We start from the raw sequence: 288,358 nt of genomic DNA, 5'->3' as shown, positions 1-288,358 counted from the left end.
CTGGCAGGGAAGCAGGATTAGGCTTTCAGGGCAGATCTGGGAGTCATCCACTGGGATTCAAAAGCTGAGGCAAGGATATGGTGATCTCTGCTTGAAAAGACTTGAGAAACAGAAAACTGTGGGCCCAGGACTATCCATCATGAAAGGCCACAGAGAGGGTATAGAAAACAAGTCCAAGGAGACCAGAACAGAATCATCACAGCATCAGTCCACCAGCACCCACACAGCTGGGCCCAAAATAAAGCAATGACCATGGTGAGGATCCTGGAATGGACACTGCGCCCCAGGAGATTATCATGCAATCAGGCTTCACATGTAAACCATCCACAAATTTATGAGCCTACACAAACAATTCCTTCCTGGAATGTTTGCACAAATGGGGCAGATTACAAAACTCTAGCCAAAGAACAAAAATATCACATGGCTAGGGTCACAGAGCAGCCTGGGCCATGAATAGAGGGCAGAGGGATTCTGCCTCCGAACTGAGGCCACAGTTTTCCTGGTCTGACCAGCTGACAGCTGAGAAGCAATGTAGGAACCTGGCCAGTCCTTCACCATGAAGAGCTTAGCAATGTGGGCTGGGCGAGAGAATTTCAGGGAAGTTCAAGAGGCCTAGGCCAGCCACAGGAACACACATGAGATGTCTGGGAACAGCAAGGTTTAAAATAGTAAAGCACCAAAGACTCACAGTTCCATAAACATTTTAAAAGTACCTACTGTGTGCCATACATACACTGCACCGACCATTCACACAAATTATGGCATGTAACCCTTATGAGGCACAACACAGTGAGGCACAACTCCTTGTGAGTTGTTGTGTGATGACTGTCCTTGATCTTCATGGTCCAGATGAGGATCCTGAGACTCAAAGAAGGAAAAGGATCTGTTCAGCATCACAAATCTGGTGAGTGGGAGAATAAGATTCAAAGCCAGGCATTTTGTGTCCAAATTATGTGCCCTTTCTGATATATTGCAGCAGCCTCTGAAATATAAGACACGTTGGGAAAGAACATCGTGCTTCCAATATGCAACTTAGCATGTGCAGGTAAGTGGTAAATGTATTTATTTGCTTGTCTCCATAAGACTGAAGTCTCTATCTTAAAGGCTTCTACCTCCCTGTGGCCTAGAGCCCTGTCTTGTGCATAGTAGCTATTTATCCAATGTTGGTGAATTGACAACCTGGTGGATTGACTGCTAGCAGACAGGATGGACAGCAAGCCAGTCACTGCTCACCCTCCAGTGGATCACAGAGAGACAAGTTTATGAGTTTTGCTTCCATCAGTGGAGGCATCAGGGAAATGAGTATTGATATGGGGACAGCTGTGAGCTAGATTACAAAGCATAGCCGGAGAGAGGAGGCTGGTAAAAAACCAGAATGTTATGCCAAAAATGAGCTTGGCTCATAGTGAACTATTGAAGACTGAGTAGGGAGATCATTAACTCTGAAGTTAAAAGAGTCTGGATTCAAATTCCGGCATCACAGCTAGTGCTGTGGCCTGGGATAGGTACTTAACCTTTCTGAACCTCAGCCTCCTCATCTGTAAATGGGGAGAACACCACCTGTTTGATGGGATTGTTGTAGGGATTATAGACAATGTATCCAAAGTCCATGGTGCATAGTAGGTGTTCAATAAACTATGGCTATCGTGAATTTTAGGGGTGATACCTACAACAGAATAAGATTTCACAGATATTATCTTGCCCAGCGTACCTACACTGCTAACGTTTATTTCGTAAGTCTCTAGGAAAGCAGCATTCGGGGTCAAGCACCTTCTCCAAACCCACCAAAATCCGCCATCACACCCACTCCCTCTCAGACTTCCTCCCAGCCAAAATCCCCATTCATCTTATAGTTCAATCTTTCTGTGAAGATTACAGTACAGGAAGTTCAGAAAAACAGATTCTCAGATGGAATATGTATTACATGGGTGTTTTTAATTCCTAGCAATTAAAATCTTTAGAATAAGAAAGAGAATCAGCAGGCAAATTTTAAACATCTCCAATGAAGCTCCACTGTGAGGAAGCAGGACTCAAGACATCTGAGATAAAGCTGCTTTTTCTGGGACTGGGAACAGCTGGGACAGTCGGGTTCTTGCAAAGTCTTTTCAGAGATGAGCGATGGGTTTGCAAGGACAGTCATAAATGTCCATTATCCTGAGGAACTCCAATGTGCACTGTATAATCCACGGTTTCACAAAGTATTCTAAAACATACAAAGATTCGCACATTGTTTCTAAAATCCCTTGACCCCGTTCCTTCCATCCCAAAGTCTGACGTTTCTTTCTTGGAGTTTTCAAGGTTTCATCTCCTAGGAAATTAGTTATACTTCTATGATTATCATAGCATGTGCATTCAGATCACCTGAGGATCTTGTTAACATGCACATTCCAATTCTGGAGGTCTTGGGGAAGATCCTGGGACTCTACATTTCTCACAAGCTCACAGGCAATGTCATTGCTGGAGGTTGGCTCACTGAGAGAGGAGATGCATAAGAGAACAAGTGGGTGAATCAGGTCAAAGATTCATAGAAGGGAACCACACATTTGCAAGTTTTTCCTCTCCATTATGCTTTTTTTTCTGTAAATGCTACTTTTAAATTAGGCTGAAAATCAAAGAACTCTATTTAAATCAAATTAGAGCAAAGAGGAAGACTTAAAGAAAACAAATGACTACAGAGTTGTTCCTCTGAACCAGTTTTAACCATCTTCACTGGCATTAAAATGGCTCCAGTCCTCTATTTCCAGTCTCTGGGACTCTCTGGGTCAAGTCCCCAGTGCTGCCTGCGACCTGGCAACCTCACTCAATACCCACCAACTACTCAATCCCTTCCTGTCTCTTTGCTTGAGGAAGAATATACTTTTCCGTTCCACTTGGCTAGCAAAACTGGGAAGGGGAAGAAAATGTCCCCTGGAGGAAATGGGTGGTGAGACTCAGCATCTTCTCTCGTGCACCACCCACCTCCCAGCCCATGCTCCAGCAGCCTGAACTACAAGCAGTGTCTGAAACTTCCATGCTTCCAGTCTTTATGCAGCCCTTTCTCGGAATGCCATTGCATCCTAACTACCTCCTTTTCTTTAGAGCTGTCATCCTCTAATCTCAGAGACAGAAAGCTCTGGGATGTCCTTCCACTGCTACTCCTCCTCCCGCCACCATGCTCCCTGAGCACCTAGCTGATTGGGATCACAGAGGCTTAAAACCTACCCAGCAGGATATGGAAAATTTTAAACGATTAACGTGAACCAATCAACTGTCTCGTGTATGTGTATACAGAGAGTGTGTGTGAGTGCGAGTGTGTGTGTGAGCACACTTAGCAAATGAGAGACCAAGAAAATGAAATTATCAAAGAAAATTTTGAAATGGAACAAAAAAAGGATACTTGGAGGATGAAATGTGAGTTCTTGTCCTGGATCAGGCAGTAACCACCTGTGTAGCCTTGATAAGCAGCTCCCAGCACCCATCCCATGCCTTTGCCTATACTTTACCCCAAAGAAAGACCCCACTGTCCTTCCATTGAGTGGGTGTCACCTCCCCCTATTTTTACCCTGAGCCCCTCCCATGCTTGATTGTTTTCCAGGAAATTATTTCTGAATATCATGTCCGTGCTCCCACTTGTTTTACCCTTTACCCATTGCCTTTTCGAGTCACAGAGATAAGGGGCTTGTTTGGGAGCTTGCTTCAAAAACTCACTTTAGTTATGCCAACTCACATTTTCTCTCTACCAAACCAAGGTCAAAGTTATTGACACATTTCCTGATGTTATACTATGGCTCAGTGGAAGCTGCTGAAAAATCCTTGGGTAGAAGTTACACTAAAAGCTGTACCAGTCCAAACGTGAACTTGATAATATAGGCTCCCCACTGTCTCCCGCTGTCTCTGAGAATCTGTTGGAGTGCATCTTATGCCTCCACTGAGATTCAGATTCAACAGGCATTCACTGAGCACCTATTACATGCCAGGATGTTTATACCTGATCCATTTAAATCAACCATATGAGATGGGTAGTATCATACCCATTCCATCCAGGAAAAAACAGAGTCTTAGAAAATTAAAGGGATGTGCCCAAGATCACATAAGACATCACACAGCAATAGAGCAACCCAGTTCTCTGACTTCAAAACCAGAACCCCTCTCATTATAAAATGATATCAGTTTTTCACTTCAGAGCTGTTCCTTCTGTGTTTGATTCAATGCTGGGCACCCAAACGATTGTTAAATGCATTTATCTTTGCTTGCATTCATGCTTTGGGGCAAGTAAACAAAGCCATGTCAAAGTACAATTTAAGACTGCATTAATTTAAGATAATTGTTTTTACATTGAGGGGTCAAAAATGGAGCTATATTGGGCTGGGTGTGGTGGCTCACGCCTGTAATCCCAGCACTTTGGGAGGCCAGGGCGGGTGGATCATGAGGTCAGGAGATCAAGACCATCCTGGCTAAGACGGTGAAACCCCGTCTCTACTAAAAAAATACAAAAAAATTAGCCAGGCATGGTGGCGGGCGCCTGTAGTCCCAGCTACTCGGGAGGCTGAGGCAGGAGACTGGCGTGAACCCAGGAGGCGGAGCTTGCAGTGAGCCGAGATCGTGCCAATGCACTCCAGCCTGGGCGACAGAGCGAGACTCTGTCTCAAAAAAAAAAAAAAAAAAAAAAAAAAGGAGCTATATTGAAAAAGCAGTTGAGAAATAAACAGTTTACAGATAGAATGAGATAATTATTACCATGTGCATTAATATGCATTTCTTTTCAAAGAACTTAAATGCAGAGGCAAAGGCAAGAGGTTAAAAATCATCTCTTTCCTGATGAACAAAGGTCTAAGTTGTGAAGAAAATGACAGAAAAACACAGGTGCCTCAAGACTTCAATCTTTGGTGCAAAAACATTTTTTGCAGTTGTCAGGTGTATTTTGAAATTTGTTGTAAGATAATACATATATCTGAGGATCAAGAAAATATGATAAATAGCACTAGCTATATGGTGGCTAACTTAACAAGGCTTCCTTTTGCGAACTGTCTTTATGGTTCTTGAAGGCTTTAACTTTGTTTTATTCACCATGAACTCTAAATATATAACTGTTGGATAAGTGCATGAATGAATAAACATATTTATCCAAAACTATTTTATCACATCAAATCATTTTGAACAGAGTTTAACATAAACCAGAATTTAAACTGGTTTTACAATAGCACTGAACTGAGATCCCATTTGCTCCATATCCTTACCAATCATGGGAATTGTTAGACTCTCGTATTTTAGCCATTCTAGTGAGTATAAAATGGTATCTTACAGTGGTTTAAAATTGCATTTTACCTATTATCAAGGCTGTGGAACTTCTTTTTGTGTGTTTAATAGTCATTCTCATATCTCTTGTGAAGTGCTTGTTCAAGTCTTTTGCCATTTTTTTGAGTTGTCTTTTTATTGCGCATTTCTAGGAAATCTTTATATATTCTGGATGTGAAACCTTTGTCAGGTGTATGCATTGTAAATATATTCTTTCAGTCTGTGATTCACTCATTCTTGCAAAAGCACATTTTTTACAAGTTGGAGACAAACTCATGCACATCCATTAGGGTCCCAGCTCAGGGATAGCAAGGTCCATGGCGAGTGTATCAGCCAGAGAAGCCCGCACTGAACGCTTCCATACCAGATGCCTTGTTGTATGAAGGCTGCGAGTTTCCAGTTTTCATCTTGTGGTCTTCAGTCAGTTCAGAGAAGCTCATATTCACTGGGCACCTGGAGAGTGTACAGGATACATGGTCCTATCCATGACAGGATTCACACTAGAAGCAGCACTTTTGCAAGGAAGGTGAGGGGTGGAGAGATGAGTGGTGCACATGAGTCCATGCAAATAACACCCATAATACTAAAAATCCAACAACCAGCACCCAATTAAGCCACAAATGACAGCAATCCAACCCTATCCTAGATAGTTCCACAGATATCCTGAGTCAACTCACATTTGTCTTTGTTTCTCACACTGTCCAAGTCAACATCTGCACAATGATAAAGATGATAAAGGATGTTCAAGGTCACAGCTAATGCAGGCAAGGCCAAAAAATAACTTTTTATAACTCATTTTACTCTCTTTACCAAAGTAATATCTGTTTACCATGGAAAATGTGAAACTACATATAACCAAAGAAGAAAAATACACAAATACCACTCCATAGAGATAAACATTTTATATTTTAAGATGTATCCTTTTAGTCTCTTCTTTCTGCATATATACGTTTTTGTCTCTATTTTTAAAAATGTGTTCATGGAACATACACTGTTATGTAATTTGCTTCTTCTACTTTGAATATTCTACTCTGAATATTTTTTCATGTTTTGCACAGTCTTCTATTACATAATATTTAATGGCTGAATAGTTCTCAATTAAATAGATGCACCATGGTTTATTTAGCCAATTTCTTATTGCTGAAAATTTACCTTGTTTCCAACTTTTCACTTATATGCAACATGAGGATAAACATTTTAAGAGCTAAATCTTTGAGCATCCAAGATTATTTTCTTAGACTAAATTCCTGGAAGTGGAATTGCTGGGTTAACAGGAATACAAACATTTAGGTTTTGACGCATATTGTCTAACTACTCTCTCATTGAAAGGAAAAAGCTTTAACGCTTATTGAGCAAGTATACAGCAGGCACTGTCCTAGGGGCTTTGGCTGAATTACTTCTGATGCGTTGCAATACCAGCAAGGGTAGTGTTACCTTGATTTCACGTAGGAGGCCCATGGAGTTCAGAGAGATTGAGGCACACAGTCATGAAATGGTAACCTGGGACCAGAACTCAGTTGTGTGTGACGCCGAAGTCTGTGCTGTTTCAAAACTTGATTCTCTCAGCTTCTCTTTACTGTGGTAGAGACGCAGACTAAGGCATTTCTCAAGGGCTTTTTAAAAAGGGTCTATATTGTTGGGAGCAGGGGTGGGAGAAACTGACTGCTATAACAATGTAAATAACTTATTGACTTAACCCAATAAAAGATGATCTCTTGCTTACATCATAGTTTAATGCTGGGGGCAAATTGAGGGGCTTTGCTCCATGTAGCTATTCAAGTACTCAGGCTACTGCCACCTTATGGCTCTCCTTTAAGTCCTCTGGTATCATGAGGTTATTTGGGAGGAGGGGCCAAGCCTGGAAGTGGTGGACAGCTCTTCTGCTCATATTTTGTTGGCTAGAATTCATTGACATGGCCACAGTTAACTGTAAAGGAAGCAGGGGTGTGTGGTGGGGCTGTGAGCCAGGACAGAGAGAATAGAGATGCTAGTGCACTATAGCAGTGTCTGTCACAGGATTGAAGGCAAATGGGATTTCTTCCTAAGCCTCAGTTAACAAGAAAAATCCACAAATCCCTCAATCAGCCTAATGTAGAAATTCAATGTAGATACCCTGGAGTCAGACATCCCGTATCCAATCCCAGCTCTGGCCTCACAAGCTATATGCCTTTGGAGGTAATAAGAGTAATAGCAGCTAACAGTTATTGAGTGCTGTCTATATACAAAGTGTATAGTAAATGATCAAGCACTCAAACTTTGGAGTCAGACTCCCTAGGTTCAAGTTCTGCCTCTGTCATGTACTAGCTATGCAATCTTGGGCAAGCCACTTAATCTCTCTGTACCTCAGCATCCTCATCTATAAAATGGGTGGAATAATGGAAGCTATATGAGGTGGTTATATGGATGAAATGGGTTCTACCTATAGAAGCACTTAGAACAATGTCTGACACAGAGCAAACCTTATATAAGTTTCAGCTACTATTGTTGGGATGATGTGCCAGGCATTGTGATTTTCAGTCATTAGACTTCGGGCCGCAGTTTCCTCCTCTGCAATGTGGGGGAGACAATTACTTCCCACAGAGCTGTTGTTGCCGTGAAGCAAAGTCATGTGTGGAAAGCACAGCCTATAAGTGGGCTGCCGGAGCATCTGGCTGGAGCGAGCTGCTGCATGAACGGCAGACGCTGCTTGACTCCCCGACAAGTTCCAATTCATCAAGGTTTGCCAGTCGGCACAATTGTCTCACCCCGTGCTGCTGTCGAAGGTCACTGGCAACAATTCCAGGCTCTCATTCAGCATGGCAACAATTCCAGGCTCTCATTCAGCATGGGCCGAAAGAAAAAGAATTCTATAGCCAAAGCTGTCTCCCACGCTCACCTCCTGTCCCATTGTACACTGGGAACATGGTGTTGCAGCACATTATTCCACTCCCGAGGACACTGCGCCCTTCCCCCTCAGGCGCCATTCAGCTTAGATTAAAAAGGCACTGCCTTTCCCAGCTGCCTTTCTGAAATATTCATCCTGCAGACAGAGATTCCAGCACATAAGGCAGCCCCCTGGAAGCCCAGGAGTCTTCTCTTTCCAGCAGCATTCCCACCTGGGGGTCAGGTGGTGATGGCCCCAGTGAGCAGCCTGCAGACTAGCTCTGGCCACGACCCAGCAGATTGGCATAGGACACACTGCCCAGAGCTGCTTTGATTTTCCCAGGTCCTGTCTGGTGGCTTCACAGCCCCTCTTGTCCTCAGAAACCCAGAAACGGCCCCTCTAAAAGGAACCTAATTAGTTCTGGTTGCCTTCCTGTATCTCCCATCTCTCTTTCTCTGGCTCCAGCCTCCATTTGTGAAGGCATCTTAGTTAAGAATATCTCTTTGGCACCAAAAAACCAAATGGCCACATTTGCCCTGACGTTATTTCTCTTTGGTCCACTTATACCCAGTGCTGACCTGTTCCTCTCCCAATCCCAACTCCCAGGACACCAGCTCGCTTCAGAGCCCTATCCTGCCACCACCTTCATCAAATATCCCCACCTCACTATCCATGCCCTCTTCCCTGGGCAGCAAGCTTGGTGGCCCTGAGCTACCACACTTCCTTTCTCATCTCTGGAAAGAGTCAGGGTCTCCGTATGTTTCATAAACTACTCCGCATGCTTGCAGATAGAACACAGGCACCCAGATTTTGAAAGATCCCCAGCACCTGGACTATATTTTACCATTTATGACTTCATTCATTCACTCATTCACTTCAATATTTATGTAATTAAATAAATCCTTAAATTAAGTGTTTAATGAACATTTATGTCCAGTGACTGTGCTAGGGTCCAGGAATACCAAATCTAATAAATCATAGTCCTGCCTTCACAAAGCTCCAAGTCCAGTGAGTAGAGAGACAAGGAAATTGACAGAGAAGGTATAGAGTGATAACTGTGATAGTAGGGGAGCAGAGGAGAGAATCTCCCTCAACTTTGGTGGGTCAGTGAAGGCTTCCTAGATGAGGTGATGCCTGGCTGAATGTCAAAGGATGAGGAGAATCAGTTAGGCAAGGATAGGGAAGCCAGGGAAGGCTTCTAGGAAGCAGAGAGAACACAGGTATAGGCAAAGAGGCAAGAAACACTGGAAACCACTACAACCCATTTAGAACCACTAGTGCTTACTATTCAGTGTGTGGAAGGAGGTGGGGCTGCAGTGGGGTAGTTGAGGACCTAGGTCATAGTCATAGGGTGGAAAGCTCAGCCTGGTTTGCCCAGATTTTCCTGGTTTTAGCACTGAGAGTCCCATGTCCCAGGAAAACCCTAAATCCCAGGCAAAGCAGGACAGTTGGCCACTTTACACAAGTGGTTCTTTGTTCTGCTCAAGAGCTTGGGCATTTTGCAAAGGTGGCAAGGAGTTAGTGGAAGACCATAGCAGAGAAGCAGCATGATTGGCTTTGTATTTATAATTTATGCAGAAAATCTACTCCACTGATTCCACCATCCAGACAGAGGGTGTACCTTCCTCCACGTCACACCATGGGATGATTCATAATGCCTCAGAGCACACTGACCTCCAATGCTTTGTCATGAAGGTTCTGCCACTTCCTGTTGGCCTGCTGTCATGGAGAATGTCATGGAAGATCCCCGGAGATGGGAGCTCTTCCCTCCTGCACACCCACATGCCTCATGGTAACCTACTCAGAAGCACTCCACTTCCTGAGCAGCCCTTTAGATCACAGGACATGGAAATTCCAGAGACAGTTCAAGCATGCCATGATTTTCCCAGACCAGCACAATTTCTAGCTAGTGTCTTCCAGACTTTTAGAACCACAGGGATGAAATATCTAATGCAAGGGAACAGCAGTGGCCTAAGGAAATTCAATATGGAGAGAATCCCACTGTAACAAGCTTGATGGGTATCAACATCACTGTGTTGTATTCAAATCTCATTAAGACTGACTAGACTGTTGCCAGAGTAGAGAGAAGATATACGCTATTAGTTTTATTTCTTTGCATAAAAAGATTCCACTTACATGGTTAACTGCAAGTAACATGGCAACAATAAGGGGATGAAGAAGATTAGGTAAAAGGGATGTGTTATGCAGGAGCCTGGAAGGTAAAAACCATCATGGCCGTATTTATCCCTTTTGCAACTATAATAAATTATATTAATTATATAATTTTATTATATATGTCTATAACTATAGATACTAAAGCTAACCAAGATGTTAATTAAATCTGTTTTTGGAATGGTGTTTGGTGATTTGGAAGAGCCTGTTAAATTATTGGTGCTGGCGGGAGTAGAAATGCTTCCTGGGAAGACACTGTTGGCAGGTGAGAAGAGAATTACGTGGCTGGATTGCCTGCAGACAGCAAAACAGAAAAAAAGGAGAATGCGAGGAAGTCTCAGAGGAATGCCAAGGAAAGCAGGCAGTCTGACGTGAAATAGAGAAAGACCTGGAAGAAGTCCATGTGAAGCTCTGGTCAGCTCACCAGAGCCACAACAGGACCGGGAAGATGCCGGAGGAGGGAAGAGTCAGGGCAGCGGATGTGGCCAAGCCCAGCAGGTGTCAGTAATCTAAGGAGGCTGTCACTTTCTCTCCTCCCATTTCTCTGCCCTTTCCTCCACAACGGCCACTCAGGTATCTGCTTCAGAACATAACTAGGAAATGGACAGAAGAAGGACATTTTCCAGTGAAGCAAGTATGATGTACAGATGTGAATGTCTTCTGAATTTCACTTGAAATTTTCCCTACTTCTGTCATTGCTTCACAGCATCCCTTCTCAACCACCCCCTTGCTCCCAAGTAATAGGCCTTGCTCTTATTCTCTAAATATTAATAGTTCTCTCTCTGACCCCTCTGACTTTTCCACCTTATTACTTCCCTTAGTGACCCCACGCCCAGTCACCAGGGCCTCAGTGTCCTTGCCCCTGCTCACGCCCCATCCAGTCTGTCTGACCCTGAGCCACACTGCAAGTTTCCAATCTCCTCACCACCAGCCCCGTGGATCTATGGAGCCAACTTCACTGGCCCACAAAAGTCCTCCAGACAGTCCTCCTCCTCCTCCTTCAAGACTCAGCTTTGGCAGCAGCCTTTCCAGGAAACTTCTCTGCCCTGCCCCTGCACACACTGGGGAAGAGATTCAAGAGAGGTTGAGTAATTTGCCCAAAACCACACAGGGAGTGAGGGACGAAGCCAGGGCTTGAACTCAGGCCATGGGCCTCTGCTGACACACTTAATTTCTCCACATGCCCAGCACCGAGCCTGGGGTGGGACAACTGGAAGAAAACAACAAAGCCCCTGCCCTCAGGGAGCTCAGAGCGGGGTGCCAGTGCATGACCTGCCTTGTGGACCCAACGGATCCTCAGAAGCTGCTGCACGCCCTTAGCAGCACTAAGGTGTGTGTGCTGATCAGCTATTCTTTCAGAGGAGACAATCAAAGAAGGCGCCAAACCTGTCCTCAGCTTGACACCTAGAGCACTGGCAGACACGAAGTCAGTTTCATGACAGGGAGCATCTCCTCCGTGAGCGACTCCCTACCCCACCCCCACCCAGCCCTCCATCTGCCATTTCAAAAGCCAATCTGAAGGAGATGCTGTTATCACGACCGGCCCTATCACCACAAATAGTGAGGCGCCGCTCTTTATTAAGGGTGCGCGCTGATTCCGTGCATGGCATCTATCAGCGATTCAGTGCGTGCACCCCGCACCACCTCCCCACGTCTGCCAAGGAGCAGATAAGGTGTCTCTCATCAGGAGGATGCACCATAGGCCCCACCGAGCCAGGGGCATGTTGCCAAGGAATAAACTCAGGGCAGGGGGGTAATAAAGAAAACTAAAGGAATACCCCAAGGTGGTGACGACTGGACGTGAAAATGAAGCGGGCACCCCCAAAAGCTCACTCCTTGTTTTCTGCTTGCCTGAAAGTCCATTGCAACTTGGAAGCCAGAAGACAAATGACATGTGTAGGGGGGCTGGGGCTGTGACAGCAGAAGCGGATGGGAGAAATGTGTTTGCGGTACGCATCACTTCACTGCACATGGAGCTTGTCTCATACATACGCTCTGAGAAGCCCTGCTCCTGTCTCTCTGGAGAGGAGCTGTTTGTTCAGACCCCAGACAGCTCTGCCTTGTCAAATGCTGTCTCCTCTGATCTTCCACCTGCCTCCTCCCAGCCTCACCTCCTTAATCTATTCAAAAGGCTGTAACCCAAATGAACCTTCCCACACTTCATATCACTCCCAGAGTCAAGTTGAGCTGTTACACCCCACTCCCATCTCCTTCAGCTTACTCCAACAAAAAGGCCCCTCTGTTTTGCTAAAGGAATGAAATGAAATTGGATTCCTGGGAATTTTCATGGAATGGCAGAACCTTTGCCCTGGGAAGCAGGAGACCTGGGTTATCCTTCCCAATACATATTCTAACCTCCCAGGGCCTTGAGAGTCTTGTCTGTAAAATGGGCATGAACGTATTTGATTCTGAATACCCATTCAGGTTGGAAATCTCCTTCAACCTGAAGACCTATAATCAAGCCAAGTCCACAATTCCCCCTCATATATTCACATATGTGTCATGCTCAGCACAGTGCTGCATACTGGGAATATGGAAATAAGAATTGCAGTCTCTCCCCCAAGGAGCCTATGGCCAAGTGGAGAGAGAGGCATGCAAATATCCAAACACAGCGAGGGGGATAAACATGCTGTAGCCCCGGGGCTCTGCAGGAGCTGAGAAGGACCCCTGAATCTGCCTGGGAACAGGAACAGAGCAGGGTAGGAGTTAGAGGCTAGCAGATGGACAAGATGGTCAAAGGCTTTCCAGGCAGAAGAAAGAGCTAGTGCAAAGGTTATAAGAAGGCATGGCCAGCCCCCATAGCAAGTACTCAGGTGTGAAACTACAAGAAGACATAGATAGCACCCTTCCATGCTCCCTGACAACATTCCTATTTGCCCTATTCTTGCTGCTTCCTTGGGGCAATGCAATCCACCCTTCTAACTTTTTAAAGATCTAATCCTTTCATATTGCTGTTGAGAAAACAAGGCCTAGAAAAAGGACAGAGATTGCTGGGAGCCAGAACCAGGTCTCCTGATGCTTGTCTGGGGCACTTTCCCCACGCCATGTTTTACAGCCTTCTCTGGGTCACCTTACCACTCAAAGTTCCTTCACTGGGAATGCCTTTCCCTTTTTAGCTAGCTCTGCCCTACTACTTTCTTGACAACTGAGCTCAACTAAAAGTGACATAGAAGTGGCCAATAAGTGGTGCCTAGGAAACTGGGACAACCCAGGGAAATACATGCTTGTTAAATACCATACACATCCAGACTTGGCTCCAGCACTGCTTCCTCCAGGAAGCCTTCCCTTACTCTGAGCTTCCCCTCCACCTCAGGCTAAGTGTCCATTCTTTGTTTTTCCAGAGCCCCAGTGCTAATGTCTGAGCACTTGTTACAGTTTACTATTATCATCCCTTCACTTGCTGTCTTCCCTACCAAGCTGAGGGTTCTAGACAGTATCTGGTATATAGTAGATCTTTCATAAACGTTTTGGATGGATAGCTATAGACAGACAGTTGATTGAATGAATGAACAAGGCTGTTTCTTTGGGAAACAATGTGTGATTATAGAAAGACCTTGAAACAGAAATAAGAGAAGTTGGGTTCGAGTCCAGGCTCTGCTGCTCACTAGCAGTATAACAGCAGGTGAGTCCCTCGTCCCCTCTGTGCCCTCGTCTCCTCCTCTGCAGTAGGGGTTTCTAAGTGTACCTGTCTCAAGGTTGTCATGAGATTTAAATGTGATTATCATTATAAAGGTGCTTTGTAAACTCCCAAATGTCATGTACCTATTATCTGTATTTACCAATTAGGATGCTTCACCAGCAATTGTTTTTTTGTTTGTTTGTTTGTTTTTTAAATCCACTTTAATGTTGCCGTAACAAGATCCAGATTATATAACCAGAAATGCACAAATGAGAAAAAGTTTTGAGCAGGAAGTAACTACAGAAAATAGAAAACAAGACTTTCTAAACACCAGATTTTTCTTAACATCATCTCCATAAACTTGCCTTTTCCCTGCGACATATCTGGCTTTTAAGGTCTCAGCTGTTACTTCCCATTGGAAAGATAATTAATGAAGGCTACCTTTAAGAAAAAAGTTCATGGCTATATTGTGAGCATTTATTTTAGCAACAGTTTAAACCTATAGATATTTAATCCTTTTGCCTAGTCTCTTTCAAAATCTCTTCTCTACCTCTCTACCAAGATATTTATAATGATATTTGTGTTTTTAATAAAAAACGAATCTTGTGTGGAAAGGCTAATAAAATGATCGTAAACACACACCCCCCACCATCGCCACCAGAAGATAAAAAATAAAGAGCTGTAGGAATGCCAAGTGATAATAACATGGGATTATTTTGCTGAGACCTTCCAGGGCAGTTCAGTGTTTTATTAGGTAGTGTGACGGGACCTGAACACCTGCACAAGTGAAAACAAGAGGGTTTCATGTAATTCTGTAGATAAATTTAGGTCCATCCGAGCCACAGCATCCAGTGATTTAGGCACAGGGACTGTAAACTGTACCCTCAAGCAGCACTGGCTTGATGGATTTCTCTAATATCTAATTTAATAGGAAGGAGAGGCTGGGAGACCAGTAAATTTAGACTGATGTAGAGCAAGAGCTGAGTTTGTGGGGGAGGAGGTAGATATTGAAATTCAAGCACTAGGGAAAGAATAGGACCCCAAAGAATTTTGCTAGATTGTAGGAGAAGGGAGTACCAACACGGTGCCTGCTCTCACTGACTGGTCTCTTGTTTCCCGGCCTGTGCCCAGCCATCTTCTGGGATAAATTTAAACACACCTGCTTATGAGTGTCTGCAGCAGGGAAACAGTGCTTCTGCAGAGGTCTTCCACCATAACCTCATGGAAGAAAGGGTTTTTACCCAGATTTATGGGACTGTAACTACTCAAAGCTAAAGGGATCATGGAAAGAACAATTGGCTGCCACAAACCAATAAGTTGGACAAATGAGTATTTACTAATTTTAATTAGTCTTGGGCTACATTTTGGAAGGAACACAGAAGTATAAGATCATTATTGTCGAGAAGGAGCTTCCAATGTGCCTAGAGAGAAGGACATCAGAGTCCATGTCTTGACTGGGAAGCTGGGTGAGCCAAGTGGGAACATCTTGTTGTCAGAGGCAGTATCCGATCAGAAGGGATAGCTACAATCAAAGTCAGTTTCTGTGCACCTAAAAGACTGAGAATCAGGAAGGGGATGGGGCAAGGCCTTGATAGGGAAAGACAGAGACAGGCTCCAATCCAAAGAGAAGAAAAACCTAGGAGAGGCATTGAGTAATACAATGGGAGTCAAATTGCCAGGTGGGCCAAACAGTTGGAGAACAAAGCGGGAGAACGTTATATGCCCTGAATGTCCACATCCTGATCTCTCCTGAATTCATGATATTTCCAGTAAAGGCTTCTTAGAATCAAAAGGACAGATGATTTCTTAACACAACAAAAAAGAAGAGTTGATCTAGCTCATTAAGTCATGGTTGAGTTCTCTTGGTGTTTCTTCCTATTGTGCAGATTTTTAAAAGGATATGTAAAATATACTTGCATAATTGCAACATAAAGTATCAAAACAATTAGTTTCTGCTAAAGTATGTGAGTGACTGAGGATGTCTCAACTATGTGTCATATGTGTTGCCAGAGAATACACTATGGTGCCATGTGACCATCCAGTCAACTCACTGATAGCTCACCCTGCAACCAAGTGCCAGGCACTATCACAAATCATCCTTCAGTGAGGACAGTTACATGGTGAGTCATTTAATAGCTGATTTTAAAAAAAAAAAAAAAAAAAAAAAACCTTTTCGGAAAAATTCTCTTTGGATGTGTCAAGTATTCAGATTCCTAGATAAATTGTCATCTGCTGGAGCTGACAAAGAAGTATGGGTGCCAAGTTCATTGATACATAGTGAAAAACAAGAAAGCAAGATTATGTGTGAAGTCAGAAAAGCATGTGTTTTCGAGAAAGAGAAAACAAGACTGGTGATACGTGTGGTAAATTATGGTCATGATAACATTATTATAATTGCTATAAAATGTACATACTGAGTTTTGTTATCTGGACAATTAAGAAAGATCTACTGTTATTTTTAAGTTATAAATTATTATAAAAATAACTCAATGCCTTGTTTTCATACAGGTTATCTTGACTAAAACTATTTCCCCCTTTTCTGAGGGGGGAAAAAAGCAGGTGATATGGGGTGTATTATGTCTTTCAGCCTCCACTGACTCATTTATAAAACTAGAGGTGACACCTACCTGTCATATTTTCTTTCATTCAACATGTAACAAATATTCACTGGCCCCAGGCCACATGCAGCCACATTCTAGGTTCAGGGCTATAGCGACAATCATGAAGATAATGCTTTTGCCTTTGTGAATTTTATGTCTAAGGAGAGAGACAGTCAATGAACAGGTATATAATAAGCATGCAATATCATTTTAGGTAGGACAAGTGCTATGACAAAAAAACAAACAAACAAAAAACAGGGAGGGTAAGAGGCTACAGAGTGGAAGATGGGGTCCTGCAGGAGGGACTAGTTTGGATGATGTGATCAGAGGAGGTCTTTCAGAGGAGGTGACCTGAAGGAAGAGTGATACAGCCATGAGAATATTGGGGGAACTCTTTTCCAGCCAGAGAGAAAAGCAGGTGCAAAGACCTTGAGGTGGGAATTGTTGGCAGATTCAAGGAGCAGCAAGAAGGTCATTGTGGCCAAAGGGAGAGTGAAAGAGAAGAGAGGGGAGAGGCAGGCAGAGGCCAGACCTTGGAGTGCCTCTCAGACTTCCAGGTGGGGGACATGAGGCTGGAGCACAGGTGAATAGCTGGATCTGGAGTCATAAATTGGGGAGTTATCAGCCTAGAGGTGAAAGGTAAGGCCAAAAGCCTAAATAAGATCACCTACAAAATCCCAGAGAACAGAAGAAAGGACTAAGTTCTGAGCCCCAGGGCACTTAACATTCAGAGGAGGAGCCAGAAGAGAAGACCTTATTAACATGGGAGAAAAAGAAAGAGAATGTGAACATCACATGGAAAGATGATCTGTGTCTGTGGGAATGGTATGGGATAATGCCTGTAAAAGTGTCCAACAACAAGTCGACTCCCAAAAATGTTCGTTGTCCCTCATAGGTTTCAAAGAGAATAAAGTTCTGCAGGATTTAAAAACGAGAAATCAGTGAAGACTGGAGAAAGAAACAATATTCTCCCATCTGGATAAAAAGAAATACAATAATACTGGTTAAGGTTAAAATGAATCTTTCCTAGAAACTCCAACAGCCCAATTGGCCAAATGCTGTGAGATAATTAGAGCGTAGTGCTGATGGGGCCAGGAGGTCCTGAAACCTCGTTTCCACAGCTGTTTCTCAGCTTTACTTATTACTAATATCTCTCAGGCCCGCTCTTTCCACAGTCACATAGAAATAAGGTAGGATTTTGGAGCGGAGGTCAGCCTTTCTGTTTGGGGCCAATGTTTTCTAGGTGCTATCCTTCAAGCACAAAGGGATGGGGACTCAGTGTTAGAGACCCCACTGCTCCCCTCTGCAAGCACCCCCAGACATCTGGAGGGAGGACTACCAGCCCAGCTCTGTTGCTCCTCTGCGCCAGTTAGAAAAGTGGTCTTACTGACAGCTATTTAATACCCAGGCCAAGCTCCATCTGAAGAAAATACAAGCCCAGCTGTCATCTATTCACAACAAATGCAGACCATCCAGTACTGAGCCCAGTGGATGGGGCAGCAGAGAAAGCTCCCAGATTTCAAAGGATAAAGGGACCTGATTGAAGGAGTCAGAAGAATCTCTATTCAGCACTTTTCAGCTAGGGAATCAAGTGCATATTCAGTGTCTCACAAGATGCTATGGTATAAAAGGATGACACCCCTCTTCTACAAATGAGGAAACTGAGGCATTCAGAGGGGGAAGTGACTTGCCCCAAGAGAAACATGATGCCTTTAGTAGCAAAGCTAGAATTATATCCAGGTTTTCCAATTCCTTACCAACAGGGTTAGTATGAGGATTAACTGTGATACAGAAAAATAGGCCAGGTGCAGTGGCTCATGCCTGTAATCCCAGCGCTTCAGGAGGCCAAGGAGGGTGGATCACCTGAGATCAGGAGTTCCAGACCAGCCTGGCCAACATGGTAAAACCCTGTCTCTACTAAAAAATACAAAAATTAGCCAGATGTGGTTCTGGGTGCCTGTAATCCCAGCTACTCAGGAGGCTGAGGCAGGAGAATCACTTGAAACCAGGAGGAGGAGGTTGCAGTAAGCCGAGATTGCACCACTGTACTCCAGCTCCAGCCTGAGCAACAGAGTGAGACTCCATCTCAAAAAAAAAAAAAAAAAAAAAACCTGATACAGAAAAAGGTAGGCATAGTTGCATAGTTGATTCCAAGATGCTGGCCTGGCAGAGCAGAATTAGGGAAGTCAAATTTTGGAGTTGGATGGCTTCCTCTTGAATCTTGACTTAATAACTATAAAATATGGCATAAGTTATTCTTAAGCTCCCTAGCCATCAGTTACTTCAGCTAGTACTACCTACATTCTTCTAGAATTATGGTAACAAACAAGTGAATGAAAAGCACACAGCACAATCCCTGGTAAGCACTCAGTAAGTACTCAATAAACGTTAACTACTTTCAGTCACCATAACAATATTTTCCAGTATTTGAAGGGTCTCGGGCAAGTTGCTTCCCTTTTTTGGGTTAGAGTTAACCTGTAAAATGAGGGAGGGTTAAACTAGAATCAGATGGAAACAGGAAGAACATGGTGATTCAGAATGCAGACTCTGGCCTCCAATGGTAAGGATTTGAGTGCTGGCTCCTCCACACTTATTCTCTCCAAACGGCATTGCCCCGTGGAAAAAAATCAAGATAATAAACAGTATCTACCTTCCAGAATTTTCCTGAAGATTAAATGAAATAATGCATGTAAAATTCTTAACATGGGGTCTGGCACAGAGTAAATTCTCAATAAAGCTTGGTTATTTTGGCTGTTTCACTTTTCTGCAATCCTTTTCCAGCGACAGCAATGATTACAGAGGCTAACCTGCTGCTGTGTGACATTAAGTCTCTTGCCATCTGAGACCCTAGCTTCTCTGTCTGAAAAATGGGAATTGGACTAAAAGGTCTTAAAAGAACCTCCATCTCTGACCTTCTACATATGAGGCTACAGGCAGCTCAGGAGCAAACAATCAAGAAAACGCCCTCTTCCCATGAAGCCATGGAATCGTCCCAAAATTCAGAATTGGAGAGCCCAGCTGGCTGCTGTTACACAAGGTTGGAAGCCATGTCTCCTGGTGCATGTCCCCTTAGCATTAGCTGTCAACAAAGCTGGCCCTCAAAGCAACTGCAAATGATGTATCTGTGCACGGTGGGGAGTCTGCAAGCACAGGCGCCATGTTATCCTCTGACTGTTACACAATCCAGGCTGGCCAGTCCTTCTCTGACTGAGCACATTCCTAGGCCATTTTAGGACACAAAGTATCACAGGAAAGGGAGGACTATTCTTCTTGCTTCCTCCTTTCCTAAATAAACATTCCATTCCATGTTGTAATTGTTCTCCACATGGTCTAAAATATTTAGCAGAAACATTTGAGGAGTGGGCAACCACGTGCCAAAAACTGTGCCATCTGAGGTCTTTGATGCTCAGAGTCTTCCACATCAGATGACACACTCTCACCTGCACAATAGCTGGACCTAGGTAATTAGAACAAGTCTCTGCTGTGGAATTTGAGAAAAACTTGCTGAACAAGTAGTACAATGCAGCTTCCTCTCTTCCCCCATCTCCCAAGACCGGCTCAATGTAAAGGCTTGTCCAGCAAGAAAGACTTAACCATTTCCTCATTAGACATTCTTTCACTCATTCAGGCCAAATTGGTATTTGATGCAACAGGGAAATATGTTGAGTACATTATTAATTGAGCTCAGCAAAGGAAAGGTCGCAGGGGTGACTGGCACAATTACAGGATGTGGGCAACAGGCCAATGAAAGAGCGTATCAGGGAGAAGGGGAAATCGATGGCTATGAAATTATGGAGGGTTATGAATAGTTGGAGGCAATTGAAAGGCTGATATTCTGCCCAAACCAAACACATGCAAGGCTTCTGTGTTCAACCATCTTCAACTGTTTATTATTAAGAGGAAAACTTCTTAGCTCCAAGGCAGCTAATACAGAGAAGTGAACCCAGAAGCCTGTACCAGGTCTTAGAGCCACTTGATTCAAAAGACTTGATTGGAAATTTATCAGACTGGTTAAAGCCCCAGCAAGAAAAGAGATGTCAAGGTGCCTACCAAAGGAAACTAGACTTGTTATCTTTCGATTTCCTGATGCACCGGCTCGATATTCACAACAACCTCAGGAGGACATGGGTTTGCAAGAGGCTTTTTCAGATAGAGTATGCTGGGGTAAGGAAATGGCCCCCAAACTGCCTTAACTGAGCATTGATTCTGTAGAATCAATGTGCATTTCATTCTACAATAAAATGTTAGTGAACCATATAGAAGATTCCCTAGGGCACCTAGCTCAAAGAAAATCTCTGAGGAAGTCACAAAAGTTTGCAAAGGATATTGCACTAAAAATGAACCACACAGCATTAAAACCCTCAGTCTCCATGAACAGGCCTGGTTAAAGATTTCTTTTTAAAAAGAAATCACATTAAGTGATAACTATGGAGAGAACTGCCTATTTTGTTTATCAAATACAGAGTAGACCAGGCAGAAATGAAGTTGTGGTCATTTTATAAAGGTTTTTAGATTATTAATCTGAATCATCAATAAAAGCTTTCATTAAGTTGCACCCTAGGAATTGATTTGCAATGGGTCGTTCCAATGTGCTATGCAAAGTTGCTGTAGAAAATTAGTCATCCTAGACTCCCTAAAGAATATAGACATGACATCCGGGCATCTGTTAAGTTTGCTCAAAAACATATGCGAGCCTCTTTTTAAAGAACCATAATTACATCCTGCTGAAACCTCCAAGGACCCTGCTAACTGCCTTTGTATTACAACATCCATTTCCCACTTAGGAAGCTCGGCTCTGCTATTTAGATGTGCGTTACAATCTGCTTGCTTCTCCAGCACACTTTCTCAGCTAGAGTCTGTAAATAGTCAAGTCATTCCATGCTCAAAGAAGACCAAACTTGGAGAAAGAAAGAGTTATGGTGTGTGTCTGTATACTTTGTTAAAATATAACCAGGAATTTGGAGCTAAATGGACTTGAACGTTAATCTGAGCCATGTCTCCTTTTCAGATGGCACCACTGAAGACCTGAGAAAGAGGTAGCTTGTCCAAAGTTGCACAGCTAAAATCTGAAAAATTTATCTGAAAAATATGATTAAAAGCTTACTTAGGCTTTGAAGTCAGACAACAAATACATGCTCTATCACTTATTTGCTGTGTGACTTTGACTTTTAACTTCCCTTAGCTTCAGGTCCTTTAGTTATAAAATATAAACCGTAACAGTTCCTGATATATAATAAGTACCCAGTGAACATTAGCTGTTAGTGTTCTTTTTATTTTCACAAATATGACCTCATCTAATCCTCATAACAACATTATAAGGGATAAAGGGCTGGGATTACTAGCCTCATCATACAGATGAGAAAACTGAGGCTCACAGTAGTGAAATGGCTCTTCCAAGGCCACACACACCTCAGGTCCAGTTTCTTCTTATACAGTCCTGCTGCAGTAGATGGGAAGAAGCTTGGCCCCTTTAACATTCCATCAGTTTTCCTCACTTCACCTAGAGATGAACAGGGAGGCCAGCAGGAAACTTGCTTGTTTGTTTCTACCCAAAAGCAAACTTAATGTAGCCACTATTCTAAGGACTTCAAATCCTGTAGGACCTCTTGGTCTGGCTGGCTGGCTGTTCCTTGCCTCGGGAGAGGAAAAAATAGCAGTTGTGGCTCTGAACCTGCTACTGGACATTGAGGGTGCATGAATATGAAGCAGAAAGAGTGGGAGAGACATATTATTTCAAATTATTTCAGATTATTTCAGGATTCTACTGCATATTTTAAAGCTAACATCAGAGTACTTGTTGATGCTCCATCAGCCTGCCCTTCTGATCCCCAAATCTGGCCTTTGGGAAAATCTAATTGCCTATTCTGAATGACACGGGAGCCATGTGAGTGATAAAGTTGTAGACAGTCAGTTTGTGATTATGTGTCCTAATGGAAGGAGGAATGCATTGAATGAATGTGTGAGTGAATGAATGAATGCACATAAGAGTTATTTATTCCAGCTCTGGGGTATAATATAATGATGTCTCCATTAATGCATCTTCTGGGAACTCAGTCCTTGTGAGGATGTCAGCCAAGGATAGAGCCATAAGAAAGCTGCAAGAGCTGTCTTAAATACAAACCCTAAATATTGGGCTTCTCTGGACCTGACTTAGGAGGCATTCTAGTCCTTAGGGCCCACAAGGATGGACATACAACTCAAGCAAGGAATAGCTGCACTCTGGGCCACTGGCAAGGAGACCATCCCAGTGAGAGGCAGAGATGACTCCAAGAGCAGATGGGTGGGAGGATCTAGAGAGCCAGTGGGAGCTCTCTTGAAAACCCCACCACCATGAGCACTTTATACTCTTGGTATTTGCTTATTCACTTATTCATTGTTTGGATGAATAGTTCTTGGAGTACCTACAATGTCCCAGACATAAAACCAGAAATATGAAGATGAGTAAGACTTGGCTTGAATTCTTGAAAAGCTCATTTTCAAGTAGGGGAAACAGACAGGGAAACAGCTTTCCTCAAAACAATGTGAGAAGTGCCACTGTAGAAGTCAGCTCAAGGGGCCTTGGAAGTCAGAGGAAAGGCTCCCAACCCAGTGGGTAAGTGGGAGGCAGAGAAGGTTTCTCAGAAGAGGCAACTCCAATCTGAATCTTAAAGGTGGACAAATAGGTCAGCACAATCACTGTGACGGTTGTTCTTGGCAGAGGGAACCGTGAATCAAATGCTCAGAGGCTGTGAGAACATTGAGAGGCCAGGACATTACAAATGGTGCCACATGACCCAGATTGAGAGCCTGGTGCTGGTTCTCCCACCCTTGTCATGACAATTCTGGGCCTCAGTGTACTTGTCTGCATAATGATGACTCTGGATTAATGACCCAAATACCAAAGAGAATTCATCAGACTTAAGAAAAACTGCTCTCAACAGTCACTAAACAAAAAATGAAGAGCTGACACATCATTAGAATATCATAGCATCTCCTAAACTGCAGCTAGTATACTCTAGCTAGTTACCTATTTAATACTTGAGAGTGGGAGGACGGGGAAGGGACAGCAAGTGGCTGCCATGTGTCCAGATCTCACTATGCACATTCTCAGTGTTTTCTCAGGGTCTCTCAGACAGCCTTGGTGCTCTCTCCTAAACAGAAAAAAAATTCCCTGAAAAGTGCTATTCTCCTCATTTTACAGATGAGGGAACTGAGGCTCACGGAGAGGTGATTTGCATATGGTTCCACTGTAAGAGTTGGATCCAGGATTTTATCTGGGGTCTGTTTAATTCCAGACCCAGCTCTTCCCAGAATCACTCTCTGCCTCTGATCCACCACTGACAGCTCTGGCAGATCCATCCTAGGGATCTGAAGCCTTTCTTCAACTCATCCAGCCACATGCTTCCTCACCCAGGGGCTCCTGGTACCCTTCATCTGCAAACTAGCATCCCAAGGAAAGCTACAGAAAGACAACCCAGCTAGAAGAAGCAAGCAGGAAGCAGGAAGAGCAGCCCTGGCTCTCCTACAGGTGAGAAGAAGCCATCCACACCCTCCTGCCATCCATCCAGAGCTCCAGGCCTAGCAGGGCTCCACAGAGGGGCACAGTCTTTGGGTGCAGCTACTGCCTCTTCTCTCTGGCTAGCATGGGGCTCTTAGGAGCCAGGAGCCACCCTGACATCATGCTTACTGGTAACCTGACCCCTAATGACTGCTCACTCCTCACCCCAGCTGGGCCCATCATGCTGGCTCAGGGGAGAGGTCACCCCTCCAGGGGAAGGGGCCAGGTGGGGCTCTTTTTAGTGGCTGCTGAAATGAGAGATAATTTGGGTTACTGACATCTCCCACAAGAATTCCCCATTCTCAGAGCTGTTTCTAATCCTTCCTCTCTGGCTCCTTCAATAATCAGGCCTACTTTCACTTCTTACTAAAAGGGCAAAGGTGGCTCTCCCTTTGGGCTTTCACTCATTCAGCGAGTTGACAAAGACCAGGAGTTTTCAAAGCACAAGGCTTTGTCCAGATGCTTATTGTTCTAAGAAGATAAACACTTATGAACAAACTATTTAATCACTGACTCATGCACTCTATAAAATGGGTCTAAGTATCAGCAAAACACTAAGTGTATTTAAACCCAATTCTAATAAAGCAGACAGAAGGGAAAACATAAAATATAAAGCCTCTTTAAATACACTGAGTATTTATGCTATGACTCTGAAGGGTAGAAAACAAATCTGAGACTCAATCTCCACCCTCTAGCATCTTAGAGTCTAATTGGGAACAAAATTATTGTAATTACCACTATTACTGCTTCTGGTCAGCACTTACTGAATATTTCCTGTCTAGTAGATACTTGCTAAGTGCTTGTATTTTCTCATTTGATCCTCATACCAAGCCCAGGTTATAACAGCTGTTGATTTCCCCATTTAACAAAGAAGGAAGCTGAGGAACACCGAGGTGAAGTGACTTTCTGAAGGTCACTGAACCAGGACTTTCATCATTTTGACCACAGTGCATGCTGTTAAGCCACAGGTGATTCAGTGAAATGATGTATCGGGTAGGAAAACAGGGAGAGAGCTGAAAGGAGTGAGAGAAGAAAGAATAAGAGGAAAGTGATAGAGAAGGTTTCAAATGGATAGAAATGTGAGATGAATCTTGAATAGTGACTAGGGGTAGATGGTTGGAGAAAACTGGAAAGAATGAGGTGAAGGTAGACAGATTTCATTTCTGTTTCCACTAGGAAAGCCAGTCTTACTGAGATTTGCCCAAACATAAGCTATTGTCTTCTCTGAACTCTATCATCCATATCTGTGAAACTTGGGCTCTAAGCATATCTGGAAAAGAACCTCAGATGGGATCATTTGTCGCTCATTCTTTCCAAAAGGAGGTGAATTTCTTTCCCTCAAAAGAAAGCTCAGATTAATAAAATTTTTCCCAGAGATCTTCCTACAGAAGGTGAACGAACGAAAACCGAAATATTGTTGTATGGGTAAACCTAGCTTTGCATAGTAAACAAATCTGTGAAAAATAACAAGAGTTGACAGTTTTTTGTAAAGTTCTCTAACTAAAAGAATTCCATGATGACATCTTCTGTAAAGCAAATCCCTATTTTATACAGTGGAAAACAGACCCTTAACTCCTTAGATTTGGAGAACTGGATGTTCATGTGTGAATGTGGCTGTTGTACTGCTACCGTGGCATCTGTCTGCTCCAGGTCACTGTATCCCTCTTGCAGTCCTGTGCTCCAATAGTGATGACCCACTGTGTTCAGGGGCTCTAAGCAGACACTGCAGGGGCTCTGGGTAGACATTTCAGGGGACACAAATATGCCAGAACAGGCTAGCAGGAGCTAAAGACCCATTCACATATGACTAGGATCAAAATTGGAAGACAGAGACAGAGGGGGTGACACTGGCTGCTTTCAGAACACCAAGCAAGGATCAGTTGGTTCAAGAGAAAGTCTGGCCACATGTTTGGGAAATAAATAAGTAAGCATCCCTCTGTCAGGAAGGAGAGCTTCCTTTCCTGGGGTGGTAGCAATGGCAGAGCAGATAAGAGAACCAGCTACGGCTTCTGTGATACTGTGATATAATAAGAAATATATATGTAGTTCTCATCACTGATTCCTGGCACACAGCTTCTGAAACCCTTGGAATTTCCTGAGTGATAGGAGTGAAAGGAGCACCTTTTGTTATTCATAACAAGCATTTTTCAAGCATACCTCCGTTTATGTTAAGGAGGTGACTCTTTGGTGGACTTCTGGAAAGGTTCAGGATGGGGGCTGGCTGCCAGAGGATCCAACTATGTGATTAGGGTTGGAACTTTCAGCCCCACCCTCTGGGGAGGGGAGAGGGGCTGGAGATTGAGTTAATCATGCCTGTGTTGTGAAACTTCCATAAAAATCCATAAACCATGAGATTCAGAGAGCTTCCAGGTTGAAGAACACAGGGAAGTGCTGGGCGGGTGGAGGCCCTAGAGAGGCCTGGAAGCTCAATGCCCCTTCCCACACACCTTGCCTTGTGCATCTCTTCCATTTGCCATTTTCCAAGTTATTTCCTGTATAAACCGGTAATAAGCAAACTGTTTTCTTGAGTTCTGTGAGCTATTCTAGCAAATCATCAAACCTGAAGAGAAGGTCTTGGGAACTTTCAGTGAGAGGTACAGGTGGTCTAGACATGCAATTGGCATCTGAAATTGGGGCGGTCTTGTGGGTCTGAGCCCTTAACCTGTGGGCTCTGATGCTAATTCCAGCCAGATAGCATCAGAATTGAATTGAATTGTAGGACACGCAGTCAGAGAATTGGTTGGTGTAGGAAAAGAACAACCCACATTTGGTATCAGAAGTATTCCGTGGATAGAAATGAATCACAATAGCAGAGCTTCAGACATACTTGGGTTTGAATTTCAGTTTCATCACGTATTAGCTGGGGGATATCAGGGAAAACTATTCAACCTAAGTTTTCTCACCTGTAAAATGAGGATGATGATAATAATACCTTTGGAACCAACCCAAATGTTTATCAATAATAGACTGGATAAAGAAAATGTGGCACATGTACACCATGGAATACTATGCAGCCATAAAAAAGGATGAGTTCATGTCCTTTGCAGGGACATGGATGAAGCTGGAAACCATCATTCTCAGCAACCTAACACAGGAACAGAAAGCCACACAACACATGTTCTCACTCACAAGTGGGAGTTGAACAATAAGAACACATGGACATAGGGAGGGGAACATCACACACCAGGGCCTGTCGTGGGGTGGGGGGCTAGGGGAGGGATAACATTAGGAGAAATGCCTCATGTAGGTGATGGGTTGATGGGACCAGCAAACCAGCATGGCACGTGTATACCTATGTAACAAAACTGCACATTCTGCACATGTACCCCAGAATTTAAAGTATAATTTTAAAAAACCCTTCATCATCAGATTGTTGTAAAGACAATAGAACAGTGTCTGATATACAAAACGTGTTCAAACATTAATTGTTGAATGACTGGATGATCAAATGAATGAATTGATAAACAAATAACAACTAATACTGACATAGTACTTAGTAGGTGTCAGGCATGTTTCTAAATGTTATTAACATGTTTAATTCTCAAAATGGCTCTAAATGATAATAATACTATTATTACCCTATGTTATAGATGAAGAAACTGAGGCACAGAGAAGACAACTAAGTTTCTCAGAGTCACATGTCCAAGAAATGGTAGATTTGAATTGCAAACCCAGGTAACTACAGAACCTGTGTTCTTCTCACTATGATGATGGCAGATGGCAAGTGTCCAATAATTAAAGATGTTATCTATTGTTACTATATTATTATTTATGCTACAGAGCAGTGCTTTCCAAACAGGTCTGTGTACTCCTGGTGGTATACAACATTATTTTAGGTGGTACATTGACGAACTTTTAAAAAAGTTAATGATCGTGGTTTTATTTCAATGGGTATTAGAAAAATAAGTAGCTCATCAAAACCCAAGATCTCATTGATATTACCCTTGTGACAAAGCTCAATTTAAAAAAAATGAGTCAATTTAAAGACACATAAGGTGGTAATAATATGGTAGAAATTAGATCAGTGGAATGTTAATGTCTAATAATGGTATGTGATGGAAAATGGCACAGGCTTTGGAGTCACATAGAGCTGGCTTCGAGACCTGGTCTACTACTTCTAGCTGTTGGACTTATAAGAAAGTTACCTAACTTCTCTGAGTCTTTACTTTCCCATCTGTAAAGTGGGAACAATAGTACTCTCTTGTGTGTGCTGTTCAAGTGAAGTTAAAGTGACAGTGTATACCTGCACCTGCATTACAGGGCCTCACCAATTGCTAGTCCATCTCCCTCTCCAGCTCATCCTCCTCCCCATCCAGAGCCACTGTCCTCACTCACCTCCTCTCCATCCCCTCTACCTTATCCCCCTAATCTAGCTGAAATCCATGATATTTGGGCATCATTATGGGAGCCTAGGGATTCTCCTCTTAACCCAGCTCCAGCAGGTGAATTCCTTCCACCACCTCACTTGTGTTGACAAGATTTGGAGACTCTATAGGAATCCAAATGGGAAGATACTCCAGGGACACAAGCAGAAATTAGATTTTTTTTCAATTACCGTAGGCAAAGGGCTTCGTGATGTTCTACTAATGCAAATGCTTATTTGCCGTTTCTCTCTTTGCTGTCCTATGGCAGGCCCTGCCAGTGATTGACGGCCACCAGAAAAGAGAGCTCACACATCCCACACTCACGTTTTCAAGCTGTATTGATCTCAGATGGCAGAGGAAGCTGGCTCCCTGGGCTTCATGTAGTGACCTCAGGACTGTGGATGGCATCCAGGGAGGAAGACACTTTAGAGCCCGGAACTTTGGCCTACCTTCTGTGCAGAAGGATCCCCCCATCCCCAAAAGCAACCTAGATACCAAATGCCCACAAAAGGCTAGATAGACCAAGAAGTCAATGAATCTCACACCAGTCCAGGAGCAAACTGATACCCAAGGATAAGATGTGACACCCAGTCATGCCTGTCACTCGAGAGGTGACATGCTGGGATTGGAACCCAAGTCCACTGTAAAGTGTGACTTTTTCTCAGATTTCTATGGACAAGAAATGGTAGTCCCAAAGTAGACCCACTAAAACCTCAATAACAAAATGCTTAGCAGAGGCTGAGAGACATAAAAAAGAGCTCACTTTTAGTCAGCACCAACAAAATACACCAGGTGTTGTGCGAAGTACTTTACTCATTTTATCTAACCTAATACAACCCTACAAGGCAGAAACTATTGCCATCCTCATTTTATAGTATCTAAGCCAGTTTAGCGAGGTTACAAAATTTTCCCAAGATTTCTGGACTTTTTCCCAGGACTTTCTGAGGCCAGGATTGAAACTCAGATCACTCCAGTTGTCACAGTTTTTTCCACCTCATCATTATGCTTCCTGTTTTCCATTGTCAAGAACTCCATCTTCTCTGGTATATTCCATCTGCCAGTTTGTGGGACCTAAGTAGACATTTATTTAAGTATCCACTTGATGCCTGTTTGCTCCATTGGACTGAGCTTTGCGAGGACAGGGGCAGTTCAGTGGGAAAGACAAACATTCAAGAGATGATTCCATCACTCCCCTGACCATCTACCACAAAGAGTGCCTCCTGCTCTCCAGCCTTCTTCTTCCTCCCCTTTCTACCAGGTTTTTCCCAATAGATTAGAGATGTCAATCACTGCCTGTCCACTCATGCCTTCTTCTGGAGCGATCCACCCTCAAAAGCTAGGTTTTATACCATGTGACGCTGTCCCTACCCTAGTGATAATTGACTGGCCCAGGGACAGACAAAGAACTTGGGTGGCTGATCTATCTCTATGGACTTGCTTTGTTTACATAAATATATATTTCTGACACTTGTTAAAACAGTCGGAGAGACTTTATGTGAGACTATTGCAATAAAAGCAAAAATTTCAACAGGGGAGAGATTGGGCACAACTCCAAATATAGCAAAGACAGCTGAGGATTTATAGCCTATGGGCAGAGTGACAGGGGATCAGTGGGTGGAAAATTACCAAGAGGACATGTCAAGGATAGGGGCTTCTTGCTAAACTGACCTAACAGGATGCTTGCTACAGACAGGTCAAGGACACATACATCAAAGGTGGGGAATGAGGAATTTGATCAGGTCTCAAGGGTGGGAAGATTGTGCTAATAATTGACTTAGCACAGTTCTTGCTAAGACCAGGCTGGCAGGCCAAAGACAGGATGGGGGCCAAGGCTGAGATTTGGCTGAAGAGACAGCTCAAAGGAGCCTAAATGAAGTTTAGTCAAGGAAAGAGTCTTTGTCAGTTTCTAGGCACAACAAGATGGGATAAGCCAATTAGATCAATTCATGACTCTGAACTAAGAAACCCAGAGGGAAGTTCTCAGTAGACAGTGATATTAAAAGAGACGAGTAGTGATGGTGGGTGGGGGCAATGAGGATCAGCCTTGAAGGGAAGAGGGAAGAGAAAGAAACCATGAGAAGCAGTGGAGGAAGAGTATTGGGAAGGAGAGAAAGGACCTGCTGAACCAAGACAGGCAGAGAAGTGACCCGACAGCCAAGGAGACACGCATGGCAGCATCTTGAGCCCCTGATTTCCTGAAGCCTGGCTGACACTCAAAGGAACAACCTTAATTAGCGTCTCCTTGCTCAAAGCTGTTTCTCTTGAATGCATTCTATTTTTTGGAAAGAATAACAGCATTCCACCTTCTCTTCTGGGTAAGCATTTCTAAATGACTGGTGACGTCATTTGTTTCTATTTCAGAACATTCCATGGGCTTCAACAGGACACTGACTCTGCCCTCAGAAATTGAGACTCCTCATTACTTGCTCTCACAATTTGCCCCATTGTGCTGCAACATGTAAGGGCATATTTTGCACTGATTTATTCAGTACATCCCCTTTTGGGTACATCTGAGCCACAGTTCTTGCCTCTTATCTTACCTATAAATGATCAGCCAACACAGACATCAATGAAATGACCTTCCAGGTCACCTGTCACCATGGACCCGTGGAAATTCAAAGGGAAAAGGCATGTCTCTACAGTGGGGGTGACAGGGATAATAGATTCACAATAATAAAACTGGGTCTTCACAGTTATGAATCCCCACACGCATAAAGACTCACAAATGCAGAACTTTTACCTCTAAGCAGTGCTACCAGACACTATTTCTCCCATCCCAAATCAAAGACAATTAAAATCTTCTCCTTTCTAAGAAACTACTGCTCTGTGCCACAAAGAATCTAACTCAGAGAGTCAAAGGAGAGTCCTATCTCTCCCTTTTACCCTCTCATTTGGAATGTCAACTGTCACTCATTCATTCAACAAATATTTCCTGATCATCTACTGTATGCCGAACACTGTAATATGTGTTCTGAATACAGAAACAAACATGAAACTGAATGGCTAGTGAAAAAGAGAGACTTTCAGCAAACAATTAAATATAGATTTACACATGTGAGGTGCAAAGTGTATCTAAGAACAATTATTTATCCTACTTTTTAGCTTCTCATGATGATTTTCTCACATCATTAAGGATTTTTACTTATTGCATTTTTAAATTATAACAGTGGAAACAAGGAGAAATATTTTAACTTAAATTTAGACTCACACACCTCTGTGTAAGAGGTGGGAAGAGGGGGTCTGAAGGAACCTTACTCACCTAAGAAGCAGACAAAAACCTGGATTCTGAACATAAAGGCACACTGTTCCCAGGTATGCAGATTGGTACCTCTATGATGGCTTCACAAGAGATGAAGGACATAGGATCTTGCTGTTTGTAACCAACATCCTGATTCTTGTCCCTCAAGTCTCACTGTGACCTCAGAGATTCAAGGGAGTGTAGGTGCTGGAAATGGATACAGCTTTGGGTAACTTTATCTTTACTTACTCAGCTTAAGGAAGAAATCCCCTGTACATCCAAGCCCAGTTCTTAACTTTCCTCTCTAACATATGCAGTTACATGGCTCTGGCTCATTCCCCAAATGACCTCCAATTCCCATGTCAGGAATCACCCTGACTTGGCTTCTTCAGCCACCTGTCCCAGTCCCATATTTGCCTCTGCTTCCTCCCCGCAAATGAACTCAGAATGCAGATGCAAGGCTGCAATGTTGTTCCTCATCTTTGGAAGAAGCTGCGTTGTAAAAAACATCTACTCCTGCTCTGCCATCCGCATCTCCTCTCATTTCTCTTCCCAGCCCCCACATCCCTCTCTTTCTAATTATACCAATGAGAAAGAAGATTAAAAATTAATGCCCTGAGGATGGGAGTCAGAGATGTCATTATTGTGATTCAAACCCCAGGCATGGAAGAATCTGATCCAAGCTTTAGGAGCAAAGTAGCCTAGGATGGGTTTTGGAAAACCTTGATTAATTGTAACCCACCTCTAGGTAACCAGGTTTTTTTTCCTGGTGCTGAGGTTATAGGGGATGCCACAGAGTGGATCAAATGAAATTCAATAAAAAATTTCAAGTAAAAATGCAACCTGTAAGGGCTGTCTTAGACACACTTACAAAGGTTTAACCTAATCCCTACATGCCAGGGTCCTGTATATTGTAATTTAACGTGTGGAAAGATGAAGTCGAAGTAGTTATTACAGGATTGCTACATAAAGGAAGATTTTGTTGTCTCCACTGACTGTACTTCTGAAACAGAAAAGTACACTTTCTTTTAGAAAGATGTGCATAACACAAGTTTAAACCAGAAGGAATTTTATGTGACCTTCAGTTAACCAAAAGGAAACTCAAATGCAGTAGCAGCAGCCACCCACCCCCATCCCCATTTTACTCCTCCAATAGGCCTCTTACAGGGATTTTTGCAAAATAATGCAAGGGAAACATATGATAAGAATTATAATAGATATCATTTAATACTTATGTGCTAAGTACTGTGTTAAATCTTCAAGTACATTATATCTCATAATCCTCACCAAAAGTTTTATTATTAGCATCCTAATTTTCATAATGAAAATGGAGAGGCTAGAAAGGTTAAATAAATTATCCCCTTAATAAAGCCTCAAAGTTATGTGATTAACAAATACCAAACAACCTAGGTGACATTGCTGCTCTTTCTCCCTCCAGTTTAAAACCATACTTCAGATAGTTTAAGAAAGGAATAAATAATGACACAGTACAGACCAATAGGATAAAATTAAGTCTAAAGAGATCAGGTAAGTAAAAGGGCTTTAACAAATGTGCCAATCCTGGATCTCTACACAGGATGCCAGTGGGAAGGCTGGCACTGCATACCACTTAGCATTAAATTTCATCCTTCTTTTGTGCTGAGGACTCAATGATTTGGTTTCTGGAAGCCAGGTTGGGATAGAGCTGCAAAGCCAAAGTAAATTCAGTTTACTTATGTTCAGAGCTATCCTTGTGCAATTTACATGAATCTGTCAAATAAATGGAGAATGGCCACCTATGAGGGTGCCTGAATCATTGTTCAACTTCTAGCGGCTTTAAGGACCAAAAATAACCCAACTTTTCCAGCATCATTAAAATCAGGTCCAGAAAAATGTCAAATTGTCTTCACTGTTGAAAATTAAGCCAAAATAAAAAATATCAGCATTCATTTCTGCTGATTGAAGAAGGCCGTTTTATTCCCTGGAAAACAATCCTAATACAGCCACAGTGGGGGTTAAGGTTTCATGAATGTTTGGGAAATGCAATTCAGTCCATAACAGCCAGCATCCATCCCAGCTGCAGCCCCCCAAAAGGCCACATGGTTCCCCTGTGAGCTGCTTATTTAGTTCTCTCTTCAGTGTGCCTTTCACTTGGCCCCTTATAGGCAGAGCTCACGTTCCCCCTCCTCCAGAGAAGTCCTCCCTGACCTCTCCAAACCAGAAGGATGCTTACCTAATAACACAGTCACTGCTGATTGAATTGCCTCCCCCAAGACACTGGAAGTGCCCAGAAACAGGAGACAATATCTAAGCTCATCATCATGATCCCAGTGCCTCATGCTGCGGCTGGCTGGCACACAGTAGGTACTCAACAAAGTAGGATGAATGAATAAATGAATGAATGAAGACTAATCATGCTATCTCACATTCTCTTCATTGAGATGAAGGCTGGGAATTGGTCTGACCCCTTTGCCATCCTCCCCCCTGACCCTATACCTGAGTCAGGTCTCAAAGCTTACTGAATGGAGTTGCATCTGGCTACAGTCTCTCTCCTTTCGTCTTCAGTGATATTTTAAATGTGCTGTGGTAGGTCCTCACTGTCCATCCTAAGCTCTTGCTTAACACTCCCTTCATTCATGTCAGGAAGACAGGTGGGCCCTACAGGCAGTGACCTGTCAGAAGGCAGATCAGTTGTAACTAACTGCTGCTACCTCCAGCTCCAAAGGAGCAGCAGCAAACACTGGCCCAGTCCAGGAAACAAGCATTTCAGCTCATCTGGGGAGCTGGGGCTGAAGCCTCATCCTCACCTAACATGTCAGTATCCATCAATCCAGACCCCTAACCACACCTTCAATGCCCCAGAGCTCATATCACTATGGCCAAGGAAAATCCCTCTAATGTAGCCCAGCCTCACTACTGGCCTGGGATTGACCTTGGGGAGGGTGGTGGCATGCAGCCCTGACTTGCTGAATGACATGGGCATTGTTCCCGGGTAAACAAAACATCTGTAAGATGTCATACAGTTACCATGCAGGACTGAAGAAAGAGAAATGGAAACAAGGGAGCCAGCCAGGAAACTATGTCACCATCCAGGCAAGAATTCCTGGACCTTAAACTAGGGTGGTAGCAGTGAGACTAGAAATTCCACTACTGATTGAAGAAGGTGGTGGGCCTGTGAGGTGGGAGAAGGTCAAACAATTCTGAGTTGCAAACCCAAGTGACGAGGAAATTGGGAATGCCATTAATAAAAATGAAGACAAGAGGTTGATGGGGCAAATATGATAGTATATTACCCTTTGAAGGGCAGGGCTTGGCAGATCCAGAGCAGTTCAGCCAACCCTAGAAATTTTAATTACACTAAACCCGAGTTCACACTCTCCAAAGACATTTTTAAAAACTGGCTCCAGGAAGCTTTCATGCTGAGAAGTTGACAGCTAGGAGAATATTCAAACTGAACCATCTTTGTCACTACTCAATCATCAAGCATCTTTAAAAAAAAAAAAAAAAACAACCAACAATTCTTATTTTACAATGTTCATCCGCTGTGGGAAACCTCTGTCTGTGAAGGACAAACTTCTAAAGAAGAGTAGAGAAAAATCAATCAAAAAGTCATTCCCTTGACTGATCAATAGGTGTCTGTCAGGAAAATTTTACTTCGCCAATCTATGCTAGTTAAGTAGGTTCTTAGAGCACTGAACAATACTTACCTCATTGAATTTCTCTATGCAGAAGCCCCCTGTCTCCCCGGCTTTTTCCTCACTTCAGCACAGAATTTGAATCTGACAAGAGTTAGGGATGCATAGAGAGCTACCATCTATATGTGGCACCCAGGTAAGTCTTCAAAGGAATAGGGAGGAGCTTTGAGAGCTCTGAATGATAACCTCTCCTGGCACAGGGGACAAGTGGGCACATTCACATCTGAGAGCTGCCTCCTGATCTTCCCACAGCCAGCCGCTAAGGTCTCTGCTCAGAAGACACCTCCTCAGGGAGACATCCCCTTATACCAGCTAAAGCTCATCCTCTTGGGGCAAGAGAAGAGGTCTAGATCTTAATACCTTATGCATCTGTGGCTGCATAGGTGTGTATGAGGTAGAAAAATTCATCTTCATTGATTTGTAAACTTTAAAAGCACACACTTTACTGAATCTAAGTTATGCATCAATTAAAAGGGAAATTCAAGAATAATCATAAATATGAAATGTATACCTCTCTCACTCACTACACCAACTTTGCCCTATTAATTTTCTTTAAGGCATAGGCCAGTGTCTGGAAATTGATGGTGTAGTTATTTGCCTGTTGTTGGCTCTTCAGAAAGGTACTGTCTACCACAGTGGCCCCTAGCCACATGCAGCTATTGAAGTTTAAACTAATTATAACTCAATAAAATTTAAAATTTGGCCACACTAGTAACATTTCAAGTGCTCCGTAGCCAGATATGGCTAGTGGCTACTGATTTGTACAGTGCACGAATAGAACATTTCCATCATTGCAGGAAGTTCTGTTGGAGAGCACTGATCTAAAACATAGGCTTCAAGAAAAAAGTGGCTTTGTATGTCTGGTTTATATTTAGCTCTTAGAAAGGTGCCTGGCACAAGGAGGCACTTCATAAATACTTCTTGAATAGATGAATACTGGAATTATGTAATATCAAAAAACAGAGCCCAAACCAAAAACCTGGAAACATCCTAAATATACATCTATAAGGGATTAATAATATAAATTTTGGCACTTCTACAGTGTAACTCTATCCAGTGACTAGAAGGCATGATTTGGGTGTGTATGTAAGGACTCAGACAGGCACCCACATTATTTTAAATGACAAAGCAAGCTTCCTAAAAATATGTATGGCATGAATCCATTTTATTAAGAAACACAAACCAAAAAAAGTCAAGAATAATATGTACAAAACTGTTAATAGCAGTCACTGCTGGATAGAATTAGAGAAATGAGAAATTTATATTCTGTATTCTTCTATAACATTCAGATTTGTGATGTGTATGTATGACTTGAGTATTTTTTTAAGGATTTAAAACAAAATCACATGCAGCCCTCTAAGAACAAAAGGAAAAAAAGAAAGCCCACATTGCAATCTATCCCAAGGATATGTGGAACATTTCTTAAATATTTACCAAGTGCCAAAGTCCTTCCCAGCTACATTCCATTTAATCTTAATAATATCCCTATAATAAAATCCCCATTGTCCTATGTTGAAAATGTAGACTCTAAAAATCAGAGAGGTTAAGGAGGTTTCCCAGGGTTGCACAGCTAACACACAGCACCATTGGCATTTGAACCCAGGTCTCTAGTTCTATATTCCATGACGCTTTTCACTGCAGAAGGTATATGCACGTACCCACAAACAGCCAGATCCTATTTGGCCCTAAACTAGCCATTTCATCCACATGAAACCCCCAGCAATCACCAAGCTACAACCAGGTGCATGAGAAGTGGCTTTTCCTCTTGGGACATTGGGAAATACAGCAAAATTGGATCTAGCTAGCCCTCTGCCTTGTCTCTTGACTTATCTCACAATTGTCTTTCGCTAAACATCTCTTACACACAGACAGAAATGCCAGGAGGATCTGGTGCCAATGAATGCTTGGTAACTTAAGCATGCTGGTGGAGACTTCCCAGCTCTCCAGCAGATGCCTCGATTGTGCCTTTGTTGGATTTTCAGCCAATCCCCCCTGAAGAGGAGTTTTCAGTTCACCCGAGGTATATGAGCCAAAACACTGTAGAGTCGCCTTTCAGCTTCGTGGACAAGACATTCCAGGCTGCACGCTGAGAGGCTTGTTTAGCTTCACACTTGACGCAAATGGGGTGTATGTTTACCCACAAACACACACATGCACACACCAACAGAAGCTGCTGCCGCCAACAGAAGCTACTGCAGTGGCGGTATTTCTAGAAGCCCAGAAACTGTACTCTGGGCAATGTGGAACTCGATCACAATGCCTATCAGGAAAAACAATCTAATTCTTTCTACACAAAGTTTCAACCACAGCCCAGAAAATTCAGTAGAAGATGAAATGTAATACTCTGTTAAGCCTTATTTTGCCAGCACAAGTGAGAGCTCACCCAAGCATGGAGACTCATTAAAATGGATCTTACATATATCATTATAAATTTAATAATCGCCATGACGGCTAGAGTTCAAGTTAAAATGAATGTCAGCTGAGCATGACCAATTGATGTTACCCCAGCTGCCGCAGAGCCTCACTTGGGGTTATATTCTACTTCCAGAGGCTCCATAGTACATGTGGACCCAACACAGCCAGAGCCAAGAACAGATGGGAAATGCAGACATCTACACCTAGCCAAAAAGAAGCCATCATAATTGCATATTATCTTGCTGTACCAGCCCAATTAAAATTGTCTACAGTGTCAGAGGTCCCAAATGTTCCTCCACTAAGTGTCTGGATACCAAACTTGGCTAATACTTAGTCAAATGCAATCAATCCTGGGTTCTGTTCACAACTATTATTGATTTTTCTCCTATCTCTCTGAAAGCTTCCGTAGAAATAGGAGTAGACAGGTCTAGTAGGTTATACACTTAATAAATCAAACACCACAAAACAAATCCCACTTATCTAGGTTCCCAAGATAGTGGGCATTCTTCCCAAATTATAGCGACAGCAGTTTCAGAAATTGAATTTTTTGTTAGGAATGGAGTCAATATTTATAAAATGTTTATTTTTGATTATTTTTATCCTTGGAAAGTCAGAGAAAATGCAATACAAAATCCTTTTTCATACACACACACACACACACACACACACACACTCACAGAGAGAGCCACATAAAATCATAGGGAAGAGTCAGAAGGACAGTTTTCATCTCCATGTGTATTTCACACTGGGAAGAGTCAATCTTTGAGACTCAGGAGGAGAGGGATACCCACACCACTCTGAAAGAACATCAGAAGTCTTTTTTTTTTTTTTTTTTTTTTTTTTTTTTACCATACACAACATTTCAAAGGAAATGTCAGAAATTATTTTCAGTTCAACAAAAATTTGGACTCTGCTAGAGATTTATTTAACCCTTGCCACGCCCCGTTCTTAGCTATGCCCCAAGAGTGAGAAGATGTAGCTTCAACTTTCTTCCTAGACAACCAACCACCCTATGCTACTCCACAACGCGTCTGCCTTTTAAAGACAAGTTGAACTTTAACTGGTAGACACAGGTCCTGGGTGACTGCAGCTTTCAGACCAATGACAGCAAATGACCTACACTCAACAGGCCATTTTAAATGGCTGTGACATTCTCACAGATAGGGCCAAAGAGTGCAGTAGAATATGTTTTTGATCCATAAACACAAGAGCCAGACAACCACACAGAGAATAATTCAAACAAAACCTCCGCTGTCAGGAGCAACATTTCCAGAAGGTGCTAAGAGTGTGTGAATCCCGAAGGGGGCTTCAGTACAAAGAAACTCATATTGGATTTTGAGAACACCAACATTTTTTGTTAACTCCCTCAGTTAACGCTTATAAATCTTTGCCTTTTTGGCTGCCAGGACTGAATTTTTTTTCCCTTTTCTTTATCTTTCTTCTTGCCTACCAGTAAGTCAAGACACCCAGCATCGAGACATAGCAAATCTCAAGCCACCATGCTACCTCCTTCCGGAGAGAAAGACAGACAAGCATGCTCGATGATGACCACCTATGCTCTCTGAATCACACTTAGCAATCAGCACCATAATCCAATCAACCAACAAAGTTCTGCCACTTACCCTCTTTTGATCTTCCAGTCCGTGGATAACTGGCTTTCTCTTCTGCTGTTGGCTGGACTCAGAAACCGATTCCATTTCCCAGAAATAAAATCCTCTCTCTCCTTCAGCGATGCTTCCAAATCCACAGAGGAACAAAATAACCCACACAAAAGTGATGCATGCAACAGCCAGACAGAGTTCCCGCCAGCCAAGGAAATCAGCACCACCTCTTCAAAGGTCTTCCTGTCTTCTTAAAATCCACTCGGGAACCTCACTCGGCACCACTGCCTTTGCAATGAGGGTGACTGCTGCCGGCATCATGAGAGCTAAGTCTTGGGGTTTTACTTTAGGTCTGAGACTCGCTTCATGAGAGCCCAGAGGACAAATCTGGGCAAAGACAAGTCCATATCCTGAGGCACATACCACATTACTGCCCCAGAAACCCTTTCCTTCACTGTCTCCTTGGCACAGATAATTTATATGTCAATAACAATGTAAATGGGCATTTAATCCACCAAGCTGCTAACATCCACATCCCTCTCTGGCAGCCCCTGACTCCCATAAATCACTGCAAACACTGCGCGGAAAGCCGCCCCTCATGGCTCCTGCAAGCGTTCATCACAGCGGTGGCTCCCCTCCTGGGCTGTCATCTTCCTTCATGGTGTAAGACCCATACCTGAGGAGAAAACGTTCAACAGTCAGATTTGTCTTTTGTAGAAAAGTACAGATTTGAGCTGTCTTTCCCACCATCTGGAGCCACATAGTGAGGCCTGAACCAAGCAGCAGCCGATGATCGTTTTCCAAGCTCCTCTGAGCACATCCATGGACAAGGAAACTCCAGGGGCCTCACGGGCTCCCCACTTCTCACGTTCTGGAAATAAGCACACCGGAGCTGGAAATGAGTTATCTTTCAAACTTCCATGGGGTGCATGATCATCATCATCATCATCATCATCATCATCAGAGGAATAAGGCACGATAGTATGAAGAGACAGGGAAGCAATGGTCTGTGAAGCACAAAGCATCAATATTTTTCCCCCAATTACAGCTGCAGGAGGCAGTGTATGGCAGGCGAGACACCAGGGTCCTCAGGGAGGGTGAGAAAGAGCAGCCGAGATTGTCTCAGGGCCGAAAAGCAACTGCCTATGGAGCCGCATTCCCTGCCTGGGAATCTGCAGATAGAGCAGACACTCAGTCACCTCCCGGCTGACGTCACAGAAGCTCGGAGGGACAGGGAGGGAGGAGAGAGGAAGGGACCTCTGCACCAAGAAAAATATTCACACTTGGTACACCCTCCCATAAATAGTCCAAGAGGTGGGGACATATCTGAGGATCCTAGGAAGATCATGCATCAACAAGTAATTATGAATGCCTCCTCCCCCAACACCAGCACCATCAGGAAGGAAAGGAATGGGGGCTGGGGAGCTCTTTACTAAAAGGCACTAGTCTTGCCAGCATTTGTAATGAACGCACTAGCCATTCTACAATTCAGGCCATGCCAGCCTCCGGGAGAGCTGCGGCCAGATCCGGCCGCAGCGGGTACTAGACAGAAACCCACAGACCCTCCCTTGCAGCTGTCCTGACTGGTGGCTACTTTGGAATAAGGCCGAAGCCATCCCCTATCACAAAAGGCTTCCGCACAGCTCAGTGCCAAAGCAGGTTAAGAGGCGGACATGAGACTCGGCCACAGAGGGCTTGTGAGGGGGGAGGAGGAGGAGGAGGAGAAGGACTAGCAGATGCTTGGGAGAGAAGCAGCAGAGGGGATGTGACTTCACAGGTACATCCCTCTTAATTGAAGGCTTGTCCCACACACGTGAAACACTCGGCCAGAACAGATTTCTGCAAGTGAATTCCCAAGTCACAGATGTTCTGAATTTGGTAAGAATCAGTGAGGAGCAGAATGTTCAGAAGGTTATCTTGTATACCCAAGAGTGGGTGACATTATAGACAGAATGACTGAAGCCCTCTGCTGACCCAGGAAGTAGCTGAGCTTTTAGAAAAAAAGTAGATACTCGCTTTTTGCTCACCACCACTATCTCCACAGCCCCTTCAAGGGATCCTTTGCAAAGGTGAAACCTCAGAATCATTCTTTTCAGCTGCAGACCACAATGCAAGTGAACTCTGACAAACTGGCTATACGTATTACCCTTTTCTGAATCCAATTGAAACCTCAAACTAAAAGACTCAGGCAGACCTAGGTTCAAATCTCAACACTGCAGCTTCTTGTGTGACCCTGAGCCAGTAACTTAATCCCAATCTCAGTTTTCTCATCTATAAAGTGAGGAGAATGATACCACACAAAATTGGAAAGATCAAGATCACCTATTAACACAGAATAGGTGATCAAATGATAATTGCTAACATGTACTGAATGTTTGCTATATGCTTAGTGCTAGCTACTGCTTCATATATTCATTTATTCAGCACATCTCTGTTAAGGGCATGCTGTGTGTCACTTCCTCTGCTTCAAATAGAGATGTTTAGCTTTGTATTCGAGATGAGACAACTGAAGATAAGAGAGGTCAAGTAACTTGCCTAGAGTTACACAGCGAGGAAGTGTGGGTCTAAAACTTGAACCCAGGTCTGACTTCAAAGTTCCTGCTCATATCCATGCTGCTCTGGAAGGAGTACTGCTGTTTGACTTTTCCCAAGCAGGCTGAGTTCAGAATCTACACTTTTCATAGCTACTGGCCCTCCTCATGAATAATAATAAAAGAAAAAAAAGTCCGGTGCCAAAAAGGGTCTCCTGCTTGGAAGGCCTTCTCCATCGGGGCTGCCTCATTGACAGCTCTGGGCTTTCTCTGTATCTGAGAACAGCTCTGCACTCTGTGCCAGGCCCCTGTGCTGGAGCTCCCTCCCGGGTGAGACCCTGTCACATCCCATCACACCAGCCGGCGCACACGCCCCAAGTGCACATGGGGACAGACGCTCTCGCCACAGAAATACCTCCCAACCAGCAGGAAGTGGGAGGATGTTCAACACCTCCTGTGAGCCTTTTGTTTTTTTCTAGGAGTCAGTCTCCACCAGTTCTGGGGCTGTTGCTGTCCTTGTGCTGGAGCCAGAGGGGAGAGAGTCACAGGAGAAAGAGGAGAAGCAAGGATGCTGTTGTCAGCTAGCTAGCTGCCACATCCAGTCTATTTCCTGACTGGGCAGAGGGGACTTCAAGAGAGTATGCCCTGATGTAAAAGCTCTGGTTTCCTACTGCCAGAGAAATCTCAGGATGTTTAAATACACTTGAATGAAAATGAACTGAAAGAAAGGACTCAGGGAACATTTAACTGAATTGTTGAGAAATGAACATGCGTGCTGGATTGATCCCTAAATGCAGCAATGGATCAGCAGCTTCTCCTCTCTGTGTCATAAGTCAGAACTGAGCGGCTGCAAGGGAAAGGAGAAAAACAAGAAGGCCTGGCCAAACTGCACCATAAGATGAGTGGGGAGCATTGAGGGCAAGCCCTGGCTTCTCCTCAAAGTTCATAAGACAAGCCCACTCTTACTGAAGATCTTCTGAACACACTGCCAAGACTTTTTCCTGCCTGGTACAAACAGCCTCCAAAAGGCTTCAAACTCCCATTCCACATCTGCCCAAATCCTTCTTCCTCTGGGCAACCACCCCGGGGGTGGGAGGTTGGGTGGGACGGAGGTTAAAGACAGGTTTGGAGATATAGCCCAGTACATAGATGGTACAGGAAAAAGCTTCCTAGTCTTAGAGGTAGAGGCATCCTTCAGAGGGACCCGCTGAAGTCCCTTCCTGCAGTAAAACTTCATTCCCTGTTAAATGCCAATTTAGGATTCCAGGTGCCAGACAAGTCACAGGCCAGGCCTTCTTAGGTATAACTTACTCCTTCTGCTGTGGGTGTTGGAATTGTGAGCCCAGCTTTGGCAAAATATCCTTAGATTTTCCCAAAGTTTGCAAAATCAGGCAATGCCCCTTTGGCCTTTTCCTCACTCCTGTCCCTCTCTCCAGTGGCTGCCGGGACTGGGGAAACTGTTTTTTAAATCTGGATTAAAGGTTGGAGGGTTGGGGGCCTGACCTGTTTCATCTTATACCTGGAGTTAAGCTTCTAAAAGAAGGGTGCATCTAAAAGAAGGGTCTTTCCAATGGTCTAATTAACACTTATCACCAAAATCGCATTTTTAATTAGCCCTTGGTGTCAATAGGGGAAACAGAAGAGCTTCTTGGAAATCTAGCTTTTCATTAATCAATCAATAAATAAGTTACATAAGAGGTATGAAAGAGAACCAAGGAGGCATGGTGGTTTCTGGGCTGAGTTTCTAATCTAGGGGCTTTTTTGCTTCCAAAGGGAGCCCGTGAGCCGGCCACTTCTGCTAAGCCACAGGGGAGGGAGGGCAGACCCAGCCGCCAACCCTGGCGCCTTTATCTGTGCACTGCGAGCGAGCGGAGCGTGCTCCCGCCTCTTCCCTGAAGAAAAGAAAGGATCACACACAAAAATAAGTCACTAGGGCCCCAGCTGGGCGACGCGGGCTGCCACCGCCGCCGCCTGAGTCCCTTTGCAGGCAAGAAAGGAGCCGGCTCAGCGGAGCGCACACCCGGGAGGCACCGCGGCTCCCAGTGCTCGGGCGCCCCCTCCCCGCCCGCGCCCTAGCCCGCCGCCCGCAGCTAACCGGAGCGTGGGAGAGCGAGAGCCAGGGGAACCGCAGGCCTGGCCTAGTTGCCCCCGGCTTGGCTCGGATCCGATCCACCTACACCACCCCCACCAACACATACACACGTATGGACAGACAGGCACAGCAAAGAGGCACAGACCGACACAAGCACAGCAGATACTCGCAGACATGCAGACAGACACACATACAGACTTACAGACGCACATCCATATACACAGATCACAGAAGCTCAGATCACAGACGAGGAAGCACGCCTCCACAGAGGGACCCGCGCAGACAGGTACTGGACCTACATTCGGAGACAGACGTAGCTAGAAAACAGAGGCGCAGACAGAAAACACACGCGCTCATAGATACACCTAAAGACTAGCACACAGAGAGGAGGACACACAGACCGAAAACACAGAGACGCCTACAGAAGGATCCACAAATAGCGGTATTCAGACACAAGAACCTGGAGAGGGCGTTCACAGACACCCATGCCAACAGCAAACACAGAGGGACCCAGACGCGGGGATACACCCAGAGACACAATCACGCAGAGGGGAACCCACAGAGACACGCAAACAAGACAGTCAGAAACACAAGAACAAGCACAGGAGGTGGCACAGCCTCAGGCACGTACGCCCAGAGGGACACACACCCACTCCGGATAGGGGCGTGCGCAGTGTCGCTGGAGGCCGGGAAAGTGCGCCCCCGAGCTCGCAGAGCAGCCTCGGAGCACTGCGCCGGGCGCCCAGCCCCGCATCTGCTGGGGAAGAGTTTCCCAGCGCATCTGTGAACAAGGGCCCGCCGGCCGTCATCGCGCACGGGTGGCTATGCGTCCGCTCGCCCGGTATCTATGCTGCGGCCGGGTGGCTTGAGAGGCCCTGGCCCTCGGTCAGAGTCCCGCAGCAGAGGTGTGGCCCCCGAGCCTCTCAATGAGGGGCCGGCCCTCTCCCCAACGGCAGTCCCCACCCTGCTCTGGACCCCGGAGCTCAGCACAGAGCATCCCCAAGTCCTCTCCTCCTTGCCCACCCAGTTGCACCGCAAACTTTCCCAGGCCGGTCCCGCCGCCGGGCAGTCCAGCCAGACCCGACCTGGGGGAGGCAGCATAGGGGGTTCCTACCTGCGCCCACACCGGCTTCGCGGAGCCGCCTCCTCCAGCCGGTCTCGCACTGCACTCCGGCCCGCGCTTCTCAGCCGCGGCCGCTGCCGCTGCAGCCGCTCCTTGCCCTCCCGTTACCCGGGAAACCGCCTCCTCCTCCCTCCCGCCAGCCAACCAGTGCAGTTCACATGGCGCCTCGCTGCCAATCGGCGGCCTCGCCACCCCGGTCCCCTTCCAGGGTCCCGAGCCCTTTCCCAGGCTAGGGGACCAGAGAAAGAGAGAGGGTCTCTCCGGAGCTGCTGCTATTCAATGGCAGACCTGCCAGGCAGAGACATGCCAATCATGCCTGCTAACGCCCTTCTTCTGTGGGACAGACGCACCTGACACTTTAAGGAAGACCTGCATCGTTGGACAACCTGAGTCAGAAGATGCCTCCGGGCACCTGGTTCAACCTCTCACTAAATCCAGGAATCCCCTGGACAGGATCCCATCAGGGAGCTGTCCAGCCTGTGTCCAAACACCTCTCTGGATGGAGCTCTCTGAAGCTCCCAAGACGGTGCTTATTGCCTTCCTGATTGTAGAGCTCTGGTTGACAGCAAGCTCTTTCCAACACTGAACTGAAATCTGCCTCCATGTCAAGACCCGTTTGTGATTCTTGGACACGCAGAACAAGGATCCCTGGGCCAACTAACAGCCAGACCTTCTGTAACCTAGAGGGCAACACATCCTATCCCCAAGGTTACCCATCTCCGGACAGTTATTCATTCTTCTTAGCTTACCCAGGGCCATTTTGGAATCTGGGAGGCTTGTGCTCCCCATGTCCCTTATCTCTCTTTCATGGAGTGGCCTAGTACGTAAGTGCCCACATGAGAGGATATCAGGAACCCAGTACTGCAAATAAGACTTGAACTTCTGAAAAAATGTTCTCTCCTCTCCTAAGTTAAGGTCAGGTCCAAAGAGTAAAAGGGGAGGCCAGGCATGTCTGGAGAGGCACTACCGTGGACATTTCTCTCTTTCCACTCCGCCTCCGATCCTATCATCCAATCAAAACTTGCCCCACCACACAGGGTGCCCAAGGTGAGAAAGCAAGAAGTCCTATTGGTCTTGGCAGGAGAGAGTCCTGGCCTTTCCAAAGTCTCCAGGGGCCACCAGGCTGCAGGGCCTGTCCATAGCCACAGGCAGATCTTTCTATACCACCGTCTGGTGAAGACCAGGTGGGTCCAGCATTCTCAGGGTGTTATGTACACAGACACCCCATTAGAACAGGAGCTCAAGACACACACCAAAGCAGAAGGCCAATCCTGCTGCCGGGCCCCTATTTGGGATGCAGGAAGAGATTGGGGCTCAGGAAGGGAGCTACACTTGTCTGGCGTCAGAGCAGGAGGGATTGATGAGGACCAGACAGTACCCAGCTGGATCTCTGCCAGATCCAACCATCCCTCTCCAGGTCTGGTTGTAGGAAGGGGGCCCAGCTGTAGGATGAGGGGATGGCAGAGGTGAGGGAATTGCAGCTGGGCTGGAAGCTCATGCTCACTCAGAAACATTCACATATATTACACTCCTGAGCCCTGTCCCAGAGGGGCCCATTGAGACTGCTCACAAGACAGAGCTACAAAATAAAACCCATGCTCTTTCTGAGCCAGTCAGCTCAGAGAGGCTTGCAAGAAAGTCTCTCTGAGCTCATGCAAGGAAGAAAATCAGTAGGGTCATGGTAGGGAAGTGACATTATGAACCCAGTCATAAGGAGTGTGATATAGTTAGAAGAACACAGACCTGAGTTAGACAACTTGGGCTGAAATCCCCTCTCCACCATCATCAGCAATGTAATCTTGTCTCTGAACCTAGATTTGCTCATCTATAAAATAGGGAAGTTAATATTCCTCTTCATATAGATGTTATAAGGATTTGATGCGATCATGGATGAGCGCAAACTTTGTAAACAATAATATATCTTACAGAGACAGACTTTTATCAATATGCCCACTTTGCCCCTGTGATGGTTAATTTTATGTGTCAGCTAGTCTAGGCTATAGTATCCAGTGGTTTTTTGGTTTTTGTTTTTTTGTCAGACATCATTCTAGATGTTTTGGGGAAAGTATTCCATTAGATATAATTAACATTTAAATCAGTAGACTTTGAGTAAAGCAGATTATCCTTCCTAACATGGGTGGGCCTCATCCAATCCATTGAAAGCCTTAAGAAAAAGATGGATGTCCCGAGGAAGAAGGAGTTCTATATATGTGTGTATTCCATTGGTTCTATTTCTCTGGAGAGCCCTGAATAATACATACATCCCCTTCCTGGAATGATGATGATTTGCCAGGCAAATCCAAGGAGCAGGCACAACCAGGTGGTCAAATCTGTAGCCTGATCATGAGCCTGGAAGTCATTGGTACACGTGCATATGTTTCCCCAAGCCCAGTACTGGTAGGTGTTGTCTTATTTTTATAGATGTTTTCAACCCAACACTCTGTGCAACAATTTTTCACCTACTAGGGGTGGGCAATCTGGGGAACATTTTTCTAAAACAGCTACCTTTCTCTCCTGCCATTATGCCACTTGCCTTAGTCCCCACCTGCATGCTAGGAGCCAGGAGAGCAGAGCCTTGTCCATGGAGATTCTGATCTCTGTTTCTCTCTCTCTAATTTTCTCTCTCTCTCTCTCTCTCCCTCCTTCCCTCCCTCCCTCCCCCACCTCTCTCTCTCTCTCACACACACACACACATAGTGTGATCCCAAGTGAGAGTTGCAGTGGCAAAGACCTTAACACCTACTGCCAACAGCAGGACAGTTTTTGCCTCAATAAAGGATGACCTATTTTTTAAAATTATAGCCAATTACCCATGTAGGATCCTAACCCCAAACCTGACAGTATCACCTAAAGACAGGGTTACTTCAATTTCAGATATTGAAAAACAGGAATCAGAGTATAACGAGGTCTCCCAGAGAATGGAACCACAAGCCTAGGGACTGTAGAAACTCCCTCTATGGCTTCTGGGGGGAATGCACCTTATCTCCTTTTCTGTTTACTCACCTTCCTCATGGCCTAATATGACTGCCAGTCTAAGTGTCTACATCAGGATCTCTCAGTGCAAACACCCAATAGAATTTGCTCATAACCTCTGGAACTTAGTTCAAATTTTCATGAGAGAATCTGATTGGTTGTTGACCTTTGGGACAAGTCAGGGGGTCAATCAATGGTGGCAAACAAGAAAGGGACTTTAGAATGGTTAAGCAATGTCAGACATTTGTAGCACACAATAAAAAGAGGACAGGCAAAAGTACTTACTCAGTGTAGCTTCTGACTCCTAAAACTGAGCCCCTGCTGCTCCTCAGTTTTCTTGTCTTCAAAACAAGAATATCCATGTTGCCCTCCTTCAGAGCTGGGGAATATCTGAAGCAAGTGTATGTGAAACACTTTAGGAAATTAAAGCATGTCCTTTCCTTCACTAATTTAAGGAAAATCTTCCATCCAATCTTGAGAAGACTTGAGGAAGAAGTAACCAGTCTTAGAATTCTGGTAAGCAGACACAGTACTAGATTCAGCTTAGACACTGTCTTACATGAGCTGGGCATCACAGAGGTGAAATCTTAAGTACGAAAATGTTCTGTCATGTCTTTAGCTCTCTCTGAATTGGACACAGAGTCAGCTGACCAGCAGACCAGGAAAGGACATGAAAAATGCATTTTCAACCTTTTTTTTTCTTTTTGGACTGGTGAACTTTCATTACCTTTGGGGATCCAAATCTAAGAATTTTCCCCCCAAATACTTGTCAGAATTTGTTGTCTTCTGCTCTGGAATCCCATAGTTCTTTGTTCCCATCTCTTTTACGGCATTTGTCATGTCATACTGTAATCATCTCTTTTCATATTTATCTCCCTTACTACTCATTCATTCAATCATCATTCACTCACTCCTGCAATAAATTGTATTACTTAATAAACATTCTGAGATAGAGTAATGAACCAGGTAGGGAAGGTCCCGCCTCTCATGGTGACAGTGGGAAAAGATGGGAAATAAATAAATATTAAACCCAGATAATTTGAGAGAATAATTAGAGCTAGGCAGAGAATAAAAATAAGATGGTATGAGAATGACAAGGTGCTACCTTCATTTGGGTAGTTGCAGGTGACTTCTTTGAGAAGAAGAAATTTAAACTGTGATTGGTGAGAAGGATACAGCCATGCAGGATCAAGGAAAAGAACATTCCAGAAGAGGCAGCTGCTAGTGCAAAGGCCATGAGGCAGATGGCAGAACTACAAACTTGCTGTGTTCATGGAGCAAAAAGATGGTCAATGAAATTGAAGCATAGTGACTGAAGGGAAGAGCAGTGCAGGATGGATTTGGACAGTAGGCAGAGCCAGATCATATAGAGCCTGAGCCCACTGAAAGGCAACTAGATTTTATTCCAAGTGCTGCTAGAAGCATGGGAGGTTTCTGTGTTTGGAAGTGACCTGATATGATTAAATAGATCACTCTGGCTGCTTCATGGAGGATTGACAAGGATGGAAGCAGGGAGTTCACTTAGGATGTGATTACATAGTTCAGACAAGAAGTCCACTGGACCAGGATGGTAGCAAATGGATGGAGTTGAGGAATACTTTGGAGTCAGAATCAATAAGACTTTCTAATGGATTGGAGGTTGAGGGAAACAAATCATGTATATCTAGATTTTTTTTACTTGAGTCACAAAGAGAGCTCCCTCAATGCAGAAGTTATTTCTTGTTTCTTTTCCTATGTCCCACTACTGGAAATGAACCAAGCACATGAGATGCCTATTAAATGTTTGGATGGATGGATTAGTGAATCCTTTAGAAATATCTTGTTCATGTCATCCTGGGAAGAAACAAGCCCATCAGAATAGCAAGGACAGGGGAACATCCACTCTTTCTCTTTCCTATACCCCTTCATGATGTCAACTTTATCCTCACCCAAAATCTTTCTCTTCCTTTAAGACTTAGCTCAATTAGTCTCTTCCAACATGCCAAACTAACCTCACTCTATATTCCCTCACCTCACCCTTACTCTCATACATACCACTTGAGTTTATGGTATATTAAATACATATGATTATGCTTTCTTGCTTCTTCATTCATGTATTTAATAAATTTTATTGAGTGCCTACATATGCCAAGAACTTTCATGTCTGTCTAACATATCACTGATGAGAACACACAAAGAATCAGGAAATCTCTGAGAAGTCAAAACAGATGATGCCAAGGTTTGTGGTAAAGACCATAGCCTTCCCAGGTCCTCATTCAGGGTCTGATGCCCTTGGTTTACTCACACTTTAAATGGGTTCAGTTAATTCATTTTCAAGCCCACAACAAATTAGGTCCCTACCTAACTGGGAAACCCGACAACTGTAAGAATTAAGGGACAACAATCTGACAGCAAGAGAGGAGACCAATAGACCTACGAAAAACAAAACAAAAGGTCTGGGCGATCTGGGACCATTTAGTGAATGGACAATCAATCTTACACATCTCATCCATTCATTAAATTACATGAATCCATCATAATGCTGACTCTGAATTCAGCCAAGTTTTATACAGCAGGAAAAAATTCAGTATGCTAGAAAGCTTTTCAAATAAATTGACTAAATGGAATTTAAGGGACAAGCCCAGAGCTACCAAAAAGTTCAATTGTCAAAAATAACTCGAATTATGTATAGCTAATATTTTACGCTGATAGAACTGTAAACTTCAATTTATTGAACAACTCTAAATGCCAGTAGCTTTAAATGCTTGACTTCATTTAAGCTTCACAATAACTCTGTGGGGTAGGTACTGTTATCTTTATTTTATCAGGGAGATAAGAGGAAGAAACAGCATCAGAGAGGTTGAGTAACTTGCCTTGGTCACAAAGCCAGTTTGCAGCAGTTCTTTTACAACCAGATCAAAAGCTGAAGGAGAGAATAGACTGTATCTATTTCTCCTTTTTTATTCCTCTTAATGCTTAGCATAGATCTGGACAGATAGTAAGTTTTCAAAGTAGGGACTCAGGGCTCATTCATCCAACAAATTTGTCCCAGGAACTGTTTTGGCACTAGACACACATTGGAGAGTAAGCCAGGCATAACTTGTCCTCAGGGTGCTACAGCATGAGGAATGGATGGACCTATTCCATAGTCTGTCACAAAACCAATTTGTCGTTGTCCTACTAAATATGACTCTTATTCTGGATCTTTGGGAATCAGCTGAAGTTTCACTCTTGAAAATAATAAATGCCAATAACAGCAAAGTTAGACATTTGTATTTGAAGAAGTCATCACCGCACCTATCTTGTACCTGTTTCTCAGGCAGCCTGCAGTCCTTATTTTATATTGCCACCCTTCTGCAACTTCACTGAAGGGTGGCTTAGTGAAAGTCACTTCCAGTTCCTGTCTGGACTTTGGTATCCTCATCTGCAGAATGGCTGTGGTGGGGAGGAGGAAGGGCAGAAATGGACTGGCTGGGACATTCTTGTTCTCTCTTCCTCCTACTCCTGGCAGTTTTTATTTTTCCTCAAACATTTCTGTTAACATCCTTTACTCAGCACCACCATGGTTGAGTAGCTAGAATAGAAGGAAGGAGCCCGATTACCCAAGTGATGATGGGTTGAGACAATGTAGCATTATCTGAAATAGACAGTGGCTAGGAGGGAGCTTATTGTCAGCTGGCAAGGGGTGGAGGCAGAGGGTGGGCTGGCTCTGTTTTTCTTGCCATTAGGAGCTGGCACCTCTGTGAGCATGGGAGGATGCTATAAAACAGGCCTGCAGTGAAACACCCACGGGTGGCATGAGCATGTCAGTTAGGCTGTGGAGGAGTCACATGTGGAGGAAGAGCCTCAGAACGGAACTTCCCAGGGAGGTTGGAATGGGTAACAAGATTCAAGCTCTAAGTTTATTTCAGTAGGCTGTTTTGGTTTTCAAGGTATCTTAAAAAAAAGAAGGGGGTCATATATGTACTGGAAATGGAGTCGAAACTGAAATTGTAAAACAAATCCAACAAATATTTATCAAATGCGCTATCCTCACTACTGGAAATGCCACAGTGAACATGACAGGTGAGCTTTCTTCCATCAAGGAATTTGTATCCTAGCAGTGGAGCCAGTCATTAAACACAGAAACAAATATACAACCTGGATAATCTTAGATAGTAATGATGACTGCCACAAAAGAAGTAAAATAGGATGATATGATAGTGAATGAGGTTGGGGAGAACAGCATTTCGTAGTGTGACCAGGGAAGGCTTCTCTGAGGAGGTGACAATTCAGACTAGACCTGGAGGAACTGGCTAAGTGAAGGTGTGGGGGAAGAAAGATCAAAGAGCAAGTGCAAAGGCCTTGAGACCACGATGTGTCCGATGTAGTCAAGAGACCAATGTGGCTAGAAAGTGGCAAATAATGAAACAATGTTACATGATTGAGTCAGACAAGTCTGTTCTAAATGCAATGGGAAGCACCTGGAGAGTTTTAAGTGGATAAATTTTTCAGAAGTTTTCTTTGGCTGCATTTTTGAGACTAGATTATAAAAGAGGGAGCAGGGGGACCCATTAGGTCACTGAAGTCACCTGGCAGGAGACAATGGTGGCTTACGTAGAGATGTGAAGATGGAAATAAAGGACAGATGCTGTCTCTCTCAGACTCTGCCCACTCTCTCATCCTCAGTTCTCACTGCTAATTGGGTAGCCTAGTTCAGGCATCAAAGGAGGGTCTGATTGCCCAGGTCATTTCAACATACCAAGCCAACCTATGGGTCATCTCCTCTCTCTTCGTCAAGTGCTCACCTCTAGGGCAGGTAGGAGAGACCGGGTGCATTTAATCAAATCAGGGCCACTAATGCAGTGGGGGCTAAGGCAGGCCAGCCTTAGGTGTGTACTAAGGTGGAAGGCGCAGAAGGTGCTGTGTGCCACATGCAACAACAGGCAGGCCCAATGGTGATCTTAGCCAGCACCTCCATACCACTTATTGTCCCAGGCACTGTTCTACATTATTTAGATATAATAATTCATTTAATTCTCACAGTTATCTCATAAGACAGATACTATTATTATCCATATTTTTCAGAAAAGGCAATAAGCACAGAGAAATTAAGTGACTTTTCCAAGGTCATACAGCTAGTTAGGGGTGAAGTTGGGATTCAAATTCAAGCAGTCTGACTCTTGAGGCCTTGATCTTAACCACTGTTGAAATCTTCTTTAAAGTCTAGCTCAAATATTAATGAGAAGGTATCCTGAACATGGATGTTGAAAAAAAATAGGAATAAATATTGCCACAGCTGCTGCTGCTGTTTTATCTAGTGAAACCACGAAGAGACTTTCTACACTGCCTGGTTTAAGCTCCAGCTCTTCCATTTACTATTTCTAGGATCTGGGTAAAGAACTATAACTTCTTTGAGCCTCAAGTTTATTACCTAAAAGTTTATTTTCTAAAGATAGAGATACCATCTGTCTTTGCTGTTGTCTAGGGATTGTTTGTAAGACAACAATTACAATGCCAGGGGAAAGGTGCTCTGATAAATTAAGAGTGTGTTCTACAAGTAAAAGCTTGTTACTCCATCTGAATAGTGTTTGTTTCTTGGGTGTGTGACTCTTCATTGACATTTTGTTTCTATGAATTCTTCAAAGGGAAGGCTTTTTGCTTTGATGATGAGACCCACCCACCCAAGCTTCCTGTGTGTGGATCACGACCTTCCCTGGGAAGACAGGTGTGGGGACCCTGGCTTGGCTCCTTTGCATAGCACATTGGGAATATTTGCATTTCCAGTGTCTTGTTTCTCCATTGAATCGGGGACCCATTCTATTTTTTTTTTTCTTCCTGTGGCATCAGATGAAAGTGGCCTGGAAGTCAATGCAACTTCCTTTCATCTCACAGTGTGTCCAGTGGCCTCCTAACTACTCAAAGCCCAGCAGGCTAAGCTGAGCAAGGACACACAGAAGAAAACTCCCACTTAGATTCTTTTGGAGGGATTCCTGGCTACTTCCTGACTGGCACTCCCTGACTGCAGCCACACACACGTGCACGCGCACGCACACAGATGCACACACACACACACACACACACACACACACACAGCAGTGCACCCACAGAGCCCCAGGGAGCACTCTTCAAGACATCTTTGAAGTCTGATGATGCCATTGTCTTCTCCCATGGGGTTGGCTAACAGAAGCCTACATCGTCTAAATCCTCAGAGAAAATACAAAAAACTCTTTTTTTCTGGGTCAGTAGGTAAGCTTTGTATAAAAAACAAAAACAAAAACAAACCAAAGATGTATTCTTCGTGGAGAAAAATGGCAGTATGAATGCTTTTACCACGAATCTCATTGCCTTCCTTTATCTGCAGTAATCTCCCATGGGGATGGGATGCTTGGCTCTAAGCGATGTGTAAGTGGGTACAGGTGATAGTATGTCGAATGCTAGGGAATCTTTGAAGCCAGAGATTCTGGCTCCACAAGACCTTGTTTCTGTTTAGCTTTGGTTCTGAGAACAGTTTTTAAATATTTAGGGTCCAATTCCAGCAGGCTTACTAAGCATTTTGGGGGCAGAGGGTGTGATAAGTTTACAATTTGTAAATATAGGAACCATTATTTTTGCTATCAGACTGAAAAAAAAAACTTTTTAAAGTAGCATTAAACATTATTGGTGAGGGCAAAAGGAAACAAATTCAACAAATATTTATTAAGAACCTACTCTGTGCTAGGCATTGCTCTAGGCTAGATTCACTATGGTACAGGAAATAAATGAACAAAATCCTTGCTTCATGGAATGAGCATTCTAGTATAATTCATTGTGCTAGAAATGTGTATACCTACTAGAAAGTAGGATGCATGGAACACCTTGAAAATGTGTATGTGTGCCCTTTGACCTGAAAAGTTGTGCACCCATATATGTACAAGAATATAAAGTTTGTTTGGGAGAATAAAAATTTAGAAAAGAAAAACCTAAATATATAACATGAAGGTACCATTTACATTCATTATGGTCTGCTTTTATAACTGAATACCATGCTACTACTAAAATAATATGGAAGAACATTTATTGATTTGGAAAATGCTAATGATACATTGCTATACAGAAAAGTAGGTTACAAAATGGTAGGTAGAATATGACTCCACTTGCATAAAAATGTTTATGAATGGAAAAAATTTCCAAAAGGTTATTGTTTAATTTAGCAATATTTACTTAGCTTACTTACTGTGTGCCTGGGCCCTGGGGTTACCAAAATGAACAAGATAAGCCAAGTCCTTTCCCCTCATGGAATTTGTGGCAGTTATCTTTGAGTGGTAGAACTTGGGATAACTTTCATTTTTTCCATTTGTTTTTCTGTGTTTTCCACATCTTCTAAACCAATCAGATATTCCTTTTTAAATTAATTTAAATTAAACATAATTTGAAAAATAAACCTTGGAGATACTGTTTGTGGTTCAGGATTGAAAGATGAGCCTTAGGAATTAAAGCACACCTGTTATGTCCTTCCTCCCTCTGAGGAGGTAAATGAGATGGCCAAAAATGGTATAGCCAGAGGACAAGAACCAAAGAGATAGTGCAAGACAAGGACCAGGGTTGAGAAGGAGAGGCCACATCTCTAGCCAGGATTTGGGGAGAAGCAGACAAAAAGTCAAGACCAGGAGGTAGAGAGAACAAGCACAAAATGGAAGACAAGGAGAAGGCCCAGCTCTTTGCCATGAGTAGGGCGGAAGTGCCCAAAGCCCCTCTTCATGCTGCCTCCAAGTTTCGTGAGGGGTCAGTGGGGGACAAAGGCGCAGGATCAGGGACAAAGGTACAGAATCAGGTGGGAATTTTCTGCCACCTCCTTAAGCACACCCACCATCAGATTAGCAGTCAAATGCTGAAAACCAACCAAACGTCCATAAATGAATGATTAAGGTCCTTTTAACACTTATCCCTATGGTGGCCAAATAAAATTTTGAGATGCTAGCTTATATTTTATTATTTTTTCCTTATAATTCCTTAAAGATTTGGAAATAAAGTTCAAGTGTTAGGGATTGGTGGGTTCTCTGAGAACGAGGTCCCATGCCTTCACCCATATCATCCTTCCCTCCATCCCCAAGGCCAGTCCCTGGAAAGAGTAAAAATTATTTTTAAAAACATGGTTAGGGGTATTTGAGAGTCGAGGAGACCCATGACTCACTTCTTTAGGGTAGCTCAGAAAGATGGTCCCCATAGCCCCTACCCCAGCATGATTTCATGCACTGGAGTAGAAGCAAGTCTACTTGCAGTGGGGAGGCTGACATGTAGAAGCAGGAGAGATCGGGGTGCTTCTCCTGCTCTCATTCCACCTTCCTTGAGTAAAGTTCCACCACCACAGGTGTCTGTGTCTCTTTTGTGATTCTAGCTCCCGCCAACTAAACCCTTCCTACAAGGTCCTATAGCTCCAGCCAGGCAGCCTCTGCCCTGGTTCTAGCCCGAGGGTCCTGGCTTCTGGGCCCTGCAACCCCACCATTTCTTCATGTCCCTCCATCCCTCCTGGTGAGAGTAGTTTCCCCCGTAGCTAATCCTGTCCCGTTTGGCATCTCAGCCCTTCTATATCCATGTATTCAATTTCCTGTTGTATGTTTGATTTTGTTTGTCTTAACTGGACTTTGACTAATCAGAATCAGAAGGCTCCTCACTCACAACTGAGATCTTGATGCCCTGTAAGTCCCCTGGGAATTTATCACAATCCCAACAGGAAGAAGGGAGGCAGAACACCCTCAATTAACTGAATGCACCCTCACAAAAACCTGGGAAACCTTTGGATGGTTTCGTTTCCATGGAACTGATCAGTGGGTTTTTTGTTTGTTTCTTTGTTTTCTACCAACAGGTGTAAAGGGAGTTCAAAATAGAGCTAAAGTTATAGAAAAATAGAATGATTATCTTTGCACACTTGAATATGTAGCTGGTGAAATTCCTACTCACGTCATAAAATATAAACCAAATAGTCCGGGTGCAGTGGCTCATGCCTGTAATCCCAGCACTTTGGGAGGCCGAGGCGGGCGGATCACAAGGTCAGGAGATCGAGACCATCCTGGCTAATGCAGTGAAACCCCGTCTCTACTAAAAATACAAAAAATTAGCCGGGTGTGGTGGCAGGCGCCTGTAGTCCCAGCTACTCAGGAGGCTGAGGTGGGAGAATGGCATGAACCTGAGAGATGGAGCTTGCAGTGAGCTGAGATAGCACCACTGCACTCCAGCCTGAGTGACAGAGTGAGTCTCCATCTCAAAAAAAAAAAAATATATATATATATATATATAAAATAAATGCATGCCATCATTTTGACTAAGTAAAATTTATATGCATGTGGACAGATAAGCAAAGGAATAGGAAAATAATTCCTTATGATAAGGTGGGAAGATAATACTTTATTTTTAAAAATATGTTACCCTTTTTAAAATGAGATATTTTCACTATAACTCTTATGGGTCATCTAGAAGCCTTAGTAAAGCAGACATCTTCTCCATCCCAGGGTCATCATCTGTGGAAAATGGCAAATATTCTTCCCCTGGAGCAGCACAAGTGAACAGGGGCATTTTAATTCTGTGGAAAGGCTGACAGAACCTGAAATGTAAAGCTAAAAATATAGGCAAGCAGCAAAGAATAGCAAAGGCGCTAAGATACATGCATCAGAAGCAGGTGTTAGAAACTTTCTGAAGCCACATCATAATTCAACTAGGTCAGATGGAAGGCTTAGATGACACAAGACCGAGAACTGGTGCAGAGCCAAGGCACCCTGAGAAAATGAGGGCAGTTTGACCATTTTGGGGGTTACCTCCCTTCTGAGGTTAGATGACATTGTTCTGCTCTCTCACAAACCAGTTCTTGGTACCCTTCTGAAAAATATAAGCCTGGACTAGAGGGGTTGATCCATTCTCCATGTCTTCATACCCAGGGGGATGGGTGAATGGCCTCTGCAGAAAATTTTGAAAAGGAGACACTTAAGAAGTAATAGCATCTTTTGCCGGATATGGTGGTTCACACTTGTAATTTCAGCACTTTGGGAGGCCAAGGTGGGAGGATCACTTCAGCCCAGGAATTTGAGACTATCCTGGAGAAACATAGTGAGATCATATCTCCACACACACACACACACACACACACACACACACACACACACACACACACACAGAGTAAAAGAATTAGTTGGGCATGGTGGCATATGCCTGTAGTCCTAGCTACTCAGGAGGTGGAGGCAGGAGGATGGCTTAAGCCCAGGAGGTCGAGGCTGCAGTGAGCTATGATCATGCCACTGCGCTGCAGCCTGAGTGACAGAGCGAGACCCTACCTCAAAACAAAAAAAGAAGGAGTAATTGAATCCAAGAGGAAACAGTTCAGCATAGTGGTTCTGATCACAGACTTGGAGCCTTGCAGACCCAAGTTGGATCCCAGCTAACCACGTACTAGATATATGACTCCAAAGCAGCCCTTAACCTCTCTGGGCCTTAGTCTCCCTATGTGTGTAATATGATTGATAATAGAATGTACCCTAGAAGATTTGGGAGAGTAGTAAATGAGATCATGCTGATAAAATGTTTAGCACATAAGTGCTCGATCAATGTTAGGTCCTATAATTTTATGGAACTGCAATCCCTAAGTTTGATTTCTTAGGATAAACTAAAGATGTCAAATGCAATATATATTGAGCCACAGACCGTGTAGTAGTCACAAAAGGAGAAAGTGAAACGAATATGCTCCTGTTAAACCTTTCTTCTGTTCACTGCTAGTTGGCAGAGAGAAGGGAGAAGGGAAAATAAATAAATAAGTAAAACCCAATCAGAAAACCTGGAGGCCCAGTGGAGAACCCTTTACTGAGGCTGACATGGGAAGTACGTATGCTCCAGGTTACAAAGGATTTTGAATAATGTGTGTCCCTGAGTGTTTACATAGAAGTTCTCATCTATTTTATAAGCAACTCTGCTCTTCCCTCAGAAGTTGGGACAAATAGGACTCAGGTCACTCAGAGGAAAGATAATGGGTCCTTGCCCATGCCTCTGAGATCAGGTAAGCATCCCTCACAATTCAACCTGCCCCCATGGCCTTCTGAACTTGGGCACCATTGTGGACCCAGGGAGCTACGATTTGGATGGGCAGAGGGAAAGGAACTGCTGGTTGTTAATTTGTGTTTTCAGACCACACATCCAGTCTCAGGAAATTAAATCACAGATTCAAGCTGGATGTTCCCCAGTCCTGTGATTCTTAATGTTTTGAAGGGCCAGTACTCTTGGAAATCTGATGGAAACTTTGGACTCATCCCCAGACAACACACTCAAGCACGATGCACACATGCGGATGCATACCCTATTTTTCATACTATTTCAGAGTATTTATGAAGCCACGTGAACCTTCTAAGATCCAAAGATAATTTGATTCATAAGACTTTTTAATCCTTGAACAGGAAATTTCAAGTGACATCCACTTAGGATAAATAACAGTATAAAAACAAACAAACAAAACACATCCTTTCTGTAGCAAAGACCAGCTGCTCCCCTTGCTGGTTTTTGCGTGACTCTTACAAATTTCAGGGACTCATGTGGTAAAAGCCCAATTTCCCCTCACATTCCAGAATCCAATCACTCCCTCATGTAATGGCCTTCCTTCCAAATATTCCCTGCGACATCCCTAAGGCACATCCCTGTTGTCCCTCCTAAGCAGCTGGGCAGTCAAGGCAAGCCTCATTGCAAAGCTGTCAAGGCAAAGGCAAGAGGTTACATAATTCCAATTAGCAGAAGCCCCACCAACTCTAAACAGCTCCTTACCACTTCATCATCCTTCCCCTCCGAGGAAATAATCACAATTGCCACTAACATCCTGGAAACAAAAGCCAACAGAATAAACACAGTGCTCTCTGGCAGACCTCAGGATTAAAATGTAATCTCAAAATAAAGTCTAATAACTTTTCCCCTTTTGAACACACTTGGAATAAAATTAGCATATAAATCAAAGCTTAATTAGGACATTGTAACACTGAACAGCACCGGCTGGTATTAAGGGTTTCAGGCCCAATATGATGCATCAAATAAACACCGTAATTAGAGAACAAAATCAGGGTGGTCTCCTGGTAATCAATCACCCAGCTAGGTTCAAGCTTTTCAACTTGAGGGTCATCTCTGCTTTCTGTCTTGTGGATCTTGCCTTCCAGCCAGTCTCTCCCAAGGGATGTCATGCATCTTCCAATCTGTGTTTCTGGCACATCTCTCCAGCTCTTGGCTCTCAAAGGGGAGTCCTGGCACCAAGCAGGGGTGGGGAAACTTGCAGATTGCTCAAAACAATAGTTTGTGGGCTTCCAGAATGAAGCATTTATTCCTTCTATGAGCTGTGCTATGCCCATTATCCAATCTAGACAAATACCTGCCTGGGACAGAAAGTCAAGAATCCCTGAGAACCGTCCCCTCTGCTTTCACTATTCTCCAGCCACATTGCCATCCTTGCTGTTCCACACACACACTAAACAAATGCCTGCCTCAAGGCCTTTGCACAGGCTGCTCCCTCTCCCCAGAGTGCTCTTCTCCCACAAGGCTTTCTCCCTCACTTCCTTCAGATCTCCCCACCAAAATGTCACTTCATCATAGAGGTCTTTCTCACCTCCCTTATCTAAAATAGCACTTCCTAACCCTTTCTAACTCCCTTCGTTGGAGAGTTTGAGGGGCTACAAAATAGCACCCTTCTACTCCGTGTTAGTTCTGATGCAATAAAGAATAAGAAAAAAAAAAAGCAAGGCAGATGGGAGAACAAAATCTCACCTTTATTTCCAGTACAGTTGATATTAGAACATGTGGCTGATATCTGTGGGCAAAAGGGCTTCTGGGTGCTGACATGCAGACTAGGAAGCGGGGTCACCTAAGAGGTAGGGCAGGAGGAGCAGAGCTGGCTGGAGCTTGCCATGGACAGGCTCACTCCCTGCAGAATGGAAGAAAGAAAGAGCAGGATCTTATGTGCCCTGTTCTTTATCCCAAAATCACCAAAAGTGAACTGAGCCCTTCCGCCAGGAGGAGTGTTCTCAAGGGCAGGTGCTCCCACCCCACATGTCCTAGTATAATTACCCATGAGCTCCTTGAAAAGCTACCTGATTTCTCATCTGCTTCAGCTTTCCTGACCTCCGTGAATGCAGGACACTATTTGTCTTGCTCACTGCTGTATTTGCTGCACCGTGGCAAGCCCTCCTCCCTTGGGAGGAGTCCATGCAGCCTGAAGTTGGGCTTGGGTTTACAGTTTCCTGGGGCTGGGCCACCTGTTTGAGGTCATGCTGGGGCACAGGCAGAAGTCTCCTCCAGTTTCTCTGGCTTCCTCATCCTGCTTCTCTTCCTAGTGTCTGCTGGCTCCCTGACACTGCTCCCAGACCACCAGAGCCCTGCATGGGAGCAGAGATCCCTGCCTGAGTCACATCTCTTGAGCATCTGAGCTTCACCAGGCTCTGGCTCTGCGGGGAGTGGGGGTACCCAGAAGAGGTGTCACAGACCATGCTCAGGGAACGCAGCCTGGTAGGGAAGGCAGATGTATAAATATCTTCAGTGTGGTCATTTCTGCATTAGACTGACCAATACTAATGACTAATACTGATGATAGCTTCCATTACAGAGTATCCTCTACGGGCCGAACCTAAAGCTGAGTAATTCACATCTATTAGCTAATTTAGTCCACGATTATTTTATGAAACAGTGACTATTCTAGTCCCATTTCACAGGTGAGAAAATTGAGGCTGAGAAAAGTAAATTACTTGTTGAGAGTCCTGCAGGTGGTAAGTGATGAAGTCGAGATTCAAGTCTAGGTCTGTCTAACTACAAAGCTGAAGAGTCTAAGCTCTTCCTGCCTAACCTTTCCCCTCCTGGGTTCATCTTCTCCCCAGGCTACCTCCCTCCACGCTGGCCAAGAATAAGGGATGAATGACCCCACAATGCTGCAGGCTCGGCAGCCTCTGCCTCTTCCCACATAAGATCATTTCCCAAACAGGCGCTCATCTCTCCCCGTCTTGTTCATGCCCTGCAGGGAACCTGTGTCCTTATTCTGAAAAATCCTTCTCATCCTTCTAGGCCCAGTTCAAATGTCACCACCTCTATGACCACTCTCCTAGAGTCAAATTTAATCACACTGCTTCCCCATTCATGTCAAGAACATGCCCCTATTTCAGTGGTTCTCAAAATGTAGTCTCTGGACCAACAGGATTTGCTGCAAGTAGAACTTGTCAGAAATGCAAATTCTTGAATCCCAACCCAGAGTTACTTCAATATTAGAATTACTGAGGGTGGGGCCAGCAGTCTATGTTTTAACAAATCCTGCAGCTTTCATACAAAAGTTGAAAAGCACTGCTCTATTTTAACACATCTCATTAGAGCCACATATATAGGTTTGAGAAAATTTTTATTCCGGGAGGACCTACAGGGCCAGGACTGGATGCTGTTGAGAGTTTGTCACACAGTGTCACACAGTAGGTGCTTAGTTGGCTTTGAAAGTGCTTTTTTCCCCCAGCAATTGCCTGGCAACCATGGCTTAGTGACGTTAGCAATGACAGCCAGACTGAGGTTGGAGGCATGGGCCTTTTGCATCCTTTGCAGCAGGCTTCCTCCTCTTGTCTTGTACCTGGCTTGTTGAAAAAAAGTTTGTGATTTTTCCTTCATTTATTTCACAAAAATTTATTGAGTGCCTACCAGAGACCAGACACCACTAAATATGAGAATACAATGACAAGTAAAATGCCCACTCTATCCTCATGGGGCTAGCACAGGAGACACATACTCGTCAAATAAAAAAGGCCAACTCAAAGTGGCATTTACATTTATTAGCTTATTTAATTGTCACAAGTAACCCTAAAAGTGAGTAGTGGTGTCGTCTCCTGTCTACCAATGAGGAAGTGAATAAAGAAAGGTGAAATACCTTGCCCAAGTTCACGCAGTTTGCACATGACAGAGCTGAAGTTTCAACCCTGCAGGCATTTGTTCCTGCTCTTAATCACTACACAATGCTGCCTTAAAATAATTACACAACAAAATTATAAACATTGATAATCACTTTGAAAAACAGTACATAAGAGCACATGACAGGGAAACCTTATGTAGTCAGTGAGGGGAGAGGGTGCAGTCAGAGAAATACCCTGGAAGAGGCCACATCTGAGCTGGAACCTGAAGGATAAGCAAGAGTTAACTTGCCAATCAGTGAGTCAAGGCAAGGGTGGGTACAGATGAGGCCTCTCCCCAAAGAGGAATAGCACTTGTAAAAGCCTTGAGAAGGAGGCCTGGGGGAAGTTGCCAGTGGCCACAGCACTGGGTTGAGGGTGGAAGAGGATGTGGATAGAGGCTGAAGGTATGGGCGGTGTCAGACTGCCATGACAACAGTCCTTATCCTTGGCCCACTTTTCCAAAGCAGTGTTGGCAAACCAAGGGTTCCACATGGATGGATGGCTCCACTGTGTGTGAAAATGTGGCTGAAGTGCAGGAAAATCTCATCATTCATCCACTCAGTCATTCAGAGATATTGATTGTGTGCCTACCATGTGCCAAGAGCTGTTGTAGGTATCGGGGACACAGCCCCATTCTCCTGGAGCATATCCAAAGCAGGCCTGGGGAGAGAGGACTCTCTGACAACTGACATTTGCATTCCTTCATCAGCACTGAGCCTGGGCTGTGGGCTGGGTACTGTGTTAGGTGTTCTATTGGATGGTCTGGTTTGCATTTTAAAAAGAAATTGAAGGCACATTCCAAAATCACAACTATACCTCCTAGTGGCTAAAATGGACATCTCTTAATAATTTCAACAACCACTTATAGCTCAGGATTTGAAACATTCCTGAAGAAGCAGGCATTAGATAAATCATTTTGGACTGTTCCATAAAGTGAACTTTGCTAATAGAATCTAGGGTAATGAAATGAATGTCTCCAGACCTGTAATTCATTCTGCATAACATTTACACACTCCACTCTGCTGAAATCTTGTCAAATGACTTCAGTCAGCAAAGCTCAGCCTGAAGAGGAGGTGGAGAACTAGCACAAATTTGTTCAAAAATGCCTTCCAGAAAGCATTTTCAAAAGCTGTCTTCATTGCTTCTTGTTTTTTTCTTTTTTCTTTTTATTTTAAGTTCGGGGGTACATGTGCAGGTTTGTTATGTAGGTAAACTTGTGTCATGGGGTTCTGCTATACAGATTATTTCATCACCCAGGTATTAAGCCTGATATCCATTAGTTATTTTTCTTGATCCTGTCCTTCCTTCCACCCTCCACCCTCAGGTAGGCCTCAGTGTCTGTTGTTCCCCTCTATGTGTCCATGTGTTCTCATTATTTAGCTCCCACTTATAAGTGAGAACATGTGGTATTTGGTTTTCGGTTTTTGCATTAGTTTGCTAAGGAAAATGGCCTCCAGCTCCATCCATGTACCTGCAAAGGACATGTTCTCATTCATTTTTATGGCTGTATAGTATTCCATGGTATATATGTAGCACATTTTCTTTATCCAGTCTACCACTGATGGGCATTTAAGTTGATTCCATGTCTTTGCTATTGTGAATAGTGCTGCGACGCGTGCATGTGTCTTTATGATAGAATTATTTATATTCCCAGTAATAGGATTGATAGGCTTAATGGTGTTCTGTTTTTAGGTCTTTGAGGAATTGCCATTCTGTTTTCCACAATTGTTGAACTAATTTACACTTGCACCCACAGTGTATAAATGTTCCTTTTCCTCCACAACCTCCCCAGCACCTGTTATTTTTTGACTATCGTATAATAGCCATTCTGACTGGCGTGAGATGGTATCTCATTGTGGTTTTGATTTGCATTTCTTTAATGATCAGTGGTGCTGAGCTTTTTTTCATATGCTTGTTGGCCGCATGTATGTCTTCTTTTGAAAGGTGTCTGTTCATGCCTTTTGCTCACTTTTTAACAGGTTTATTTGTTTTTTATTTCTTATAGATTTGTTTAAGTTCCTTATAGATGCTGGATATTAAACCAGATGCATAGTTTGAAAATATTTTCTCCTATTCTGTAGGTTGTCTGTTTACTCTGTTGTTAGTTTCTTTTGCTGTGCAGAAACTCTTTAGTTTAATTAGATCCCATTTGTCAATTTCTGCTTTGTTGCATTTGCTTCTGGCATCTGTCATGAAACCTTTGCCTGTTCTCATGTCCAGAATGGTATTGCCTAGGTTGTCTTCCAGGGTTCTTGTAGTTTTGGGTTTTACATTTAAGTCTTTAATCCATCTTAATTTGAATTTTGCATATGGTGTAAGAAAATGGTCCAGATTCAATCTCCTGCACATGGCTAGTCAGTTATCTCAGAACCATTTATTGAATAAGGAGTCCTTTCTCCATTACTTGTTTTTGTCATCTTTGTCAAAGATAAATGGTTGAGTGTGGGCAGCCTTATTTCTGGGCTCCCTATTCTCTTCCAATTGTCTGTGTGTCTGTTTTTGTACCAGTACCATGCTGTTTTGGTTACTGTAGCCCTGCAGTATAATTTGAAGTCAGGTAATATGTTGTCTCTAGCTTTGTTCTTTTTGCTTAGGATTGCCTTGGTTATTGGGGCTCTTTTTTGGTTCCATATGAAGTTTAAAAGAGTTTTTTCTAGTTCTGTGAAGAATGTCATTGATAGTTTTACAGGATTAGTATTGAATTTGTAAGTTGCTTTCGGCAGTCTGGCCATTTTAACAATATTGGTTCTTCGTATCCATGAGCATTGCAATGTTTATCCATTTGTTTGACATCTCTGACTTCTTTTAGCAGTGTTTTGTAGTTATGGAAGAGATCTTTCGCCTCCTTGGTTAGCTGTATTCCCAGGTATTTTATTCTTTTGTGGCAATTGTGAATGAGATTTTGTTCCTGATTTGGCTATCGGCTTGATAGCTGTTGGTGTATAGGAATGCTACTGATTTTTGTACATTTATTTTGTATTCTGGAGATGTCACTGAAGTTATCAGCTTAAGGAGCTTTTGGGCTGAAAGTATGGGGTTTTCTATTTATAGAGCCATGTCATTTGCAAACAGGGATACTTTGACTTCCTCTCTTCCTATTTGGATGCCCTTTATTTCTTTCTCTTGCCTGATTGCTCTGGCCAGGACTTCGAATACTATATTGAACAGGAATGGTGAGAGAGGGCATTCTTGTCTAGCGCTGGTTTTCAAGGGGAATGATTCCAGCTTTTGCTTATTTAGTATGATGTTGGCTGTGGGTTTGTCATAGATGGCTCTTATTATTTTGAGGTATGTTCCTTTAATACCTAGTTTATTGAGAGTTTTTAACATGAAGGGGTGTTGATTTGGCATCAATATGCAGATACCACTGAAACTGTGACATGTTGGTTTCTCACTGCACACAGAATAAAAATCAAATTCCTTTGCTTTGTCTATAAGGTCCTACATAACATGGAAGTCCCCCATATCTGATACTACCACTCTCCTCACTCCTCCAAACCAACATTTTCTGGGCACCTCAAATAAGTCAAGTTCATTCCCATCACAAAGCCTTTTTTATTGCTATTCCACTGCCTAAAAGGCTATTTCATAAGATTCTCACATGGCTGGCTCTTAATGTCACAGCTCAGATGTCACCTCCTCAGAAAGACTTTTGCTGATCACCTTAAAGTTCCTTACCTTTAGCACTCACCATTCTCTGAAATTTTCTTGCTCTTTAAATTTACCTGTTTTTTCTTGAATCTGTCTCCCCCTACTGAAATACAAGCACCATTTAGAGCAAGGTCCATGCCATATTTTCAGTTTGAACACTTTGACCTTGGAAGCTAAGTGTGTAAGATGCAATGCCTGGGTTCCTGAATCACTGGTTGGAGAAGAGCTGCCAGGTGATAATGAACAACTATTTTTGTATTTCAAATGAGATTTGGCAGCTTGTCTGTTACATTAGCAAACATATCCTTAGCTAATCCAATACTTTTTGACCATTTTCTGTCAGGTTGTTAGAACTTGTTTGATTGATTGGTAGAAGTCTTTTATATTCTGGATAGAAATCTTTTCTATGTTACACAAGTAGCAAATATTTTCTCTGGGTTTGTCACTCAACTTTGAACTTTCTTTACGGTGTCTTTGTTTTACAGACATTCACAATTCTTATCTAGTCAAATCTGTCAGTATTTTTTAACATATTATAGACTCTGTTATATGCTAAGAAGGGTTTTCTCTATACCAAGATTATAAAAGATACTCTCCAAAGTTTCCTTCTAGTTCTTCTATTTTCCAGCTACAATTATTCTTATATATTTTATAGATATTTTTGTTATAAGCACCTTTTCTCCTAGTTGCCTAACTAGGTAATGTTAATATATAGGAAGGTTACTATTCTGTATTCAGCACCTTAAGTACAAATTCTTAAAAGTCAATCTTCTTAGATAGTTCAACCAAACAATTTTATCATCCTCAAATAATTATAACTTTGGCTCTTTCCCTCCAATATTTGTATCTCTCATTTCTTTATCTTATCTTACTGCTTTGGCTAAGACTCCAACACCATCTTGATTAATCCCAGGGACAGTATGTGTCCTTATACTTTTCTTATCTTTACTAGTGAGGCCTCTGTTATTGTACCATTAAATGTGATGTTTGCTCCCTTCTTATGCTCTTTATATTTTAAAACCCTCCTTCTCTTCAAAATTTACTAAAACCTTTAATTAGGAAAAGATGATGAATTTAGTAAAATCTGTTTCAGCACTCAGAGAGAAAGTCATATGGTTTTTCTCCTTTAACCTATTAGTAAAATGAATTCATTAACAGACTTCCTAATGTTAAGCAATATCTGCTTTCCTGGAACAAAACTTTACTCTGTCATCATATGTTGTACTTTTAATACTTTTCTGGATTTGATTTGCTAATATTTTATATAGAATTCTTTTGCAACTACATTCATAATCATGTGTATCTATTTGGGGCCAGTGCTCTTGAATGTTGGAAAACATGATATTGAAAATCATAGATCCTCATGAATTAGGTGGTTTATTAAAAGGATACCTGGGATAAAGTAACAGAATGTATAGGTGTATCTGAGGCTGTTGGTGAATCCCTCAGCCAAGCCAATCTACTCCTCATTTTAGAGGCTCTGCCGATGCTCTGGAACTAGAAAAGAAAACCAGAACATGTGGGAGATTTGAGGTTTGGTGAATTTAATATTGAAGACGCTAAAGAGGTGTTCAATCATTGCAGTAAAAGATAATAGAGGCTAAAGTAACAAAAGAAACCGAGACTGCACCCACGTATCTGGGTGGGACCTCTCTAGCTGAGAATAAGCAGAAAAAGGAAGCATACAGGAAGACATCGTGGGCATTTTTCCTCCAGAATCTTACAAGCAAAGGGAATTTCATCTTGAAATTTAATGTCTCAATGGGACCATAATAATGAAAGAGAGTTTACATTCAAATTTGGAATGTTTCAGATTGTGTGGGTGTGTTGTACATACTTTGTACAAGCATATACAACATGGCTAGGCATAATTTGAGATGGAAATTGAATGTAAGATAAATTTTTTGATAATGTAGAATTACCTGGAGTGTTCCTAAGATACAGTGACCTAGAGTTAAGAAATGCTTTTCTGATAAGTGCTTGAGGGGATGGATACCCCATTCCCCACGATGTGCTTATTTCACATTGCATGCCTGTATCAAAACATCTCTTGTACCCCACAAATATATATGCCTACTATGTACTCACAAAATTGTTTAAATTATGAAAAAAGAAGTGCTTTCCTACTGCCCACATCAGAGGCTACATTGCACATCTGGTCCTAGGAGAATAGAAAGGAGCAGTAGGAGACTTCAGGTGAGCAGCCTCACAAAGGTGAGATCAGGACCCTTCTGATAAGAACAGCGTCACCCCTGGAGGCTGACCAGTGGATTAAGACAGAACAAAAGGAGGGGGGTATAGAGCAAGAGGACCCTTCAGCACCTGTGCCGTGAATCCCAACTCTGCCTGCTCCCTTGATAACCTCACCATTACCAAAGGGACTGTGGATTGGTAACCTGATGGGTCAGAGTCCAGATTTTTCAGTGGGGAATTTTTTTTTATAAAGTTACTTTTCTTTAAAGGTCAATAACTATAGAGTGCTCTTTTCTCCTTCTTACCTCCAATTAGGGCTTCTTGTCTTCAGAAAAAAAAAAAAAAAAATCTGGCCATAGCTTTCTTTCTCTCTACCTTCTCTGTATTTGTCCAAAAAAAAAAAAAAGGGACATGATCTATTCTGCAGATTGAGACAGAGAGACAGAGAACTCTCTCCAACTTTCAGCACAGCTGAACTTGCTATTCCCAAGATTTTGATTTAAACTGGAGAAGTGGAAAAACCCCACTCCTGAATCTAAGCCAGACTCTACAATTCAGCTTTTGCCAAAGGCCCTGTCTTGTGCCAAGCACATGTACAAGTATTAATACGGTTATGCTTTGATTCCCTTTCTTCTGTTTCTGAGTAGCACATGTGTCCTCAATTGCATGAGAAGAGGTCAGGATCTAGCCATTGCCTGGTTTTTTAACCATCACAAGGGACCAAACATCTCCAACCACAACAGAACCAGAGTAAGGATTGGAGCCCTGGCTGTCTTTCTCCATAATTGGCTCTCTCTACTTCTGCATCAGACCATAGATATGCATCATTGGTTTCGTTGCTCACAAGTTTCATGCACCTTTATCTTCCCCTTTGTTGGGTGTCTTGTGCTAATTATTTTTTTAGTTGGCTGAAGAACTTCCTTAAGGAGTTATTTGTTTAAAGTTACATGAGTAGCATACTGGCTGAGACTGGGTCTTGAATATTTATTTATTTTGCCTTCACATAAGAAGAATCATTAAAATGATTATAGAATTATAGGGTATCTATTTTTTCCCCGCTAAACTGTATAAACATTGCTCCTTCGTATTGCAGCATTTAGTGTTGCGGATTAAAAATCCAATAACAAAATGACCCTCTCTCCTTTGTAACTGGCTTATTTTTCCTTTTTAAAAGATTGCATGATTTTTCTCTTGGTTAGAATTCCAAAATTTCAGACGTATATAGGTTTGTACCTTGATAAAAGTGAGAGTTTGAGTCTAAATTCACATTTCTTCTGTTACGAGAAGAAATTTTTTTATGTTTCCTTGATTATTGTCTCTCCTTTATGCACTCTGTTCTCTACTTCAGTATATTTATTTTGTGGTTCTTGGACCTACTAAATTCTATCTTATAAGTTTATCATTTATTCTCATAATTTCTATCTTTGTATTTTTGCTCTGCATTCTGGGAAATTTCTCTAAGTTGTCTTCTAATTCACTAATCTTATTTTTAGCTATATGCCCCTTCTAACAGTTACTGTCTCCATTTCTTTTTTCTATTTTGTTCTCAGGATTCTTTTCTATTGCCTGATTTCCTCGATTTTGTGTCAAACTTTCTCTTATTTTGTCAATTAAGTGTCTTTTAAAATACCTCTGAGAATATTCATTAAACTTTTTCTTCCATTTCCTACATTAGCCCTGTTTCAGACAGAAACAGTCACTCCAAATTCTCAGCCTGATCACCTTCCTTTGAGCTCCCGATTCTCCTCATAGTTCTGACTTGTTCTTTGCTTTTCGTTAATCCTAAATGAAGACCTATCCTGGTCAAGACTGATGGCTGATATGGATTTCATCAGCTACTACAGAGATCATTACTTGAGTTCCTCTCCAAAGCCAGGTGTGATAAGATAGAAGAAAGGGGTTTTAAGGTGGGCCTCTCTTTGGGTCCACAGGCTGAGTGCAGGGTAGCCGACAGATGACCCCCTTCAGGCCCAGGAATGGCATCATCAACTCCCAACAGAGCACAGTGTTCACACCTTGTGCAACCTGGGGATGAAGGCTGTGGTCAGACTCTCTGAGTGAAGCTAGACAACCCCCCAAGTCTTTAAATTTGACGCTTCTCTCTACACAATGACACCCTGCTTCCTACCTCCCACACTTAATACTCATCCTAAATTTCCTAATCACTCCCATTGTATTAGGCCATTCTTGCATTGCTATAAAGAAACACCTGAGACTGGGCTATTTATAAAGAAAAGAGGTTTAATTGGCTCACAGTTCTGCATGCTGTACAGGAAGCACAGCTCCAGCACCAGTTTCTTGGGAGGCCTCAGGAAGCTTACAATCATGGCAGAAGGGAAGGCAAAGCAGGACCAGGCACTTCACATGGTGGAAGCAGAGCAAGAGAGAGTGAGCGAGGTGCCACACACTTTTAAACAACCAGATCTTACAAGAGTTCACTATCGCAAAGACAAGCACCAAGGGGGAATGGTGCTAAACCATTCATAAGAAATCCATCCCCACGATCCAATCACCTCCCATTCACCTCCCACCAGGCTCCACCTCCAGTACTCGGGATTACATTTCAACATGAGATACGGATGGAGACAAATATTCAAACTACATCACCCATATATACCCTTAGTGATCAACACTGAGTAACCGTCTGGCTTTGGTGATTGATAGGCTTGGGGAGGGAGCAGGATGATTGCAGGAAGATGCACAACCTTCCGGCCTGGACAACAAGGTGTGCCCCCAACAGACTATGAGCATTTGGAGAGCAGAGAGTGGGTCTTATGCCCCTCTATTTTTAGCCCCTAGCACTGTGCCAGCACACGCTGCCTGCTTGGTGAGTGACAATGGAAGAAACGATGTGCACTTCCAAACCAACAGTCTTTTGTTCCAAATTTGATGCTGTTTGGCAAGTCCTTCTCACCCCCATCATTACTCATTCCCATGCCCTGGTTTGACCATCTTTGGCACAGACTTCAAGGTTGGCTCAAATATCGCCTTAAAGGAAAACTTCTCTGCCCTTTCCTGTGTACCTTCAGACCTCATCATAACACCTGTTGTACTCTGTACATTTGTGGTATAGGCTCCAAACAAATGTGAAAATGAATAAATGCACAAATAAATAAACCCCCCACAAAACTGTGATCCCAAGGCAGAGATCACATGCCATTCAATTTCGCATCACTGATGAGAATGCTTCAGCCTGGCACCTGGCACAGAATGGCCAATTATCGTATAACTGAATTGAACAATACACAGAGTATGATTATCCCCAAATTAGGGCATTTCCATATTATTGTCAAACACTAGGAAATAAAAAATACTTAATGATGGAGTCTCAGGCACCATATTCCCTTAGATTCAGGCAGAAGAATGACAGGAAATTCATTACTGGGCACCCTAAGACATGCCAGGCACTGTAACAGGCACTCTCATCATCATAAAAGAGAAGATAATATTTATCAAGTACTTACCTACTGCCAAACAATGTTTTAAGTATTTCATATATGAAAACATATTTGACAGCACTGTCAGATAGACGTTAACATTGTCCTTACTTTTTATAAGAGTAAGTCAAACTAAAAGGTGATGTAATTGTTCAAAACTGCAGAGCCAGTAAGTGGCAGAGCTAGGATGTGAACCCAGGCAGTTTGGTTCTAGAATATGGCTCCAAATAGCTGCAGTATTCCAGCTCCTTCATATAGTGTCCACACCAACCCCAAAAGGTACTATTCCCCCATCGTGTAGATCAGAGAACTGAGGCTCACAGAGTATGTAATTTCCTCTCATTCAGCCAACATCTATAGGTTAGACACTGGAACATGGCAGCGCTGGCAGGGAAGCCAGGTCTGCCAGTTCTCAATCAATGCCATCTCTGCCACACACACACACTGCTCCCCTTCCTCGCCTCCCTGAAGTGGGGGTGCAGAGGGCAGCCTCTTGGCTAAGCATCACACCACAATCCCCAGATGCCTCCATGATATAGTACTAGGAAACCCTGGGAAGCCAATAACATGCTTCACCCTTGGGTGTCCTGAGCAGATTGGGGGCCCGGCCATGTGGACATTTGAGAAGCACCTATGATCTGAAGGCTTGGCGTTAGAATGGCTTCCATTTACTAGGGACTGGCTATGGGCCTGAGATATTATTTATATTCAGCATCTCTTAATTCTCTCCACAATACCATGGGACAGCTATTACCACCATTTTACAGATTAAACTGAGTCTACAGAAGATGAAGTTCCTGCCCCAGGTCTCTCAGCAGTGAGTGGCAGAACTGGATTTTGATCCCAAGTGTGTCTGACACCAAAATCCATGATCATGACAGAGAGGTTTAGCCTCAAATTCACCTTCACCTTCCCCGCAGGCCTGCTTTACAACTGTCAGGCTTGTAAGAGAGTTGGTAGGAAGAACTAGAAGAGGAGGGTGGATTTGGCCCAGAGAAGAGTGAGAAGAATGTCTCCAAAAAGGAGCAGGAAATGGTGAGGAGGGTTGCAGGGCACAGAAGTGGTAGGGATGTGGTGTAAATGTAGGGTCTTCCCAGTGCCCATCTCCCAGGGGAGATGGGCCAGAGAGAGGAGACCAAAGAGAAGCACGTTTTAGAATGTTGAATGCACAGCTAAGGAGTCTGGTCCTGGTCCCGGGTGCAGGTGAGGAGTCGGTGCCACTGGCCACAGGTCCTACCTCTGGACTCTACAGAGAAGGCCTCCTAGGTCTCAGGCTCAAGGTCAGAAATCACTAGATGTCCAGGCTTCTAGCCTCATCCACTGTATATGCCACATAACAGGGTCCGTTCAAAGGCTCCATGCTGGGGATCACAGTAGAGGCACAGCCAGTGGCTGCTGGTGGCCACAGAGGGCCAGCCCTGGCTGGGACTTTGGCTTCCCACTCTCCTCAGATCACACACAGCCACAGCCCAGCAGCACGGCCTTAAGCCAAGTCTGATTTTGCCTCTGGGACTGAGAAAAAATGAGCTCTGCTACTCACAAAGGAAGGCCGCTTGCCAACAAGTTGCTCTTTCACACTCTTTTTGGAGCAGACACAACACCGGGTTCGACCAGCTGAAATCTTTCCCTGAACAGTTTTCTCCCAGGCATCTCCTCCCCAGTCTTTACCTGGCGTAAAGCCTGTTTAAGATCAGCACACGGTGATTTATGGAAAGCTTTGAAATGCCCAGCGTTGTGCTGCTTGCAGTGGGGCAATGAGAGTTTAAGGCATAATTCCTGACCTCAAGGAGTTTGCAAAATCTCTGCAGGAACTAAACCCACCACAATAACACCAACAGTAAAGTGTTACATTCAGTTGGTGCCCATTTATCACATTAGTATGCCTTATATTATTTAACCGTCAAAATAGTATAGCAAAGACAATTACCAGGACTTTATGACCTGGTGTTCCTGTCTGTAATGTAACTATCATTGGTGGATACTGGAGTTGCAAATGGAATGAAACATCAAGTTTTTAAGTTCCCTAGTGATCAAAAGATGGTAATCTAATAAAGTCCAAAACACTAAGAAAAAAAGTATTTAATTAAAAAATAAAAAATACCTGAAAGCCCTATCTGACCTCCCAAATTAAGGTGAATTACAGGCCAAAGGACAGAGAAGGTAAACAGTGTGTTAGAAAATACATGCACGGGGTCTTCATTGTGAGGTCTCCCATGTACACATGTTAAATAAATTTGTATGCCTTTTCTCCTATTAAAAAAAAAAAAAAGGATAGGAAAATGCATGCATGAGACCCATGCCACAGTTGGACCAGAAGGGTCTCCTTGGAGGAAATTGTCCCACTTAGATGGACCACTGCATAAACAAATGCCCAGGGACCCAAGAAGGACCGGGTGAGAGAAGATGCCAGAACAGCCTGTGTCATCCAGGCTAGGCCACAGAGGCCCGAGGCCTGTGGAGGCTCCTGCTGGCCCTGACCCAGCAGCACACTACTCTGATGATCAGCCTGCAGACATCACTGAGGAAGCTGAGAACTTCAGGGACAGATGCAGGGGTGCTTGGTGGGGGCAACTGGATACCTGCAGGCCTACAGCTATAGACCCACTCTGTGTGACCTTGGGCAAGTCACTGCCTTTCCAGGCTTCATTTTCTTCCTCTGTAAAACAAAGGACTTGTAGAATACCAGGGATTCTTTAACCTCCAGGTTGGGGGATTATGAATCCCTCTGGTAACTTGAAAGTTACAGATTTGTGTTCCTTGGGGAAAGGAATGCATACATATTTGGCATAAAATATCAGGGATGTTTCCACCAACATCTACCCTCCCCAAAAGGCCCCTAGGTAACAATAAGGCTAAGAGATCTCCAATAATCATTTTAGGCCGGGACAAGATAGGTTGAGGAGGCCTGGACAAGATTTGTAGGAGGTCTTCAATGCCAGGTTCAAGCAGGGTTTAGGGTCTTAGACTCAAGCAGTAGGAAGCCACAGTAGGTAATAACTGAGAAATGATATGCTCAAAATACCCCCTGGTCCAAGTTCTGTGACTTCTTCAACAAGGACCTAGGACTAAGCAAGCCTACAACAGACACAGAGATGCCCATTTGCTGCAGAAGCCGAAAGATTTGTTGTTGATATAAAGTGATATAATGACCCCGAATTCCTAGGAGAAGGATCTTGCTGAGCCCATAACAGCTGAATATATTCATCTCCTAGGGCCCATATGCAAGCTTGAGCCCTAAGCCTTTTAGATTCAAGATGCTTCTTGGCTCTCTGGCCAGCTTGTGGACTCATATGCTTACCTGTAAGTCCTGCTCAGAAGACATCTGTCGCTAACTCCAGTCCAAGCTGCCAGTTGGCTGAAAGGGGTGGAACAGAAATTCAGGACCCCGCGGACACTGTGAGTTAGGTTTTACATCTCCTGCTTAAGACATCAAGTCAGAGCTAAGGTCTTGTCTTAGTGGAAACTCATCTCTCTTTCCATGTCGTGAGGGGAAGGGGCCTGTGAGCTGGAAGAACAGATGCAAGAAAAATTCCATGCATGAGATGGGAGGAGGTCTCAGTGCAAGGCTCTTATTCCTGGTTGCACATTAGAACCACCTGAGGAGCTCTCGAAATATACTGATGCTGGTTTCCACTTGGCCAGGTGAGTCAAGGCTCCCCAGGTGGTTCTAATGTGAAGCCATGGCAGGAAACCACCATCCTAGGCAGCCCACACCTTTAATAAATCAGCTACAGGGCTCTAAGACCAAAAGAACCCTAATGCAAAGCAGTCAGCAGTGAATGGCACAAGCCATGTGCAATGCCTGAGAAAAACCATAATTCCGACTTGGAGAAGGTTCCAGAAAGCTTCTTGGAAGAGGTGTCCTAGAGGCAGCAAATCTTCAACAAGCAGACATGGAGGTGAAGGGCACTCCAGACAGAGACAACAGCTTGAGCAAAGATCCAGAGGCAGGAGAGTGCTGGGGAATCAAGTCCCTGTGCTCTTTGAGGGGAATATCTCACCAAGTGAACTCTAAAACGCATTTTATATGAAACCTGGCCCCACAGTTCCTGCATTCTTTGAGCCTGATTGAAAATGTTTCTGAGGCCGAGGCGGGCGGATCACGAGGTCAGGAGATCGAGACCATCCCGGCTAAAACGGTGAAACCCCGTCTCTACTAAAAATACAAAAAATTAGCCGGGCGTAGTGGCGGGCGCCTGTAGTCCCAGCTACTTGGGAGGCTGAGGCAGGAGAATGGCGTGAACCCGGGAGGCGGAGCTTGCAGTGAGCCGAGATCCCGCCACTGCACTCCAGCCTGGGCGACAGAGCGAGACTCCGTCTCAAAGAAAATGTTTCTGACTTTAGTGCTTAATTTTTTCTTTTTGAAAGGACTGTTCTTAAACTTGAACTGGAGGTGAAAGAGGATGAAATGATAGATTTCTGAGTAATTGTTAAAGGCTTTTCACCGCTTTTTAATTTGCTTCCCTGGAAATCATCCTTGGGAGGGAGGCAAGAGAAATGTAACTGATTTTCTAGAGGAGGACAGGAACAAAGGTAAGTTCCCCCACCCCCACAAGGCCACACAGGTGGGTACCATAATAGTATCCTGTTAGCAATTCTGCTTACGCTGGGCAGCCTATGCTTCAGTACATAGAGCCCAGCCGGCTGGATCACCTAGAAATTTGGAGAGAGGAGCCACAGTGCTATGCCAAGGCTAGAGAGGGCAGTGACAGAAATTCTCCATAATTCACCAGTCTCATCTGTTCATTCGACCAGGAACAAGAAACTAAGAAACCAAACAACAAAGTGAGCCTGGCCCTGCTGTAGCTTGATAAATGGGGAATCAAATTAATCTGTGTAATCTTTCAGTATCCAAAACTGCAGGCATACTTAACACATGCTTAGATGTCCATACCCTAGATTATTATCAGCCATTTAAAATGATGCTTTTGAAAAAATTTTATTGACATTGAAAAATGTTCCCTCTATAATATTAAATAAAATTATATCTGATGTCATGGCATTATGAATTAATTCATTCATTCTGTAAATGTGCCAGGTATTGTTCTGGGAATTAAGGAACTTGCAGTGAACAAAACATGAAATCCCTCATGTTGTCAAGCTCCCATTCTAGAGAAGGAGACAAACAATGAAAACCTAAGTAAAGGACGGTGTTAGATAGTAATAAGCGCAGTTGAGAAAAATGTATCCAGAAAGATAGGAGAAATTTTTTTCTCCTTGATGCTTTAAAGTATTTTCTAACAATTTTTTTTAAGAGATGGGGTCTTGCTAGCTGTCTAGGCTGGAGTACAGTGACGCAATCATAGTTCACTGTAACCTCAAACTCCTGGGCTCAAGGGATCCTCCCGCCTCAGCTTCCTTGAGTAGCTCAGGTGTGTGCCACTGCAACTGGCCCAGAAAATATTACATGTAGGATCAGAAAATATACATACTTTTTAGAGAAAAAAAGCAATACCAAAAAAGTGATTACATTAAGAAATGAAGTTGGTTCACAACTTGGACCTAAGCTGGGATATGAACATGTGACTCTTTTGGTAGACTGATGTCCTACTGCCAGATGAGGGAAACAGACATTGGCTAAAGAAGGCAGGGCCCTGGTCTGCAGTGACCCAAAAGATAAGGCATTTAGTGAGGCAGCAGCCTGAGTCCCAGATCCAGGCTTGGATTGAGGAATGTGGCGTTAGTGGAGTTCTCAGAATCAGGACAGTACTGACAGCAAGATGTCCCTGGTGCCAGTATCCCCAAGCCCATCCCAAAAGTTTCAAATATGCTTGGATGTGCTTCCCTAAATAAGGCAAGGATTGATCTCTGAGCCCAGGGTGGAGCTGAGGCTGCAGGAGGTGAGGGGCGTTCTAATGTGACCTTCCAACGTGACATAACTCTCACAGTAGGCAGATAAATCAATGACTTCCACAGTGAGTACTTGAAAGTTCCATACAAGTTTCTGTTATCTTTCTTTTTGCCTTTTTCTGGGGCTGTTCGAGCCCAGCTACCTTACCCCGGCTCTGCTGAGGATGGTGCATGGACCTGTGAGCCAGTGAATTGGCTAAATCTGTCAGGAGACCCGTGGCCATCAGGAGACAGCAGTCTGTACCAGAAGGACCGTTTGCCTTCCCTTGGGTCCGGGACACTCCCCAAGGATATTCTAACTCCAGGTGCACCTTTCTGCCTCCTTCCTGGAAGGGCACCATAACACAGAGGGCAGGACAGGCAAGAGTCTAAAATGTGGCTTGGCCCTCCCTTAGTCACGTGATCATGGGCAAGGTATTTAACCACTCTGGGACCCTGTTTTCTCATCTGTAAACTGGGGGTTTCCCCACCTCAAGTAGTCTTTGAGAGAATGAAAAGAAAGCACCTTGGCAGAGGGCCTGGCACCCTACAGGGGCTGGGTAATTGTAACTGTTGCTGTTAACATTATTATCTTCCTTCCTGTTCTCAGAGCAGCCTGGCATCCAGCACAGGCTTTTCTCCACCTGAACCCCAAAGAACTCCCTCAGACCTTTCTTGCTGTGGCCTTGGACCACACCACTTGTGTGGACAATAGTCTCAAGAGTGAGTCCACAAGGATTCGGTTTTGAGGGAAGAAGAAGAAGATTGGAAGTTTTCCTAGGTCTGGGTCAGCCCAAGCCAACCAATTCTTCTCTGCTCTCTGCTGCCCCCTCTTGGTTCCAAGCCTGAAGAGCCAGTTGCCCACTCGTCCATAGTGTTACACCTCCTGTGGAAATGAGGATGAAAGAGGAGAAATTGTAAGCAGTTTAAAGAAGAAAATAAGCAAACAAAAAACTGGAGATTTATAGACATGCCTGCCTTGCCCTGCCATTGGGACACTAATGGCTCAGGTGCCCCTGTGATCTGAGGCTTTACAAAAAAATGGAAACCAGGCTTTGCCTTTTACCCATTTGGGTGGGGGCGGGTCCTTACCGTATCTCTAAAGAAAATGAATTAGAGAAAATTCTACAAAACCTGGCAGGAGGGTTACCGTTTCCCCCATTCTTAGGCCTATGTCAGGCATTACCAAACAATTACTTCATTTTTTTTCCTGCTGAATGCAGACCCAGCCTCAGAATCTTTCTCAATACAGCTGTACTCCGAGCAGCCAGTCCTAGTCATTGGTCAGAGTTGGTGCACAAGAGCTGAGGGCTGCAGCCAGAGAGAAGATGAGGATCAAAGCTTCCTGCTGTGTGCCTGCTCTTATGTCAGCTTTCTCCAGGTGACCTGGATACTTCATCGCTGCAACAGGGTAGCACCGGGCTTCGGTTCTCAAAATGTACAATCGTCCCTCGGTATCCACAGGATTCCAGGGCTCCCTGCAGAAACCCAAATCTGTGGATGCTCAACTCCCTTATATAAAATGACATACTATTTGCATATAACCTATGCATATGCTCTCATGTGCGTTAAATCATCTCTAGATTATTTATAATATCTAATACAATGTAAATGCTACATAAATAGTTGTTATATTGTTATTGGCTTTTATTTGTATTATTATTGTTCTTTTCCTTCAAATAGTTTCAATCCTTGGTTGGTTGAATCCGAGGGTGCAGAACCTGTGAATATGAAGGGTTGACTGTATTAGCAATTTTATTTAGAAAATCTGTAAATAAGGTATCACTAAATTGGGACTTCAATGCATCACTGAGCCACAGGGTGTGTTGGTATTTTACTGAGGGAGCTGAAAAGATTGCTGGTAGGCGGGAATATTGCCCAGGCTGAGTCACCTAGGAATGGCAAATAGGTGCGTACTTGGATGATATTAAGTGATGTATTTTCCTCCAGTATCTCTTAAAGCTGCTAAACTGGACCATGAAGCACCTGTTGCCTCCTGATTGGGTGATTACAGCAGAACAGAGGAGAGCTGTACAGCCAAACCCTTGGAATTTAAGGTTGCAAACCTTTCCAGACTCTTGAGCTACAAGACCTGGGCTTTTGAGCTTCAGTTGCCTGAGTCCTGCAAGCAGCCTGGGGATGAAGTTGATGCTGTAAACAACAGACCTGGAAGAAACCGTGACCAGTCTGAACCACTCCTTACCACTCCCCACGAAATAAGAACTGCAGGTGCTGTTGCGAGAGGAGGAGGAACAAGCAAATCAATGATCTCCAATGCAGGGAGGCCCCTGAGGAGGAGGCCTGCACACTGTTCACTCCCCCAACCCCTGGTCCAGCCAGGCCCCGGGGCAGGATAAGTTAGGCATTTGAGAGCAGATGAGACTGAGGCTCACTTCCTGGGTAAAGCCTGGGCATGTGACAAGTCTGACTGAAGTTTCCCTCCCAGAACCCAGCAGAGAAAGGAAAGTTAAGTAGAAATGGTTGCAAGAAATGTAACCTGTATTTTTGTATAACAGCAGGGAGAAATCTAATCTCAGACAATTTAATACGATATTATTCAGTCCGGTGTTTCACTATCTCTCCTCTCTTGTGGTGGTCATTTTGTTTTATTCTGTTTGAGGTTGCCAAGGCATGGAGGAGGGAGGGGGAATCTGTTCTTGATCATCACCTGTCCCCTTGTCATTCACAGAGCTGTCCTGGACTGTCTGGTCTCCAGGCATTAGTTCACACGAAGGGCTGCTCTAGTCACCTTGACCCATGGCCTGCTGAGTCTCCGTTTCCTAATCCACAAGACCACATTCTATTGCTTTTCGTGCTTTGTGAGGGCATGGGAGGGCCCTGGGAGACTTCTACTTATTGCTAACTTGCAGTGTTAGCTTAGGCTAATTACATAATTAGATAAGTTCTCCATAACTCAGTCTCCTCATCTGTAAAATGAGTATAATAATAGTACTTAGCTCACAGGGCTGCTATGAGGATTAAACAAGTTAACACATGTTAAGTGTCTAAAACATTACAAATGTGTCAGTTCATATTATTATTTGCTACTACTAATAAAGGGGCAAATGTAAAAATGGCTCTATATACAAACATGAAATACTTAATATTTATCACAGGCATTCTGATGTGCCTTCCTGGATAGGAGAAACAAGGAGAAGTTACAGCCAGGGCTTTAGGAACAGCACACCATACTGGAAAGTGCCGATACTCTAAATCAGAACCAACAGAGGAGTCCTGGAGATGCCTCTGTGCCAGGCATGACCCCTTCAATTGCTGGATGGTGAAGAGCAAGTCTTGGAATGAAAGGGCAGGTGGCCAAGGCAATAGGTGGAGTGGGAGGGGTGGGGACCTCCAGGGGCTCAGGGCACTGGCTCTTTAACCAACAGAAGTTACAGCACTTTACTGTTTTAGCAACCAGTGTTGCCTTACCAGTCTCAGCTGGCTGACTCACCCCCACACTCCAGACCTGGACATACCCACAGTAGCATCCTATGCATGTGAGCATCATTCCTTTGTTGTCATGAGACTGGACCCACTCAGGTGAGAGTAGGAAGAGTGAGGAGTGGGCAGAGGGGCTTGTTTGGCTGCCCCTTGGCTGGATGCTTAGCCAGGGCAACTCAGAAAGAAAGGGCATAGCTCAAATCTAGTTAGTACCAGATGTCCCGCCTGACTAAGCACCTTGAAGCCAGCTTACATGTCCTCTTTGTGCAGGGCCAGCATCCAATATGAATAGCCTCCTGGAAACCAGGCTCTGTCCTGGGCCAATCCAGATTCAGCTGGCCTTATCCTATGTGTATAGCTCCTGGATTCTGCAGTCCTCAGGCTCTCTGCCTGGCCTGATGCCTGAGGTACTTCATTGGCTAAGCCTTACTTTCTGCACATGGGTTTCTATCTGCAATGGTCCCTTGGATCATATCTGCTTCTGGAGCAATGTCTGAGCCTGACAGCAAGTAAGTATTATCTATTGTGCCAACTTATTGGAAGCACCCACCTGGAATTCCATGCTTGAAAAGTGGCCCACTCGGAGGCTGGAGGGTGGAAGGAGTGGATGATCACTTAGCCCTGTCTATCAGAGGATCAGGGAGTAGAAGAGACAAGAAGCATGTGGTCTGTTGGTCATCCCTACCCCAGGCCCATCAGCCCAAATGTGAATTCTTCAGCTCCTGTGCGAGAGAATTAGGCACACGGATAATTAAGAAGAAAGGAACAGATCTGGGCTCTGAGAGACTCATGAGGTGGATTCACCAAAATCTGGAAGCAATCACCAAAATATCCTAGGGGACCATTAGCAACTTACCAGGCCATGGCCTAGGACCACCTGTCTTGTCCCATCAGTCCTTACAGGTAGGTTTACTAACAGTCTCACTCAGCCTGCGACTGTTTCTATTTCAGCACTCAAAGTCCCACATCCCAGAAAATCCCTCAGTTCCAAGCAAATTGGGACAGTTGGTCACCCTACAGACAGAAGACATGTAAGGCCTTACTTGTCCCTATGCCCAGAACTGATCCTGAAGCCTAGTAAACAGAAGAACACAATCCTCTTCAGAGCGGAAGATCCCCACAAGAGCCTGACTCTGAGGATACTCGGTGGGTCTTAGATAAAATATGTGCCCAAGATCCTACAGACTTTCAGTTCCCCTGGTGCCTCCTTGTGGATGAAGATGAAGCATGGGGGACCGTGGAGAGAGATCCATCTGGAGCCGGGGGACTGAGTGGCTCTTCCCTTCTCCAGGAAATAAAACCTATGGGACTGCATTTACACAGCCCATCTGCGAGCAACTGACTAATCACAAGGAAAGCACAGAGAAAACGCAAGATGCTGTGACCACAAGGTAGGGCAAGCATCTCTCTCTTGCAGAGGAAAATACACGTGGAGTCAGACTAGTTTCACCCTTCCAACTCTTATTTTTCCCGCTCTGCAAATCACTAGGGAGTACCACCCTTCTTTAAATTCCTAGTCAACTGCCCTCACACAATAAGCTACCTGCAACTAGGAAGAATGCTATTTAGGTATCCCAGAGATTCCTGGAAAGAAGAAAATATTCCTTCTTGTTTGTAGAAATTTTACTTTTCAAAGCTAGAAAAAAGGAGGAAACAGAAGCAGGGCACAGGGTAAAGTCATTTGCATTGGTCAAACATTCAAAATTAGCCATCCAAAGGGAAGGAGGAAATTGAAAATTAACTGCAGCTCCCTGGTTTATGTCCTTTCTGCCTTCAACTTGCTAAGAAAAAAATCTCCATTTGCACTCAGCTATGTCTGCTCAAGGGGACATCTGTCAACCTGGAAGTTTAATTGTTGGTAATAGTATTTCCCTGTTATTCGGGCACCACACAAATAGCATAAATATGATTTAACCACCCTTGCCAGAAATCACAAATTTGTGTCATGCATGCTGAACGCTAAGGCTGATTAGCACAAAATTTAATTTTCGTTAATATCAGCCTAGGACAAGTAGAGCATGAAATTAACCTGATGTGTTAATATTGTGCTTCACCGTTCTGACTGTATCCTGTAGACGCTGTCAGTGGAGACAGGTGCCGCTCTGCATGGGAAGAACTCTAGCAATCGGCACAGCCTGGGGGGAGCTGGCTCAGGACGTGGTGTTCCCTGCAGCTGTAGGCAACCAAGGAGGCATTGGATGACAATATCGGAAGCACTGCATAGGAATCGGATGTTATGGTGGGAATTAAGGACTAGTAGCCTTTGAGGCCCTTTCCAATGCTGAAGTGCTGAGATTTTGAATCTTAAAAGTTCCACAAGTCAGATGCTGTTACCCAAGAGAGGAACTGGCAAACTATAGTCTGCAGACTGAATCCAGCCCACTGTCTGTTTTTGTACAGCCCTCAAGCTAAGAATAAGTTTTACATCTTTAAATGGTTGAAAACATTTAAAAAAAAATTCATGATGTAAAATGTATGTGAAATTCAAAGTTCACTATCCATAAAGTTTTACTGGAACTCAGCCATGCCATTCATTTTTGTATTGTTTATAGCTGCTTTTTGTACTACAACAGCAGACTTGAATAGTTGCAACAGAGACTATATGAACTGGAAAGCCCTAAATATTTACTATCTGGCTCATTACTGGAAACGTTTGCCAACCCCTGATCTAAGACAATAATGGTTTTTCAAATGGGCACTTTGGAGAAGGGACCAGGACATTAAGAGAGAGGAATGGCACTTCAGGCTTTAGCCAAGGCAGCTGCCCTTCTATCAGTTGTACATAATGTGCTTTTGTTTGAAAAGAGATTGTAGCTAAACAAGGTCCAGGACACACATTAATAGTTCAAAACCCATTTCCTTTGGAGAGGCACATTGTGGTTTGAAAATGGTGGGCTGCTGGCCGGGCGCGGTGGCTCACACCTGTAATCTCAGCACTTTGGGAGGCTGAGACGGGCGGATCACAAGGTCAGGAGATCAAGACCATCCTGGCTAACACAGTGAAACCCCGTCTCTACTAAAAATACAAAAAATTAGCCGGGCGTGGTGGCAGGCACCTGTAGAACCAGCTACTCAGGAGGCTGAGGCAGGAGAATGGCATGAACCCAGGAGGCGGAGCTTGCAGTGAGCCGAGATCACGCCACTGCACTCCAGCCTGGGCGAAAGAGAGAGACTCCGTCTCAAAACAAAGAAAAGAAAATGGGAAAATGGTGGGCTACAAGGTGGCTTCAGGAGAGCTCCAGGAAATTGAAGACTAGTCCAAAATTCAGCTGAAACCAAATCTACATGTGTGCCTGCATGCATGCATGACCACGTTACTCCTATAAATAAGGGGTTTGAGGCCAGGAGCAAGTATGCAGTGAAATATCTTATAATCCTCATGGAACACATTTCAGGAATTCTTCTCTGTAAGAGGCTTCCCTTCCCTCTTTGCCTGGCAAACACTTACTCATTTTAAAATAAACATGCTCATATTATTAATCTATTAAACCATCCATGGTAGACCAATATCTACCGCAAATCCCTAGAATCTGTGCTCATTAGCTTATTTGGGGAAAGGGTCCTTGCACGTGTGATTAAGTTAAGGACCTTGAGATGAGGAGATAATTCTAGATTATCTGGGTAGGCCCTAAATGCCATCACAAGAATCCTTATAAGACAGATACATAGAATACGGGACACACAGAGGAGGCAAAATGACAACAAAGGCAAAGATTAGACCTGCTGGAGTTTGGAAGTCTGGCCTCCAGAACCCTGAGAGAATAAATTTCTCTTGCATTAAGCCACCAAGTTCATGATAATTTGTTGAAGCAGCCTCCAGAAGCAAATCACAGTTATGAAAGGGTTTTATCATAAATGGTTCCACAATTCTGATACAATTATTTTCATTACGTTGCCATACTCAAAAGTATCACTCAAAAGCCCAGTCAAATTTCTTTTCATATACTGTAAGAAGAGTATGAGGTAATTTAAAGCACCTGGCACATACTAGAGACTTAATAAATAAGAATTTCTTTCTTTTTTAGAGGCAGAATCAGTTGCTCCAACCTTTGAGTCACATGACATGATGCTTTATGCATGTTTTAATGAGCAGTTACTTTTCTCAACTACACTTCTGTGTTCTCAATGTCAATCACCCCTACTAGAAGGCTATAAACTTCTTGGGGACAATAATCATAATTCATTCTTCTTTTTATCGTAATTTACTTTTTATTGAGGTTTGACTTACTGCTATGGTTTGGATGTTTGTCCCCTTTGAATCTCATGTTGAAATATAACCCCCAATATTGGAGTGGGGGCCTGGTGGGAGATGATTACATCGTGGGGGCAGATCCCTCATGAACGGCTCAGCACCATCCCCTTGGTGATGAGTGAGTTCTCGCTCAGTTAGTTCACACGATATCTGGTTGTTTAAAAGAGCCTGGGACCTCCCCCTTCTCTCTCTCTCTCTCTCTCGTTCCCTCTCTGGCCATGTGATGTGCCTGCTCCCCCTTCACCTTCTCCCATGACTGTCAGCTTCCTGAGGCCTTCCCAGAAGCAGATGCCAGCACCATGCTTCCTGTATAGCCTATAGAACCGTGAGCCAATTAAACCTCTTTTCTTTATAAATTACCCAATCTCAGGTGTTCCTTTAGAGTGATGCAAAAATGGACTAACACACAGATATATAGTAAAGTGCCCATATCTTAAGTATATATCAAAGACTGTTTACAAGTGTTTACTTCTGGGAAACTACCACCCAAGTCAAGAGATAAAGCATTTCCCGAACCCCAGAAGGTTCTTTAATGCCCCCTCCCAGTCAATACCTCCTGTAAGAGTGGCTGCTATTCTGATTCTTTTGACGTTAATGAATTTTACCTGCTCTTGAATAGATATATTCTTTCGAATATGGCCTCTCTCACACAGCATAATATTTTTGACATTTATCCATCATTTTACTGGATGGACTCTGGGGAGTTTCCAGTTTGGAACTATTACAACTAGTGCTGCTAGGAAAATTCTTGCACTTATCCTGCCATCGAAGAAAGCACACATTTCTTTTGGATATTTATAGGAATAGGATCACGGGGCAGGTATACAGCCAGATTTAGTAGATACTGCTGAATAGTTATTTGTAGAACTTAACTATGGGCATATCTTGTTTTATTGTGCTACATTTTATTGTACTTTGCAGTTATCGCATATTTTACAAATTGAAGGTTTGTGGCAACCTTGCATCAAGCAAGCCTATTGGTACCATTTTTCCAACAGCGTGTGCTTACTTCATGTCTCTGTGTCACATTTTGGTAATCCTTGCAATATTTCAAAGTTCTTCATTGCTATTATACCTGTTATGGTAGTCTGTGATCAGTGACCTTTGATGTTGCTATTGTATTTGTTTCAGGGCACCACAACCGCACCCATACAAAAATGTGAAGATAATCAATAAACGTTGTGTGTGTGCTGACTGCTCCACCAACCAGCTGTTCCCCCATCTCTCTCCGTCTCCTCAGGCTTCTCTATTTCCTGAGACACAACAATATTGAACGTAGCCCAATTAATAACTCCACAATAGCCTCTAAGTGGCAAGTAAAAGGAAAAGTCACACATCTCTCCCTTTAAGCTAGAAATGATTAAGCTTAGTGAAGAAGACCTGTCAAAATCTGAGATATGCCAAAAGCTAGGCCCCCTGAACCAAACAGCCAAGTTGTGAATGCAAAGGGAAAGTTCTTGAAGGAAATTTCAAGTGCTACTCCAGTGAATACATGAATGATAAGAAAGTGAAACAGCCTTTTGTGATATGGAGAACGTTCTAGTGGTCTGGAAAGATAAACCAATCACAACAGTTTCTTAGGCGAAAGCCTAATCCAGAGCAAGGCTCTAATTCTCCAATTCTATGAAGACTAAGTGAGGTGAGGAAGCTGCACAGGAAAAGTTTGAAACTAGCAGAGATTGGTTCATGGCGTTTAGGGAATGAAGCCATCTCCGTAACATAAAAGTGCAAGGTGAAGCAGCAAGTGCTGATGGAGAAGCTGCAGCAAGATATCTAGAAGATGTAGCTAAAATGTTTGATGAAGGTGAATACACTAAACAACAGATTTTCAGTGTAGACTAAATAGCCTTCAGTTAGAAGAAGATGCCATCTAGGACTTTCATAGCTAGAGAGAAGTCAATGCCTGGCTTCAATGCTTCAAAGGACAGGCTGATTCTCTTTTGAGAGGCTAATGAGGCTGGTGACTTTAATGCTCATTTACCACTCCAAAAATCCTAGGGCACTTAAAAATTATGCTCAATCTACTCTGCCTGTGCTCTATAAATGAAATAACAAAGTCTAGATGACAGCACACCTGTTTATAGCATGGTTTACTGAATGATTAAGGCCACTGATGAGACCTACTGCTCAGAAAAAAAAAGATTCCTTTCAAAATATTATTGTTCATTGACAAGGCACCTGGTCACCCAAGAGCCCAATGGAGATGTACAAGAAAATAAATGTTGTTTTCATGCCTGCGAAGACAGCATCCCTTCTGCAGCTTATGGATCAAGGAGTAAATTTGAATTTTCAAGTATTATTTCAGAAATGTATTTCACAAGGCTATAGCTGCCATGTATAGTGATCCCTCTGATAGATCTGGACAAAGTTAATTGAAAACCTTCTGCAAAGGATTCTAGATGTCTTCAGGAACATTCTTGATCCATGAAAGGAGGTCAAAATATTAATATTAACGGGAGTTTGAAAGAAGTTGATTGCAACCCTCATGGATGACTTTGAGATCATTAACTTTAGAGTTCAAGACTGCAGTGAAGGAGGTAACTGCAGATGTGGTGAAAATGGCAAGAGAATTAGAAGTAGATTCTGAAGATGTGATTGAATTATTGCAACTTTATGACAAAACTTGAACAGATGAGGAGTTGCTTCTCATGGATGTGCAAAGAAAGTTGTTCCTTGAGATGGAATCTATTCCTGGTGAAGATGTTGTGCATATTTTTGAAATTCCAGCAAAGGATTCAGAATATTATGTGAGCTTAGTTAATAAAACAATAGCAAAGTTTGAGACGATTGATTCTAATTTTGAAAGAAGTCTACTGTGGGTAAAATGCTACCAAACAGCATCACGTGCAACAGAGAAATCTTTTGTGAAAGAGTCCATGAATATGGCAAACCTCAATGTTGTCCTTATTTTAAGAAATTACCACAGCCACCTCAGCCTACAGCAACCACCACCCTGATCAAGTCAGCAGCCATCAATGTCAAGGCAAAACCTCCACCAGCAAAATGATTACAACTCATTGATGGTTCAGATGATTGTTAGCATTTGTCATCAATGAAGTATTTTTAAATTAAGTACATGTGTTAGACATAATGCTATTGCACACTTAGTAGACAACAGTATAGTGTAAACATAACTTTTATATGCACTGGGAAACCAAAAAAATTGTGTGACTCACTTCATTGTGATATTCACTTTATTGCGTGGTCTGGAACTGAACACTCCAATATCTCTGAGGTAGGCCTGTACTTTTGTTGTACAGATCTTCATTTTCATTAGCACTGTCTGAAATTTGGAGCAATGTGTCAAATCCTCACCATCCTTGTCAGTCTTTTTAATTTTAGTCATTCTGGCAGTGGCTAATTTGTCTTTATATTCCTCATGTACAAGGTCAAAATTTGTAGTACATGACCCTACCTTCCTTCCTGGCCATAGGGATCAGGCACAGTTATCTAACCAAAGGCCAGGTAAACCACAAGCCAGCTACCATCAGATGCTGCCCTGCAAGAAAAAAAAAATGAGTTGGATCAATTAGATTTTCTCTCTCAGAAATAATGCAACCAAATGAAGAGAATAACACAGCCTTCAATGGGAGCAAATAATGAAATGCTGTAATGGCTATGATTCATCAATACAAGCCAAAGATATGGGAAAAAGGAAGGAAGTAGAAGCTATAACAGAGAAACAATGCAGAGTAAAAGGGAAAGAAGCCCACTGAGACCAGGACAGAAAGAAGCAGGTACTGTGAGAACAGCAGTGAACCAGGCCACAGACCTCAAGGCCTTGTTCTGAGGCCACTGGAGTGACCCTATATCAATTATACCTTAATAATGCTATTTTTAAAATGGAAAAAATAAAGTCAACATGATTTAATTTATATGACATTCTTGAAAATAAGGCCTTGGGGTAGGGCCTGTTCTTGAATCTCCAAGATATTCTATATCCCGTTCCTCTTAATAAACACCCTTGCCATAAGCCTCTCTTCACTTTAGCTGAAATAACTTGAGTGGTCCTTTGTTTCCTTTAACTAAAAACATTCAACTGCCATGCCTGGTACATAATATCAGTGATGTGCTAGTAAATGTTTAACAACCAACCATCTAAGAATCAAAGGCACTGATTTGAAGCATTTACCAATATCTGTGGTGTAAATACTCCTCCCATGGCCAGTTTCCAGCTATTAGTGTGACATCGCCAAACACAAGAGATGGGAAATAGCATATAATTATATAGTATATTCACTGCACAGATGCAATAAATGTAAGTAGCCTCAAGAATGTAGTTAATAGTAAAATAATTAGTTGAGTATTTATACTCAACTTGAGTATAATTATTTATTGCCTTTGTCTTTAATTTATTTAATTAAAGTGTATATATTTTTTATAATGATGGTGTTTAATAACTGGCTCACAAAACTCCTGCAAATTTAACAATCATCTCTTACAAGCTGATACAACTGACTCTGACACACCCACTGAGGTAGATACTCACTAAATGTTTGCATCCTTTCTTGCCTTCTCTGCGTTTTCACAGGCTCCTCATTGTGTGGAGTTCGCTGCCTGGCTCCGCAGCCAATGGCACAGCCAAATATGAGCAAAACAAATCATATGATGATAGTGTTGTACTCAATTTTCCACAGTAGATTCCCACTGGTGATATTCTAAACCATGGAAATAGACATGTCATAGCTGTATTTACCCAGACAAAAGAGTGCAGCTTTTTGGTTTGGGAATTTGATTTGTTTTTATATCATCTAAGAGCAGTACACAAGCAAGCGTGTAATATGTTAAGTGGTCACAGGAACTTTCTGATTCACTGGAATGGTCCCTTGATCAAAAGCCCAACAAATATCTGAGCTCCATCCACAAGCCCACTACTGTGGACACAGTGAGAGTTGTAGTTTTTGCTGTTAAAAGGCTTTCAACGGTAATGGTACTGATGAAGCCAGTGGACATTTATTAAGTGCTTACTGTATAACAAGATTCTTTTCTAAGTGCTTTATGCAGATAAACCCAATTAATCCTCACAAGACCCTTTGTGGTAGATACTGTATTGTCTTCCTAATTTTACAGATAAGGAAAAATGACACAGAGACAGAGGTTAAACAGGAGCCTAAGGTTAACTATATGAACCTAACTATCTAACCCCAGAGACCATGCTGCTAAACACTGGGCCACTCACCTTAGGACAGTAAGATACAAACACTGTTATATAAAGAAAGACCACAATGAGAGGTTGTCTGTAAGTACATTAGGAGTAGAGAAGGAAGTAGCAAGTGTGGGCTGAATTATTCTCAAAGGATAACTTTAAAGGACCCTTTAGACATTGGGTGGTGGGGAGGGCTAAAGCGTAGACTTGAAGGATGGGCAGGATTTGGAGAGATCAAAAGGGCCAGGTGGTAGCTTAAGGGAAAGAAAGCCACCTGAAGGAGGGCATAACAGTGGGAGTGAGCACTGTGCCTCAGAGTACATGCAGAGAACCATCAGTTTGCTGAAAAGCAGTGACAGTAGAAGTTGAGGACACTTTTAGGGTGATGGGTATATGTTCACTGTCCTGATTGTGGGGATGATATCACAAATGTATACATAACCAAGACTTACGTGTTGTATACTTTTGTATGTGCATTTTATTGTATATCAGTTATACCTCAATAATGTTGTTTTTAGAACTAAAAACAATAAAGGCAACATGATTCAATTCATATGACATTGTAGAAAATAGGAACAAAAAACAGGTCAATATTGCCAGGGGCTAAGAGTAGGGGAATGGGTTGATGACAGAAGTGTGAGGGAATTTGGGGGTGAAGAGGTCATGGAAGTATTCTATGTCTCGTGTTCTCTATCTTAATTGTGGTAAGGATTACATGATTGTATTTTTTGTCAAAACTCAGAACTGTACACATAAGAAGGATGAATTTTACTATATGTAAATATATTTCAATAAATCAGACTTTTAAAAAAGTTAAAAGATTACACACACACACACACACCCATATGACTTGTATGTGTTTGCTTGTTAACAGTGATAAGTAAATAGAAAGTAAATCTTTCTCCTCCTGCTGGAGCTGAAATGCTGGAAAATCCAAAGCAGGCTTAAAGACTGACTTCCCATCTATGTACTGTCTTTTATACTTTTTAAAGTCTTTTCAAATCTAATGTCATTTGATCCAGTTGCCAACCCTAGAAGGAAGGGAGGGGAAGGGGTTACATACTGATTGGTGAATGAGGAAACTGAGGCCAGGGAGGTTAAAGACTCTCACTCAACATCACGCAGCTCAGAAGCGGTGAAGTCAGGACTAGTGCCAGACAGACCTGGCTTCTAGTCTGTTGCTCTTCCCATGTGCAGCACTGCCCCACTCCACCCCATCTCCAGCTTTGCAGGGTCCTTCTTGATCAGCAATCCATGGTCTTGTGCATCCAGAGGGAAGGACTCTGAATCAAGACCCTCATCCTGTAGGAGGCTTCTCAGAGCCTGCCCTCTGCCTTCAAATCATGGTGGAACCACAGGTAAATCATGTGGACAGCACCTGGGTACATCCCACAGGTTGTGATGAGAGGACACTTTACCTTGGTGGTCTTCCTCCCAGAAACCCATAACCCCAGTGTAATCATGAAAAAAATACTTTGCAAACCCAAATGGAGGGACATTATATAAAGTACCTGACCAATACTTCTCAAAATTATCAAAGTATCAAAATAAGGAAAGACTGGAAAATTATAACTAAGAAGACACAACAACTAAATGTAATCTGATATGCTGGATGAAATCCTGGAACCGAAAAAGGGACATTCATGGAAAAGCTAGTGAAACCTGAATAAAGATTATAGAGTTTAACTAACAATAGTAACCTGTCAATGTTTGTTCCTTAGTTTTTCTGAACGTACTGTGGTGATGTAAGATGTTAACAATAGGGAAAACTAGGAGAGGGGAACATGAGAACTCTTCGTATTAATTTGTAAATTTTCTGTAAAAGTGAAATTATTCCAAAATAAAAAGTTTATTTTTAAAAAATCTCAATGGAGGCACTAGATGCTATTGTCCTTCCTGTTGAATCTTCTCTGAAGAAGCAAAGGGAATATTTTGTTTTTAGCCAGGATAGTCAATTTTTAAGCCAGGGGCAGGAGCTTCTCTGCTTCGGCTCATAAAACCCCACACCAGGTTGCCTGGTGGTGAGAGCCATCCACCTCTTCCCATCCAGAGTCACTCTGCCTTCTCCCCATCAGCAGCACCACCTGGCTCTTTGAACTCAATAAAGGCATCCTTTATTGTGCATCCAGACAGCTGAGGGTCAGAGGGCAATGGCAGCCTCATCCACTGCTCTCTTGAAGCCTGGCTGGTCAGATCCCCTCTGGGCAGGACCACTGCTGGGGCAGGATTTCCAGTGCTCCCAGTAGATATAGATAAAGAAGCATGGGTGTATGTGTGTGTGTGTTTGAGTGTGTGTGTGTGTGTGTGTGTGTGAGAGAGAGAGAGAGAGAGAGAGACAGAGAAAGACAGAGAAACAGAGAAAGAGAAAGAAAGAAACAGACACACAAACGGAGAGAGACAGACAGACATACAGGGAGACAAACACAGCTGATCACTGAGTGAGGACATTATGGTGAGTGACCTGAAACGGGCTCCTAGAAATAATCTCTCAGTAGGGAAGCATCAAATCCCTTTGGAAACCAATGAAGCAGGAAAGTGGTGTTGACCAATCTATTGTGCAGGCCTTTTTTATTATCAGTAAATAATGAAAGGCTGAAACTGTCCTATTACCAAGACTAATAGTTTCCGTGACTCTCTCCCTCTCCACACCCCACCCTCTGCCGGCTTTTGGTGACCAATTTTTTACCCTGCATTCTGCCTCTGATAACACAGTAGTCCTTTCTCTTCCAGGCCTCTCTCCTTCCATCCTCCTTCTCCTCTTTGTCTGCCTTAAAGGATTATTCTGCTTCCCAAATGTGGACACTCACATTGAGGTCTCATCCCTGCCTGCATTCTTGGAAGCAGCCGTAGCCCACAAAGCACAGTCCCCCCAGGCCATGCCTCCAGGGCATCTTCAGGGCCCAGGTGGTCTGCTGGCTCCGGTACTTCTACAATGAGTAGAGTTATACAATAAGTACAATCAGGATAAAGACTAGACTCCCAGCACTCTTCCTTCAGAGTAACATTGACACATTTACTCATAAAATGAATCTTCCCTTCTCAACTGATTCTCAACTGGTTTATTTAGGGAAGGTGAAGTTTCCACTCAGGAAACAAAAATAACATCAGAAATTTTAACAGAGATCATTTAGTGTAAATCATTGCTCACCAGGAATTGGAGAACTGAGATGGCAGAGAGGATAATGCTGAAGTTTCACAGAGATAACTACAAAGTGGCTATGCCACCATGGCTGGAGGAACAAAGAGAAGAGTCTAGGGCAACTAGGACCTAGAGACATGAAGGAACCCTTCACAGAGATGGAGCCCAGGCCTCTGAGGAAGGTATGCCAACAGGCCAGGGCTGGGATCACCAAGGAGGGACAATGGGACTGGTTCTGAGAGTGTGGAAAAAAATGAAGACTGGAGCCAGCTGCTCCGCTGAAATGAACTGCCACTGCCAAAGCAAAGAAGCATTGTTGGAGTGATGCTGGCAGGAACTGGAAGCAAACAGGAAGAGGCATATCCCTTTTCTCTTCTCCAGGAAGCAGTCTCCACATAGCACCTTCTAATAGCGGAATCTGATATGGATCCATTTGGCAAAAGGAAAAAGGGTTTGCAGAATCCCATCCCAGCATCACAAAGCTGAGTATTAAACAGTAGGTGTGAATTTGAGGCACAGTAGCAAGAAACCAATGGAAAGAGAAGGAAAAAGAGTATACCTGTATAAATGTACAACTTATCAACTGACTGTTTCATAGCTAAACTATGTGAATGTATATTCATGCATGAATACATCATGTTTTAATGATAACCCCCAATTTCAAATAATAATATCTAGTATTTACTGAGACTTTGCCAGGTACCAGACAAATGCTAAACTCTTCACATGAATGATCTAATTTATAAGAACCCAAAAAGGTAGATAGCAAAAAAATCTTAATTTTACAGATGTGAAAATTAAGACTTAGAGAGGCTAAGTTGCATATGATCCTCAGAAAGTAGTAGAGTCAAGACCAGACCCCGTAAAGTTCATGCACAGTCACTGCATCACCTCTTATCTGCTGAGATCCATAGCTACAAACTCTTCCATCCTTTCCTCTCCCTTCCCACTAATATCGTCAGGACCTCTCTAGCAAGAGGGCTAAAAGATTCCTCAGTGCTGTCTCTTCAGATGCGCCATACAGCTCCAATTTCATGTACATCAAAACTCAGCATTTCACAGAATTAGAAAAAAAAATCTGGCCAGGCACGGTGGCTCACACCTATAATCTCAGCACTTTGGGAGGTTGAGGTGGGCAGACTGCTTGAGCTCAGGAGTTCCAGACTAGCCTGAGTTACATAGCAAGACCCCATCTCTACTAACAATACAAAAAAAAAAAATAGCTAGGTGTGGTACTGCATGCCTGTGGTTCCAGCTACTTGGAAGGCTGAAGTGGGAGGACTGCTTGAGCCAGGGGGCAGAGGTTGCAGTGAGCCAAGATCATGCCACAGCACTCCAGCCTGGGTGACAGAGTGAGACCCTCTCTGTATTTTTTTAATTAAAAAAAAGAAAGAAAGAAATCTAAAATTCATTTGAAACCAAAAAAGAGCCCAAATGGCCAAAGCAACCCTATGGTAAAAAAAAAAAAAAATAAAGAAGCTGGAGGCATTATACTACCTGACTTCAAACTATACTACAAGGCCACTGTAACTAAAAAAAGCATGGTACTGGTATAAAAGCAGACCACAGGCCAATGGAAAGGCTTAGGGAACCCAGAAATAAAGTGCACACCCTCAACCATCTGATCTTTAACAAAGCTGACAAAAGCAAGCAATGGGGAACGTACTCCTGATATGGTTTGGCTCTGTCCCCACCCAAATCTTATCTCATATTGTAATCCCCACATGTCGAGGGAAGGACCTGTTGGGAGGTGATTGGATCATGGAGGCAGTTTCCCCCATGCTGTTCTCCTGATAGTGAGTTCTCAAGAGATATGATAGTTTAAAAATCTGTGGCTTCCTTCACTCTCTCTCTCCTGCCACCATGAAGACGTGCCTTGCTTCCCCTTCGCCTTCCACCATGATTGTAAGTTTCCTGAGGCCTCCCCAGCCATGTGGAATTGTGAGTTAATTAAACCTCTTTCCTTTATAAATTACCTAGTCTAAGGTAGTTCTTTATAGCAGTGTGAAAATGGACTAAAACAACTCCCTATTCAATAAATGGTGCCGGGATAACTGGCAAGCTATGCAAAAGATTTAAAACTGGACCCCTCCCTTTCACCATATACAAAAATCAACTCAAGATAGATTAAAGATTTAAGGGTAAAACCTAAAACTATAAAAACCCAAAACTATAAAAACCCAAGAAGAAAATCTAGGAAATACCATTCTTGACATTGGCCCAGGCAAAGACTTCATGACAAAGACTTCAAAAGCTATTTCAACAAAAACAAAAATTGACAAATGGGACCTAATTAAACTAAAGAGCTTCTGTACACTAAAAGAAACTATCAAGTCAACCTACAGAATAGGAGAAAATATCTACAAACTATGCATTTGTCAAAGGTCTACTATCCAGAATCTATTTTAAAAAAAAACTAAAACAAATAAACAAGAAAAAAAAAACCAAATAAACCCATTAAAAAATGGGCAAAGGATATGAACAGAGCCTTCTCAAAAGAAGACATATATGCAGCCAACAAGCATATAAAAAATGCTCAATATCACTAATAATTAGGTAAATGCAAATCAAAACCACAATGAGATACCATCTCACACCAATCAAAATAGCTATCATTAAAAAGTCAAAAATAACAGATACTGGTGAGGTTGCAGAGAAAAGGGAATGCTTATACACTGTTGGTGGGAATGTAAATTAGTTCAGCCACTGTGGAAAGCAGTCTGGAGATTTCTCAAAGAACTTAAAATAGAACTACTATTCGACCCAGCAATCCCATTATTGGGTATATTCCTAAAGGAGTATATTCTCTACTATAAAGACAAATGAATGCATATATTTATCACAGCACTATTCACAACAGCAAAGACATGGAATCAACCTAGATGCCCATCAACAGTAGACTGGATAAAGAAAATGTGGTATACGTATACCATGGAATACTGTGCAGCCATTAAAAAATGAAATCATGTCCTTTGCAGCAACATGGATGGAGCTGGAGGCCATTATCCTAAGTAAATTAACACTAGAACAGAAAACCAAATACCACATGTTCTTACTTATAAGTGGGAGCTAAACATTGAGTACACATGGACGCGAGGGTTGGAAAACTACCTATTGGGTATTATGCTGATTACCTGGAGGCCAAAATTATCTGTACACCAAACCCTGGGACACATAATTTGCCCATATAACAAACCTGTACATGTCTTCCTTGAACCTAAAATAAAAGTTAGAAAGAAAATAAGAGCATTAAAGCATGACCAGCATTAAATCACATATACACAACCATACACCAAATGAAAAGCAGGAAAGAATGTTCCCATACATAAATACATTAGTATCATCTGCAGCCAATAAAATAATGATGTGGCAATACATGAGTTAACATGGAAAGATAATCATAGCTAACATTTAACAAGAGCATCTCCTATGCTGGGAACTGTATTATGGAATTTTTTTGGCATTAACATATTTAACCCTCACAACAACCTATAGTTAGTATATTCCATCATTATCTTATAGTTAGTATATTCCATCATTATCATATAGTTAGTATATTCCATCATTATCATATAGTTAGTATATTCCATCATTATCATCTTCATTTTACAGATGAGGAAACTGATGCACCATAGCAATTATGTAACTTGCCCGAGATCATACAGCTAGTAATTGATAGAGTCAAATCTCAAACAAGACAACCAGACTTCAGAGAATGTGATGTCAACCACCACATTATTCTGATTTCAGTAGACTATAAAAATCCATAATATGCCATTCAGTGAAAAATAAAGCAGATTAGAGAATAGTATTTATAGTATTATGCATGTCTAATACACATACATGGATATATATACCTTTGTATTTTTTATTTTAGTCCATAGGGAAAAGTATGGGAGGGCTTATAACAAAATATTAACAATGGTTATCACAGAGAGGTGGTTTGATTTTTTTTTTTTTTTGCTTTCTTGTATTAAAATAACTATGTGTTCTGGTTTTTCTACAATAAACACATTCTTTGTAATAACATTTTAAAGATTTTTGTAAATAAATAAGTGTCATCTTGGAAAAAATGATCTGGCAATTTGAACAGCTTTTTAATATTTTGGGTGAAAAAGAAGAGCAAACATGTGTTCCCACAGACATGCACAATAGAAAAGAGATTTAAAAGCATCTACTTCATCCTAGCAAGACAATAAACCAGTCCCTGACAATCATTCCGATATCTGAATAAGCCCAGGAGCCAAGTCCCTGGAATTATTTTAAGCATGTTCCCTTTTCCAGTGCACTGTGAAGAGATTGCAAATTTATTAAATATGAGATTATTCCACTTTGAAACTCATACCTCCACGATTCTAATCAAGATGACTTGGTCCCTCTGAACATCCGACATTTGCTCACTGGATAGCATTGTTGTGGCAGCTGTGATGTTATCCCTTTCCATCGGGAGTATTCTCTCCAATTTCCCCAAACCATGTGCTGCCTTGGAAACATCATGATTCTTATAGAGATCTAAGCAAAGGGAAATAATAAAAATAATAAAATATTACACTTAAAGTCTATCTTTCATGCCACCAAGGTGCCTTGCTAAACCCTTCCTCTATATAAAAAGACAGACAAGCAGAGTGGCCCATACCATGTGTCATTCTCATAATTAACAATTAGAGAAAACACACCGATCTCTGCTCTCTGGATAATTCCAGTCACAGTAGTTTTCCACCTGAATTAAGCAGATTGCCAAGGCCAATATTTTCATGAACAGAAAGATTGAGTTGCCTATCTAAAGATGCTGACATGAAAGAGGCCTCTGTGAGAGAAAGCAATGTGGCATCTTACCATCAGGGCATCAACTCACATGAAATAAAGGTCTGTGGTAATCCAGGGAATCTTCCCTCTAAAGCAAAGGTTCACAGACTTTTCCTACAAAATGCCAGATGTAAATATTTTCAGCTTTGCAGACCGTATGATCTCTGTCACAACTACTTAACTCTGCTGTTGCAGAGTGAAAGCAGCCATAGATACTGTGTGAAAAGAAATCAGCATGACCGTGTTCCAATAAAACTTTATATAAACAGATGGTGGGCCAGATTTGACCCATGGGCTGTAGTTTGCTGAACCTTGCTCTAAAGTATAGGCTAAAGTATAGGTGTGTCTGCAATATTCAAGGCTGCCTCTGAGGAAAACTATAAAGTTGGTAATATTGTTCTCATTGGCTTATTCAATAAATGCATTGCATCCCTCAAGCCAGGGCCTGGCTTAAGCCTTGAGAATCAGAAGTAGAAAAGCAAATAAAACCCCTAGTGTTTACATTTGGGAGAGGAAGTACTAAGCAAGTAAACAACATGTAAACAAAAAAAATTTCTGGTAGTGGTAAGTGATATAAAGATGATAAGTAAAGGCATTGGGTTACTTGCTGGGGCAGGGGAGTCCCGCTTTAGATAGGGTAGTCAGGGAAAACTGAGGAAGGTACTTTTGATTTCACATGACAGTAAAGAGAAGTAGGTACAAATGCAAAGATCTAGGCAAAGAGTAGGCTCTCAGGTATGGAGAACTCAAATGCAAAGAGGCCTAAGGCAGAAAAAAGGCTTAGTGGGTTTGAGGAGCAAAGAGCCCTGAGGCAAAAAGGCTGCCTAGTTGGAGAATTTCTTGAGATAAGGAGTTTGAGACCAGCCTGGGAAACACAGCAAGACCCCATATCTTAAAAAAATAAAATAATAAATTGTCCAGGGGTAATGTAGTCTCAGCTTCTTGGGAGGCTGATGTGGGGGGATAGTGGGAATCCACAAGTTTAAGGCTGCAGTGAGTCACGATTGCACCACTGCACTCCAGCCTGGGTGACTGAGCAAGACTCTTGACTCTAAAGAAAAAAAAGTAAAGAAAGTACAAGACCGGTCCATGTCAAGGAGAACTAACTGATGGAGTCCTCCAGCCTCTACAGGTCTATAACCTGGACTACTGGTGTGAGTATGGCTTGCCCTGCAGAGCCACCAACACTTCATCAAAGGTCTTCTGCAGTCCTTGAAGTTTAAACCCAGATGGGGCTGAGGTTAAGGGCACATCAGAGAGAAAGGACAGCAGCCAGGCAAGGAAGGCGCCAGAGGAGGAGGGCCTTGCCTTCACCTGTGTCTTTGCCAGGTTAGCCTTTCCTTCTGAGTCTACCCAGTGATTCCAACGGGCTTCAGCTCCTGCTATGATCCAGGCTCAAATCACAAGATTGCTTCTCTTTGAGATCATCAAAAGTGCAAGCACAGAGAGTGACCGTAGGGTTCTCAGCTTGGTGTCTGCTCTCTCCTTATGTCTGCTGAGGCATATTTCACTCTTTTCTTTCCACTCCAGTGGTCTTGGAGCACAATAAAAAATCTAAAATATTTGTATTCCATTTGAGTTAATACCACATTTTCTGTAATTATCCCCGCTGCTAAAATCATTTTGTTGTGTGCTTTTTGAGTGAGAGGGAGGGGGTGGAGGATCAAATTAATTCTTTGGCAACAAAAATCTGTTCGTAGTCATTTAGAGCCTCTTCAGTCTGTGGAAACTGCAGCCAAAAAAGAGTAAGAACACTTAGTTTGGTAGTGAAAAAAAATCAGGTACTTTTTAAGATACCAGTTTTTATGAATGTGCAAGTGGGAGGCTGGGTAGGTAAAGGAGAGGAGGGTTTTTGCAGTCAGTCTGAGCTGGGCTTGAATCGCATATCTGCCATTTCCTGGCTGCATGACTTTGAGGAAGTTACTTTGTCCATCTGGTCCTCAGTTTTCCCACCTATGAAACGGAAATAATGATGTCCTCTCTTAGGGTCAGTGGAGAGATTGAGATGATGTCTGTAAAACCTTTACAGGTGTTTGTCACATGGAAAGCACTAAGTGTTAATGATGATTTATTAGCATCCCCAAGCACTGCTGCTATTACATAAATTACAAATTTTTGGGAGACAGTTTTTAAGCTTTTTCAGAAATGTTCTTTAGGCTGGGCACAGTGGCTCATGCCTGTGATCTCAGCACTTTGGGAGGCCAAGGTGGGTGGATCACTTGAGCTCAGGAGACCGGCCTGGGAAACATGATGAAACCCTGTCCCTACAAAACATACAAAACTTAGTCAGGCTTAATGGTACGTGCTTGTAGTCCCAGCTACTCAGGAGGCTGAGGCGAGAGGATCACTTGAGCCCGGGAGGCAGAGGTTGCAGTGAGCTGAGACCCCACCACTGCACTCCAGCCTGCGTAACAGAGTGAGACCCTGTCTCAAAGAAAAAAAAGTTCTTTAATATATATACATACATATATATGCACATTGTGTATATATATCCTTTAACTAAATGTATTATGATTTTAGAAATACATACTGAGGAAAAAAGAGATAGAGATTTAGCTGACGGAATGTTCATCATGCTATTGACTCTAATAGAGAATAAGAAAATCTAAACATCTTAAAATAGGGATTAGTAAAATAAATCATGCTACACCCATAAAATGGATAATCACTCTTCATATCACTGCCAAAGAGGAATGTTTATTGATGAAAATATGTGTTCATAGTTAAATCAGGGGAGGCACAGGAAGCCAGTTACCCGTTTGTAAAGTATAAACCATATTTATTTTGTTAAAAATATTTTGTACCTGTGTATGTGTATATATACAAACTCATACGCACACACACACACACACAAAGAGAGAGAGAGAGAGAGAAAGAGAGAAAATGTTCTGAAAGTATGACCAAAGGTTTTTTTTTTTTTTAATTTTTAATCTTCATCTTTTATTTTAAGTTCAGGGGTACATGTGCAGCATGTGCAGGTTTGTTACATAGGTAGACATGTGTCCTGGTGGTTTGCTGCACAGATCATCCCATCATCTAGGTATTAAGCCCAGCATCCATTGGCTGTTCGTCCCTATGTTCTCCCTCCTCCCACTCCCCATCTGGCTCTACCCATCCAGCTAAGCTGCCGGATCAGGGTTCCTTCTGCAGCAACTCTCAGCAGCAGCACGCTGAGCAATAAGATGAAGGCAGGGCTGTGATTTTTCACAGAATTGGAGATCAGTTTGGGGAGTACTGAGCTACAAACAAAGCCAGAATTGCATTTTGGAGAAAGAGAGGGAGGGGAAAAGTTACAAAAAAGAAGAAAAAAGGAAAGACAGACAAAAAATACATATATTAGCAAAGGATCACTATCCTGGTCTTACCCATATTCTCCCTTTATGATTGAAGCCTATACTTATTCCACAACAAGCCCCTAGACTATCGTTGCAGGATCCCCTGTCACCTCCATGCAGAGTCCATGCAAATTCCAAGTGGGCGGGGGGGGAAACATGCTTTGATCATGGCTGGGCAAGGCAGAAGGGTAATGTTGTCCTAAGAATGGAAGGCCCTGATGGAAGTTTGAAGGCATGTCTTTGAGACTTTCAAGAACGTTCCTACAGACTCCTGCAAAACATGAAGCAGATGCCCATAATAAAATGGTATCCTGCTGGATCTCTGATGGAAGAAACAAACCTTGAAGCAAAAGAACCTCTACATTAGATGGACCGTTTCAGCTTAATCGTAAAAGAGAAAGCAGTAAATGCAAAATTGGAAGAATAATAATAAAATCCTCAAAACAGCCTGACTTGGACGGTCCGTATTTATTCATTTAATTCCACAAATGCTATGTGTATCTTTTTTTTTTTTTTGAGACGGAGTCTCGCTCTGTGGCCCAGGCGGGAGTGCAGTGGCGCAATCTCGGCTCACTGCAAGCTCCGCCTCCCGGGTTCACGCCATTCTCCTGCCTCAGCCTCCCGAGTAGCTGGGACTACAGGCGCCCACCATCACGCCCGGCTAATTTTTTTTGTATTTTTAGTAGAGACGGGGTTTCACCGTGTTAGCCAGGATGGTCTCGATCTCCTGACCTCGTGATCCGCCCGCCTCGGCCTCCCAAAGTGCTGGGATTACAAGCGTGAGCCACCACGCCCGGCCGCTATGTGTATCTTAATGTGCTGGGCCTATGAGAGTTACCAAGAAGTCTAGGACAAGGTCAGTCCTCATGAGCTCACCATCTAATGGATATGTTTCTTCAGGTTCCTTCATGCAGCAGATTGAGTTTTCCAAAAGTAATCAGCCACATAATAGTTCTGATCACACATCTTTCAAAACCTTGCTACTCCTCTATCAAAAAGGGGAGTCTATTTCCCCTTCTTTAGTGTCTGGATGGGCCTTTGTGACTGCCTTGACAAGTAGAATGTAGCAAAACTGAAGCTGCACATCTTCTGAGGCTAGATCTTAAAAGATGGTGCTTTCCACCTGGTTCTTTTTGGAAGGACCCTCACTTGCGGGTTGGCAGAGGCAGTGCCATCATGCTGTGAAGAAGCTCAAACTAGTCCATACAGAGAGACTTGTAGAGAGACCTACGTGGAGAGGAACTGAGGCCCCCAGCCTCAAGCCAGCCTCAGTCACCAGATATGGGAGTGGGCGGGCCTTCAGATGGGTGTAGCCTCTAGCCTTCAGGTCTTCTGGCTGAGGCTCTAGACATCATGGAGCAGCAACAAGTCATCCCTGCTGTGCCTTGTCTGAATTTATGACCCATAGAATCTATAAGCTTGATAAATCGTCTCATCCTAAATTTTGGAGTAATCTGTTACTCAGCCATAGTAAGTGGAATATCTTGGTCTCTTGAAGTTTAGAGCCAGGCAGACCTGTTTTTAAATCCTGGCCCTGAGATTTTCCAGTTGCAGGAGGCTGGCAAAGTTATTTAATCTGTGTGAGCCTCACCTTTCCTCTCTGTAAAATGGGTGTAACATCTACCTCGCGTGGCTGCCTTGACAAATAAATGTTACAACGTGTATAAAGCAGCTAGCCTGGTACTGTAGAAACAGAGAGAAACTGCTGTGGGCAGTCTGGGAGAGGATTCATCCTTAAGGACTAGAGTTGTCAGATAAGCATCCTTGAAACAGGTGAGATGAGCATGACCTGGAAGGGTCTGGCCAGGAAAAGAGGAGATGCAGGGCTTCCAGGTGGGCCCGGAGGGGCATCCCCCTGGAGGGATCCCCTCCCACCTTGTGGGCCAGGTCTAGATGGCCTTGCCTGGCTCCCTGCCCCCAAGCCCTGCAGTCTAATCCAGCGGCCACTTGACAGTTATTTGGAGCTTCTGTTTTGTTCTGGAAACAATTCTGGCCCAAGCCAGGGGAAGAGTAATTTTGATGCCCTAGTGACAGTTCCTGCCCACTCTGTCCAACTTCTCCAGGAAACAGCTGACCAAGGCAGCTGCTGAGAATCCAGGAAAAAAATCCCCGCAACTGCCCAGGGACTCTCCCACCTCTCTGACCTCCCACCTACTTCTGACCTGAGCTTTGCCCCGCTTCCATCCCTGTACCTGCTCTGCGCATTTGTGGAAGGATCTTGGCTTCCCCAGCCTGAATTTAAATGCCCTCTGAGGACTCTGGCTCCTCCCCAGTTTTCTGGTTCTTCCTGCCCAACCCTACCCTCGAAATCAGCCTAACCATACTAATAATAAGCAGCTACCATTTATTGACCACCCATGCCAGGCAATTCCTCACATTATCTCCTGTAAACTCCAGCAGCCTTCTGAGGCTCGTATCAATAGTCCCATTTAAGATGAAGAAACAAATGTCACTCAGAGAAATTAATTAATTAGCCCAAGGACACAAAGGAGATAGTGATAAAGACTCTGGGATTCCCCCAAGTCAGCATATTCTTTATTTTTATTTTTATTTTTTGAAACGAAGTCTTGCTCTGTCACTTAGGCTGGAGTGCAGTGGCACGATCTCAGCTCACTGCAACCTCCGCCTCCTGGGTTCAAGTGATTCTCCTGCCTCAGCCTCTTGAGTAACTGGGACTACAGGTGTGCGCCACCATGCCCAGCTAATTTTTGTATTTTTAGTAGAGACAGGGTTTCACCATGTTGGCTAGGCTGGTCTCGAACTCCTGACCTCAGGTGATCTGCCCATCTCGGCCTCCCAAAGTGCTGGGATTACAGGTGTGAGCCACTGCTCCCGGCCCAAATCTGCATCTTCTTAACCCTGGTATCACACTCGCTAACTCAGCCTACTTAGCATGCACACACTCACCTTACAGCCTGCAGTTGTACCACATCATTCCTCACTGCCTCCTCCCACCTCTGGCCTGAACTACTTCCCTGAGAGCCTGCAAGAAGCTGTCTGGACACTGTCCCTCTGGCACTGCCTGCTTGTCTTAGTTCCTTTCTTGGCAGCCAGGACCCTCATCTCCAACAGCCAGGTTACCTAGGATGACGCACGTGCTTGAAGTGGATCTGCTGCAGGTGATGGGAAGAAGATGGGCTAGGATGGGAGAACTACCACAATGTCTCAAGAATGTAGAGGCAGGCTCTGGGGGTTGGCCTTCCCAGTCCTGGCCTTTCCTGAGACATCACTGCAGGGCATCTTGTAATCAGCCAGACCTGTAGATAAGACCAGCAGCCCAGAAATTCTCAGATTCATCGTTTTTATGGGGTGGAGAAAGAAAGTATCCCTGACATTCCAGGCAGTCCTTCTCAGTTACTGCTGCTAATTATCAAAGCAATTGTCAAGCGATTTACTGGAAACTGCCCCCCTCATTACAACTAAGTTAGAAAGTTACCTCCAACTATCAGGAATCTGAGACAACTAGACGAAGTAACATGGAAGGTGTTTAATAACTGTTTGAATGAATGAATGAATGAATGAATATGTGAATTCACGCATGCATGAACAAGCTCACTGCAAGCTCCACGAGGAGAGATGCAAGATCTGCTTTGCTGTCTCTATACTTCCAGTTTCCAGCACTGTCTCCTGTAATAAATTATTTGGGGGATGGGGATTATTATAGTTTGGGGTGAACTGATAAAGACCTGGTCCTCAGGGGTGGCAGAAGGAAGGGGAAGATGAAAGAGGCCCTGAGAAGGAAAAAAAAAAAAAAAAGGCAAACCAGATGACAGATTTAGTCATGGATGGTGGAGGAAAGAGAAAAAGACTAGGATGTCCCTGAGTTTAGAGTGTAGGATACCAGGAGACACAGGAGGCTCTGGCCCATCAGGCAGGGGACGAAAGGGGATGATTATTAGAAGGGGCACAGGCCCAGTGTCAGCATCAGCGGATATTTGTCAGAGGACAAGAAGGAAGGCACACTGAGCTCCAGGGGCTTTAAGGATCTCACAGGACAATGTCTAGCAGGTAGCTGACTAGAGAGGGCCACCCCCCAGGAAGTCCTCTGCAGAAGTGATAATTGAGGCTGGCAGAGAAGGGAGGGGAGGAAGGAAGTCACTGGGGAGGAGGAGGAGGTGAAGTGCCAAAGAGGTGGGCATGTTTAGCAGGAGAGGAAAATGTTCAACTGGCACGTGGTGACCATTTTCTGTGAAAAGAAGGGCTTGCCATGTGAGGGAGGGGACTGGCATGATGCTGTGAGGGGCCTTTGACCAAAGTTGCAGAATCCCTAACTAAAGCTACAGGGACCCCAAGACCACAGGAACAAGCAGAGACTGTGGGAAGAGACCCAGTGGGTAGAGGAAGGGAAGTGTGAAAGGCAGTCAAGTCAGAAAGGCCAAAAGCAGTATCAAAAGATCAAAGCCAGTCTGGGAAAGAAAGGAGAGCTGGGTCAGGGAATTAGAGGGCCAACCGAGAAAGGCTAGACAACTGTTTAGGGTATAGGAGCTCAAAAGACCAGACAGGAGGAATGGCCTCAAAGAGAAAGACCAGGACCAGAAAGACAAAACCATAGGGATGCAAATTCCAGCCCAACAGCAAGTATTTTTTACATCCAAAGATGGGACAGAGTAACAAAGATGTGAATTTCCCCCTCACTTGGGGTATTTGACCCAAGGCTGGATGCCCATTGGAAGGGATGTGCAGAGCACACTGGCTTCATCTAGGGTATTGGACAAAGGACCTTTAGGGTCTGTCCTGCCCTGAGACTCAAATTCTCAGCAGCCACCCTGTCACTCTTCAGTATGTCTATCACCCTTCATTCATGTTCAGCACTGCCTTTTCACCAGCTCATATCTTCCTTTTTACCCATTAATTTATAATCTCACTCCCCACCTCCAGCCACCATATTATTATCTATTACTACAAAACAAATTGTTATGGGCTGCTTATTTATTTGTGTCTTCCCAAAATTCATATATTGAAGCCCTAATTCCCAATAGGAGGTGGGGCTCTTGGGAGTGATTCAATTTAGATGAGGTCATAAGGGAAGAGCCCCCATGATGGGATTAACATCCTTATAAGAAGAGAAAGATGGCCGGGCGCAGCGGCTCATGCCTGTCATCCCAGCACTTTGGGAGGCCAAAGCAGGAGGATCACATGAGGTCAGGAGTTAGAGACCCAACCTGGCCAACATGGTGAAACCCCATCTCTACTAAAAATACAAAAAAATTAGCCGGGTGTGGTGGCACACATCAGTTAATCCCAGCTACTTGGGAGGCTGAGGTGGGAGGATTGCTTGAACCCAGGAGGTGGAGGCTACAGTGAGATGAGATCATCACACTGCACTCTAGCCTGGGCGATGGAGCGAGACTCCATCTTAAAAAAAAAAAAAAAAAAAGAAGACACTAAAGCTCTGCGTCTTTCACTCATGTGAGGACACAGTAAGAAGGTGGCTATCTATAAGCCAGGAACAGGGCCCTCACCAGACACTGGTTCTACCAGCACCCTAATCTCAGAGTTCCCAGCCTCCAGAACCACGTGAGATAAATGTTTGTTCTTAAGCCACCTAGTCAATTGTATTTTGTTTTAGCACTCAGAACTGACTAAGCCAGAAATTGCCCCAAAACTTAATAACTTAACATTAAAAACATTTACTATCTCACAGTTTCTGTGGGCCAGGAATCCAGGAGTGGCTAGCTAGAGCCTATGGCTTTGAGTCTCACAGGCTGCAATCAAGGTTTTGGCTGGGGCTACAAGTGCCCTCAAGCCTCCACTAGAAAGATCTGCTTCCTAGCTCACCCCTGTGGACACTGGAGTGAGGCCTCAGTTTCTCATGAGCTATTGGTCAGAGGCCACCCTCAGTTCCTTGCCACGTAGGCCTCTCCATAGAGCATCTCATAACAGGGCAGCAAGCTTCATCAGAGCAAGTGAGAGGGCAAGAGACAGAGAACGCTGTTGAGATAAAAGGCAGTCTTTTGTAGCCCAATCAGCAGTGACATCCCATCACTTTTGCCATATTCTGTTTCTCAGAAGCAAGTCTCTAGGTCCACACCACATTCAAGAGCTAGGCTGTGACTGCCAGGAGTCATGGTTCTTATTGAGAACCACATCAGCAGCCTCATGCCATGCTCCTGCACCCACCCATCCCCAAGGGCAAGCTCCATGACAGCAGGAACCTCATCTGTCTTGTTCTCCACACTACCCCAGTACCTCACTCCTGGTAGATGTTTGATATCTATTTTTTAAGGAATAAACAAAGTAACCAAACTATAAGCTCCAGGAGCTCCCAGTATTGCACCCTGGAATACATGCCTGTATTTTTTTTCAAATTTTATTTTTAATTGACAAGTAATTGTATATATATATGGGATACAATCTGATGTTTTGATATATGTACACAATATGGTATGATTAAATCAAACTAATTAACATGTCCATCACCTCACATACTTATCATTCTGGGAGGAGTGTGAACATTTAAAATCTACTGTCAGCAATTTTGCAATATACATTACTAAACGCTTGTTGAATGAATGAATGATCTGAATGTCCTTTGGTGAACATTTGACACAGTCCCTAAATCACTAGATTAAAAAAATGTAGGAGACTGAGTGGCTTCATGAGTACCATGAAAAATAAGAGTTTTTTAGATATAATTACCCATAAATCCTCATTCCAAACCACGTGTCCATGGGGCCATTTTGCAGATGCTTAAATGACTTAGGAATCTCCCTAGAAGATATGTGGGAAGAGAGCTTGCTGTCACTAGAGAAAGGAATGGAAAGCAGACCTTTATCCTCTTACCAGGTTGTGGCAGGGGCTCCAGAGAGTTTACATTTTAAATTTGCATAATTGTTTCCCCTTGATTGGCTCCCCTTCCTGCTAAGGCTGGTGTCCTGGAGATGCATGTCCGAATTACAAGTATATTGCCAACGCAGATCAGATCTGTGCATCACTGCTGCTGCTGCTGCTGCTGCTGCTGCTGCAGTCAGCTGATTGGCAAGCCTATTAAAATACAAAGAGAGCCCCACATGAGCAACTTTGGGGACCTGGAGGGGGAGGCTGGTAAGAACATGTCTTTCCCACCCCCACCGCACCTCTACCACAGCTGTTAATTGCAAAGGGGAGCCTTGATAAATGAAAGTGAAAACAGATACACAACTCGACCGGTGTTTATTAAAGAAATAGCAAATGGCAAGATGCCAGCATGGATAAGCTTCACTATAATCAGTGTGTTTATTTCACCAAAAAAAAAAAAAAAAAGAAAGAAAAAAAAAAAAAGCTCATCTGGGCTGCTTTTAAGGCTGATAAACTCATTATGCAAAGTTTCAGCCTCCATAGAACTGAGGCTTTTCTATATGTTAATTCATTTCAGTAAATAATTAGTCTGTTTGGCTGAGGAAACACATGTCTCCATAATTTAATAATTGGGAGGGTTATTACATGTGATTAATAGGGGTCATAAACTAACACTGAGAGTTTAAAACCATTTTTTTTCACTTTGAACAGATATAATAAAGAAGGCTGATGGGAAGGTAGGGAAGATTCTCCTCCCCTTCACCTCCACCCCCTTCTCGTTTTCTTTTTAGAGTTGGGAAAGCAGTGCTCAGAACAGGAGAGGTTGTCTTTCTTCCCCACCAGAGGTCTAACTCTGATGCATGGTCTGCTTCTCTCGGGAGCTTTGAAATGTGCCTCAGTGTGTCTAAGTGTGTCTGTATGTAAGAGGTGAGAAAGGAAGAAGAAAGAGAAGAAGAAAGGGAAGAGGACTAAAAAGAGAGACAAAGAGAGAGGAAAGAACTTGAGTGACTGGTTCCTCCAGGCCAGAGGCTCCCAAATGCCCATCTGAGCCCGGACCTGTCTCTTCACTGTGGATCAGTGAAGTTTACCCCAATCCTCAGTGAAATGGGAAAAAAATTAGAACAATGTAGTAACTTTTTCATAGAACCAATATGTACCCAATGTTTTAAAATTCTAGGATCACCCTTCACACAATTGAAGTGTTTAAATGCCCTTTTACGAAATAACAATTGTCGGTAATATCTTTCTCCATCTCCTTACTTGGAAAAATGAAAAGCTGGCAGCTTTTAACCACTTCCCCGCAATATTTTTTGGCATTTTTAGTTTAGAAATGTATTAATACCAAGTCTGTAAAGCTTCAAAGTCCTTAGAATCAGAGAGAACCATTTGGTCTCAAGAGTAAAACCACCCTGAGCCAGATTTCCAAATCTGATTTTTCTGGGCTACTTCCTTGTTCAGTAAATGGGTGAAGTCATTAACCTACATATTAATCCAGCAATTCAAAAATATTAATTGAGCATCTAACGTGTAATAACCACTATTCTTAGCACTGATGATAAAGCAGCTGATGTATTTTAGTAAACCATCATCTATTTTGTTGCAGGAGTGTTAGTTACCCCTATAAATGTAGAGATTTCCTATATGTGACTGCTATAGTTTGGATGTTTGTCCCCCAAACCTCATGTTGAAATTTGATCTCCAGTGTTGGAGGTGGGGCCTAATGGGAGGTGTTGGGTCATGGGGATGGATCCCTCGTGAATGGCTTGGTGCCCCCTTGAGGTAATGAGTTCTCTGTTAGCTCGCAGGAGAACTGATCGTTATAAAAAGCCTGGCACCTCCCTCATCTCCCTTGCTTCCTGTCTCACCACATAACCTCTGCATACACCAATTCCCCTTCCCCTTCTGCAGTGAGTGGAGACAGCCTGAGACCTTCACCAGAAGCCATCAACAGATGCCAGCTCCATGCTTCTTGTACAGCCTGCAGAACTGTCAGCCAAATGAACCTCTTTCCTTTATAAGTCATCCAGGCTCAGGTATACCTGAGTCCATAGCAACACAAATGGACTAAGACAGTGACTGAGGCAACATCTACAGTGCCTGGTTCTTACACGGGATCAACACATATTTGTTACCTAAATGAATAAACATACTACACATGGTTGTTATGAGATAACAGATATGTAGGATCTTTACATATTACAATATTGTTGCCATTTATCCTGTCAAGAAATGGACCTTTCATGCCCAAGTAGGGCCAGCAGAGAAGTCCTAAGTATCAATAGCTTACAAGAAGCCACCTGAACTGGGCCCATATTATCATTTCAGAAACGTTGGCTACTCTATTAGTCCATTTTCATGCTGCTGATAAAAACATACCTGAGATGGGTAATTTTTAAAGAAAAAGAAGTTTAATGGACTCACAGTTCCATGTGGCTGGGGAGGCCTCACAATCCTGGCAGAAGGCAAAAGGTACACCATACATGGCAGCAGGCAAGAGAGAATGAGAGCCAGGTGAAAGGGATTTCCGCTTATAAAATCATCAGATTTTGTGAGACTTATTCACTACCACGAGAACAGTATGGGTGAAACTGCCTCCATGATTCAACTATCTCCCACTGGGTCCCTCCCATGACACATGGGGATTATGGGAGCTACAATTCAAGATGAAATTTGGGTAGGGACACAGCCAAACTATATCAACTACCCAGCTCCCCTAAATGCCCACCAAGGACCCATTGGCTCTTCCCAGCCCTAGCCCCAGCCCCAGATCCCTGTCTTGATCTTTGACCCCTGATGTCCTGATCTCAGCCATTCTCAGTCCCGACCTTTCCCAGTCCCGCCATCCATGTCTGTTCTGGCCAGAGGGATGCTGGTCTACCAGTCCACCATCCAGCTCAACTAGAATCTGCTTCAGACTGGGACACGTTGGTTTTGGCAGAGGCTGGGGGGCTGGGGCTGCATCTTATCCAACATGCCTCCTCTTTTCTAAGGATATAGTGAATCTAATAAAGTACAAGCTCTGCCACTTTGTAGGCACTAGCATCCTAGGCCAGGATTGCTCTTCCTGTGAAAGTAGCACACCTAGAAGCTTCAGAGAGGTAAAAGCTTCAAACCACATTAACTCATTCAAATACGTTTAATTTGAATCTAATATGCCTAATGTACCTAATATATGCGAGTCATTGTGCTAGGCACTGGGCATACAGCAATGAACAAAGCAGGCAAAGATCTCTGGCCTTGTGATGCTTCATTTCCAGTAGATAGATAGAAATGCATATACAATAAAATGCCAAGGAGTGATCAGTGTTATGGAGAAAAACAAGGTAGGCCAAGGGGGCAAGGTGGCAGAGAGGGCCTCTCTGAGGAGGTACATTTGAGGTAGACAGTGGGGGAAAGGCATATCAGGCAGAGAGAACAGCAAGTGCAAAAGCCCTGAGGCCTAAGTATGCTGGAATGTTTTAGAAGTGGCAAAAGGCGGCCAATGAAGTGACATTCCAGGGGCTACAGAGTGGAAGAGAGAAGACAGTGGGCAGCCAGCTCAATGGCACCTTGTGGCCCATGGTGAGAACTCTGGATCCAACACGTTCAATATTTAGGGAACCAATGACAAATTTTCTGATAACTTAAAAGCAAGGAGAGGCTTGAGCCGAAACCTGGCCTGGCCCACATAGTCATGAAAGAAGCAGCTCATCTTCAGAGAATTCGTTCCAGCCCTTTCTTCCTCCTGCGCTCTTCAGCCCCGACCTGACACCCTTTGCCCTCACCCCAGGTCTCTTGTCTCTCCTTTGCACTATTCATTTGGTCACTGACTCATCAGCAAACAATCCTGGAGGTAGGGGATGAGAATCATGTGGTAAGCACCATGTCATGGCCAGGATTGGTTACTGGGATATACACAATCAGAACGCAGCCTGGCTTGAGATCATACTGGACATGGGCTCAGAGGAGCTGATTCTATCCAGCTTTGCCATTTAGCAGGCTTTGTTTTTAAATAGAAACTGCAATAACTGCTCTGCACTCATGCAGTGCTGAGGAGCCAGTGATGAAACTGGAGTGGCAGTGCTTTAGGTAAACTGTATAGTGAGATGCCCATGTCAGCTGCTCATGCCAAAGTGATTATAGTCATTAAGCCCTAAACCTGCCTATAGGACCTCGCCCTTGCAGCTAAGTGCCTTCATAAACACCATCTTTCTTACTTCCCTGGGTCCTGGGCCCCAGAAATGTCACACCTCCATTCCCTCCTTCAAACTCCCCTAACCTCACTGTTGCTCAACTCTAGGAAATACTGATCTTTCAGATCCCAGAGGTCACAGAAAACTTGCACAAGTGTAGGGCGTGGCCTCGTGTATGACACACACCAGCACTATGCTAGCACCTTCTGTAGACACATACCTCAACAGCCTCACCCACAGAAAGAACAACACACACTGCACCAAAAGGGCCCTTGGGCACATGCGTATCCTCTGCTTAGCTGATCAGCTGATCCATGTAATGGGGATGTTTATTCATTCATTCATTCATTCATTCATTCATTCATTCATTCATTCATTTGGTGAGTCATCAAACATTCCTTCAGAGGCTTCCATGGGCCAGCTCTGTGGTAGGTCCTGAGGCTCCGGCCATGACCTCTATTGCCTGGCCCTGGCGTATGGAGGCCTGAGATCTACCTGGGACAGACTCTGGAAGACTGCTTTATGGCCATGGCCATCTCATCAGCAAGTAGGAGCTATGCGAAACTGCATCCATCTGAGGGGTCAGCGATATCAAGGCTGCCTCTGAGGTAATGTCTGCGTCACCTCTGTTGGAGACTATGTTTGCCATTTTGAGTGGCCCATGGGACAAATTGCTTTCTCCATAGAAGGGGCCACCTCTGCAGCCCTGTAGTTGATAGTGAGTCAAGTGAGCAGGGATTTCATTCTGCCTTGCCATGCTATGTCAGTTTATGACTTTGGATACAGCCATTCTGCTCCCTGGGCCCTGGGCCCCCAACTGTCAGAGCAAGAATTGCAGAAGACAAACATTCCTACAAACTTCTCTTGTTCTAGACCCATCCTCATTATGTTTGCCCTATACTCCCCTACCACCTTGATTCACTGCATTTTATTTAACAGTTACCTATGTGATGCTTAGTGTGAGCTGGGACATGTTGTAAGTGCTTACATGAACTAACTCATTAAGTGGGTACTACTGTTATTCCTTAAAGATAAGGAAACTGCAGCACAGTGAAGTACTTACCCACTGTCCCATAACTGGTAAGTGTGGTGCTGGGAGTCTGACCATGCATCCGTCTTCAGAGTTCATTCTCTTAACTACTATGCTATGCTGCTTCCCTTAACAATTTTCTTTAAACAGATTCACTTTTTTAACATTATTTTTAAAAAACCATTATGACCACTGATTGAAAACCTATATGACTTGCCATAAATAGAAGAGACATTAAAATGCATGACTATTACATTTAAAACCCAATAGTCCTCCAAGTGACTCCTAAGATCATCTCTCAGATGACTGGGGACACTTGCGGACACCTGGGGAGGAAGCACTAATGGCTTTTCTGACACTTTAGGTACCTGCAGGCCTCCCAGGAAGAAGCTCGGGGGCAGACAGCCTTTATGCCTCTGTGGCCCTCCTCTCCTGCCTACAATAGTGCCACTCAGCAATACACAAGGTAAAGGCTTCAAGGAACTTGGCTACCACCAGTCTGGGGCTTCAATGACTCACTGCCAATCCCTGGGCATGATGCATCCACTCAGGGGCTGGTGACAGCCTAGCCAGAGGCTTCCTTTGCTCTCTGCTTTCTGGAGCGACAGCCCACTGGAGGCATGTCCAATCCCTGCCAGAGTAACGGACAAGTCTCCACTGTCTCCAGTGATGCCAGCAGAAACTGCAAGGGCGGGAGGTGGAGTGGGTGTGGATCCCAGCATGGCTCCTGGGTTTCTGCCAGGAAGGTATTCTGAGGATAGCAATCTGTGAATTCCACCACTCGTGCTCCTGAACACGCACCAGCTCTTCATTAAAAAAACAAGTCTTGATTAAACAGTTGCAGGCATAGTGGATTTGTCATCATCTTTTGAGGTCTCAGCCTCTTCCCACGGCGTTTGCCCACTTGCTCTGAGCTTCATAAAGCCAAAACTGCCTAGACCTTCTTCCTTCGCACCTTCCTGTAGCCATGTCATTGTGACTCCACCATGTTCGAGGTACACCTGGTCCAGGGCTCCATCCTGAAGAATGTGTTGGAGGCCCTTGAGGACCTCATTAGTGAGGCCTGCCGGGACATTAGCTCAAGCAGCTGAATGTGCACAGCATAGACTCGTTCTGCATCTCCTCGTGGCAGCTCACCCACTGCTCCAAGGGCTTCAACACGTGCTGCTGCGACTACAACCTGGCCATAGGCATGAACCTATCCAGTATGTTCAAAATACTAAACTGTGCTGGCAATGAAGATGTCATGATGTTAGGAGCTGAAGATAATGCAGACAACTTAGCACTAGTATTTGAAGCACTAAATCAGGAGAAAGTTTCGGATTATAAAATGAAGCTAATGGATTTGGATGTTGAACAACTTGGAATTCCAAAACAAGAGTACAGCTGTGTAGTAAAGATGCCTGCTGGTGAATTTGCATGCATATGCTGAGATCTCAATCATATTGGAGATGTTGTTGTAATTTCCTGTGCGAAAGATGGAGTGAAATTTTCTGCAACTGGAGAACTTGCAAATGGAAACATTAAATTGTCACAAATAAGTAATGTTGATAAAGAGAAGGAAGCTGTTGCCATAGAGATGAATGAACTAGTTCAGCTAACTTTTGCACTGATGTACCTGAACTTCTTCACAAAAGCCACTCCACGCTCTTCTACAGTGACACTCGGTATGTCTGTAGACGTACCACTTGTAGAGTATAACATTGCTAATATGGGACTTTTTTTTTTTTTTTTTTTTTGAAACAGAGTCTCGCTCTGTCCCCAGGCTGGCGTGCTTTGGCGCGATCTCGGCTCACTGCAACCTCTGCCTCCCAGGTTCAAGCGATTTTCCTGCCTCAGCCTCCTGAGGAGCTGGGACTACAGGCATGTGCCACCATGCCTGACTAATTTTGTATTTTTAGTAAAGACAGGGTTTCACCATGTTGGTCAGGCTGGTCTTGAACTCCTGACCTCAGGTGATCCATCCTCCTTGACCTCCCAAAGTGTTCGGATTACAGGCATAAGCCACCATGCCCGCGCCATATGGGACATTTAAAGTAAATATTACCTGCCTCCCAATATTGAAAATGAAGAAGGATCTTAGGCATTCTTAAAATTCAAGAAAATAAAACTAAGCTCTTTCAGAACTGCTTCTGGGATGCCAGTATATAATAAAGTCTTTTCTGTCACCAAATTTATGCTTCTGAGTACATATGTAAGTATAATTTTCTGTATATAACCTATTTTTCTCTATTCTCTATAATTTATTTTTTATTATTATACTTTAAGTTCTGGGATACTTGTGCAGAACATGCAGGTTTGTTACATAGGTATACATAAGCCATGGTGGTTTGCTGCACCCATCAACCCATCATCTAGATTTTAAACCACACAAGCATTAGGTATTTGTCCTAATGTTCTTCCTCTGCTTCCCCCAACCCCCCAACAGGCCCCAGTGTGTGATGTTCCCCTCCCTGTGTCCATGTGTTCTCATTGTTCAACTCCCACTTATGAGTGAGAACATGCGGTGTTTGCTTTTCTGTTCCTGTGTTAGTTTGCTTAGGATAAAGGTTTCCAGCTTCATCCATGTCCCTGCAAAGGACAAGAACTCATCCTTTTTATGGCTGCATAGTATTTCATGGTGTATATGTGCCACATTTTCTTTATCCAGTCTATCACTGATGGGCATTTGGGTTGGTTCTGTCTTTGCTATTGTGAACAGTGCTGCAATAAACATATGTGTGCGTGTGTCTTTATAGTAGAATGATTTATAATCCTTTGGTTATACACCCAGTAATGGGACTGCTGAGTCAAATGGTATTTCTGGTTCTAGATACTTGAGGAATTGCCACATTGTCTTCCACACCGGATGAACTAATGTACACTCCCACCAACAGTGTAAATGCATTCCTATTTCTCCACATCCTCTCCAGCATCTGTTGTTTCCTGACTTTTTAACGATTGCCATTCTAACTGGCGTGAGACGGTATCTCATTGTGGTTTTGATTTGCATTTCTCTAATGACCAGAGATGATGAGCATTTTTTCATATGTTTTTTGGCCACATAAATGTCTTCTTTTGAGAATTGTCTGTTCATATCCTTCACCCACTTGTTGATGGGGTTGTTTTTTCTTGTAAATTTGTTTGAGTTCTTTGTAGATTCTGGATATTAGCCCTTTGTCAGATGAGTAGATTGCAAAAATTTTCTTCCATTCTGTAGGTTGCCTGTTCACTCTGATAATAGTTTCTTTTGCTGTGCAGAAGCTCTTTAGTTTAATTAGATCCTGTTTGTCAATTTTGGCTTTGGTTGCAATTGCTTTTGGTGTTTTAGTCAGGAAGTCTTTCCCCATGCCTATATCCTGCATGGTATTGCCTAGGTTTTCTTCTAGGGTTTTTATGGTTTTGGGTTTTACATTTAAGTCTTTAATCCATCTTGAGTTAATTTTTGTATAAGGGTGTAAGGAAAGGGTCCAGTTTCTGTTTTCTCCACATGGCTAGCCAGTTTTCCCAGCACCATTTATTAAGTGGGGAAGGCTTTCCCCATTGCTTGTTTTTGTCAGGCTTCTCAAAGATCAGTGGTTGTAGATGTGCGGTGTTGTTTCTGAGGCCTCTGTTCTGTTCCATTGGTCTATATATCGGTTTTGGTCCCAGTACCATGCTGTTATGGCTACTGTAGCCTTGTAGCATAGTTTGAAGTCAGGTAGTGTGATGCCTCCAGCTTTGTTCTTTTTGCTTAGGATTGTCTTGGCTATGCGGGCTCTTTTTTGGTTCCATATGAAAGTTAAAGTAGTTTTTTCTAATTCTGTGAAGAAAGGCAATGGTAGCTTGATGGGAATAGCATTGAATCTATAAATTACTTTGGGCAGTATGGCCATTTTAACAATATTGATGCTTCCTATCCATGAGCATGGAATTTTTTTCCATTTGTTTGTGTCCTCTCTTATTCCCTTGGGCAGTGGTTTGTAGTTCTCCCAAAAGAGGTCATTCACACACCTTGTAAGTTGTATTCCTAGGTATTCTCTGTGTAGCAATTGTGAATGGGAGTTCACTCATAATTTGGCTGTTTGTCTATTATTGGTGTATAGGAATGCTTGTGATTTTTGCACATTGATTTTGTATCCTGAGACTGCTGAAGTTGCTTATCAGCTTAAGGAGTTTTTGAGCTGAGACAATGGGGTTTTCTAAATATACAATAATGTCATCTGCAAACAGAGACAATTTGACTTCCTCTCTCCCTATCTGAATATGCTTTATTTCTTTCTCTTACCTGATTGCCCTGGCCAGAACTTCCAATACTATGTTGAGTAGGAGTGGTGAGAGAGGGCATCCTTGTCTTGTGCTGGTTTTCAAAGGGAATGCACCCAGCTTTTGCCCATTCAGTATGATATTGGTTGTGGGTTTGTCATAAATAGCTCTTATTATTTTGAGATATATTCCATCAATATCTAGTTTATTAAGCGTTTTCAGCATGAAGGAGTGTTGAATTTTATCAAAGGCCTTTTCTGCATCTATTGAGATAATCATGTGGTTTTTGTCATTGGTTCTGTTTATGTGATGGATTACGTTTATTGATTTGTGTATGTTGAACCAGCCTTGCATCCCAGGGATGAAGCTGACTTGGTCGTGGTGGATAAGCTTTTTGATGTGCTGCTGGATTCAGTTTGCCAGTATTTTATTGAGGATTTTCACATCAATGTTCATCAGGAATATTGGCTTGAAATTGTCTTTTTCTGTTGTGTCTCTGCCAGGTTTTGGTATCAGGATGATGCTGGCTTCATAAAATGAGTTAGGGAAGAGTCCCTCTTTTTCTACTGTTTGGAATAGTTTCAGAAGGAATGGTACCAGCTCCTCTTTGTACCTCTGGTAGAATTCAGCTGTAAATCCGTCTGGTCCTGGACTTCTTTTGGTTGGTAGGCTATAAATTACTGCCTGAATTTCAGAACTTGTTATTGGTCTATTAAGGGATTTGACTTCTTCCTGGTTTAGTCTTGGGAGGGTATATGTGTCCAGGAATTTATCCGTTTCTTCTAGGTTTTCTAGTTTATTTGCATAGAGGTATTTATAGTATTCTCTGATGGTAGTTTGTATTTCTGTGGGATCAGTGGTGATAACCCCTTTATCATTTTTATTGTGTCTATTTGATTCTTCTCTCTCGTCTTCTTTATTAGTCTGGCTAGTTGTCTATCTATTTTGTTAATCTTTTCAGAAAAACAGCTCTTGGATTCACTGATTTTTTTGAAAGGTTTTTCGTGTATCTATCTCCTTCAGTTCTGCTCTGATCTTAGTTATTTCTTGTCTTCTGCTAGCTTTTGAATTTGTTTGCTCCCGCTTCTCTAGTTCTTTTAATTGTGATGTTGGGATATCGATTTTGGATCTTTCCTGTTTTCTGACAAGGGCATTTAGTGCTATAAATTTCCCTCTAAACACTGCTTTAGCTGTGTCCCAGAGATTCTGGTATGTTGTGTCTTTGTTCTCATTGGTTCCAAAGAACTTATTTATTTCTGCCTTAGTTTCATTATTTACCCAGTAGTCATTCAGGAGCAGGTTGTTCAGTTTCCATGTAGCTGCGTGGTTTTGTATTCTCTATAATTTTTTAAAGTCTAAAGTCAAATCTGGTCTTGTTAACCTAGAACTAACTTTTGCCTTACTTAGAAATATGTCTTGTGATTTTTTTAATACAAAAAGGTCTTGACTCTAAATGCAATTTTAAGAATTGTTTTTGAATTTAAATAAAGTTACCTGAATTTCAGTGCTTTCGTTTGGACCAGGACTGTTGCAAGTATCTACTGAATTATCAGCTAAAGCTACCATTTCATGTAAATGCTTTTTTAGTCTAGAGCACCCTGGTGAAGGTCAAAAATACTTCAAACACAGTAGGGTACCAGTTATTTGGGGGGAATCTGTCAAGCTTATTTTGCTCTTATTCTAACTGTGCTCAAGTAACGAACAGGGGAGAGTAAAACAAATCCTATGTATTTCATCATTTTGTCATTTTAGTTAGCAAAAATCAACACTCTTCAGAAGCCTAATGTGCCCAAAGTCTTGTGGACTTTATAAGATTATAGAGGTAGCATTTCTTTTCAGCCTAGGGCATCTTTTACAAGGGCTTTGGAAGTTTCAGTAGATGAGTGATGGGGCCCTTGGAGTATGGTTGTGAAAAAAAATTCTCTAATATAAATACCCTTTTTTGTGACTTCACTCCCTTAAAGGATTAAGATGTCTTAAATTCCATGGATGTTGGACCCAACCAAGAAAGCAAAAAGGCCCTGAAGTTGTAAAGAAAGACTTTAAAACATCCCCAGTAAATGCTGCAAGGTATATTTTGTGTTTGGTAGATTAAATGACTGGTTTCTTTCTTGTATTACTTGGACTGAGTTCTAGTTACTAGACATTACAATTAACTGTATTAAGTAGCTGGTATTCATTTACCTCAGTGTGCTTGTGAGTAGGGAAGGAGGGCTGCAAAGGGGCCCAGTGGAACTTTTTGGAGTGATGAAAATATTTTATCTAGATTGGTGATCATTCCAGGAGTGTATGCTTTTTTCAGAACCCATCCAATTATACCTTATTTTGTGTAAATTACACTTTAATAAACCTGACTTTTAAATAACCAAGGTTTTACTTGCATTGGCAGTGGAAGGAGGAAAAGTGAGGAATTGGCACAAGACAAAACAGTCTTCCATTAAACAGTTTTCTTTAACTTGGAGCACACATTCACTTGGGGAAGATGTTTGGGGAACCAAATCATACATGTACCATTGAGCAGCAGGCTGGGTGCTCAGAGGGCATGGTTGAGTCATTGAGGTAAGAGAAATCGAGCTGGAATCCCCCAAAATAAAGTTTGATTCTTGTCTCTAGCACTTGGGCAAGTGTGTGTGTGACCTCCTCTCTTGGTCTCTATGTCCTCATCTCTAAAATGGGGATGATATCCTGGGCCACCCAGCTTACAGGACCATTTTTGGTACTGAGTGAAAGAGTGGCTCTGTACATGCCCTGGAAACAGTGAAGCTCCCTGTGGATGGGGGCATTTGAGATGATGAGGAATTAACCACCCTCACCTGGTGACACCAAACCTGGTGTCAGGGACAAGGGCAGTTGGTTTTAGATCTGTCCTCTGTAAACAAGGGTGTAGTCCTGCCCACTTCCATGGCCATCATAACTTGTCAAATGATGCAATATTTGATCCAAAAGATAACCAGACTCACAGGAGGGCAGAATGCCAATGAAATGAAGCATTGGTTTATGCAGAAATGGAAATATTTTTAAACTCCTTATTTTGTTCTGGAATAAAATATAGGTTTGATTCCCATTGCAACTAGTTTACCAAGTAAAATTTGGCCAGGAGGCATCGGAGGGGATGGTTCAGGGAGGCAGGGAACAACTTTAGCTCAGTTGGAAATTTCAATAGATGACAGATACTCGGTTCAGTTTAGGTTCCAAGCAGGAGGGTTGTTTGCCCAGTTTGGGTTTAGAGGCTGTTACATTTGCGGTCCACTGGCCTTTTGTAATGGGGTTTGGCTGAGCAAGTGACATTCATCATAATGTGCTTTTTTAGTGTTTGCAAGTCAGAATCCATTTGATGGATGACATTCAGCTTTGGCTGTAACCACTAAGAGAATAAGCTGGCACAGTGGCTTACCCAGACACACAGGAGGCATCTACCCACCCTTCATTCATTCATTCAACAAACATTTATTAAACTCCTATTGTGCTAGGCTCTCTTCCAAACAATCAGAAAATGAAGATACTGAAGATTTAGTCTCTGATCTCAAGGAGTCCATAGTTGAGTAAAAAACAAGCCTGTAGAGAGATATATTACTATATAGGGATGTTAACAGTTATAGTCAATGCCCACACCAGGAGCAGGACAAGGAAAAAAAGTCTAAGCATCAGTTCATGATTCATAGAGGAGGTGGCCCCTGGTCTGGACCTCAAAAGATGAGAAGTTCACCAAATAAATGACACTGCATTCTGATTCTTATTTGTTTACCAGTGAATGGGTGTATTTATTTCTGCACGTGCATACACACACACACACACACACGCCATTAACTTTGTCTTCTTCATTGCTAACCAGTGAGAAAAACTCAGCAAGAAAAGGACCATTGATACCTGATATAGTTTGGATATTTGTTCCCACCCAAATCTCAAGTTGAATTGTAATCCCCAGTGCTGGAGGTGGGGCCTGGTGGGAGATGTTTGGGTTGGGGGGCGGATCCCTTATGGCTTGGTGATGTCTTTGTGATAGTGTTCTCATGAGATATGGTCATTTAATAGTGTGTGGCACCTAACCTCCCCCCCACCGCCCCCACCTATTCTCTCTCTTGCTCCTGATTTCGCCATGTGATGTGCCTGCTTCCACTTCACGTTCTGCCATGAGTAAAAGCTCCCTGAGACCTACCCAGAAGCCTAGCAATGTCGGCACTATGTACAGCCTGTAGAACAGTGAGCCAATTAAACCTCTTTTTATAAACTACCCAGTCTCAGGTATTTATAGCAACACAAGAACGGCCTAATACAATACCACACATAAACCTTCTTCCCCTGACAAGCCAAGGCCCTGGGAAGGGCTGAGGTGACAGTTACAAGCTGGAAAGGCCATTCTCATAGAGCTGCCACTTGCAGTGATAGCAAATAAGGAAAGAAAGTTCATTTCAGATTCTACTGGCTTAGGATGGGTAGCCCCGTGACAGCCAAATAGCCTTGACTTTGAGGAAAAAGCAAGAAGTCAAAACCTAATACCAGTTACTATCAAGACAAAAAGGTAATTATGGCATTTGGTCTGCAGGTATCAAAGAGCAAAGCAATGTTTGACCTTGCCAAAGGGTAGGGATTATGTCATGAGGATGTGTTAGCCACCGTGCACTCTGCTACTCAGTATCAGAGGAGCTGGGGAAGAGAGAACTTAATTCTCCCAGCAAGCAGGCAAGGCTAGCAGAGGCAGCATATTCAGTAGCCAATTGCCCAAGGTGGCTGCAAACAAAAAGATTAGACTTGCTTAACTGTTCAAGCTGCAGAACAACTCCCGAGGAAGGCTTATTGACTGCAGCTTCAGAAACAACAGCAGAGAGAAGGAACAAGGAGGAGGGAAGAGGAACACATGTGTTGATCCTGCTCACACTGGCAGGCAAAAGAGCCACCAGCCAGAAAACAAGTCAATGCAGAAACACTGGCTGAAAGTCACTCATTCTGGGGAAATTAAGAGAGAAGTGACATTCAAAAAATGTAAAGCTGGCTCAAGGCTGTAATCCCAACACTTTGGGAGCTGAGGTGGGCAGATCACAAGGTCAGGAAATCGAGACCAACCTGGTGAAACCCCGTCTCTACCAACCTGGTGAAACTCCATCTCTACTAAAAATACAAAAAAATTAGACGGGTGTGGTGGCATATGACTGTAATCCCAGCTACTCGGGATGCTGAGGCAGGAGAATCGCTTGAACCAGGGAGGCGGAGGTTGTAGTGAGCCAAGATGGCACCACTGCACTCCAGCCTGGGTGACAGAGCAAGACTCTGTCTCAAAAAAAAAAAAAAAAAGTAAAGCATCAAGTGACAGCATCAAGATGAATTTGTAGATTTAACCAACCATGAAGATGTACCTCTTAAGTAAGCTAAGTCCCCTAACCCACCACTCTTCCTCTTAAATGGTCACAGACTAGTAGCTGGCAGGGGCTAGAGAGGCCTCCAGACCAAATCCTTTATTTTATACTAGAGGCATCAGGGGTGGTAAGCAGATCAATGGACTGTGATCAAAAGTCCTTCCTCTCACTAGCTACAGGATCTCAGACAAGACATCTCAGCCTGTAAGCTGCAATTTCCTCATCAGTAAAATGGGAACATTAAGACTGATGTCATTTGAATGTTGTGAAGACTAAATAAGACATGTGAGAATGCATCCTAAGGGTTAGGTATATTTTTAACCTGTGAATATACCGCGGTTCTAAGAGGTAAAGTGATTTAAGCCCAAGAAATCAGCAAATGGGATGCAGAGCTAGAATTCCTGACACCTCAGGTGGTGTTCTTTCTGCTAAGCCACACCTGCCAACATGGAAAGAGTTTCATTTCAAGGGTGCAAATCTTGTCTCCTAGGCAAGCTTCTGTGGGACAAGGATTATGTATTCGCCATGCCCCACAATGGTGCTTCGTACTTAATAACAACAGCCAACATGCATGGAGGCTTTACAGTGTGCTGGGCTTTGTTCTAGGTGATTTTCATGTGCTAACTCATTTTATCCACATGTCAAATCTATGAGGTAAGATAGTATTATTATCATCAACTCCAACATTACAGATGAGGAAACTGAGCACTGGTTAAGAAAGTGCCCAAGATCACACCGCCAGTAAGTTGGTTATATTTATTTTCAAATCAAGGCAGTCTGACCCAAAAGCTCTGCTCTAACCACTATGAGGAGAAGCACTGATGTCGGAGCTGGCTGTGTTATCCCAGGGGTAAAGTAACCTGCTTGGATGTAGAAGACTGGCACAGGACTTGTACACACTAGGGACTCAATCAATTGTTGTTTCCCTTTATTTCATGGAAGTCCTGAAATAAAATAACTTGCCATGTGCAGCCCTGGTGCTGGCTTCTTGCCATCAGGATGACCCAGAAGTACTTCAATCCTTTCTGCCTGTCACATAGGACTCAAGAAAATTTGTCTTAAATGCACTGGGCCTGGACTTTAACCAACAAGGAGAAACATTCAACCTTGCTGCCAGTCAAAAAACACACATTAGAATTACATACTTTTAGGCTGAGTGCAGTGGCTCACACCTGTAATCCCAGCACTTTGGGAGGCTGAGGCGGGTGGATTGCTTGAGCCCAGGAGTTGAAAACCAGCCTGGGAAACATGGTGAAACCCTGTCTCCACAAAAAAATACAATTACCTAGGTGTGGTGGCACATACCTGTGGTCCCAACTACTCAGAAGGCTGACGTAAGAGGACCGCTTGAGCCCAGGAGGTCGAGACTGCAGTGAGCCATGATTGCGCCACTGCGCTCCAGCCTGAGTGACAGAGCAAGACCCTGTCTCAAAAAACAAACAAAACCCTATATACTCTTTTCACCTATCAAATTAGAAAAAAAAATTAATGATAACATTTAATGCTTTAATGCTGGCAGATGTGCGGTAAAACCGATATTCCTAGACCCTGTTATAACAGTATAAATTGTACTTCACATGAAAACAGTTTAGCCGCATATAGTTGACTCTTGTTATTCACAGTGGTTATATTCCATAACGTCACCACTAACACTGAACTAACGAATCCTGAACCATTGCTTCTAGGGGAGTCATGGGGTTAGGCTCCTGTGATCCTCTGGTCACATCTTCATCAACCAATCAATGCATAACCTTGTTTTATGTGTGTTTCTGTTTAAAGACACGTTATTTAATATACTATATACTGTTGATTAACACTGAACTCACAGCCAACAGCACTACAACTCAGGCCTGAACGATGCTCAAACACACATATTTTCTCTATAAGGCACATCACAGCCTTCTTCCACTTAGAAACACAAGACAGCACATCAATACTATGATGGGGGTCATTTTAAACAGCAAAATCGCCCATATAAAGCACAAAAATGCAAAAGCCATAGCACTAACTAGACCGTGAAGAGGACATTCATTTATAACTGAATCAGGAAGGCAAGTGTCACTTTGCTGGACCTCAGTTGCGAATGTGCATGACAGGTGTCTCACTTGCTCTCACAACGTGCATGTCCAAGAATGACCATGAAAGCACGGCCAGCATTGATTTGGGAGTTACAAATAACTGTTAGCATGCAGATGAACTCACGAACTCAGAATCTGTGAAAAATGAGGACCAACTGTATATATTAAGAAACTAACAAGCTTGTGCACATTGAAAAGCATGGGTGACAGAAATCTGGATTTGATTTCACAAGCAGCTTTTGAACTGATCTTATTTCCGCTGAAAAAGATCCATCTGAGACTACAGTGTGGGCTCAACTGGTAAGAACTACTGTTCAGTTCAGGCTTAGCATTGCAGCAAGGAGAGTTAAAGGCCCCAAGCTTGGATTTGGGGATGGGAAGCATCACAAAACCAGGCACAGGCTCCCCTGCCCCTCACAGACTCAAGGCCCTGGCCTCCACAGAGAAAGCTCCCACCAAGAAACCAAGCCCTTCTCAAGTGTCTGCTGAACCCACGGTTCTAGGGATAGCCAGGAGGACAAAGCCCCTTCTCCTGTTCTGACTTATCTCTGCCCCTCTTCACCTCTCTGATCTGTTTGTGGTACACTGGCCTCCCTGCTGTTCCCTGAACACACCAGGCAGGATATGGTCCCACCTCAGGGCCTTTGCACTTTCTGTCTGCCCACCTAGAACACTCTCTAGACATTTGATGGGCTCCCTCCCTACGTCTTTCCTCTCTGCTCAGTGAGGCTTTCTCTCCCCTCTCTGCCTTCCCTGTTTTGTCTCCATAGGAATTACCACCATCTGATAGATCATTTGTTTTGCTTGCTCATTTATTATCTCTCCCCCATGTAAACTGGGGAGAGGGGGATTTTATGGTTCTTATAGTACCCCTATTCCTAGGGGAAGGCCTAGCACATAGTAGGCACTCAGTAAATGGTACTATTTGTTAACTGAATTAATGGATGTAATATACTAGTAATAATGATAGTGGGAGTTAACATTTTTGCATCAGTTACTGTGTCGGGTGCTTTACACAGGTTACTGCATTGAAATTCCAAAGCCTTAACACGTGAGCACTGTTATGCTTATTTTGCAGAAGGAACCAAGGCACAGGGAGATTATGCAACTTAATTAAGGTCAACCAGCCAGTAAAAGATTGAACTGTAATAAATCTCAGCTTTTTCTGACTCGAAAGTCACTATACCAATTTTCAAACTTTCTGTGGTTAAGGAACCAGTTGGTTTTTTTCTTCTTCTTCTTCCCAGTCTATCATAGATTGATTAACAGAAAAATGAAATGGGGGAAATCTACAAAATACAATATGTGCTTGAATGTCATGGCACTATCCAAGTTTTTAAACACCTTCAATATTTGTACTTATCTCCCCACTGACAGGTAGAAACAGTTTGGTCTACAGTGCAGTTTTTGAGTATATTGAGCTCTGCATTACACCCAAGGAATCAAATACTGTCGTTCTGAGTTTCTAGGTCATCTGGGGACTGAGGTTGAGACTCCAGAAGAAAAGTCCATGATCTCTTTTACTTGTAGGAAACTTGAAAATGTCTCAAGTCAAGTTTCCTTCATTTGACCCCTTACAGTTGTTAGAAGTGGGTCCTCTCACCCTCAATTTTCAGGTAAGAAAACCTGTTTTTCCTCTGCCTAGAATGCCCCTCCTCTGGGCTCTGCAGGGGGTCACCTCCTTAGAGTGACCCTCCCCAACCAACCATGCAAATAGCATTGCTGACCCTCTCTTATCACACAGTCTAATTTCCATCACAGCATTTTTTACCATCAGAAATTTTCTTTTTCCTTGTTTACATATTTGCATTCTCTCATCACTCTTTATATTAATAACACAAACTCCAGGAGGGTGGAAACCTCAGCTCATCAGTCCCTCTACCCAGCAAAGAATTTGGTCCCTTGAAGTATTAACTGAATAATGCAGTAAGAAAAAAGAAACACAGAATGATTAAATAGCTTACCTAAGGTCAAAAGCAGGTAAAGGCCTGAGATGGAAATCACATCCACTCAGTTGTTCAACAGAGAATGTTTCAGTGTCTCTTTCTCCAGCATGGGCATGGAGCTGGGCACTGGGGTCTTGGTGGTGGATGAGAGAGGGAAGACTCCTGTCTTGATTGGGGCCCACAGGACTCAATCCCAAGCACAGCAGTTCTCCTCCCCGCCTTTCTGGCCCTCTCCATGTTCTTTCATCTGTACATACTATTCTGCTTTCAAACACTTTCTCACAAACAATCGTGTTATTGTGTAAGCAGGACATTATATTACACTCACTTTTAGCACTGCCAGATAAAATGTGTTACATTTAAATTGCAAATAAACAATGAATAATTCTTTAGTATGAATATGTTCCATGCAATGCTCAGGAAATACTTATACTGAGAAATTGTTCGTTGTTTATCTGAAACTCAAATTTAACTGGCTCTCTTGATTTTTTTCTTTCATTTTTTTGCCCGTAAATATGGCAAGCCTACACATTTTACTGATTAGAAAACTGGGGCTCAGGGAGGACAGAGAACTCCAGTAACTTGGCCCTAAAGGCAGACACCAACACCCAGCCAGAGAGCAAGAGCTAGCCCTATCCACCATAGAACAATGAACTCAATGTTTCTTGAGTCAGAAAACCTGACCCCCCACAGCTCCTTTTACTTCTTTCTTAAGGACCCAGTGCTTCTGAGCCCAGGCCAATTCCAGCATGGCTGTCCAAATCCATATCCCCTGAGGATTATCTTGCCATTGAAATGTCTTCCTGGCCTCCAGCAAAGAAGCAGTTGCCATGTCTATGTTTAACCACTTTTAGTAAATTTTTCTTCTGATGATAAAAATACCTTTGTAATGTATTTACACAATGGAACACTACACATCAATGAAAAAGGAACAGATGCTGCTACATACAACAGAACAGCTTGGTAAGTTTTTATATATTTATACACATCGACCTAAAGAAATAGCACTGAGTAAAAGTCTCGACACGAAAAAAGAAAACATCTGGTATGACTCCGTATATATGAAGTTCAAAAATAGTCACAATTAATTTGTGGCCGTAGAAGTCAGAACAGTGGTTTCTGAGGGGTGGGGGTCATTGGGAAGGGACATGAGGGAACTTTCTGGGGTTTTCATAATGTTCTGTATCTTAAGCTGGGTGATGGCTATATGTATATATAAACATATCTTAAAACTTACATGTTCACTTAAGATTTGTGTACTTTTCCAGTTGTAGATTACACTTAAAAGAAAAATTTAAAATAAACAATACATGCTGACTGTAAAAAAATGCCTAAAGTAGACAAGTATTTATTTATTTATTATTTAATTTTATTTATTTTATTTTATTTATTTTTTTTTTTTTTGAGACGGAGTCTCGCTCTGTCGCCCAGGCCGGACTGCGGACTGCAGTGGCGCAATCTCGGCTCACTGCAAGCTCCGCTTCCCGGGTTCACGCCATTCTCCTGCCTCAGCCTCCCGAGTAGCTGGGACTACAGGCGCCCGCCACCGCGCCCGGCTAATTTTTTGTATTTTTAGTAGAGACGGGGTTTCACCTTGTTAGCCAGGATGGTCTCGATCTCCTGACCTCATGATCCACCCGCCTCGGCCTCCCAAAGTGCTGGGATTACAGGCGTGAGCCACCGCGCCCGGCCTATTTATTTATTTTTTTGAGATGGAGTCTCACTCTGTCGTCCAGGCTGGAGTACAGTTGTGCAACCTCGGTTCACTGCAAGCTCTGCCTCCCAGGTTCACGCCGTTCTCCTGCCTCAGCCTCCCGAGTAGTTGGGACTACAGGCACAGGCCACTACGCCCGGCTAATTTTTTTTTGTATTTTCAGTAGAGATGGGGTTTCACCGTGTTAGCCAGGATGGTCTCGATCTCCTGACCTCGTGATCCGCCCGCCTCGGCCTCCCAAAGTGCTGGGATTACAGGCGTGAGCCACCGCGCCCGGCCAAAGTAGTCAAGTATTTTTTAAAAATTAGGCCGGGCGTGAGCTGACGCCTGTAATCCCAGCACTTTGGGAGGCCAAGGCGGGCAGATCACAAGGTCAGGAGATCGAGACCATCCTGGCTAACACGGTGAAACCCCATCTCCACTGAAAATACAAAAAAAAATTAGCCGGGAGTGGTGGCTGGCGCCTGTAGTGTCAGCTACCTGGGAGGCTGAGGCAGGAGAATGGCGTGAACCCGGAAGGCGGAGCTTGCAGTGAGCCGAGATTGTGCCACTGCACTACAGCCTGGGCAACAGAGTGAGACTCCGTCTCAAAAAAATAAATAAATAAATAATTTAAAAATCATCTGTACTACCACCACTGGGAGATATCGCAACTAACATTTTAGAGTGTCTCCTTCCAGATCTTTTTCCAATAGCATTAACTTTTCATGAGTATTTCCTAAGAGAGGAATTCGGGACCTAATGCCAATCAGTGGAGGTGCTAACTTACTTAGGAGTCTGAATTTCCTGGACGTGACTTTCACTTATCCAGGAAGCCCTGACACAACTAGATTTAATTTGACCATTTTTAGAAAAGCATGGAACAATTAACAGCAAATAAATGGAATTTAAATCAAATTGAATACAGCTTTTCAATGACATGTCTTAAAATTTAATTTTAAGCACAGTAATGAATAGGAAATGAAAGCTTGGCTTTGGAGAACTCATGAGCCTTCTGGGACCAGGAGTGCCACCTACTGGTCACGGCCTGCCATGACACATCCCAACATCTGTGTCACCCTCCTTAATTAAAAGCCCCAACTATGATGCCTCCTTTTCTCATAAGTTTATACATCTCCTCCAAGAGCTTTCCAGACATCTGTTTCTACAGTGCATTGTATACGTCCTATAACATAGAATTATCTTAATAAATATTTGCTCAATGAATAAATGCATGGATGGGTGGATGGATGGATGGATGAGTTAGATGGGTGGATGGATAGATAGATAGATAGATAGATAGATAGATAGATAGATAGATAGATAGATAGATAGATAGATAGACAGACAGATAGATAGATAAAAGATAGACAGACAGACATTCTTGCACCTCATTGTAAAATAAGAGAATAATCCCTATCCTACCCACTTCATAGTCTTTTTTCGAAGAATAGATAACCACTGGTAAAGACCATAGGGATATGAGTGAATATTATGACAGCCAATGCCAGGAGACTGTAGGGGTCAAATGGTGACCAGGGTAAGCAGTGAGGCTAGAGACAGAGCATTAAAAACAGGAAACCTAAATAAATGTGAAAATGTCTTGAGCCAGGGACTTAATAGGAACCTGAAAAATGTTAGCTCTTTTCCCTTTCTTCTGTCCCCATTTACAGCCCCAGCTCACAAATCCTTTCTGTAGTATATGAGGAGTTAAGAATGAAGATCTGACTGGGTGCAGTGGCTCACTACCTGTAATCCCAGCACTTTGGGAGGCTGAGGCAGGGGGATTGCTTAAGCCCAGGAGTTTGAGACCAGCCTGGATAACATAGTGAGACTTCATCTCTACAAAAAAAATAAAATTAAAAAAAATTGCTAGGCATGGTGATGCATGCCTGCAGTCCCAGCTACCTGGGAGGTCGAGGCTGCAATGAGCCATGACCATGCCACTGCACTCCAGCCTGGGCAACAGAGCAAAACCCTGTCTCAAAAAGAGATCTGTCCTTTCCTGGGCTCATTCAGAGGTAAAGTGATGTTCAATGTTTGCCTGTTGTCAGTTTTGAAAGAGGCCAAGATCACTGTGCTTGTAATGTGAGCTGGCCCATCAAAGCCCCTTTCAGTTAGGAAAAGTGGTTTGTGAATCATCACTGTCAGTCTGGCTGATTGCAAGGTGCCCATCTGAGCGTGTCCACTGTTGACAGCATTTGACAAGCATCGTGCGGGCCTCACTTCTAGAGGCTGCACAGTGGGGGCTCTGTTCTGCATAAAGGCTGCATGATGTGGCAGAAAGAATACAGACAATAATTAGGAGGATTAGGATTTGCCACTCACTGGCTGTGTGACCTTGAGCAAGTCAGCTTGCCTTTTGCCAGTATATAAACCACCTCATTAGAACCATGTAACAAGATAATGCCTGAGAAAACACTTTGTAAATTAAAGCACTGGACCCAGGGTAAGGTGTGGCTATTAATAGAATCCCAAGTGGGCCAGGTGCGGTCACTCACACCTGTAATCCCAGCACTTTGGGAGGCCAAGGTGGGCGGATCACCTGAGGTTGGGAGTTCGAGACCAGCCTGACCAACATGGAGAAACCCTGTCTCTACTAAAGATACAAAATTAGCTGGGCGTGGTGGTGCATGCCTGTAATCCCAGCTACTTGAGAGGCTGAGGTAGGAGAATCGCTTGAACACAGGAGGCAGAGGTTGCGGTGAGCCAAGATCACACCATTGCTCTCCAGCCTATGCAACAAGAGCGAAATTCCATCTCAAAAAAAAAAAAAAAAAAGGGAACCCCAAGTGAACTTCTGCCCCAGAGGGGCCTGACCCAGCTGAAAAACCACAGCCCCAGCTACTCAAGAGGCTGAAGCAGGAGAATTGCTTGAGGCCAGGAGTTCAATGATGCAGTATACAATTATCGCACCTGTGAATGGCCACTGTACTCCAGCCTGGACAACTTAGTGAGACTCCATCTCTAAAAATTTTTTATTTTAATAAGCAAAACTGCAGGTAGTGTCATTTGCACTGATCTGGATCAGACTTCTACTGATGAACTTCAACACTATTTCAGCAGCTACATAACAAACTTTTTCATGTTAAGCTTATGGTCCACTAAGACCTACCCCTGATGGCTTTTTTAAAATATGGACTACAATCCTTCGTATTTCACCCACTCTTTGATTGGGTAATTGACATTTTTAAAGCTAAATATAGACTTTGTGTTACATTTCCTCTAGATAAATTTAATATTATTGCTTTGGTCCATCCATCTAGGCTATTAAAATATTTTTATTACTACTTTGGCCATTCCATACATTACCTTGCCCTGTTGACTTGGCGAGAGTTAAACATTTCAACAGTGTCCAATCCATTCATCCATTCAACCTACATTAACTGAGCACTTACTACTCTCTAGATGTTACGTAGGAGCCAAAGATGCAGAGGATGTATCTGACAGAGGGTGGCAAGTACTTCTGTAGAAGCAAGCCATGGGTTCAGAGAGCAGGGAATCTCTATTGCTGCCAGCAGCAATGGAAAGGTTTCCCAGTTTATGAAACATGGCAGAAGCCAAGACCCAGTCTCCTTTTCTTTCTGAGCATACTGCTGGGCTGTATTTCCCAGCCCCCAATGATTCTTTGTGCTTCCACATTAATGACCAGGTCTTTCTTCCCAGGCAGATAAACAGATGAAATTCCACTGTGGTAATCCTTTCATGATTTCCTCTGCCTTCCAAGCAAAAAAAAAAAATCTGCAGGTGGCAGTAGTCTGTCCTTATCTTTCTGACCTCATAACCTTATATTCATCCCCTTGCTAGTACACATGTCCGTTTGGCAAATTATCAGTAGAGTTCCCACAATGGGCCAGGCCATCGCATTCTCTTAAATCCTCTCTGAGCTCAAAATCTCCACACTGGGGAGTGGTGCCTTCCCCATCCTGGTGGGTCCCCTTCTCCTTTGCATCCTTTGCTTTTGCATCCTAGCTTAGATCAAGGTCTGGGCATCTGCATCCATACACCCTTGCTTAGCACCAGGCATCCAAGCCACTGTGTAAAGGTGCTGCATGAGGGAAGGAGAGGACAAGGAGCACTCTGTCCACTTAGTCTCTTGATTAGTAGAGCACTGCAGTAAGAAAAACCTGGACATCAACTGAAGAGACAGGGGCTCAAGTCCCAGACCTGCGAGCAACCAACTCTGTGATTTGGGATATGCCCTTCTGAACTTTATTATAAAACAAGCTAAATAGACTTTCAGCTCCAATATTGTGATTCTTTCTAGGCCAATCCCTAATTCCTGGTTGAACCCTCTATTCTATTCTAATCTAGATTTACAGTAAAACAAACAAACAAACAATTTTACGAGGCAGAAGAAAGGGAAAAGAGTTTACCCAGCCTTCCTTATACCAAAATATCTGCTGGCAATGTGCAGCCCAAAGCTGAAAAACAATTGCTAAGGGTTATAATTCCAGAATATCCTCAGATTTGTCCTTGCCCATAACCTGATTTCTTTTAAGGCCAGACTAATTGTGTCCAGACTCAAGCTCCATGCTAAGTCAGGACTGACTTAAATTATTCATGGAATTTCCACACTGGGATGGTTTGGGAGATATTATTTGCAGATGTATTTATCCTTTCCCATCTTCAGGAACTCTTAATAATGAGCTGTTTAGATAGGCAATCCGTTAGCTTCCTTGAGCCTCCATTTCTTCACCTGTCAACAAGGAACACAGTTCCTCCCTTGTCTTTGGCTCTCGAATATCTTTGGTTCTGTGATTGCAGGTGCCTCAGCCTGAGATTTCACATGCAGATCACAACCAACAGCAAACCACATAGACATTAAAAAAAAAAGAATGCCATTTGATGATTAAACTCAAAAGGAATTATGCAATTAGCAAAGGACGTTGATCACACAACATGTGAGTCTAATTGCAGTGCATGCAAATGTTTGCTAAATTAGATAAATATAGGTTTGCAGGCACTCTGGTGCACAGATTGAGTTTTAAAGTTAAGAAAAATATAAAAGTTAATTATAAGATGGGAGTGATAAACACAGGGTATGCGCGCTAGGCCGATTAGGATTATTAACCAAGTAATCACCTCATGCCAAAGGTGGAGTGTTATAGGAGTCATGGGCCCATACTCTGACTATTGTGTAATGAAGTTATCATGTTTTATAGAACATGAAAAACTTGCTTCATTTTTACACAGCACCTGTCATCTGGGGAATCTCAGCACTTTGAGGTGTTTCCATTCTCTCACCAGTTTGCCTGATGCACATTGCCGAGGTGAGCAAGACTTCGTGTACTGGCTTAGGGAAGAAATGCTGGATGCTAACCATTCTCAGGCCCTCAGGAACCTGACACGAATGAGAAATCCATAAGCCCACAAGGCAGCTCTTATAGGAGTAAACCTATTAGCCTGCCAGGACCTTCTAGGTAGAGGAAAAAGAGTGCTGGAAAGCTACCTACAGCGGGAGTCTAGGTCCTGGAGGCAGATTGCTCAGATTTGAATCCTGGGTCAATCACTAATTCTTTGACCAGCTCAGCTCACCATGCCTTCGCTTCTTCATCTCTATAATGGAGACACAATATCATCTACCTCTTAGGGTTATTGCGAGAATTAAATTATTACTTTGAATAGCACTAAGAATACTGTCTGACACATGGGAAACAATAAATGATTTATTTCTTATTATTTGCTTTTCACTGTTCATTAGTTTACATGCAACAAAGGGACCACTACATATAAGGCACTATGCTAATGACCACAGTGGGGGATACACACACATGGGTTCCATCATCACATTGGTATATAGGGAGGAAATGTTGGCACTCAAATAATTACAGTGAAGCAACATATGAGAAGTACTGTTTAAGTGTTTCAAAGTGTTCAAGGTGGGGGGATCATTCCTGCAAGGTGACTGGAGAAAGCTTCATTAAAGACAGGCCACTTCAGGCAGACCATGATGAGATTTTTAGCAGAGGGGAGGTTGGGTGGGAAGGTCACATTCTAGGTAGAAGATACCTCATGAGCAAAGATGCTGAAGTCAGAAAATCCCAGGCAACATCAAGTTATTGCAGGAAGTGATGGGCAAGGCTGGAAAGGAGTTGATATGTTTTGACTGTGTCCCCACCCAAATCTCATCTTGAATTGTAACTCCCACAATTCCTATAATTCCCATATGTCATGGGAGGAACTGGTGGGAGGTGATTGAATCATGGGGATGGGTCTTTCCCATGCTGTTCTCATGATAGTGAATGGGTCTCACAAGATCTGATGGTTTTAAAAATGGGAGTTTCTCTGCACAAACTGTTTTGCCTGCTGCCATCCATGTAAGACATGACTTGCTCCTCCTTGCCTTCCACTGTGATTGTGAGGTCTCCCCAGCCATATGGAACCATAAGTCCAACAAACCTCTTTCTTTCGTAAATTGCCCAGTCTCAAGTCTGTCTTTATCAGCAGCGTGAAAAAGAACGAATGTAGAAGCTTTGAGGTCTACCTGGGGGGACTGGGGGCTGTGTCAGGTCAAGCACTGAGTCTTGACTTTATCTCATGAGTCCCTGGGATATTTTTAATGAAATAGGACAAAGCAGTGTTAAAGGAAGATGAGTCTGGCAGGGTTAGTGGAAAAGATGGAAAAGGGAAAGACTGGTGAGAAAGGGAGCTGCCAGCTACGGCAGTGCCCCAGGTGTGTGGCAACAAGGGTAAGAATGAAAAGGCAGGGGTGCAAGGGGGGACACTGGGCCAAAGTGTCAAGACTCAGTGACGGAGTGGAGGTACAGAGCAAGAACAGGGAAGAGGAGGAGAGGATGGTGAGGGTTTGAACTCGAGCAGCAGGGACAGAAAAGAAGTCATACTCGTCCTCCAGAGGTTCTGATTCCTGGTTACCCAGCACTTTATCCAGATAGGATCTCTGCAACAAGAGGCAGCACAGGGCAGGATTTCCCAACACAGGCTTGAGAGTCAGACAGCTCAGGGTTTCCTGCTAAGCTGTGTTATCTTCACCAAGTTTTAACCAGAGCTTCCATTTCCTCTTTTGCCAAAGGGGGATTGAAGACAACATACCTCAGGGATGTTGTGAAGATTAAATGAGATCATGTGATGATGAAGCACCTGCACATGGGGAAAATCCTGGGGCAGGGAAGAGGCCAGTGCCCCAGAATGTAGAATATCAGAAAAGACGAAAAAATAAAAATGAAAAATATTTTGCATTAAAATTCTTCTGAACAGGGGTTGTTCACGTTTTAATGATTCAGAAGCTCTCTGTGAATCTTGCAGCACCACCAGCGCCTCCAGCATACTATCACTATACTGAGGCCTCACAGAAGCGCTAGCTGGCACATATTCGAGTCAGAATAAAGATAAACCAGCTCATCACATTGATCTGGAGCCAGAAAGAAGGAGAGCAGTGATCAACAATCCCAGATCCTGCTGATGGGCTCAGCCTGTGAATTTTGGTAAATTTCTCCCATGTTTTCATCAAAGATCCCAACAGTTTTCTTCTCCTCCCCTTCCAGCAATGCTAGCTTCCACATGCCTTTCCCAATTTCCTGTGACGAAGGTTGTAGAGACCATCCCAGGGGCTGCTGACCAGTCAGCTGGTGTGCGTGGACTTCAAAGGCCTATTGACACAGCTGTACACCACTGGGCCAGGGGCCAGCGGCAGGCCTGCCTGAAATGCTTTATCCACACCTTGACAGCAATACAGCCCTCCCCAAGAGGACCAATAAACCATCTCAGCTCTTGGATCACTGTTATTTAGTCAACAAAAATTCAACATACAAATGCAAACTGGTTCTACCAAGTGGGCCACTGGAGTTTGGAAATTATAACCTGAATCTCTGCCTGATCCGTTTTCTGCCACTGCAGAACTCTGCTCACAGCTGATGTCTTATTATGGACAAAATTGTCTTTCAGCCAAGCTGCTGTTACTTTTCAAAAATACCCAGATCATTCTGAGATAATCCTTATGGGTACAGAGAGACAAAAAGAAAGCAAGCTGTGAAGCAGGGGATTAACCCCAGTCCATCACACTTCAAAGCCTGTGCTTTTTCCAGTTTTCAAGGAAAGCTCGGCATCAGCATAGACTTGTACGATGTCGGGAGATTTAAGTAATCAAGTCTACACTCCCCATGTTACAGGGGAGACGAGTGCAGCTCAGAGGAGTTCAGTGACTTGTCCAAGATCGCACAGCAAGTGACATCTCCTACTATGAAAACCAATAAGCTAGCAAGAGATTTGATCATATTAATAAGACTATGTCCTTATAATCAAATAGCAATTAACATTTTCAAACAATATTTTTACACTTGTAGCCTCAGCTGGTCCCATACCATCAATGAAGTGTTTATGCCATAGATATTACCAGCCCATTTCACAGAGGAGGAAACTGAGGCTCAGAGAGGTAAGTGGTTTCCGTAAAGTTGCAGAGCTAGTAGGTGTCAGAGTCGGGAACTAGAGCTGGAGTCTTCAGATTCTAAGACAGTTGGCAAGTGGTAACCAAATCCAATTCTATGCCTGGGCCTGTACTTCAAGCAATTAAGAAATCTCTGTGCTGGGAGCAAAGAGACAGGAAAGTGAAGCACAAGAGAGGTGATATTTACTAATAGAGCCAATAAACTAGATACAAAACCTTAAATTATGATGCATTGACTAATTCTAGTAATAGATAAGAACATGTTACCTTAACGTATTTTTCCTCTTCAACATGTCTTTCTCAAGCCATTTCTCCTTTAAAAAAAAAAAAAAAAAAAAAGATAAAGCAGGCTTCTAGTTGTAAGGATTCCAAAGACACTGGGGCATTTGCTGAGCTGAGTACTGAACATAGCTGCACCTGCAGTAGGGGCAGTGGGAGGTCGGGGAAGGGGGTGGAGGACACAGATTCTGCTGCTTAGAAGAAACAATTTCCTCGCGAAAGGTTCTTACACACAATCTAACTATTGGAAATCTCTACGAAGTGATTGAGAAAGCAAAAATAAACACAAAGGCAGATACGCATTTCTCTGGATTGGTTTGGATTATATTATATATAACATATGATAATAATAGCTATTAAGTACTTGCCATGTGCTAAACATTGTGCAAGTACTTTGCATCTATTATCTCATGTAATCCTCATGACAGCCCATGAAGATGTATATTTTAATCCCAATTTTAGGGAGTGGGGGGAAAGGAGGTTCAGAGAGGTTAAGTCATTTGCCTAAGGATGCACAGCTATAATGAGATGGCCTTTGAACCAACCAAGGTCTGTTTCACCACAAAGTCCTAATTTTCATCCACATCTTATCCTATCTCAAGGAAAGATTACAGACTAGAAGATACTTCTCTGTCCTCCAGACCCTGATTTCTTTAAAAGCAGCCATCTTAGGCCAGGAGTGGTAGCTCACACCTGTAATCCCAGCACTTTAGGAGGCCCAGGCAGGAGAACTGCTTGAGACCAGGAGTTCAAGGCTGCAGTGAGCTATAATCACGCCACTGCACTCCAGCCTGGGTAAAAGGGCAAGACCTTGTCTCTAAAAATAAAAAAAAGGAGAAATAATTTAAAAGTAATGCCATTTTGTATTCTTCAAATCAACTTTAAAACAATTTTAAATTGTCATCTCAAAGATTGAATCTGTAACAAAGCTTAACACTATTTTATCTATTTTTTTAAATAAAAATGCTTGTTCCAATTTTTAATTTTTTTTTCAACTTTCATTTTAGATTCAGGGGATACATGTGCAAGTGTGTTACCTGGGTATATTGCAGGATGCCGAGGTTTGGAGTATGAATGACCCCATCACCCAGGTAGTGGGTATAGTACCCAACTGTTTATTTTTCAGCCTTCAGCCTTTGTCCCCCTTCCTCCCTCCTCCCATTAGTAGTCCCCAGTTTCTACTGTTGCCATGTTTATGTCCATGAATACCCAAAGTTTAGCTCCCACTTGTAAGCGAGAACATGTGGTATTTAGTTTTCTGTTCCTACCGTAATTCACTTAGGACAGTGGCCTACAGCTGCACCCATGTTGCTTCAAAGGACATGATTTCATTCTTTCTTATGGCTGTGTAGTATTCCATGGTATGTATGTACCACATTTTCTTTATCCAATCTACCGCTGATGGGCACCTAGGTTGATTCCATGTCTTTGCTATTCTGAATAGTGCTTTGATGAACATGAAAGTACATGTGTCTTTTTGGTAGAACAATTTGTTTTCTCTTGGATATATACCCGGTAATGGGATTTCTAGGTCGAATGGTAGTTCTGAGTTCTTTGAGAAATCTCCAAACTGATATCCGCAGTGACTGAACTAATTTACATTCCCACCAACAATGTATAAGCATTCCCTTTCCTCCACAGCCTCAACAACATCTGTTGTTTTTTAACGTTTTAATAACAGCCATTCAGACTGGTGTGAGATGGTATCTTATCGTGGTTTTGATTTGCATTTCTCCATTTAGTGATGTGGAGCATTTTTTCATATGTTTGTTGGCTGCTTGTATGTCTTCTTTTGAGATGTGTTCATGTCTTTTGTCCATTTTTTAATGGGGTTGATTTTTGCTTGTTCAATTATTTAAGTTCTTTATAGATTCTGGGTATTAGACCTTTGCTGGATGCATAATTTACCATTTTTTTCCCATTCTCTAGGTTGTCTGTTTACTCTGTTGATAGTTTCTGTTGTTGTGCAGGAGCTCTTTAGTTTAATTAGGTCTCACTTGTCAATGTTTTTATTGCAATTGCTTTTGAGGACTTAGTCATAAATTCTTTCCTAAGGCTGATGTCCAGAGTGGTGTTCCCTAGGTTTTCTTCTAGGATTCTTAGTTTGAGGTCTTACATTTAAATCTTTAATCCAACTTGAGTTAATTTTTATATATCTTGAAAGGCAGGGATTCAGTTTCATCCTTCTGCATATGGCTATCCAGCTATCCCAGCACCATTTATTGAATAGGGAGTCCTTTCCTCATTGCTTATTTTTGTCAACTTTGTTAAAGATTAGATGCCTGTAGGTGTGTGGCTTTACTTCTGGGTTCTCTATTCTGTTCTATTGGTCTATGTGTATGTTTTTGTACCAGTATCATGCTGTTTGGGTTACTGTAGCTTTATAACATAGTTTGAAGTTGGGTAATGTGATGTCTCTGGCTTTGTTCTTTTTTCTTAAGATCGCTTTGGCTATTTGGGGTCTTTATTGGTTCTGTATGAATTGTAGAATTTTTTTCCAATTCTGTGAAAAATGATGTTGGTAGTTTGATATGAATATCATTGAATCTGTAGATTGCTTGGGGCAGTATGGCCATTTTAATGATACTTATTCTTCCAAGTCATGAACATGGAATGTTTTCATTTGTTTGTGTCATCTCTGATTTCTTGAGCAGTGTTTTGTAGTTCTCCTTATAGGGATTCTTTCACCTCCTTGGTTAGATGTATTCCTAGGGGTGTGTGTGTGTGTCTATTGTAAATGGGATTGAGTTCTTTATTTCGCTCTCAGCTTGAATGCTATTGGTATATAGAAATGCTACTGATTTTTGTACATTGATTTTGTATCCTAAAACTTTACTGTTTACAGTTCCAGGAGCCTTTTGGCAGAGTCTTTAGGGTTTTCTAGGTATAGAATCATATAGTCCACGAAGAGATGGTTTGAGTTATTATTTTCCTATTCAGATGCCTTTTATTTCTTTCTCTTGCCTGATTGTTCTGGCGAGCACTTCTAGTACTATGTTGAATAGGAGTGGTGAGAGTGGGCATGGCATCCTTGTCTTGTTCCAGTTCTCAAGAAGAATGCTTCCAGTTTTCATGATGTTGGCTATGGGTTTGTCATAGATGGCTCTTATTATTTTTATGTATGTTCCTTCGAGGCCTAGCTTCTTGATGGTTTTTATCATGAAGGGATGTTGGATTTATCAAAAGCTTTTTCTGTGTCTATTGAGATAATCACATGACTTTTGCTTTTAATTCTTCGTATGTGGTGAGTCACATTTATTGATTTGTATATGTTGAACCAATCTTGCATCCCAGGAATGAAGTCTACTTGTTCATGGTGAATCAACTTTTTGCTGTGCTGTTGAATTCAGTTTGCTAGTATTTTGTTGAGAATTTTTGCATCTATGTTCATCAGGGATATTTGCCTGTAGTTCTCTTTTTTTGTTGTATCTTTACCAGGTTTTGGTATCAGAGTGATGCTGGCTTTGTAGAATGAGTTAGGGAAGAGTCCCTCCACCTTGATTTTAGGAATAGTTTCAGTAGAACTGGTACCAACTCTTCTTTGTATGTCTGGTAGAATTAGGCTGTGAATCCATCTGGTCCAGGATTTTTATGATTGGTAGGATTTTTTATTACTAATTCAATTTTGGAACTAAATATTGATCTGGTCAGTGTTTCAATTCCTTCCTGATTCAACCTTGGGAGACTGTGTATTTCCAGGAATTTATCCATTTCCTGTAGATTTTCTAGTTTGTGTGCATAGAGGTATATTCACAGTAGTCTCTGAGGATCTTTTGTATTTATGTGAGATCAGGCATAGCGTCACCTTTGTTGTTTCTGATTGTGCTTATTTGGATCTTCTTTCTTTGTTAATCTAGCTAGTGGTCTACTGATCTTGTTTATCCTTTCAAATAACCAACTTGGTTTTTGTTAATTCTTTGTATGGATTTGGGGCCTCAATTTCATTCAGTTCCACTTTGATTTTAATTATTTCTCTTCTTCTGCTAACTTTGAGATTCATTTGTTCTTATTTTTCTGGTTCTTCTAGGTGTGACATTAGATCATTAATTTGAGATCTTTCTAACTTTTTGAGGTAGGCACTCAGTGCTGTAACCTTTCTTCTTAACAGTGCTTTTGCTGCAACCCAGAGATTTTGGTATGTTGTATCTCTGTTTTCATGTATTTCCAAGAGATTTTTAAATTTCTGCCATAATTTCGTTGTTTACCCAAAACTCATTCAGGACTAAGTCGTTTAATTTCCATGTTATTGTGTGGTTTCTGAAAGATCATCTTGGTATTGATTTTTATTTTTATTCTGCTGTGGCTGAGAGTATGGCTGGTATGGTTTTGATTTTTTTTTTTTTAATTTATGGAGACTCGCTTTATGGCCGAGCATATAATCAATCATGGACTATGTTCCATGTTAGCACTATCGTAAAAGAGTATATAGAACTATATATTTTGCGGGCAAACTCAAATGCAATTCATTAATAACTATAACCACACGTGGATTAATATACTCTAGTCAATTTCCATATTGATAACTGTTGTGAGCTTTTATTAAGCTTTTTTTTTTTTTTTTTGAGATGGAGTCTCACTCTGTCGCCCAGGCTGGAGTGCAGTGGCACAATCTTGGCTCACTGCAACCTCTGCCTCCCAGGTTCACACCATTCTCCTGCCTCAGCCTCCCAAGTAGCTGGGACTACAGGCACCCACCACCACGCCCTGCTAATTTTTTGTGTTTTTAGTGGAGACGGGGTTTCACCGTGTTAGCCAGGATGGTCTCAATCTCCTGACCTCGTGATCTGCCCACCTCTGCTTCCCAAAGTGCTGGGATTACAGGCGTGAGCCACTACACCCAGTCTAAACATTTTTGATTAAGGCTTAGAGGAGAGCTATCTAATTCTTTTGGAAAATAAGTTGTTTTGTCAACAAAATTAATCTGTGTAGGTCCTATTCTGTCTCTGTATTGTACAATAAAGCAGTTCAATGAGCAATAAAACTCTACCATAATATATCTGGATATCATGAAGCATATTAGGTCAAATCATATCCTGAAAACCGTAACTTTAAGGGGTATTCATTAGTGCCAAGAAGTTGGAAGAAATCAGGCAGATTTCAGATTTCAGGGAGGAGTGGATTATTAGAATGTTTGGTGACTGTTTAGAACCTTATATGGGGGATGCCCCCAGCCTGACACAGCTGATCAAGAGCCTGCTCTGTCTTCTCAGTGCCTGAATTCACAATGACTGAGGGCCACTGAGGTGTAAGGAACCCACTTATGCCAACTTCAGTATCATTCCAAGAGAAACAGGGCATCCTCCCGTGACTAAGAGGCCACAATCTTGAAGAACTCAGAGAAGCAGACAATTTGTCCAGATGCAGTCCACATCTCTGCAGAAGAGGGAGAAAGAGAGAGGGGGAGTGGGAGTAAGTGAAGAGTTGGCTTTGTTGCTGGGATCCCAAGGGCAGCCAACATGTCCTGTAGCTGGTGCCTAGCTGAGTCCCTAGGCTTGGAGCAAGTGATCCATACATATGGGATGAAAGGAGAAGAGAAGAAAACTTGGGTTCCTAGGGAAGAAAAATATCTACAGAAACTTTTAAAAAGTACTATAGAGATAGAACATTTATTTTTAAAAAAAAAATAAAAAAGGCATATTTGTTGAATTGAGGAATGGCGAGAAATCTCACACAGGAAAAAAAAAATACAATAAAAGCTAACACTTTGCACCAGACACTTTCTACTGCTTGAATATAAACTCCAAAAGGGCAAGGACTTTATCTCTTTCACTCACTGTGTATACCTAGCACCTAATTCAGGGTTTAGGGGCATAGTATAGCACTCAGTATACTATTTTTCAGTGAGTAAATAAATAAAACCGAAGAACCTAGCTAAAGTAAAAAACCTGACATTTAAAAGGGAGTGGTAATTACGAGCTCATTTTCCTAGCATTATGGAACACCAAGTGTGTGCCAGGCATTGAACTCAGTACTGAAGATAAAGAGATTAAAAGACAAGGTATCATCTGAGGTTGGTGGGATAACATTCCAGAGTAGAATTTTACTCCATCAACCAACACCTATCAAGCCCCTGCTCTGGGTCCGGCACTTTGCTGGGCACTGGAAAGACCAAGAGATGAAGAAGTCCCTCTCCCTGCCTTAAGGAGCGCACAGTGGTGTAGGTGGGAAGCATCCATAACAGAGGTGCCTATATAGGGGTATGATCAAGAACAGGATGTGAATAAATCTGCCTGGAGGGGATCAGCACAGTTACCTTTCACTACCAGCTTTAAGCAAAGAGCAGCAATCATTGATTGATCAGGAAGGTTATAGGATTCCTGCATTGAATGGGACTTTTGTTTTTTTTTTTTTTTTAAGACAGAGTCTTGCTTAATGGCCCATGCTGGAGTGCAGTGGTGCAATCTTGGCTCACTGCAACCTCCACCACCCGGGTTCAAGCAATTCTCCTGCCTCAGCCTCCCAAGTAGCCGGAATTACAGGCCCCACCAGCACGCCCAGCTAATTTTTGTATTTTTAGTACAGACGGTGTTTCACCATGTGGCCAGGCTGGTCTCAAACTCTTGACCTCAAGTGATCCACCCGCCTTGGCCTCCCAAAGGGCTGGGATTATAAGCATGAGCCACAGCGCCTGGCTCCAGTAGGACTATATTTTAGGTAATAAATTCCTGAACCCTACTCCTAGGAATCTCTACATATACTTCTTTAATGTCCTAGAACCTGGAAAAGCAGGTTTTTCCAACCCACTGATAAGCACTGGATTACATGACATTATGACAATTTTAAGATTCCATGCGCAATAATAAAATGAGAACAGAACTCAGACTCCAGCTTCGCATGAGGACTCTCAGAAAAATTTGTGTTCTATTATCCCCAAAGTATTTTTAAAATTTAGAAGCTGGCTGGGCGCAGTGGCTCATGCCTGTAATCCTAGCACTTTGGGAGGCTGAGGTGGCCAGATCATGAGGTCAGGAGTTCGCGACCAGCCTGGCCAATATGGTGAAACCCCATCTCTACTAAAAATACAAAAATTAGCTGGGCGTGGTGGCGCGCACCTGTAGTCCCAGTTACTTGAGAGACTGAGGCAGGAGAATTGCTTGAACCCAGGAGGCAGAGGTTGCAGTGAGCCGAGATCACACCACTGCACTCCAGCCTGGGTGACAGAACAAGACTCTGTCTCAAAAAAAAACAACAAAAAAAGAAATTAGAAGCAGTAATTGCTCAATAAATGGCAGCAACTGTTGCTGCTGCAGCTGAGTCCAGGGCTGCAAATGTCTATATGGGGCTCATCAGGATACATCAGGGCCTATCAGGAATTTCCCACAGGAGGTCACAGGAGAGTCTGAAGGGATTTCACACACAGCCCTGCTGCTGCCTGGGACTTACTCTGACCTAGTCTAGCTCCACAGTCAGCACAAGCCAGCTCCAGGCATGCCCACTTCCTGGGTCCCTTGCTTGTATCCATCCTCTTTAACCCTGCCCAGACTAGACCCAGCATGATTCATTTGTAGGCTTAGTACAAGGACCAGGAATAGCTGAGATCTAGCTGTGAGCAGCCACAATCCAACCCAGCACATAGGGATTTGTGCAGTTTTAAGCTCCAGAGAGCTGTTTCGTGGTATCTATGCCAACACGTACTGCAGATAAAGCACAAACCCAAATTGCCCCACTAGGTCAGGAAGCAGAGTTGGTGATATAAGCACCTAGGAGGTGGGGCAGCAAGACAGACAGAAAAGGTCAAGAAACCCATTAGCTAGAACTCCTTCCTTAGCCCTTCATCCTTCCCTGCTCAGCAGGGGAAGGTCTTGCCTGTCTTTTTGGTGATGATGAAAAGGGACACGCTTCAGAAATCCCAAATGTTACCTTTGAATGTAGGCGCCCCGGTGATGCCTATCTTTCCTCCTTACCTTTGATATCTTTTTTCATAATACTTTATTTAATGCTGAACGTGTTACACAACGTATCAGCCCTCCAAGTTGTGCAATCCAGAAGGGCGACAGCACAGAGTAGAAAAACTGGTCTAACTTCAGTGAGACACAGATTACACAACATGATGAACAAAAGACCAGAAACAAATACACAAATATTCCCTTGGATTATGTAACTAATAAGTGGAAAACATATTTGATGGGAAAATTAAAAAAAAAAAAAAGTTTCAAGCTTATGCCCTGATCCTTCCTTCTTGGTTATGCAGTAAACATAAAAGTTTTCAGTAGTCTTTTCCCTCCTTTACACTCATGCTGCATTTCAAATTGATACTCTACACAGTGATGAGTAGAACCTTTCTTTCTTTATTACCTTTCATTACATGAAAGTGTTGTTAAGACTTCAAAACTGTATCACTTCACTCTTAATAAAACCACTTTTCAACATATTCAATGAGTTTGACTATAATTTCACTTCCTTCAGTAAGACATGACAACTATCAGTAAGCAAGAATTACACTCTCACCTTCCTGTTTTTTTGTGTGTTTAGGGAGGGGTTGAAATGGTTAAGGGCTAGCCTGAGTTGGCACTAACATTGCTCTCACAGGAACTTTCAGAGGCAGTGGAATGGGATGTATGAACTTGGAGCAGGTAGACCTGGATTCTAATTCTGGCTCTGTAGCTAACTTGGCCATCAGTTTAACCCTTTTGTGCCTCAGTTTTCTTCTCTATAAAATGGGACACAACTATCCTATGAAGCAAGTAAGGATGAGCACGCCGCACAGTGGTGAACACAGCTTTCAGTGGAAAGCCCTGAGACGTTAAACACCCTTGGCTTCAAATCCCAGTCCTGTCCCTTACAGTTAGACCTTGGGTTTGTCACTTTAAAATGCTGCTTCCCTCTCAGAGTCATAACCCATGCTTTCACACCTGTGCTGAGTATGAAATGAGAGGCCATCTGTCAAGTGTCACCAGAGGTGGCTGCTCCCTGCATGATGTGCCTTACAGGTAACTGTCACTCAGACATCTGCAGCATGAATGGCCCTGTAGATCACAGATTTGAACGAATTAGTCACTATCTCTGAACACAGGTGCATGAGGCAGACTGCTTCTAAAGAACTTTAAAAGGGATTTATGGCCCACAGGACTCCGGGGCTGTAATAACTTCGGGTACATTAGGCATAGCTGAATCTATGCACTCTTGGGAGCGCTGACCATTCAGGGGGTTGGGGGAGATGACAATCTGGCCAACAGCTAGTGGCTAAAGCAGAAGCACCAACTCCCCACTTTTTGTTGATACATTTAGAACCCAGTCTTGCTCCAAAAAAGGGGTACCTGGGCTTAGTAAGAACCAGCCGCTCAGTGCTAGCAACGGTGGAACCCTATATAGTGACCTCTGCTTTATTTCAAATCTGCGAGCCACAGGCAGTGGCCCCTCTGCACAGTACCTGAAAGGCCTGCTTTCAGGTCGAAGCGCCTTCTTGAGCAAGACCTGCACCTCAGCTGGCGACGAAAGGGGGACAGGGACACGACGGCGCCAACATTCCAGGGCGGCCACACCGCAAGCCTGCGGTCGCGTTCCGCGGGGAGATGAGCCTTCGCTCGCCACGGAGACCCCTGGCCCTATGGCCGGCAGCTGCTGCGCTGCGACCCCAGCCTCAATATCATAGCATCCCCGCCCTCATCGCGTTTCGCAGAAAATAAAAATGCCTCGCCCTGCTAGTCAGCAATGGGAGAGTCACTGATCCCCAAGTTAGCGGTGGGAGTGGGGAAGTGTGGCCCCGGGCCCTGCTGGAGCCTAAAGACACGCGATTACAGAGGAGGACGAGCCAAACCGAGTCCAGATCGAGAGACCGGCGCCCAGATCTCGGCGCGGTTGGGCAACACTCAGCACCAGTCCGCAGAAAAGTCTAAGGCAGAGGAGAGCAAAGGGAGCCAACGCGGGCGCAAATGATCCAGGTGCAGCCGAGGCAGCGCCGCCGCCCCGGGCCTCGGTGTCCCGTTCTGCAAAGTGAGGACGAAGGATCGAAGTGTCTCCCCGACCCTGCTAGGGCTCTACAGGGAACCAGGCTAAAGCTGCCTGAGGCTCGGAGACCGGAAAAAGAGGGAAAGACAACAGGGAAGAGAAAGGGAGGAGTGGGTGGGAGACCCTGAGGAAAGACGGCGAGGACAGGGTTGGAGGGTTTTCCGCCTTCCTCCTCTTCCTCCTACACCTGAGTTCTCACCGCTGGGCCAAGGCCCAGAGCCCACGGAGCTTAGGCACCAGTAGCCAAGCTTCTCCCTCCTCGCGCCAGTTTCTGCGAGGCACGGGGCAGACGGTGGGCAGCACAATCATGCATGCCAGGGGTGCAAGGGGGAGAGGTCCGGCTGGAGTCCGAGGGCAGGTGAGCCGGCCTGGGGCTGGGCAGGGGTGAGATAGCCCCAAGCGGGGAATCGCAGGGCGCCTGCGGCCCAGCCCGCGAGCCCCGGACGGGCCAAATTTTATTCCCCAACTTTGAGCAAGGGGAGGGGGTGTATGCAAAAAAAAAAAAAAAGGAAAAAAAAGTTGCTGAACTTTTCCCCCAACTCTGCCGTAGAGGCGGGAGTGGAGGGCGGTGCCTGCACCGATTCGCCGGCGGCTACGGTCGGGAGGCTCGGATTGGCGCTCGGGGGCCGGGGCCGGGGCGAGCGGGCGTGGGGGAGGGGAGCGGCCCTCCCCGCCCGCGGTATCGGCTCGCGCCGGGAGCGGGTTAATTTCAAATCGGGGGCTTGGCTGCTCCTGGACGGTCACGCTCCCTCTGCCCGCCAGCCGGCCCGCCAGTCCCGGTCCCGGCGTCTCTCTCCGGCACCCACCTCGGCGCTGCGGAAAGACTGACTGCCAGGTACGCGGGCTCCCGGGCCTGAGAGGGGCAGCGGTGCTGACGAGTCCCGGCTCAGCCCCCGCCGGCTCCCGCCGTGAGGTGGACTGACAGGTCAGCGGGACGCAGAGGGGCGCGGCGCCCGGGCGACACGGCACCGGGAGAGGGCTCGGGAGGGTGGCGGCGGCGGCGGCGGCGGCCGTTTCCCGCCTCCCGCTTCGCCGGGGGCCGTGAGGGAGGAGCTGAGCTCCCGCGCAGAGGGGCGGGGGCGAACGAGGGGGAGGGGCGGGGTTGCCGTGGTTCCGGGCGCGGGTTTGCCCGCGCTCAGGCCCCGCGCAGCTAAGGGGAGGCGCCGGCCACGGTCCGACTTTCCGCGCCAAATTTTTAAATCGAAGGCGGAAGGTCCGGCCCCGCCCCTGGCGCCGTCGGCCAATCGCAGGCCCGCTTCCGGCCCTCTGATTGGTCGGGAATTGTTGTCCTGGAAACCACGATGATGCTGTCCGGGAACTGTCGGGACTGCGGCGGGCGGACAGGGCCTGGGGGAGGGGCCTTTGGCCGAAAGTTGGGGGAAGTGCACTGAGCGAGTGGCGGCCGGGGGACAGTACCTGCTTGCCTTATTGGGCAAATACAGCCTTCCAAGGTGGAGTCTAACGCCGTGGTGTGAACTGGCCACCCGAACAGGGAGTAAATAGTGCTTTGTATCTTTAAGGAAGCCCTTTTTTAAATTTAAAAAAAAAGTCTTAATTATAAGACTCTTTAAATGCCCAACTGCATACTTGGAGCTTTGGGACTGAATTTGGAACTTTCCTGTCAAGCGACCTCCCACGACTTTACTGCTGAGCCTGTGCACGTGTGTGTAAGGGGAGAAATCCAGGCATCTAGATGCAGACTTGTACCCAGTTACTTGGGGTCGCGTGCGCTCAGCTGGGACCTGGGCTCGTGCGCTTAGTCCGGAGCCCTGATCTGCGAACAGGTGGGTGCTTCCTAAAGTATTCGCTGGGGTCCGGAGAATGGCTCGCCTTTTCTACAGATGGGAGAGGGCTGTCACTAGAAATTCCGTGGGTTGCTTGAAGTCTTAGGACCGCCGATCCGTTTGCTGAAGGAATTTACTGGCATTTGTTGGCGTTCTCCGCTCAGTGGGGCGATCTCTGGTCGAGAATAAAATGTAAATCTAGTTTGTCATTTTTCGTTAGGCTTTGTTTCCGTAGCCTCTTGTCCGTGAAGGAATTTTCAACAGATCTTTTGGTTCTTGTTTTTCTCTAACTTTTTCTATTTCCTTTTTTCTTTAAGGATATTAAAACTTTTAGTACAATTGATTGGACTACTTGAACCATCGGGATTTGGGGAGGAACTCCAGATTTTTCATTTTTAAACTCTAAATGTATGAGGAATTTACAGAATGGAGAACGAAAAGGTACTTTATAACTTCAGTATTCATCATTGCAATTTTAAATTCAGTATCATCCTGATTTAACTCCATAATTTTTCCCTATCCAATGTGTTTTCTTAATGCCACAACCTTGGTTAGCCTCTGTAAAGACCTGGAAAAAATGAACCTTATCTTATAGTTTCAAAAATATATAGTTTAAAATATATACTAATTTAATTAATATAGTTTAAAAAATGAAAATTATCTTAAAAAGAAATTCAGTCTCCAATCATGTCAAATGCCCTTTCTGAATTCCAGTTGTTCAAGAATCCTCAGAAATGTTGTAATGAAACTAACAAATTTTATTATTCTTAAAAATACCTTTTCTCTCTTTATGTCTGAGACAGCTACCAAATCATTAAAAACTAGAAAGAGTGTAAAGGGGCAAACCTACCCCTCTTCAAAAATTCGTTAGTTTCATTACAACATTTCTGAGGATTCTTGAACAACTTGGAATTCAGAAAGGGCATTTGACATGTTTGGAGACTGAATTTCTTTTTAAGATAATTTTTTACCAAATTGGCAGCTTATTTATGGGGTCTGCAAAATGCTCTGTTTAGGGGGCAAACATTTTGTAAAATTACAAAAGAATTGTCTGTGGGGGGTGTCCAACTACTAATAGGTTTAAAAAAGTGAACTTACATGCATATTTCCTAATAGTTTTAGATGTTAGTCAAATAAGAGAATTACTATTGCTTCTGATAATCTGAGGCAAAGAAAAAGCCTATTGTCAGATCAGTACATCTCAGATGCACACACTGGCAAGGAGCTCCTGTTGGGTCCACCATACTGACTTCCATGTAAGAAGAGCACCATACTTGGAGTGAAAATATCTGTGTTCCACTCCTACGTGACCTCTCTCAGCCTGCATCTTCTCTTCTGCGAGCTAAGAATGCAGGATTCCATGAACATACAAACGGAAATGCACTTGATAAACCCAAGATGTCACAACATGTCCCATTTGTCCATGTTCTTAAAGTTATTTGGTCTGCCTATTATTTTACTTATTGCTGTTCCAAGCATTTTCTTTAAAATAGATAAAGATGGGAGTAGTGTGTGAAGTCCCTGGTGTCCAAAACTGGAAGGAACATAGTCTCCATTAGCCTTATTTATGAACTGCTGTTAATTTACCCTTTTGTCTCAGTGGCTATCCTGCTTCTGCCAGGATCTAGCTTTGTGGTCTTAGGTAGCTGTTAGGTTGATGCAAACATAATTGCTGTTTTTGCCATTACTTTCAGTAGCAAAAGCCACAATTACTTTTGCACCAACCTAATCATTTTACTTCTCTGGGCCCCATTTTCTCTATCTGTAAAATGAGGGAGTGGATGTTCAAAGAGCAGACTTTTCTGGTCAGAAATCCTGCTGTTGGACACTCTAGATTTCCCTGATAAATCTGACCATATGCTATCCCTCACTCTTGTCTCCTTGTCTCTCTGACTCTTCAGTGGTATTTTATTTAGCACCCACTGCATGCAGCCATTATGCTAGGTGGATAAGAATTTCTGCCCTGTAGGCCTTTACTTATTACAGTGCCATGAGTAAACAAAAGTCATTTCTAGAAGTTTGATCATTTAACATTGTCAGTCCAATTAGGGGAAGCTGAGTGAAGGGCATTTGGGAACTCTATACTGTCTTTGCTTCTCTTCTCTAAATCTAAAACTATTTCAAAATACAATTAAAATTATAAGTCCTAACTAAAGTTGTTTTTTCAGTGGTTGAAACATAAGGTGAAAACATTTATGGCTTATTGCAAAATTAAAAATGGGAAATGTAATTATTAGAATTGACAATACACATCACATGACCATTAGAATACAGTTATTAATTTCCTCAACTCTACAATCTCATTAGACATTTTTTCCTTGGCATGATTCTATTCGTTATGCAATTTCTAGAATCCAAGCTGTCTGATAAATCCTGTTTTACCATGGATTTAATTATTTACATTTTTTAAACCAGGAAAATCTCTTTTGTGAGCCACATAAAAGGGGACTAATGAAAACACCTCTGAAAGAATCCACCACAGCAAATATCGTGTTGGCAGAGATCCAGCCTGACTTTGGCCCTTTAACCACACCTACCAAGCCCAAGGAAGGCTCTCAGGGAGAGCCGTGGACACCGACAGCCAACCTGAAAATGCTCATCAGTGCTGTGAGCCCTGAGATCCGCAACAGAGATCAGAAAAGGGGTTTGTTTGACAACAGAAGTGGATTACCTGAGGCCAAAGACTGTATACACGTAGGTTTTCAGAGGACTGGTTGGAGGCTGGGGAATTTGTTGGGGGGAGGGGGGAGGTTGTAGCTATTAGAGAAGTGCCAGCAATTTAAAGCATCACCACCCGAAGGCTGTTATTAACTTCCTTCGGAGCACCAGAAAGGTTTGGACCCCAAGAAATATAGCTCTGGGAATTCTGAACCTTTGCGTTATTTTCGTTTCAGGCTTTCCTTTCAGGTTTGCCAAGCATTTTGTACTGGCCCCCCTAACCTTTTCTCCCATCCAGACTTTGCAGCTGTTGAAGCTAAGCGTGTGTAAGTTGGTGTCAGTCATCGAGCACAGATGCCCCTAATAAATCTGTCAGACTTTATTTTAGAATAAGACATTGTTTACCTTTTCCTTTGTAGGAACACTTATCTGGAGATGAATTTGAGAAATCCCAACCAAGTCGAAAAGAGAAAAGTTTAGGATTATTGTGTCATAAGTTCTTAGCACGATATCCTAATTATCCCAACCCTGCTGTGAATAATGACATCTGCCTTGACGAAGTGGCAGAGGAACTTAGTAAGTATGCAAAGAACTCACTGAAAGAATTAATAATTAAAGTGGCTTTATGGACTTAACTCCTTCAGACCCCCGCTCATCTAGCCAGTGTTTGTAAATGACACAAATAAGCCGGCATGGAAATTTTCTATCTCTAAAGCCCTCTTCTAATATAAGAATGAAGGTAAGTAGTTGCAAATTTCAGCAAATCTTGGAGGCAGAAAAGTCACAATGGAGGTTGCTTCTGACTACAGTTGTCTCTGAAGCTTTAAAGAAAGGCAATATTGTCTCATGACTTGTTTCACAAAGTTACAACTGTGAACTTTTGCTTCATTGCTCTCCCTTGCTGTTCTTGAAGAATCAGGCTGATAAATGGTTATCTTCCTAGTTGACGCTGAGGATCAGCTTCTGTGAGTGGGAACAGGACCTGTGCACTCCTGGACCTTCAGCACTATTCTGAGGACTAGTTTTCTGAATGTTTTGTGTTGGGCACAAGTTATTCCTCCTGCCCCTTTTTACTCTGTTCAAAGACCTGAATCTATTTGGAGCTAAAAAGGGGCCCGTGGTGAATTTGGGGTACCTTTGGAGTCATGTGGGTATCTTAATTTAAACCTGTGAAGTGATGTGCTGTGCAAGATAATACATTTTAATACAAAGCAATCACCCCGTGAAGAAAAGTTGCCCTTCTAATACATGTTTGTAAATATCAACTTTATTTCACATTTTAAGAATATACCGTTTAGATTCATCTACTTTTCATATATGCTTAATGGTAGCTGGGTAGGATATTCAGCAAATATCTATTAATCTTCTACTACTATGTGTCAGGCAATGTTGTAGGAGCCTGGGATACATCCGTAAACAAAAAGGGCAAAATCTCTTCTCTCTTAGAACCTATATTCTAGTGGGGCAATAGATACTGAGTAAAGGATATAGGAAGTAAGTAAGGATAATACATGCTAGAAGGTAACATGCATAGTGGAAAAAATAAATTGTAGATCAGGATCAAGGGATCAGGAGTGCTGGGGAGGTGCTTTGCCATAAGTGGTCAGATCAGGCTTCGTTGAGAAGGTGACATCTGGGCAAGGACTTGAAAGAAGCAAGGTAGGGAGCTGTAAGGACATCAGGGAGAAGGGTTCCAGGCAGAAGGAACAGCCGGTACAAAGCAAGTGCATATCTGGCAGGTTCCAGGGACAGCAAGAGGTCGGTAGGATGCACCCTTATTAAAATAGTGTTTTATTGATCACTTTTCCAGAAAGGCTGATCTCATCAAATATTTAAATTGAAATTAAGTTTCTTGAACGAAGAGAATTCTAACATTACAGAATATTGAAAACCCAATTTAAATAGATAGAGTCACAGAATTACTAATATCATATTGTTAATGATAGCTAGAAAGTAAGCAAAATTAGACCCAAAAAGGCATATTTTATTTTTATGTAAGTTTTTAAAAACTACATCATGGTTTTTGTACTTTTCTGAAATCTCAGCATTTTGTTTCTATCTTATGATCATTACAGATGGGCGTGTGTGTACGTGTTTGTATTGGAAGCGGTTGGAAGGTGTGAGATGTAGAGTTTTAAAGACTTGGTTTGCTACTTGCTAGCTCTTTTGGGGTGAGCTACTTAGCTGGTCTGAGCCTCTGTTTTCTCATCGTTTTTTTTTTTTGTTTGTTTGTTTGTTTTTGAGACGGAGTCTCGCTCTTTCGCCCAGGCTGGAGTGCTGTGGCGCGATCTAGGCTCACTGCAAGCTCCGCCTCCCGGGTTCACACCATTCTCCTGCCTCAGCCTCCTGAGTAGCTGGGACTACAGGCACCCGCCACCACACCCGGCTAATTTTTTTGTATTTTTAGTAGAGACTGGGTTTCACCATGTTAGCCAGGATGGTCTCCATCTCCTGACCTCGTGATCCGCCCTCCTCGGCCTCCCAAGGTGCTGGGATTACAGGTGTGAGCCACCGCACCCGGCCTTTCTCATCCTTTTTAAAGTGCAGATCATAATACCTACTTCACAAGTTTAGGGTGAAAACTTCCTAAAGCTGTGTAGCACAACTTAGGCCCTCATTAAATGTTGCCTTTCTAATTCATATGATTTGTGCCCTTGGAAAGCAAGCACATGTCTTTCTCACCTTCACAGTATTTGTTGAGTATGTTCACTTACAGTTAGGAAAGTGATATTATCCAAGACCTACTGACTAATAAACCAATGGAAGAAAAAGCTATTCAATTCTAAACACGTTACAAAAATCTGTAACACACAATTGCACATTCTTTGTAGATGTTGAACGTCGACGCATTTACGATATCGTGAACGTCCTAGAGAGTTTACATATGGTGAGCCGCCTCGCCAAAAACAGGTACACTTGGCACGGGCGACACAATCTCAACAAAACCCTTGGCACCTTGAAGAGCATCGGGGAGGAGAATAAGTACGCCGAGCAGATTATGATGATCAAAAAGAAAGAATATGAGCAAGAGTTTGACTTTATTAAGAGTTACAGTATAGAGGATCATATCATCAAATCAAACACTGGCCCAAATGGACACCCAGACATGTGTTTTGTGGAACTCCCTGGAGTGGAATTTCGGGCAGGTGAGAGATGGTAGTGAAAACTCCAGGCGGCATGGCATTTGTCCTCTGTCTAAGGAAAAGGTTCTGTGGAGAACACAGCTCTAAAGCTACTGCTGCCTTTAATGTTCAGATGCCACAGTTGTCAGCTGTATGATCAGGTGGTAGTATTTTTAGCCTTGTTACTTTAGAAGTCACTTGTCCCTTTATGAATTTTAATTCTCTAATCCTCATCCTTCTCTAAAGCTTCTGTAAACAGCCGCAAAGACAAGTCTTTAAGGGTAATGAGCCAGAAATTTGTGATGCTGTTTTTGGTGTCAACGCCTCAGATAGTAAGCCTAGAAGTTGCTGCCAAGATTTTAATTGGGGAGGACCATGTGGAAGATTTGGATAAAAGCAAGTTTAAAAGTAAGTGTCATGACTGCCATGGATTTTTGAACCTATTCTTAAACAATAAAATCTCAGTCGTAAACTCATTTCCAAATTAGGAAACATAGGTGCATAAACAGATCTTCTCTAATTATGTTTTTATATCTTCTCCCCAGAAGCCATGATAATATTGATTTAGCTAACTTGTTATGATACATAAGTATCACTACTCTTTTTTTTTTTTTTTTTTTTTAGACGGAGTCTAGCTCTTTTGCTAGGCTGGAGTGCAGTGGCGAGATCTAGGCTCACTGCAACATCTGCCTCCCGGGTTCCAGCAATTCTCCTGCCTCAGTCTCCGGAGTAGCTGGGATTACAGTTGCGCGCCACCACACCCGGCTAATTTTTATATTTTTAGTGGAGACGGGGTTTCACCATGTTGGCCAGGAGGATCTCGATCTCTTGACCTCGTGATCCACCCACCTCGGCCTCCCAAATTTTGGGAGGCCTCCCAAAATTACAGGCCTGAGCCACTGCGCCTGGCCAAGTATCACTACTCTTATTTGACACATTGCTTCATTTGATATTGTAACATTGTTCTCAAAAGTAAACACGGCCAGGCGCGGTGGCTGAAGCCTGTAATCTCAGCACTTTGGGAGGCCGAGGAGGGCGGATCATGAGGTCAGGAGATCCAGACCAACCTGGCTAACACAGTGAAACCCCGTCTCTACTAAAAATACAAAAAAATTAGCCGGGCGTGGTGGCGTGCACCTGTAGTCCCAGTTACTCAGGAGGCTGAGGCAGGAGAATGGCGTGAACCTGGGAGGCGGCGCTTGCAGTGAGCCGAGATCGCGCCACTGCACTCCAGCCTGGGGGACAGAGCAAGACTCTGTCTCAAAAAAAAGGAAACACTAGAAGAATCTGTTCTGTGTGAGCTCTAAATGAGAGTAAATTGTAAAGTGGGTCTGCACCCTGGTCTCCTTCCACTGATGCTGATTACAGAGGGTTTATAAATGACTCATAAAATTGTCCCCAGAAGTGACCTGCAGCACAGGTAGTCTGCCATTTTGAAAGAATGGTTTTAGCTAGATTACCTGCTCAAAATTGGGAAGGGACTGTAGATTGGATTCCTAACAAAAGAGCTATGCCCTCACCATTACACCAGACTTTGCAGGAAGGGTGTGGAAAGAAGTGCTCAGCGGATGGGGAGGAGCACTTGGCTCGGGAGATCGGGAGATCTGCAATTTCAGAAAACACGTCCTGATACTACTGAGGGGTTACTTGCCTTTTGTGAGTCACCGGATAGTTTTCATCTTTGTTTCACTGGTTAGTCATAGCCTTGAAAACTATTCCAGGAACTGCAGAGGTGTAAGTTACTGAATCCCCAGGGAATTCAGAACCTTCTGATATGGCTAGGAAGGAGACTCGATTTGTAATTTGTACTATCAAGATGGCAGTAAAAAACAGACTTTTTGTAACAAAACTCTTTAAGATATGTGAGGTTTGTCAAGTTCACAGATCTATGTTTTGCATGTTACATAGACAGTATTAAAAAATTACACATGTTGATGGAGTACAGAATTTTCCATGCTGCCATAGTAAATAAATTTTGTTATAAGCTATTACAAGCAGAAAAGCAAGACATTTATCACAGATACTTTTACTTCTCTGCTCATAAAATTCTTCTGAATCCTCATTAGAAGATACCCAGGAATGGTGACTTTATTTTTGAAACAGTCTGTAACATAGTTTCAGATAGGGTGATCTCATCAAGTCGTTTTTCCTTTGTCAACGTATGCTATTGTCATTTCAACATTGAGTACTAGCAGTAATTGAGTCTTTTAAATATTTAAAACTTTTTTATCTTAATTAAAGTTGTATCACCAGAAGAACTTAAAAGGAGGCAGATGTTTCTCTGTCTGACATTGATGGTTAAGACAGCTCTTAGAATATACATGAAGTCCTTCTGAAGGAAAATTCTTTGATCTTTTCATTATTCCATTAAGTGGTATATATACTTTTTTTCCCAGCAAAAATTAGGAGGTTGTATGATATAGCTAATGTTCTGAGTAGCCTGGATCTTATCAAGAAAGTTCATGTTACAGAGGAAAGAGGCCGAAAACCAGCTTTCAAATGGACCGGCCCAGAAATCAGTCCAAATACCAGTGGTATGTATTTTTTTCTTTCACCCTCTGCTTTATTATTTGTGTGTGTGTTTTTCTAATTTTTAATTTCCAGTGTGTGTTGTTCCCCTCCCTGTGTCCATGTGTTCTCATTGTTCAACTCCCACTTACGAGTGAGAACATGCAGTGTTTGATTTTCTATTCCTATGTTAGTTTGCTGAGGATGATGGCTTCCAGCTCCATCCGTGTCCCACAGAGGACATGATCTCATTTCTTTTTATGGCTGCATAGTATTCCATGGTGTATATGTACCACATTTTCTTTATCCTGCTTTATTATTTTGAATTAATGCACATTGGGAGATATTTTCCCTTCCCCTTCCTACTCACCGCCCCACATGGAAAAGATATATATGATTGAAAAGATGATTCAAGATGAATGGCAATATAGAAAGTTTGGCTACTGGCTCCATCAGCTAACCAAGATCCATAACAACCTCCCACCCTGTGTTCAAGAAGTACAATCTGTATGTGAAAGCATTCGGAAAGTTGAAAGCACCACAAAGCATAAAACACTATTGCTGCTATGCGGCACAGTGACCACAACAGAACCTGTGCCCATTGAGAATATGAAATGAGTTCACTCTGGTATCAAAGTAGATATTTCTAGCCTTCATCTTAACTCTGCGATGCTGACATTTTGCATTCTACCAAAGATCCCCACCCAGAATCATTGAAAATGACAAGAACGTGGGCCATGAAGACAGAGGGAAACTTAGGTTCCATTCCAAGCCCTGCCACTCTGGCTTTGCGGCCTGAGACAAGCTACTTCTTCGAGGATTAGTTTTCTCCTTGGTGAAATGGGAAGAACAATGGCACCTCAGTGGAGTTACTGTGATTTTGGTATAATCTCAGAGAGAGGTCCTTTCGTGCAGGAATTTGGAGTGAAAATTCCGGGGCCATATTGACCAGGTTCATATCCCAGGCCCACATGCTCCCAGTTGAGAGACCTTGAGCCAGTAGGTTAATGTCTGTGTGGGTCAGAGCTCTCATCTCCGACACAGGGCTGCATTTCTTGAGGAACAGTTACCTCATGGAGCTGTGAGGATCACCCATATTTCATCAGATCTAAGACTTCACTGATTGTAAGATGCACAATTCTTTCTATATCACTAAGAAAGAAAAATCACTAATAACTACACTCTAGCACACCACTGGTTATAAGATATAGTGCAGTTTCAGAAATGCTAATGTAGGAAATATTGTGTCTCAGAATCCATTTAATAAGATAAACAAGGCTTTCTCTGTAAAGCCCTTAGAACAGTGACAGGCACATGGTCGGTGCTCTGTAACTTGCCACTTTTATTCCTAAAATTGTTTTATTTCATATCCCAAAAGCCAACTGAGCCATCCAGGTTTTAATACACAGACGTTTTCTGTTTCAGGCTCCAGCCCAGTCATTCATTTTACTCCCTCTGATTTGGAGGTGAGACGGTCTTCAAAAGAGAACTGTGCCAAAAACCTCTTTTCCACACGTGGGAAACCAAACTTTACTCGACACCCATCTCTTATCAAATTGGTAAAGAGTATAGAAAGTGATCGGAGAAAGATAAATTCTGCGCCCAGTAGCCCTATCAAGACCAACAAAGGTATGTTTTCAGGAATGTCAGGGATCTGCTAGGAAGAATTCCCTTTTATCTCATTTTTTCAGCTTACTTGATCCTTGCAATAGTTGTCAGAGAATTATTTCAATATCTATATACCCAAACCCTCTTGAAGCCTAACTAATGTATAAATTTAAAAAGTCATTTGTGGGGTTTATTGTTTAATCGCTATGCAACTTTGAGGGGAGGTGCACACTTTCTGTTCCTCTGACTTCAGTGAGGTTTCATCTGTGTGAACATTTGTTCTTTAGCTTTGACCGGTGCTCTCTTCCTTTCTATTTTACCAGCTGAGAGTTCTCAGAATTCTGCACCCTTCCCAAGTAAAATGGCTCAGCTCGCAGCTATTTGTAAAATGCAGTTAGAAGAGCAATCAAGGTAGGTTGGCAATCCTCTTTAATAACAGGATGAATTACTTTTACATTACATTGTTAGGATTACTTATTTTATGTGAGAAGAAGCCCTAGCCTTGAACTGGAGAGCTAATCTTTTCTGTATCTCATACTCACTCATTACAGAAATTATCTGCATGTTCCATAAAAGCGTGGCTTCAATATGAGGCTTAAAGCGGTAGAACAGTTCAGAAAAAATGTATATCCATCATGTCGTGTATTAAATCTTGTCTTTCAGTGAATCCAGACAGAAAGTGAAAGTACAGCTGGCAAGATCTGGACCCTGCAAACCAGTAGCCCCTCTGGACCCCCCAGTGAATGCTGAGATGGAGCTGACAGCACCGTCCCTCATCCAGCCCCTGGGAATGGTTCCCCTGATCCCCAGCCCCTTGTCATCAGCAGTGCCCCTGATCCTACCTCAGGCCCCTTCAGGCCCATCCTATGCCATCTACCTGCAGCCCACTCAAGCCCACCAAAGTGTGACGCCACCCCAAGGCCTGAGCCCAACGGTGTGCACCACCCACTCTTCTAAAGCTACTGGCTCAAAAGACTCCACAGATGCCACCACTGAGAAGGCAGCCAATGATACCTCAAAGGCCAGTGCCTCTACCAGGCCTGGAAGCTTGCTGCCAGCACCAGAGAGGCAAGGGGCAAAGAGCCGAACCAGGGAGCCAGCTGGAGAAAGAGGCTCAAAGAGGGCAAGCATGCTCGAGGACAGTGGTTCCAAAAAGAAATTTAAAGAGGACCTAAAAGGACTTGAAAATGTCTCCGCAGTAAGTACAGCCTTGAACTGCACAAAGCTTTAGGAATTCCCTAGTCTATTACAGGAAGATTGGTGGCTTGTGAAATTTACCGAAGAGCATTCTCTCAGAAGACAAGGAACTGTTCCTTAGCATCCCATAATCCAAGTGAGGCCCTCAACAGCTAATCCCCTGGCTGGGATGAAGGCAGGGACATTTTTAACCTTTGGAGGAAGGGATTATTTGCTGTCTTTTTAAAGTACCATGGGTGGTTGTCCTTAAGTCCATTTCTCCATCACACACTGGAATGCAAACAGCTGTCATGAAAGTCTTAAATAATTTACAAGCAGACGTAACCCCAAATGAACGTGTGGATGCATAGGGTTCCTGTAACTCCTGCTTTCTGAGTCATTACCTAATGTTTGTTTGTTGTCATGTAACTGGCATCTGTTGCCTAGAAGATAAATTGCTCCCCGTTTTTACTTTCTACCTAAAATTTAAATCAAAATTTCTATTTCATGTAAATAGAAAAATCAAACTGATCTTGGCAAATTGTAGATATAGTTCATGTATTGGTTTCTAGAGATTTTGACATGCTAGACAAATTTTTTTCCTAAGTGGAGATTAGTTCCGGAGGGAATTAATATTTATTGGATGCCTACCCACATATAGCAGACATAATAGATATTAGTCACTTTTACATACAGTATCTCATTTTCCTCCCTTAGGACAATTATATATGAGAGACATTACTGTATCATCCGATAAATACCACTAAATGTGCAAGTAAAAGTTAATCTCTCATTTTGCCCCTGCTCTTAATACAAGCTATTTTACTTCTCTCTGTCTTATTTTTCCGCATCGGTAAAGAATTTATTCCACCAGTTTTTCCTCATCACCTACTGGATATAAAGCACTGTGCTCTGGATCAAATCTAACCCAGCACCTGCCTTTGGTGGCAATTGCTTTTGGGTACTTGCCTGTGGGCATATGATAGTTTTTGTGGGGTTAAGTGAATTTATTCCATGATGATACACATAAAAGGGTTTGATCCTTTTAAGACGTGTTATAAGCTGAAAGGTATTATCTGTTACGTTGTTATTAAAGAGGAAGCTTAGAGTTTGTCAAATCTTCCCTGAGGATGGCCTCATGGTAACCATTCAAAACATCTATTATCTTACATAGTATCCTTTTGTATTTAATGTATATGCCAAGTGGGAAATCATAAGGTTTCAATATTCTGGAAGGTCCATAACTTCTTTTGGCCAATGGGTATGATTTAATAATGGTCTCCTGTTGCTTACATAGTTATTCAGGATTAGGATTTTCAGTGGATAGATTTTCCATATACTCCTGCTTCTTTTTTATATCTCTGCAACTCTAACCATTTCTTTTTTCTTTTGAGACAGGGTCTTACTCTGTCACCCAGAATGGAGTGCAGTGGCATGATTTTAGCTCACTGCAGCCTCGACCTCCAAGGCTTAAGTGATCCTCCCACCTCAGTCTCCCAAGTAACTTAGACTACAGGTGTGCTGCCATGCCCGGCTAATTTTTTATTTTTTGTGGAGACGGGGTTTCACCATGTTGCTCAGCCTGGTCTCGAACTCCTGAGCTCAAGCAGTCTGCCTGCCTTGGCTTCCCAAAGTGCTGAGATCACAGGCATTTGCCGTCATGCCCAGCCCACTTTAACCATTTCGTTTTAGTATGGCCTGAGCAAAACAAAGACAATGAGAGAGTCATGTGTTAATTCATTCAACAAATTTTTACTGAGAATTTATACTTCTAGGGGTGGAAAGAAGATAAGTATGCAAGTAAACACAAACATATCAGGTAGTGAATGATAGGAATGAAGATGACATGATAGGAGGAAGGGGTGGAAGGGCTACTGTAGGCTAGAAGAGTTCAAGTTCAAATATGTCAGATTCATTCGGCAATTTAATAGTTCTAATTATTTTATAAAAAAGGGAATTGGCATAGGTTAAAAGATTCTATAATGAATATAGTTTGTTGGAAATTTAAAAATTATTATTCTATTATTGTGGGTTTTACTGAAGACTTGAAAGAGTTAAACCAGCAGTCAGAATAATTTGTACCATGAGAGAATATAACTAAAGCTAATAGAGCGCAGGTCTTCATAAAGCACCTAAATTTGCCCCTTAAAAATTCTCTCTTCCTGCAGTTTTCAAGGCACCTACTAGTAGAGATTTTGAGTGGGACCAAGTACTTAAGAAACAAAATTAAAAGCTTGTAGTATACTTTTAGCTTTGTGGATTCTGAATTTCCTGGTTCCCAAGGAAAAGACCTATTAACAACTAGATTAAACTTGTTTTGACAATGGAGAGAAGAAAGGTCTGAAGGAAGAAAAAAGGAGGTCCCTAGTTTATAAGAGCGGTTTTTAGCTTTTGCCAGTCCCGCTCATGGTAAGGCTAAAGCAGACTTTTCATGCAGTTCAGGCACCCGTGTAAACTTTTTCTGTTTGGGAAAGTACAGTGATCTAATAGGCATGTTGGGAGGTACATGCAACCCTACCCTTGGGCCTTTTCTAGTTGCAATATAACTTTATTGCCTAAAGCTTTTGCTCAATGGCATGTGCGTCTCTAATATGAATTAATCAGTTCTCTTATTTGTAATTTTTTTAACTCTGGTGTACTTTGCGTATTTTAAGACTGCTTGTTATCATTAGAGCAAGCAGTACTAGAAAGAAATCTTTACTTATATAATTTCTGTTTTAAATCAGGGGCCAGCAAACGTTCTTTAAAGGGCCAGATAGTAGACATTTTTTGGGTTTTAAGGCCATATGGGCTCTGTTGCACCTAGTCAACTCTGCCATTGTAGCAGGAAAGTTGCTATAGGCAGTACATAAATGAATGAGTATGATTGTGTTCCAATGAAACTTTATTTATAAAAACAGGCAGGGAGTGGGAATTGGCACATGGCCAATAGTTTAGCCCCCTTTCTCTAAATCAATGTCATTTAAAGTGTTTCCTTAGAATACTAGTCCTCCTTAATTGCCTACTGAAAATATAGTTGCCAAATAGTTTGGGAAATGCTACCTGCTGTGTGCCCCACTTGGAGAATTTTAAGGCATGCCACCATTAAAATCTCTTGGAAATTCTCTAATAAAGACACCATTTGACTTTGTTTAATTCAGTATTTTCCAATTATATTTGACCAAGAATCAGGTAATGCCTGTTTGCAACCCATGGACCTCAGGTCCCTCAGAATGCCCTTTGGGAAATACCGTTCTACATAATTCAAGAACAATCAATTACTACTACATCATACCAAGGAGTCCAGTAGCAAGAGTTAAGTTATCAGTTTAAGAGTGGTGTGCTGGATGAATCCTTACCCCTAAGCAGGGTCAGTGCCATCATCCAAAGGTGTCCTAAGACCACAGGTGGCATTTAAGAAACATGTTCTGCATTATTCGGGGCAAGCATTGGGAAGGGTGGGAGGGTATTCTCCTCTAGGAGCCAGGTGACCAGCCTGCCTGCAGCCCACTCCGCTGGAGGCTTTGGTCCAATGAGGCAACCACCAAGGGATATTAGTCCTGAAAGAGGCACGTGGCCATTTTTCTTCCTGTATTTGTGTGTAAAATAAACCCTTCCTCCTTGTTTTCTAGACCTTGTTCCCATCAGGATACCTAATCCCTCTCACGCAGTGCTCATCCCTGGGGGCAGAGTCCATTTTGTCTGGTAAAGAAAACTCAAGTGCTCTTTCCCCAAACCACAGGATTTACAGCTCCCCAATTGCAGGTGAGTGCACATAAAACACTAACCAGATGTGGGCCGGTCTCAAGTTCACTTAAGCCTTGTCAACTTCTTGGATAAATGCCTGTGCTTTTAAGATATCTTCCCCCTTTTCCTTCCAGGTGTTATTCCAGTGACATCATCTGAACTCACTGCTGTTAATTTTCCCTCTTTTCATGTAACACCGTTGAAGCTAATGGTCTCACCAACTTCCGTGGCAGCCGTACCTGTCGGGAACAGCCCGGCTCTCGCTTCAAGCCACCCTGTTCCCATCCAGAACCCAAGCTCAGCCATTGTAAACTTCACCCTGCAGCACCTGGGACTCATCTCACCCAATGTGCAGTTGTCTGCCAGCCCTGGGTCTGGAATCGTTCCTGTGTCTCCAAGAATAGAGTCTGTTAATGTCGCACCAGAAAATGCAGGCACTCAGCAAGGAAGGGCCACCAACTATGACTCACCAGTCCCAGGCCAGAGCCAGCCAAATGGACAATCAGTTGCTGTGACAGGGGCACAACAGGTGAGAGGCTTTCTACTTAATTTAATTTTTCCTGGAATTACTAAGCCCCAAGTATCTGTGTCATAAGAGATTGGCTTTTGCTTTTCCTCTTTGGAGAGGGAAAGGATGGGAAAGTCAGGAGATTGAAGGCCTATGTTTCTTCCAGAACCCAGGAAGAGTGTCCAAGGCATCCATATTGTTGGGTTATCATGAGATTTTTGTCTCTCCCCTAACAAAAATAATTGAGAATGTAAAACTCACCAAAGCTTCCCTCGCCAATTTCAAGATACGCCAGTTTCCCAATGTGCAATACATTCATCCAGCCCAATCTTCCAAGTCTGGTAAGACTATGTACCTGTGTGTGGTTGACTTCTTTTGTCCATTCTTCTCTTTCCAATCAGCCTGTTCCTGTGACACCCAAAGGGTCACAATTAGTGGCCGAAAGTTTCTTCCGTACCCCAGGTGGACCCACCAAGCCAACCAGCTCATCCTGCATGGATTTTGAGGGTGCTAATAAAACCTCCTTAGGAACTCTCTTTGTCCCACAGCGAAAACTGGAAGTCTCAACAGAGGATGTCCATTAATCAACAGATGTTGGCTTAGTTTAATTTTCTAAAGAGTTGTTTAATAGAGAAAATGTACACAGACTGATTTGGAGAACACATTCTCTGAAAATACTGTAAATACGTTGGGGATTTGTTCAATGTGAAATCAGATAGTTGTTTTCATACATATATATATATACACACACACACACACACACACACACACATATATTTGTATAAAGCTAAGTTTAGCTTTCAATCCTACAAAATAAAAGTAAAATGTTGAACTCTAAGATATATTAACTTCTAGGGGGAAAAATCCATTATTTTAGCTATGCCTATACTATTATGCAAAGTAACTGTATTAAAGTTTACTTCCCTCTAAGCAAATATGCTTGACATGCCTAACACAGCATTCCCTTAAACATTTTGCACAAAGAAAATGCTGTGTGATGTATAATGTTGTATTTTTAAATAGGGGTATAGCTATATTTTTTGTAATTTCTTTAATCTGTTGTTGCAGTGTATCTTTTTGTAAAGTTTGCAACAATCCTCAATCAAGTCTATGGAAAAATTATTTATAAAATGTATTTTTAATCATAAGTTGTTCAAATTAAAACTTTTCTAAAATATAGTTAGCATTTTCATTTCGCCGGTTAGGGCACTGTTGGGAGAAAATTAAAATTTACCTAATCACAGAGGCAAATTCTTAGTAAAGAGTATCCATGCTGGGTTCCATTAGATATGCAAAGTTTATAGAATGTTTCTACATTCTGTCCCCCATTTTGACCCTTGAGATTGCTCCACTTTTGCAGAAGTAAAATTGGCTTTGGAGAGGTTGTTGCTTGGCCAAGAACACCTAGCTAAGTCCCATGTGCTTCCTACCACACTCCACGAGATTAGAAATGAAAGGTAGGCGCCTAGGGGCCCTGGTGTGACCAGCATCTGTCCCACGCTTCCTGCTCTACTCAGAGGTGGGTCTGTACCAGCTCTCTTAACATACTTCTTGGATGGCCCAGCTCCAGGGACAGGAAAACGGCAGTAAGGATTCTAATGTCCTCCACACCTGGAGAACCCCCAGGAGCTCCAAGAGAAGGGACAAGTTCCAGTGTGTTAAGTGTGCATCTCTTTGACCCGTTTGTTATGGGAAGAACTGCACCTTGAGAATTGACAAGTGCTTTCCCTGGTTAGGGTCTTAAAGGAGCATCATAGTATCTATTTCCTACATGTTTACTATATGTAGACAGGGTTATACGTTTTAAATGTATCATATCTGTGAGCTACAACTGAGGCTCACAGGGATTAAAGCAACAAGTCCATGGTCACACTGCTAGTGTATGCAAGTCTCAGCTCATGTCTATTGGACCTCATTATCCATTGCCCATTTACTTCTAGAGACATGCCTAGCAGCTCTAGTAGGAATCAAGCACATTGATTCAGGGTAATCTGAGCATTAATAAAGTCAGCCCTTTCAAATACACATGTTTTGTTTGCACAACCAAGTACAGCTAGAAGAGGGCAGATTTGCACCTTGACCTAGAAACCCCTCTTCCTCCACCACTAGAGAACCAATATGAACTATTTCCTCCAAAGTACCTTTGTTTTTATCCTTCTTAGAGAACAGGTGAATGGTCTCTGATTTAAGAAATGGCCCCTGCCTTCAAGGTGCTTATAGTTGAGAAAGATAGTATGTACACATGAATAAATAAAGCATTTCCATGCAATAAAGAGAAAAGATAAGTTGCCCAGTGGTAGATAAAGACAAAATATATAGTTCTGTAGAGGCTACTAGATTTAATTGGTTACACGGAACTATGAGAGAAACACCAAGACAGACAGCTGCTGTGTCTCTGAGGAGGTTCTTACGTCTCCCTCCCACTTCTCCTCTGTGGTTGAGCTAGAGAGATTGGAAGCCAAGGTTTTGTTTTGTTCCCCTCATCAATTCTCCACATAAAGAATTACCTTCCTGGGGAAATTAGACGCATAGGAAGAAGGGAGGTGTTAGATTTCCAGGCAGCTCTGGACACTGTCCCACCCAGTACTGCTTCTCTGACAGGTTTGTGAGGTTGCCCCTTGATCCCCACCTCCTGGTGTTTACACCCTTGTGTTCTCCCCTCCCCTTGAGTGTGGCTGGGACCTGTAACTTACTTCTAACCAATAGGATACAGTAAAGGTGACGGGGCGTGTGACTGTGTGTGTGGTTATGTGGTCACATGTCATAAGACTGTGGTGCCCATCTTGCTGTAGTCTCTCTCCCTTGCTGGCTTTTAGGAATCAAAGCAGCCATGTCGGTGGGCCCAAAGTGGCAAGGGCCTGTGGGCAGCCTTTCAGCAAAAGGCAGGCCGTAGCCAACAACCAGCAAAAAACAAATCAGTCCTGCATATGGCCACAAATTCTGCAAACAACCTGAATGAGCTCAGAGTGGCTCTTTCCCCAGTCAAGCCTCAGATGAGACCACAGCTCCCAGTTCCACTTTGATCGCAGCCTTATAAGACCCTACAGAGGACCCAAACTGAGCCATGTATGGATTCCTGACACACAGAAACTATGAGACAATAAACATGTATTTTAAGATATAAGTTTGTGCTAATACTGTTATACAGCAATAGATAACTATTATAGCCACATAAACCCCCATTGTTCACAAAAGTCTTCCAGGTTTGTCCTATTATTGTTCATTGGTTTCACAGGCATTCATAGAAGGAAACATCGCTAAGACGTGGTAATTCCAACGGCTTTAATGGGAGAAGCACTCTCCATTTGTTTTCAAAGCTGGAAGCAACTTTAAAGATACTAGGTAGTAGCACAGTAGTGGACAAAGTTATCTGGCCAGCATGCAATGGGAAAAGTTTCTTTTCCCAAACTGCCTCCTTATTTCCTCTAAGGAATGACATTTTCCATGTTGGATGGAGCCCAGTGGACTGTAAATGTAACATCCAGCCTGGGCCAGCCCCCCGGGATTGGATGTTCCATCTCATCCTAGCAGTGTTGTTCTTGCTGTCTGTCCCTGCTGCAACTGTTGCTGAGGCTCCTGCTTCCCAGCCTCTGAAGTGGCCATGGCACCAGCCCATCTTCAAACCAGATTTTCAGCCATCCGCTGAGTCTGGGCCTTTGCTATCCTTCCAAGAGTTTCTTTTGCTTAATGTTGCCAGTCATTTCTGTGGCTGGTAGCCAAAGGGCTCTTACCAGATCACAGAAGGAAACCCAGAGCAAAGGCTTCCTAGTTCTCAGACTAGTTGTTCCCTGTTCCCTGGGCCTGGCAAAAGTCAGCCAAAGAATGAATAGAAAAGGCCTTCAGAAATGCTTATCTCGCCAGGAAATGCAAGCAACTCACCTATGCTCAAGTGGATGTAAAGTACAATTTCAGATACCAGAAAGGGAAGTAGTTGAACTAATAGATTCAAGAAACCCAGGAAACTCAAGCAATAGAATTTGATGAAAAAAAAATTTGTTAATCGACTTTAAAGCAAGTTCTCTCAGTCTTGTCCTTCCCAAGTGATTAGTGTTTCTGAAGATAAAGGATAAAGAGATTTTCAGAACTTAAAGCAGATAAGCTGCCTGAGCAATCCTACTAATTATATAAAAGAATGTGAGTTGACTGCAGATTCTTTACAGTACTTATCAGTAGTAGTTTTCATATCTTGAGGGCTTAAAATAAGAGATAAGCTCAAAGGAAATGTGTTATTATTTTAGGTTGACAAAAGGTATCAATTTCTTAGTCAACTTTTTAGGAAGTAGTTTTACATTTTAGTCTCCCATTTGAGTGAACACAGGCCAGTGACTTGCTCAATCAAATCAGCGGCTAAATGAGGACTTGTTATGATTGTCAACATTTTGTAGAAAAATGTAGGTAAGGAATATATTATCGTGTCCTCCAGCAGTCAAGTAATCAAGTGCATTTTTAAAAGGCCCTGTATATACTGAATTCTTTTTCAAGTATTTACTAGTTTTTACCATATGCTCAGCACTGTGTCATGCAAAACAATGCCTATATTATCCTATTTTGTTTCATAAAAATATCCTCTATGTGTGAATCTTCTAGAAGTTCATCGTGAATAAGAACAATTTTGTTACTATGAATTAAAATCTTTCTAAAATGATAATATAGCTCCCCATTTCCTAAATAGAGCACTGTACTTTGACTATAATTTAAACTTTTCTTCACATTTCAGAAATTCATGAGCACTGTTGCTTTGTTAAATTCAAATTCAACAAACACAGTTTAAGCCACCTATGATACCGTAATGCCTTCAGGGGCTAATAAATGTATAGGTCCACATCTTTTTCAAATTAATGGCTCCAGAATATTTTCCTTTTCAAGTTCTTTTTTTTTTTTTGTGGTTGTCTGTCTCCAACTTTGATATCAGCTTCTACTTGTCTTGCCCCTCTATCCTACCTTATGTATTATTTATATCTCAGATAGACATGTATATGTATATATGTTTTTATATGACTTTAAGTACATATATCTAAAAATATTATATGTAGCATCTCTTTTGCTTTATATGAATATGTACAGATATGTATTTATATGTAAAGATTCATGAGTACATATATATGTTTGCTTCCCTCCTATATGGCAAAATACCTTTATGGAATTGTAATTTATCTCTTCTGACCCAGGAAAATTGAAGGATCCCCAGGGAACTCATGTTACCAAACTCACTTTTCTAAACCAATAGATCTTGCATGTCCAAGTCAATAGATTTTGGTCTAACTGCCTAAGAAGGGCTCCATCCCTCTCCTGCAGGAAAAGGCTATGAATTGATGGCAGATGTTTCCCATGCCAATCAGTGTTTTTTATCACTATCCAACAAACTGGAACTTGTCAATACTTGCAACTAGGACCACGATGAAATGCCAGGAATGCTAAATATAAATTACATACCTATATTCATTATCAAAATTCAACACTTCCAGCGGCGTCCAAGGGAGAGAATACACTCATGGGCTCTTAGTTTCTATTTCTAGTTGAACCAGTAAAGCCCCTTTCTCACCCCTCTTTTCTGCTTATCACTAGAGACAGAAACTAAAAACCATAGCTTCAGGCTGCTCAAAGCCTAAAACTAAACAAAACAGAACAACAGCAAAATAAGGCGGGTTGAACAAGTTGGAGTTTGATAAAGTCATTTCTACCTGGAGACATTCTGAGAAAGAGGACAGGTCCTATATGACCCAGGGGAACAAGTGGCACTTGGGAGAGAAAAGGAATAATTTTTATTGAGCATCTACTATTATATCTACTTCCAAAGAGTATTGCGAGGTAGTTATTATTGGCCCCATTTTGAGGAAGTTAATTTCAGAAAGCTTGAGGGACAGACCCTGTGCAGCGCCAGCGTGTGCGTGCAGCTGTGCCTGGAGCTGAGGCCCGCACTCCAGAGCTTGGGCCGCCTGGCATCGTCATGCGTGTTCAGACTGTGGTGAGGCAGGCTGATTCCAGATTGTTCATGGCAAATGAGAACAGTGCTTCCATGGCATTAGTCCCAAGGCGTGGCCGCTGTTGCTATTTCAGGCTCTAAACTTGAGGTGATTTATTCCGTATCAAGTTGCTTAAGCCAGAACATTTCACGAAAACCCCTTCATGTTATGGTTGTGATTTTGAGCACCAAAGAGGAGTTTGCACACCATGTTGGAGGGAGAAAGGAAACAACCACCATTCCTCTCAGAAGGCCAGGGCAATGTGATGCAATGACGACACAAAAGTGTCCCTGACTCCAGCTGCCTGGCTGTCCTCCAGGTTTTGTCCACAGCCTCCTCCTGAGGGCGGGTCCTGCTGAAGAGCAGCTGCTCCAGCCCTGTCACCAGAAGCTTCCATGCAGACCCACAGAGGCACCAACCCCCTATATATTCCTCTACCACCAGCTCCTCCCGCACAGTCCCTCTGTGGTGGCTGGACATGCTCAGCTTCTCAGATTGTCCGGTTTGCGACTCCGATCTTCCAACGAGCCCTTTCCAACCTTTATTCCCCCAGTTTCTCTCACAATTGTGTAAGATCTGATTTCTGTAAGAAATCATTTACTTCATAACTCATAGAGATTCCGCTTCACCTGATTAAGCCCTGGCTATACAATACCATGTGGCACTTTTGAGAGGAAATGGGGCGAAAAAATTTCCAGAGAGAGCCAAGGGCCATCCACTTCCCAGTGCCCAGAGAATACGATGTGCCAGCAAGTTGGCACTTTGCAAGTTCTGAGCCATTTTAGTTGCCAGTATTTTCATAGCTGCAAATCCAGGAGCTGAAACATTTTAGGTCAAAGCACCCTTTACAAATGCCTTGCATGGAGCTCAGCCACTGCCAACTGCAGCTATCTGACCTGTTGTTGTTAACATGCTCAGAGGCTCTGCATCCAACATCTCACTTGACTCAACTCAGAGAAGTAAGACATGCACAACCTAGGAGCCAAAATCTGGCTTCAAGCCCCAGTTCAGACTCGCTAATAAGGCACTTAACCTGTCAGGGCTGGTTTCCTCTTGCATCCTTATAGAAGTGATCCCAAGGAGATGATTTCTGAGGTCCTTAGAAATAAATTTTTATGAAAAGCAAATTCAAACTCTCTGGCGATTCCTAGCACATAAGCAGAACCTGCGCTCAACCAAAAGAGTTTTATCAAATGTATGGGAAAGAGCTGATCCTAGGGAGGAAAGGAGGCTCTTAATGAAACCACTAATCTTCGGACTTGAGCACACATGATATTCCTCTTGGCAAACACTATATAAGGCAGATTTAAATTTTATTGCCGCTATTATTGCAAGAAGTTGTTATTTCCATGAAACTAATCTTACAGATTGGGAGACCATCCGTTCTCCTTTTGGTTTTAATATCTTGACCTTGCTATCAGTTACATATTTTTAATCTTCTCTGGGACCTTTGTCAAGATGACCTATGTGATCTACAGCTTCAGCTGAAATTTTGAGAGAAATGAATAGAATGGCACCTCATTAACAAGCATCTTTGTGAATGGGATATTCTGAATAATATAGAGCCTAAGGATCTCAGGGCTGGAAAGGACCCTGGAGATCGTCTTATCCAGGGCTTCACAAACTTCCAAGCTTAACCCTGACTTTGGGCCCCCAAATCAGTCCCAGGTTGGCTGTATTAGAAACACCAGAAAGCATCTTTGACAGATTCTTGGGCTTCTAATGGAGATGGGTCTAGGGTAGAACCCTTAAATCTATATTATTTCAAGCTTCCCAGGAAGCCAGCCATGGTAGCTTACACCTGTAATGCCAGCATTTTGTGTGTCCGAGGCAGGAAGATCACTTGAGCCCAGGAATTTGAGACCAGCCTGAGCAACATAGTGAGACCCATTTCTACAAAAAATATTTTAAAAATTACCTGGTCATGGTGGTGCATGCCTGTAATCCCAACTACTCAGAAGGCTGAGGTGGGAGGATCACTTAAACCTAGAAGGTAGAGGATACTGTGAGCCATGATTATACCACGGCACTCCAGCCTGGGTGACAGAGTAAGATCCTGTCTCAAAAAAATTATGTAAATAAACAAACAAAGTGTCTCTGGTAATTCTGATTTGTTGCTAGGTTTGATGACTAATGATCTGGGAAAATCACTGTCCAGTATTTAAATTGCCATTACAGAACTAGTGCTAAACACGACAAAGTAAGCCCATTACAGCCTATCTCCTCCACTGATTATAACTAAAATCTCTGGGCAGAATACAAACACTATTACCTGAGAGAAGAATAGCTTGTATGCCAGGGAGCTTACTGGGTTTTTCTTTCCTTCTTTACCTCTTGGCTTTGACATTGGAACCACCACCCTCAGAAGGCAAGACACAACTTGTGGTATGAACTTAACCAGCCTGGTTGCCTACCAAAATAAACAAAAGTCAACATTCTCCGGATTATTTTAACAGCACCTTTGACTTGTTTCCAGAACATACAACAAACTCTCAAAACTCTACAATAAGAAAACAATCCAATTTTTAGATGGATAAAAGATTTGAATAGTCACTTCACTGAACAAGATGTATAGTTAGCAAAAAAGCACGTTAAAAAATGCTCAACATCAGCCGGGCGCTGTGGCTCACGCCGGTAATCCTAGCACTTTGGAGGCTGAAGCAGGCCGATCACAAGTTCAGGAGATCAAGACCATCCTGGCTAACACGGTGAAACCCTGTCTCTACTAAAAATACAAAAATTAGCTGTACGTGGTGGTGTATGCCTGTAATCCCAGCTACTTGGGAGGCTGAGGCAGAAGAATCACTTGAACCAGGGAGTCAGAGGTTGCAGTGAGCTGGGATAGCGCCACTGCACTCCAGCCTGGTGACAGAGAGACTCCGTCTAAAAAAAAAAAAAAAAAAAAAAAGCTCACCATCATTATTTATTTATTAGAGAAATGCAAATTAACATCACACTGAAATACCACTACACATCTGTTAAAATGGCTAAAACTTAAGAAACAGCAAAATGAGATTGATCACAGCAAACGCTGGTGAAGATGCAGAGCAACTGGACGTGGTTAGTGGGAACCCACAGGCACTTTGAAACATGATTCGGGAGTTTCTTATGAACTTGCACATAGACTTACCATATGACCCAGAAATTCCACTCAGATATTTACCTTCAAAAATGAAGAGTTATGTGTACAAAAAACAATGCTGTATATTAATATTTGTAGCATATTTATTCATAATTGCCCCCAAACTGGAAACAAACCAAATAACAGCCCTTTATCCTGCTTGGTGTTCTCTGAGCTTCCTGTATTTGTAGTTTGGTGTCTGACATTAATTTTGGGAACTTTTCAGTCTTTACTGCTTCAAGAATTTCCTCTGTTTCTTTTTCTCTCTTCATCTGGTGTTCTCATTGTATGTTCTTTAAATCTTTTATAATTGTCCTACAGTTCTTGGATATTATGTTCCACTTATCATAAGTCTTTTTTTCCTTTGCTTTTCAGTTTGGGAAGTTTCTATTGACATAGCCTCAAGCTCACTGATCCTTTCATCAGCTGTGTCCAGTTGGCTAGTAAGCCCATCAAAGTCCTTCATTTTGATTACAGAGTTGATTTCTAACATTTATTTTATATTCTTTCTTAATATTTTCATCTCTCTGCTTACATGACCTATCTGTTCTTGCATAGTGTGTACTTTTTCCACTAGACTCCTTAATATATTAATCATAATTGTTTAAAATTCCTGTTCTAATAATTCAAACATCCCTGTCATTTCTGAGTCTGATACTGATGCTTGCTCTGTCTCTTCAAACTCTGTTTCTTGCTTATTAGCATGTTCTTGTAATTTTTTGTTTAAAGCCAGCTATAATGTACTGGTTAAATTAACTCAACACTAGTTCCCACTGAGATTTCTGCTCCAGTAAATTGTGGGTTCTTTGATCCATTCTCTGCCCAAATTGGGGAGAGCGGTTTGTCCTGTGATTTCAATTATTTCATGGAGCTAAGAAGAGCTGTTAGTTTTCAGTTTGTTCAGCTTTTTACTTGTTAGGATAAAGTGATGACTTTTTTTTTTTTTTTTTTTTTTTTGACAGTTTTGCTCTGTCGCCCTGGCTGGAGTGCAGTGGCGGGAGCTCAACTCACTGCAAGCTCCACCTTCCGGGTTCACGCCATCCTCCTGCCTCAGCCTCCCAAGTATCTGGGACTACAGTTGCTTGCCACCACGCCCAGCTTTTTTTTTTTTTTTTTTCCCAGTACAGACGGGGTTTCACCGTGTTAGCCAAGATGGTCTCGATCTCCTGACCTTGTGATCTGCCCACCTCGGCCTCCCAAAGTGCTGGGATTGCAGGCATGAGCTACCACACCTGGCCTAAAGTGATGACTTCTAATCTCCTAAAATGTTGGGCTAGAAGCCAGAAGTCCCCCGAGTATTCTTCAGCTGGTGAATGAATGGGCATGGTGGCACAACCATACAATCAACTACTACTCAGCAATAAAAAGGAACAAACCATGGATGAGTCAACAGTGTGGATGAATCTCAAATGCACTAAGCTAAGTGAAAGGAACCTTATTCAAAAGGCTAGCTACTGTGTGATTTCACTTATATGACCTTCTGGAAAAGGCAAAACTATAGGGATAGAGAGCAGATCAGTGGTTGCAAGAGCTTAGGAATGGGAATAGGTGTGACTACAAAAGAGTAGCTCAAAATAATTTTGGGGTGATGGTAGAACTGTTCTGTGTGTTGATCACAGTGGTGATTATGTGAATCTGTGCATTTGTCAGAACTTATGAAACTGTAATAAAAAGTACATACATTTAAAAGCATTTTAAAATTGCCATTACAACACCGCCATCCAGGTTGTTTCCAGGCTCTACTTGAAGGGTTCCTAAGGTGGGGAATTTACTATTTTCAGAGACCAGCAATCCCATCAATGCAGAGCTTCCCAATCACTGTGCTGGGACTGGGTTACAGGTTGGCAAGATATTAATCATCTCAGCCCTTAGGCAGGTGGGAACCGCTGTGCTACTCTTTTTCACCATGGGCTGTAAACATTATTTCATTTTCCAATTGCTGTAAATTGAAAAAGGATGCACTACCTTCTCAGACACTAATTTTCCTTTACATTGAAACAATATCAGTCTATCTATCTGCAATGTCTATTGGTCCTAGTTTTTCCCTTTCTTGGAACAAATTTCTTCCCTCCTAATATATATGACAGTTCATTAGATATTTGAAAGTTTGCTATAAGTTTTCATATTCCTACCATCACCAATTCATCTTTGAATAAATGTGCCTGGTCCCTTGGACTATTTCTCACATGGCATGTATTTAAGATTATCAATCCCTGGAACATGATCTTCATTTCCAATATTTATGCCAATTGCCATAATAGAACATGATACTCGATTTTCTTAGCCTATGCCAGGAAAATTTTTTAATGAAGGTTATTTCATGATTTCTCCTTTCACAGGTCTAGGAGAGTATGCATAATGCAGTCTTTCTTTACAGACTGAAAATATTATAGGGTCTGATGGTTGTTAGGTTTTGTGGTCTACCTGTACTGGCCCTATAGCTTCTGGAACTTCTTATTGCACTTTCAAATTCTAGCATTTGGAGACAACTCACTAGAAGAAACTCATAGAGAAACATCACCAAACAAGTCAACAATAACTATAACACAGCCTCCAGCACCATATCTCAGCCTCTGTAAAAGGGACCACATATATAAAAAGATCCACAGTTGTCATACTCTATACTTGGCCCCTTCCTAGCACCATGTCATCCTGTGACCAGAGCTCCTTATTGCCTTAACCACTTTCTCGCAAATACTCATGAGGCAAAATCCTCCCATCTTCTAGGAGACAGGAAACCTTTCTTAGGTTCCAGCTAATCTTCTCAGGAAAGTGTTCCTCACTCACACACATACACTTAGTTCCCCAGACTAAACACCTCACCATCTACTTAGTCTACATTCCGCTGGCGAAGGTTGCCGTGACAGTAGGTATACTCGGTGAGAAATAAATGTCATATCCTATGCACTTGTGGGATATTAGTTGAAGTCCCTTAACCTATGGCATGAGATATAGCAAAATTTAGGAAACAGGGTTGAAGTCTGCCACCCCAGGACATTCCCTCAATGAATATTTGAAATGCACATTCAAAGTTATAACTCAAATTTGAACACAGGTGATTTTTCTAACTTCTATTTCTACTAATTCATAAGTTCAGGAAATACAAATAAAATAAATCCTATTTCTGTGGACTGGGAAGACATTTCTGGATAGTTAATATTTCTGCTAAAGCAATTTAAAAGTGGAATTTAGCTTGAAAAGGTATATTTTAAAAAGGAAGAACATTTTTGCAGTGTTCTGCAAAAAAAAAAAAAAAACCTGCAAGAGATGCTGTCAAGAGAATGGGAAGACAAGCCACAGACTGGAATAAAATATGAAAATATGCAAAAGGCACATCTGATAAAGGACTGTTATCCAAAATATAAAAAGAACTCTTAAAACTGAAGAATAAGAAAATGAACAACCCAATTTAAAAAATGGTCAAAAGACCTGAACAGACACCTCACCAAACATATACAGGGAGCAAATAAGAAAATGAAAACATGCTCAATATCATATGTGATTAGGAAATTGCAAATTAGAACAACAATGAGATACCACTACACGTGTATTAGAATGGCCAAAATTCAAAACACTGACAACACCAAACGCTGGTGAGGATGCGGTGCAACGAGGGCTTTCATTTATTGCTGATGGAAATGCAAAATGGCACAGGCACATTGGAAGACAGTTTGGCAGTTTCTTAGAAAACTAAATTTACTTTTATCATATAATCCAGCAATCAAACTATTTGGTATTTACCCAAATGAGTAATGTCTGCACAAGAACTATGTCCTCATGAAAATCTGCACACAAATGTTTATGGCAGCTTTATTCATAATTGCCAAAACTTGGAAGCAACCAAGATGGTCATCAGTAGTTGAATACATAGATAAACTGTGGCACATCCAGGCAGGGGAATATTATTCAATGCTAAAAAGAAATGCACTCTCAAGCCATGAAAAGACATGGAAGAACCTTAAATGCACATTGGTAAGTGAAAGAAGCCAATATGAGACGGCTACAATCCTATGTGGTTTCAACTATATGATAGTCTGGAAAAGGCAAAACTATGGAGACTGTAAAAAGATCAGTAGTTGACAGAGGCTAGTGGAGAAGAGATGAATAGATGGAGCATAAAGGATTTTTAAGGCAGTGAAATTATTCTGTATGATGATATAATAGTGGATACGTGTCATTATACATTTGTCCAAGCCCACAGAATGAACAACCATAGGAGTGAACTCTGATGTCAACTATAGACTTTGGGAGATAATGATGTAACATTGTAGGCTCATTGATTGCAACAAATGTACCACTCCAGTGCAGAGTGTTGATAGTGGGCGGGGCAATGCATGTGTGGGAGCAGGGGATGTATGGAAACTCTGTATTTTCCACTCAGTTTTGCTGTGAACCTAAAATTGCTCTAAAATATAAAGACTATATTTTTGTTTTTGTTTTGTTTTGTTTTTTGAGATGGACTTTCACTCTTTTCACCGAGGCTGGAGTGCAATGGCATGATCTCTGCTCACTGCAGCCTCCGCCTCCTGGGTTCAAGCGATTCTCCTGCGTCAGCCTCCTGAGTAGCTAGGATTACAGGCATGCGCCACCATGCCCGGCTAATTTTGTATTTTTAGTAGAGACCGGGTTTCTCCATGTTGGTCAGGCTGGTCTCAAACTCCCCACCTCAGGTGATCCACCCGCCTCGGCCTCCCAAAGTGCTGGGATTACCTGCGTGAGACACCGCGCCCGACCAAGACTATCTTTAAGAAATTGGAATACAGCACTTCAGAATATTGGGGGACTCTCAGATCTCTTCTTATATAAAGGGTAATTGTCACAGCATCCATTAAGGGGCAGTGACACCGCTGCACACACCACCTTGAAGATTCTGATTCTCTTTGGACCTGTGTCACTTTGTAGAATGCATTCCCCGAGGACCCGAGTTTTAAACTCGACATGCAAGCATCTTCTCCTTTTACTCCAAACCATCTTTCGGGGGGGCTTGACGACTTAACTCCTTCGTCTTTGTGAACACAAAAGATCAACTAATCTTTCTGAGGTCTTTTTCTTCTCCTGATGTGAGGCCTTCCAACTTTAAAGGAGCAGAACTCTGATGTTTTAGCAATAAGGAGTTTTTTTGGTTGTTAGCTGCGTCTGCCTTTTTCTGTTTTTGTTTTTCCCCATATCAGGAGTTCTCACTTCATAAAATACCGTGTACCATTTCTAATACCCACATTTTTTGGTAATAGGGTCATAGTAGGACAAAGATGTTTTTATGACAATGTAGAAAGTTTACCCTTTGTTGGTTAAGCTCCATCATGCTCCAAGGGAAGTAAAGACTTAGTTTTCCTAACTGGAAAATAAGAATTATCAAATTATAGAATTAGCACCGGCCGGGCGCGGTCGCTCACACCTGTAATCCCAGCACTTTGGGAGGCCGAGGCGGGCGGATCACGAGGTCAGGAGATCGAGACCATCCTAGCTAACACGGTGAAACCCCGTCTCTACTAAAAATTAGCCGGGCGTGGCGGCGTGTGCCTGTAGTCCCAGCTACTCGGGAGGCTGAGGCAGGAGAATGGCGTGAACCTGGGGGGCGGAGCTTGCAGTGAGCCGAGATCGCGCCACTACACTCCAGACTGGGCGACAGAGCCAGACTCCGTCTCAAAAAAAAAAAAAAAAAAAGAGAGAGAGCACCTTAGGAATCATCTGCCTCACACGAATATTCTGTAAGTAAGGAACTAGAAAGGAGAACTGACTTGTCAGAGGGCACACAGCTAATTAATAGAAAAGTTAAGACTAGAAACCCATAACTATTCATTCCAATCCAGTGTTATTACACTATAGACACAGCACAAACTTATTGGGAAAGCCAAAAAAAAAAAAAAAAAAGGCTCCCAGCTATTATAAAAATGCATCCAATCTTTATGTTTAGATGGAGTGGCTATAGACTTAAGTAAGTAAATGTTTTTTGCTGAATTTGTGCTTTATCTCTTGCAGCTTATCTCAGATATGGTAGGAATGTAGCCCTTTCAAGACCTCTCAAAATTATTCAGCTACATGAATAAATTCAACTTCAACTTCTAAATGCCTACGAGGTGCTAGCATTGAGGACCCAAAGACAAATAAGATGCTCTCTTTTTTACAGAGGAGTTCACCATCTAATGATCCAAAAAGACACGCATACAACCAGACAAAGTTCCCCATAATGAGAGCATGTTTTAAGGTCCCAGTGCAGAGTATCACATCCTACCTGGAAAGGTTAGGGATGGAGGCTTCCCCTGAAGAGGCCATTTGGGCTGTTTATTGAAGGATGAGGAAGATTCCACCAGAGGGAGGAGGTGAAGGAGGCGGAGGACATTCCAGGCAGAGGAGGGAGCATGAGCAAAGCGTAGAGGCATGAAAGTACTGGCTATTTTTGGAGAACAGTGATTAGACTGAAGAGGTTGGTAGATAGGATAAAGGAAAGTGGGATGGTGGGAGAAGAAGTGGGAAAGTTAATCTGGAGCAAGATGAAGAAATTTGAAAATGATGTCAAAATTTTTAACATGATCTTATAGTAAGGGGGCACTAACAGAAGTCTGCGAGCTGAAGGGTGCCATCATCAGATCCAGGTTTTGAAAGATGACTCTGGTGGTGGTGTAACAAATGGAAGGGAAGTGGGAAACCTGGGTGGGGGGCTTCTGAAAAAGTCTAGGCAATACATCTGAACTGGGGCAATAAGAAGAGGAGGCACAAAGGAAGGGCTAAATTCAAAAGACATTGAAGTGCCTGTTGTTGACACAGGTGAAGAGTCATAAAGACTACACAGCCCATGGAAACACCTCCTAAGACAATCCCACTGATCCACTCTGAACCTCTGCAATTTGATTTACTTCTGTCGATTTGCTGGCCATGTGATACCCACTTTGGGGACTTGTGCTGCTCCAGGCTTCTCCTAAAGGCTTTGTACCAGCTGAATAGCAAATGTAGGCACAGCCTCTTCTGAATCTGTCGGACTGTTTCTGTAAAACCCTGCTAATCTCTCAGTGCAAGATAAAGTTAAGCTGGTACGTTGGCTATGTGGGTGCTCAGCCCCACCCTGTCCTCTCTCCCAACTACATAATGCCAACTAGATCAAATTCTGACTAAAGCAATTCTACTAGTTAAAATTTCCATCAGAGCATTGGCTCTGGAACAGAGAATCTGAGTTCAAGGTTTGACTTTACCATATACTAGCTGTGTAACCTAACTTCTCAAACAAAGTTCTTCATCTATAAAAAGGGGATAATAACACCTATATCTTCCCTTTGATTCAGAGAGAGGCAGAAACAGAGATAAAGGGACACAGAGGAGAGAAATTGCACCCAAGAGAGAATCAAACACATCATAGTGCTTTTAAGCTGAAAACACTGTTATCACAGCAAGCAGTGAATGGCCATGAAAATAAGGAGGCCCGTTTTTAAAAATCTGGATGATGTAAATAAATGAGCCATTTGTTTCATCAAGTCTCATTTCATTTCAGTAAAGATGACATTTGTTATTATTTCTTGGAAAAAAAGAACCATCTTGATGCACTTATGTGTTGCTTTGCCCATTTCCATGCTTTTCACAGACGCAACGCATGGTCAGGAGCAACCTCTGAATGGTAGGTTAGAGTTAATTCTCTTTTTGAAATAAGAGCCAGTGACAAATATCAGACCACTGGTGCACAGAAATAGTGAAAAGCCCTAGTTACTCAAAGAATGTGGCTGACATTGAATACATTATGGTCCAATTATGTTTCTTTTCAGAGCGGTTTAGATGAGCAGATGGAAGCTGAGATTCCCAAGCCTGCAAGTCCCTCTCACAAAATGTTCCCTCTTTTATGTGGCATGGTTTAGATCAGTGATTCTCAAAGTAGGAGGTGGGGAGCCCCCTAGGAAACATGAGAAATAATGCTAGAGTATGAGACAAAAGATTGAGACTTGTATTCTATTTAATATCTTTTTAGTGCATCATTGTGAATATGTTTTATACTGTGTGTGTGTTTGTGCACGTGTGTATTGCTCAAAAATGTTTTATGAGGGGACCATAATCAAACACATTTTGGAACCATGTTGTGGAAGGGTTTTGGGTTAGATCTGGGTTTGAATTTCCTCATCACCTTTGTGATGTGTGTTTCCCCCTGACTTACTAATTTTTAGTTATCCTAAGGAATACGAATGAGGAAGCAATGGATACTGGTCCTAACATCGCCGTGAATTTCCCGTTGACCTAACTGTGTGGCGTAAGAGATTTAGTTCATTTTCATGGACTGCATTTATTTCATTCCTCATTCATACCAGGGGAAGAATAATAATGCCTTCTTGACAAAGTTCTTGTGAGGATTAAATAAATCACTGTTTCTAATTGAGCTCTCTTTTTCTGATTTGGGGTATAAAGGCAGTGTTTTAAGGCATGTGATTTCAGGTCGCCCTCACTGTCCTGGTTCACGCTTTTGCCTGGTCTCCTTCATGCCCTCTGTTTCTCAATGGTTCACCTGTTTATGGTAATTCTGGGAACAATGAGGCAGAAACAGCAGGTTCCAGTCCCAGCACCACCAATTCACTTGCCATTGAGTGGACGTTCAGCTTGTACTGATTGAGCACCCTGCTGTGTGCACAACACGGGCTTACTGTCACCTATTCCTCATAGCATCTCAAAAGGGATTTAGGAATTTCTTCACTTTTCAGATTCAGAAGATGTAGAGCAGTGCTGTCCAAGAGACCTTTCTGCAGTGATGGAAGCATTCTGTAGCTATCCTCTTCACTGTGGAGGCACTAGTCACATGTGGCTGTTAAGCACTTGGAATGTGGCTTCTGTGACTGAGAAACTGACTTTTACATTCTACGTATCTTAAATAATTTCAACTTATATAGCCACGTGCAGTTATGGCTACTGTGTTGGACAGCACAGTGCTGGAGAATGCTGACAGACCCTAGAACTCCAGAAAGTGATTTAAAAGAAAATAAATTAGAGAGAACACTGAAAACAACACCATAAAAAGAAGTGTCCACTAACAAGTGAGAAATTTCAAAGAATTCCAGAGAGAAAGCAGAAGGCTGTGGATTAACAGAGCGAGAAGTCCTGGCCACAGCAGTGTAGCAGCGTGTGGCGAGGCAGGAGCTGTCCTGGGACATCCCAAACTTGCATGTCCTGGGACATGCAGAGTGGAAGGCACCCTGGGCTATCACAAGGGTGATGGATAAGAAGATGGGTCCAGGGCTAGGAGCTTTCCTCACTTTCCAGTGTGGCTCCAGACTAAGGGGCCAGAAATCCCAGGGAACTCCCCATAGAACCAGTGACCTCCAGAGAGAGTGGGACAGCTCACACCCAGGAAACACACCGCCACTGCACACACCTGGTAGCAGGCTCCATCCCTGTCCCACAGTCCCTGCGGGAAAGCTCCTTTAATCAGAGGTGGTATCCACCAAAAGGAAAACAGAAATTCTCAAATGACATGGTAAACACATATCCAAAAATCCCAAATATAGTTGAAAAACCAGCACTATGAAGATGAAACACCAAACTCAACACACAAAAGAACAAATATCCAAGAAAACATAATTGATAGAGCAAACAAAGAAGACTTCCCCCAAGTTAGTATAATGAATATCCCCAGAGAGATGCAAGATGATATGTCATTTATAAAGCAAGGATGGGCTATATGAAAAAATTAGGTATCTTAAAAATTATAAATGTAATTATTTTAAAATCAGTAGATGAGCTGAGCAGAATGTACATGGAGGAAATGCAAATTAGTTCCATGTAAGATTGAGCTAAGGAATTCTCCCTTAATAAACATAAAAGGACAAAGAAATTCTAACTTCTAATGAGAGTTTCAGCAAGAGGAAACATTACATATAGGGAGGGATTAATGAGAGAAATAATAAAAGGAAATTTCCTAAAGGAAAAAAAGTGAGTTTTCAAGTTGAACTCATCCACTAAATTTCAAGCAAAATAAAATTTAAAAGGCCGTAACACAGGAAATTGTCATAAAATTCAAGAGAAGATCCTGAAAGTTTCTAGAGGAAACAAGACAAGTCAATAAAGGAACATGAATATGACTGGCACCAAACTGTCATGTACGTTACTAAAAATAATTGAAGACAGTTTTCAAAGGTCTGACTGAAAATTATTTTGGATAGAGATTCCTAAATTTAACCAAACTAGCATTCAAGTGAAAGCAAAATGAAGACTATGAGGGGCGGGATAGTGTCCCTCCAAAATTCGTATGTTGAAGTCCTAACTCCCAGTAGCTCAGAACGGGACTGTATTTAGAGATAGGGTTCTTAAAGAGGTAATTAAGTTAAAATGAAATCATATGGGTGGCTCCTAATCCAATATGACTGCTGTCCTTGTAAGAAGAGGAAATTAGGACCCAGATACACAAGGAAGACCGTGTGCAGATACAGAGAGAAAACAGCCATCTACATTCAGAAGAAACCAACCCTGCCAGCACGTTGGTCTTGAACTTCCAGTTGCTGGAATTGTGCAAAAATAAGTTTCTGTTGTTTAAACCAGCCTGTCTATGGCATTTGTTACATTATGTGATAATTCAGTAAGTTTACAGCAGACTCTCTCAATGAATTCATCGAGAATGATTTACCTCACACACACACACACACACACACACACACACACATGCACACACACAGAATTAAAAATGTAAGGTACAAAAAGTAAATAAAGAACAGTAATTGGGAGGCTGAGTTGGTTGGATCACCTGAGGTCAGGAGTTCGACATCAGCCTGGCCAACACGGTGAAACCCCGTTTCTACTAAAAATACAAAAATTAGCCAGGCATGGTGGTGGGCACCTGTAACCCCAGCTACTTGGGAGGCTGAGGCAGGAGAATCACTTGAACCCAGGAGGCAGAGGTTGCAGTGAGCTGAGACTGCGCCACTGCACTCCAGCCTGGGTGACAAGAGCAAAACTCCATCTCAAAAAACAAACAACAACAATAACAAAACAGTAATTGAGTGAAGAAAGCACTAAAATTTATCATTAGGTTTAAGTAAGTACTAACCCATAATGAACAAAACTAATTACAATCCAAAACTGAAACTACACATCATGTTGTGGGGAGGTGTGTAAAGGCAAGTTCAGAATGTGCAAAGAGGGCAAGACGTGACGGTCAAAGTGCAGCATTCATTTCAAGCAAGGAAGCTCCTTTTATTTTTTAATGCTTAATTATAACTTTATTTTTTCCTTTGTTCTCCTAAAAAAATAAAACGGGATACATGTGCAGAGTGTGCAGGTTTGTTACATAGGCATACGTGTGCCACGGTGGTTTCTGCACCTATTGATCCATCCTCTAAGTTCCCTCTCCTCACCCATCCCCCACCCCACAGCAGGCCCTGGGGTGTGTTGTTCCCCTCTCTGTGTCCATGTGTTCTCATTGTTCAACTCCAACTTATGCATGGAAGCTCCTCTTTATTTATTTATTTATTTATTTATTTATTTATTTATTATGCTTTAAGTTTTAGGGCACATGTGCACAATGTGCAGGTTAGCTACATATGTATGCATGTGCCATGTTGGTGTGCTGCACCCATTAACTCGTCATTTAGCATTAGGTATATCTCCTAATGCTATCCCTACCCCCCCCCCCCCACCCCACAACAGGCCCCGGTGTGTGAGTTCCACTTCCTTGTCCATGTGTTGTCATTGTTCAATTCCCACCTATGAGTGAGAACATGCGGTGTTTGGTTTTTTGTCCTTGTGATAGTTTGCTGAGAATGATGGTTTCCAGCTTCATCCATGTCCCTATAAAGGACATGAACTCATCATTTTTTATGGCTGCATAGTATTCCATGGTGTATATGTGCCACATTTTCTTAATCCAGTCTATCATTGTTGGGCATTTGGGTTGGTTCCAAGTCTTTGCTATTGTGAATAGTGCCACAGTAAACATAAGTGTGCATGTGTCTTTATAGCAGCATGATTTATAATCCTTTGGGTATATACCCAGTAATGGGATGGCTGGGTCAAATGGTATTTCTAGTTCTAGATCCCTGAGGAATCACCACACTGACTTCCACAATGGTTGAACTAGTTTACAGTCCCACCAACAGTGTAAAAGTGTTCCTATTTCTCCACATCCTCTCCAGCAACTGTTTCCTGACTTTTTAATGATCGCCATTCTAACTGGTGTGAGATGGTATCTCATCGTGGTTTTGATTTGCATTTCTCAGACCTAAAACCATAAAAACCCTAGAAGAAAACCTAGGCAATACCATTCAGGACATAGGCATGGGCAAGGACTTCATGTCTAAAACACCAAAAGCAATGGCAACAAAACCAAAATTGACAAATGGGATCTAATTAAACTAAAGAGCTTCTGCACAGCAAAAGAAACTACCATCAGAGTGAACAGGCAACCTACAAAAATGGGAGAAAATTTTTGCAATCTACTCATCTGACAAAGGGCTAATATCCAGAATCTACAATGAACTCAAACAAATTTACAAGAAAAAAAAACAGACAACCCCATCAACAAGTGGGCGAAGGATAGGAACAGACACTTCTCAAAAGAAGACATTTATGCAGCCAAAAGACACATGAAAAAATGCTCATCATCACTGGAAGCTCCTCTTTTATCTGCTTTATATACTGATTTTCCTCTTATCTACAGAAAAAAGTATTCTGATGCAAACACACACACAAAAAAAATTTTAAAGCTACTATTGGTTGACCAGTTTCAGTGACTCAAGCCTGTAATCTCAGCACATTGAGAGGCCGAGGTGGGCAGATCACTTGACCCCAAAGTTTGAGACCAGCCTAGGCAAAATGGTGAAACCACATCCCTACAAAAAAATTAGCCAGGCGTGCTGGTGTGCGCCTATAGTCCCAGCTACTCAGGAGGCTGAGACAGGAGGATTGCTTGAGCCCAAAAGATCGAGGCTGCAGTGAGCTGTGATCATGCCACTGTACTCCAGCTTAGGCAACAGAACGGGACCATTTCTCTAAACAAACAAACAAACAAACAAACAAAAGCCACTATCCTAGACGATTTCTAAAGTCCTTTCTAGCTTTAACTTTCTAAAATCCTCGTGATTGCCTCGTCTTTATGATGAAGATGCCATTTAGTGAAAACACAGACCACGGATATCTCATAGGAGGCTATGCCACGGCCGTCTTTGTGAAATTACTGCAACCTTCTTGACAGTGAAATATTCTATCCTTCAACAATTGCTTTGTGGGCAGGTAACCAAAGGGCTAATATCTGATGTGAAGGCTGGATCATGAACCTCCCGGTTGGGTTCTACATGTACCTTACCTCAACATCCGGGTCAACATGAGTGGAAGGGGCTTGGTGCCTCAGTTTCCTCATCTATAACATGAAGAATTGGTCTTCACATCTCTGAACCTCTTGTCAGCTTTTCAATGCCATAATTTATATCAGTCCCTGGTGCTTGATCAAATTTAAACGGTGTGAATTCCAGACAAAGAAAAATTAGACCTCCAAAGAAAATATGGGTCTACAGAGACATATCAAGATGTTATAAATATAATGTGATGATGATAAATATGCACTGCTGTATCAAATTCTTAAATAGAAAAGGATAATAACAAAGTAAATCAAAACTTTTTAGAGAAAACTTCGTTTCCTAGGATAGATGGAGTGACAGGTCCCAAGTGATGTGCCAACCTTTTTTCTCCCAAGCTTCTTTGAAGAGATTATCTAAGTATCGTTTCAGACACCCATCACCCTTATTTTTAGCTCTGAGTTCTCTTCACGAGTGTGGTGACCTGTGGCTCTAAGTTCCAGAGGCTCCCAGATATGGCACATGACTCATTTGCAGGTACCCTGCAATGATTTCCAGGAAGGTCAGTGGGGTGGGGGCCTGGAGAAATGATTTTTGATGTTAAACCCTTAGCTCTTGTTCCTGTTCCAACCACTTGATCAGAAATGACACACTTCATAAATTGATCCCTTGGTGCCATAAGCAATTGGCAGTGCAAATAGAACCCAAGTGATTCGGTTCTCCAAGAGGCTCACAGCTGGCTGGGGGGTTGGGGGAGACAAAACTCAGGGCTTTGGTCACAGTCTATTTTCAGCCCCTGATAGCAGTTGTGTTACTCACGTCTCATTCACCCTCTCCCTTGGCCTCCCTCCTGCCCTTCCCCCAGCAGGCCAAGGCTGGTGACAGCCTTCATATATTTAAAGAGGACAAGAGCCCCTCAGACTCAGTTGAGCTGAACGGAGTCCACACAGGCAGGTGAGTGGAGCAAGGCAGACATTTGAGCTGGAGGTGGGTTGGTTCTGTGGCTGGTTTGGACTATAAAGGGTCCCATAGAGTAAGAGCACATTTTACGTCTCAAGTGCCAGCACCCTCTCTGGTTCTGTGCAAGGAGGCTCAAGTTGTACTTGACTCTGGTGTGGATCTAGCAGGTATTAAAAAATTCCTGCAAGGATGGTTAATATTTAGGGGGCTTAAGGGACCTCATAGGCAGATAAATGAGTAAAGAATTATCCTCATTATAAAACTACTTACGTGGTGGAATTACATTTCCTGTCATCTTAGTTGGAACAACTGGAAAGCGGGAGGAAATAATGGAAAGTCTGCTGACCTTCTCGTCTTACAACCACCATATAATTCATGGATGACAGACTTTGAGAAGGTTCCTGCCCTCAGGGGCTTGGTCTCCTCTTCTGCAAGGATCAATACAAATTGGCGACATTTTTTCCAAACTGTAAAGTACTGCACAGATACAAAGCGATAAGCGATTGTACTAGATGCAATATATAAGACAGCTTTCCCATGCTCAATTTACCTGGAATGGTGTTATTCAAAAGGTCGTGGTGAATGACTGAGATTTTGGGCTTGTTGATTTTAAATAGACTTTTGTATCCCAAAGATATTCAGCAACAAGTTTGCTTTTAATCTTTTGAAATTAATCAAAACTGGACCCCAAAAAGACATTGCTATGTTGAAATATATTAAAAGCTCTATTAAATGGGAGGATAATTTATCCAGTGGTTAGGATTCCCACTGTTTCCTCTAGGTTTTAGTCAAGGACTTTTTAAAATATCCCAGTGAATGACAGACATAGGTGTGATTGAGAATAAGAAGAGGTTTTAAGCAATGGTCTGAGTGGAAATGCTGCTGAAAGATCCAAGCTGCCGACTCTAATTTCTGCCCTGTTCCTGAGCCAAGGTGGTGACTCCTCCAAGAAGGAGGAGTTGAGTTACTGGTCTGAGGAACCTTGTCTCTGCAATACGATTCAATGTAATTTAATAAGCATGTATGGACCATCTCCTATGTCAGGGCTGGAGGGAGGTAGAGGCAGCTCTATGCAGGGAAGGGTATAAGTGAACAGCACGAAGAGTGGGAAATTGGGGATGGCCTGTGTCCTCAGTTTACATCTGGGATTAAATCTCAATGCTGGGTACATACAATTCATCACAATGCATGTAGAACTGCTTTATGATCCAGAAAATGTGAGGGAGTCTTATGACTTGGCTTTGTTCCCTTTCTGAACAACTCAGTCGTTTGTGGTCAGTGGCAATGAGCCCAGGCTATTGGGCAGGAGGTGTAGCTGAGCCCCAGGGCTTTGTGTCCTCCCTGGGGTTCAGGCAGACAGGTGCTCTGCAGCCCAGACACACGTGTCATCCATCAGAAACAGGAGACACAGGGCAAGGGGCCTCCTCCTTCGAAGGAGAGAAGGGGGGAAGGAAAGAGAGAAGGAGGGAGGGAGGAAGGGAGGAAGAGAGGAATGAAGGAAGAGGGAGCTGCAGCAGCATTCAGCCAGCAAATAGCCAAAATTCCCTTGGAGGAAGTGGAGACAGAATCTTGATAGAATAGAAACTCAGAAATCCTGGGATATTCAAGAAGAAAATAAAGATAATCAGTTATAGAGCCCGTTCAAATTATAGCTCTGAATATCACTTAACTTATCTGAGTTTCCATTTTCTGAACAATAAAACTAAGGGTAGCCTACCTCTATCAAAGGGACTTGTGAGAATTGAATGAGATAAAGTATAGGAAAGTACTTTTGTAAAGTTTAATATAACCGTACAAATATGTGAGAACGTTGAGAAAAGGCATACAGCCAAACCCAGTGGGTTTTGGGGGGGTTTCCTGCTAAGTACAAGCGTGCTGATAAAAGTCCAGAGGTCAGAGTGGGTAAGAAGCTGACCAGGAGTTAGAAGATAATTAATTTGTTTTACAAGAGGAAAGACCCAGGGCTAGGAATATAACACACAGGAAATACAAGTCTTGAGGCAGACAGATTTCCAGTTACAAGTGTGCTGTTCAGATATCTGTGAATAAATACTGTATAGAGGGTTGGGCTTCATGCACAAAGAGAAATGTGATGCCTGCAAATGTGAAAAACTGCAGTTATTCATCCCAGTGAAGAATGGCAGGAAGGGAGACAGTAATGGTCTTAAAGGGCATTGAGGATGGAGCCTTTTCTGAGCTTTACTGTGGGAAAGGGTTGATCATGATTTGATGGTCGTTTATGGCCTAGGCAGGCATGGAACGAGTACTAGCTTATTTAAGGGTCACAAAAAGTTATGCAAAACTCATTTTTCAGAGGAAGAAACTAAAGTTCTAGAAAGCTTAGGAATTGCCCAGCATCACATGGCTGAGAAAGCGGCAGAGCCAGGAGGTAAACTGGGATATGATGTGGTCTTTAGAAATAAATTGTAGAGGTCAAAATAGAACAAAGAGTGAGTTTTGGGAAGTAAAAGCTGGCCACGCTTCAGATATAATTTCACAAAAGGTGTAAGATGCCCATGTTCTACAGCCTTCATTTAATGTATGTCTACCATGTCTGAGTTTAAAAGGGGCTGAGAGCCAACACTCAGGTTTATTTCCATGCTGGCAATGAGCAACCTGTTCTTCCTGGGCTCTGTGAAAGGGCCTCTGGCCGGAGGACGTCATATATCTGGGTTCAGAAGCTCAGGAGGAAGCAGCCACTGACCTTGAATGTCCTACACCGAGAACTGAAGGGCATGAGCTCCCCAGACTACAGGGCCCCTGGCTAGGCATGCTGCCTCCAACCCAATCCAACAACGCAAGGGGACCGACTCTCACCCCGACCTGGGCACACCTGTCCTGGGGCACCGCACACTCCAAAGGCTGAAAAACAAAGCTGATTCACAGTCTGAACCAGAAGGGCCATGGAAAACAAGCAGGGAGTGAGTTGTTTGTTCTAAAAGAACAGACTTGAAAACTGGAGATAATGTAATAACAACAATAATAGTCATGATGCAAGTAACTACAATTATTCAATTCCTGCTATGTATTAAGTAATTCTATATGGTGTCTTAGCTATTATTATCTTCTTTAACCTGAAAACAACCTTCCCAGACAAGCCTTCTCATATTGTCTTTACATGAGGACATGCATTGAGGACACTGGGTCAGAGAATTTGAGCAACTTGCCCAGTGTTCAACAGTTAGTGTTTCTGAACTTAAGCTTGGTTCTTCCAAAGCCCATGGTTTTCACTGTGGCTATGTCATCTTTCTTACCCAAATTAAGAGTGAATAAAGGAGAGGGTTTGAGAGGGCACCCCATTGGGCAGCTTTTCTGCAAAGTGAGGTTTCAATCACTTTTCAGATCCTTAAATCTGTCTCAGGGCTTAAAGGACCCTTGAAGGGACTTCACTGTATAGCAGCCACTTGGACATCCGTCCCCACCTCAGCTGAAAATCAATAGTGCAGAAGAAATCTCCAGTTCCAAGGAAGCCCTTTCCATGTTGAACAGCCGTAACTCAGAAAGTCATTGATTTCAGTGAATGAATTCAGTTTCCCTGTTAGTCCCACCCTTGAATACCCTCTGTGTCCCATGGAGAGACAATGGATTGGTCACGTCTCAATTCCCATCAACTGGGAAGTCTGGGTGATGGAGGTGCTGACCCTTGTCCTCTCTCCAGTGTTATAAACAGGAGCATGAGATACAGAACCAGCTTAACGGGGGGTTAAATGGCAGCTCTTCCAATTACTAGCTGTGTGACCTTGGAAAAGCTACTTAAGCTCTTCAGTTCTCTTATCCATAAAAATGGAAATAAAATTTGCTCTGGGCAGCTGTTGTAAGTATTAAAAAATAATATATGTAAAGCAACTGACATAAAATAATATATGTAAAGCTTTGGAGTCAGAGAAACGTAAGTTCCAATCTATTCATGTGACACATATCAGTCCCATGAACTTGGACTAATGTAATTTCCCAAAGCCTCCATTTCCTCATCTGTAAAGTAAATGTTATAATAGCACCTACCTTGAAGGGTTGTTGTGAAGATTAAACGATACCCAAGGGCAGTGCTCCAGGCATGTTAACTTCAATAATAAAGTTAGAAATGACTATTACTATCGCTTAGATTCCATATATATATATATATATGTTCCTATGATCCAAAATCTTTGCTTCAGCCAGTGTAGACAATTGAACTCACTGCAGGAAATCAGGCATCTAGTAGGATGACCAACTGAGCTAGCACTGAGCTGAAAACGGTGGCATTGTGGCACTGTGGCTTGAGGTCTCTGCCCAAAGTCATGGCCTAAAGTTCCCTCCTGGGTGCTCATTTTATGTACCCACCACTTTTGCCCTAACTCATCATTGCTCAGCTTTATAGTTGGTAGTGAAAGAAGAAAGAAAGAAAGAAAGAAAGAAAGAAAGAAAGAAAGAAAGAAAGAAAGAAAGAAAGAAAGAAAGAAAGAAAGAGGAAAAGAGGGAGAGAAAGAGATGGAGAGAGGAAGGGAGGGAAGGAAAGGAAAAAGGATGGAAAGAAGGAGGGAAGGAAGGAAGGAAGGAAGGAAGGAAGGAAGGAAGGAAGGGAGGGAGGGAGGGAGGGAGGGAGGGAGGGAGGGAGGGAGGGAGGGAGGGAGAAATAGTTGGATTAGGAAGAATGTGCCCAAAATACACAGTTTAGTTATTCTTTTGAAAATTCAGATTGATGAATAACAACTTAAAATTGTGGGAGAACCTAATTGGTTCTCACATTTTATATTACTCTACAATTTACAGAATGATATGACAGTACTTGAACTAATAGGGTCCTCTCAGCAATAGTGAAATCAAAAGGATTATTGCCCTCATTCTAGTGAAGACACTGAAGTTCAGAGAGATTGAACGGTTTTCCCAGATCACACAGCTTCGAAGAGGCAAAATGGAACTAGAACTCCAGCCTCTGGCACCTGATCCAGTGTTTTTCCCACTGCCCCACTGAAGCACATTCCTAGTATAATCTCTTCTATGGTATTAGTTACATCTTAGTTTAAAAGTGGGCACAAGGTAGTCTCTCACCGGGATCTGAGTATCCAAATCTGGAGTCCAACCTCTTCCAAGTTGATGTCACAGGGCTGTCCATTCTATCTCATCCTCGTAAATTCCAGACTGTCCCCCATTTCAATCTTGACCCACGATTTGTCTTTGACAACATAGTCATCTCAGGGACTGGCCCAGAGAGTCGTGCCAGGTGGTATGATGGAGATTGTGACCCAGGTTACAAACAGGGCCGAGTGACGGGCAAGCCTATAATTGTATCCCACCTTCAATGACCCTTGCCAGTACCAGGCAACGCTGATAAACAAATGGCCCATCCCTTGGTACCTTGCCAGGGTAAGCTCACATTCTGGGAGTGTCTAGGGGAGTGTTGGGACACAAGAATTCCAAAGCAATGCGGGAAGCTGAAAAGGTTATGTTCATAAGCCAGGACCTAACTGGGATTTCAAATCATAGCTCCTTAATTAGCACATTGGTGCCATTTGAGTAACCTAAAGTGAAGTGGGAAAAAATAATTTCTCAATACTGCTTTAAATTCCATCATATTTCCATGACCTTCACAATGGTCCTGCCCAGGAGATACTATTATCAACATTTTTTACCCGAGTTCAAGGTCGAGATTAGAATCCATGTCTCTGGATTCCGAATGCCTTTTTATTTATTTATTTACTTATTTTTTCAGATGGAGTCTCACTCTGTCGCCAGGCTGGAGTGCAGTGGCGCAATCTCAGCTCACTGCAACTTCCACCTCCTGGGTTCAAGTGATTCTCCTGCCTCAGTCTCCTGAGTAGCTGGGACTACAGGTGCATGCCACCACGCCCAGCTGATTTTTGTATTTTTAGTAGAGATGGGGTTTCACCATGCTGGCCAGGATGTTCTTGATCTCTTGACCTCATGATCCATTCGCCTCGGCCTCAGTCCTGGGATTACAGGCGTGAGCCACCATGCCTGGCCTGGATTCAGGATGCTTTAAAATATCCTCTACCTTTTGGCCTGTGAGACATCTTCTGTTTAGCCTCCATGGTTACATTCCCATCTTCAGAAATGGAACTGAGCATCATTAATAGAGTACTTACAGATTTATATTTTAAATTTCAAGTCCTGATGATATATGTCAGATATTTATGATCGCTTAAAAACAACCAGTGCTAGGATACATTAGTTTGTGAAGGAGGTATTATCTGTAATCCTATTCTCATTTTGAAAAGTATGCCTAGGCAATGAATCCACACACACACACACACACACAGATATATATGTATTTTTATCCCCCAAGAGGTATCTCTGTCTCCTATTAACTTGCAAGACATGCCAATGAAATCTCCACTGCAAATCTGAAATGAGAAATTTGACCTAAGGTTGTTTTCATTGAAAATTTCTATATCATTAATTTTACAAGTGTCGCTGCCATGTTCCTGGAGGAAATTTATTATATTTCTCCTCTATTTTGTATCATGCTGAAACTCAGGATCAAAATGAACATGAGCAAAATTATGTGAGTCTATTCTTTTCTAGAAAATGTAACATCTTTAATGAGAGAAGAATGGATTGTATAAAAAGAAGTTGGCTAAGAAAAATATCCCTAAATGCTTACTTTTAAATACACCTTGGTTATAAATGAGAGGGTCCAGCAATCTTAAAAATCTATTCCAGCCCTGAAAGTCTGTAGTTTAAATGGAGTCCAAAATAAACAAATTTGGGCTATTTTAGAGGCTATTTAGGCCTCTACGCCTTTCTGCTTGCTCTTTTCTCTGCATGACTTCATTAGCATTATTCCTTCCCACTTTTCTGTATCTGGTGAACTCCTATTCACCCTTCAAACCCCCATTTGAATGTGATCTCTTCTGTGACCCTCCAACAGTTCACTGCCTTTATCCCCAGACTAAATGTGGGGAGCCAGTCCGTCATTTGAGTTTCTGTAGCATGTCTCACAAGACTCTTCTCTGGTACAGAGCATTCTGAATCTTGTCTATTTTTCTCACTACAACATGGGCTTCTCAATGCCAGGGGTCACAAACTACTCATTTTTATAAGTTTTCCCCCTTTTGTCACTGAGTACTTAGTGCAGTACTTGACACATGATAGGCAGGTAGTAAATGCAGGGTGAATGAATGAATGAACGAATGAATGTGAGTTTTAATTCTAAGTCTTTCAACTCAAAATCCATTACTCTTTCTAGTTTCCTAAACAACCCGAACTACAGAAATAGAAAAACCACATGCTTCCATTTTTTAAGAAATTCTTATTTATTTATTTTAGAGGCAGGGCCTCACTCTGTCACTTAGGCTGAAGTAGAGTGGTGTGATCATAGCTCATTGAAGCCTAGAACTCCTGAGTTCAAGTGATTCTCCTGCCTCAACCTGCTGAGTAGCTAGGACTGACTACAGGAGCATGCCACCACACCAGGGTAATTTTTTGGGGGGTGGGGTAGAGACAGGGGCCTCACTATGTTGCCCAGGCTGGTCTCAAACTCCTGGGCTAGTGATCCTCCTGCCTTGGCCTCCCAAAGTCCTGGGATTGTAAGTGTGAGCCACCATGCCCAGCCCAATGTTTCCTTTTTTAAAGTTCTTTTCTAAAATTTTACTGAATTAGCAGAAGATCCTACTTCTGTGAGAGGAAGGATAGGATGTTCCTGGCTAACCTCACAGTTTTTCTAAGCAGGAAAAGCTCTTTGGGGGAATATTTAGATAGAAACATTCCTTCTAGACCTAGTATCAGGTTCAGTGGTCTGTTTGCTATTTACTTTCTGTTTCTTAGCAAAAAACTGCCTTTGTTATGAGACTGTGAGATACAATCCGGACCAGTTGACCCAGGAGGGCTTAGTGTTAATCGCCAACTATTATAAGAAGGTGACTGGCTTCCCAGAAGGGAAAGTGAAGGTCACAAGCAGCCACTCAGAATGGCTGGATAGTGCTCCATGTCATGACACACTAGGCTTCTTAGAAACCAGAGGATCCCAGTGAAAATGCAGCTCCCCTGGGCAGCTGAATTTCAGAAGTTTCATTTAACATCAATGGCTTATTTTAGTTCTGCTTTGAGGAAACTGAAAACTTGGATTCATACTAAAAACATATGCAGATGAGGACAATTATTATTACTATTTTATTTATTTATTTATTTTTTGAGACGGAGTCTCGCTCTGTTGCCCAGGCTGGAGTGCAGTGGTACAATCTTGGTTCCCTGCAACCTCCGCCTCCTGGGTTCAAGTGATTCTCTTTCCTCAGCCTCTCAAGCAGCTGGGATTACAGGTGCCCACCACCACACCTGGCTAATTTTTGTTTAGGCCGGGCACGGTGGCTCAAGCCTGTAATTCCAGCACTTTGGAAGGCCAAGGCGGGCAGATCACTTGAGGTCAGGAGTTTGAGACCAGCCTGGCCAACATGGTGAAACCCCGTCTCTACTAAAAATACAGAGGACAATTATTTTTTTAAATAATTTTCTTTGGTTAATATCTCTTAAATGTAATCCTGTGGTGAGGAGACAATGACAGTCCTGGGGCTGTGGCTATTAGCAGCTCCTTGTAGCTGAATGTCTCCAATGGTGCAGGAGGACATGTCAGCACCATGGTCTGGCTCCTGTTGAGCACTGTGAACTCTGTGGGACCTTCCTGCACATCATGTCGTTTGATTTTCTAAAGGACACTAAAGCAGCAGGGAAAAGAATAACTGTATAGGTGGGAAAACAGGTATAAAGTTAAGCTATGTAGTTCATCCTGATATGAACAGCAGGTAGAGGGTAGCCCTGAAAGCAGAAAGCAAGTTTCCAACTACTGACCTAGTGTAGTGCCAATATATCTTATAGCCTAGGTGATTATATTCTTAAAAAGGAATGTATGGATATGAGGAATAACTTGGAATAGGAGATTTTATATATTATTAATATGCTTTTCTATCAGCAAGATAAGCTAAGATTTTGCTACCCAAAATGTAGTCCACTGCCAGCAGCATCAATATTGCCTGGAGTCTGTTAGAAATGCAGAATTTCCTGCCTCTCCCCAGATCTACCAAACCAGAATCTGCATTTAGCAAGGTCTAAGGTGATTTGAGAAGCTCTTAGCTAGACAAGAAGAAAATACCATCTTCACAGATGATTCCCAGTTCTGATGGGATAATTTTTTAAACTTGAGATGAAAAAAAAAACGATCTTTGTATATACTTTTATGTACATGAAATTAGCCTATTCATTCCTTCCGGGAGCCCTGTGAGATACATAGGAATAGATGTTACTGAAATTTAACAGGAGAAGAAACTGAGTTCCCAAGTGGTAAAGTGATTACCCAAAGCCATCTAAGTGTCTGAGCTTATTTAATGACTAGCACACAGTAGCTGTTTGCTAAATGAATGAATAAATGAAACACTAAAAAAAAATTGGGCTGGATCCTGGTCTTCAGACCACTGCACTCTTAGAGATTGGTTCACTCCTGGGGCCACTTCAATGTAGGGTATTTGCTTTATGTCCCCTTAGACTTGACCTTGACCAGATAGTCTTCAAGATGCCAAACTGGGGCGGAGGCGCAAAATGTGGAGCCTGTGAAAAGACCGTCTACCATGCAGAAGAAATCCAGTGCAATGGAAGGAGTTTCCACAAGACGTGTTTCCACTGCAGTGAGTTGGGTGGACACCCTGGGGGCCCCTCAGCATCCGGACAGCATCACAAAATTCACATTGAATCACAAACACTGTATGCCAGTGGTTCTCATAGTGTGGTCCTGGGACAAGCAGCATCAGCATTACCTGGGAACTGGTTAGAAATTTAACTCTTGGGCTCCACCAAGAAAAGATGGTGCTCTCCTGAATACCCTTGCTTCAACTGCTTGCCCAGCTCAGAGGCCATTCATTTTCCTGTAGCTCAACGTCAGAACAAGCTAGCCTGTCACTGCTCTCTGTAGGGAAAACTTTGACCCCATGGCGACATTGACAACATGTGACTTGGCAGAGAAAGGAAGCCAGCACTTATCTGAAGCCAGGATGGATTTGGCTGTCTATGTTGCCCCTTCTGGTCAGCTGTGACTGAAGCCAGCTGTGACTGGTCTTGTCTGAGAGAGAACCTATGTCAGGCAGGGGGGCAACACATGCCAACTCTGTATGTAAGAGTCAGAGAGGGAAGCATTTCAGGGCCTGGGCACCAGTAACTGCATGAAAGAAATCCTGACCATTACCCGCCAGACACTGACTCACACATGTCAAAAATAGGGAGAACCTTGAGACCTTGTGGCTTGAACCTTGAGAACCTTGAGAACCTTGAGACCTTGTGAGTCTGGTCCTGCCTGACTCACGTGACTTTCGATAAGTCATTTCTCACATCTAAGCCCGGGTCATGTGCATCTGCGATAGAGTCTTATACATGAACCTCTACCTTTAGACTCCATGTCCAGTGCTCTTTGACATGACTGCATTCTATACTGTTTCCTGGCAGCTAGTCCTGTTTGGGAGAAAATTGGCCTTGGTTTTAAAATGGCCACTTATCTTCTCTGCTTCTGTCCAGGAGGTCTGGCTTAAGGGCTAGCTCTGCTGGATATTTGGCGAGCCCCCTCCCCGACTAGTCCCCACAGCCATGCCAGCACCCCCATGCTTCAGCCCGGTAGCTGCAAGGCATCCATGCAATTGAAAAGAACTCCAAGGGCTGGACTCCATCTGTTGGGGCTTTTGTCCAAAGAGAGCTAGCATTCTTTAAAAAACAGGATTAGGAATATTAGAAAGAATTCTAGAATTAGAGTAAAAGGGATTCGGGTTTGAGTCTGGGCTCTGCCATGTACTCACTGAGATTTTGGGCAGGTCATTTCACCATGGTGAACCTCAATTTCTCCACTTATAAAACAAAGATGATTATACCTACTGCACAGGTTGTTACAAGGAGAAAACTGGGGGGTCTTGATATGGAAATCCAGCCTTCTAGGCCTGTATTCTCCTTTGATCAACTTTGGTAACTGCGTGGGAACAGGAAATTGTAGGGAAGCTTTCCTTAGTAGAGGGTGTCTTGTCTTTCCCAGGTAGGAGGAAGATGCCCTGTTCAAAGGAGTTATAGTAGAAGAGATTTGAGCATTTTTTGGTACATCCCTTTTAACCCTTTGATATTTCCTGAGAACCCTTTGATGGGATGAGGATTTGAGCAGCATACATTTCAGGAACGATGGGTAGAAGAGCCCCAGAGAGGAGCACACTTTTCTATATTATTACCACAAGATAATCACCTGTCTGTCCGCAGGCAACTCTGTAGCTGCTGGAAAAGGCGTTCAGAGACGCAGGGTCTACCTTACATTGTGCCCAGGCCAGTGTTCCCCTGACTTCTAGATAAATCTTCACAATTAAATCTCTAGACTAATCATGAAATCTAGAAAGTAAGTTTGCTGTCCAAAAGAAATAAATATAATGCAGCAACATATGTAAATTTAAATGTTCTAGTAACCATAGTTTAAAAATGGTACAAATAAACAGATGAAATTAATCTTAAAACATTTTATTTAACTCAATATATCCAAAACATTATAATTTCAATGTATACTTCAATATACAAATGATCAGTGGGATATTTTACATGATTTTTGCGTTTGTACTGAGTGTTTGAAATCTGATGTGCATTTTGTGCTTACAGCACAGCATGTGGCTGTGGCCACAGCACTGGACAGCACAGTTCTCCTTTGTCTGTTCACAAAAGCTCATCAGAAGCCAGGGAGTGGCTACAGAATTGGCCAGGGCACCTTAGGGTATAGGCAGTCTTGGAGTGATGGGAATGAGCACTGGACTAGGAGTCAAAAGAGCTGAGGTAAGCCGTGGCTCTGCAACTTACTATTGTATAATTGTGAACAACTCACTGATTTACATTGACACATTCATTCATTCATTCATTCATGTACTCAATAAATGTTTACAGAGGACTAATTCTGGCCCAGGCCTTGTGCTAAATTCTCGGAATATTAAGACAAAACAGGCTTGCCCTCAAGGAACTCAGAGTCTAGACCATCAGCAAATATGCAAGCAGTTGTTGTGGAGGTTGGTAACTGACAGTAACAAGAAGGGTAGAGACAAGTGTACACACCTTCTATGTCTCAATATAAGGCATTCTCCCCCCAAATTCATCTTCATAAAAAAGATATGCCTTGTGTTTAAAGCCTTATAAAGTCTCTCCTGCTGTAAGACATTCTTCCAATTATTTTATTTACTGATTTAAACTTTTTTTTGGTACAGATATTTTTTAACACATACAATGTTGACAGAATAGTCAAATAAAGTCCCAGAATAAACTCCCTTGCCCCACACTCATCAGCCCCTGGCTAATCCTACCTCATCTACAACCTTATCTTCTTCCTCCACTCCCATATTCAATTACTTTATCTTTTAAAAAAGATAATATCATTTGAAGAAGGCATATTAGCCTGAAATAACCTCATTCAATGCTGGATTGCTTATAGGGATCATTTGATGGAAATGTTTTTTTAAAAGGCAAATACATTTAATGCACACATATTATTATTCCTGGGGATATTATCTCCCTATTATAAGCACTGAGCATCACTATAAACAACCTTTAAGAATCATTGTTGCAAAGCAATGTAGCAAGTCATTACATGGTGGAAATTCTATATCTTTTAAAAAATCTGCCCTAATGCTATGCTAATAGGTCCTTCTTGTTGAGATGCAATTTCTAGGTGACAACCTCCTACTCAGGTATAAAACAGGGCTGCCTCTTTAAACGTACAGATAGAAGTGAAAGTGAGCTGCTCAGAAAAGCTGGGCCAGCTGCCCCCAGAAATGATTCTGGTGGTGAGGGAGATGCCGATGTTGAAGATGCAAAGACAGAATTGGAGATAATTATTCCCCAAATTTATGTGGGATTAGAAAAAAGTAACCTTTCCAAATCAATATATTGTTGATTTATATTACTAAATTAAAATTATAAGTAGATATTTGACATTTTTATTTATATCTTTAAAAGTTTCCTTTTAAATTTGCAAAATAAATCTTTCTATAAATCCTCTCTTTGGAAAAATGAGGGCTTGATTGCCTTATACTGGAGGATACTTTACATTAGGTAATATACAGTAACCAGGGGGCTTGAGCCAATAGAAGCCTAAGGAGTTAATAAGGCAGGTCTACCCCCTTCCCCACCTCCTCTGCTTCCAGAATTTGACCAAAATTAGCCTCAATGGCAATTGTCTGCTTGAATATCACAGTGTCCTTCAAAGGCTGTGGTAAGTACAGAAAGTGCTCAATCCTGATTCTTTTATGATTAAGAAAAAAGTAAGTTTCTCTCCTGCCTTAACCCACCCCCTGCCAACGCGCGCGCCCACAAACACACACACACACACACACACACACACACACACACACTTCCCTGATGTCATTTGGGAAGACTCAGGGATGCAGTCCTTAGCAGGTCTGAGACTATATATCTCGTTCTAATGCTAGCTTCCACCCTTTTCCAGCTGGGAACCACTGAACCCAATTTTGTCATCTGTGAGATCGGGACTGTCTTGGAGTGCACAACTCAGGGCAGATACTCTGGTCAGGAATCAACATTGTATTCTTGGCTCAGGGGCCCCTCATGCTGGGTCTCTGGCCCCGAGCATGGCATTGGGAGTGCAAAGAAGGGGAGAAGGATTTCAATTCCAATCCCATGACCCTTCCTTTTCCTGGCAGTGGCCTGCAGGAAGGCTCTTGACAGCACGACAGTCGCGGCTCATGAGTCGGAGATCTACTGCAAGGTGTGCTATGGGCGCAGATATGGCCCCAAAGGGATCGGGTATGGACAAGGCGCTGGCTGTCTCAGCACAGACACGGGCGAGCATCTCGGCCTGCAGTTCCAACAGTGAGTTACTGCCCTGCTCCCCCTTGCCTGTTAAAGTCTCCAATTATCAGGACAGTTCATTTCGTTCCCATAGCAACGTTTTCTGGAAGTGGGAGAATGGACTCTATTGTTGACTTGCCAACAATAGGAATACTCAGTCTGACCAAGTTTGAACAATGTGTCATCTCTCCAAAGACTCTCTTTAAATTATTTGCCATTCTAAAGGGCAATTACTTTTACACCATGGCTCTTGGTTTGCATGTCAAGAGAAAACCCAGGATGTACAGATGTTCCATTGTTTGACCTTTGCAAAACTGCATGGAGTCTCCTTTCTTCCCCGTTGAGAGTTTCTGTGTAAATCACACAAATATGGCAGGGCAGCAATGGCCATTCTTTGTGTGCCTGTCATGAAAAGATTTCTTCCCTTGGATTGTAAGATGACAAACGTCCACATGGCAGGGGGAGTGTGTCTGCAAGGATGGGCTGTGCCTCAGAGTAAACAATCAATCATGATTTTTCTGGGGGTTCCCTGGCTGCCTGTTGCCAATACAGTGCTAGAGTTCCCGCCACATTATCCTAGGGAAGCTGGGACATCACTCTGGCCACCTCCATCCACCAGTCTGGTCCCCTGGGTCCACTTTCTTGATAACCACATTGACCTCCAGCCCAGAATTGAGGAAAGTCTGATGGCCACTGGCCTGACACTACTCTCTGGCCAGCTGGCCTCCAGGCTGAGCTCTGCACTGCGACTGGCCAGAAAGGCCCAGCCCAACCAAGGAAGTGTCCCATGGAGGGCCTCCCCCAGAGAGCACTTCAGCCATCTGAGGAATCAGCTGATCCCTTCAAAAGAGAGTAAGCCACAGGAGAGCATGGAAACGTGGAGAGATGTGTGATTAGTCATCTTAGAGAGAAGACTTCTTTTTGTTAGTTTGTCTTATTACTCAATCTCAAATGGAGACTCTTGTTAAGGAAGAAAACATACCACTGCATTCTCTGCCTCACATTGACTGAAGTTCACTTTTCAACATTAGGGCTTCCTAGTGATGCTGCACAAAGAGTAACAAGGTCTGAAGACCTAGGATTTCCTCCTAGGTCCATCATTCATGAGCTGCCTGGCCTTGGGCAGTCACACTCTGATCCTCACTCTCCTCCAACCAGCCCTGCCTACCTTATAGGGTTGTGGTACAGCTCAAGTGATATAATATACAAGCAAACACCAAAAGATACCAACACATGAGAGGCTATTATTATGTCTCTATTTTGGACATTGTTCTCCTGGGACAGGTGACCCTTGGAGGCAGGACGACAGCCTGGCTTGTGATAAGGAATGCATCAGCTCATGGACTGTGGTTCATCAGGAACTGATTAGCACCCATTGTCAAAATCCCACCTTGCTCTGTAATTTTCACAACTCTCTTTAGAAAGGAAAGAAGTGGCCTTGCAAATGGTCCAGAAAAACACAAATAAGCACAGTAGTAATAACAACACAACAACAACAATAACACAAGCTAACATAACTAGAACATTTGCTAAGTGCTTCACAACAAAAAGGAAAGCTCTAAACCCATTTTAGCAAACATTTATTAGCCCTTACTACATGCCAGGCGGGCACTGTTCTAAGTGCTTTACAAATGTCGCCTCATTTAACCCTCTCAACAACGCTATGAGAAAGACACCATCATTATCCCCATTTTCCAGATGAGGAGTCTGAGACACACGGAAGTGAGGTCACTTTCTCAAGGCCACACAGCTCTTCTACTCTTTGCCAAGGGAAATCTACGTTTCATTCATTCGTCTATTTCCAACAGGTCCCCAAAGCCGGCACGCTCAGTTACCACCAGCAACCCTTCCAAATTCACTGCGAAGTTTGGAGAGTCCGAGAAGTGCCCTCGATGTGGCAAGTCAGTCTATGCTGCTGAGAAGGTTATGGGAGGTGGCAAGGTAAGACCTTCTGTATGAGCCAGACAGAATTTGCTCATCTCCACCAGGCCATTTGGGAGGAATGAGAGAAAAATTGGGAGCTGCAAGCAGCTGTCATTCTCTCTAGCTCCCAGAACAACTTTAGAAACCACACATCCTCAGCCACTTTCCCAGGCTGGGGCTGTCTGTCATCTAGCATTGCCCTTTGAAAGCTGGAACTGGTGCAGTTTGAAGCAGCAAGCATTATTCTACTAGATGGAAGGCACCCAGCTGAAAGTTCTGGGATACAAAGCAAAAGCCCGTCTACCCTCCAGTGTCCACAATCCCCCCAAAAGATGTCAGCCCCAGACCAACCACTGCCTAACTCAACCTGTTGCTGCCACCATGACCAATGGATATAGCAGACGCCTCACAGTAGTGAGAAGCATCCTCACTTACGAACTTCCTGGCTCTCAGGAAAGTCATCAGATGTCCGAGACACTCATGCATATGTGCTCTGCAAGTTCCAGTTTCAGGCCCAAAGCCTGGGTACTCACCAAAGGAGTCAGACCTGAGGAAAGAGAAAAATTATGTTTATACCACATGGTGGGAGGAAGGGCCGTGGGGAGCATCTAACTTCAAACACAAGGGCAGGCTCCACCCTAAAACTGGCCATTTGAAGACATAGGAGAAGCCCTGGGCTGTACCTGGTAGACACGCAGATGTGCAGGAGGATGGAGATCTAGAACATCGAAATTATGCAACTCTGCCTCAGAATTACACAGAGGAATTAAACCAGAGAGTTAAAACAAGGTTGAATTCCCTGAACAATTGCCTGATTTCTTTATTTTTTTTCCTTCTGTAACTTTATACTCAACATAAACATCACCCAGTGCCCCCAGCCCAAGTCCTTCTCTGACCAGTTTGTTCCTTGGATCTTTTTGGCCTGGGGAAGCCCTTTCCCGTTTAGTCTATTCTGAAGGAAAACATATGCAAATCACCATGACAAATCCATTTTCAGGCTTCTGAGAAGTGCTGGCTAAGGCCATAGCATCTCATTTTCTCCAAACCCCTGGAGAAATTATGGGGCCCATTAGGTAAGCAAATGGTTAAGACGTGTCACTCCTCTGGATGCTGCTGGTCAGGGACTTGAAATGGAAACAGAATGTGTTGCCTACCTCATTAAATATGCAACTTTTCTGTGCCCCTCAGCCTTGGCACAAGACCTGTTTCCGCTGTGCCATCTGTGGGAAGAGTCTGGAGTCCACAAATGTCACTGACAAAGATGGGGAACTTTATTGCAAAGGTGAGTGATTCTGGAGACTTTCTTGAAATATGTTTTCCCTAAAAGGGCCCTTGGGAGAGGAAATTACGTTCATGCCTGGAGGTCTTCCCGTGTCTTCCAGGAGGTATGGCTGCTCAGCCTGGGCAGCGTTGGGTTCTCAGGAGCAAAACCACCTAAGGGGAGGGAATCTCCCACCTGACCCAGCTCTGGTCCTCTCCACTGGAGCACCTGGCAGAGACCAGATGCTTTCAGATGCTCAGTGGTTCGGGAAGTTAGGCACCTGGGGGAGAGAGGAAGGGAAGAGGAGGAAACAGTGCCCTGCCTCTGGTCTTGGAAGAGGCCTCAGGCCAGGACAACTAACACCACACCCCCTTCCAAAAATCGAAACACCATCTGTTCACCTGAGTGGCAGAGGGGGTGACTGGAGGAGGGTGAACTCAGTTTGGCCTCACTGGAGTTTATCATGACATGTCTATCTCCCTCCTGCCTACCCCGCACTAACAGTTCTGTTGTCGATGTTGCACGTTACTTAGTGATCATAGGGACAGATCTGGTTTTCCTCCTGGTCCTTGCAGCTCTGACCCTCGCTGCCTCCATAATCCCTTGGTCTTGTGGAGAAATAGTAGAGGCTTAGCTCCTTCTTGACACTATCAAAGGAAGGAATGCACTAGGGCCAAGGCAATGCGTCCTCCACCCCTGAGCCTAGGCCTATTCTGTTGCTCAGTGGAGTTTCATCACTTAATGATGGTGTCTCAAGAATCTCCAAAGGAGTATGTTGGAATGAAGTGAGAGGAGCAATGGAAAGGGAGTTAAGAGAGAAGACTTTATAAGTCATAACTGTACTTTGCTGTATTAGTCTGTTCTCATGCTGCTAATAAAGACATACTCAAGACTGGGTAATTTATAAAGAAAAAGAGGTTTAATGGACTCACAGTTCCACATGGCTGGGGAGGCCTCGCAATCATGGCAGAAGTCAAAGGAGGAGCAAAGTCACACCTTACATAGCAGCAAGCAAGAGAGCAAGTGCAGGAGAACTGCCCTTTATAAAACCATCAGATCTCGTGAGGCTTACTATCACGAGAACAGCACGCCCAGTGATTCAATTATCTCCCGCTGGGTCCCTCCCACAACATGTGGGGATTATGTGAGCTAATCAAGATGAGATTTAGGTGGGGATACAGCCAAACCATATCAGCTGCCAAAGCTTTTCCTGTGATGACACAGGATGGGAACTAGCTCACTATCTGACAGATGATTGCCGTCTCCTGGCAGTAGAAGACCTACGGGGTCCTCAGCCTTCATAGCTCATAATGCCCTAAAATATTGCCGAAGTCAGTAGGGAAATTAACATGTAAATGAATAATTGCATTGCAAAGTGAAAAAAAAAGTCTATAGTAGAGAAACATTCACAATGCAGTCACCTAAAAAGAGGAGAGGAACCAGCTTGGGGTAATGGGGAAAGCTTCTCACAAGACAGGCTTCCTCTGAGGCTTGATGGGTGAATGTGGGTTTGGGAGGGGGCATTCCAGGAAGAGGGATCATTGATTACAAAGACACTTAAGCTGGGACATCATGGTTCATTCCAGGTACTGCAAGTGGTTCTGTGTGCCTGGAATGTAGGAAGGGAGGCAGAGGCGGGAGGCAACAGGGGACGAGGTTGGGCAGGCAATCCTCAAATGAGAAAATATCTGCAAACACATTTAGTAAAGTGGCAAGAAGTGTAAACAATTTTTATTAACAGATCTAAGATAAGTATTGTTAAATTTATTTTAAAAAGTTAGCTCATGCATAAACCTTTTTATTATTTTTATTCTTGAGACGGAGTCTTGCTCTGTCATCCAAGCTGGAGTGCAGTGGTGTGATCTTGGCTCACTGCAACTTCAGCCTCCCGGGCTCAAGCAATTCTCCTGCCTCAGCCTCCCCAGTAGCTGGGATCAGAAGTACATGCCACCATGCCCAGCTAATTTCTTGTATTTTTAGTAGAGACAGGGTTTCTCTATGTTGGCCAGGCTGGTCTCAAACTCCCGACCTCAGGTGATCTGCCTGCCTCAGCCTCCCAAAGTGCTGGGATTACAGGCATGAGCCACCGTGCCTGGCGAACTTATGCATAAATCTATCAAAAGGATGTCTCTAATAATTAAAAGGACTGTGCTCAGACAGAAAGCCCTGAAAAAAATGGCACTAACCAATGCATTGTCTCTCCCTTCATCCTCTTCTCATTCACAGTTTGCTATGCCAAAAATTTTGGCCCCACGGGTATTGGGTTTGGAGGCCTTACACAACAAGTGGAAAAGAAAGAATGAAGAGGTGCGCCGTTTCTCAGATTTTTTGCGAGCCTAAAACACTTGCCAAGTAATCCTGCACAGATCGATACCTTTCCCCAAATAGCCTCTCCTTTGTAGTCGTACATTATGTGTTTCTCCTCAGAAGTGATCAGGTCTTTACTGAATGTTAGAAGAGGCCTTTGGAAGAAAATTATGTAAAGTTTAATCTATAACAAATGCTTTATTATTTATAATGCTTGGAATGGGAGAGGCAATAAATAAATGTTTTAGTGCTATCTTGTATGGCTCTAGATCTTTTCTTTGAGATAGAAATTTTCAAAAACATAAAGCTAGTTCAAAAAACGAGTTGCAGAGCATATAATAAATTTGGATGTCAACTGAGAAAGGAGTGAGAAGGAAGAAACAATGCGCAAAGGAAAGCAGTCTTTCAGAATCTGTCAGCCAAGTGTCTTTCTAGTTACTGCTAATGGAGAAGAAAACAGGGGGTCTGGGAGAAAATAGAGAACATGATAGCAAAATCTAAAAGGAAAATCAAAACTAATAAAATTGCTGAAGAGTTGATCCCTTTGTCCTATCGTGGGGCTTTGTAATGTTACACATCTCGTGAAAACTCAGAAATGACAATAAAGCGTGGCATTTGCCTCTGTATTATAAATGACATGAGGATGATTTTCTTTTATTCTAGGACAATTCCCTGGGGTTTAGCAATTTTCTTAAGACTTCTACGTCAAATTTGCCAGCCTTGCAAATGAAATGCAGCCAATTAGAAATGTCTTTCTCTGCCTCTTCAGCAAGTTTCAGCAGCTCAAGCACTTCTTGGGCTTCTGCTTTTAACAACCACAGCACTTCCCCCAGCACTGTGCAATTCTGAATTATCTGGAATACATGAAACAAGTGAAAATCTAGTGATAAGAACTATAAAATACTTGGCTAAACCATGGGTTTCTCCACCCTCCAAGTCCCCTGGGAAAGGCTTTCTTTGAAATGAGCATCTATTCAGTGCTGTTTATGTAGTGTCTTGGACAAGGCCCTACATGAGCTTTAAAAGCAGTACACGATCTTGGCACTATGCATGGGATTTCCAGGTTTGCTGAGGGGTAACACATATTTGAGAAATGACCACAGGACAATGCAACCTCCTCCTCCTCTGCTGCATTTCACAGTGACTCGCCCCACCGTCCAGCTACCCAGGAAATCTGAAGCTAAAAACTTTAGCCATCCTTAGCTTTGCTCTCTTCCTCACCTGACCTTGCCTCACTTCTCAAGTCTCCTGGATTCTGACTCCAAATGTCTCTAGAATACATCCCCTCCATCCCTCTTTTTAGGATGTGTAATAGTCTGTTAGGGTTGCCATAAGAAAGTACCACAGGCTGAGTGACTTAATAGAAACGTATCGTCTCACATTTCTGGAGGCTGAAGTCTGAGATCAAGGTGTCAGCAGTGTTAGTTTCTTCTGACACCACTCTCATTGGCTTGGAGATGGGTGTCTTCTCCCTTTGTCTTCACATGGTTTTTGCTCTGTGGGTGTCTGTGGTCTAATCTCCACTTCTTGGAAGGACACCAGTCATATTGGATTAGGGACCACCTGAATGACCTCACTGTAACTTAATTACCTTTTTCAAGGCCCTTATCTACACATGCAGCCATCACATTCTGAGGTACTGGGGGTTAGGACTTCAACAAATAAATTTTGCAGAGACACAGTTCAGCCCATAACAGTGTATCACATAAAGACTTTCACAAATTGGCCTTGGCCTTACCCCTTCAACTTAGCTTTAGACAATCTCTTCCAGACAAGTTCCAGCTACACTCAAAGACTCGGAGCTTTCCAAACATGCCCAGAACCCTCACCCCATCATGTCTTTGCTAATGCTGTTCCTTCTGCCTAGAATTCCTGGAAGATGGGAACCTCCCCCCATCTCTACCCACTAATCCAACTTCTTAGCCTGGTGAACTCCTATTAAGCAAGTCACAGGTCAAATGCCATCTCCTCTGGAAATTGTTCCTGAACTACCTGGGCAGAATTAATCTACCTCTGTACTCCCATAGCCGGTATGTAATTAGCATAGTACTTATGTCATCGTATTGAAATTTTGAATTCCTATTTGCCTCCTTGTAAGAATGTGACATGTCAAGCCATTCACAGTGCTTGACACATAGAAGACACCTAATAAACATTTGTTGAGTGAATGAAATAGGGGAGAGTATAGGCCAGGCTAAATGCAAATTCTGCTAGAATCTAAAAGTTTATTACATAGTGGACTGAATGAGTTTAGAAAAAAACAAAACAAAGGAAGAAGCTTATTGTGGTTCAGCAATAGTTGTATTTCCCTTCCACTTCTTGGGTATGCTGTTCCACTACATTTCCCAGGCTCCCTTGCTGTTCACTGAGACACATGAGTGAGTTTGCCCAATGAAGTCCTGGCCTCCATGACCTTTCAGGAGAGTCTCCATTCTTTCCATATGTCTGGATGCAGAAGTCCAGTGGATACTGAGGCCCTAGGAATGGTGGAGCCACTAGATGGGAAGCAGCTTGAGTCACTGCATGGAAGAACACCTGCTAACAGCTAAACAGACCATGACATGAGAAAGAAACATTGTGTGAAGCCACTGAGATTGGGAGGATATTTATTATTGCATGAGCTCCCATGACTACTACACACCTGAAATATAGACTGTGCTACATCCAAGTGATTCCACTCATGGTGCCAGCGTCCATCCTAAGTCACAGGGGGCATGATCAAGATTTTGCCTGATATTTGTGAAAGAGATTCAAATTTGTTGTCTCCAATGTGGCTATATACATATTTGAAGAAAGGAATAAAGTTATGGCAAAATAGCATAACAGTCACATTCCCCTGGCCCTGAAAAACATGATTGGGTTTGTCTTGGATTTAAAATAAAACAAAGACTAAACCTTGCTATTATGCCACAAGCTACTGCCGTCTCCTCTCTCCTTTCAGAGCCAAGCTGTAAGACTAGATTCCACTTAGTCCTTAGTCTTTTAGACTCTTTAGTCTTCCTTGCCTCTACTCTCCATCCTCAACCACCACTAATAACTGAGGCCACTAATAACCTCTTTTTTTTTTTTTTTTTGAGATGGAGTCTCTCTCTGTTGCACAGGCTAGAGTGCAATGGCACTATCTCAGCTCACTGCAACCTCTGCCTCCTGGGTTCAAGCGATTCTCTTGCCTCAGCTTCCTGAGTAGCTGGGATTACAGGTGTGTACCACCATGCCTGGCTAATTTTTGTATTTTTAGTAGAGATGGGGTTTCCACCATGTTGGCCAGCCTGGTCTCGAACTCCTGGCCTAAAGTGATTTGCCAATCCCCACCGCGCCCGGCCCTACTAATAACCTCTTAATCACAAACTCTTTTGTCTTTCATCAGCTATTCTCAACTTCTGCTCAAGCTGCTCCTTAGTTCCTGCCAACTGACTGCTTCCTCTCTGAAATGAATCCTCTCTTGATTCTATGACACTATTATTATTATTATTATTATTATTTTGAGGTGGAGTTTCCCTCTTGTTGCCCAGGCTGGAGTGCAGTGACACAATCTCAGCTCACCGCAACCTCCACCTCCCAGGTTCAAGCGATTCTCCTGCCTCAGCCTCCCGAGTAGCAGGGATTACGGGAATGTGCCACCACACCCAGCTCATTTTGTATTTTTAGTAGAGATGGGGTTTCTCCATGTTGGTCAGGCTGGTCTCAAACTCCCGACCTCAGGTGATCTGCCCACCTCGGCCTCCCAAAGTGCTAGGATTACAGGAGTGGCACTGTGTCTGGCTGACACTACTTTCTTGTCCTCCTACTCGATCTCCTTTTAGTTACTTCTTCCTTCTCCAGCTCCCTAAATCCATATTCCATAAGCTTTTGCTCCTGCCCTTCTCCTTCCTCTCACACTTTTTAGTCTGTTTGTTCGCATTAGATGTCATCTTTGGTATCTTTTTAGCATTCATCTTTCCATTTGAGGAAGGTGACTCTCCATTTTCATCTATTTCCTACCTCTCCCCTGTGACAATCTTATCCATCTATGCAGATGATTCCCATCCATGCCCTGGCCTCTTTCCAGTTGCCTTCTAGACTTTCCCACTGGATAGCCTGCAAGTATCTCAAACTCAGTAGATCCCAGCCACCAAACTCATCACCTAGTCTCCCCACACTGTGTTCCTTATTTCTCAGAGTAGCATCTTCAACCTCTCATTCATTGGGTTCAACATTTCAAAGCCATCTTTGACTCCTCTTTTTCTCCCCGCATCCACTCTGTGATCTGGGCCTGCTGGGTCTCCTCTGTGCCACTGTCATCATCTTGCTTCAGGCCTTCATTACCTCTTGCCTAGACCATCATTAACAGCTTATTTCTAATATTCTGTATCTGTCAAGTTTCACCAGAAAAACAGAAACCACACTAGTTATTTTAATAAAGAGAATATAGTAAAGGGAATTAGCTAAACAGGTGCTATTATTTTTGAAAAAGTAACAAGGGAACACACTGATTTAACATAGAGATAGTAATTGCTAGAGGCAGCTATCACTCCTGGGAATAGGGAAACTAAGAGAAGAGATGGGTTATCATAATTCAGATGCCCAGAGAAGAAGTATCCCGGGGCAGAAGTCAGATGTCAAAGGAGAGAGCCCTGCCTGGTTATTGCTAGTACTTCTAATGGGGCACAATGAAGTAGGTTTTGGGAAGAAGAAAAGTTAGACATTGGTTCCAAAATGTCATTGCAGGGCAAAGGGCCATCGTTGGAGCAACACTGAGAGGAAGAGCGGGCAAGAAGAATGGAATAAGTCCCTTTTCTGCTCCTCCTTGCAGTCTACTACCGACTTTAACAGGAAGTCATCTGGCAGGGAGACTGTAGCTTGCAGAATTCTAGCCCTAGAACATACAACACAGAGCACGGAAGACTGGATTTGGTGCATTTCTCTACCTCTAGCTTATCTTTCTGGTAATCAGTTTTCTGTTAGACTTCTCAATTAATAGCCAGCATTTATTGAACATTTACTATATGCCAAGTACAATTCTAAGCACTTTTAAACATTAACACATTTAATTCTCATAATGACATTTCAAATTGTTTACTATTATTATCTACATAATCCAAATGAGGAAACTGAGTTTCTAGAGATTTATGTCATTTGCCCAAAGGGATTAAAAGTAACTTATGTGGTAATTAATAGGTCATAGATTCAAACCCAGGGTCCCTAGAATCTGGTCTCTTTACCACTACAACTGCATACCTATTAAGCAGTGATTCTCAAGCTTAAACTTTTCACAATGTATAGAATGGAGAAGGTAAGGTTCCTTAAGTAAATGATTCTCAAACAGTAGTATGCATATGTAAGAATCATTAGGATTCCAGCACTCTCTCCCTAGAGACTGATTTGAAAGGTCTGAGATGGAGAAACTGAATTTTAAACTGTGAGCCCTAGACACCCACCCTGGCCCTGTGACTCTGATCTAATGTCTCTGGACCATTTGGACCACAATACTAACTTGGTAGGAGTTGGTGAGAGAAGAAGGGAGAAAGAGAATATACCTTGAAAAAGCTCTTCTGTACTCCAATTGAGAAGCACAGTCTTCAAACACAATTCTGATAGCATCATCTCTTGCTTAAAACCCTGAAATTGGTTCAACAAATTCTAATATTTTTTGAACAAATACTATGTGTCACGTGATATTCTAGGTGACTGTGACTGTACAGTGGCAGCCCCATTTGGTATCTCTGTGACCCTGGAGAAGATAAAAACTTCTTTGGCTTTAGTTTCCTTATCTGCATCTCTTATCTCTGGTAGAAGAGAGAACGGATCCTTGCAATGAAAGGCCACATGATTAGAGTACAACATGCTCCACTGACACTGCTAAACAAAACAGGATTATATGCTTCAAGGCTTTGTAGGTCACAATGAGAATTTTTGCTTTTACCCCAAGAGCAACAGGAACCCAAGGGAGGTTATTCAGCAGGAAGGTGCCATGCCCAGGGGTGTATAAATACTATACTAAAGTTGAATTAGCATTTCCTGTAGAACAAGGGAAATTAGTAATTACAGTCATATCAGTCTAATATTTTGAGGGTACTAAGTAAAGTTGTAATTAATATTTAAGACTTTCTATGTTCTATTTTCTAAGTAAGATGAAAAACCAAATTAAATCTTGCTTACTGGTATTAATCATAATCTCAACTCATTCCTGGAATTGTGAACTAATTTGTGTCCTATGTACATCTTAATTTAAGACTCTAGAAGTGTTAAGTGTCAGAAACCAAGTCTCAACTACAAAAAAAAATTTTTTATTAAGTGTGAAAGCAAAACAGGTACATCTATTTAAATATTTTTTACATATTTATAGATACAACAAAGACAAATAACTTAGCAAAAATTACAAGTTTAAAGAATAGTACTATTTTGAAACAGCCAATATAGTATCTGAAAATATTCCATTTTATCCATAATCAGTGAGTATTATTTCCAAAAAAAGTAACTTGCATTTTCTTGTGAAAAATATGGTTTTTTTTTTAGATGTCTGCCAAGATTTATCAGAAAAGTCCATCTTTCTAAACCTAAAAAATTGTAATGCCTTTATTGAGAACTTTTTTTACCTAATGGCTTTAAAAACCACGTGTTTTCCTTTGGACTTAGGTGAATTCTAAATCTTTACTTCACTTTCAAACTACAGGGCATCGACATAAACAAAAACAAATCAGATTGAGAGTTTTGGGTTGCTTTTCTTCATACTGAGCGAAGAACCTTCTCCCTGGCTGGGTGAAAGACCATGGTGTACTGTGATGTCCAATCTACCACACAGGGCTTCACCAAGCCAAAGCAGCCACACTGAAAGAAATCTGCCAGGTTCTGCATGAATCCAAGACTGCCAAGAAAAAAAAAAAGAGAACATGTCTTACTATATTTCCTGTGTAGCTTGACAAACATTTATGGAGAATCTATAATATGCAATGTCCTTTGAACATCTTGCAGAAATCCAGGGGTAGATGGGGTAGATCAGATAGTTCCTGGGCTTCTGGTACCTTAAAACTGAAGCCTATTTCTGGACCTGAATCTATATTTGGAGATTTCCTGGCTTCTGCTCGCTCAGCCACTTAATTGGGTTTTTCATCATCACTTCATTTTGGATTCCCCACTTAATGGACTGGCCACTGACATCAATAAGTTTCTTTCTTTCTATTCCTACTTCCCTAATTCAGACCTTGATTACCTCAAAGGCCACATAGGCCAGAACAACTGTAATCAACAAGATGGGATTTTCCCTAAACCTTTTTTTTTTTTTTTTTTTTTTTTTTTTGAGACGGAGTCTCGCTCTGTCACCCAGGCTGGAGTGCAGTGGCGTGATCTCGGCTCACTGCAAGCTCTACCTCCCAGGTTCACGCCATTCTCCTGCCTCAGCCTCCTGAGTAGCTGGGACTATAGGCGCCCACCACCACACCCGGCTAATTTTTTGTATTTTTTTAGTAGAGACGGGGTTTCACCGTGTTAGCCAGGATGGTCTCAATCTCCTGACCTCGTGATCCGCCCACCTCAGCCTCCCAAAGTGCTGGGATTACAGGCATGAGCCACCGCACCCGGCCTCCCTAAACCTTATAAGTAACTCTCTAAATGAATTCTCTGTCTCAATTCCTTTTAATTCATCTTGCATATTGCAGACTGTTGTCCTCCAAAAACCCTGATATAGTCATAGCCCCTCACCTCCCAATCAAAACCCTTTAAAGATACTCCTCTGCCTAGAGGCTCAAATAAACATTCCTCCTCTTTGTATTCAAGGCTCTATATAAGGTATCCCTCTAGTTCTAGCTCCTCTGTGCATCTTTATAAATCTCCTGCTCCAGCTACTCTGGCTCTATTTTTCCCATGATCATAGATGCGTGGGCCTGGAACGCACACTGCTCTACACTTAGCTCAGGAACCCCCTTATCCTTTCAAGTCCTACCAGTTCTCAAGGCCCAGGCCAATACCCACATTTCCACTGGAGCTTTCCTGACTGCACTGTCTTAGGCATCATTTTTTCTCCATTAAATTTCGGAAGTACCACTATCTATTCCAGTTATGAGAAATGCTCATTTTTACGCATATGCTCTATCTTTTAAGTGCCTAACCCAATCCCTTACACACAACAAAACACACCTGTCCATGAGGATGACTGCGTTGCTGTTTAGAAGATTGTGTTCTGCATGGGGATGATGGCATTGCTGCCAGTAAAGGACCAACACTACTCAGAGGGCAACTTCCTGGGAAGAAGGCTATGTGGAGTTGATGGGTTGGCAGTGGGGATGCATGCTAGAAATGTATAGGGCCTGGTTCAAAAGCTAGTTAGAGTAGTGTCCCCTTCCCCTTGGTTTCAGTTTCAGTTACCTGTGGTCAACAGCAGCCCAAAAATATTAAAATGAAAAATTCCAGAAATAAACAATTAGTAAGCTTTAACTTGCATGCCGTTCTGCGGAGCATGATGAAATCTCACGCCATCCAGCTCTGTCTGCCTGAGACATAAATCATCCCTTTGTCTGGTGTTTCCACTCTGTCTACACTACCTGCCTGTTGGGTTATCAGACTGAAATAACATGGTATATACCGAGTTCAGTACTATCTGCAGTTTCAGGCATCCATTGGGGTTCTTAGAACATATCCCTCATGGAGAAAGGGTGACTACTGTACTGAGTAAAAGTAACTTAGGGGAGGAAAACAAGTAAAATCTTTGGTTTGGGCGGGACTCAGGTTTTCCCTTGAGTTCCTCTAGTTGATGCTGCCATCATTCAGCAAACGTGCTCTAGTGCTCTCATGTGTCCCTCTATTCAGACTCTTCTCTAGGGCTTGGAATGCCCTTCCTCCCTCCCAACTCCATTGTGCCCTGCCCCACATCTCTCAAGGCTCAGCTTCAAATTCCAACTCTATCACAGGCTTCCATAGTTTAGTGGAGTAAACATTTATTCCTCTGGTTTAGCTACAAAGAAAGGGATTTTATTATCACTGTCAATGTGAAACAATCATCACAAGTTTACGCTCCTTTCCACTCGCCATTGCTTTAGCCACCTCTTCCCAGTTAAGTCAATTTCTCTCCTCTCCTAAATACACATTGTAGTTATATCCCAGTCTCTGATCCCCTTGTCTAACAGCCTAACAGTTTCATCTTGTACCAACAGCATGCTTTAAAATAGACTGCTCATGAGATATGCAGCGAGCATTCAAATCCCCAGAGGGCTCTGGGTCACCTCTGCAGCACTCCCAGTTTCCAAGACCCTGCCATAAGTGGCAGGGAGATAAGCTTCAAAGCCCAATCTTTCATATCGTAAGACGAAGGTCTTTCTATACATACTCTCATTTTCAACTGAAAACGTGTTTTATACAACCAAATGCTCCAGGGGGAACAAATCCAAATCTGAAAAATTGGCTTCTCCCTGGTACAAGAGGGCACATTCAACATAGGGCTAGAAGAATTAGTGGTGATAGAAAGCCAGGCTGAAAATCCTGGCAAAGCACACAAGTGAACGCTCTCTACAGAGCACCCTGTGGCTGGCTCTCTCAGCCATACACTTAATTATCTCACATCAACTCCACGCCAGCAACAAACAACCTTGTGACCATGTGGCTTGACTGGAGAGATTCCCCACCTTGGCAAAACTTCAAAGTCACTTACTATTTGTGCTGTGTCCAGTAAACTAACTCTCGAATTCTTACCACCGTGGGGCTCACGACTTTACCACTCACCCCATCACTAAAGCTTCTCTAAGAAAAGGGGGGTCAACTGTACTAGATGGCAAATTACAGAACAGCAGCATGGCCATGGGTAGTGGCACCAGCTTAGGAAACCAGTGACTAGGGATCTTCCACAGGACTCAGCATCCAAAACAGGTCTCGCTTACTTGTATGGTGTCTTCCTGAGGGACAACGTCTGTTTCATATGCTTGCTCTGCTTCTGCAGGCTGATTCTCTCATGGGAGGTCAGGCCCAGAAAGGCAATCTGAAAAAGAAGGGTGGAAGGTTGCACACATTCAGTGTGCAACTTTTAGATAAATAAAACAATATAAGATCAGTATCAGTGCAATTATCTCAATTTGTGTGTTCTCCTTAGTATCTCCTTGAAAAGGGACAAAGAAAAAGTTAATCAGAAGTAAAGAACATTTAATTCCAAAAACATGGGGAAGACTGAGAATTAAGGTAACTTAAAAATTCTTAAATCATTAAAAACCATAACTACTCACAGAGTTATCTCATTTAAACCTCAAATTCCTTATCTGTAAAGCAGCTCATCATACCACTCTCATCATATTATTTTAAGGATTTGAGATAGTCTATTTAAAATACCTAACTGCGGCAGGGCACGGTGGCTCACGCCTGTAATCCCAGCACTTTGGCAGGCCGAGGCGGGTGGATCACGAGGTCAGGAGTTCGAGAGCAGCCTGGCCAACGTGGTGAAACCCCGTCTCCACTAAAAATACAAAAATTAGCTGGGCGTAGTGGTGGGCACCTGTAATCCCAGCTACTTGGGAGGCTGAGGCAGGAGAATCACTTGACACGGGAAGGCGGAGGTTGCAGTGAGCCGAGATCCCGCCACTGCACTCCAGCATGGGTGAAAGAGCGAAACTCTGTCTCAAAAAATAAATAAATAAATAAGTAAATAAAATCAAATACCTAATGCAGAGGATTAGAGAGATGAAGTAACTGATTCAAAGCCACACAGCTTAGAGTGGGAGAGCTGGGACTGACTCCTTGGTCAGTGTGAGAATAAAGCCATGCTCCTAACCAACAACCTAGACACTCATCTTGACTTGCTACAGTCAAAGCCACGACTACCCAGAGCGCTCAGGAAATGAACGTTTCCGAAGAACTGGATTGTTTTGTTCATTAAGAAAACAGCTTTGTTCTGAATTCTTCCTTTTGAAAATTATCTGAAACTTTGAGTCCATTTTTTGCCTTATTGACCTTTTTCTAAAAAATTAAGGATATTATCATCTCATATACTTGTACTTATTCTAAGATTCCAGAAAAAAAGAAAGATAATTAGAAACAATGTCTCAAAGCATTATAAATACTAGGTATTATAAATGATAATACTAATAATCACAGATGCTAGTATCTATTCTTGCTGCTGGAGTCTATTGAAGTCAGAGTGATAGGAGAGTGAGAGGAATGTTCGGAAACCTCAGTTTAGTCAATATTATTAACTCAGTTTCATCCCTAAACATTTTCTTTTTTCTCTTTCTTTCTTTTTCCCTCCCTTCCTCCTTCTCTTCTTGTTATTATTATCATTATTATTATTTTGAGATTGATTACTTTCCCATAAAAGTGGAATATACTTTGCTTTGGTTGAGTAATGCTCTAATTATCTGAGGTCTTACAGTAATTGATTCAGACTGATGACCACCTGCTGCCCATTCCACATGGGCAGGACACAGCAATAATGAGAATTAGGTTAGGCTCATAGGGGATGGAAGCCAGCAGGGAAGGGACTAAAGCTTTGGAGAAAGCTGAAGGTGACTACTGCCCTGGAGCTTGAACTTTCTAATGGCCATGGCCTTCTCTGAAAATGTAATTACTATGACCACTGGTTAGTGATGTATTTTTCATTTCTTACCACTCTCATCCATTTAAACACTGCATAGTAATAAGGGTAACAAACAGCGCTGGAAAAACTGAGGGAAAACAATCATCTGACATTTGCATGATGGTTTACAGTTTATACTATGCTTACACACAACATATAATTTAACTGTACAATGGAAAAAGCCCTTGAATGGGACTGGCAGAAGACCTAAGTTTCCAGTTCTGATTTTGCCACACACTGGGTGACCTTGAGCAATTCAATTTACCTTTCTGTACTTCTATCTGTAAAATAAAGAGGTCAGATTAGGTAACTCCTAGGTCATACTCTAATAATTTATTATGCTAACCTTTAAACCATCTTGTGGTTTAATGTAGTAGACAGGCGTTATTATCCTCATTTTACAGACAAAATACCTGAAATTCAAGTGTGGTTAAATGACATGGCTAGACCCACAGAGTCAGTGACAGAGGTAAAAACAGAATGTGCATCTTCTGATTTTAAATTCAAGGCTGTCTCACTACAAGTTTTAGAAATTTTACTCAAAGCCATTATAAGAAGAGAAATAAATACCTGAAAGAGTTGATTTAATAATAAAAATGTTGACCATGAGAAATGGAAAGTTGCTAGCATCAAGATATATAAAACCCAAGGGGAACAGGCCACAATCTGATTGAGGTAAGTCCATAATCCATCTTCTTTGAATGTTGTGGCACAATGACTGGACAAATCTGTGAATTCACCAAAAAAAAAAAAAAAAAAAAAAGGCAATAAACTACTTATCAGTCTCCAAGAAGATAAAATCACTGCAGTTCTATATAGGGAGAAGAGAAAGTATGGCACAGATCATGATTCAATTTTAGGATTTCATTTTCCACATGACAGTTCAAAAACTAAAGATGACAAAATGGTGGCTCAATGTTAATTGAGGCTATGATAACACTGTATAAGTAGTTAACAGTGAAGGAATAAAGAAAAAGGGTCCGTAAAATCTTTACTAAAATCAGCATTCAGCATAAGATATACTAGCCTGAAGTTAATTATTTGTTTAGAACACTCCCTACCTTATTCATGTTTATAGCAACTATGGGTCTATTACAGGACTGAATATAAACTCTTATTAAGCATTCAGATGAACAGGCCATTGCTGTGGGCACAAGATATCCCACAAGCACCTAGATATCATCAGAATACAATCTAATAGCATGCAGGGAGCTGGGCATGGGTATACTTCTGCACTGACACCATAACTAAATCTGCAGAGGAAGAAAGGCCAGATGAAGGGACTCACAAGACAGATACACCTGGGAAAAGAATATAGAGCAAGATTCAGATGGTCACAGCTCAGTTTCTCCCCAGGTGTGCCAATTAAAGAACTTTACTATGGCCTTTCATATCAACCTCCTAACCCATGTAGCTAGGAGCAGCAGTAAGGAGAAATACACACAGGAAGCAGCAGAAACAAGGGAACGGATCTTCAAGGTTATGTAAATCCAATGACTTTTACAGGCACCCTGCCCATGCATAAAGGGTGAATTATTTTTAAAAGATAATTCTGTCGATTTGCACCTTGAGGTTTCATAAATGCCTCTGACAATTTGATAAACAGTTTTGGACATTTTCCCAATGCTGCTCTGAAGAACTCCAGGGACAGGAAGAAAATGAGTCTATGACTTTCCTGTCAACTGTCCATTTAAATCCTAAAAATCTACTTTTCTTTTCTCTTTAAGTCTCTGATTCCCAACCATCTTTCATGAATATATGCCAGAAGCATTCTAAGAGCAATCATCACAGAGTAGCAATCAAGGTTCAAGTTAAGGCAAATTACACTCTCTCTAGAGCATCTCATTAGGATGGCAAAGAAAGATGCATCCCATGCACCTGATATCACAAAAAAGAATATAATTTCCAACAGTAGGTGGAGAAAACAGCTGTTGATTGGGAAAGAATATCTATTTTCTTTCAGTTTATGGATTTCTACTGCTCCCTTCTGGGAATTCTTTTGATAATACAGCATGATCTCACACTGAAGTTTTCAGAATACTGGTTTTCAGATTTAATATCAAAGATACAACAGCAAGTTGTCACGTACATTATCTTATGCAATGTAACACTTTAATTTGTGCTAATACATTCTTATCAGCTGGCCAGTGGCTAATGGTAGGGAACTCACATCATTCCAGGTCAAACGTTTTCATCTTTAGATGGCTCTGACAGTTACAGAGTTCTTCCTGATGGTAATCTACAATCTTTCTTTCTGTAACTTGTAGGATGCTGACACTTTTGGAGTCACTTACTATCCACCTTGTAAACAGACCTTACAAAAGATGAAATGGATGGAGGCTGTACAGAAGTAGCAGCTATTGGATCACATGAGAAGGAGAGTATAGAGCAGGGCTCTAGTAATACAGCATTAATGGTAAACAAGGGAGGTGGGATGACAGTGAGGCCTCATTAGAGAAATGGAGCACAAGTTCATGTTTTGTCTGTGAAATAATAATAAATGACACAAGGCCCTCATTCAGTGTAAAGAAATATTGCTGGAATATAAATGGAATAAAGGTAACAAAATACACTCAGCTAGTTTATACAGTTGTAAGTGAATATAAGGTGGGACTGTTCTTATGAAACAAAATGTAATATGAAAATTGGTTCAGAGCCAGAGAAAAAAGACAAAGAGAAGGGAAGAATCAACATGTGTAATAAAAAAACTAACTTGGAAAGACTGAATGTGATGGAAAATCACTTCTGTCCTTATCAATACAGTCTTATGCTGGTCATAGATGCCAAACAAAGGTGACTATTTTTAGTGAAGAGAGAGAAGAGAAGAGAGGCAGGAGTGGTGTAAACTCTGGCTCCTCTCCCATAGGATCCAGTCCAAGAGACAAGTTGGTCTATGTGCCAACTTACAAAGGTTTTCCAGGAATATGCTTTACTGTCAGGCCTTGAAAGGCAGCTTTCTCAATAGAACCAAGCGCTGTCAAAAACTCTTTTACTTTTTACACCATAAGACATAATCTAAGAAGTTTTAAAAATCGAATGCTGGCCAGGTGCAGTACTTCACTTTGGGAAGCTGAGGCAGGAGAATCACTTGAGGCCTGGAGCTTGAAACCAGCCTGGGCAACATGGTGAAGATGCCATCTCTACAAAAAATTTAAAAATTAACTGGGCACGGTGACAGGCACCTGTAGTCTCAGCTATTTGGGAGGCCAAGGCAGGAGGATCACTTGAGCACAAAAAGCTACGGCTGCAGTGAGCCATGATGGTGCCGCTGCATTCCAGTCTGGGCGACAGAGTGAGACCCTGTCTCAAAAAATACATTAATAAATAAGCAAAAAACAAACAAATAAAATTAAAATTAATTAAAATAAAAATAGAATGCTCAGGGTTACTGGTGGCCTTTTTGACAAGAACTGAGCTCAGAGATTACAACCTTCTGACTATTAGACCTATTTAAAATGGTGACAGTCACATTTAGCTACAAAAGCATTGCCTAGTGATCAAAGACACCCAAGGCGTCAGGTAGGAAAGGGTCTGACAAGGTAACTGAAGCCCTCCATGCCTATGGCAGGGCAAAAAATAACTCATTACACATAGATACTAGTTAATAATCTCTAAAAATGAAACCCCAAACAAAACAAAATTTGTAATACTTGATATTTCTAGGGAGGGAAACTGGGAGCCTGGGGGGCAAGTGTACAAAGAATTGCCTTTCGAAAACTAACAAAAATTTTAAACTAAAGAGACAGAGAGACACAGAAGAGAGAAAGAGAGGAAAAATGTGTATGTGTATTGGGCTTATGATGCTAAGGGGAAAATAACATTCTTAATGTCTTTCGGAATTACTCCAGACTTCAGCTCAAGCAACAAACTAGTACCCTACTGGTAAAGTCTAAGATTTGACCAAGAATGTAACAAGAGGGTGGATGGAAGTGAAGCCTCTGTGTTTAGAGCCCAATTCTCCAAAAGCCTTAAAATAAATAAATAATAAACAGTTAAAGTCCAAATAAATAAACTACAAGCACTATAGGTTTTTCCAGTTAGGTAACCTATTTCCAAGGTCTGAAAAACATAATAATGCAATTCTTAAGACATAGCCAAAATCTTTCTTGGTTCAATTTAAACCCTGTCCTTCTTAGTCAACCACCTCAGAACAGCTGGCTGTCATTCCCTATGTGAGACCCCTATATACTTTTTTAAACCGCTACTGAAAGCTTTTTTCCTTCCTCAGGGCCGCAGAATAAGTGATCTAATGTTTTCTTCCAAGTTACTATTTCCAACCTTTTAACTGTTAGTATTCCCATCAGTTCTCAGTTTCAACTTGATACTTACCAAATGGCATGGGCTTTCAGAGGTTTGTTCCTTAATGACTGGACAACTATCCCCCAACCTCTCTACCACTGACCTTTTTTTTTTTTTTTTCCTGTTTTATTCAGTTACCACCTCCAGCTTTGTACTTCAGCAGCTGACTTTCCTTCTTCACTGGGGAGCAAATCTGCACTTGCCTTAAATGAATTTCTATTTTTGACTACTTTTCAAATTTATCACATTTTTTTCCTAAAGTACTGAGAACTAACCTCATCTTGTATTTCTTGCAGCTTCCCAATGCTGAGGGAGTCTTAGAGGCATTTGCTTTGTTTTTATTAGGAGTATGGTTTATAGTCACCCAGCCAGAATGTGATATACAAGGGTTTACAAGGAAAAGTAGAAATGGGTGTAGATGTATGTGCTTGTTGTAAGAAAAATTTACACTTACAGATGAAAGATCCATATATAATCCAGCCACATACCATGGAAAGGAAAAACAAGAAGAATATGTAATAGTGATGGTTGCCAAAACCTCAAGAAAAAAGAAAAAAAACATACTTAATATTTTCGTTTCTTCTGATTTTCAACATAAGACCTCCTTAACCACTTTCCTGTCAAAAGTCTTCACCAAAGTAAAACAGAAATAAAGCTGTTGCTTTGCTTTTAAGTACCATTAAATCAAACCACACATTTCTGATATGTCACAGTCAATTGTCCATGTTAACTGAACTAATATTTATTCATTGCTTACTTAAAAGAAGATACTTTTTTGGACTAGAATAAAGTTAACTAAGCAAACACTGCTCTAGGCTGGCCTATTCTGTGATGGAAGGAAGAGAAGCAGGCAGGAATTTGGACAAATCATACCCTGTCTCTTTCTTCCTTCCATGCAACATGTTTGTAAAAGTGCAACTTCTGGAATAGAATAAAGTTAACTAAGCAAACACTTTTCTAGCTAGGCTGTCCTATCCTGTGACAGAAGTAAGGGAACCAGGCGGGATTTTGGACAAATCATACCCAGTATCTTTCCTCCTTCCATGTAACATGTTTGTAAAAGCACCACCTCTGAATATCAAGGATTGACTTAATCAGGGGGAACACAGAAAACGAAACTGAGGAGCAGCAACAAATTTACATGTTGCTACTGGACATGCAAAGAGTGGCAACCCACAATCTGAGAAACTTCTACAGAAGGGAAGAAAGCGGGAAGGGCAAGGCAGCTAAGTCTTCTCTTGCACACGCTGCCTTCTCAATGCTGGAGATGGGAGCATTTCAATGCTAATGACACAAATACTCCTCAGCTACTACATCATGGTCCGACCTTCTCCTGGAGCAGCAAAACCCGGCAGAAGGAACAACACCCATTGGAATCAGGAGACCTAGGCTTATGTATTACTAGTTGTGTCACTGTAAGTTAAGTGTTTTAACTTCTCTGATCTAGCGTTTTTACAAGTAATATGGAGATAATATTTTTTCTGTCTACTTCACAGGCCTGTGGCTACCAAACAGAATGATGCATGTGCAAATATTATGTTACCTGTAGCATAATAACGATGCATGGGCCCATTGCTATTGGAATACTAGAATATTGAAAATGGAGCCCTAGGATGCCCTTCCACTTTTTCTGTGAGTCATAACTAAACATATGCTTAACTTCACAGTAGTAATTGAAAAATTAAATCTCTCACCTATGCACCGTCCAGTCCACAGGCAGTGTTGATCATATCGAGCCACACAGCAGTTGCATACATGGCAGTGGAGTGACCTTAATGGCTTCCTTATCTAAGTGGGCAATTAAGAGAGGCCTAAGCAAAAACCAGTGTCTCAAAGTGGTAACAAATCACAAGCAAAATTTTAACTTTAGGTCACAGAGGCATTGGCACAAATCCTAAACAGACCATCAATTCACACAGAGGCTGTGGAATGCCTTATTAGTATTTACTTCCATATGTCTACTTTGATTAGGACATCACTAAGTGGGATCTGAATTCCAGAGCCTGTTCACACTGGCTAAGCAGAAATGAGGCAGTACCACAGAGCAAAATAAGCACTCAACCAAGGGAAGGAAACCCAAGTTCCATTTTTAGCACCACCAATAATTTGGGAGAATTTACTTCCTCCCTTGATTCCTCAATTGCAAAATGAGAGGTTTCACTAAGTGGTTTCTAAGGTCATTATGAGCCTCTGATTTGACGTTAGTTCTAATATATGCTTCATGACAGAGAAAAGCAAATAAAACACACAATGGATAATTCACGGAGAGATGTAACCAGAGACAACTTCAAGAGATTATAAACATCATTCTGCCATATGTTCAAGACAGAAAGCTGTTCAGACAGGAATGTAAAATTAGAAATGGGTAAAAACAAAGGTGTATAAATATACCATGAAGATCTGACAAATGCTTACATCAGCAACGTTACCAAGACTTTGCTTTCACTACGGAAAAAAATTATATGAAAAAACTCACAAGACATGATGTACAAAATGTTCTGAAGTCCAGAGAGCCAGTTTCTGCAAGGGTGATGATATTCTGAAAGACATGAAGTTTGACCTATTACCACATTTTATTGGAAAATGTATTATGCATGGTTATACACCATTCTCACAGTTCTCGCTCCAAACTGAAGTAGTTAGAAAAGCAATTTGGAATACTTGCCACCAAATCATTCTGTGCTTGAAATGATGTGACTCTTCAAGGTTGCATTTTCAACCAACAGCTAATAAATTAGGATGCATAAAAATTATACCACCCCACCACTCCCACCTATCACCTCATCTCTGTGAATGGCAATCATCTCCCAGTTATGATCTGCTAGAGAAAAATAAATATGCAAATATACACACACATTAAAAAAGAAAAACCCACCAGTATACATCAAAACTGAAAGTTACAAGCACCAAGGGCTGGGTCTTTCAGGAACACTGGCTTTAGGTAACAAAGACAACATTCTCCAACTTCTAAACATTCATGAGCAACGGAAAACATGCCATGTCATCTGACAACTTCACATTTGAGGAGGAGGAGGGGCATCTCCTCAGCCAATAAGCAGAAGGACTCTCCCTGGTCACTGACTAGTTACTCTCCATTTATTTAGTGGGGAAATGTAAGCTAAATGACCATTATGAAAATGTTATTACAAGGAAGTAGGAGATCATATTCCTAAAAGGAATCACATCTGAAAAAGTCTTGGTGGGGTATTATTTCAACAGAAAATAAAAATATGTGTTAAAACTTTCATATACATAAATGAAAAAACTGTAAGAGTGGAAATCTAATTTTTGCTATATCACCCCACATGTCATGCAGCCGTAACAAAAAGCAACACATCTGCATATGTGCATATAAACTTTCTAAAGTTTACAAACCCTCCTATTAAAAATATCAGTAACGAAGAAATCTCACCACTTTCTTTTCTTCTTCAGAAGCCTTAGTGAAGCCTGGATCAGTTGCCCAAGTCTTATAGAAAAAGTATAGAAAGGCTACTATGCTGAAAATGAAACTGAAATAGAAAGGGGCTCCTGCTAAATGTTAAAGCCAAGTTAAGGAATACACCAAACTTCCTTTAAAAATAATGTAATTATGATGTAAGCAAATTTCATCATTGGCACCTAAGAATCTCACCTTCCTTATGCACACATGTCCCTGCCCCTAAATCTCTTCCCATCCTATGTTCTAATCCTACTGGAATTTGTTCCCACTTGGCTAATAATTAATGTTTCCTTATTAGTTGAAGCTCATATTAAATACTTGATAGGAATAGTTGCAACTTATGAGGAACATCCTGAAAAGTGACACTCAAGACCAAATAAATTTATCTCTAATGGTGTAATTGTGGCTCTCCTGTGAGCATCTAGAAAAATATTCTTTGATCATTTTAACAAAATCATTCAAAGAAACAACCCTCTTGATTCAGAGATTCCAAATAAAAGTATTTCCCTATATATTAGATACATGTTTGCAGAAAGACACTATTAAAGGTACATAGGGCAAGATCCTTTGTGAAAGAATCACATCATAATTTCTTTATGAAATCCTGATCGACACACGACTCAAAATATATACGTTCAGTTCTCAAAAATACGTTCAGTTTCATAATGCAATGATCCTGCACGCTGAGCTGACTGAATTTTCGGCTCCTATTTTGATTAACTTACAAAACAAATGGCAGGGGAATCATTGGATCACCACTCTCCAAGTAAAGTGAATTACACCCTATCACCTCACATAGAAGCTGAAGACACTCCTTGCTTTGGTGCTCTTGCCTGTGTGGTTCACTGACCTAAAATGTCCCCTACTTCCTCTCATTTTCTTCTAAAACCACACTTTTAGGGTATCCAAGTCTTAACTGCGATTAAAACCTAACTTATATTTTCCCTCCTTCCTTGCAATCTTTTCTGATTCCCTGGAGAGAATCATACTCTCCCTTCCCTGAATTTAAGAATGCTTTATCTAAGGCACTCAGATGTGGACTATAGTTTATAGACACACAGCCTTCCCAGTAAGCTGGTAACACTTTTGCAGTTAAGTCTCTCAATATGGAGCTAAAATTTGCCTTTCTATAACTTCAACCAACTGATTTTCATTCATTAGATCCTTTAGATCTGCACAGTAGCTGTCTTTTAGATCTAACCTACATAAGCTTATCCCCTCATTGGTTCAATACATTTTTACTGAGTGCCCATTCTACATAGTGCATTGGCTTCCAAATGATAGACTTCCAAACACTTGAAATTGGAAGACAGTGATCATACCTCCAAGATAAACAGCAACACTGTCCTTATATAACATTTTCCTGGTCATGTTCCTCTGTTCATGCTCCCATTTGTCATTCTCTCTTTTAAAAGGATATAATTCAAAACAGAGCAAACACCAGTGTAGAGGACAGAGAAGCTGCTGTTGTCTTTTGCTTGGACACTCAAATCCTTGTAATACTATGTGAGAATATACTTGCTTTCTTGACAGCTGCATCACTAGCCACACTGAGCATTTAGTCACAGCGCCTCGTTCCTTTGCACTTGACCAGAAGCTATGTCATAGCTCACCATAACATGCACTTGTATAACTGATTTTCTGAAACTCAGTATGGGACTTTACATGTATTTATCCCTCTTAAACTTAACTCAGTTAGTTACAGCCAATATCACAAATGTAATATTCAGTGATTCACCATTTCTCTCCTGAGTTTGAATTTTACCTTCAAACTCATCAATAAGGTTCCATTTTATTGTATTCAATCCCCCCTCGCACAAGCCAGACATTACTTGCTGAACTTATAAAAGGTACCAAAAGAAACTGATCATCTGAGAAGCCAACCTAGAATTGCCCTTGAAATTAGTTTAAACATGCAGCCTTCCACATCAATTTTATTCATAAGAATAATTAATAATAAAATATTAGGTATATTTATAGAATGCCAATTTTGCCATGGGGACTGTGGTGAGCACTTTATAGTAATCCTTGCAGCCACACCATGAGCTTGTTTCTGTTATCTCCAATTTACAGAAAAACTAAGGCTTGGTGAAATTATGTACCTTGCCCCAATGGTGCATAACTAGTCTGAAAAGAGCTAAAACTCAAAATCGTTTTGTCTTCTTCCATAGTGCCCCAGAATGTCTTCCCCTAATAGGCCAGTATCTGCGGAAGCAGATGCCCTTATTCAATCCAGACGGCAGCCTGAGACAAAGCTAGCCTAAAACCCAGGGCGGCATCTCAGTTCATCCACAAGGCAGTTCCAAGATTTAAAATTTAGTTTGAAGAACATTATTCTGATGGTGAAGTATGCCACCTACTGACTTATATGCCCTCACAAGTAGCAGGTTCATATGGTTGCCTAGAACAAAGGGCTTTAGGTTGTACAAGCAAATAAAATCATCCATCTTGTTGATTCCAACATCTTAAGATTCTGTCTAGCTATGGAAATCAGTTCTCTTTTGTTAATTTTAATCACGGCCCATTTAATTCTTCCACGACCCACTAACGAATAGCAGTCTGAGATTAAAACAAAAACAAACAAAAAAAACTCATCCAAGAAATAGGTTTATTACTTAAGGATCAGGGCCCAGGACCAAGTCCAGCTTAGGGGTGTGTTATTCTCTTAGTGTTGGCCGAGTCCTGTCACCTAGAAATGGGGAGAGGGGTTACTTGGGTTGTAACCATTTATGACTTTGATTCTACAAATTTGAAATAATTCAATATTTGTGCAAAATCTGACATGTTTCTCAAATTTTAAAAATTTATCAAAAAACACATTTTTAAAACTGTTTTATTCCACTGCCATATGGATTGGTAAACAAAAATATCAGCTAACTTTCCTTCCTCAGTGTCATGTCAATTACCCTAGAATTTATGAGCGTTAGGTCTTCTGCAAGTGATTTTGTTGTATCCTGTGCTGTTATTTGATGCACTCATGACTACTTATAAAATCATGTATTTTTCTATCATAATAATAATATCATCCAAGCCTTCATTAAGTGGTGGTAATAAGGCTAGTGCTTAAAAAACTGCCACCAAATCAGTAATTATGAGACAAAGAAGAGATAATAAAATCTTTTGAAAAAAGCCAAATGGCCCCAATGTATGCTGTGCCATTCATTTAAAGAAATCTGAAAAATTAAATTAGAGATAATGCTCAGAAATAAAAAGGAGCATAAAGGAAAAACATGCTATAATGGATGTGGACATATGTACTTTGAGAACTCCTATGGCCATCTCATTTCACATTTATTCCTATGGAAAAAATATTCTTGAATTCAGTTTATGCATGTCTCCCATAAACATTCTGTTCTTTCTTTTCGGAAATGCTATTACCAGAAAGAGAAGTAATGTGGAAGTTTAAATGAACACACTGAAAGGTATATTTCTATCTACAACATTCCTTCTTCTCCTACTCCATAAGCAAAGCAAGGCCATCAGGGCTTCCCAGGGTCCTTGGAAGGGGAGAAGGGAGTCTGGCAAGAGGTGGGAAGATTGAAAATGCCTTCCACCTACCTGAAGTCACAAATGGTTAGAGCCCAAGTAACCCCTCTCCCCATTTCTAGGTGACAGGACTTGGCCAACACTAAGAGAACAACACACCCCTAAGCTGGACTTGGTCCTGGGCCCTGATCCTTAAGTAATAAACCTATTCCTTGGATGAGTTTTTTTGTTTGTTTGTTTTTGTTTTAATCTCAGGCTGCTATTCATTAGTGAGTCATGAAAGAATTAAATGGGCCATGATTAAAATTTTTTAAAAAGGAAATGGGATGAAATAACACCATAGAGTAAAGCATATATTAGGAGTACAGTCTTTGTTTTACATATATGTTGAGTGGCAAAGTAAATTTATTTTCACCGTGGATTGAGAATCATTGCCTTAGATAATATCACTAACACTTACCGTTACTGAGGAAGCCATATTTTCCCCAATATCCCTTTCATGCAGTCCGTCTTAGTACTCAGAAAATGTATTAATTAACTGTAACTGCTGACCAAATTATGAGAACCATCTGACCTTGAAGGAATCTCAAGACAATCCAACAAATTATGGTACAAGTAAAACAATAATACATTCTACTGTTCCCCTCCTATGAGTAATAAATACTAGATACTTACTGTTTCCATAATGTACTCTGAGACTACTTTTAGAATCAAGTAGATTTTCAACATTAAACGTCTTCATCCAGAACCATTAAATGAATGCAAATATAAGTTGCATTCCCTGGGCCTTTTCCAATACCTAAATTCCTAACAATAACATTACTCTTTTAAAGGCAAAATGAGATACACATCAAAATTGATGCTTAAAGGATATCAGGAAAAAATAAGATGAACCAAGTCATAAATATCCAAAAAACAGAACTTAGCAGAAAGGCTGTTGGTAAGTATACAAGGTTCTTATACCCAACCAAGAACCTAAAAGAAAAAAGATAAATATAAGTTATTAGTATGACTTGTATTAATTTTAGTTCTAAATTTCCCTAAATAATAATGGTAGTAATAATAATACCAGCAGCAACAGTAATAGCTTTCACATACTGAGTGCTTACTATGTGTCACTTTCCATGTGGTAATAGAGTTATGCAACATCATCCCCCCATTTTACACAGGAGAAAACTAAAGCACAACGACTCTCAAGAAGTGTATGTTCTAGTTCTTCTAACCAACTCATACAATATTTAATTCACAACGATTTAATATATGTTTTCAATGGATCTTTTGTATTTCTAATGAGATATATATTTTTATTTCTTTTTTGGCATATATTTTTAAATACACTATAATGCAAAAATTTATATACTTGAGATTCACCTTTACATTTAGCAAGCTTTCTTCCAGAGACTAAAATGATATTTGTTAAGCATACTGATGCACACAACCTTAAGCACATTCATCCTATAATCAGCTTGAGAAGTAGACACTTCATATAAAAAGATACACAAAGGCTAAAAATGATACTAGTATTCAGAACACTAACAATCTCACTTGGGTCACAGGCGATTTGAGGTTCACATGTAATTTATCCAAAATACTGCAGTTTCAAAAGAAAATGTCTTTTACACTAAATACTCACCACAGTCATCTTATGCATGAATATAGTTTACCTGAATATATTTTAAAATTTATTCCAGGAAAAAACAATGATTAACAGTAGGTATGAAGGGTTAAAAAAAATTAGCTACCAGGATCATAACCATAATAATGGTAAGTTCATATTTGAGAAGAACTAAAGAATCCAAACTTTAGATGCTCAACATGCTGCCAAAATAGGCCAAATGAAACCCTTGCAACCTCCAGGGTATGGTCTGTCGGAGATCTTGCAGCAAAAAATGCATTTGACCAATTAGGTAATGCAATGAACTACTAATTTACAAGAGCCTGCTACCACTACATGTCCACTCCTGACAGGTGTCAGGTTAACAGCCCAGATCAATAAGCAACTGCCCTGTAATAATAGTAGTTTACAGTTGCTTTCCTCCATGAAATTGGGACCCTATAGAGGAATATGAGAAATAAGGGATGTATGAATAAAGTTGTCATATGCATTTGACTCACATTTGAATTGCGTCCATTTTTATAATGTAGGCTTCAACTACAATAAACGAACAACCAAACATAATCTCAAATGTTCCTATCCTAGGGGAGTAGATATTACCAGCCCTTGCTTCCTCTCTGAAAAAGGAGTGATGACTCTGATCCCTGGTGATTTGGCTTAAAATTTATTTAGAGCCCAAGTTAATCCAATTAGTGGAAAGTGAATAAATATCTCTAAGTCACAAGTTGTCTGAATAGCAGACAATTTTAGGCATTTTGCTATTTTTCAGAAATTTGAGTTTTCACATTACATTTAAATTCTAATTCATTTCCAGCCAATTGTCCTGCTCTTGGGTGATACAGTAGTAAGATTCCTCTAATACTTCATTTGCTCTTATGACAAAAGCAGGGCATGCTTATGCCAGAGAATGCTGGCAAGCGACAGAAAGACAGAGGAATACTCATAATCATAATCTGCAAAGAGCAACCCTGTATTTCCCTTTAGATTCTTTTCTATGGATCATCATCATTACATTTTTCTTTCATTCAGTGAATGAAAATGTTTAACAGCAGAGACAAGTTTCCTGCTTTTATGGGCTTTACGTTGCAGGAAAGTGATTAAGTGCTACAAGAAAATAAAACAGGGATGCAGCAGCATCAGTCAGGAACGGCCTCACTAAGCAGGTGACAGCTGAACTGAGGCCTGAATGACATATCCAACTATGAAAAGATAAGGTGTCACAACACTTCAGACAAAGACCCAAGCAAGGGCCAAGGCCCCAGGTGGGAATGAGCCTGATGTGTGAGAAAGAAGGTACAGTGCAATGAGGAGAAGGGAAAGAGAGGAAGTCGCTGGGGAGGGAATGAATCACATCATACCCCATAGGCAAGGAGTCTGGATTTTGTTCTGAGTACAAGAAAAAGTTACTAAAGCACTTTAAGCAGGGAGAAAAGAAAGAACTTATCTGCTTTTTAAAAGACTCCCTTGATTGCTAAGTGGGGGTAAACTCCAGGGGGATAAGAAGTCAGGAGACCAGTGAGGAGACTTGGTCTAGGATGCGAGTTGTGGAGATGGAGACAGGCAGGTAGGGAACACTTGGTAATGGGTTGGACGTGGGAGGTGAGGAGAGGATGACAGTAATCCAAGCATGACACCCATATTCATTTGAGGAACTGGATGCCATTTGACTGAGAAAGGTAAGAGAGAAGAAGAGATGGGGGGTGATATGATTATTGAGTACTATGTGTCAGCTATAGTTCTATGTGTTTATATGTGTTAACCATGAGGCAGGCATTATCACAAGTTAACCCTCATTTTATAGCAACTTGTTCAATGTCAGACTGTCATGTGGTAAAGCTTGACTTGAATTCAAGCAGTCTGACTCTTAACCATTAACTATATATAATCATGTATAAATACTGTCCTAAAAATAAAACCATACCATATTTACTATTTTATAATCTCTCACAATTTAACTCAACTAAAAATGACTGACAGCAAAAATAACTAGCTTAAAATAAATTTAGAAAAAGGAAAAAATTTCTGAAAAATGAGCAAAAATGCTTCAAGATGATTACAAAATCTTGAATAATTATGAAATGATTACAAAAATCTCCCCATCATTCACCAAAAATAACAATTAAAACGTGACCCAGGATATTTATTTTCCACCAGTTGTCAAGTCAACCAAGTTACTGGGTTGAGCAACTTGCTTTCAGCCAAATAATATGCTACCAGAGCCCTTTCCTCCCATCCACCCGCAGGATGCTGTTATATGGTAAGTAATATTTACAGCATGATAAAAATCTGTGACTCCAGCTAACCAACAACAGAAATAAGAAATAAAATCAGAAACACAATAACCAGCCTTGCAAAAATTAACATACACACCTTGGAAACAAAGATGTCAGAAAAAACAGTGTTACTAGAAGACATCCTTTTAAAAGCCAAGAATCTGAATTGAAGTCCAATATGTATCCAATAGCCCACATGGTAATCACAGAAAGCATCAGCAGCAGGAAGAGCTATTAAGAGATTCAGAATTTTAGAACTTTATGGATTTTACCTCTTAAGTATCTAATAATAGTGCAATATAAGAACTACTTCCAAAGTATATAATAACAATTAATACAACAACAAAGCTAACACAAAGTTTTCCTCTAAAATTGCTGATTGATAAATTTGAGGTTTGAGAGATTGTACATCTTGGAAACAATCTTTTTTTTTTTTTTTTTTTTTGAGATGAAGTTTCATTCTTGTTGCCCAGGCTGGAGCACAATGGTGCGATCTCGGCTCACTGCAACCTCTGTCTCCTGGGTTCAAGCGATTCTCTTGGCTCAGCCTCCCAAGTAGCTGGGATTACAGGCACCCACCACCATGCCTGGCTAATTTTTGTATATTTAGTAGAGACGGGGTTTCACTGTGTTGACGAGGCTGGTCTTGAACTTCTGACCTCAGGCGATCCACCTGCCTCGGCCTCCCAAAGTGGGAAACAACCTTTTAAAAACCCTACATTTTATAAAATGTTACTTAAACATATTTTGTTTTGTTTTCTTCTCTACAAGAAATGGTGGTCTTTTAGAAAACTGTTAATGAGAGCTAAGATTTTTCAAAATTACTTCTTGCAAACAGTATTCTATATTGGAAAGCATAAAGCAAGCTCAAGGGACTACATAGAAATTAATACAAAAGACTCAATGAGGGAACTATAAGAGCTCCAACCTGGGCACTGCACCATGCCATCCCTAATGCAGAAGGTCAGATGCAATAGGTCTGCAGAAAAGATGAGCTATGTTTGGAGAACGTAGAATTTTAAATGCCTATGGACATCTAGGAGACAACCAGCTGGCAGTCAAAAGTAGGTCTAGCATTCTGGAAGACTTGAAATTTATCAGTACATAGGTGGTAAAGCCGTGAGTGAATAACATCCCAAAGACTGTGTGCAGGTAGAAAGGGGGCAGAATCTTAGCCAAAACAAACACTTAAGGGGAAAAAAGCAAAGTCACCAAAAATAACCAAGAACAACTGACCAGAAAGGCAGGATGAGAACCGGCAGAAAGAAAGGTTTCAGGGAATCCAGGGAAGAGAGTTTCGAGAAGGGGGATGTTCTCAGTGTCAAATGTCACATGGAGATCAAAGACTGAAATATGTCCTCATGATGCTACTAATTCAGGTTTATTTTGGCAAAGTTAAAAGAATGAAACTTCTATGAAACAATGGTCTGACTGAATTGAAGCTGGGCCCCATGTTTGTGCAATGCAGTCTTTAATGACAAGATATGAGACCTTGAAAGTAAGCAGGGCTTCCTTCTTTCTTCCTCCATTTTCACCTCTCTACGCCATATCTAGGAGTGGATAATTTCAAATGACATTAAGTCTTTAAAATGTTTCCTATTCCAATTGGCATGATGACACAAAATGGGCTAGTTTAGATTTTTTTTAATGTAAATTTAGAATCTCCTAGCAACATAATCTCAGAACAGAGATAAGAATTAAATATGGATCTCAAAATTCTAAATCCTAGATATAACACTCTTACAGACAAGCTGCCCTATTCATTCAACAAATACTTGAGGGCATATTATATGCAAGGTACTATTCTAGGCACTTGGGACACATCAATGAACTTAAGATCTTTTTCTCACTTAAATTCTAGCTGGGGAAGATAGACAAATAAATATACTAAGTGAATTTTATAGTATATAAAAACCTGGATGACAAAGGGCCCTATAGGCCATCATAAAGACTTTGCTTTTACTCTGGGAGAAATGAGGAGACATCATAGGAATGTGAGCTGATAAGTGACATGACCCGACTTACATTTTAGAAGATTCATCTGCTGAACCAACATGGCAGTGGTAGAGTGGTAAGAAGGGGTCAGATTCTGGACATAAACTGAAGGCTGAACTAGTTAACCCGTCTTTCTAATGGACTGCATATGTGGTATGACAAAAAAAAAAAAGGCGAAGACAGAGGAATGCTGGAGTTACCAGCTACTGAGATGGGGAAGGCTTGGCTTAGTCAGGGGAAGGGTGGGGAGGGTATCAGGAGATGCCTATTAGACATCAAAGCGGATGAGTAAAGTAGGTAATTGGATATATGAGCATGGAAAGGTCTAGACTAGAGAGACAAATATGGGAGTTATCAACATATAGATGGCATTTAGGGAATGAATAGATAGCAAGGAAGCTCAATAACAAAATCCTGGGGCACCCTACCAACAAGAGATGGGGGAGAAGTGGAGGAGCTGGCAAAGGAGACTGAGGAATAACCACTATTTCTTTCTCTCCCCACTCCACATGCCTAATGCAAAAGCAGTGTAGCATTCATGATGATCCTCTACATAAGAATACAGTGTCTGTTAATTTAGAATCACTCTGAAAGTACAATTACTAATTATTATTAATAAGATGATGGTATCATATTTGAAAACACTAGAAACAGTGGAATCAATCCAATATTCCATTTTAACAATTTAAATAGTATTCACTTCTATGACTTAGATTTTCTTAGACATTCATGAGAATAACCTGAAGTTTCTAAAGTTTTCCATTATTCAGTTCATTTTAAAGTTTAGAGGAACACCACACAGAATTGCTAAGCTAAAAAAAATGAATAAAATTTGGATTTAATCTCTCAAAATTCCAGTGTTTTCTTTTATGAAGTGACATCATATGCCTAAAATTTTCAACACTATCATTTTTAAAGTCCTTATGATTCTAAGGAAACATTGTAAATGTTATTATTTTCTTTTCAAGAAATAAAATTTTAGTAAGGAATAAACTATTCCTACAAGCTTCTATAAAACTCCTTGCAACAAGGTGTTTTTCCCATTGTGTCTCTAAAAATCAAAACCTTTTGCATTTCAATACATTCATTAAATAAATGTGGAAGTACACAATGATATTCATAAGGTAACAAGCACTTTTAGAGCATCTAGTTGAGGACCAACAATAAATAGCCAATGAAAGTGCCAAATTTCCAACTTTGGGTAATAGGATGCGGGGGAAAGATATAGTCAGCAGATATAATGCAGCAAAAAGCCAACTCTCTGGTTTCCTCTGATGCCTTAATAAACAAAACCAAATGAACAAAAAAAGTCATCTATCCCATAGAAAAGACCCCATATGAAAATACCTCGCATTTCTGCAGCCACCTCCAAAGTCTGAACTTTTGGTTGGCTCTCATTTTGGCTTCTGTTTTTAGCATATGAATAATGAGCTGATTTTTGTTTTGTAGAGCCATATCAAGAGGTGTTTCTCCCTTAAAAAAGAGTAGGGTAAAAAGTTTAAAAGTATTTTTAATATATTATGAGTGCTAAACTTTTTTTAAAAACACCAGAATCATAGACTCAACACATTATTCCAAGGATAGCCAGCTATTATCATTTATATCTATCTTGGGGTAACTGAAAACAATTATATAGCTTATCTTTACGTTAATTTATCAATCTTCTAACTCAAGATATAATAAACTAAGGGAGATAAATATCTGGCCATACCTTAACATTCTGGATATCCAGGCTAGAACCAGCTTCCAAAAGCTTATCAACTGCATTAACATTTCCTGCTGCAACTGCCCAGTGAAGTGGAGTGTTTTGGTGTATTTTATCAACCACATTGAGAGAAGGATTAAACTTTAAAAGAAATCCAGTTGGTTCTGGCCTGTCTCAAAATAATAAAATACCAAGAGGCATTAACAGAGATGATGACTTAAGGAGTAAATGCAAATTATGAATCTTTTAAGATAATGCCATCAATTAACCATTCAGTTAAGTATTCAGAACTGAGAAACTTCTTTGTACTGAGTTCTATTCTAGGTACTAATAGGAGATTAAAAAAAAAGACATCTATTAAATGACGACTGCTATACAGATAGATAATTTTAACAATGCAGTGGAATAACTGCTTTTGTTTTTCAAACTTTTCCTTTCATATTGTTGTTCTATTGGCTAACACTTTTCTTTGAATATAGATTTAACTTTAGCCAATATTAAATGCTATGCTATTTATTCAATTAAAGACTAAATGTATGTCTTAGTTGAGGAGCTAACTTCATACTCTCCATCAAATCAACTGTTAAATAAAGCAGGTATAAATTATGCCCTAAAATATTTGTATATCTTAGAAAGTTACGGACTAGAAGACAGAATTCAGTAAAATATTTTTACTTTACCAATACCTTTCCTTCCTTCATGACCACTGAAGAGATTCTTTTAATAAAACAATATTCTACTTTATTTATTCTATCAATATCTTTATAGAGATTATACCTGACTTCAGATTTACCAGCACAGAAGAGAAAATGCTTTTTAATAAAATTCTACCTCCAGTCCTACCATTCCATGAACAAAAAGGAAATAGCATTAGAACTAACACAGTTCCTAGAAGTCCTAAGTACAAGCAAAATCAGAGATTCAATACAACATAGAAACAAACTGCTAAAGTGAGAACTGTCGTAAGTATCTGCCTAGATAAATACCAGAAGTTGAACTATACAGTGGTCATTAATCATGTGTTTATAGAAATAAATACACAGAAAAACTTGAATATGTAAGTGCCTGATCTGAACATACAGACTCTTTTCAGTTAATGATATTTTCAAAGTAGTCAAGAATGATGTCAGAGAATCTCAAAATTTAATATTTTCCAGAAAGCAGATTTATCACTTAGATTTCAAATTATGAGAACATTTAAAATTATAGCCATTTTTTTAAAGCCAAAGGAAGAAATACAAGTCATGTTAACAAGTATATTTCAAGGTATATCTACTTGATAGGTAAGGAAATTTTTTTCTTATTAGTAGCTTTCAAACTTTTTGCCAAAGCTATCAGAAAAGAGAAAATGTATTTCAAGGCTGCTTTTCTAACTATAACTACCTTAAAAGTCAATTATCACAGTCTCTGTGTGAAAAATCTTATTTTCTTCAATGTACTATCATCTCACATAGACACAGATACTTAAAATTACATACACAGAAAAGAAATAGTTGGAACCAAGAATGAGATTGAGTGGACTAAATTAAACTCACCCAATTACTTTGTGAGCTGATAACATGAGAGGTGTCTGCCCATTTACATCTGTCATATTCACACTCTATTCAAAAAGAAGACAATTAGCATAACTGTAAATACACTCAAAAGTCTATTTGTTCTCTTAATAGAAATATCTCTTTAATACATTCAATACTACCATTATTTCTACATAAAGGGCTCAAATATCATTTGATAAAAAGAATGTTTTGCTCACTTCCATAGGGTAAAAATCCATGGATTTCCACAGAATATTTTTAAAAAGAAAATCTGAATATATAATGTAAAGTGTTATATGATGTGAACACAGTTAAGGGAAAGAGTAAAATGTTGATAGCTACCATCAAATACAAGAGATGGTAGAGACCTTAAAAGTCACCTAGTTGAGACCTTAGTTGACACATTAATTCGCATTATCATTTCTTATACAAAGTCATTCAGTACCTACTCAAACACTTCCAGTAAATAGTGAACTCCCTATCTTCTGAGGCAACTTGTCTTTCTGGACTTATCATATTAAGTTTTAAATAGTAAAATATGAAAATTTCCTTTCTATTTTCTGGAACACAGAAAAAAAAAGGAAATCATATTTCCATGAGGATACAGTCCTTTTAATAAGACAGGTCTAGGTTTAAGGTATACAGCAATGGTTTCAGCTAAGCCAAAGAAAAACAGTTTCAGCTTCTGAAGATTCTTATGGGCCTTGGAGGAACAGGACTTGGGAAGGCACCCAAAGAGAAGCAGACAGGACTCTTCCTCATATATTTATATTTTTCCAACAATGAAACCTAGGAGGTTATAATTCTACTTCAATCAGCTAAGTCTGAGAGAAAGTGCTTATTTAAAGGGAGCACAATCATTCCAACAGCATTTGTGCAAACACGTTTTCATGCCTTTTACAGGCAAGTCTGCTAATACATAAACTACTTTGCTACCAGAAAACATATTCCAGGCAAGTATAATTGACAGTGAAACTTACAATAACCTATAATTTAACCTGTGCCTCTCAAGGCAAGTCAATTTTCATGGAATTACTTTAGAGAACAATAAGAAACATATATTCAAATTGGCCTCCCATTTGGGCTCAAATAATGAAAGCAAATGATGGGTTAATTTAGTGATTTGACTACCATTTTTATATTCAACTAGAAGAAAAATACAGGCTTTGAAGTCATGTTTTTGAGAAACTCTGCAAATTACTGGGTTCATAAGAAAAACTATTACCAGCTTACAAGTTTCAGAAACATCTATTATACGTTACTGAGCTAAATGACCTGTCCTTTTCCCTCCAATGAAGCTGAAAAGCAGTATTCAATGGCTAAACGTACTGAGGCTAATATCTGAATATCTGGATATCCATTAACCTCCACTTTAAAAATGAGAAGAGACTACTACTAATAATTTCCCCAACCTCTTCAGATGATAAAAACTGGAGTATAAGACACATTTCAGAACATACCTGTCCCTTTGAGATGAGATATGCTATAATAGGCATGTGTTGAAACAATACTGCCAGGTGGATGCTGCTGAATCCCTCTCCATCAATAAGAGTGGGGTCTGCACCATGCTGGAGTAATAATATGACCATAGGTAAATGTCCTTGTCTGCAAATAGAAGACAAAAAGCCATTCTGTAGCATGCAGAAAAAGCAAAAAGTCAGGGAGAGACTGATATTCCTAAGACATGAGGGATTTTGGTTACATATAAAAAATATTTCCTAACAGTAAGATTTTTGAAACAATGGTGATTGTCCAAACGTTTTTAACTTAGATGCTGCAAACTTAGAACTATATGGATAATCATTCTCGTTTTTTTTTGTTTTTTGTTTTTTGTTTTTGAGATGGAGTCTCGCTCTGTGACCCAGGCTGGAGTGCAGTGGCACGATCTCAGCTCACTGCAACATCTGCCTCCCAGGTTCAAGCGGTTCTCCTGCCTCAGCGGGGACTACAGGCGCATGCCACCATGCCCACCTAATTTTTTGTATTTTTAGTAGAGATGGGGTTTCATTGTGTTAGCCAGGATGGTCTCGATCTCCTGACCTCATGATCTGCCTGCCTGGGCCTCCCAAAGTGCTGGGATTACAGGCATGAGCCACTGCACCCGGCCTGGATAATCATTCTTGAGTGCAAGTGATAAACTTGATAACTTCCCAATCTACCCTAAACCTGACCTTCACACATTACCATACGTGAATAATAATTCTTTATGACATGGTAACAATGAAGATTCTAAGACCACTTAGATGTCACTGTCATTTTAAAATCAAAAAATCATAAGCCAGATATACAGAAATATAATATTCATAAACTATGGGTTTACTGTGATAATATTAAGAGCTATATATTCATATGCTTTTCTTATGCTTGACTATGGTTCATTTTTCATGTAAAGTACTGTACCTCAGTAGCTTAAAGGGCATGAAGTAACCCTAGAGTTTCAAAACTCTTAGCTATGGAGAAAAGATTCAACTCCTTGACTTACATGAACAATTATTCACTTCAGTTTCAGATTCCTGTCAACCCCACCAACCACCGAGAGTGGAGTTTAAATTAATAAAAGAAACTGATAAGTATTCAAGACTTACTAACTTCAGTTTCAGATGGCCAATATACAACAGAGAAAAAAGGAGAGTGACCACACAATATAAATGTTCTAAGTTGATATACTCAAAATTTCTTGTTAATCCTGCAACAACTTTTAAAAGAGTTGACTCAATTGGCCCTAAGATATAGAGATATACTTCACATTTAAGAGGAAACTCACCTCTGAAATAAAATCGTAAATTTCTAAATAGACATCTGTCATAAGCCTGAACTGAATGAGTTTGCACTTCACTGAACTACTATTTTTATTTATGTTACCAAGTATGAAAATTATTTATTCTAATTACAAAAAAGAAACTATAAAACACATATTTGAGTTGGATAATCATAATGAAGCCCTAAATTAAATATCGAAAACATCCTTTCTGCAAACTCTTTAAAGCTGAAATTTATTTTTAAATAAAGGGGGGGGGGGAAGAAAAGACAGCCTTTCAAATCGTCTATAACTGATTTTTTATATGGTGACCACTAGCTATATGTGGCTATTTAATTTCAGTGTTCAAAGAAACCTTACCGGATGGCCCAGTGAAGAGGAGTTGAATTTAAATCTCCACCCAACTGATCTACAACAGCACCTTTTGAAATATAAAACCTGTTAAAAGCAGACACAAATGAAAGTAAGATTTGAAACTTAAGCTTCATATTGAGAAAGAAAATACTAATTTTTTCATAGTAATAAATATGTTGGAGAACAAATTATGATAGTAATAATCCCTAAAACACCCAGATCTATAGAAATATGAAAGGTTCACATGGCAGAATCAGACAAATCCCTGATGAAACATCCTTAGGATGTAAGTAATTAGTCCTGCTGTAATTAGCATTCCATTATAACTTACATATCAAATACATCATAACTACTCTCTGCATAGTCTAACTACCGCAGCACTCTTGAAATTGTTTATATTCAAAAGGTTTAGGATCAGACAGATATTCTTACTTGACTGGAAGGAGAAAGGTAAAGTTATGTCACCTTCAACAGTTTAAAAGTAGAATTACTATGTGGGAATGAATTTTAAAAGTAAGTAGTAAAGAATTAATTTAAAATCCTTTTGGAAAAGTTAGACATTTTGAGTGTTTTGCCCTGTATTTAGGGTACGGAGATGAGAGGCACTGTATAAGGTGGACATATAAGGTAATAAGACTGATTTTCTTCTATGGTTTATAGGAATTAGTCTCATTACTTCAAAGTTGAGCTTCATACATCATATTATCTAAATACCATGCCAGTTTATTTCCACAGAAGAGGAGTTTGCCTGTGAGTATTCATGTGTGTTAGAACATTTTAAACCTTAATAAATTTCTTAAACTTTGAGGATTTTAAATATCTAATCCTATAACACAAAATATATACACATTCACATACACATGTACATTTTACATGTTAAGCTGTTTAAAAGAAACAATGGGTAGGCAGTAGTGCTTTATGAAGGGGAAATATTTTATACAATCCAATACATGCCCACTTAAAAGTATATTCCATATTTAGTTTTTTTAAAAGGTTAAATCTCCTACCTATCTATTCTTCGTGGTATTAAAATGTAAAATATTTCAATGCTTCTTCTAAACTAGATGAGACTTCCCATTCTCTTCTGAAAAAGTTTATTATACTTTTCCTTTTTTAAAAAATGTTCACTTTTACTTTCTAAACTTTATGATTGGCCCCCTTGGCTTTATCTCTAATTTTCCCTTTTGGATCAACCAGGCATGGTCTCTAAGGTCCCTTTCAACTTTATAATAACCAACGTGTGTGGCAGAAAAAGTTTCGGGTGTTCTTTTACACGAGGATTACACATGGTTCAATACCCATACTTAAAGAAAAAGATAAATGAAGGAGAGGTCTAAAATTATAAATACACAATTAACACACATATCCCATCTTACTTTACAAGATCCAGTCTGTTGTTAATAGCAGCCCAATGAAGAAGCGACACATTTTCTTTATCTGGTTGCCTGACATCATATCCTGCTTCTACCAACTCTTTACATCGTTCAAAAATTCCGTATCTCAAAGAAGAAAAAAAAAAGCATAATTGATACAATTAAAATCATTTCAAATATCAAAATTTCTTCACTTTACTATATCTTTTCACTATCCAAACTGCCTTTCAGTCAATACAGAAATATAATAATTAACAAAGACATGCATAGAGAGGACACAGTATAAAGCCAAACAGCAAAAGGAAACCTGGTTTATGTACTGATCAGATTAATCTCTTTGGAGTTGAACTTGACTTTCTTAAGTAAACTTTAAACTTACATTGCCTTCCTTCAATAAGTTTCATCTGATCTCCACTATGTGCCAGAAACACCTGGTGCCAATTCCTGACAATAATCTTACCCCTGAATCAAACCAAGCCCATGCAATAATCTCACAATAAGGGATAAAGACTAAAAGCAAACTTAGAATGGGATAAATTCCACAACGAAATATGGAAAGAATATAGGTATAGCAGAGGAACAAATGATTAGCCCTTCCTGAAGGAGATGAAACTAAGCTATATTTTATAGGTTGACAAAAGGCATTTCAGGCAGAGGAAGCAGCATGTACAAAAATCAGCAATGTGAAACTACATGGATGTTCAGAGAAATAAAAGCAATTTAACATTGCTAAAGCATAAAGCATGAGAGGGAATGGTGAGACATGAGGTCAGACGCAATAGGCAAAGATCACATGGGCCTTCTGTGCTATGCTATGAAGTTTAGCTTTATGTACAGTTCAATGGGAAACCAATAAAGGGTTTTAAAGAGGAAAGCACTCAGACTTTGAGTTTTAAGAAAGATCGCATTGGAGGCAGTATGGAAGCTGCTTAGAGCAGGGTGAGGACAGAGAGTGAAATACGAATTTAGAGATTATTGCAATAAATACAGGTGAGAGACAATGAGAGCCTAAAGTAAGAGTGAAGCAATAGGAACAGAAAAGGAATGATGGGCTTGAGAGAGATTTAACTACTAGTTAATCAGTTAAATAGTATAGCATTAAAAAGAGGTATTTCATAGAGAAATTATAGCATTAAAAAGACATATTTCATAGAGAATAAAGAGGCAAATCATTTATTAGCAATATTTTTTTTTTTTTGAGATGGAGTCTTGCTTTGTCGCCCAGGCTGGAGTGCAGTGGCGCAATCTCAGCTCACTTCAACCTCTGTCTCCCAGGTTGAAGCGATTCTCCTGCCTCAGCCTCCCAGGTAGCTGGGATTACAGGCGTGTGCCACGACACCAGGCTAATTTTTGTATTTTTAATAGGTTTCACCACGTTAGCCAGGCTGGTCTCGAAGTCCTGACCTCAGGTAATCTGCCCACCTCGGCCTGCCAAAGTGCTGGGCTTACAGGCGTGAGCCACCACACCCGGCCTATTAGCAATATTTCTATGAAGTCCCAACTGACCCTTTAGCACTTTCTTTAAAACTTATTTCTACTTAAAACTACCTGAAAGTTCCAATAAGCCCGCAAGGATCAAAAATCAAACCAAATGGCAGAATTGTCTGTTTCTCACACTGTAAATTAGAATAATTTCTGCCTTACCAAAATACACGCGTGTGTGTGTGCGTGTGTGTGTCTTTTTGGCATTTTTAAAAGAGTAAATTTTTGAAAATGACACACATACATTTACACTCTCCATCTTTTAAATGTCAACTTTAACATTTTACTGGAAAATAAATACTCCCTTTATTTTAGAAACATAATAAGAATATACATTCAGGTTTTGCTGGTTTAGAAAACACACACACACACACACACACACACACACACACTCCATAGCTCTCTATGCCCTTCCCAGATACTACCTACAGGTCCCCCGACAACCACTTGAGAAGGTCCAGGACCTGAAGAAAATTTTAGGAAAGACATAAAATGCGAGTTTTTACTGAGATTCCCTCTAAAAAGAGCCTAATTTCTGACATTTATCTTAAGAGTTTTATGGGCAACAGGGAAAGATTTAAATGTTTGCATCCTAATTAAAGCAAATATTTACCTTAAGAATATGCTCATCTTTGTACAAATAAAATATAAACAATATCAAATAATATTCAACTAAAAGAGTGGTTCCCAAGGCCTCTAGAGTTAATATAAATTGGTAATTAGAATACTCAAATAATTGTCAATATATTTTTTAATTAACATAGACAATACATTAGTCCATATCAAGGCCAAACAGGCTAATTAATCTCCAAACATCTTTGCTTCTGATAGAAATTATATCAAGTTAGTATGGTAACATTAGTTCCCCTCAGGCTGATTAGATTGGCATGATTTTTATTTGATGGGCAATCTGCTGGGCAGATTTATGTTTGATTACTACAAAAATGGATTAATACTTGATGTAGTCTGATGTACAAAATACTTCAAAATTTGCTCAATGTCAAGAGGTGTGATAGATGTTAATAATCAACAAGATCCATGAAGGTGAAAATGTTGGAAATAATTGACTTAATGCAAATACCCACATATGGAGATCTTAAGGGGAAACTTTCAAAATGTACTTCCATATCCAGTGCAAGCAAAACAACACACTATGTGTTTCAAGTGGTCAGAGAACATATTTCCACCTTACCTTACCGTATTTCTTCTAGTTAGTCCAGCACAACAAGCACATGGAAAGTACTCAAGAAATAAATGATTTTTAAAAATATCTATAAATGTGTAAGTCAGTATTTTTCATTCCATCTACCTATTCAGGTTGTAGTATATTTTAAAAGACTTAGATTTGTGTTTCAAATAAAGAGTTTGGCTTAGTGTCATTTAAAATCATCCATTCATTCAAGGAACATTTATTGGGTACCTTACACAAGAAGGAACTGTGCAAAAGCACTGGAGCTACAAAGATGAAGACATGCTTTTGCTAAGAACCTGCCTACAATCTAATGGGACGTCCTGGTACATAAACAGCTCAGGTACACTGTACTAAGTACTGTGGTGTTGGTATGACAAATATACTGGTGCTGGTGTTAACTACTATTATGAAGTTAAGAGAGGTAAACATATGAAGCTCCATGAACTACACATATATTACTATTAATTCTAGAGAACATAAGGATAAACCAAAGCATTTGGAAGACTTACTGAGTAGCTTTGACAATGTCACAGTTACTAGAGTCCTCTATAAGAGGAAGAGCTTCTCTTGCATTGGCAAGTTCTTTGTTTTCATGTGCACAGATGCCATATCGACCAAATCCTGGAGGGTGGGGGCCATGGCTGTGATTCCTGCACTGAAGAGTAAGAGTCATTTGACAAAGCATGAGAGAATTAATGTCACACTCAATTACATAATGAAGCATTTGCTACTATCAACAATATCTATATTAATAAATTACATTTTTTGGAGTTTTAGAAGTGTATCCTGAGAATGACTTGAACCCAGGAGGCGGAGGTTGTAGTAAGCTGAGATCACACCATTGCATTCCAGCCTGGGTGACAGAGTGAGACTCTGTCTCAAAAAAAAAAGAAAAAAAAAGTGTATCCTAAGGAAGATTTTCTTTATCTTAATTCTGTTCAGTAGAAAAGATGCTTACTATTACAAAAAATCCAAATTACATATTTTGTTCATAAAACAAAGGTCATCTGAAAAGGCACAAATGGACCTTGTTACTTGTAGTGGGCAGAGGACCATTGCTACTGACTTGGTAAGAAGTTTGCCAGGCCTCTACTTTTTGGAGTTGTGGTGGACATACCCTAAGAATATCCTCGAACCCCCCAATTAATCAAGTTCTCATATAATTCCTTCCTCTTGAGCACAGGCAGAACTTGTGACTTGTTTCTAGGCAATGGAATATGGCAAAGGTGATGAGACAATTACTCCCATGGTCATGTTATATCAGACTCTGTCTTAGCCAACTGAAGCAAGAGATTCTTCTGCTGGCCTTGAAAAAGTAAGCTGCCATGATATGCGAGGGCCTGTGAGAGAGCCACATAACAAGGAACTGTGGGCAGTCTTCAGGAGTGAAAACAGTCCTTGCTGACAACCAGTAAGAAAATGAGACTTTGATCATACAACAGCAAGAAACTGAATTCTGCTAATAACCAAATGAACTAGAAAGAGGACCCCAAGCTCAGCCTTGATGTCAACTGTGAGAGACCCTTAGCAGAGGATCCAGCTAAGCCATGCCTAGACTCCTGACAAACAGAAACTATGACATAATAAATAGGTGTTACGGGTGGCGTGCTAGCTCAGTTGGTTAAAGCATAGTGCTAATAAGTAGGTGTTGTTTTAACCCACTAAATGCGTGGTAATTTGTTATACAGTAATGGGTAACTAATACAGAAGTGACTGCATAATTTGGGAGGGTAAAAAGAATGACTGCCAAGATAGTCCCACTAGCTGAATCAACAAATGTTACATTCGGATCACCTATTAGAAGCAGCAGCACATGGCAAGCTAAAAAATTTTTCTTTAAACAATTATCTTAGATTTGTCATTCAAACTAATTTGAGTGTTTCTAATCTCAAACACTGAGCTTAGACCTTAGCAGAAAACCAATACGGGGTTCGCTAATGTTAAAAAAAAAAAAAAAGCCCACAAAAATCTAAGATCAATTATCCGTTCTGTGGATTATGAATACATTTTATTTCTCCTTTCCATTACTACAGCCTTTTGGGTTCATTATCACTTCTAGGGCAGATGGGTAGATGATCAATTAAGATGAGCAATTTTGACACTTGTTGACAACTTTGCTAAAATATTTGGTGGACAAGCAGGCAGGCAGAGGGAGTTAAAATCTTTAGCACAAATGATGCTCACTAAATCACTTTAATACCCCTAAACAAAGACTTAGTTTTACTTGAGAGAAGGACTCCTTCAGCTAAAGATGTGGGATGATCAAAGTTTCTGTTTCCTAAAAGCACAAATACACCAAATGTACATATTATTTACATATATTCTAAATACATTTTAAAAAGACTCTACAGTGTGACCCTAATCACAGTGATATCTTTGACTACTCATTTACATAATAACCAATCCTCTAATCTCATAGGCTATTCAGATTTCCAAGTAGAAATAGATTCCTGTTAAAGTAATCAACTTTAATAAAACATAGTATATTGCATTCTCTAAAGAAATGATACCTTAAAGAGAAACCTCCCTGAATCAGTACTTTTTTTTCTTTTTTTTTTTTATTATTATACTACTTTAAAGTTTTAGGGTACATGTGCACAATGTGCAGGTTAGTTACATATGTATACATGTGCCATGCCGGTGCGCTGCACCCACTAACTCATCATCTACATTAGGTATATCTCCCAATGCTATCCCTCCCCCCTCCCCCCACCCCACAACAGTCCCCAGAGTATGATGTTCCCCTTCCTGTGTCCATGTGTTCTCATTGTTCAATTCCCACCTATGAGTGAGAATATGCAGTGTTTGGTTTTTTGTTCTTGCAATAGTTTACTGAGAATGATGATTTCCGATTTCATCCATGTCCCCACAAAGGACGTGAACTCATCATTTTTTATGGCTGCATAGTATTCCATGGTGTATATGTGCCACATTTTCTTAATCCAGTCTATCATTGTTGGACATTTGGGTTGGTTCCAAGTCTTCACTATTGTGAATAATGCCGCAATAAACATACGTGTGCATGTGTCTTTATAGCAGCATGATTTATAGTCCTTTGGGCATATACCCAGTAATGGGATGGCTGGGTCAAATGGTATTTCTAGTTCTAGATCCCTGAGGAATCGCCACACTGACTTCCACAATGGTTGAACTAGTTTACAGTCCCACCAAAAGTTGAAAAGTGTTCCTATTTCTCCACATCCTCTCCAGCACCTGTTGTTTCCTGACTTTTTAAGGATTGCCATTCTAACTGGTGTGAGATGGTATCTCATTGTGGTTTTGATTTGCATTTCTCTGATGGCCAGTGATGGTGAGCATTTTTTCATATGTCTTTTGACTGCATAAATGTCTTCTTTTGAGAAGTGTCTGTTCATGTCCTTTGCCCACTTTTTGATGGGGTTGTTTGTTTTTTTCTTGTAAATTTGTTGGAGTTCATTGTAGATTCTGGATATTAGCCCTTTGTCAGATGAGTAGGTTGCGAAAATTTTCTCCCATGTTGTAGGTTGCCTGTTCACTCTGATGGTAGTTTCTTTTGCTGTGCAGAAGCTCTTTAGTTTAATTAGATCCCATTTGTCAATTTTGGCTTTTGTTGCCATTGCTTTTGGTGTTTTAGACATGAAGTCCTTTCCCATGCCTATGTCCTGAATGGTAATGCCTAGGTTTTCTTCTAGGGTTTTTATGGTTTTAGGTCTAACGTTTAAGTCTTTAATCCATCTTGAATTGATTTTTGTATAAGGTGTAAGGAAGGGATCCAGTTTCAGCTTTCTACATATGGCTAGCCAGTTTTCCCAGCACCATTTATTAAATAGGGAATCCTTTCCCCATTGCTTGTTTTTCTCAGGTTTGTCAAAGATCAGATAGTTGTAGATATGCGGCGTTATTTCTGAGGGCTCTGTTCTGTTCCATTGATCTATATCTCTGTTTTGGTACCAGTACCATGCTGTTTTGGTTACTGTAGCCTTGTAGTATTGTTTGAAGTCAGGCAGTGTGATGCCTCCAGCTTTGTTCTTTTGGCTTAGGATTGACTTGGCGATGCGGGCTCTTTTTTGGTTCCATATGAACTTTAAAGTAGTTTTTTCCAATTCTGTGAAGAAAGTCATTGGTAGCTTGATGGGGATGGCATTGAATCTGTAAATTACCTTGGGCATTAGGGCCATTTTCACAATATTGATTCTTCCTACCCATGAGCATGGAATGTTCTTCCATTTGTTTGTATCCTCTTTTATTTCATTGAGCAGTGGTTTGTAGTTCTCCTTGAAGAGGTCCTTCACATCCCTTGTAAGTTGGATTGCTAGGTATTTTCTTCTCTTTGAAGCAATTGTGAATGGGAGTTCACTCATAATTTGGCTCTCTGTTTGTCTGTTGTTGGTGTATAAGAATCCTTGTGATTTTTGTACGTTGATTTTGTATCCTGAGACTTTGCTGAAGTTGCTTATCAGCTTAAGGAGATTTTGGGCTGAGACAATGGGGTTTTCTAGATATACAATCATGTCGTCTGCAAACAGGGACAATTTGACTTCCTTTTTTCCTAATTGAATACCCTTTATTTCCTTCTCCTACCTAATTGCCCTGGCCAGAACTTCCAACACTATGTTGAATAGGAGTGGTGAGAGAGGGCATCCATGTCTTGTGCCAGTTTTCAAAGGGAATGCTTCCAGTTTTTGCCCATTCAGTATGATATTGGCTGTGGGTTTGTCATAGATAGCTCTTATTATTTTGAGATACGTCCCATCAATACCTAATTTATTGAGAGTTTTTAGCATGAAGGGTTGTTGAATTTTCTCAAAGGCCTTTTCTGCATCTATTGAGATAATCATGTGGTTTTTGTCTTTGGTTCTGTTTATATGCTGGATTACATTTATTGATTTGCGTATATTGAACCAGCCTTGCATCCCAGGTATGAAGCCCACTTGATCATGGTGGATAAGCTTTTTGATGTGCTGCTGGATTCGGTTTGCCAGTATTTTATTGAGGATTTTTGCATCAATGTTCATCAAGGATATTGGTCTAAAATTCTCTTTTTTGGTTGTGTCTCTGCCCGGCTTTGGTATCAGGATGATGCTGGCCTCACAAAATGAGTTAGGGAGGATTCCCTCTTTTTCTATTGACTGGAATAGTTTCAGAAGGAATGGTACCAGTTCCTCCTTGTACCTCTGGTAGAATTCGGCTGTGAATCCATCTGGTCCTGGACTCTTTTTGGTTGGTAAGCTATTGATTATTGCCACAATTTCAGCTCCTGTTATTGGTCTATTCAGAGATTCAACTTCTTCCTGGTTTAGTCTTGGGAGAGTGTATGTGTTGAGGAATTTATCCCTTTCTTCTAGATTTTCTAGTTTATTTGCGTAGAGGTGTTTGTAGTATTCTCTGATGGTAGTTTGTATTTCTGTGGGATTGGTGGTGATATCCCCTTTATCATTTTTTATTGCATCTATTTGATTCTTCTCTCTTTTTTTCTTTATTAGTCTTGCTAGCAGTCTATCAATTTTGTTGATCCTTTCAAAAAACCAGCTCCTGTATTCATTAATTTTTTGAAGGGTTTTTTTGTGTCTCTATTTCCTTCAGTTCTGCTCTGATTTTAGTTATTTCTTGCCTTCTGCTAGCTTTTGAATGTGTTTGCTCTTGCTTTTCTAGTTCTTTTAATTGTGATGTTAGGGTGTCAATTTTGGATCTTTCCTGCTTTCTCTTGTGGGCATTTAGTGCTATAAATTTCCCTCTACACACTGCTTTGAATGCGTCCCAGAGATTCTGGTATGTTGTGTCTTTGTTCTCGTTGGTTTCAAAGAACATCTTTATTTCTGCCTTCATTTTGTTATGTACCCAATAGTCATTCAGGAGCAGGTTGTTCAGTTTCCATGTAGTTGAGCGGTTTTGAGTGAGATTCTTAATCCTGAGTTCTAGTTTGATTGCACTGTGGTCTGAGAGATACTTTGTTATAATTTCTGTTCTTTTGCTGAGGAGAGCTTTACTTCCAAGTATGTGGTCAATTTTGGAATAGGTGTGGTGTGGTGCTGAAATAAATGTATATTCTGTTGATTTGGGGTGGAGAGTTCTGTAGATGTCTATTAGGTCCGCTTGGTGCAGAGCTGAGTTCAATTCCTGGGTATCCTTGTTGACTTTCTGTCTCGTTGATCTGTCTAATGTTGACAGTGGGGTGTTAAAGTCTCCCATTATTAATGTGTGGGAGTCTAAGTCTCTTTGTAGGTCGCTCAGGACTTGCTTTATGAATCTGGGTGCTCCTGTATTGGGTGCATATATGTTTAGGACAGTTAGCTCTTCTTGTTGAATTGATCCCTTTACCATTATGTAATGGCCTTCTTTGTCTCTTTTGATCTTTGTTGGTTCAAAGTCTGTTTTATCAGAGACTAGGATTGCAACCCCTGCCTTTTTTTGTTTTCCATTTGCTTGGTAGATCTTCCTCCATCCTTTTATTTTGAGCCTATGTGTGTCTCTGCACATGAGATGGGTTTCCTGAATACAGCACACTGATGGGTCTGGACTCTTTATCCAATTTGCCAGTCTGTGCCTTTTAATTGGAGCATTTAGTCCATTTACATTTAAAGTTAATACTGTTATGTGTGAATTTGATCCTGTCATTATGATGTTAGCTGGTTATTTTGCTCGTTAGTTCATGCAGTTTCTTCCTAGTCTCGATGGTCTTTACATTTTGGCATGATTTTGCAGCGGCTGGTATCTGTTGTTCCTTTCCATGTTTAGCGCTTTCAGGAGCTCTTTTAGGGCAGGCCTGGTGGTGACAAAATCTCTCAGCATTTGCTTGTCTGTAAAGTATTTTATTTCTCCTTCACTTATGAAGCTTAGTTTGGCTGGATATGAAATTCTGGGTTGAAAATTCTTTTCTTTAAGAATGTTGAATATTGGCCCCCACTATCTTCTGGCTTGTAGAGTTTCTGCCGAGAGATCTGCTGTTAGTCTGATGGGCTTCCCTTTGTGGGTAACCCGACCTTTCTCTCTGGCTGCCCTTAACATTTTTTCCTTCATTTCAACTTTGGTGAATCTGACAATTATGTGTCTTGGAGTTGCTCTTCTCGAGGAGTATCTTTGTGGCATTCTCTGTATTTCCTGAATCTGAATGTTGGCCTTGCTACATTGGGGAAGTTCTCCTGGATAATAGCCTGCAGAGTGTTTTCCAACTTGGTTCCATTCTCCCCGTCACTTTCAGGTACACCAATCAGACGTAGATTTGGTCTTTTCACATAGTCCCATATTTCTTGGAGGCTTTGCTCGTTTCTTTTTATTCTTTTTTCTCTAAACTTCCCTTCTCGCTTCATTTCATTCACTTCATCTTCCATCACTGATACCCTTTCTTCCAGTTGATCGCATCGGCTCCTGAGGCTTCTGCATTCTTCATGTAGTTCTCGAGCCTTGGTTTTCAGCTCCATCAGCTCCTTTAAGCACTCCTCTGTATTGGTTATTCTAGTCATACATTCTTCTAAACTTTTTTCAAAGTTTTCAACTTCTTTGCCTTTGGTTTGAATTTCCTCCCGTAGCTCAGAGTAATTTGATCGTCTGAAGCCTTCTTCTCTCAGCTCGTCAAAGTCATTCTCTGTCCAGCTTTGTTCCGTTGCTGGTGAGGAACTGCGTTCCTTTGGAGGAGGAGAGGCGCTCTGCTTTTCAGAGTTTCCAGTTTTTCTGCTCTGTTTTTTCCCCATCTTTGTGGTTTTATCTACTTTTGGTCTTTGATGATGGTGATGTACAGATGGGTTTTTGGTGTGGATGTCCTTTCTGTTTGTTAGTTTTCCTTCTAACAGACAGGACCCTCAGCTGCAGGTCTGTTGGAGTACCCGGCCATGTGAGGTGTCAGTCTACCCCTGCTGGGGGGTGCCTCCCAGTTAGGCTGCTCAAGGGTCAGAGGTCAGGGACCCACTTGAGGAGGCAGTCTGCCCGTTCTCAGATCTCCAGCTGCATGCTGGGAGAACCACTGCTCTCTTCAAAGCTGTCAGACAGGGACATTTAACTCTGCAGAGGTTACTGCTGTCTTTTTGTTTGTCTGTGCCCTGCCCCCAGAGGTGGAGCCTACAGAGGCAGGCAGGCCTCCTTGAGCTGTGGTGGGCTCCACCCAGTTCGAGCTTCCCGGCTGCTTTGTTTACCTCAGCAAGCCTGGGCAATGGCGGGCGCCCCTCCCCAGCCTCGCTGCCGCCTTGCAGTTTGATCTCAGACTGCTGTGCTAGCAATCCAGCGAGACTCCATGGGCGTAGGCCCCTCCGAGCCAGGTGCGGGATATAATCTCCTGGTGCGCCGTTTTTTAAGCCCGTCGGAAAAGCGCAGTATTCGGGTGGGAGTGACCCGATTTTCCAGGTGCCATCTGTCATCCCTTTCTTTGACTAGGAAAGGGAACTCCCTGACCCCTTGTGCTTCCCAAGTGAGGCAACGCCTCGCCCTGCTTCGGCTCGCACACCGTGCGTGCACCCACTGACCTGTGCCCACTGTCTGGCACTCCCTAGTGAGATGAACCCGGTACCTCAGATGGAGATGCAGAAATCACCCGTCTTCTGCGTCGCTCGCGCTGGGAGCTGTAGACCAGAGCTGTTCCTATTCGGCCATCTTGGCTCCTACCACTTTTTTTAAAAGATGTATTTATTTATTGGGAGGGGGTCTTCCTCTGTTGCCCACGCTGGAGTGCAGCAGTGTGATCATAGCTCACTGCAGCCTCGAATTCCAGGGCTCAGGCAATCCTCCTGCCTCAGCCTCCTAAGTAGCTGAGACTACCGGCGCATGCCACCATACCCAGATAATATTTTTTTCTTTTTAATTTTTTTTTATTATGCTTTAAGTTCTGGGATATATGTGCAGAACGTGCAGGTTTGTTACATAGGTATACATGTGCCATGGTGGTTTGCTGCACCCATCAACCTGTCATCTACATTACGTATTCCTCCTAATGCTATCCCTCCCCTTGCCCCCCACCCCCTGACAGACCGCAGTGTGTAATGTTCCCCTCCCTGTGTCCATATATTCTCACTGTTCAACTCCCACTTATGAGTGAGAACATGCAGTGTTTGGTTTTCTGTTCCTGTGTTACTTTGCTGAGAATGATGGTTTCCAGCTTCATCCATGTCCCTACAAAAGAAATGAACTCATTCTTTTTTATGGCTGCATAGCATTCCATGGTGAATATGTGCCACATTTTCTTTATCCAGTCTGTCATTGATGGGCATTTGAGTTGGTTCCAAGTCTTTGCTATTGTGAATGGTGCTGCAATAAACATACGTGTACATGTATATTTATAGCAGAATGTTTTATAATCCTTTGGTATACCCAGCTAATTTTTTAGTTTTTAGTTTTGTAGAGACAGAGTCTTACTATGTTGCCCAGACTGGTCTTGAACTCCTGGCCTCAAGCGATCCTCTTGCCTCTGTTTCCCAAAGTACTGGGATTACAGGTGTAAGCCACCACACCTGACCTGAATTAGTGCTTAATAAGCAAATTTAGTTACCTATCTACAATTTTTAAAAAGCTGATTTTTAAATAAATGTATCAGAAATTATATCTTCAAAATAGTCTCCTCAGGAGATTATTAGTTATTCCAATAGCATTGCCTTGAAATGTTTTCAGAATTTCCTTTCTGAAACTGTCCTCAGAGCCATATAAAAGAGACTCATATTTTTAACCTCTGAATATCTGAAAATATTATGATTTATTATAAAGACTGAAGTATATAAAACACATACGTGTATATATATATATATATATATATGGACTTCTTTCGTAAAGAGTAAAGAATAAATATAAAATGAACCTCCATGAAACCACTACCTAAGTCAAGATATAGAACTGAGCCAGCACCTTAGAAGACTGCCCGGACACATGCTATGCTCCACCACATCCCCACACTAAAAGAACAGTTTCCTGACTTCAGTTATAATTACTTTTTGCTTTTCTTTATAGTTTTATCTCTAATGTATGCAACCCTAAAAAGTACAGTTCAGCTTTACATTTTTTAATTTTTGTACAAATGGAATCTATCATACGTATTCTCTATCATTTGTTTTGCTTAACATTAGACTTACAAGCTTCATCCATGTTGTTATGAAAGCTACAACAGGTTCATTTTCATTGCTGTATAACATTCCAATACAGTAACATACTACAATTAATTTATCTATTTTACTATGGCTGGATATTTGGACTGTTCCCAGTTTGGGGCTATTATAAAAAAACATATTGCTATGAGTATTCTTGTACATGTCTCTAGGTATATATATATATATGTGTGTGTGTGTGTGTGTGTATATATATGTGTGTGGGTATATATATATATATATGTAAACAATTCTCAAAAGCATATATCTGGAAGTGGAACTGTTGGCTTTGAAGATATGCTTAACTCATCTTCAAAATGGTTGTACCAGTTAAACTTTCCCCTGAAGGGTATGAGTGCTTCTGTTGCTCTAATCCTTACTAATACTTGGTATCATCAGACTCCATAACTTTTGCCAATCTGATGAATGTGTAAACATATCTTGTAGTGATAATAATTTGTATTTCCCTATAATTATCAAGTTGTGTATTTCTTCATGTTTACTGGCCATTTTGAGTTCTTCTTTTATAAAGTACATGTTTAAGCAATTTGTCCATTTTTGTGTTTTTACTGGGTTTCTCTCTTTTTCTTCTTGAATGGTAGCCCTTATAAATTCTGGTTACTCCTTGTTGGCTATATGTTAAGTTAAAAATGAAGTAGAGCCTTCTACTTCTGTGCATGATGGGATAAGTAGGATTGCACTTAACCTCTTGCTTTCTTGCTATAATAAAGAAACCTAGAAAAGTGAACAAAATATATGAAGTAACCTGTACTCAGACTTTGGACAATGAGAACAGTAAGACTGTGATTGCCAAGATATGAGAAAAAAACAAAACAAAACAAATACACAAGGTGAGCCCCACCATCACCCCAGCAATTTTGCAATCATGGGCACTGAGAGGAAAACACTTTGTTTTAGAGCCCAGCAGCCTTGCTAAATTGAGGAGACAGAAATTTGAGATCAGAGAGGCTGAGATAGCTGGCAGTTGTGGGCACATTTCAAGAGAGAAGTGAGCCAACCAGAAAAAAGGGGGCTCCAAAAAATCTGTACAGGAGGCCCACTGAGTCTTTGCAGAGTACTAGGACAAGTAATGTATACAGGGAAACTTGACAAGGATAGGCAAAAAATGGAGATTTGTAAACTGAACAATTACTGGAGTTTATACGTAGCAGGAAGATGTTCAAACTCTGATCAGCCAAAGCGGAGACTCTTTGATGATCCCTTGGGTTATTCAGTGGAGATATCAGAGGGCCACACCTTAGAAGTAGGGATGAACTATATCTGGAATAAAGACTACACCAGAACCACTCTAGAGAAGCCTAAAATCAGACTTCAAAGGACTCAAATTGAGCAACATTAACTTTACCGCCTGCCAAACAATATCCAATAGTCTTTAAAGACAGGCAACAAATACCAGATACTCATCAACGTGCATTCACAAAGTCCACTATCAAATCAAAACTCACTAAACATGCCAAGAAGCAAGAAAAATGCGATCCATAGCCAGAAGAAAAGAACCAGATCTTGAAACTATAAAGATGACAAAATTAGCTGAAAAAGACATTAAAACAGCTAATATAAGTATGTATAAGTATTTAAAGGAAAACATTAACAAAATGAGCAAAGAAATTGAAGATATGACAAAAGATCAGGTTAGAGTATCTGCGGATAAAAGTCAATCTCCTTGTAATCCCAGCACTTTGGGAGGCCGAGGCAGGCAGATCACCTGAGGTCAGGAGTTCAAGACCACCCTGACCAATGTGGTGAAACCCCGTCTCTACTAAAAATACAAAAATTAGCTGGGCATGGTGGCCCATGCCTGTAATCTCAGCTGCTCGAGAGACTGAGGCAGGAGAATCACTTGAACCTGGGAGGCAGTTGCAGTGAGCCAAGATCACACCACTGCACACCAGCCTGGGCACCAGAGTGAGACTCTGTCTCAAAAGAGAAAAAAAAAAAATCAATCTCTAAAATACAAATTACACCAGATTAGATTAACAGCAGATTAAACAGTATAGAAGAAGAGACCATTTAAATTGAAGAAACAACAAGGAAAAGTATCCAAAATGCAGCACAGAGAGAAGACGACTGAAGATGTATAATTGCAGTTCCAGAAGACAAGGAAAAAAGTTTTTTTTAATATTTGAAGAAATTATACCAAAAATCTTCCAAAGTTGGCGAAAATTATAAACTCACAGTAACTACAAGTTTAATGGATCCCAAGTAGGATAAGCCCCGAAATCCTACACCAAGACATATCATAATCAAATCACTAAAAATCAGTAATAAAGAGATCTTAAAATCAGTCTGGACGCTTTGGGAGGCCAAGGCGGGCAGTTCACGAGGACAGGAGTTCGAGACCAGCCTGGCCAATATGGTGAAACCCCGTCTCTACTGAAAATACAAAAAATTAGCCGGGCATGGTGGCGGGTGCCTGCAGTCCCAGCTATTCGGGAGGCTGAGGCAGGAGAATGGCGTGAAGCCGGGAGGCGGAGCTTGCAGTGAGCCGAGATCGCGCCACTGCACTCCAGCCTGGGTGAGAAAGCGAGACTCCATCTAAACAAACAAACAAACAAACAAAAATTAGCCGGGCATGGTGGCACGCACCTGTGGTCCCAGCTACTAGGGAGGCTGAGGCAGAAGAATCACTTGGGCCCAGGAGGCGGAGGTTGCAGTGAGCCGATATCGCGCCACTGTACTCCAGCCTGGGCGACAGAGCGAAATTCCCTTTCAAAAAAAAAAAAACAAAAAAAACCAGTCTGGAAAAATCAGACACATATGTTCAAAGCAGCAAAGATAAGAATACACTCAGACTTCTCATCAGACATAAGGCAAGCCAGAAAGCAACAGCACAACAGTTTTAAAGAGCTTAGTATGCAGCCTAAGCAGTGTTTACAGGGAATTTGTAGCTTTAAATGCTTATATTACCAAAAAAAGGGGGCCTACAGTAAGTTATCTAAGCTTTCACGTTAATAACCTAGAGAAAGAAAATTAAACTCGAAGTGGATACAAGAAGAAGAATATAAAAATAGAAGGAATTCGTTAACTATAAAACAGAGAAACAATACAGAAAATCATTGAAGCCGAAATCTGGCTCTCTAGAAAGAATAAGTCAATAAAAGTGATAAACCTTTGATCAGTTTGATCAAGAAAAATGAAAAAGTATCAATGACGAATATCAGGTTTAAAAAAGAGACATCACTCCAAAAGCCTACAAATTTTGAAAGGATAAAAAGGGAATATTTTGAACAACTTTATGTCAATAAATTAGCAACTTAAGTGAAATATACAAACACCTTAAAAGACACACATTATCAAAATGGATCTTAAAAGTAATAAATAACATAATATCTATTAAATAAATTTGATTCATAATGAAAATCTTTCTCATAAAAAATTTCAGACCCCTATAACTTAATTAGTTAACCCTATCAAATATCTAAGGAAGAAATGATACTAACTCCTTCAGAAAACAGAAGAGAGAATGCTTCCCAGCTCTTTTTTTTTTAAGACGGAGTCTCACTCTGTTGCCCAGGCTGGAGTGCAGTGGCGTGATCTCGGCTCACTGCAAGCTCTGCCTCCTGGGTTCACACCCTTCTCCTGCCTCAGCCTCCCGAGCAGCTGGGACTACAGATGCGTGCCACCACATCCGGCTTTTTGTATTTTTAGTAGAGACAGGGTTTCACCGTGTTAGCCAGGATGGTCTCGATCTCCTGACCTCATGATCCACCCGCCTCGGCCTCCCAAAGTGCTGGGATTACAGGTGTGAGCGACCGCACCCGGCCCCCAGCTCATTTTATGAGGCAGAATCACTACATACCAAAACCAACAAAGACATTACAAGTAAAGAAAACTATAGGCCCAGTATCCCTCATGAACACAGATACAAAAATCCTAAACAAAATATTAGTAAGGTGAATCCAGTAATATATAAAAAAGACTATACATCAAACCCAGCTTAAACATTTCAAAATAAATCAATGTAACCCACCATATTAATAAATAAGGTGAATATTCATATTAACAGAATAAAATATATATTCAAATATAAAACAGTAAAAAATATATATTCATCACAGTAGAATAAAGCATTTAACAAAATTCTTTATATGAAAATTCTTTATGTAAAGCATATGACAAAATTTGTAAAATCTTTCAACACAAGGGAAAAGAAGGGAACCTCCTCAATCGAATAAAGAACATTTACAAGAAATCTACAGCTACCATCACACTGAATGGTACAAGACCATTTTTACTCCAAGACTGGAAACAAAGCAAATATGCTCATTATCACCACTTCTAATTAACACTGTACTAAAGTACCAGACAGCATAATAAAATAGGAAAAAGAATAAAAATGCATACAGATTAGAAAAGAAGTAAATCCATTTTTACTTGCAAAAACATGATCATATGCATAGAAAATCCTAAGGAATCTTTAAAAAAATGTTTACACTAGCATCAAAAAGGTAAAATACTTCAAATGCTTTTATACTGTACCCTGCATTTTTTGGTGTGTTCAGTGGGAGGGTTACATCAAATATAGCCATGCTTTCATTAACAATGAGGATATATTCTGAGAAACATATCATTAGGCTATTTCATTCTTGTGCAAACATCACAATGTGTATTTACACAGACCTGGGCAGTATAGCATATTACACACTTAGGCTAGATGATATAAACTACTGCTCTGATCAACATCATATGTGTGGTCTGGCGTTGATCGAAACATTGTGGGATATATAACTGTCCCTAGAAAATTGCTATAAATGAAAACTGACATTATTTTTTAATCTCATCTTGCTTTTTACCATCAATAAAGTTACCTAGCTTTCACCTACCTTATCACCAAACCTATTTCCATGAACTTTTCAGTTTAAAAAGAAAATCATTCTCTAAGGATGAATACACAATTGAGAATAAAAAATTGAAGACATTTGAAATAATGTGCCAAAGTCAATTCTCCAAGAGTTCCAAAAAGTTTTAAGAATGAAAGTTTCTTAAATTTCATTTTTAAAAGACAGTTTTTAAATATTTTTTAGAAATTTTTAATTTTAAAGAAAGTTTTTACAAGACAAGGATGCCTGCTCTCAGCACTTCTATTCAACACAGTATTGGCAGTACTGTCCAGAACAATCAGGCAAGAGAAAGAAATAAAGGGCATCCAAATAGGAAGAGAGGAAGTCAAACTATCGCTGTTTGCAGATAACATGATTCTATATCTAGAAAACCCTATAGTATTGGCCCAAGAGCTCCTTCAGCAGATAAACAACTTCAGCAAAGTTTCAGGATACAAAATCAACATACAAAAATCGTTAGCATTCCAATACAACAACTATCAAGCCAAGAGCCAAATCAGGAAGGCAACCCCATTCACAACTGCCACAAAAAGAATAAAACACCTAGGAATACAGCTAATCAGGGAGGTGAAAGACCTCTACAATGAGAATTACAAAATACTGCTCAAAGAAATCAGAGAAGACACAAACAAATGAAAAGACATCCCATGCTCCCGGATAGGAAGAATCAATATCATGAAAATGGCCATACTACCCAAAGCAATTTACAGATTTAATGTTATCCCTATCAAATTACCAAAGACATTCTTCACAGAACTAGGAAAAAACTATTTTAAAATTCATATGGAACCAAAAAAGAGCCTGAATAGCCAAGGCAATCCTAAGCAAAAAGAACAAAGCTGGAGGAATTACACTACCTGACTTCAAACGATACTATAGCACTACAATAACCAAAACAGCATGATGTCAGTACAAAAACAGACACATAGATGAATGGAATAGAATAGGAAGCCCAGAAACAAGGCTGCACGCCTATGACTATCAGATCTTCAACAAAGCTGATAAAAACAAGCAATGGGGAAAAGCCTCCTTATTCAATAAATGGTGCTGGGATTACTGGCTAGTCATATGCAGAAAAATCGAAGCTGGACCCTTTCCTTACACCATATAAAAAATCAACTCAAGATAGATCAAAGATTTAAATGTAAAATCCAAAACTATAAAAACCCTAGAAAAAAACCTAGGACATACCATCCTGGATATAGGAATGGGCAAAGATTTCATAACAAAGATGCCAAAAGCAATGGCAACAAAAGCAAAAATTGATAAGTGGGATCTAATTAAACTAAAGAGCTTCTGCACAGTAAAATAAACTATCAACAGAGTAAACAGACATCCTACAAAATGGGAGACAATATTTGCAAACTATGCATCTGACAAAGTTCTAATATCCAGCATCTATAAGGAACTTAAATTTACAGGACAAAAACAAACCCCATTAAAATGTAGGTAAAGAACATGAACAGACACTTTTCAATAGAAGACATAAATGCAGCCAGCAAGCATATGAAAAAAAGCTCAACATCACTGATCATTAGAGAAATGCTACTCAAAACCACAATGAGATACCACTTCACACTAGTCAGAATGCTATTATTCAAACGTCAAAAAATAAGAGATGCTGGCAAGGTTACAGAGACAAAGGAATGCTTATACACTGTTGATGGGAGTGAAAATTAGTTCATTGTGGAAAGCAGTATGGCGATTCCTCAACGAGCTAAAAGCAGAACTACCATTCAACCCAGCAATCCCATTACTGGGTATATACCCAAAGGACTATAAATCATTCTACTATAAAGACACATGTATGTGAATGTTGACTGTAGCACTATTCACAATAGCAAAGACATGGAATCAATGTAAATGCCCATCAATGACAAACTGGGTAAAGAAAATGTAGTACATATAAACCATGGAATACTATGCAGCCATAAAAAAGAATGAGATCATGTCTTTTGCAGGAATACGAATGGAGCTGGAGGCTATTACCCCTATGCAGGAACAGAAAACCAAATACTGCATGTTCTCACTTATAAGTGGGAGCTAAATGATGAGAACTCATGAACACAAAGAAAGGAACAGCAGGCTGGGCATGGTGGCTCATGCCTGTAATCTCAGCACTTTGGGAGGCCAAGGTGGGTGCATCACTTGAGGTAAGGAGTTCAAGAACAGCCTGGTCAACATGGTGAAACTCCGTCTCTACTAAAAAAAAAAAAAAAAAAAAAAAAAAATTAGCCAGGGTGGTGGTATGTGCCTATAGTTCCAGTTACTTGGGAAGCTGAGGCAGGAGAATCACTTGAACCTGGGAGGCAGAGGTTGCAGTGAGCCGAGATCACACCACTGCACTCCAGCTTGGGTGACAGAGCAAGACTCCACTGCAAAAAAAAAAAAGAAAAAGAAAAGAAAAAAAGAAGAAGGGAACAACAGACACTGGGGTATACTTGAGGGTGGAGGGTGGGAGGAGAGAGAGGAGCAGAAAAAATCACTACTGGGTACTAGGCTTAATACTTGGGTAAGGAAATAATCTATACAACAAACCCCCATGACATAAGTTTGTGTATATAACAAACCTGCACATGTATCCCCAAACCTAAAACAAAAGTTTTTAAAAGAAAGTTTTAAAATTTTCAGTTTTACTTAAATGAGTCCATAATCCCTCAAGGGATTATTTTGAAGGGGCACTGTTTTTAAAAAGTTAATTTACAGTAAAATTAACTTTGGTATACAGCTGTATGAATTTTAACACATGTATGTATGGAGTCACGTAACCGCCACCATCATCCTTTGCAGTCATACCCTCCCGTAACCCCAACCAACTCTTGGCAACCACTGATCTGTTGTCATTAATTCTGTCTTTCCCAGAATGTCATATAATGGAATCATACAGTACACAATCTTTTAGGAGGGGCTTCCTCCACTCAGCACAATGGTGCTGAGATTTAACCAAGTTGTTGTATGTTATCAATAATTCCTTCTTTTTTACTGCTGTGTAGTATCCCACTATATGGGTGCGTCACAGATAATCTATCCAAACAGTCTGCGTGGGTTGTTTTCCAGCTTTTGGCAATCATAAACAGAGCTGCTAAAAATATTCGTGGACAAACTTTTGTGTGAACATCCTTTCATTTCTCTAAGAATAAGACTGCTTGGCCATATGTTAGGTATATTTAAATTTATGAGAAACTGCTAAACTATTTTCCAGACTGGCTATATCACCTTGCATTGCCACTAACAACTATGAGAGTTACAATTGTTCTGCATTCTCACCAGCACTTGGGATTGTCAGTCTAATAGATGTATAGGGGCATCTCATCATGGTCTTAATTTGCATATCCTTAACGGCTAATGAAGTTGAGCATCTTTTCACATGCTTATTTGCCACCTGTATATCTTCTCTGGTGAAGTGTCTGTTCAAGTCTTTTGTCCATTTTTTAATTGAGCTGTTTGTTTTCTTACTGTTAAGTTTTGAGAGTTCTTTATATTATATATTCTAGATACAAGTCTTTTGTCAGATATGTGATTTGCAGATATTTTCTCCTGGTCTGTACCTTACCTTCCCATCTCTTAAAAGTCTGTTTCATAGAGCAGAAGTTTTAAATTTTAAAAAAGTCCAATTTATCAATTTGTTCTTTTATGGATTGTGCTTTTGGTGTCACGTCTAAAAACTACTGTCTTGGGGTCACAATTCCTCTGTTCAGAGAGTTCTCCCTCAGTGTTTCTGGTGACTGTGCTGCCAGGAAATCCCTTTGTGGCTCCTTGAGCTTTAACTAGATAGCTTCTCATAGAGCACTCGTCTGCACTGATGCTTATTTCCAGGGCTCAAGTCAAGGCTGGGGGCAAATCAGAGAGAAAAAAGGTAAATCAGCTACTGATTTGGTGGTTTTTGAATTCCGGTCTTTTTCTTCTTCAGTCCACCTGCTTTTCTGAATAGGTAAATTCTGATTTATCTGGTAAATAATCAGTACCCCCCCACACACACGCAGAATCACACACAGCTAAAAATAAACATGTAGGTAGTTAGATTAAAATGTAAATAAAAACATTACTTTAGGATGCTTTTCCTGATATCACAGTAATTATATTCAATTGGAAGAAGGCAAAGGGTTGAGGAAAAGAGTTGAACTATACTAAAAATTTCTAGAATCTCAATAAGTAACAGGTATAACAAAAAGTGCAGCTAAGATTGACAAAAAAAATCAGTGTATTTTTATATAAAAAATTTTTACTAGAATTTTAAAACCATAAAATGATAACATATTAATTTTAAAGATCTAGCAATACAGAAGTGAATACAGGGTTAACAATCCGGACTCTTTCCTCTTCAATACTGTACCACCAGAGATAACCATTATTAACAATTGGGTGCATCTTCCCTCATTATGTATATATATTTTAACATATATAATATTGTGCTATATACATACATACATCCACATTTTTAATCATTTTCTTCTTATACTTATTGAACAAAGAATAGTATCACATTATATACATTATTCTTCAACTTGCTTTTCTCATGTAACAATATATCATGTACAGTCCTGCAGTTCAGTAATATTTCACTATTGTTCCATTGTATATAGATCTAGTATAATTCATTCAACACTCCCCTTTGGTTAGAGACACAGGTTGATTTCAGCCTTTCATATCTATACACAATCAACACCCTGGGCATTCTAATTCTATAGGATTGATTCCTCAAAGTAGGACTGTTGAGTCAAAAAACGTGCATTTTAAACATAAATAGATTCTGACCAAATACTCTCCCCAATTCACAGTCCCAATAGCAAAGTATATACGTGTTCTTTCTCCCTACAAACCTTCCCAGAACTGAATATTATCAATCTTTTTACAACCTTGACACTTTGATGGCTAAAAATGGCATCCTATCTTTCACCTGTACTCCCCTAGTTGCTAATGAGTCTGAGTGTTTTGTTTGTTGTTGTTGTTGTTGTTAGGTATACTGGCTCTCCATATTTTCTCTTTTGTGGATTGCCTTTTCATAGTCTACTTGTTTTTCTAATGAATTGCACATATCTGTTTCTCTTTGTAGGTTAGAAAGATTAAGCCTTTTTTGTTTTGTTTTTGAGATGGGGTATTACTCCGTCACCCAGGCTGGAGTGCAGTGGCACCATCAAATCTCACTACAGCCCTATCTGCTGGGCTCAAGTGATTCTACCACCTGACCCACCGTAGTAGGTAGGACTATAAGCAAGCACTACCACACCCTGCTGATTTTTTTATTCTTCTGTAGATAGGTCTCGTTATGTTGCCCAGACTGGTCTCGTTATGTTGCCCAGACTGGTCTTAAACTCCTGACCTCAAGTTATCCTTCCGTCTTGGCCTCCCAAAGCACTAGGGTTACAGGCATGAGCCACCACACCCCACCCTGACCCTTTGTTTATACACAGATTTTTCATCACAGAAAACTGACTCATTCTAGATACAAATTTGTTGCTTCTTATACTATTTTAAGGCATTAAGGACATCAGCTTTATTTTTCATGTATAAAGTTGAGGAGGTTTACATGTTTTAATGTGAAGAATATCCACAATTGAGAATATTTGTTTAGTCGGCAATTAATTACTGTGTATTTATGATGTACAATTACGCTAAGGGCATATAAGACATGGGTGTCTATCCTCCAGGAATTTAAGTCTAATAAGGGAGATATGTCAGAGACAGAGTGAAATAATAATAGCAGGCAATATGTGATTATATATGATTAAATGGCAACTTTAAGAAACTAGAAAACAGAAGATATCTTCCGTTCATGTCATCATTGTTTACCCGCATGCAGATCAAAGTAAAACCTAAAAATGACTATATTCAAAGCTTGTGTTTGAAGTCAATCATCTACAAAGTGAGGAAAGTACACTCAAAGCCATATATGCAGTGACCCACTAGGTAATGTGAGAAAATGTTAAAGCTTCTATTATAATAATTTTTTATCTTTTTACTTAAAAAGGAAAAATAAAATTTACAAATTTGAGTTTTTAAAGCTTTACCAAATTTATTTTTTCTTTTTAGCACACCTCTGCTGGCAGGAAAGCTTTACTAATTTTTAACGATGGCAGTCTCATTTATTGATATGCCAAGCAGGTCACTCCTTATACTCTGTTTACAAGGTAACCTAAGGGCAGAGAAAGCTTCCACAAACAGAGAGTTGACAGTAGGACCTTCAGCATTTTACAATATATATTAGATTATTTTCAAATTATATTGTTAAATTTTAACTAAATTACCTCTCCCAAAATGAGCAAGTAGCTTAAGCTGATTTCTACAAAGAAGCCATGAATTGAGGTAATAATAATAATAATAATAAGCACAAGCAAATAAGAAAATAGCAGATCAGGAACTCTTTATCAGACACATGAAGTATAAACAAAGATGATCTAATCCAATCTGACAAGTCAGTACCCCCTTGGAAAAAATTCAAAATTGTCAAGAGGCTAAATTGAGGCAGATTTATAACCACCATCTTTAATTCAAATCTTGCCATGAACATATACTGAGCTATTAGTTAATGAATATAATTTAGAAATACATGTCAAATCCTACAATAACATGACCCACGACAATATGAAATTGGCCGCCAGCTCCTATCCCCATGTTCAAACAGAAGAGAGCTGAAATTTTTATTTTCTGTGAAGTTTTCTGTGAAGCAAGGTCAGGAAAAGGAGGGCAAGGACACAACAGAGAAGAAGACAGGTAACCTTGAGTCTCAAAAGATAGGGAAGAAGACACATTGAGTCCCTGCTTCCACAGTATTCTCTCAGCCTAATCTCTCCTGATTGCACTGATGACACGGGCCAAATAACCAAATTCCTGGTACTGCCACATTGACTGTATGATAGTGGTGAATCATCTACTCTATTTTTGGCTCATTTCTACGTTGGTAAAGTGAAAGGGACATATCAATACACCCATAAAGCTCCTTCTAAGTCTCATGTTGCATGGTCCTAAGGTGAGCTATTACAATAGTCACTATTGACTTGTGAACTGGTAAAGAATTTACTGTATGAACAAACACACTACATGGATAAAGAAGCTTAACTGCTACATGGCTGCCTACAATGTTAAGGTAACAGAACAGACTAAGCAAATTCTCATGATGCCAGCCAACTCCCAAGAGTTTTCATCAATTATTCATTCAGGGAAATATAAAGAACACCTATACAAATCACAGAAGTAGGTAATCAGGGATAAAAGATGAATAAGACACAGTTCCTTCCATAATACATTCATTCTAGACATTTACTGAATGCCTACTACGTGCTGGGCACTATTGTAGACACAGCAACATGGCAATGAACAACAGACAAGGTCCTTGGTTTTCAAGGAACTTATATTCTAGTTAGGGATATACTCCCTTCCCCATTTTCAGAGCAGAGTAAAATACAGACTACTCCTCAGACCTTGACCTAAAGAATGGGTGGACTCCAAGTGGCAGCAAACAATCAAACAAGATCGTATCATGACTGGACCACCTGACTAGCAATGAAAATGCACTGCATCAGGAGCCCTGACACCTGGGCTCTGCTAACTTGCCATGAACCTTTGGAAAGTAAGTTATTATTTTTGCGTCTTGAATTCATGGGAAAAGTTAAAGGGCTAGACTAGATAAATGGTTCTCAAACCTTCCAAATGTCATGGACCTTTTTGAAAATGTTACCAAAATTAAGGCCTCTCTACTTAAGAGAAATGCACAACTGCACATGTAAACTAACTTTTCAAGATGTTCACTAATTTCAAGATGTTCACTAACGCCCTGAAGCTTATCCTATATGCCAGTTTAAGAATCTCTCAACTAGGTAATTCACTGAAAAGCCTTCCAGCTCCAAGTATTCTATGATTCTATTCCATTTTACTTCCTCTCGTCTTCCTAGGATTCCAGTCTACAACCACCTCAAGATACTAGAATAAAATGGTTTTTTTGTTGTTTTTGTTTTAATTAAGATACAAAGGGAAAAAAAATTTAAAGAGGGAAAAAAGAGAGATACCAAGAAAGAAATATGTAGCTAGCTCACTGTCCTCCACAGAAGAGTGAAAAGCAGAACAAGATATTATGAAAATTATCTAACAGACATATGAATACATGTGTGGTAATTTTTACAACATAGCCTCAAAATTATTTGCTACTTCTCCATCAAGAGGTAAAGGTCTATGTCCCTTCCTCTTGACTCTGAGCTTTGTGACTACCTCACAAATAATATATTTCAGAAGTGATGCTGTGCCAGTTTGCAGGCTCAGGCCCTAGAAACTGGCAGCTTCTTCTTCCTGGCTCTTTCATTAGATGGTCACTAATGGAACTCAGCCACTATACTGTGCAGAGGCCCAGGTCACGTGTAGGTGTCTCTACTGAAAGTTAACTGCCAGATGTAAGTGAAGACACTCATAGATACTGGCCCCAGCTCTCAATTCATCTCCAGCTTATGAGTCTTTGCAGCTGAGGCTCTAGACATGGTGGAACAGAAACAAACCAACCCTGCTGCAGTCTCTCCAAGTCCCTGACACACAGAGTCCATGAGCATGACAAAGCCATGTTTTATACCACTATGTTTTGAGGTGGTTTCTTACACAATAAATAACTAGGGCATCTTTAAGCTCTGAGGGATCATGTAATACTTCTCACACAGAGATGTCATGAATGAGATTATTTTTCTAAATTGTATATAAGAATTGTTAAAGTTACAGTGGGCATTAATTTAAGCCAAAATCAAGATTTAGAAAACCACACTTAAACTCCAATGACAGGCATTATCCTGCCAGATTATCGAATAAAAAGAGAGTGAGAGAGAAGGAGCGAGTGAGAGAGAAATATGTGACACTCATTAAAAGTTCTCATGTCATTAAAGTTCTCATTAACAGAAGTACCAGAGTTTAGTTTCCAAGTTCATTCATTGACAAGTATTTACAGAGTACTCACCAGTGCTAGGCATTGTTCCAGATGCCAGGCACACAGCAGTGAACATAACAGACAAAAATCACTGTCCCTATAGTACTAACATTCAGTGGAGGAGAAAGAAACAATAAACAAGACCAATAAGTACGTTAAATGGTGTTAAATGCTGAGGAGAAATCTAAAGCAAGGAAGGAGGCCAGGGAGTGTTGCTGGTAGTGCTGATGATGGAAAAGGCTTGCAATTTTAAATACGGGGGTCACAGAATGCCACACAGAGGTGACATTTGTGTCAAGACTTTAAAGAGGTGGGGGAATAAGCCAAGTGGGCACACAAGGAAAGAGCATTCCAGAAGTAAGTATGAAAGACTCTGAGGCTGGTGTGGCTGGGGATGACCGGGCAAGCAAGACAGTAAAAGATGAGGTCAGGCTGGGAGCGGTGGCTCACGCCTGTAATGCCAGCATTTTGGGAGGCCGAGGCGGGCGGATCACAAGGTCAGGAGATCGAGACCATCCTGGCCAACATGGTGAAACCCCATCTTACTATACAAAAAATTAGCAGGGTGTGGTGGTCCGCACCTATAGTTCCAGCTACTCGGCAGGCTGAGGCAGGGGAATCATATGAACCCGGGAGGCGGAGATTGCAGTGAGCCGAGATCGCGCCACTGCACTCCAGCCTGGCAACAGAGCAAGACTCTGTCTGAAAAAAGAAAAAAAAGATGAGGTCAGAAAGGAAACTGCAGACCTGATTGTATAGGCAAATCCTGGCAAAAATCCAACAGCACCGATCTTGGAATCAAAAGAACCAAATTCAATGAGAGCAGTAATGTTTTTGTCTGTTTTGTTCACTAATTTATCACAGCACCTAAAACGGTGCCTGGCAGACATTCAAAACACATTTGCTGAATGAACGACTGAAGTCTTGGCTCTATCACTTAGCAGCTATTTGACTTGTAGCAAGTGATTCCAGTTTTCTGAGCCTCTGTTCTCATTTCTAAAATCAGAATAATCATTTCTCCCCACCTCAGAGGATTATAGTGAGGATCAAAAATGGGGAAGTATTTTGCAAACTGCAAAGCAGTATATATAGGTGAGGTCTTCACATTACTGAAAAAGTGAACAAGAGCAATTATTATTAACAACGACAATGATCTCTCTACCTTTCCCTACTAAATTCAACCACCAAATCATTCTCTCCCTCTCTATAGGCCATGGAACTGGGACAAGGCTAATCTTCCCTTCAGCATGAGAGAGTGAACTTTAAGCACTTGAAGCCTTCTGTAAATGAGTGGCAGTAATTAAGACATAATAGTTACTCCTACCAACTTTTCTTTGAGCCTCTCTGAGAAAAAGAATGAGGCGCTGTTTCCATGTGAAGATTCAACACCCTTTGGTAAAATCCAGTCTGCCTGAGAACTATTTTTTTTCTGTTAAAATTCAAGAATAACCAATAAGAACACCTTGACATTTCCCCAGACATCTTGTCCCTCACTTAAACCTACACAAGATCGTGCTGAAAGAAGGGAAAGGGAAAGCATGAGGAACACTCTCGGGACTGGAAAAACGTTTTTAGAGATCAGGTAATCCAATCATCCCAAACTGAGAATCTACCGCCTAACTGATTCCAGCTGAAGACAGCTTTAGTGTTCGTTCTCATCTGTATATGGGGATAATATCTTCTTAAGGATGCTTCAATTCTGGAATAAAATAATGCATATGAAAGCATCTGACATGGGTTATGCACTCACTAAAACTGGCTGAACCTGGAAATTCTGCATTTATTCAATAAATATTAAGTGAACGTCTACAATATACTAGTCAGTACTCTAGGCACTAGGAAAGGGCCATAAGCAAAAAGCACAAAAATCTTGTTTTCTTGGAGACAACATCTACCTCCTGTAACTTCTCCGACTGGCCCGCCTGGCTTCTTTGGACCTCCGTCTGGCTTTTATATAACACCTCCTCCACGGAATATTGTCCTTTGAGATTCTGCAGATCGCTGTGGTGTACCTCCCCTCTCCACGCCCCTTTCCTCCATCCTAAACAAGCAGCCTTAATTATTTCAAGGAGTAAGCAAGGATGCGGAAACAGGAGCGAAAACTGGACTGGGTGGGGTGAAGGCGGGTGCTAAGACGCCAGGGCTGAAAAAGAAATCAACAGAACCGCTCCGACTCCGGGCCAACGTCAAGACGGGCGGGTCCGAATCAGGTGTGTCACCTGACACCTCTCCCGGGAAGGGCCATCGTCCCCTCCCCAGGCCCACAGAGGTCCCCGCCGGGCTCCGGGTACCGGCCCCAGGGGGCGCCCTGGCCAGGGATGGAGGCTGGAGGGGCCGGCTCGGGCCCTCACCCCTCAGTCCTCGCCTTTTCTTCCCAGTCGCCTCAGAGACAATTTCCAGCATCGTTCGTGGTGTTTCCAGGCTCCCGCTTCCCAGACCTAGGCCCCGCCGCTCCCGAAACCCCCTCATCGAGCGGCCTCTCACCCACACCATCCTTTCCTCCACAGCTGCAGCCGCTCTCCCGGCCCCCAGGACAGCCACCGCCCGGCCGCACTCACCTGCGAGCCCAGCCCCGGCCCCTCCATCTCCCCAGGAGCCCACAGCGGCTGAGGCTACTAGGCAAGTAGCGACTGCCGCCAGCCCGCCAGCCCGCCTTGGGTCGCCTCTTCTCCCACTTCCTGCTGGCGCCCTCACCTCCGCCGCTGCGGTCCCCGCTCGTGCCCTGAGCCGTCAATCGGTCCCGGAGAACCAATCCCAGCCCTCCATCGGCTAGGGGCGGGACTTTCTCACCTCCTGGGAAGCCCGCTGTGAACAGCTCGCCAGAGGCTCCACCCCCGGCCCGCCCGTGCCGGTCGCTCCCCCAGCCCCAGCCCAGGACCGAGCGCCCCTCCCTGCCCCAGGTGCCACGGGCCCCAGATGTGCGTCCAGGGTCAGGATCAGACTGTTATTCCAACGTCAACCACCATCTATTGAGAGCAAATCTGGACTTGGCTACTTAATTGCTAAATGACCTTGTGAAAGTCTCTTATTTTACCTCAATTTTCTCATCTGTGAAATGAGGAAAATAAGGGTACCTACTTCATGGAATTATCAGGAGGATTAAATGAGAAAACGCATGTAAAGCCCCTCAGCCCGTGCGTTACATATAAAAAGGAATCAATAGATGTTAGCTATTTAAATGTTTTCCACTCCATTTGCGTGATCTTGGGCAAGTCACCTCTACCGCCTGAGGTTCTGTTTCCTCAAATGAAACAAAAAATGAGTTCTACGGCGCAGGCTAGAGGGGGAGTGGGCGAGAGCCTCCCACTTGAAGTGCACCTCCCCCCTGACCTCCACGACCCTTTGTGGAGGGCACTGGAGGAGCTGGCATTTAAGCCCTGTCCAGCTTGAAGGTCTATGAAGCAAGCATTAGGGATGGCTCCTTCCCTTGGGGCGTTCCAGTGGGGCAGTGGGGCTCTCCTACTTCAGCCCCGAGTAAACACTGGGGTTTTTCTAGCCCAGCACTTAACACAGTTCTTTGTAATGGTTCCTTAGATGTGTCTGTTGCCAAGTGGAACCAGATTAAGACCTTTAGAAGCTAATTTGAAAACGATCTGAAAACATTATGACTTCCTTATTTTATAAAAATAATACTAAATCATAAAATAAATAAATAGAAATCCAACAAAGTGCTGGGTTTTCCATGGAAAATATTGCTATGATACAATAAAATCGTAGATGTATTACTATTGCTTTAGTGTCTGTGTCCTTTGGGCACGTCAGCCCTGGCTTGCCCCCAAAAGCCCAAACCCTTTGAGGATAGGAACCATGTCAGATCCATCTCTGAACTCCCAGTGTCTAACACAGCACTGGGACATGGAAAATGCTCAGCACAATTTTAATGAATGATGGATGGATGGATGTACAGGCGTGTCATTAATACACGGACAAATGGAGTGACAAGTAGAAGTGCAAGCAACTCCCACCGAAAGCCAGAGGAAAAAGCAATTAATTCCGACAAGTTAGGATGAGGCATTGGGTGAGGATTCATACAGGAAGGAATGTTTGGGTTTGGTCATTTTGCTTAACTAATAAGAGCTTTCTGGCCGGGCGTGGTGGCTCACACCTGTAATCCCAGCACTTTGGGAGGCCGAGGCAGGTGGATCACGAGGTCAGGAGATCGAGACCATCCTGGCTAACACGGTGAAACCCCGTTTCTACTAAAAATACAAAAAAAAAAAAAAAATAGCCGGGCGTGGTTGTGGGCGCCTGTAGTCCCAGCTACTAGGGAGGCTGAGACAGGAGAATGGCGTGAACCCGGGAGGCGGAGCTTGCAGTGAGCCGAGATCGCGCCACTACACTCCAGCCTGGGTGACAGAGCGAGACTCTGTTTCAAAAAAAAAAAAAAAAAAAAAAGGTTTATTTATTCATCACTTACTATGTGTTGGCACTGTGCTAGTGTTTTCATACATTATGTCTCATCCACGAGATGGGTGGTATTTTCCTCATCTCCTGGGAGGAGAAACTGAGGTTCAGGCTGATTCCATAAACCCCAAGTCACTCAGCAAGTAAGTAGTAAAGAGAGTATTCAAACCCAGGTTTCTTACTGCAAGCATTTTGGCTGAAGTAGTTTGTTTCTTTCATTTTCAAAGTCTGATTTAGAAGATGCTGAACTTGAGGGAGGCTTAAAATCTGTTTCAATGCGTCTGCACTAATATCCTAACACATTGGAAGATTTTGGAGCAACTAAATCCGAACACCCCACTCCTTAGTCAGGCTCCTGGTTTCCCTCTGCTCATGTTTTATGCTTCCAGTGAGCTATTTCAGATTAAGCATATCCATGTCTAATGGCTATATGAAACCAAACGCAGTGATAGCCTCTAACTGCCCCCAATACCTCTCAACTTTGAAAATACCTTTGCTGGGATAGACTGGATTAAGAAAATGTGGCACATATACACCATGGAATACTATGCAGCCATAAAAAATATGAGTTCATGTCCTTTGTAAGGACATGGATGAAGCTGGAAACCATCATTCTCAGCAAACTATCGCAAGGACAAAAAACCAAACATCGCATGTTCTCACTCATAGGTGGGAATTGAACAATGAGAACACTTGGACACAGGAAGGGGGACATCATACACTGGGGCCTGTTGTGGGGTGGGGGGCTGGGGGAGGGATAGCATTAGGAGATATACCTAATGTAAATGATGAGTTAATGGGTGCAGCACCAACATGGCACATGTATACATATGTAACAAACCTGCACGTTGTGCACATGTACCCTAGAACTTAAAGTATAATAAAAAAAAAAAAAAGAAAATACCTTTGCTGGTAGACATAGCCCACTAGAATAGTATGATGGTAGAAGAAGCAGGCTCCTGGAGCCCAGCTCCAGCACTTAGTATCTGCATGCCCTTGGGCAAGTTACGAAGTCACTTGTGCTTCGGTTTCCTCATCTGTAAAAATGAGATAATAACAGTACAGTACTTACTTCACAGTGCTGTCAAGAGAATTAAGTGAGCTAATGTATGTAAAGTACTTAGAGGAAGGTCTGGTACATACTAGGCACAATGTATATGTTAACTATTCTCATCATTGCCATTGTCATCCTTGGGAGTGGGTGTTGGGGAGGGCAATTGACTGTACCAGATGGGTACTGTCATGCCAAGGGCCAACGATAGAGATTCAGCAGGCTCAACTTCTAATTCAAGATTTGCCATCACTTTCTGTGTGTATTAGTTTGGTAGCACCGCCATAAGAAAGTACCACAGACTGAGTGGCCTAAACAAAAGAAATTTGTTCCACAGTTCTGGAGACTAAAAGCCTGAGATGAAGGTGTTGACAGGGTTGGTTTTTTCTGAGGCCTCTCTCCTTGGCTTGTAGATGGCCATCTTCTCCCTGTGTCTTCACATAGCCTCCTTCTTTGTGTAGCCATATCTTAACTTCCTCTTTTTATAAAGATACCAGTTATATTGGATAAGAGCCCACCCTGATGACCCATTTTAACACTATTACCTCTTTAAAGACTCTATTTCCAAATAAAGTTACATTCTGAGGTACTGGGGGTTACAACTTCAACATATGAATTTAAGGGGGACAAAATTCAGCTCATTACACTGTGTGACCCTGGGCAAATCACTTTCGCTCTCTAATGACAGTTCATTTGTTTGTAAAATAGGGATGAGAACAGAGGCTGGAAGCAGTAACTCTACAGTTCTCTCAGCTCTGATCATGTCATTTCCCAGCTGAGACTAAGCTTTACCTTTCCAGTCCCCCCAGCACTTTTAAGTCTCTTTTAGGTGACACTATTTCTCTCATTCTACAAACATATATTGAGTTCCTTCTATGGACCAGGCACTGTTCAGCATTGGGGATTCGGTATTGAGAAAGACAGAGAAAACTGTTTTGTGGCTTCCTGGGACTTACTCTACTGTCTAGCAGTAAGAGACAGACTTTAATCAAATGGGGTCACAAATATTTACTTTTTATAGTCAGCCTTGTAGTTCTTAAGTAGATCCTCTTTCCTCCACTTGGCCACCTCTTTCCTCCACTCAGCCTCCACTTGGCTGCCGGTTGACATCCATTTGTCTGCATTATGTTTTGCACAAGGTCTGGCACATGCTAAAGGCTAAAAAGACGTGTTTTTTAAATAAATGAAGAAACAAATGAGCCCAGTTGAAAAAAAAATGGTTTATAAGACGACATTAAAGGCAGCTCAATTCCATAAATCACTCTAAGATGTGCTGATTTCACAAAGTTTAACCACTATTGGATTTAAAAAGTCCCATATTAAGGTTTGCTAATCCTCCTTGTCACAATATGAGCATCAGCTGACTTTGTTCTGACTAAACTTTTGATTCTGGCCTCGCTTCTTCCATACCTGTGGAAAGGACAGGGATGGTTTTTGAACCAGGGACTTATGGTTGTAATCATTCTGATGGCTGCAACAAAATGACCCTTTGGAATGTCCAAAAACCCCACACATCTGTCAGCAGAGGGCTTCTCACAAACACCAGGTAGGAAATCCTGATGCTCTGTGGTACCAAGCCAGAGGGGCTGGGGGGGGTGAGTGCTTGCTGTACTTTAGGTAGTGAACGTTTGTTGAGCTCTGAACATACACCAGGTCCAGGCTAAACATATGAGTAAAGTGGTGGACACCACAGCCTCTGCTCTTCTGGAATTCAGTCCAAGGGAGGCAAATACTGATAGAGATAAATAAATAGATAAAAAGAAATAGAGACAATGGCAAATGCTAAACAGGAAAAGTGCCAAGAATATAATACAGGAACCCACTTTAGCCTGGGGCGATAGGTGGGGTAGAGAGTCCTCTTCAGAAAGTCATAACACCAGCTCAAAAGGACTTTCCCAACTTCATTCACCCATGGAGAAACTGAGGCTCAGGGAGGGAAAATGACTTGAACAATGCACTTTCCAAAGTAGCAGTGAATATAGGGTTAGGACAACTCTTCTGACCCTGTATGGCTCTCTTGCCAGCGCTTGGGCAGCCTCAGCTTTCTAACTGTAACCCAACTCACAGATGCTCCAGGCTAGGGATTGGGAGATGGACAGGGATTACCTACGAGTCTTGCTCAATCTCTTGTCTTCTACTCATGAAAAAGCTTCAACAATGAAAAGTTAAAAACTCATTTTATATACAGATCACCAAGATCTAGTCATGACATATTTTAAGAACCACAATTATTATCTGGGTTAGGAGCCCATGGTGTGCATTGTATATTTTACTTGCCAGATTAACCAGATTTATATGGTGAGGTGTGTGTGTGTCTGTGTGTGCCAGTGTGTGTATGCAAGGGAGGTGTAGAGAGGGAGAAGGTGAAGCAGGAAGTATTCCTACTACTTTCAGTAGTTACTATTTTGAGTCTTAGTCATCTTCTTGCAGTGATACATTTAAACATCTATGGAAATTTTTTATGGCTATGTCCAAATTGTCACAGCAACACTCAGAATTGGGTAATAAATCTACCTTGACTCTGATACAGATGTGGCAAGACTCCCTTCTCCACCTTCTATATCCTGCTATCATAGTTTGTATTTATTGGTTTATATACCCATCTCCCCATAGTCTCTGTGCTCACAGCAGACATTTAAGTATTACTTCCCAAGGAAGGTCTTCCTGGACTCCTAGACCAGGTTAGGATGCCCTGTTAGGTGCCCCACAGCACTTTGAAATGCTACTATCACAGCGCCTGTGGAACATTATTACTTTGCTGCATTCAGGTTGAGAACATTTATCTTCTCTGCATACCATAAGCCGTGAACACAGAACCTGGGCCTGTCTCAGACACAGATGCATTGCCAGTGCATGGCACGGTATGTGGCCCATGGGAGCTGCTCAATATTCAGTTGTTGAATGAGTAAACAAACATATGTCATTCATTTTTATTTGCATTTCTAGCACCTAGCACAGTTCCTAACACAAGCTAAGTGCTCAAAAATGTTGACTTGCATTTAAAAATCTCATTTCTGTCTCTATACAGTTTGCAAAACACTTTTGCTTCCGCTGAGATTGAGATTTGTAACAGCCTTGTGAAGTAGTCAGAACAGGGATTAGCATCCCACTTTGTAGACATGGCTCAGGAAGTTTAAGCAATTGGCTGACAATATCAGGCTAGAGAATACTGAAGAGCTGAGGCCAAAAACATTCAATGACAAGGGCAGCGATGTTTCCTTGTCAATATCACCACTGACAAAAATTAAGTTCAGAGCCCAGGAACTAGCCACAGGTTCAGGGCCTTTCAAAACTTCATACAGCTACTTTTTCAAAGATATTTTCAAATATGCCCACTTGGGGAAATCAAGGTGGGTCATAGGTTTTAGAGGCTCATTTTCTGCATCTTCCCAGGAAGAGACTGTACCACTTTGAGCTTTCATGTTCTCATCTATAAAATGGGAATAGTAATAGTACCCACTTCATAGAGGATTCAATAAAAGTGTTAAACAAAAAAAAAAAAATGTATATGATATGCAGTACAGTAAGTGCTCTACAAATGTTGGCTATTATAAAGGCGGCTGAGAAAAACTGAAATCTTAGGGAAGACTTGGCCTTAACATTGATCCTCATGACCAATTTAATCCAGAGCCTAGCTCCGGAATATTCATGACTTTACAGGAAATACAATGACCAAGGATCCACTCGCCAAAATTCATTTCTAGTTTCAACAGGTGACATTAAACAAGTAATTGTTCTCCTTCCATCACCAGCCTGCCCTACACACTAAATTACTTGTGCTCATGAGAAAAGCTGCATTCCCCTCAGCTCTGCTTTCATGGAAGAACAAGCGCTGGTTTAATCTCTTGTTGACTGCTGCTCTAATTATAGTGATAGAGTGGTGTCCCTGGTAATGGGCCAAGCTGGCCAGCTGTGTTGCAAGTTGTTCAAGATACAGAAGGTGGCACCATCTGAGGCCAAATGGTTACCTTTCATCTCAGTTTCTATATAAAATAATTCTGCATTGTGCTTTGCATAGATGGTGAAACATGGCAAAATCAGGATTTCCCAAGCTGAAGGCGCTGGGATCATTCCCAAGGCTACTGAGTTGCTAATGTATCTGATTTCTGGACATGTGGATTGTTGCAAGCAAGGGCAATAGGCATGATGGCAGGAGAGGCAGAACACTGAATAAAATGATAGATTGGAATTCTGCAGGAAGAGGAGGAGGAGAAGAATCGGATGTTACCCCTTGTACAAAACGTCCCATTATCCCCGGGACTGTGGTGACTGATATCCTCTACAGCCCCTCAGCATTCTGGCATGGTGCTTGTCTTGCTATATTGTAACTGCCTGTTTACTCCTCTGCCTCTGCCTCTGCCTCCAGCTTGTCTGTGAGTTAAGGGTTCTTTCTGTCATCGTTGCATCCCCAGAGCCTAGTACAGAACATACACAGGTAGGTATTTTATAAATACTTGTTGAGTGAGGGATAAAAATTGTCAGGAAACTCATTATTAGGACATGGTTGGGTAGGAACGGGGAAGGAAGCACTAAATTTGAGGTTAATCGGGGCATGGTGCCTCCTAATTTCAGTTAGTCATATGACTCATTTTCAAATTTCACACGTCCTGCCCCCACTCAGAGTTGGTTCAGGAGAAAGATGGCCCACCAGTTACCCTTTCTGTGGGAAGCTGGAGGAGCAACGGTGGTGCTCATGGCACAGGCGCTGACACCAGCCGTATCAGAAACTCAAGTGTCTTAAGGCTGTGGGGGCCACACCTGACCCCAACAGGAAGAGCTCTCAGGCTGGCATGTCCCCAGGATGGGGCAAATTAGAAAGGAGGTTCAAGACACAGTGTCACTAGGGACCTGGATCCAGGGCACTAGAGGCCAGGCCTCCAGCTGTGATCACAGCTGGGCCACATTACAGACCCACAGAAGGCCTATGGCAAGATCCCACCCTTCCTTGGCTCAGCTTCTTCCTCTACCAGCCTGACGGGAAGTTGCACATGGAGGAAGAACTGTGCAAGCAGTGAAAGGAGCACCGGGCTGGGCATCAGGAGGCCCAGCTTTCAAGTCTTTACACAGCGTGACCAGCTGCCTGACCTCTGGCAAGACAGGGAACCTCTCTGGGTCTTGGTTTCCTCACCTGCAAAATGGAGCTTGGGAAACAGTAGCTCCACGTATGCCACAGATGAGAAAGAAATGAGTCCTCAGCTCCAAGGCCAAGTTAGTTTGATCCCAATTCCAAACATCTATGGACACTTATAGCAGATTGTCCTGTTGGACAGTTGGACTCCTGCCTCAGGACGAGAGAAACAGTCCCACATCTTCCCCTTAGCACAAAGCCTGGGGTGATAGACCCATGGGCGAGGTAAAGGGAGACAGAAGGAAATGCCTCCAAGATGCCTCTCAGAGTGTGGGCACTCCGCCCATTTGTCAGCCCTTCACCTCATGCCCCAGCCGGGTCCTTTCTTTCATGCAGCACTCCCACCAGCCAAGCTCTCCCAGGACAACCTCGGAGGAAGGAGGAAGGGCTCTATTTCCCATTTCATGTTAAGAGCTCAGCCTCAGAGCTGCATGCAGGGCAAGGCCACATACGGCAAACAAAGTGGTGCTGTTAGGGCTTGATCCCACGTGCCGAACACAAGCTCAGCTCCTGTTGTAATTCTCTTAGAGTCTGAGGCGGAATATTAAAATCAGTAAAACTATTTTCAAACAAGCACAGTCATCTTAATTGGATAAAAATGGAGTATTTTTAAAATGATAAACATGAAACTAAAAACTCTGGAAAAGTCTGAGACAGATTAAAATGCTTAAAGACGCATAAAAATGTACAACGTGTCCCTATGGTATGTTCATATTATCAACGTGTTTTGTTTTGTTTCCAACGAACGTGTCTTTTGGCTTAACTTTTTTTTTTCTTTGAGACAGGGTCTCACTCTGTTGCCCAGGCTGGAGTGCAGTGGCATGGTCTCAGCTCGCTGTAGCCTTGACCTCCTGGGCTCAGGTGATCCTCCAGCCTTAGCCTCCTGAGTAACTGGGATCACAGGCACCATGTCTGGCTAATTTTTCAACTTTTTGTAGAGACGGGATCTCACTTTGTTGCCCAGGCTGGTCTCAAACTCCTGGGCTCAAGCAATCCTCCCACATCAGCCTCCCAAAGTGCTGGGATTACAGGTGTGAGCCACTGTGACAGGGCTTAACTTAAAAACAAAACAGTTTACCCTCTGGAATTGATCCAGAATCTTGAGTCAGACTTGCAAGGATTCTAACTTGAGGAAATGGGGTTAGCAGAAAACAAGGAGTAATTTCATAGTTGTAGGATCTTTAGAAATCCTCTACCCAATATGCTCCCTGAGTCAGAGTTCTCTCACTCTCCCACATCCCTTAAAAGCTGTTGGCACTATCTCCTTGAATACCCACAGTGGTGGGATACTCACTACCTTCTATCATACTGGTTACATTGGACAGAAGTATCCCTCACTTTTTTTTTTTTTTTTTTTTTTGAGACGGAGTCTCGCTGTCTCCCAGGCTGGAGTACAGTGGTGCGATTTCAGCTCACTGCAAGCTCCGCCTCCCGGGTTCACGCCATTCTCCTGCCTCAGCCTCCCAAGTAGCTGGGACTACAGGCGCCCGCCACCACCCCCGGCTAAATTTTTTTGTATTTTTAGTAGAGACGGCATTTCACCGTGTTAGCCAGGATGGTCTCGATCTCCTGATCTCGTGATCCGCCTGCCTCGGCCTCCCAAAGTGCTGGGATTACAGGCGTGAGGCACCGCGCCCGGCCAACTATCCCTCACTTTTATGTTTATAATCGGTCCTTTTTCCTTGGTTATGGCGCCACAAAAATTCCAGTGAATTCTCTCTTCTACTTCACCGCCCATTAGATACTTGAATGGATAATGGTACCCCTAAGTGTGTTGTCCCCCTGATTAAACATCCCCAGCTCTTTCAACCATCCCTCAGTTGGTGTGGAAACCAAGTGGAGGAGATGCTGCTGTTGTGGGAGCCAGACAGAGCTAGCTTTATATCCCAGCTCTTGCCAAGTAGCCTTGGCTAAGTCACACAATCTTTCTGCAATTCTACTACTATTTTGTAAGGCTGTTAAGAAGACTAAATGAGAGAATGTGTGTAAAGCATATGGTATGGTGTTTGCCTTAGGGTGGGTGTTTTGTATAGTGATAGGTGCCAATATTGTTATGGGACCAAGGACAACTTATTTGCCATCAAGTCAGAAGAATTCTACATTAAAAAAAGGAATGAGGTTGAGATATCTGGGAATGAAAAGAAAGCTGAGGGTGGGGTGGCCTGGCTAAGGGAGCTTGACAAAGAGGGACTTGAAGTCAAAAAGAGAAGAGACAGATCATAGGAGGCCAAAGATTCTATATAGTGAGGATGAGGATGCCAACTTCATAGTGGTTGGCATTGTGAGGAACAAATTGTTTCATGTATATGAAAGGACTTTGTAGAATAAATGCTCCCCCCTGCTCCCAGAACACCTGGTGCTTTACCACATTATATTAGGACAATTTTTAAATCATATCCCCCAAGACTATAAGTTCATTGTGGTAGGAAAATTTCTTTTTTGTCTGCCCATCTTCCACTGGGGAAGTGCCTCTCCCTTACCCTAAGTGGTTTAGGTGGGATTGTCAATTTCAGTATCCTGCCTGCTATGAGCCATAGGGCTGAGTCCCTGAGCCAGGCCTGACCAATCAAGGTACACCATCATTTTGCCCAGGGGGATTGTCGGGGTGAGGTGGGGGGGAGCATGTGCCCAAAACAGGGCCAATAAGAGTACTTTCATATAATTTGATCTATTGATGCTGTAAAAGCCAAGTTTCTTTCTTTTGAACTATGAATTCTAAGAATATAAACTTGGGGCTAAATTCTGCGTATTCAACAAGTATTTATTGAGAGCCTAAATATCAGCCAGGGTTCACAGGGTCCAGTCATGAGAACACATATCTCTCTAGATATTTTAAATGCGGGAATTTAACATAAGAAAGTGCTTACACAGTGTTGGAAGGGTTGAGAGAGCAAAGAGCGATTTTAAATGGACTCAGAGCTTAGTAACTGCCAAAAGAAGCTTCCATTCCTAAGGTTGTGGGAACAAAAGAGTAGAGGTGTTGTTACCAGATCTAGAACCCAGGAGATGGGGAGGCCTGGGCTGGTGCTTTGACCACAGGTGGCTGGTGCCAAGACCATGGTGGGCACTGTGCACGCTGATTGGAGAGCTGCTTAGGCTCTGAGGAAGTAGCTCCATTAGTGGGTGCTAGAAGTGCCCAAAACACCCGTTGTTCTCCGTGCCTGTTGGAAGGTTGCTAACAGAAGTCTGAAGCAGGAAAAGAGCCTCTTCTCTCTTCCTCTTGTCTTCCAATTTCCCACCAGTGCCTTATTAGGCTTATAGAAGGCCTCACTGGCTTTCTATCTGAAAGCCGATTGGCAAGAGAATCCAGGGAATGTAATTCCAGTGTCCAAGCCTCCTTAAAACCCATAGCAGAACAAAGCAGTGGAAATGAAATTTGAGAGCAATCAGGCAAAAGACAGCCCGTGTGCAATGTGCTAGGTCTCATTCTAGGGACTGGAGGAATAGTAGTAAGCAAGACAGACAAAAATCCACTCCCCAATGGCTTGCTTCTGGAGAGAATGAGAGATAATACAAAAGCAAGCCTATAGGCAAGCAAGGTACAAACAAGGATACCAAGCACCATTTGTCTCAGTGCAGACTCCCTAGAAGCTGAGCACCAGATGAGGATTATTATGCAAACGCCTTATTAAGGAAGTGCTCTCAGGAACACCTGCTAGGAAGTGAGGAAATGGGATGGTTAATTTTATGTCACTTTGGCTACATTATGGTGACCAGCTGCCTGGTCAAACACTAGTTGAGACTTAGTCAATGTTTAAAACCAGTCGACTTAAAGTGAAGCAGATTACTTTATATGGTGTGGATGGGCCTCATCCAATCAGCCAACCGCCTTAACAGCAAAGGCTGAGGTTTCCCAGAGAAAAATGAATTCTGCCTTCAGAGGGCACCATAGAAATTCCAGCATTCATATTCAAGACTGCAACATCAACTCTTACCCGAACATTCAGCCTCCAGCCCACTGACTTACCCTATGGCTTTCAGACTTGCCAGTCCTGACAATTGCATGAACAAATTTCTGAAAATAAATCTGTTATCTTTCCTGTTGGTTCTGTTTTTCTGTAGAATCATGACTAATACAGGGAAGGGGGAAAAACCAAAAAAAAGGGATGTGATTTCAGGCCAAATCCTCTCAGTCTGATGCCACTGGAAGCTCTGGATTGTAAACTGCACCATAGAGTTTGCCATTTCTTGAGGCAAAGGAGGTGAGCTTCATGCATCTGTACCAGTCAGTCCCTGGGCAGGTTATACACATACTTTGACTATCGGGAATTTCTTTTTTCTGTTTTTTCAAGGCTATGGTATTTTAATTCCAGGGGGTCAGAGATACTCCTGGAAGGAATAACAGGAATAAAGTATGATTTCTTCATCATCCACTGACAAATTAGAAGGAATTTCTTTAATTAGAAAACTTGAGAGTTACAGGGCTTGGCTTAAGGAATTAGCACTGTGGATTTCGTTTCCAGGTTGGCTAACTCATCATGTGACCTTAAAAAAAAGTGGCCACCTTCTTTGAACTTTACCTCCTGGGTATACCAGAGAGCTAGCCAGGGTAGTAACTAGTTCTACTCGATCCAGTTCTCCCACTTACACCCCCACATCCTGCCCTGGCAAATAGCACTTCCTCTGGAAGCTTCCCTGATCTCTCCAAGAAGTCATGACTTCCTTCTTTGTTCCCCCTTTAGGGTTCTGCATGCTCCTTTATTACATTATTGCATTTTTCTGTAATGAACTCTTTACCTTGTAGGTGGCCAACTATCACAGTTTTCCTGAAACTGAGGGGTATCCTGGGACACCAAACTTTCTTGATTTTTTTTTTTTTTTTTTTTTGGTTGTTGTTCTTGTTTGTTTGTTTGTTCGAGACAGAGTCTCACTCTGGCATCCAGGCTGGAGTGCAGTGGCACAATCTCCACCTCCTGGATTCAAGCAATTCTCGTGCCTCAGCCTCCCGAGTAGCTGGAATTATAGGCACACGCCACCATGCTTAGCTAATTTTTTGTATTTTTAGTAGAGATGGGGTTTCTCCATGTTGGCCAGGCTGGTGTCAAACTCCTGGGCTCAGACAATCCACTCCTCTCAACTTCCCAGAGTGCTAGGATTACAGGCGTGAGCTGCTACACCTGGCTGGGACACCAGACTTTCAATGATAAAACCAAAGCGAGATGGTCACCCTATTTTTCTTTGTCCCCCAGTGAGAGATGGAAATATGGGATCCTGTCCTACTCAATCTGATGTTTGTTCTTGCACAGTTCATACATGAAGTATATGCTTCATTGTTTTCAGAGTTGTGGGGGTCAATAAATAATACCTTCTTTTCTCCATCCAAGTTCAGAACCCATTAGGATACACACACACAAAAGTCAGACACAAAGAGATAAAAATACCAGCTTCATTAGTGATGAAAACTGATATCAGGGAAGGGTCTTAGGTCTTTTAGCCAATAGGCTTCTGATACTTCACCCCCTTAATTAGAGACTTACCCAATCACAATTTCTGGCAGTCTTGGACCACTGTAAGCATCTGAGTGTCCGAGTGCGTGGAATGGAGCAAAAGGTAGGCAGATCTCAGAGGTAAAAACAGCAGGCTCATTTGAGTATGAAAGCTTGTCTTCCAAACTCTCTTATAAGTCTTTTCTCCTCTTTTTGGGGTGAGGGAGGGGTAGGTAGAGAGTGGAGAGGGGGAGGGGGAAGTAGAGAGTGGAGAGAAGTGTTACTTCAAACTGCCTCCACAAAAAAACACAAAGCCAGGAGAAAGGAGAATTCCCAGGAGGATTGGTTGAATGAATGAATCAACAAATAAATATTCATTAATGCTGCTCATTCTTCCTCTACCATTTGATCATTTACTGGGGAGTCTGGAGCTGCAGCAAGGTAGAGGCTCTCCACTATAAGCATCACCACCAGGCCCACCATCTAGTGCAGGGAGGACACTGGTGACCACTTGCTGAGATACTGACCCTCCAGTTGTTGATTTGATTACATGAGATCCTTGCTAAGCACTTGCTCTGTACCCACCTGAGGGACTTCATCAGCTGTACTTACCCCAGGACTTGCCAGAACCACACTGAAACAGTAGCCATCATTGTTTTCAGGACTTTGCAGCTACTGAAATAAGTCACCCTGTCTCAAAAACAGGATACCCACCCACGTGTTGGATATAATATTGCATTTACTTAGGATTGAGGAGTTTGATCATGTTGAGGTTGAGGTAGTAATGAAGGTGTGTGATGCTTCAGTTCAAGTGAGGTTCCTTTAGGGTTTCTGTATATAAAGACAAGAGTGATTTGAAGTTACATTAGACCAGAAAAGACTTGGTTCAACCAAAGGACTGTTGAAGTCCTCTCATTTCCAGATGTTCTGGTGCCCCAATTCAACTTGAATCTTGTTTCCCAAGAGTAATGGGTAGAGTCTAATAAACCAGATAAACACATTCTAAATGGCACTTTTTTCTTATCCAGCCAAGTGTAAAGTGGCTAGATTCTCAATTCCACACAATAAACACCTGTTATAGATTAACTTGATTCAGCAAGTACACAAGGAAGGCTGGAGATAAGGCCCATACTGGCTCTGACAAGGTGAGCAGGTGTGTGTGTGTGTGTGTGTGTGCGTGTCTGTGTGTGTGTGTGTGTGTGTGTGTTGAGGGGTGTCCTAGGAGGCAACATGGTGAATGGGAAGAGGCATGGGCCCAGGAGTAAAGTTTCTACCACACACTAATTCATTACACACTGCTGAACTGAGGTTCTCTGAGCCTCAGGCTCTTCATCTGTGAAGTGGCATGGGGGGTGGGGAAGAGTTGGGTTAAATAGATTTCAAAATCTCCTCCAGTCCAAATAGAGCACCAAGAACTACCAGCTACCAAGCATGTCTAGACTGGTAAAAATCTTCACTGAAGCTCTTCTGACAATGATTTTTTTTCTGACAGCTCCATGTCTTCTGTGACTTCTTGCAACAGGTGTTTTCTACTGAGTAACGTGTATGTAGAATATTTTTTTTCAAGTGGCTCAGTGACTCACATTCTAATATTTACATTGTGATTATCTACAACATCCATCTCCCGAATCCTCAGATATTAACATTCCAAACCTCTCCGAAGCCACATTTCACAGCTTCCCCAACATCCATCCATCCATGAATAAGATTTCATTATTAAGAATGTCATTTTCATAATGGATTTTCTTTTCTAACTCAGGCTCCATAGGTAATGAGCT

At 42.0% G+C, this 288,358-nt stretch overlaps 4 protein-coding genes, 1 long non-coding RNA gene and 1 pseudogene across 35 annotated transcripts in view, besides 16 other annotated features; 3 read left to right on the top strand and 3 right to left on the bottom strand.

Annotated features, from left to right (window-relative positions):
• The window catches only part of NAV2 (neuron navigator 2), a 776,366-nt gene extending 731,196 nt beyond the window's left edge, over window positions 1-45,170 (bottom strand). For 7 of the 11 annotated variants that reach the window (XM_017018520.3, XM_047427824.1, XM_017018522.2 and 4 more), the window contains exons 1-2: window positions 45,095-45,170; window positions 39,379-40,033 (exon numbers count right to left, since the gene is read on the bottom strand). In XM_017018520.3, the coding sequence (XP_016874009.1) occupies window positions 39,379-39,453 (75 nt within the window). In that variant the 5' untranslated portion in view covers window positions 39,454-40,033; window positions 45,095-45,170. Of the gene's footprint in view, window positions 1-39,378; window positions 40,499-45,094 lie in introns of those variants that run through there. The other 4 variants (XM_024448758.2, XM_047427820.1, XM_047427825.1 and 1 more) reach the window with 1 other exon arrangement.
• Window positions 43,954-44,023: a silencer, noted in NCBI's record as "silent region_3199". NCBI's record gives its function as "represses an Ori minimal core promoter by ATAC-STARR-seq in GM12878 lymphoblastoid cells {active_cell/tissue: GM12878}" and the evidence as "EXISTENCE:reporter gene assay evidence [ECO:0000049][PMID:35858748]".
• Window positions 45,034-45,113: an enhancer, noted in NCBI's record as "active region_4518". NCBI's record gives its function as "activates an Ori minimal core promoter by ATAC-STARR-seq in GM12878 lymphoblastoid cells {active_cell/tissue: GM12878}" and the evidence as "EXISTENCE:reporter gene assay evidence [ECO:0000049][PMID:35858748]".
• Window positions 57,952-58,001: an enhancer, noted in NCBI's record as "active region_4517". NCBI's record gives its function as "activates an Ori minimal core promoter by ATAC-STARR-seq in GM12878 lymphoblastoid cells {active_cell/tissue: GM12878}" and the evidence as "EXISTENCE:reporter gene assay evidence [ECO:0000049][PMID:35858748]".
• Window positions 63,225-63,374: an enhancer, noted in NCBI's record as "active region_4516". NCBI's record gives its function as "activates an Ori minimal core promoter by ATAC-STARR-seq in GM12878 lymphoblastoid cells {active_cell/tissue: GM12878}" and the evidence as "EXISTENCE:reporter gene assay evidence [ECO:0000049][PMID:35858748]".
• On the bottom strand, window positions 77,148-193,693 carry CSRP3-AS1 (CSRP3 and E2F8 antisense RNA 1). 3 transcript variants are annotated; one of them, NR_183672.1, is made up of 7 exons: window positions 148,881-149,141; window positions 138,115-138,161; window positions 108,956-109,156; window positions 98,377-98,543; window positions 88,923-89,245; window positions 82,045-82,216; window positions 77,148-79,774 (listed from the first exon to the last, which is right to left on the bottom strand). It is a non-coding gene; the product is annotated as a CSRP3 and E2F8 antisense RNA 1 (long non-coding RNA). The 3 variants fall into 3 exon arrangements; NR_183675.1 differs by lacking the exons at window positions 88,923-89,245; window positions 148,881-149,141 and adding an exon at window positions 193,487-193,693; NR_183673.1 differs by lacking the exons at window positions 77,148-79,774; window positions 82,045-82,216; window positions 88,923-89,245; window positions 98,377-98,543; window positions 108,956-109,156 and adding an exon at window positions 135,095-137,985.
• Window positions 112,690-112,984: an enhancer, noted in NCBI's record as "tiled region #11719; HepG2 Activating DNase matched - State 23:Low". NCBI's record gives its function as "activates a minimal TATA promoter and a strong SV40 promoter by Sharpr-MPRA in HepG2 cells {active_cell/tissue: HepG2}" and the evidence as "EXISTENCE:reporter gene assay evidence [ECO:0000049][PMID:27701403]".
• Window positions 115,138-115,877, top strand: PCNAP4 (proliferating cell nuclear antigen pseudogene 4; annotated as a pseudogene).
• Window positions 120,816-121,005: a silencer, noted in NCBI's record as "fragment chr11:19290948-19291137 (GRCh37/hg19 assembly coordinates)". NCBI's record gives its function as "represses an EF-1alpha promoter that drives an FKBP-Casp9 reporter gene in an ReSE screen in K562 erythroleukemia cells {active_cell/tissue: K562}" and the evidence as "EXISTENCE:reporter gene assay evidence [ECO:0000049][PMID:32094911]".
• Window positions 147,115-147,684: an enhancer, noted in NCBI's record as "H3K27ac-H3K4me1 hESC enhancer chr11:19264269-19264838 (GRCh37/hg19 assembly coordinates)". NCBI's record gives its function as "activates a minimal SCP1, AML or CMV promoter by ChIP-STARR-seq in naive H9 embryonic stem cells {active_cell/tissue: H9 hESC(naive)}" and the evidence as "EXISTENCE:reporter gene assay evidence [ECO:0000049][PMID:30033119]".
• Window positions 147,685-148,256: an enhancer, noted in NCBI's record as "H3K27ac-H3K4me1 hESC enhancer chr11:19263697-19264268 (GRCh37/hg19 assembly coordinates)". NCBI's record gives its function as "activates a minimal SCP1, AML or CMV promoter by ChIP-STARR-seq in naive H9 embryonic stem cells {active_cell/tissue: H9 hESC(naive)}" and the evidence as "EXISTENCE:reporter gene assay evidence [ECO:0000049][PMID:30033119]".
• Window positions 148,462-148,571: an enhancer, noted in NCBI's record as "active region_4515". NCBI's record gives its function as "activates an Ori minimal core promoter by ATAC-STARR-seq in GM12878 lymphoblastoid cells {active_cell/tissue: GM12878}" and the evidence as "EXISTENCE:reporter gene assay evidence [ECO:0000049][PMID:35858748]".
• Window positions 148,692-149,391: a silencer, noted in NCBI's record as "silent region_3198". NCBI's record gives its function as "represses an Ori minimal core promoter by ATAC-STARR-seq in GM12878 lymphoblastoid cells {active_cell/tissue: GM12878}" and the evidence as "EXISTENCE:reporter gene assay evidence [ECO:0000049][PMID:35858748]".
• Window positions 148,751-166,343, top strand: E2F8 (E2F transcription factor 8). Of its 7 annotated transcripts, none has more exons than NM_001256372.1 (13): window positions 148,751-148,909; window positions 150,176-150,299; window positions 152,274-152,552; window positions 152,936-153,092; window positions 155,348-155,662; window positions 155,885-156,046; window positions 158,035-158,172; window positions 159,572-159,775; window positions 160,078-160,165; window positions 160,418-160,952; window positions 164,542-164,674; window positions 164,791-165,185; window positions 165,566-166,343. In NM_001256372.1, exons 2-13 carry the CDS (start codon window positions 150,285-150,287, stop codon window positions 165,746-165,748), a joined length of 2,604 nt encoding a protein of 867 aa, NP_001243301.1. In that variant the 5' UTR covers window positions 148,751-148,909; window positions 150,176-150,284; the 3' UTR covers window positions 165,749-166,343. The 7 variants fall into 7 exon arrangements, with proteins under 7 accessions (NP_001243301.1, XP_047283552.1, NP_001243300.1 ...); NM_001256371.2 differs by having other exon boundaries at window positions 148,786-148,999; NM_024680.4 differs by lacking the exon at window positions 148,751-148,909 and adding an exon at window positions 149,461-149,858.
• Window positions 156,888-158,087: an enhancer, noted in NCBI's record as "MED14-independent group 3 enhancer chr11:19253866-19255065 (GRCh37/hg19 assembly coordinates)". NCBI's record gives its function as "activates an origin of replication core promoter dependent on BRD2, BRD4, P300/CBP and CDK7 cofactors, and independent of MED14, by STARR-seq in HCT116 cells {active_cell/tissue: HCT116}" and the evidence as "EXISTENCE:reporter gene assay evidence [ECO:0000049][PMID:35650434]".
• Window positions 180,310-184,021: an enhancer, noted in NCBI's record as "VISTA enhancer hs2145". NCBI's record gives its function as "enhancer in: heart[4/6] | tail[5/6]" and the evidence as "EXISTENCE:transgenic organism evidence [ECO:0001131][PMID:17130149]".
• On the top strand, window positions 188,423-208,376 carry CSRP3 (cysteine and glycine rich protein 3). Of its 2 annotated transcripts, NM_003476.5 has the most exons (6): window positions 188,423-188,452; window positions 197,930-198,069; window positions 202,102-202,270; window positions 204,058-204,190; window positions 205,361-205,454; window positions 207,660-208,376. In NM_003476.5, the coding sequence occupies exons 2-6, from the start codon at window positions 197,958-197,960 to the stop codon at window positions 207,734-207,736; spliced, it is 585 nt and encodes a 194-aa protein (NP_003467.1). In that variant the 5' UTR covers window positions 188,423-188,452; window positions 197,930-197,957; the 3' UTR covers window positions 207,737-208,376. The 2 variants fall into 2 exon arrangements, with proteins under 2 accessions (NP_003467.1, NP_001356333.1); NM_001369404.1 differs by lacking the exon at window positions 202,102-202,270.
• On the bottom strand, window positions 213,991-273,302 carry ZDHHC13 (zDHHC palmitoyltransferase 13). Of its 12 annotated transcripts, none has more exons than XM_011520195.2 (17): window positions 273,266-273,302; window positions 247,283-247,428; window positions 244,103-244,225; window positions 242,733-242,810; window positions 241,075-241,219; window positions 239,615-239,679; window positions 238,086-238,248; window positions 237,722-237,847; window positions 234,477-234,610; window positions 231,366-231,466; window positions 226,979-227,103; window positions 226,043-226,105; window positions 225,261-225,354; window positions 224,021-224,104; window positions 219,838-219,995; window positions 217,586-217,683; window positions 213,991-214,584 (listed from the first exon to the last, which is right to left on the bottom strand). In XM_011520195.2, exons 5-17 carry the CDS (start codon window positions 241,201-241,203, stop codon window positions 214,446-214,448), a joined length of 1,479 nt encoding a protein of 492 aa, XP_011518497.1. In that variant the 5' UTR covers window positions 241,204-241,219; window positions 242,733-242,810; window positions 244,103-244,225; window positions 247,283-247,428; window positions 273,266-273,302; the 3' UTR covers window positions 213,991-214,445. The 12 variants fall into 12 exon arrangements, with proteins under 12 accessions (XP_011518497.1, NP_061901.2, XP_005253053.1 ...); NM_019028.3 differs by lacking the exon at window positions 273,266-273,302 and adding an exon at window positions 273,130-273,238; XM_005252996.3 differs by lacking the exon at window positions 273,266-273,302 and adding an exon at window positions 273,130-273,238 and having other exon boundaries at window positions 247,283-247,423.
• Window positions 215,417-217,869: an enhancer, noted in NCBI's record as "VISTA enhancer hs2144". NCBI's record gives its function as "enhancer in: hindbrain (rhombencephalon)[3/13]" and the evidence as "EXISTENCE:transgenic organism evidence [ECO:0001131][PMID:17130149]".
• Window positions 272,819-273,048: a silencer, noted in NCBI's record as "silent region_3197". NCBI's record gives its function as "represses an Ori minimal core promoter by ATAC-STARR-seq in GM12878 lymphoblastoid cells {active_cell/tissue: GM12878}" and the evidence as "EXISTENCE:reporter gene assay evidence [ECO:0000049][PMID:35858748]".
• Window positions 273,139-273,218: a silencer, noted in NCBI's record as "silent region_3196". NCBI's record gives its function as "represses an Ori minimal core promoter by ATAC-STARR-seq in GM12878 lymphoblastoid cells {active_cell/tissue: GM12878}" and the evidence as "EXISTENCE:reporter gene assay evidence [ECO:0000049][PMID:35858748]".
• Window positions 273,269-273,508: a silencer, noted in NCBI's record as "silent region_3195". NCBI's record gives its function as "represses an Ori minimal core promoter by ATAC-STARR-seq in GM12878 lymphoblastoid cells {active_cell/tissue: GM12878}" and the evidence as "EXISTENCE:reporter gene assay evidence [ECO:0000049][PMID:35858748]".

This window comes from Homo sapiens, chromosome 11 (genome assembly GCF_000001405.40).
Source record: "Homo sapiens chromosome 11, GRCh38.p14 Primary Assembly".
NCBI lineage: Eukaryota > Metazoa > Chordata > Mammalia > Primates > Hominidae > Homo > Homo sapiens.
Note: the sequence above shows the minus strand (reverse complement) of the source record. Positions and strands in the feature narration are given on the sequence as shown.

Excerpts from the sequence above, each read along its gene's own strand:
- CSRP3 (NM_003476.5), top strand. The coding sequence starts at position 197,958 with ATGCCAAACTGGGGCGGAGGCGCAAAATGTGGAGCCTGTGAAAAGACC. Across the intron at positions 202,271-204,057 it reads CTCGGCCTGCAGTTCCAACA|GTCCCCAAAGCCGGCACGCT; the intron begins GTGAGTTACTGC and ends TATTTCCAACAG. Across the intron at positions 204,191-205,360 it reads AGGTTATGGGAGGTGGCAAG|CCTTGGCACAAGACCTGTTT; the intron begins GTAAGACCTTCT and ends TGTGCCCCTCAG.
- ZDHHC13 (XM_047427138.1), bottom strand. The coding sequence starts at position 247,620 with ATGCAATGGTGTGATCTCAGCTTACTACAACCTCCGCCTCCTGGGTTC. Across the intron at positions 244,226-247,282 it reads GACATTGTCAAAGCTACTCA|ATACGGAATTTTTGAACGAT; the intron begins GTAAGTCTTCCA and ends TTCTTCTTTGAG. Across the intron at positions 225,355-226,042 it reads CATTTTGTACATCATGTCTT|ATAAGGAAGCCATTAAGGTC; the intron begins GTGAGTTTTTTC and ends TTGCCCACTTAG.
- E2F8 (NM_001256372.1), top strand. Across the intron at positions 159,776-160,077 it reads CCCTATCAAGACCAACAAAG|CTGAGAGTTCTCAGAATTCT; the intron begins GTATGTTTTCAG and ends CTATTTTACCAG. Across the intron at positions 164,675-164,790 it reads TTACAGCTCCCCAATTGCAG|GTGTTATTCCAGTGACATCA; the intron begins GTGAGTGCACAT and ends TTTTCCTTCCAG.